The sequence below is a fragment of the Urocampus carinirostris genome, chromosome 3 (genome assembly GCF_059441175.1).
Source record: "Urocampus carinirostris isolate Australia breed hairy pipefish chromosome 3, RoL_Ucar_1.0, whole genome shotgun sequence".
In the NCBI taxonomy this organism is placed as follows: Eukaryota; Metazoa; Chordata; class Actinopteri; order Syngnathiformes; family Syngnathidae; genus Urocampus; species Urocampus carinirostris.
In genome coordinates, this window is record NC_142351.1 from 55,381,313 (window position 1) to 55,668,799 (window position 287,487).

General features: G+C 39.7%; 7 protein-coding genes across 14 annotated transcripts; 4 read left to right on the forward strand and 3 right to left on the reverse strand.

The window, feature by feature from the left end:
- The first annotated feature begins 3,700 nt into the window (after nt 1–3,700).
- Nucleotides 3,701–72,872, forward strand: tns1a (tensin 1a). Of its 4 annotated transcripts, XM_088332574.1 has the most exons (36): nt 3,701–3,840; nt 4,263–4,421; nt 21,322–21,436; nt 25,221–25,258; nt 37,671–37,709; nt 38,128–38,169; nt 40,325–40,374; nt 41,460–41,631; nt 41,708–41,758; nt 41,827–41,949; nt 42,017–42,081; nt 42,343–42,426; nt 44,930–45,042; nt 45,134–45,194; nt 45,279–45,354; nt 45,444–45,573; nt 47,110–47,175; nt 47,250–47,375; nt 55,103–56,746; nt 57,349–57,429; nt 57,577–57,740; nt 58,168–58,252; nt 59,640–59,702; nt 59,835–59,858; nt 61,376–61,469; nt 61,562–62,082; nt 63,449–63,538; nt 63,611–63,739; nt 64,813–64,908; nt 64,972–65,049; nt 65,117–65,188; nt 65,276–65,302; nt 65,391–65,559; nt 66,394–66,462; nt 68,179–68,208; nt 68,298–72,872. In XM_088332574.1, the coding sequence occupies exons 2-36, from the start codon at nt 4,326–4,328 to the stop codon at nt 68,425–68,427; spliced, it is 5,013 nt and encodes a 1,670-aa protein (XP_088188700.1). In that variant the 5' UTR covers nt 3,701–3,840; nt 4,263–4,325; the 3' UTR covers nt 68,428–72,872. The 4 variants fall into 4 exon arrangements, with proteins under 4 accessions (XP_088188700.1, XP_088188697.1, XP_088188698.1 ...); XM_088332571.1 differs by lacking the exon at nt 57,349–57,429; XM_088332572.1 differs by lacking the exon at nt 57,349–57,429 and having other exon boundaries at nt 3,722–4,421.
- On the reverse strand, nt 58,511–59,305 carry LOC148370175 (C-type mannose receptor 2-like). Its single transcript, XM_088329664.1, has one exon. It carries the CDS (start codon nt 59,303–59,305, stop codon nt 58,511–58,513), a length of 795 nt encoding a protein of 264 aa, XP_088185790.1.
- A 39,020-nt stretch (nt 72,873–111,892) lies between the features above and the next one.
- On the forward strand, nt 111,893–126,155 carry LOC148370176 (insulin-like growth factor-binding protein 5). Its single transcript, XM_088332581.1, has 4 exons — nt 111,893–112,625; nt 120,891–121,063; nt 122,950–123,069; nt 123,154–126,155. Exons 1-4 carry the CDS (start codon nt 112,289–112,291, stop codon nt 123,289–123,291), a joined length of 768 nt encoding a protein of 255 aa, XP_088188707.1. The 5' UTR covers nt 111,893–112,288; the 3' UTR covers nt 123,292–126,155.
- A 585-nt stretch (nt 126,156–126,740) lies between these two features.
- Nucleotides 126,741–151,229, reverse strand: igfbp2a (insulin-like growth factor binding protein 2a). Of its 2 annotated transcripts, XM_088332580.1 has the most exons (5): nt 150,736–151,229; nt 141,675–141,835; nt 136,293–136,433; nt 133,866–134,042; nt 126,741–128,323 (listed from the first exon to the last, which is right to left on the reverse strand). In XM_088332580.1, the coding sequence occupies exons 1-4, from the start codon at nt 151,121–151,123 to the stop codon at nt 133,881–133,883; spliced, it is 852 nt and encodes a 283-aa protein (XP_088188706.1). In that variant the 5' UTR covers nt 151,124–151,229; the 3' UTR covers nt 126,741–128,323; nt 133,866–133,880. The 2 variants fall into 2 exon arrangements, with proteins under 2 accessions (XP_088188706.1, XP_088188705.1); XM_088332579.1 differs by lacking the exon at nt 126,741–128,323 and having other exon boundaries at nt 133,740–134,042; nt 150,736–151,228.
- A 9,729-nt stretch (nt 151,230–160,958) lies between these two features.
- stk11ip (serine/threonine kinase 11 interacting protein) lies at nt 160,959–196,199 on the forward strand. 2 transcript variants are annotated; one of them, XM_088332576.1, is made up of 25 exons: nt 160,959–161,351; nt 165,395–165,597; nt 165,673–165,747; nt 166,744–166,839; nt 166,913–167,020; nt 167,101–167,172; nt 167,249–167,378; nt 167,454–167,557; nt 167,646–167,735; nt 168,371–168,412; nt 168,493–168,648; nt 168,727–168,796; nt 170,126–170,527; nt 170,605–170,813; nt 170,903–171,013; nt 172,184–172,385; nt 173,193–173,305; nt 174,359–174,593; nt 175,848–175,957; nt 176,031–176,128; nt 190,563–190,753; nt 193,095–193,179; nt 194,436–194,518; nt 195,515–195,744; nt 195,815–196,199. In XM_088332576.1, exons 1-25 carry the CDS (start codon nt 161,285–161,287, stop codon nt 195,953–195,955), a joined length of 3,423 nt encoding a protein of 1,140 aa, XP_088188702.1. In that variant the 5' UTR covers nt 160,959–161,284; the 3' UTR covers nt 195,956–196,199. The 2 variants fall into 2 exon arrangements, with proteins under 2 accessions (XP_088188702.1, XP_088188703.1); XM_088332577.1 differs by having other exon boundaries at nt 174,359–174,509.
- Nucleotides 196,200–215,071: 18,872 nt separating this feature from the next.
- LOC148370179 (gap junction gamma-1 protein-like) lies at nt 215,072–231,722 on the forward strand. Of its 3 annotated transcripts, XM_088332584.1 has the most exons (6): nt 215,286–215,406; nt 215,725–215,799; nt 222,450–222,719; nt 225,767–225,989; nt 227,889–228,563; nt 230,803–231,722. In XM_088332584.1, exons 3-6 carry the CDS (start codon nt 222,480–222,482, stop codon nt 230,814–230,816), a joined length of 1,152 nt encoding a protein of 383 aa, XP_088188710.1. In that variant the 5' UTR covers nt 215,286–215,406; nt 215,725–215,799; nt 222,450–222,479; the 3' UTR covers nt 230,817–231,722. The 3 variants fall into 3 exon arrangements, with proteins under 3 accessions (XP_088188709.1, XP_088188708.1, XP_088188710.1); XM_088332583.1 differs by lacking the exons at nt 215,286–215,406; nt 215,725–215,799 and adding an exon at nt 215,072–215,268; XM_088332582.1 differs by lacking the exon at nt 215,725–215,799 and having other exon boundaries at nt 215,262–215,406.
- A 24,207-nt stretch (nt 231,723–255,929) lies between these two features.
- Nucleotides 255,930–267,540, reverse strand: LOC148370180 (L-rhamnose-binding lectin CSL3-like). The gene is made up of 11 exons (XM_088330076.1): nt 267,522–267,540; nt 259,232–259,262; nt 259,119–259,154; nt 259,012–259,050; nt 258,892–258,945; nt 258,679–258,817; nt 258,496–258,611; nt 256,533–256,583; nt 256,307–256,430; nt 256,116–256,230; nt 255,930–256,040 (listed from the first exon to the last, which is right to left on the reverse strand). Exons 2-11 carry the CDS (start codon nt 259,260–259,262, stop codon nt 256,032–256,034), a joined length of 714 nt encoding a protein of 237 aa, XP_088186202.1. The 5' UTR covers nt 267,522–267,540; the 3' UTR covers nt 255,930–256,031.
- Nucleotides 267,541–287,487: the final 19,947 nt, after the last annotated feature.

A 287,487-nucleotide genomic window follows, 5' to 3' on the forward strand; every position in this document is an offset into this window, starting at 1 on the left:
TTTTTCAGCAGGACAACGACCCAAAGCACTCAGCCAAGATCTCAAAAGATTGGCTTCAGAACCACTCCGTGAATGTCCTGGAGTGGCCCAGCCAGAGTCCAGACTTGAATCCGATCGAAAATCTCTGGAGAGATCTGAAAATGGCTGTGCACAAACATCTCCCATCCAACCTGATTGAGCTTGAGACTTATTGCAAAGAAGAATGGGCAAAACTGCCTAAAGATAGGTGTGCTAAACTTGTGGGATCATATTCAAAAAGACTTGAGGCTGTATTTACTGCCAAAGGTGGATCAACAAAGTATTAAGCGAAGGCTGTGAATACTTATGTAAATGTGATTTCTTAGTTTTCTATTTTTAATAAATTCAAAAAAAGTAAAAAAAAAAATTTAAAAAAAAAAACTTTTTCACATTGTCATAATGGAGTATTTTGTGTAGAATTTTGAGATAAGAGATTAAATTAATACAATTTGGAATGAGGCTGTAACATAACAAAATGTGGAAAAAGTGAAGCGCTGTGAATACTTTCCGGATGCACTGTATTATATTATTATATATATATATATATGCACTGTATTATATTATATATATATATATATATATATATATATATATATATATATATATATATATATATATATATATATATATATATATATATATATATATATATATATATATATATATATATATATATATATATAATAATTTTACTCCTGCTCCAAAATTGAAATGAAAGATGAAAACCAATCCTGTTCTTTTTTTTGACTGATTCTACTTCTTACATTTGACATTGGATAGTAACAGCCTTAATGTAGATTGTTTGCATTGCATGCAAAATACAGTTTGGGTACTCATTAGTGGCACTGAAAAACAGCATTTCTTTACACTTACTATTTACTTCATATACAATCTGAAACCATAAAGAACCAGGCCACTCCGAGAGTAATTATCAAGCTACAACTTATCATATATACTTGGGTGCAAGCAGACCCCCTAAAAGTACTTTAAAATAGCCACATAATCAAATAGTTGAAAGAAAACATGTACTACAACCTGTCAAAGGAGTGAACCCTTCATAGCTCCTGGTTTGTGCAATCTTTAAAATTAGAAAAATAACACTTCGCCAAGACACTTCATATCAATTCAAGTCAAGTCATGTTTATTTGTATAGCACTTGTGGTCAATATGCATTTTTCCATATTGAAAAAAAATACATATTGTTATAATTCTCTAGAATAATGGATTTTTTTTTCTTAATCTTTTCTGTTTTCCCCCTATTGTCATTTCTTTTTACCTAGCTTTTTACTAGTTTTTTCCACATTTTCTTCTTTGGTTCTTTATTTCCCCTTTGCTTCTTCTTTTGTTTCATTTTCCTACATCCACTTTTCTATCAATGGGCAGAGCCTATCTGTGGGTGCCCACCCCTGCCCCCATTCTGGTAACAGCCCTGATTTGGTGAGTTATGCGGTAACGCTCCATGTAGTAACAATATTTGAGTTGCTACATTTTATTAATTATTCGTTACAGTACTTGTTAAAGAGAAAGGTAATTCTGTTCCTAGAAAGCGTTCCTTTGTAACACATTAGTCTCAACGCTGCTCACTAAACTATAGCTATTATACTATCATGGCGCCATCTCGGTGGGATGAATAATTGAATATGCGAGCAGGCTTTATTCAAACAAATAGGGATTCTTACAATGAAATAAGAAAGCATTCTCAAATACTTAGAATGAGGAAAACTATTCATTGACATAAACGGTCTTCCCCTTGCCAGCCAGCTACAAGCATATTGTTATTACCACATTGTTACCATATGGACTCCCATTTTGCCCCCGTACCCAATCCTCTACCCCTTTTTCCATCTCCCTGCAGGCTCGACGTGGTCCTACATGCACTTGTGTATCTGCCATGCTCATTGCTTTGATGTGTTGTGATTGCGTTGGTGTGGTGGTGGCGCCGGCGGTGGTGCACTGGGTCGGGCTGGGGAAAGGGGGGCGAGAGAAAAGCGTTCTGCAGTGAAAATGTGCTCCTACTGAAGCGTAGAGAGACTGCAGCACCAGTGAACGAGCCTGCGCACCACCTGCAGTCTTCTGCGCACGTGTGTGCATTTGTGCGCTACTCAAAGTCTGTGTCTACGCGTGTGAACCAGAAACGCACAGCGAGCTAGAAGGGGGGATAATCAACCAAGATACAATGATTCAATATCTTGCTCTTCGCTCCTTCCTTCCATTCAGCCCCGTTTTGCTCTCACACACCACAATCATCTCGTGCACGTTGCGCATACTAGCGTGTACTATGCGTGCATGCATTTTTATAGGGCACTCATTGCTCTTCAAGCATTTTCTCCCTCTTGCAATTGTGTCATTCCCCTCATCTCCTGACGTCTCCCATCTGCACGCGTCTGATCGAGCTTTCTTTTACAATTTTTCCCAATTTGAAGCACAACCCATTTTCCAACACGCCATCGCTTAAAGGCAATCCCAAATTCTTAAACATGCATAATGTGAGGAAATAGTAGATGTTTTTTGAAGAAAACCTATTTAAAATTGATTTGTCTTTGTCGTCGTGAGCTGAGACGTCATCGGAGGAACACCACCATCCTAGCAAGCCAGTTGCCATATTGTTTGACGTGTTAATTGTTAATTGAGTGTTTTATGCAAAGTTTTGGTTGTTTTTGCGGAGAACGCTTAAGCCTTGTGTAGCAGGTGGATGCAGTACTGGTAAAACAAAGGGTGAGCAGCCCAAAATGGGCTGGCACACACATGGAGAGCCGGCAAAATGGGGTTTTGACCAGACCCAATCAACAAAAGGTGGCTCTGTGAAAAAAACGAGAGGCTGGCCGACAAAAACACACGCAGTGAGCAGCCAGGCTAACTGCAAATAAAATCGGAAATTGCTTATGGCAACAAATGCGAATCCGGCAAGGAAATAAACAAACGAAAAGCGGCCACGGCAATAAAAGCGAAGCCTGCAGGGGATTAACCAAAGGACATGGCAAAACCGACGATAACGCCAGGTGAGTCGGCCAAAGAATAAATAGCGGGTAGCCAACGAGCCCCAAACAGGAGCAAACAAAACCGGACAGCCCTCAACAGCCCCGACGCAAAAGCAGAGTTACCTGGACAAAATTGTACCAACAGCAAAACCTGCAGCGAAAAACACAAACTAAAAGCCGCGATCGTCTTCCTAAAATGTGCGGTATGCAATCGCTGTCCACTACAATCGATGTCCGTTTCGGAGATGGCCAGGTTATGTTAACGGGATTCACCAATTCGAAAGTGTTGTGTTTCTTTAATGATGTCACAGCTCTAAAGGAAACCACCCAGATGGGTCATCTTTGAGACTACATTTCTCCATTCCTTTGGCGCATGAAATATTTGACTAATTTTGGGGAGGAACACATTACGCTCTGTACCTAATTGAAAAATGAAATCTGCTTGGGAATACCTTTTAAGCTGCACTCCCCAACATGAGTTGTCCACGTGATAAGCTCGTTTTGTTCTTTACATCTTCTCGTTTTTTCCCCCTTCCTTTTTCACCAATGCTCCGGTTCCCAATAGGTACTTCCTTTTTTTTTTGCTCCCGTCCATCTCCCCTCCCCTTGCTAGCTGAGTAAGTGCTGCAGCATCACCGCATGTGTGTGTATGTGTGTGTGTGTGTGTTAGTGAAAGAGAGAGAGCAGCGGCGGCGTGTAACTGCGAGAGCGCAAAGCACCGGGAATCCTGAGCCTAGAGGGGAGCCATGCGATGAGAGGGGGGCTCTTCAGCCTGTGGATGTATGTGCTAGGACAGCCTTTCCCCCCCTCCACCCATGTTATTTCTTTTTCCCTTTTGCCAAAGGCGAGTGCTGTGTATGTGTGACAGAGATGACAGGGAGTGTGTGGCATGCCAATTTTTGTGCGTAACAGTGCCGTCGATTAGCGGCGGACGAGTCGCATTATGCAGCCGCCGATGCTCATGACACTTAAACTGATCTAGACTGGCTCGTGAGGCAGTGGGGGACCAGTGACGGATGGATGATCAGGGAGGCAATTGTATGGCTTTGGCTTGTGCTGAACCATCCAACTGGGGGAGTCGGTCCAAATTGGGGGGATTTGTCGCTTTATGCAGCTCACAAAACGGAATGTGCAGATATACAACCAGACAGGTGGTTTGCATCTGCTGAAACGGACCACCTTGAACATTTGCTGGACTCGGGGAATATTGTCAATTTTAAACTATTTTTTTATTTGACTCTTCTTATTTTTGCCGAGGGGTTGCAGGATCCTAGCCCGGGGCCCAGGCAGAAATAAAGGGCTCGCAGACAGGAGGAAAGAAACCCAGGGATGGCTCGCCTCAACTGGTGCCTAGCTGCCGTCATCAGCTGGGGCAAGTTCCTCTTCGCTTGCTTTTTCCCACTTCGGAGCTTCAAGCGAGACAAGGTAAGAATCCTCCACGGCTGACGGGGGATGTGAGGAATTGGATGATCAGACGACTCGGACTCTGAGCCTGTTAGTGTCAGAGCATCACAACATTTGATGATGAATGGGAACCAAGACAACCCCCCCCCACCCCCCACCCACCCCCCACCAAAAAAAAAAAAACAACAACAAAAAAACAACAGATGACTGACTATTGCCATGAACAAATATTGTGAACAAACATTATAAACCAGCATTAAACGAGCAATACTATCCATTGTATCCATAAAAATGGAAGTCCATTGAGGGGGATTCCAGTTCTGCTGGGACCTCAGGACGTTTTAGCCCATCTAGGTGCTGATTCAAGGTCAGTGTCATATCTGAATGTAGTCTCCAAACATCTCTTCCGCATTTAGACAAGCAGGTGTTTTGGCTTTAGTTCTTGGGCTGGCAACTCCAATGGACAATGGATGCTCTGGACAAAAGGGGTCACCTTTCAGAAACAAATTGCAGGTGATTGGACTGTCATCTGCAATACTGCTGGCCCTGGAAAGATTTTCATGTCTTTGCCATTTTTAGTATGGCACGAATGCTTGAACGATGAAGAAAAAGTGATTTGGTTTGAGCTCTGTGTGGCAATCTAAGATATATGGCCTTTTTTGATGTTTCTTGTGCCACAAACTTGTTATAATCTTGATCGCTCGAATTTTTTATTTTTTCAGACCCAGTGTTGCATATTCACGTGAGGACCCAATGACTGAGCTAATCTTCTCCTTTGAAATTGCCCTTTCTTTCAATACCAAGCCCAAAGAGACAGATTTAATGGCATCTATGAATAATACGCACTAGAAATTTGAAAGCTAAAGCTTTAAAATGGAATGTATATGTCAAATACTAGATATGAATCCCCATAACCGTCCCACTACCACTAAAATCCAACCATCACCAGTCTCCAGCATGCCCCCCCACACTCAATTGCCGCAGCTCCTTATCTCTATTCCCGCGCTCAATCCAAGCTCGTCTGTGTGTGTGTGTGTGTGTGTATTAGTGTAAACGTTTCGCATTAGGACTTTGCTGGCTTGGTGTTGTGCAGGGCTGGTTCGTTAACATTGGCACAGAGGTGCGCAATTTCATCAAAAATAAACATTGCGCTGCACTTTTCAGATAAGTCATGCATTTTGAGAGCAATTTTGAAAGATGGGCGCAGTGATGTAACACCCTTAGTCCCCTCCCTGTAGTCTACTTTGATGGCTCCAACTGCAGTGGCAGAGCTCATCATGTGACTGACTGGGAGGTGAAAGGGGAGAGGTAAGGCTCCGCGTCTTCCCCTCTGAGGACTGCTCGGAGCTGTTCAGTTTCCATGGCAACCAAGCTCATACGGTCCCAGGTCTGGGTTATGGCAAGAGATGTTGTAACAGTAAGACGAGTAGGGGGAGGCGGAGGGACCGATGATGTGCAGAGGCTTTTACGTTTCTATGGTGACGCTATGGTAGCGCATACATGTGGATCCTTTTCATTTTGTTCTCTTTTGCTAGTGTTGTTCCCCCTTCTCTGACGTCACTATTCAAAGTCTTGCTTTCCCGTTTTTGTGAATTTATAAATTAGTCATTATTTATATTGAAAATGGGACTATTTATGGTTTTGTCTACCACCTTGTGTTTATGACAATAAGGTGGTGACCACCATCTATGATCAAAGCTGTTTAAAAAATGAATTGCATTCAAGAAGAGCAACAAGTTCTTGGCCAGAGGTCTTTAATGTGATGCCCCGGCACCAGTTAACCCTCTAAGGACACCTTACTTACTCTTGGACCGGTTCCGAAAATAGCTCACCGGTGATGGGTCATTGTGTTTTTCAAGGTAATTTGGTTTCTTACTGGCATGATGCTTTAGTGCGGGCGTGTCCAAACTTTTCCGAAAGCAGTCCAGTTTTGGTAATCTGAAAACATGTGAGGGACGACGATTCAGGCATTTTGGCTGGTAACAGGGAGCCAGGGGGTTTAACAGGTGGCAGGGAGCCAATCAGCGACCAGGGCTATTGGCGCCAACGAGCCATCCTCAGGTGCCCCGAATCAGTAATCATGACATTAGCTTTATGTTCTGTAGTCAGTATGTTTTGTCTGGCAGGGCCTGTTGATATTCTATTCTTTGGAAACAACCACAGTCTCTTGGCAAATTAGGCAGACACAGTTGTTTCAGATTTCGGTGAGAAAAATACTCCCAATTTCCACTTGTCCTGGAAGCGGCAGCCCTCACTGTCAACTTTCCTTTTTTTTAATTTAGAGTTGCCATGTCTGAAGTAGGGTAGGCTAAAATTCTCACAGAAAGCCAAGAGCAAGGCGGCCAAAGGGCTACTGCTATTGTCTGGATGATTTTATTTTATTTATTTAAAACATTTTTTTTACAAATTTTCAAACATATTATAATTTTTTTGACATGCCGGGGGCCAGTATAAATTTGATCATGACCCGGGCCAGACTTTGAACATGCCTGCTTTTTGGTTGACTGAGCCTATTTTTATTCAACTTGTAATAATTACAACCTAGCAGTAACATAGTAACAACGTTGTTGTCAGCTTCAAAAAGGTTGGTAAACTCCTTGTCTAGTCCTTTAAAGGTGTGATTACACAATTGACGCAGAATATTCGTGAAACATTTTTTACAATTCTGCCATGTAACTTTGGTTGTGTATATACTTTACCCGTTCCCAGACAATTAGAAATTGTAATTTTTTACTTTTGAATTAACACAAAACAAAAGGACATCCCAGAAGATTCTATGTAACATTTTAATTTATTCCGCATTAACTTAGTCATTCTTTGTACATCCTGCTTTGAAGTTGGCCTAGACTAGCTGAGAGGTATAATCTACTTGAAAAAAATGGGTCATTGGCCTGGCTGCTCAATGATATTCAGCTGTCTTGATTCAATGTTTTTTTTGGTTGTTTCAGTACATTTTCCATCACAAATAAGAAACAAGATGCTGTCTGAATAATCTTGGTTTTGTATTTGACTATGCTTGAATCTAAAAAATGATCCTTTTTAATGTTGATATGGTCTGCATAATCATCAACCATTACACCATCTCTTTACTTCCAAAGCAACTATCGGTGTAATGTTTATAATTTGGTTTCCATTAATGCCTAATTTTCGACATTTGAATCAAATCAGTGTTTTAAAAAAAGCAAACAATTACCCAGCAGTCCCTCATTTTTTGTAGTTTATACAATACATAATCACCCGTAATAAGTTAATTTCCACCATAAATGAGTATGTAATAACAAATAACACAATTTTTCAGTCTACATTTCTACATTATTGTAAAAAAGCCGCATGTTTATTGGTTGATTTCTGTAGGACCTTTACATTTTATATGTATTTTTTTTTCTGGAGTTCAGTGTATCTGATCAGAGACCATGTGTCATTATAGCAGGGGTTTGGAAACCTTTTTGATCCTAAAAGCATTGATAGTTAAACATTTTTTTTTTTTTTTTTTTTGGTTTTGTTTGAGAGAGAGCCATACCATATATCTTGAGAAAAAACTTGCCAATCCCACTCTCCAGACAAAAACCTAGATGATTTGATAATATTTATGAAATAATAATAATGCCAGAGCTTGTGTCCGATGCCATCAAGTATACCACTTTAAACGTATCTCCTTCCCACCGTTACTTAAGATCGTTGAGGCTAATTTTGACCTTCATTTTTCACGTAAATAATGGTTTCAAAATAAGGTGCAAGCAGAGTTCTTTTGTGAAAATATCAGTTGCCATATTACACAAGTGTGCGGGATAGCAGGGAGAAGTGATGCATGAACTTTAAATACGAAACAAATAGTCTGTTGAAGAGATGGAAATTGGGACTCTTTTTAAAGAACTGGCATTTTCGTCGCGCCTCACTAAATAGAGCTGGCTATTTGGGCCCCCAAACGGCTCTTCAATGGCGTTTTTTGTGATTTTATTCCTGTATTTGCTCTTTATATGATTTATTCATTATAAATGACTTAAAAGGAGAAAAAAGCAAGATTAGAACTCAAACAGTAACACCGTAAAACACAGGAAACATAAATTAAATTATTTATAAATGTGCAAATACAAAACAATTTTAACCTTTTTTGTACAAATTTAAAGTTAACAGCACGTAATCCATCCTTGAAAAAAATGCATTTCAACCATTCACAAGAGACAAATAGCCTCTTGATTAGTGGGGAGCCGTATAACTTATTGTTAGTCGCTATATTGGACTGTAACATGATCCGTAAATCCAACAAGCTGGAGGAGAGAGGAAAACCACACTGCTGAAAACAGCATCTGGTGCACGACTGTACGTTGTCGTTGGCGTTCTGCAGCCAAATGGCAAAGATGCCAAATTCCAAACACTGTTTGCGTCAGGTGTGCACGGGGCTTTACCTCTCACCCAATCAAATCCACCCATTCCTACTGCTCACACAATCAAATTGCTCTGTGTGCTTGGCCGGTCTTTTTTTGTCCTGTGGGTTTTATCGTAAAGTTTCTCAACAGTGACCATACATTATAAGGATTGTATGGATTATAAAGATAAAAGTGTATAAGGATTCCTTAGCAACATACATCCTAAACGTAGTATATTGTTGTAAACTGTGTCTGTAAACTACTGTCAGAAATGTGCCCTTTATATACTGGACCAAACAGCTTTTGCATAGGTGATGCTTCCGCCATGCATGCATCAAACTCAACTTTGATCTACTCATTATTCAAACACTGTAGTGGGAAATTGCATGAGTAAGTAGCATTTTATCTCCGAGCCATATGAACACATGAAAAGAGCCATATCTGACTTTTTGAGCCATAGGTGCCTGACCCCTGCATCATAGCATTATTGCTCTTTATGTGTGTGTGTGTGAGTGAATTGCGTGAGTGCGTGCATGCCTATATGAATGCTTGTATTTGTGCTCTTCAGTATAACTCTTCATAATACTCCAGCCTTTCCGGCGCATCTTCGACTACTAGGTGATTGAACCAGACAGAAACCCCAAAGGGGCTAATAGTAGATGTTGCAGTGTAATAGTCAAGTCAAGTCACATTTATTTGTAAAGCTCTTAATCACAAAAATGTCTCAAAGGACTGCACAGGATAACAATGACACCATCGCCTGATCTTAAACCAACATGCGGGCAAGGAAAAACTCAAAACCTCAGCATGAGGAAAAAAGAAACCTGAAGAAGGGGCCTCACAAGTGGTAATCCCCCTTCCAGGATGACCAGGGTGGAATAGATTTAGCATTGGGTCACAGTACACAAACATAGTAAACATCAATGAAAGAGAACACTAGCTAACATGTTGAAATTTGTCTGGAAAGTGCATGACAGCAATGACGCCTCCAGCCTGTAAACTACCGTATTTTCCGCACTATAAGGCGCACCTAAAAGCCTTTGTTTTTTTCAAAAGTTGACCATGCGCCTTATAATACAGTGCGCCTTACATATGGATCAATATTAAGTCGCAAAGTCTTGCAACTAAGGCAAGCAGCCGCCGACTAGATTTTCCCCCGAAGGCGAAGTAGTCCGCGGTGTATGCTGGGATTTATATACCGGCGTTTCATTCCCTAACCAATGTGTCAATCATCATTTGAATCAGTCACTGTTGGCTAAAGTTATTCGGGGGTAAAGGGGGCTGATCCTTTTTATCATTTAGAGGCTCGCATAGGCTAAAGGGGCGAAACAAAGCCTGCAATTGCCCGAAAAAGATGAATGTGAATCACACGTTGGGTTGCACTACGGCATAGAGAAAACATTTTTTACTATTCTGTATTTGTAAATATTTTACTCTCCTGGATTTACTACACTCACAGTTGTAAGAAGACTATGGTTACGTATCATTATTGAACGTGATGGCTGCAAGAGAACTTAGGTGAGCTATGACGCTTTATATTTTCCCGGTATCTTGTTTTAGAACGATCTTGATGTTTCTGTGATGAGTCTATTTTTAAACTAAATTCAATTCAAAGTGTTTATTGTCACATGCACAGTAAAGAACCCTGTTTCCCTGCACAATAAAATTCTTACTTTGCTGTCCACACAGTTGCCACCAAAAAATAAAATGGAAACTAAGAAATGTTTGGCATTTCTTGAATCCCAAGACTTAAAACTTCCGAATGATATTTGGAACGATTTGAGTGATTGGTGACATCGTACAGACACTGTTTCCGTACATGTCTGAGAGCTTTCGGAACGTTAAGGGGGTAATGAGTTTGACTGAACTATCTGACTGTTTTGTTGACGTTCCCATTGTAGCGCCTTATAATCCGGTGCTCCTTATGTATGGAAAATATAGGACCAAAAACTATTTTTTGGGGGTGCGCCCTATAACCCGGTGCGCCTTATAGTGCGGAAAATACGGTAATCCAAAAAGTCCATAACAGCAAAGACGCAGCTTCCCATCTCTGCCGGCTGGTTAATACATGACTTCATTCTCATCAATTTAGCATTCTGAAACTAAAAGCAGAATAATTGGGAGTTGGGGGGGGGGGCAGGAGTGGTCGCTGAGGTGGTGGGTCAAACAAGCATGTGGCCTTCCCCTGATTAACCAGCTCTTTTCATTTCATCAAGTATAGTTTCATCGAGGCGAGTGCCTATCTTACGAAGAAAACTAAAGAGGAATGAGAAGGAAATGAGCAAAGGCAGATTGTTATCCACCAACAGCAGTATCTATCATCGGAGTAATCATAGGGGGATTATTCTCCCGAATCGTGGTATGTGCTGGTGTGGTGGTAGAGCTGAACATGCAAAAATCCCACAAAAACCCTAACCCCCAAACCCTACTGGTCCCAGCCCTATCCGACCCAATCCATCTACCTAACGTGCCTCACGCCTCCGGCACCAACTATCGCGTCAGCCCCCCGCCACAGTTGTATCTGTCCATATATATTGTAAATCCAATCTAATTTCAAGCCATGTACAAGCACATCTTTTAAATAGGGGGGAAACAGAAATCGAGCCCACTGCATTGTTTGATTGTCACTATACATGTCAAAGATTCATCTGGATTGCTCCAATCCATGCCCGGGAAGCAGAAGGCGGTTTTGTGATTGATATACATGTAAGAGTAAAGCTGTAATTTCGTACACATTTGCCCGTGGAATTTAGTAGTAGTCATATATTTGCTACATAATTCCTCATTCCTTAAGTTCATAACTTGTTGACCCTCCACAATAACTAATGACAGCCACTTGTGGACAAGCGGGATGCAGCTACTTATTTTGTTCCTGAACAGCTCTCAATATTCCATGCTGCCACTCCACCTGATGGAAGTTTTGTTATTCTTCCTTTAAATATTTCATGTGCTGTGTTCATCAGCAAGTGATAAGGAATACTAGCTTTCATTGTTTCTAATAAAATGCAAATATTTGCACATGGGATTTTGGGTGTGCCTACATTTTGGAAGGTTGTAAGAGGTCTGACCTCATCATTAGACTTTAAAACACCACTCCCTTAATGGTTAGTCACTGGACTTTTTTGTTCACCAACAAACCTGAGCAGTTTCAGCTGTACAGTATGAGATGGAAAGTTTACCCATCAACACACACTCTATAACTATTTGTTGGAAGGCACTACGGCAGGGGTGGGCAAACTACGGCCAAAGGAACATATACCGCCCATCTGGCTTTTTTTTTTTTTTTTTTTTTTTTTTTTTTTCAAAACATACAGTACTTTTTTTAATGTGGTTTTGTACAACTCCCTTCCTTTGTGAAAATTTGTTTTTGTTAAGTGATAATGTCGATTGCATTAACATTCAAATTATGTAAATGGTGGCCTTGGGTGTTGGGTCAAAATACATTTTTGTGTACCGGCAATTGTTAAGTTTATCATTATATTCATTGAATATCATCTCTTGCCCCATTTCCATGCAAAAAAGAGTTCTCCACTTTCATTTTTATGTGTCAAATTGAGTTCTTAAAAAGGGGCGCAATATAATTTAGCTTTAATTCTAAGAGTTTTAAAACCATTTTAATGAAATTGACTTTTAATCAATGAATATTGTGAAATGAAATGTCTGAACATATATTAATTACTAAATGGATTTAAGAAAAATCGGACAACTTTTTTAATGATGCAGTGTTGGATCAATTCATTGTATCGGCAGTTACAGAAATTCAAGCTTTTCTTTTCCTTTGACACATGTTTTTATCCATTATTGCAGACGATTCAAAACGTTTGCTCACACTTGCACTAGAGTCTGCCAGCTTTGCAGAGTCAAATGTTAAGGAGCGAGAAACCGAATCTGTCAGATATCACAATACAGGCTTCAAATAATTTCAGAACATAGTCACTTGAATTGCGATAGTCCAACCAACATGTTTACATAATACCCACGAGTGCACACACAGATCATGGGTTTCTGGACCGAGGTCATTGTTGGAGTGCAAATGATGAAGTGCAGCAGCGATCAATAGTTTTTATTCCTTTCAAAATGAATTGGCACTGAGCACTAGATGTGTTGTTATGTAATGATTCTGATACAATGTTGATTCATTACTTCTTCAAAAGAAATATGATTATACTTAAACATAAGTTGCACCTCAATTGCAGATGTACAGTCTCACAATGGCGCAGGATGGTCATTGCTCACTTTGGTGAGGATTGCTGTGTCGATTAGAGTGTATCAAAGCTGGCACCTTCACTTTTCAGCTGCAGATACAGCTAGGGTGGGGGGCTGGGCTTCATGTGGGCTTGTAAATGAAACATCTGTCTAGCACCGTAATTCTTGCCATTTTGTGTTTTTGAAGGAACAAGGTGATGTGGTTAGGCTACTTAGCTACAAGGATGCAGTGAAGGGCCAAATCGACTGACAAAATCAGAGAGGGAGAAGTATGTGTGAAGCACAACATCCCCTTGCCCACCTCCCCCCTTTTTTTCCCTCGAATAGAACAAAGTCGCACTGGTTGACAGCAGCGGCCGGCAGAAGTGGCCGGGACGGGGAGAGCAAGGGAGCGAATCATGAGGGGGACAGAGCTCCAATGCTGTTGGACTGGCTGATTTTTCCATTTGTATCCCTTAAATCCGCTACGACTCGGATCTGCCATTGGAGCCTGAATGGCAGCACTATTAATATTTGGGAATATTGCATTTTTTCATATCCTGGGTGAGGATGCCCTCTGTGTCTCTGCCCTCTGCTCTGGCCGGACGTGCTAGGACATGGGTTTGTCTCTCCTGCATGTTTTGGGTAAGACATTTTTCCTTCGGTCCAACAGTCTTTCATTGCTTGATAGATTATTGACATTGATAATGTATATAAATTACAACCATTGTGTCTGGTATACAGGGCAACCTGTGCTATATTTATTTTTTTAAGTAAAGTTGTATTATTTTATTTTAATGTTTTTTTTTCCAAAACTTTCATCTTCTCTCCAGGGTTGATGTAGCTGTTGCTTTGTGGTGACTCTCACCGTTGTCCAGGCGGCCGCTTCAATAGAGCTATTTCTGTTCTCTCCTGTATAATTTAATCTGTTACGCTTTTCCTCCTATGTGCGACTGACTATGTCGGGAAGCAGGACACGCACGACAGGTATTGTCCATGAGGGTTCAAGAACACGAATAACATGAAGATCTGCATACTATATTGTGCACATGTATTTGTTATTGTTTGTGCTGGTACTTCACAATTTTTTCTACAGTAGGGACTGGTTTGTCACAATTTGCCTCACTTTTATTTATTTCATTAAATTAGTTTGGACATATTTTTTAAAAGTATTTACTGAATGAATTCTTTAGGTTTTATGATTTTATGTGAATATTTTTTATGACGTGTATAGGAAGGCTTGTAGTCATGCAATGGACAAAATATCAATTTCATTGGAAACATGGAAACTCTCCATGACCATGTGAGTGAAAAGTGAAACTTTTTCAAGGTATAATGCAGAAAATACAGAAAAATGCAAAGCCATCAAAGCGAAGCAAAGACCTCGGAGGCTGTGAGGAGTAACACGCAGGAGTGACGTGCTAGAGGCTGGTTCTAAGAAAGCTCCCCAAATACACGCTGTTAATGATTTATCAGGCCCATGCGCAGGGAGTGAATTTTAGATGTGAAGCGCTGACACAAGCAGCGCTCTTACAGAGTAGCATGCATGTGCTCATTGCTAGCAAGCAACTGATTGTTTTCATTTTTTCATATGCCCTAAAATACATCTCTGTCTTTGTTGCAAACAACCATAGAAACACTGGAGGCTCACTTTTTCTACATCTATCATGTCTTTTGTTGTCTAACAGAGTCCCTTATTGACTTAACAAAATCCCTGGAGAGCTGCGAAAATCAATCAGGCTTTGATTGGTCTTTCACCACCGTACGACACCTCTGAATATGTGACGTTTTCCATGTGTGCATGGTTGTGGTCTGTACACCCTGGCTAATATGTTGAGCATCAATCCCTTCAAGAGTTGCAGGTCCTGTTGACAATAGCTGATGCTTTGATTGTATAACCAGGATACATCCAATTTGTCAAGTCAAGTCATGTTTATTTGTATAGCCCTTAATCACAAAGAGTCTCAAAGGGCTGCACAGATCAAAGACTATTGCAAACTTCGGACTATTATGACACCATCCCCTTATATTGTCAACATAAAATATATCTTATACATATGCTATGGAATAGAAGTGTGTTTTAAGCTTAGATTTAAACATTTCCACTGAGGTTGCAGATCGAATCTCAGGGAGAAGAGCATTCCCCAGCACCGGGGCCCGAATGGAGAACGCTCTCGAAACTGCGGATCTCTTCTTTGCTCTTGGGATCACTAGTAGATCGGCGTTTTCAAAGCAAAGGCCTCGGACCGGAACATAGGGGGAAATTAAATCTGAAAGATATGAGGGAGCAACTCCATGCATGATTTTGTATCCTACCAACATAGCCTTCAAATCACATCTTAAGCTAACAAGGAAGCCAATGCAGGTTAGCTAAAATTGGGGTAGTGTGGTCAAACTTTCTTGTCTTAGTTAAAAGCCTCGCTGCAGCATTCTGTACTAGCTGAAGGCTCTTGATTTTTGACTAGACCGGAGAGTAGTGCATTACAGTAATCGAGACGGGAGGTAACAAACGCATGAATTATAATCTCTGCATCCGACTGAGACAGCATAGGGCGAATTTTAGCAATGTTGGGAAGATGGAAAAAAGCTGTTCTGGTAATATTCTTAACGTTTGTTTGAAACGACAGATCGGGGTCAAATATGACACCTAAATTTTTGACTGAGTCACTCTGGGTGATATTACACTTGTCAATGTTCAGAGCTGTTTTTGAGAACAAGTCACGGCATTTAGATGGACCAATTTAATTCATATTAAACAATTCATTCTGTAGTAACTAATAAAGAAATCTGATTTTAATCTGTTGAATTGTAAAATGAAAACATTTTAATGGTGGAACTCTCCTCATTAAAACCTATTCATCTCCCAAGCTCAAGTTTGATCAATCAAGAGTGACAATGATGTGGTTGGAGAGCTTGAATTTGACCGTCCCGAGTGGAAATATCAAAGTCTGAGTTCTCTGAATGTGATGATTTGCAATATTATTCAATATACAGTATTATGTACTGTTGTGAGGCTGCCAGACACTGCCAAGGTCAATCTTGTATACCCTGTCATTTTATTGATATGACAGAAAGTATTGTAAATCTGTCCACACTGCGACACATCAGTTGGGTATAACTATGCTCGCATCAATTACTGTGCACAGTCACACGACTGTGTATGGGAGCCGATCCCTGGTAAGATGGGATAAAGCCGCTGAAAAAGAAGAAGAATGTCTACGATTGAAAAATTTATATCAACAGTTTGCTAGGCTGCCTGCACATTTCGAACTTCTACTCAATACGTTTATCTTGACAATTCCTTAGAGAATTTAACTCTGGCCAAACACCTTTTGAGTGCTTAACTGTGATTTTTCACGGCCTGTGTTGGATCTTCGCCCACAGCGGTCAGAAGAAGGGAGGTTGTGCATTTGTCAGTATTTGGTCCACATTTTTATAAGTCAGTTTGATTAATCACACAAAGTTATATTTATCTTACAGTTGCATGAAACATCCATACCGTCCGATTTTCAAAACATCCACCTGTCTTCCATTTTGTGTGTGATGTTAAGTGAATTCATTAGCATGCAGCTTTTTCTCATTACATAAGCCAATGACCTCACATCTACAAGTGTCTTTGACCGCATGATCTTAAATTATTGATCCGTGTCTACTTCACCTGTTATCCATCATGTGCTGCCCTCATTTAAGTTTGTATAGGTTGATGCGATCATGCAAGCTAGCACAAGCAGCACAAAGCTGTCACTGCACAGCATTTCTCTATGTGATCAACTACAATCTGGCCACTAGCCCAGAGAGTCAGTCCACTGGGATTGACTGTATTCGCTGTCATTAATAATACACCATGAACTCACATCTATGTTCTTGTACACTGATCCATACTCCCATGATGCATTACTATGGAGCAGGTGCAAGGACCATGTTTGCAAAGCTGTATGAAGGAAAATCTGGACAAAAACATTTGCCCTGGCTATTGTTGGTACTACGTTTCAGGTTACATTTACAATGTAATGCAACGCAGTGGAATATTTGCTCAATAGATATTTTCCACATAATCTTCGCAATATTTGTTTTCAGTTTTTAGAACATATCCATTACTTATTTGTCTGCAAGGTTTGATTTTAGAGTTAATATTGTTCCTTCAGCGGGACGGCAGGTGAGTGGTTAGCGCTTCCGCGGCACAGTTCAGAGGTCATGGGTTCAAATCAAGCTACTAGCCTTTCCTTTGCGGAGTTTTCATGTTCTCCTACTGCTTGCCTCCGCTTACTCGGGTTTCCTCCCACATTCTAAAAACATGTTTGTCAGGTTGATTGGCCGGTCCATATTGTCCCTAGGTGTGAATGAGCGGGTGAACGGTTGTATATCTCCATGTGCCCTGCAACTGGCTGGCAACCGGTTCAGGGTGTCCCCTGCCCACACCCCGAAGTTAGCTCGGATGGGCTCCGGCACCCTCGCGACCCTACTGAGGATAAGCGGTGCAGTTAATGGATGGATGGAGTGTTCCTTCTATAGACATTGTCCTTCTGTTTTGTGTTTTTTGTTTTGTTTTTTAGAAAAGCATACTTCCCAATTAATGGAAGTTTATTTCAAGAAGTCACCTGTTGCCTGACGGCACCATATTCAGGACTCTTCACTTAACATAGTAATAGAAGAACTGATGCAAATAAGTATAATGATTGGTCGCTCAACACGAGAATTGGTGGCAGTTCTGAAGAGCAAGTAGAGAAGATGGCAGCTGTGAAGTACAATCTTTAAATCAAACTCCAAACTAAAATCACATTGTGCAACTTGATCAATTTGTTTCGCCAGCATGTGGTGACCAGTTCTATGCCGCTAACATTTTGGGATTCTAAACGGCTGTAAATGTGTTAACTAACCGACCTTAATAGGGAAAAATATTTAAATTTGTCTATGGGTCACACAGTCAAGTCACTGGGTTCATTAAGGTTGACAGACAGTACCAGTGTGCGAGGTCATTCTAACATATATTAATGGATTCATTTTTATGGAACATCTTGATTTGAAGGGATACCATAAAGTGGTAATTGGAGGGAAATGCATTCCGTTGTTTGCATCACAGCATGCAAAATTTAATGCGGTTCGGTCTGCCCTTCTTATTGGGCCAGTCGGTCTCACAAAGGCCCAAGCAAAATTTCAATCTGGTGGAAATTGAAAGCAGGTGTTACTACTTTCTTTCTTAATCAGATTCAGATTCAGATCTACTTTATTGTCATTCTAGTACACGTGTATACAGAACGAAATGTCGATACATCTGACCCGCACAGTTTCCTTGAATGTACAGATATAAGTAAAAGTTGTATTGTATTATGGCTACGTATAGTAATTTACCATAGTGCCGATAGTGCAAGAGGAGTAGCTAACCAGATGTGCAAAATGGGCAGTCAGGTTAACAAGTCAGGTAAACAGTAACATTAACACTGTAACAATAACGCTGTAAGTACAATAGTGCAGAGAGCAAATGTGCAAGGAGTGGCAAGCTATAAAGAACTGCCAGTAGTGCAAAAAGTCAGATTAGCAGCCGTTTAGATTTAGGTTAACTATATGTTAGATTGACCATTTAACAGTCTAATGGCCAGGGGGACTAGACTACTGCGGAGCCTGGTGGTCCTGCACCGCACACTGCAGTACCTCTTCCCAGAGGCTAGCAGAGTGAACAGTCCATGATGGGGGTGAGAGGGGTCCCCGATAATGTTCTTAGCATGGGATAGGCAGCGCTTCTGGCCAATGTCCTGAATGGAGGGAAGTGTAGTCCCAATTATTTTCTCTGCTGTCCTCGTTACCCTCCTCACACTACCCCAGTCGGTAGCGCTGCAGCCTCCACACCACACAGAGATACAGCTGGTCAGGATACTCTCTATGGTGCCCCTGTAGAATGCGATGAGGGAAGGTCGGGGCAGGTGGGCTCTCCTCATCCTCCGCAGGAAGTACAGGCGCTGCTGTGCCCTCTTAACCAGTGATGCAGTGTTCACGGACCAGGTGAGTTTGTTTGTAATGTGCACCCCTAGGAACTTGATACTGCTGACAACCTCCACAGCCTTGTTGTTGATGCAAAGTGGGGCATGGTTGGGCTGGTTTTTCCTAAAGTCGACAATGATCTCTTTAGTTTTGTCAACATTCAGGACCAGGCTGTTGTCCCTGCACCAGCCCACCAACTGCTCCACCTCCTCTCTGTAGGCCAGGTCGTTGTCGTCCCTGATGAGGCCCACCACTGTTGTGTCGTCAGCATACTTCACGATGTGGTTTGTGGCGGACCTAGGGACGCAGTCGTGTGTCATCAAGGTGAACAGCAAGGGGCTCAGGACACAGCCTTGCGGGGAGCCCGTGCTGAGGTAGATGACATCTGAGATGTTCTGACCTATCCGCACTGATTGGGGTCTGTCACTGAGGACTTATCGTGAGGACTTATTCTGCTTTTAGGGCATGTTGGCTTCTGTGGAGACTAGTGCTCGTCATCCTTGTTAGGCTGGTTACACATAAACTCAAACTTTTTACTTTACCTGGTTTACCTTGTTAATTGTCCAGATACGTTATTTTATTAAAGACAGCTACGTCTCAATGTTTTTTGGCAGTTTTTAATAGTTTCTAATATCGTCTCACAGGATGATGTCCATTGGTGGACACTGTGCCACACGGGGTAGACGCTAGCTGCCTTAAATCTCTGCAGATATGTGTCTGATAATTGTGTTTGTGACACGAAGGTTGTTTGGTCTTCCACAAAGTGAGTACATTTGGACCTCCGGTCCAGTTTGGCTGTCTACTTTGACTATGAAATGGCAAGCGTCCATGGTTGCGCTTAACCACACTCCCAGAGCATTACAGCAAATCTACATTTTTTAATGCATCTCACAATTGAATACTATCAAAATTCAAACTTAAACCTTAAACTTAAAAGTTGCTTAAATCATAAAAAAACGATATATCACCTCTACTACTTTGTTTTTTTTACATCAAAACTTTGTCAGGTATGAAAATTTGTGAAGTACCAGCACAAACAATAACAAATACATGTGCACGATATAGTATGCAGATCTTCATGTTATTCGTGTTCTTGAACCCTCATGGACAATACCTGTCGTGCGTAACAGATTGAGAAGTGTTTATTGCTGATCCAAAATGTTTATCCTTTGGCGGGTCACACATGTTTGGTTCCTGGTCATAAACATACCAACACTAATTTGTATTCACGGTGTACCGAAGGACATTGTAGTGTCTTTGGGTGTGTCGCCCTGCCTCAATGCCTCTGTCTCGCTTTCTGAGTAGTACTCTGCTCTCAGCAAAGTAGCGGTAGTGTAGCGCTTCTTTTCATTAGCTAAGTGCACCTTGGGGAAAAGAGACCCAAAGCTTGATTTACTGTGCTAGCTGTCTATAAGCTTCTGAGAAACACCCTCTATCCCCCGTTGTCCTTCCTCAGCTTTTCGGTCATTCTTTCTATTTATGCCCATTTATTTGCCTCGATCATCATCTATTTTTTTCCATCTTGTCTATTTAGCCTCTTTGGGAATGCCAATACAGTGGAACACTGACATTTAGAGAATGACTTTGTTCTTTTCCAATCCTTGAAAAAATGACTCAACTGCTTCTATCAATTAATACATTGACAAACAAGATTTGCGGTCAGACTAACACCACCCTATCTCATACCCACTGCGCAAACACTCAAAGAAAACTAAATTGCTGCTATGACTCGCGTAGCAACCACACTGGGAGAGGGAATGATGAGAAAATGACAGAGGAACGTTACTTCTAGGAGAAAATGTTGCTCTCTGATTGCAAAAGCAAATCTCCGAACAGAAACACAATAGTACTACACACTACTACAGTAAAGCATGTGCAAAAACTCGTGCTTCAATATTTTTTTTGCATAGTATGATGTATACCCTCCCCAAAAAATATAATTTGTACCAGACACACAACTGTAAACTTACGTTGTTCGTGTAGGTGAAACTATAATCATATCAAGAATTTTACTTTCTTATTAATTTCATTAATTAATTAATTTATTTATGGGGTTATCTATTGATTTATTCACTGATTGATTTGTTGATTTACTTTAAAGTCAATAATATGCCCAGTATTGTAACTGATTTGAAATACTTGACAATTAATGGAACACATGATTTTCCTACTGTGACTCTATTTTTAAGCGTTTATCATTACTCATTTTAATCCCCATTTACTAAACATCGTCCATTTCTGATCGCTTTGCTTATGTTTTAGGATTGTTGGCTGTTTGGTGCGATGCAAGTAAAATGTAGCAAAAGTCATCCCCTTCCAAGGTTATTGGACATATGTCGAGGAGAGCACATAGCGTAATGATGACGTCCTCCTGTCTTCCGTTTTTTTGTCAGCCCGACGAGCTGGAGGGGGTCCACACACACTCCTTCAAGCTGAAGCCATTCAAGAAGGCCAAGAGCTGTGATATATGCAAGCAGGCCATCACAAAGGAGGGGCTCATATGCAAAGGTGAGTGCCACTCTGGCACACTTATTATTACTACCCATCTATCCATTATCTGCACCGCTTATCCTCAGTAGGGTTGCGGGGGTGCTGGAGCCCATTTCAGCTGTCCTTGGGCTGTCCTGTTTGTCAGCCAGTAGCAGGGCATACAGAGACAAGACAATTCGCTCGCTCATTCACACCTCGGGACAATTAACCTGGAATGCATGTTTGGAATGTGGGAGGAAACCGGAGTGCCCGAAGGAAACCCACACAAGCACGGGGAGAACATGCAAACTCCACACAGGAAGGTTTGATCCATGATCGCAGAACTTTACTACGGACACGCCCTACTGCCTATTATTATTATTATTTTTGTTTTTTCTCTGATTATAAATTTACTCCCTTCATGTTTTTATTTTATTCTTTTGTTGGTAGTTGTTTGTAAAGCCACGCAGATAAAAACGTATATATGGTAGGATGCTTTCCTTTGCCTCTCCAGAATGGGAGTGGTTGCAGCTTCTGACGACCTACTATGTCCATTTAGTTCAGCAAATTGCCAACACGCCTGCCAGAAACATTTACATGCCTCACTGAACGTAGATGTTCAGGAAATGTTTATCCTACGATTCGTTTGCTGGGTTCTGATCCTGTTCCCTTCATACTTTTTCATTTTTTTTTTTTTTTTAAATTTCTATTGTGTGATTTCTACGCAGATTTCGGTCGCCAAAGCTGGGCTGCAAAATGCAAAGCCCCAGCAGTAGAAGATCAGGACGGTTTGGGGCTTTGGCTAAGGATTTGCTGTTAAAATTAGCTCGGCTACTGCAGCTGCTGCTGAATTAGCCTAGATAAGAGGGAAAGTGGGGTGGTTCGACGAGGCTGAACGGGGAGGGAAACATGGGGAAATGTGGAAGGGGGAGTGCATGAGAATTGCCTTTATCCCTCTTTAATTTATGTTTGTTTTGTTTTTAGCGCAGCGATTGGCCCTCTTGCAAATATGGGACAACTGTGTTCGCGGTTGCTATCCTAGGCAAAGCAAGTGCTTAGGTGTAATGTGTTTATTGTTTACCATGTGAAATCACTCTCTGGCCAATATGAGAAAATCTGTGGCAGTGGTTTATTTCTGACGTGGGTCTTCTGTGTGCCCCTGCATGAAGGTGTGGGCAGATTACATGGCAACACATATTGGTATGAATGGGTGCGCACTGGTTACAAGTATTTTCATTCCCACTGATATGAGCCTTTTTCAAGGTATTGGTACTTACCACTGTGGGTAACTCCAGGAAAATTTGCCCTCTAACGTTCCATGAACAATCAGGGACGAGAAATGTAAATGATATCCATCCATCCATTATCTGTACCGCTTATCCTCAGTAGGGTCGCAGGAGTGCTCGAGCCCATCCCAGCTATCTTCGGGCAGTGAGCAGGGGACACCCTGAACTAGTTGCCAGCCAATCGCAGGGCACACAGGGACAGACAATTCGCTCGCTCATTCACACCTAGGGCCAATTAACCTAACATGCATGTTTTTGGAATGTGGGAGGAAACCGGAGTGCCTGGACGAAACCCACGCAAGCACGGGGAGAACATGCAAACCCCACACAGGAGGTTCAATCTCATGACCTGAGAACTGTGCCGCACACGCGCCCTGTTAATTATATCCAATCACCTTTAAATAAATGCAATATTAATTATGATATAACGTTGGTACGGAAAATTATTTTTTTACAAATAAGAGACGATTTTGGTAAGGGAATGGAATTGTGGATACTGATTTTATCCGTGTCTTGTATCGATATTGCTGACAACTAAAGATGCGGGTGTCTGTGTCAGTCTTAAAAGAAAACAAATATTTTGGCATTTGAAGGTACCGTATTTTGTTAAAAAGTACTAGCCATTTTAACAATAAGAAGGGAAAACCATTCTTAAGGCTACCTGGTATCTGTTTTAATGACTTGTGATGAAAATAATATGATACAGTATTGAACAACACTACTTTTACATTAATATATTTTTTTAAATAAGGAACAGCCCGTACAGATAGAAATAAATTCAAAAAATAAATAAAGAAATAAAAACATGAATAATACGTTAAGACAAAAATGCATAGATAAATGCAATCACTTTGTTCAGTAGTGCTTGACAAATATTATTAAGTTGCACCAGTTTTGAAGGTTAGACCTGCTTTCACTTTACATTAAAATTGCTTCATTTATATAACTTTTGTTTTGTATCGTTATAGTTTTACAAATAAACATAACCTGACTATACCCAAATGGGAAAAAAACCCTATTCAAATAGTTTGTTTTCATAATTTCTTAGCATTTATTATCACTGCATTTACTGACTTCCATTAATGGCAAAATCTTCAACCTACAGTCGTGTATTGAATATGATGCTACAATGCACGTCTATTCCCCTTTGCAGCACCTATAATTTTCATCAGGATGAGCAATAATGCACAACTGTTTTCCATACCTGTCAACCTGTACGTTTTTGCCTTACAAAGTACGTTTATTATGCATTTTAAGACGTGTACGACGTACAAGAAAATCTGACCGGAAAAACGCAAATTTGTCAACTATGGGTACCGGCCGGTATACACCGACTATGACGAAACGGCAAATCAATTAAGTCAAACGAGTTCGCCGCGGTAGCCTCTATCTCGGTATCGTTTTTTTTTTGTTATTGCAAACAAAGCGAGCGGTTTGATGCTACTGTGCGCATGCATCTGCCGCCTTAGATTTCATGTGGTAGTTATGTAGTGAAAGGAGGTCTGTCTCTTTTTAGAGAACCGGCTTTCTCGGCTCAACTCATTGAAGAGAGCTGGCTCTCAAACGGCTCACTTGCTTTGATGCATGATATTACGAATCATTATTGTTGTATAAAGAAGTTGAGAAAAAAGGAAGTATAAAAGGAGAAAATGAAAAAACACAGGTTTGTGGTTATCCCTTTAATCAGTATATTACCAACAATAATTTATTGCAGAAAATGAATTAATAATTTGAATAAGAAAATGTATTATTCTACCTAATTATATTTGCATGTATTTTTTCCTTCTACAGTTAACGTCCAGGCTACTTAATTTTTCAACTTTTTTATAATAAACCTCATTCACGTCGAACATCAATATCTCACAACAAAATGTTAATTAACAATATATATGATATAACGAAGCACATGTACAATATAACAGGTTAAACTACATAAATAAACACATTTGACAAAAAATATGGTGTAAGATTATTTTGTATTTTATAAGGGAAAATACAACATTTTGTAAGGGCATATCCGTGGAGGTTGACAGGTATGGTTTTCAAATCCCTCCAGAGATTCAGGTCTGGGCCACTTCAGGACATTAACAGGGTTTAAATCTCAGCAGTGTGTGTAGTGTCGTCATCCTATCGCCAACGTACAGTAATTGCTGCCTTCATCCTCACCTCAATCGTTGTCTCGTCTCCCAATTCCAGTCACTGACATCCACTTTCTGCTCTGTGCAGTCCTCTTGCTTTGAAGCGTTTTTGATTTGGTTTTTGAATATGAAGATGTTATTAACTAGACCTTATTAACTAGTTGTATGATATCCCACATTAGTGTTCTTTTATTTTGAATCTCTTGGGGGGATTGGGAGAAATTACATCCCGAAAAAGGGAATTTGCAATCCAGCCACCTGGGGGCAGTACTAAGCTTTATAGTACATAAAAGGAATGCGACTGATCATATTGCTGTTTCCCTTATGAGTGTGCCAAGTCTTAGCATTTTTTGATTTACTGTAAAGATTCTTTAAAAAATTGTCTCTTCTTTTTTGCAGCTTGTCAGTTGTCTTGCCATAAGAAATGTGAAGTAAAGGTAAGCCATCTCTGCTTTGTATTTTGTTATATGTTTTCTTACTATTTACTGTTTTGCATTTCTCCTTTTGTCCATTTGTCAAGTGACTATGGGAAAACAATCTGCATTGCATCTTACTTTGACTATTGAAACTTTTAGTTTTAGCTTTTTGTGGTGAATTAATTGGCTTTAAATGCAGACAGGTGGATTTGAAGAAAAATGTTTTAATTATTCTTCCCACAAAAAGGACACTTCTCACACTTGCTTCGGGATTTTTCCGTCTTTACGCCCCTTGTGCAACCACTTTGGATTTTTTTTGTATTGTTTTGCTGCCGCTGCTGCTGCTGTTTTTTTTTTTTTTTTTTTTTTTTGTGTTCTTTCCAACAAACCACATTTTTTTTATATGGCCGATAGATGAATCGTCATTTTGGGTACGGCTCTCTTATAAGCTTTTAGTTTCAACCTGTCATCATTTTTTTTTCAATTTTCAGGTGGTTTGTCCATTTTGTCATGTGATGTTTGTTGCAACATGATTGAAAGGAATAAAAAAAAACAATCACCAGAAAAAAAACAAAATACAAAATTCATGCATTGAAGCATCCTCTCTCTCTCTCTCTTTATCTATCTATCTCTCGCTCTCCCTTGCTCTCTCTCCCTCGCTCTCTTGCTCTGATGCTTTCTCGCTCTTCCAGTTCACCTTTGAGTATTGGGCCCGTCAAGCTCAAAAAGAGAAAATTCTGTATAACATTAAAGAAGAGTTGATCTGTCGCGAGTTACCTTACTTCGGTATCATATTTTTTTAATCATGTATTTTTCTAAAGATTAAGAAGCCTAAATCATAGTCAGAATTATATTTTAAAATAAATGTAGCCTATAAATCAAGATTCATGTTCGTATGGTTTTGTCATCATAACCGTTATTATAATTCCAGGAATTTGTTTATTGAATCATAGCTCAAGGTGGGGTGCATTGTTTAAGGTGTAAAAAAGTTGAAGATTAAATATTTACTCTGTCAAGTATTTTTTAACAATGTCGAAATGAGTTCAAAGAACCTGTATGCATTGATTTCCACCAATCTTCTCTGATTTTATCTTACCATTAGCAAAGCTGTTCGAACTGGAACACATTACGTAGGAGAAATGGGGTGTGGGTGCTAGGGAGTGATGTCACGCTCGTCCCTGGAGGGTTTTTTGTTACCATTAGTTAATATAGCATACAAATGGTGAAAGTAAGTAGTGGTCTGCTTCAACTCAAACCCCAAGAAAGATGAAATAGAAGAGTTTTTTCAACCACATCTAAGAAATGCATTCATTTGCAGGCAAATCATGAACAAGCTGATAGAGGCTGCAATAATGAGGCAAGCCAGTAGACGGCAGCCACGAGTAAAGAAGTTGTGTTGCGCTCATGATATCAGTTTCTGTTTTAACCAATTTGAATAAAGATGCTTCTTTTCAGTAGAAAGTTCCACTCTCTTAACTTTTTTAGGTTTTGGTCACTGGGATAGTCCTCCTAGTATAATAGTAATTGTCTAGCACTTTGACGGCGCACTCATGAATCCTACAAGCCAATGTCCAGAAGCGCTTTTGTACCCGGAAATACGCCTTAAATTAAAGTATTCTGTATGGAAAAAAAGAAACTGCTGATCCCTGTTCAAGTGTTTACCTAAATGATAAGCAGAGATAGTAAATCGCCTTCTTTCTACAGTAAAAGGGTTTCCTCTAGTGCTTTATAAGCTTGGTGGACCACCAGACTTTTGTTATTGATCCCCTACCAGGCTAGCAATAAATAGCCTTGTCAGACTTGCATGTGAACTTCCTACTCTTTTTCCTGTTAACCTATATTTCCCCAGTCCCTCTTGTCCCTGACCACCAGGTCTGCCAAGGTAAAGGTTTAAATAATGATGGTTAACATTACTTTAAGATGTTGTTTTTCATTGGTTTGAAGAGATGCTGAAAATTGTCGTCAACCTCCTCTCTTTTTGGCCTGTCTGTCTTACAGTTTGTGTAATAAATGGGGAATTGGAATTGAGCTGTAACTCTCTAAAGGAAAACATTGCATTTCTCAAATATGGTTTTATCTATGTGCTGACCCTTTAACTATAAAAGTGTCAGCAGTCACAATAATCTGATTCTTCATGTTTATTAGAGGTTTTAACATCCCATGTCTATATAAAGATAAGTATTTGCTTGAAAGCTTTATTAAAGGTGTTGTTACATTTTATGATCTTTATGGCTCATTTATAGCCATGAAAAAAAATAATGTTGGTAACATAATCTATTCAATTCAAAAGGTGAACTTTACATTGTATTATATTTTGATCACTAGATGCATAAGGGCTCTGTCGCTCGATTCTCAATGTTTAATCTTTTTTTCCTGCTACTTTGAATATGTTTAAGTTAGCCATAAAATGATGAGAATAGAGATTGGTTTGCCTGCAGCTCATATTAAATAAGGAATATTTGCCGTGTTAGATACTGAATTATTTCACTTAAAGAATATACTGTATAATAATAATGATGATAATGATATAGTTTACTTTTTGCAGATCTTTTACTAGCCAAATAACTAAATCCCTGCATAAACGAGTAAGTTGTTTTGTATATAGATTATAGCCAGTTTATAGGAATAATGTGATCAGAATCTACTATGATATTAAAGGCAGTATAATGGGTGGTTAAAAATGTATACTATATCTAATCAATAACTTTCCTTCAACAAAAAGAACATTTGTGTCCCATTTGGAAATCATTTTGTAAGTAAAATGTCCTTCTTGCATTGTTTTTATATTTTACTCCCGTTTGTTCTGTAAATACTTATTTTTTAATAAACAAGAAAAGTAATCTTTAAAATTAGCACAGATGTCTGATATGGCAGAGGCAATATAACTGTAGTGATTTTAAGAAATGTTAATGTACAGTGAAGAAAATAAGTATTTGAACACCCTGCTATTTTCTCCCTCTTAGAGATCATGGAGGGGTCTAGAATTTTCATCGTTCATTGTGAGAGATAAACTAAAAAGCAAAATCCAGAAATCACAATGCATGTTTTTTTAACAATTTATTTATGTGATACAGCTGCAAATAAGTATTTGAACAGCTGTGTATCATCTAGAAGTCTGACCCTGAAAGACCTGTTAGTCCACCCATTAGAAGTCCACCTGCACTCCATGTATCACCCTGATCCAGATGCACCTGTTTGAGGTCGTTAGCTGCATAAAGACACCTTTCTACCCCATACAATCAGTAAGACTTTAACTTGTAACATGGCAAAGACCAAATAACGGTCCAAAGACACCAGAGATGAGATTGTACACCTCCACAAGGCTGGAAAGGCATACGGAGCAATGGCCAAGCAGATGGTGGAAGTAAAGGTTCAATGTTGGAGCAATCATTCGAAAATGGAAGAAGCTAAACATGACGGGCAATCTCAATCGGAGTGGAGCCCCATGCAAGATATCACCTTGTGGGGTCTCAATGATTCAAAGAATGGTGAGGAATCAGCCCGGAACTACACAACAGGAGTTCGTCAATGACCTGAAAAGAGATGAGACCACCGTTTCCAAGGTGACTAGGTAATACGCTAAGACGTCATGATTTAAAATCATGCATGGCACGAAAGGTTCCCCTGCTTAAACCAGCACATGTCAAGGCCTGTCTTAAGTTTGCATATGACCATTTGGATGATACAGAGCAGTCATGGGAGAAAGTTTTGTTGGTCATAATTCCACTAAGCTTGTTTGGATGAAGAAGAACTAAGAGCACAATCCAAAGAACACCATCCCTACTCTGAAGCATGGGGGTGGTAGCACCATGCTTTGGTGGTGTTTTTCTGCACAAAAGACAGGACAAGTACACTGCATTAAAGAGGGGATACCTGGGGCGGTGTATTGTGAGGTTTTAGGGAACAACCTCCTTCCCTCAGTCAGAGCATTGAATATCTGTCATGGCTAGGTCTTCCAACATGACAACAACCCGAAGCACACAGCCAGGAAAACTAAGTAGTGGCTCCTTAAGAAACATATCAAGGTTCTAGCATGGCCCAGCCATTCTCCAGACCCGAACCGAATCCAAAATCTTTGGACTGAGCTCAAACTCCGTGTTTCTCAGCGACATCCCAGAAACCTGACTGATCCAGAGAAGATCTGTGCGGAGGAGTCTACCAAGATTCCTCCTGCCGTGTGTGCAAACCTGGTGAAAGACTGCAGAAAACATTTGACCCCTGTAATAGCAAACAAAGTTTACTGTACCAAATATCAACATTCATTTTTCTCAAGTGTTCAAATACGTATTTGCAGCTGTATCACACAAATAAATTGTTAAAAAATCATGCGTTGTGATTTCTGGATTTTTCTTTTTACTGTAGTTTATCTCTATCACAGTGGACAACACCGACGATGAAAATTTCAGACTCCTCCATGATTTCTCAGTGGGAGAAATAGCAAAATAGCAAGGTTTTCAAACAATTATTTTTTTACTGTATATTAACTAATATATATATATATATATATATATATATATATATATATATATATATATATATATATATATATATATATATATATATATATATAACTAAAAATGAATCAATAATGCTTAAAAATGAGGACGAGTTGTAACTGGAATCTCAGATATTTTTCATGTTCAGAATTATTTATTAACAAGAAGGCGTGGGCAAACTTTTATTTACATTGGGTTAAATAAATTAGCATAAGGGCAGGGCAAGGATGGAAAAAATGGCCGATTGATGTATTTACTTTGCTAATACATGCACAAGATATCATTTCATTGTATATTTGTTTATAAAGGGACCATACATCCAATCGGTTTTAAAACCCTTAAAATGTATAAAAACCTTTTTGAAACATTCGAAACAAAGTAACATAATATCTCCCTCTTTTGAAGAACTACATTTGATCATCTGCATTGAAAAAAAACCCTCTTTATATTCCAAGAAATTTGACAAACATCCTGATTTTTGCTTTTTGTTTTTTATTTTTAGGGCAAATTATAACATATCCAAGAAAGGCTAAACAGGCCATAAAAAGTCACTGCGGGAGCATTAATTAAAAACATTATGAGTAACATTCTTAAGTCACATCTACCATACAATGCTTATATTTGGTTTTTAATCCATTATAAAATTGTTGCGTTACGTGTATTATTTGTCATATTCTGTAGCAAAAGTCATTCCTTGTATCCTCTGAAAAGTTTTTGGGAACTATGAGAACCCCAGGATATTCTGCACATGGGAAAGCCTGACCCTGCAGCTGAAGATTCGAACCCCCAACCTCAACTTGCCTCTTGGGTGATTTGAATGTCCCCCTTTGTAATGAAGTTACGCAACATTGTTGATGCAGTGATAGTTATTCTCTTTCAACAGCTACTTCGAAGAAAAGTGAGGACAGAAGGAGTGCGGACAGGGGAATTAAACAGATAGAGCTTCGAAAGAAGGGATAAACTTTCTGTCTTGCTTTGGGCACCACACTTTCCCAAGCTGCTTTCTTGGCCTTATATAGTCTGTTTGAATACTACTTGGCAGCGAAACGAGGAGTTTGAGCCAGCAGCACAAAGAGTGCATCCTGGTTCAGTCCAGCGGCTGAACACAGTTGACTTCAGGCGCTCACTGGCACGCGTCCGGGATTACTGATGGTGTTTGGAAAGGGAGGGTGGGAGGAGTTGAGCAGCCGGACAAAAAGACCTGTATTTGGTGCTTTTTCTTGGACTTCTGTCCCTTTAGGAGGGCCTGAGGAAGATGACTATCGGGTTATTATGCAAAGTTAGAAAGAAGAGAGAACTCCAGCATGCAGGTATTTATTTTTTTTTAATCTAAGTTTTAGTGTACATTCACAAATGCCATGTCTGAAGAACTGCAGAAGGATCAAGTTTGCATTTCAATATAATGACGTTTTATAATTTCTCTGTTTGTTTAAATTGAGAAATTGAGAATCATTAGTAACTGGGCTCGGTCTGTAAAAGTAACCCGCATGAGTGGTCTGGAAGTTGCGTGTCTTCCTTCTCTCCCGACAGGTGTGACAAAAAATTGGAATTCAGTTTTATTACACACCCGTTGGGTGTTAAGCAGTCTGCCAATATTCTTAATTTGCTTCTGAACCTCGAGAGAAAGCATTCCACCTTTCTTCACCTTGCCCATAACAAGAGCGCCAGTCATGCATCCCTCGAGTGTCGTAAGGTGAAGACAGATGTTAATAGAACAGCTGTTTGTCTCTTGTTTTAGAAACCGGGTCCCCTCAGGCAAGGTTACATGTTCACCCATTAGAGAACACTAGCAAGGGAAATTTGGGAGCAGTGTTAAAGTTTTTTGTCTTCAATGTTGAGCACGTCTGACTCTCAAAAGAGTGTTGAAGAGTGTTGTTTTTACAATATGATGTTCCATACACCTTCACTTGATTCTCTTATCCAAATTTCACTCGCACTATATAATTTATAATGTCATGTTTAGCACAGTGGAAAGATAGAGTACTTCAACAAGTCAAGTTACAACAAAGAAGTACCGTATTCTTAATCTGTTTGCTGCTTGTTGTGTTGGGTTTTTTTTTCTGCAGATTTTCAGTTTTTTTCGTTTTTGTTTGACTTTTAAACACTTTTTGAATAATAATGACAATTTGAATATTTGAATAATATTATTTAGCTAGGGCAGCACGGCGGCGCAGTGGTTAGCGCTTGTGCGGCACAGTTCATGTCACGGGAACCTGTCGTGGGTTCAAATCCAGCTCCAGACTTTCTGTGCGGAGTTTGTATGTTCTCCCCGTGCTTGCGTGGGTTTCCTCCGGGCGCTCCGGTTTCCTCCCACATTCCAAAAACATGCATTTCAGGTGAATTGGCCGGTCCAAATTGTCCCTAGGTGTGAATGAGCGAATGAGTTGTCTGTCCCCGTGTGCCCTGCGATTGGCTGGCAACCAGTTCAGGGTGTCCCCTGCCCACTGCCCGAAGATGGCTGGGATGGGCTCCAGCCCCCCCGCGACCCTAATGAGGATAAGCGGTACGGCTGATGAGATGAGATTATTTAGCTAAGTACAAGAAATATACAATATTATTTTCAAAGTTAAGTTTTCAAAAATAAAAAGCAAATACACAAAAACAGCTTAATTAACTGCAACTTTTTACATCAGATAACTGATAATTTTCATATTTTGTATTCATTTTTTACTAGAACTCAATTCAAATTGAAAATGATGCACCCAATTTATTCATAATTTGAATGGAGTCCTCATAGTTGTATTTAAGAAATAAGTCAAAATCAAATATTTTTAAAATATTCACTGCAAGGAAATCATTATTACACTACTTATTTTAGTATACAGTGAACCCTTAGTATTACTGTTCACTTTTCACTGTCTTGCTACTACATTTGCATCGTCGATTGTGTTCTGTATTGTGATTGGCTACAAACTCTCTGCTTCAATTCACGTTGATGATAAAAATGTGTATTTGACCTTACAGTAGTTATTTGTAAAAACGACTTTATACAGTACTTTTTTGTTAAACAAATTCTTGAGCCTGTAAAATGGGTTTGTTCTATGGTTTAAATGTATGATTAAATGAGTTATAACTGTAACAAAAATCAGTTCTGACTGCAAAGATTTTGCCTATCAAAGGTAGACAAGGTTTTACTGTATTTTACCTTGTTTATCATCGTTTTATATTACTGAAATTGCTGTGATTGTGCAAAATGCTACCTTCATTGTGTTAGGCTTGACCAACAACTACAGCATTTCTTCAGTACAACTCAAAGATTCTCATCTATTTCAGCAGGGAAGTACTTGTAGTTCTGATATAACAAAAGCAGTTACATTCTTTTGTGGGTGGCTCTTTATGTAAGTGCTATTACAACTGTGTGGTTGACATAAACATGAAACAAAAAATGAGATTTGATGGATCAACCGGAACTGTAAATCCAACTTTTTGGTTTTCTAACTTTGACAGCTCAACCTTTTGTGAATACGAGTGTTTGTGGAGTTGAGCTTCCATCAATTTATGATGACCGTTTTTTATGAGCCAATACAACATAAACTTGATCTTGATTGTTATTTAAAATCTACTTTCTGATTTTTTTATATTCCAGAATTGAGCTGCAACCGCGCATCTGATCTGCATCAGATCCTCACTTAAATATCTTTTTTGGTCGCAGTCGAAATGATTTGTCCGCTTGCCACTTACTGTGGCCTGATAGTGATCCAAGAGCTACTCTCCTTTTTATCCAAGCTTCTATTTCCTGTCGTTTTACGACATTTCTTTCGTGGTTTTATGACAACTTTAGTGGTTGGGAAAGGATCCCATCCTCAATATCAGTTGTGGTCTATGCTGCCTTGTTTAACCCACAGGGGGCATTAGTAGTAAAAAAAAGTCATAAATATTATTTTCAGAGCAAAAAAGACATCTTGTAGTGACAGCAGCAATTAGTTTGCGTGAAAGGAGGTTATTTCCATTTAGTTGCCAATTTAAACTTATTACCAACATTTTGAAGACTTTTGAACTAACTGATTGTGTTGGCTATAGAACGTTGACTTTTATGGTTGACTGTCGCCGAACAAGCTTGCTCATTTTTATATTCACAAATGACCTCATAGTCTCCCATCTGGAAAATTCTTTGTTCAGGATTCATTCAATTTGTCCACATAGGACATTTCTGAACATTGGTTACAGTTAGTAGCATGTGGGGATCATCCCACTCCGATGTTAAAATGTTAAGGCAGATATTAACTGGGACTAACCTCACTTTTAACGACAGTCTACAGATACCCTTCTCTCTTCTAGGAAAACGCAGATCCTGTTTAAATCCATTTTAAGTGGCTGTTTTAGCGCCGGCCCTTATTTGGCCTTTGCTTGAGGGCTGTGGAATTACATTTCTCGGGCAAACATCCACTAACTCGCAACCAGCTTGGGTGGGAATTGTGAGATTAATGCACTTCCGAGGCAAATCTGTATTGAGTTGAGCCTGATTTATATGGATTTTTTAAAGGTTCATTCAGAAAATTGCCAATGAAAAGCTAACCAATTACTTTTCAAACATAATGAATGTGATAATGTGGTTGTGGGTCCCTTATTGGTATGTAGGAAAAATAAGTGAGATCACTGATGTTATTTAACTTTATCCCAATGGTTTTCATGGACTGGGTGTCAAGATTCTGTCTTTCTTCAGCATGCCGTTATGGGTCAAGTCAAGTCACATTTATTTATATAGCCCTTAATCACAAATGTCTCAAAGGACTGCACAGGATTACAATTACACAATTGCACAATTACCTGATCTTAAACCTGGCCAGTGAATATTGAGGACAACATAGAACAGAATATGTCCTCCCCAAAACACACAACAGATTTTTCAAATGACTTTGTAAGATAGCATTAGAAATCAAGGGTTTTAAGGGACAGTGTGTAATATTTAGTGCCTCACAGTGATACAAATAAAACTGATTTGAATACCAGGCAAAAATCCATGAACTATCTTAAGCTGGCAAAAAAAAAACCATATAAAAGTTGGAATAACAAGCCAATGTCAATTTTCATCTGAAAAAAATTTTTTACATCGTGTTTGTCAGACATCATACTGCTACACTGTGCTCTTGGCATTGGTTTTCGTCCACATTAGACAATGGTGTGTCATCTAGTGGTTAAATATTACATGCTGGGACTTTAAATTCCTGAATGATTGATTAAATGACATGCATCTGGAGGAAAGCAGTCCTATCTGAGTCATATCAGAGATTACCAGCTTCTCAAAACTCCCTTGTGATGTGATGCCATTTTAAGCTCTGTGGTTCATGGCAGAACTCTTTTAGAGATTATTTGTCTCTCTACTATGGATTATGATGTGAGTCGTTCTCCATTTTTGGCTCTTGTTCTGAAGGAGTGATGTGAGACTTGAAAGAAAGCTGACCATAGCAAATCTATGCACGTATCATTTCTGTGAGAAAACGCCCTACTAACACGTTTTTTTTATGTTTCTTTTTTTTTTTTCTTTTTTTTCTAAAAATCATAATGTTGGAGCATACGACAGAATAGCTAGGAAATGATTGTGTTTTATGTTCTTAAGCAGGCAAGAAACACATGAAAGTTGTATTAGCTTCCCACATGAGCCTTATAAGGATGTAGACACAGTTGGGAATGCTGAGTGTCGCCAGGCTTCTCTGGAGTTTCTTTCCTCTCGTCTAATGCGCCTTTTGACCTCTGGACAAATATGCTGTATGCCACTGATTCTTGGTTCAGGGGTTCATGGAAAGTATGTTAGCAAGTGGAAACAAAAAGTATTTGACATATTTTACAATATAACAACATAATTGTGCCCCATACACCATTTTGTCCCTGAAAACATCCGATCCAGCTCCACAATGTTTTACACATGTGCTTAAAAATGATAAAAGCATTACACATTAAAAATGTATATAAAAAAAAAAAATAGCACATGTAAACTATTTTATTTTACTTGTTTATTTTTAAGGAGAAGGGTTTAAACCTAATTTATTTTCTTTTTTTTTTTTTATACTTTACCACAGTGGTTCTGATGATGTTGATCTACAGTTATTGATCAATCACTGGAATTTATTACAATTATATGTATGCAATATATTCATTATATATATATATATATATATATATATATATATATATATATATATAAATACAAAGCATTGTCAATGAAAAAAATGGATTGTGTTTACTCTTTTTAGTTGTATTGCCTTTCGTACTTTTATTTTGATTATATAATTACAAGGGATGATTTAGTCCTTCATTTTCATTTTAGTATTATTTATTTTTATATTATTACTCTTTACTATTATTTTAATGTATTATCATTGCTATTGGGCTGCCTTCAGCACAGAACTGGTCTTTTATCTTATTGTTGTTTCTTGCACCGTCAGGATGGCACTTCTTAATTTCATTGTGCGTTTGACATGTTTAAATGAAAATACATTTTATGCCAAATGTAATTTATTTGAGTATGTATTGAGAAATATTGTCAGCGTTCAGTTTGGTGGCCTATTATAAGATGGATGGCACATAACTTCTGGCACCTCAACGTTTAAAAACCTAAAATATTAATTATTGGTCAATCTCAATCCCGTGATTTCTTCTCAAAGACTACTCTGAACCTTGACACGTTATATCACCGAAAGTGACTTTGTCAAAAGTTTAGGTATCACATTTCACCCAAATCTGTCTTTTCAGTTACATGTTAAGAATATTACCAAGACCGCTTTTTTTCATCTTCGCAAAATTGCAAATATTCGCCTTAAATTGTCCTAGTCTGATGCTGAGATTGTAATGCATGCCTTTGTTACCTCCTTTCTCTATAACTGTGATGCAACACTCCATGGTCTCCCGAAGTCTAGCATCAAAAGCCTGCAGGTACAAAATGCAGCAGGAAGGCAATTAACTAAGACAAGAAAGTTTGATCACATAACCCTGATTTTGGCTGACCTGCTCTGGCTTCCTCTCAGCTTAAGATGTGATTTTAAAGTTATGTTGGTAAAATACAAAATTGTGCATGGAGTTGCCCCTTCATATCTTTTAGATTTGAATCCCCCCCTAGTTATAACAGTCTGTAGTCTCTACAGCCCTTTAGAAATTCTTTTGATTAAGGTTGATATAAATAAGCATGACTTGACTTGACTGGAAATGCTATTTCTTACAAAGACATTTACTTACTTCACCCTGGTCTAAATGATGTGCACTGCAATGACTTTGGACCGATGTTTGTTTTCAGAGGCAAGATAAAGTTCCCTTCATTTGATGCTTATAAAAGCGGCTTGCAACTTAATGGCTGTGGGAAAATGTCAGTCGCATAAAGTGGAGAACCCTGCAGTGTGTAATACAGTACATTGCTGCCGCAGACAAACTTACATGCTCTGTTGATACTGCTACTGCGTGCCAGGACAGTTACATTAATGTCAGTAGAGGCCGCAGGAAATGAGTTTCAGTGTGCTTTCATCAATGAGGTTTGCCAGGTTTGCCCTCATCTGGCATATCAACAATAGGCTCCGGCTCTTGTATTCAGATTTTCTCTATGATAACCCAGTAAATGCCAACCAGGCTTTTGTTCTCACTGTGCATGGTAATTACAATGCTTTCCTTCCCACCGGTGGCTGCTGACCACTGATAGCGTGTGTCCGTCTCACGGCGGGAAAACATGTCGCGGCTGCTATTTGTGCGTGACGTTGCCGGTAATCAGTGAAGTGTTGCTGTGAGATGCCTGTGTAGACTATTTGGAACACAAATACTTGGAGCATGTGATGGTGCTCTTTCTACTATTTAAAGATGCACTATCAAAACATGTAACGATGTAAATAAAGCCGCTATCATTCTGTGATTCGAGGTTAAGCATCTCTTGGTTGTTATTTTTTGTAAGGTTTCTGTTTTCGGAGCAGAAGACAAAATCAGGGAAGACTTTCACACCTATGTGTTTCATTTTTCAGGTCACCACAGCATGTCAGACGAGCACCAACTATGAAATTGTAAGTATTATGAACTCATTCTTATTTTATAACCCAAAGCTTGCTTTGGTGCTTTGAGTTTTACACATTTATGGGATCATTTTTGGATTCCCATTAAGAATTTAAAACTGATTTCTGGATAAAACAATCACGTCTTTGCACTTATTTCCTGTTGATGTGAGCCCTTGAAAAACACCAATGCAGTTGATAAATCATGCCAAGTTTTGTGTATTGAGCTTAAACTGCACTTAACTACTTTTCCTGGATGCATGTAAGGGTGGATGCTGTTATTTTATCTTTGTACAGTACATGTTAATCTCATTGTCAGACAATTGCGTGTGTTTCCCCCAGACTTCTAATGACGCTCCTCAAAATAAGCAATGTGGCACCATTTGGCATTTTGAGGCTGATGAGTCGGCTGTCTGCTTTTTCTTTGCAGCCTCCCACTCCTCAGCTTCCATTAAAGCACGTTGACACTCCGGTAAGTACGTCTTTCTGGCTTCATTCAACAGAGGTTATACTTAAAAAGTTTTCACGTGCAGTGTTGATATCAGCTGATATACGGTCAGCTCACATAACTTTGTATGGAAAATAAACACACGGACGGACACGATCATTTCAGGGCCTTTACAAGGAGAAATAAGGTTGTGGTTCTGTTGGTAAAAGAGACTTGGGGTTCAGAATAGATAAAATGTCTTTAATATCATTTGGATACATAAGAAAAAGTTTCTTCGGAATATTTTTTTTAATTTAATGAAACAGCATTTGGGCTGATTAATAACAGTGGAATCTATGTGTTTTTTAACATGTACGATATTTGCACAATTAACATTATTCTGATTTTGCTAAGATTGTCCAGGTCATGACAATAACCATTCATCCATCTATCCATCCATTATCTGCACTACTTATCTTCAATAGCATCAAGGGGGTGCTGGAGCCCATCCCAGCCGTCTTCGGGCAGTAGGCAGGAGACAACCTGAACTGGTTGCAGCCATTTGCAGGGCACACAGAGAGAGAGAACTCACTCACTTATTCACACTTAGGGACAATTTGGACCGGCCAATGAACCTGGCACACATGTTTTTGGAATGTGGGAGGAAACCGGAGTGCCCGGAGGAAACCTTTGCAAGCACGGGGAGAAAATATAAACTCCGCACAGGAAGGCTGGTAGCTTGGTTTGATCCCATAACTTTAGAACTGTGTCATGGATGTGCTAACCACTCAGTGGCCCATGAGCATTCATTATTTTCCAAAATCACTTTTTGCATTGAGTGAAAACCTATTATAACGCGGTGTAAATAAGTCGATTTCATTATTTTGTCCCAATTTACCACAATTTCAGTTAGTCCAGGATTATACAAGTCAGTTGTAACTATTTTCAGCCAAGGAACACAACTTGAAAAGCTAATTACAGTCAGCGGTGCATGTTTACAGTGAAAAGGAAGACCACGTCAACATTCGGCTTGGGAACAAGAGAGAAACTGTTGTGGGGGAGATGAGAATAATGAGAGATAATGAGATAGAGGGAGGAGCAGCTGCAAAGCAGGGAACGTATGTTCTGTGGCAAGGAAAAAATCACCAGTTGGCCTAAGCGGCCTCACGTAGCATCTTGGCGTAGAATGCAGCCTTCACATTCACAGATATACTGTGGGAAGCTTTGTTGCTTCACTTTTTTTACTATTCCAAACAAAACGTAGCTGGCAGCCTGATTAGCAATGCCTCTCGGCAGCAATTTCCAGATGCGTTTTCCCTTCTTGCGCTTTAACTGGAGGTGGAGCACCGGTCACCTAGTCATCAAGGTAAGCCCTGCCCAGATCAGGGTACACGTTTCATGCTCAATTTTTTCTTTTTCATCGTACCCGCATCTCAATCCCCTCTCAAAAGCAAACCATTTGAGTATGAATTGGCTTGAATTTGGATTTTATTCCTCAACTTACAGAAGTTGCAAAACTACCATTCTTTAAGGCTTACTATTTTAACTTTTCAGTACTTCAGATTAAATTAAGAGGGTTTTTTTGAACATTTGTTTTTCAAAATATGAATGATCTCAGTTTGACTGGCAATCTTTTTTTTTTCCGGAAAGACTTGGTACCTTATTGTGAAAGTATTTCCCACTCCCACCTAATGTATTCTTTTTACTCAGGTTTTACACATCATTTCACCCTGAGGCTTAAGGTCTGAAAAGACCTTTGGTCTGTAGAGCCCTTTAAGATTCCCAAGTTTTTTTTAAAGCAACTATAAACACATTGAATGGGCTGAAGTATTCAGGCGTATGGTCATTGACCTCATCCTTCAGTTATTATAGCTTCAACTTATGTTACTACTAGACCACAAACACTCGGGATGTTATATTCAGACTGGTCATTTAGCATTGTATGAGGTTTGGCTTGCATCTGGTGCCGGCCAAAGCATTGAAGAGGGTGCCTCTCATTTTGGCTCTTGGGGTAGGAGAGCCGTTGGGTACTGAGTTGCGTGTACTGCAAAACTGTTTTCTAACTGTACTTGACACTCATGGCAAAAAGAGGATTGCTAATAATCTCTTCAGTTGGCAATGTCATCAAATGTGCTTCATACAATTTTGAATTATTGTAAAATCATTATTTGCCTGTAATGTATTCCCTTCCTCCCATCAGGGCTCAGCCAGGTCCTGTAAGAGTGCAGAAATTAAACGAAAGCAGTCGCGGTAAGAATTTGCCCACACACGCACAAATACACATTTAAATGACAAAAAGAGATACACACGGATGACTTCTACTTTGTTGTTGATTGAACAAAAAGGCAATGCATTGCTTTGAAAAAGTATTTACCCCCTTTCTGATATCTTAGTATTATTTATGACTCACAAAGGTTTCAGATTTTTTCAAATTTTAATATCACACAGAGACAACCCGAGGAAATACAAAGTGTAGTTTTGAATTTTAACTCTATGTATTAAGGCACAAAAAAATCAAACCTATGTGGTCCTATGTGAAAACGTAATTGTAACAGAAACCAAACGTTCCCGATAATTGGTAATGAGTCTTCATCAAGGCTGTGAAGGAATTTTGGCCCACTCTTTGCAAAATTGTTTCAAATCTGCGGTATTAGAGGTATTTCTAGCATCACCTGCCCATTTGAGGTCACACCACAGCATCTCAGTTCTATTTAAATCCAGACTTTGACTTGGCTTATCCAAATCCTTTGATTTAATTATTTTTTGAGCCATTCTGAGGTGGTCTTGCGCTAGTGCTGCGGCTCGTTGTCCTCCTGCATGATCCAAAAGTGCTTGCGTTTGAGGGCACAAACGGATAGCCGAACGTTCTGCTTCTGGGTCTTCTTGTAAACACCAGAATGCATTATTCTATCAAACGCAGCAAGTTGTCCTGGTCCTGTACTTTTTCACAAAGGGCCAGGTAAGTTTTGATTCTTTGGTGCCTGAATAAATGGAGTCAACATTTCAAAACTGCATTTTGTGTCTCCTTGGGTTGTCTTTTTGTGATATTAAAATTGGTTTAAAGAATTAAAACTTTGTGTGTGATAAATACAAACAAATATATATAAAAGTATTTGCCTCTTTCTTGAATTCTGTGCTGTTTGCATATTTAAGGGGATGTGTCTGATATCAGTCCTGTACCCAATATAAATACCACTATAAAGGGAAGTCTGTAAAGGATTGTGGAAGCTCCTCTATTCATCGTCGCAACAATATTAATTTGTGTAATAATAAAACACAAGAGAAAGAGAATATATTTGTAAAACTATGAATTACTCAATCCTTTTCTTTATCAGGAGTCAGAGTATGGTCCAAGACATGGAGGAGAACTATGAAGTGGATTTGGTTTACATCACAGAGAGGATCATCTCCTTCTCTTTCCCTGCAACTGCTGAAGAGCGCAGCTACATTGCCCACCTTAAGGAGGTTGCAGCCATGTTGCGGTCCAAGCACGGTGAACACTACCTGGTGAGAAAAAACCCTTGAATTGATCCTGTATTTCTTTGGGTATTTATGCAATAGTCTTCGTTCGCTTTTGTTTCAGGTCCTCAACTTGAGTGAGATGAGGAATGACATAGCAACGTTAAACCCCAAGGTAAAAAGTTGTAGGACACATGAAAACTTGATACCTGAGAGGGTTCTTATATTGTTCTTCTTCTTTAGGTGTTGGAGTTCGGCTGGCCAGACCACCATGCCCCACCTTTGGACAAGATCTGCAGCATGTGCAAAGCCATTGACACATGGCTAAACGGCGACCCCCACAATGTTGTGGTGCTTCACAACAAAGTAATTTTATGCAAAACGACAGTGCTTATTTTTTCCGTGCTTCATGATAAAGCATGTGGCGTTGCAGGGAAACCGAGGTCGGACGGGGGTGGTGGTGGCGGCCTACATGCACTACAGCAACATATCAGCAAGGTACTGCTACATCTTGATTGCCGATGTTGTTGAATGTTGGTGTTCTCCCTCAACTTTGATTCCCCAGTCTCAAAATCCTTGCGGTGTGTGTGAGTCTGTGATTTATGTGACAAAACAAAGCCTCCCGCATGGTTTACGTTTCTTGTTCTCTCAGAGCGAGGAGCTCAGGAGTGTCATAATTCTTTCATGACGCCAGATGTTATTAGAAGTTTAACTCTGCACGATTGTTTCTAAAATGCCAGTTTTCATCTACCTCTACAGTGCTGATCAAGCATTGGACCGGTTTGCCATGAGGCGCTTCTATGAGGACAAAGCTCTTCCTATGGGCCAGCCCTCACAGAGAAGGTTAGTTGTTAATCTGCTTTTCACACATAAGGTTTTTCAAACAGTCCACGTTTTCCACTTACTGGTCTAAATTATTTCCCATCCTATATCAGGAAAAGTGTTTTTTCATCTGTAATTGAGTTTGAATTGGGATAATTGTGTGAAATGTCATGTGCTTTTTTGGGAAATTCCATCCATTCCAAGAGAACTCTCAAGGGAGCCTATTTATTTTTTCCACAAGATGATGTCATCAAACTTGTTTTGGGATTGAAGAACATCAGAGAAGGGAGATAAAAAGGAGGTGACTGAGACTAAACAGAGATTTTTCTTCAAATCTGATGCCGCATCTTCTGCTAAGATGTTATTTCCCGTTTCAGATCTATAATTATATTTCTTTCCCTGCTTGGTATTACAGTCTAATGTCAATTGACTCATAAAACCTGGGATAAGCTCATTTGCTGATGTTAACTAGTATTGTTCCTTTTAACACAAAGTTAAATCTTTGAACCTTCATTTCTAAAAATCTGGCCTTGTATTTTCACAATAACTTCCTATACTGTTCAAAAGTTTGTGGTCACACAGAAATGTGCTTATTTTTGAAGGAAAGCACTGTTTTTGTTTTTACAATGAAGATAACATTTAACTACACCTCATACATTGTTTACCTGGTAAATGACTATTTTAGCTGCAGGTGTCTTTTTTAATGCAATAAATAATTAGTTTATGGGGCCCATCTCCAGCAATTATCACTTCAGTGTTCTAATAGTACACTTTGTTTGCCATTTGTGTCAGAAGGCTAATAGATTATTTGGAAAATCTTGTCTAATGATGTTAGCACACCTGAAACAAGTTGAGCCAGTTAGAAAAAATATAAAACTGACCTTTCTTTAAGCTGTCAAGTATCTAGAGTGTCACATTTATGGGTGTGATAAACTTTTTAGAAAAAGTGAACTTTCGTGTGAAATGCGACAATGTATTCTTGTAAGAAAGGAAGGTTATTCCATGTGAGAAATTGCCAAGAAACTAAAGATCTTTCACAACGGTGTGTACAACTCCCTTCGAGGAATAGCACAAACAGGCTCTAACTAAGATAGAAAGATGTCGGAGACATCGCTGCACAACCAAGCAAGAGGTTAAGTACACTAGAGTCTCTAATTTGCAAAAGACGCCTTACAGTCCTCAGCTAGCTGCTTGGGTTGAATCGTACCCGCAAAACAACAGTGTCAACATTTACAGTGAAGCGACTACGAAATGCTGGCCTTCAAAGCAGAGTGGTCAACAAAATGAAAGATTAATGTGGGCAAAATAACTCAGACATTGCGCAAATAATTTGATCAATAAAATATTTACTTTTTCATGGATAACAAAAAAAATTCTGGAAGACCCCAAACTTTTGAACGTAGTGTACATTAAGAACATTGGTATCAAAAACATAGTATGTATGCAACTTGCTTTTTTTTTTTTTTTTTTTTTTGTCTTTTTGTGAGATGCTAGCTAACTAAACCTGTTTATTGTATTGATTTATAAAATTACTTTATAGGACATTTTAGTGAATTATTAAAAACAAGTCAAGTCACATGGATTTGTATAGCCCTTAATCACAAGATGTCTTAAAGTACTGCACAGGATTACAATTACACCATCCCTTGATCTTAAACCAACATGCGGGCAAAGAAAAAACTCAAAACCTCAGCACGGGGAAAATAGAAACCTTGAGAAGGGCCCTCACAAGTGGTAATCCCCATTCCAGGATGACCAGGCTGCAATAGATTTAGAATTGGGTAACAGTACGCAAAACATATTCAACATCAATAAAAGAAAACAATAGGTAATATGTTGAAATTTGTCCAGAAAGTGTCTGACAGCAACGTTGCCTCAAGCCAGTAAAATAGTCCAAAATGTCCATAACAGCAACGACGCAGCTTCCCATCTCTACCGGCTCAAAAACAATAGAGAGTAAAGCTCTCAGTTTCAGCTGATTCTGTATGGCCTCTGTATTAGAATAGTCAATATATCCTAGAGCGTTATATACCATTTAGCATACAAAATTGTATTCATTATTTTGTCATAAGTTATTCATAATAAATGTTTGCAAAAACAGAATAAAGCGTTACAATTCATTGTTATCGTTTTACTTGATGGTGTCTATCAAAACCGGGGGCAATTCGGGAAAAACTACCAAACCTTATAGCTAACCAAAGCATCTGGCTCCCATCATAAAAGCAAAGCAAACAGCCTCTTGTTAGTCAAGGTCAAGTCAGGTGTCTTCCTAACACTGATATTTAACAGCCGGGCCCCTGTTACTCACTAGGCCCAAATTGCCCTGTGTACACAACAATTCACCGAAGTATTTTCTGAAGTGAACTGGCGTGGGTAACAGTCAGAATAATTTTTAGAATAAGTTTTCTTTCCACACTATTAAAGCATCCACCTTAGCTTGACTTATTCTCTCAATGGTAACCAATGAGGACAAGGATTCAGCAAAATGGGTGGAGCTTAGAGCTGTGCTTCCTTTGTCCTTTAGATATGTGCGATACTTCAATGGCCTCTTATCCGGCCATATCAAGATCAACAACAAGCCTCTCTTCTTGCACCATGTCATCATGCACGGAATTCCCAACTTTGAGGCCAAAGGAGGTTAGTATGCGATCTGCAAATGTTTTACGGGTAGTTATATGTAGTGAGAAATAAAAATGAATTAATTGCTCTTTTTCAATTGACTGTGCAGGCTGCCGTCCATTCTTGAAGATTTACCAAGCGATGCAGCCCGTCTACACGTCTGGAATATAGTACGTATTCAGTAGTACCAACTCATCAGCTTAGTTAATTTTTTTCTCCCATTCTTTTTACTATATGCTGTTGTTGTTCCACAGCAATGTGCAGGGGGACAGCAATACCAGTATTTGTATCACTATTGAGCCCGGTCTCCTGCTAAAGGGCGACATCCTGGTGAGCGATTACTCAACATGCTCATGTTTGATCTTGGTGTTATCTCTTTGCTTCACCTCTACTCATCTTTTTACACTCACCTGCTGCAGCTCAAGTGTTACCACAAGCGATACAGGAACCCCACGAGGGATGTTGTGTTCAGGGTGCAGTTCCACACGTGTGCCATCCATGATTTGGGAGTGGTGTTTGGGAAAAGCGAGTTGGACGAGACATTCAAAGGTATTATAGTGGAGTTATTTGTGTTTTTTTTGTGTTGTGAAAGGCTTTAATAGAAAAAAGAGAAGAACTCATATAGTATTAATTAAGTACACCGGCAAAAATAATTACATTTTACAATACACTACTCTAAACTAGCGAGGGTCGCTACAACATTTTCTTATGGCACCACATACTGATGCCATTAGTAAATAAAATTCCTTTCCTTCTGTAAAAAAAAAATACCGAATGTATTCCCCCAAAATGATTTAAATCCCAAAACGAAATTGCCATTTTTGACGTAAGTGTACTATAATTTTTCTTAATTGTAGGCCCATGATTTTTAAATTGCATTTGAGGGCAACTGATTCTGCTATTGGTTATCGTCGAAAATACAGATACTCTAAATATCTGACCTTGTCTCTGTTTATGATACCAGGTATTGGTACATAGCCATTCCTACTGTAAATTGTATTTCTATTTTAATTTTTTGACAGTTTTGCCAGTTTTTTTAAGTTATGATAAGTTATATCAGGGGTTGGAAACCTTTCTGACCCAAAGAGCCATAAAAGCAAAAAAAAATGTTTCTTTTTTAAAAAAAATTTTAAGGAACCACATTATAAATTTGAAGACAAAATTCAACAGTATCGCCAAACCCGCTTTCTAGATAAAAGCTAATTCTTCTGCACATTTTATTTCACTTTGTAACTTTAAATGATTTGATCAAATCTATTAAATGATAATTATGCCAGAGCCTGTGTCCCTTATAAAAGTAAATATACAGCATAAAATTTGTCTCCCTATCACAGTTACGTAAGAATGTTTAGGCTCATTTTGACTGTCTTTTAGTCTTAAATAATGATTTCAAAACAAGGTGCAAGTTAATTTGTAAAAATGGCACAGAATACTGCAAACGAGGATAGCAACAGATTTCGCTTTGGTGCAGCTGGCGCTGGGTAAAGGAGATTGAGTGCGCACCTGTCCCGTGTATAGCTCCACCTATTCCTACTGCTCACCCAATCAAATTGCTTCACATTCTTAGCTAGAGCTTCTGGGTTAAACGTTTGTTTTGGGTTGACGTTTGTTCTCTGCTTTTTCATCATAAAGTGTCTCAACAATGAACATAGATTGTATAATGAGCTTCCATATAGAGGATTATTTAGCGATTTATAGCCAAAACGGAGTCTGTTGGTGTGACACCTTGACTGTAATTTGTAGTTAAAAGTGTGTCCTATATATACCGGACTTAACCGCTGTCGATATGTGACAATCCGCTCTGCTTAAAGTTACATTTATGTATGTACTCATGAAAAGAGTCACAGGTTCCCGACCCCTGAGTTAGATGGTGTCTAAAACAAATGTGAACTGAGTAACTTGTTCGAAACTTCATTGTTCAACTATTCAGTGTAATGTTGCAACTAGTGAAATCCACAGGCTTTAGAAACCTTTAGGGATATTCTCTGTGTGCAGTGAGTTCCCTTTTTAGTGAGGGTCTAGTCTCTTCCTATTTATTTCATAGAGCATGTCCACTCTTCTTGAGTAATATCTTGGTGTGTGCAGATGACAGATTTCCTGAGTATGGTAAAGTGGAGTTTGTCTTCTCCTATGGTCCACAGAAAATCAAAGGTAAGATTACTGTTCCTGCTATAAAATGTTACTTTATATATCCGTCAAGTCACGTTAGAAAATGTGTTGCACAGGTTTAAGCCATCTGGAGAATGGGCCTAGCGTCTGCGTGGACTACAACACTCAAGATCCTCTCATCCGTTGTGACTCGTACGAGAATTTCACTCATTGCAGTGAAGGAGCCACCGATGAGCAGCACGGTACGGACATAAATGTAGTATAACTCCAACTCCCCTTTTCTGAGCCGCAAAGACAAATTTTATTTGTGAGTACTTCCTCATAGGGATGTTGTGGTAATTGGAGCTTTTGGGGAGGTCAGCGGGAATCGCCTGAGTTGCAAATTTGACCACATGCTCTGCAAGAAACCTCTAGTCCTGTAATTACTTCATTTAAAGTTTCTCGGCTGTCCAGTGAATGGCTTTTGTTGCCAACCATATGCGCTCAGAATGTTCTGAGTGCTTCGTAAAAGGACATTGTGTATTATTTTGCACCTCTTAATGGGAAAAAAAAACCTTGATTCATTAAAAGAAAAAGAGTTAAATAATAAGCAAAAATACATTAACTGTTATCTCATCTCATCTCATTGGCTGCACCGTTTATCCTCAGTAGGGTCGCGGGGGTGCTGGAGCCCATCCCAGCAATCATCGGGCAGTGGGCAGGGGACACCCTGAACTGGTTGCCAGCCAATTGCAGGGCACACAGGGACAGACAACTCGCTCGCTCATTCACACCTAGGGACAATGTAGACCGGCCGATCCACCTGAAATGCATGTCTTTGGAATGTGGGAGGAAACCGGAGTGCCCGGAGGAAACCCACGCAAGCACGGGGAGAACATACAAACTCCGCACAGTAAGTCCGGTAGCTGGATTTGAACCCACACAGGAGGTTCCTAAGACCTTAGAACTGTGCCACACACGCGCTAACCACTGCCCCGCCGTGCTGCCATTAACTGTTATATGAAGGTGATTTTTTATAAATACTTGTAGCTGAAGACATTATGATTTTTTTTACATAAAATGAGTCTCACCTAAAGGGATCTGACATATTTGTCTGCCATCTTTTATTTCTGGGTAACCAAAAACCTCAAAGAGGTTGGTCAAAAAATAGAAAAAGTTGAATGATGCATTTTGGTCACTTTTTGTCTCCGTACTTTGTATTAGTCCTTGTGTTTATAAGCTCGGGTTTTCGGTTGCGCTAAACCACACAGCAAATCCTAGTGATTAAATAGTAGACAGTCTATTTGAAGATATTTTTTACCAGGGGTACATTATTCTTTAGACTCTAAACAATAATGTACCCCTGGTAAAATATATCTTCATTTAAGTAGACCTCTAACTAACTAGTGCTTCTCTGATGATCTTGAAGGTTAATAAAAATAATAATTATTATTTTAATTAATTGTGAAAACTAAACATAATATCTCTTATTTACAGAAGCTCAGTAGGTAGAAGGCGTGTCTTGGGTTTGATTCCCGGCTCCTCTGCGTTAAATGTTGAAGATTTCTTGGGCAAGACACTGAACACCTAACACTCCTGATAAGTAGGTAGTTGCCTTGCATGGCTGACGTCGCTATCACTGTGGGGTGAATGGTTATGAAGAGAGATTTCAGGCGAATGCTCCAGGTTTTCTTTTATTCTACAGCATCCCAAACCCCAAAAAGATGAAAAAAAAAGTTCTTTGGAGCGCATCTAAAAGAGTCGCATACTTGCACGAGCAAAACAAGGTACTTGACAGAGGCTGCAATGATGATTTCAGCCAGAGCGTGGTATCAGATATTCGAATATATTGAAGTTACGAACACTACCATTAGTAATAATAATGATCATTGTTTTTACTATTTGTGCAAATTAAACTTATGTTTTTTAATTACTTGGTCAGAGAGAAATGATAAAAATAGAATAAGCAAAAAGTATTTTTTGTCAGTTTATTTGAAAAAGAAAAAATGAAACACTGTTGTTTTGTAAATGTACTGGAATTAAAAAAAAAAATAATGACAAGAACAAAATCGTTTCATAAGGCACCCTGGATAATGATCAAATTTAATGGATAATTTTTCCTCATTTTATAATAAAAATTGAAATTAAAGTGTATAAAAATAAAATACAATCATTGAAACAGTTCCAAAAATTCAAAGGGCCCAGCACCCCAACTTGTAACATCGTGACAATGTCGTTTAAATTAAATTGCACCATGTTCTCATAGCAATAGAATTATGTTAGGTAAAATGATTCAATTCATCTGAACTCACCAGATTTCCTTTGCATAAGCAAAACCCGTTCGTTTTTGTTGACGCTCAGTTCAGGTGTTAATGTCTGATTCCACATCGCTGTGTTTAACCCTGACCTTAAACATCGCGTTGAAAAAGCTCAGCTGAAAAGTGATGTCTTTCAAAAAGTCTTCAGGATTATAACGCGTGTTGCTTTAATTCCAACTCACAAGCTACTGGTGGTTCTCAGTATTGTCATTTGCCCTCACCTGTGTGTGTTATTCGCATGGTAAATCCTTAGCAGTTTTTACGCAGGAATGCAATCACGCGTGTTAGCGTGACTTTGCTCCGCTAATAACTGTGTCCCCGGCAGCTGTCGACCTTTTGCCATTGCATGTCAGAAGGCCGCGTTTGGGTCGGTAAAGAACTTAAACAGTTATTTTCAAAATGCATCTGACACATTAAGCAATGATAAACAGAATAACTTCAAGCAACAAAACATGAAATTGTAATGTTTTGGGTTTTCTAAGATGCACTGGAATTTGTGTGTGACGTTTACAAGACTAAAAGGCTGGGCTACTTGTTTACAACCCCTCCCCTATTTGGCCCGACTGAGCAGTGAAACATGTCTAGAATAGCTGGGCAGGGACAGAGAGGGACACTGGACTCCGCTGGGTGAGGCAGAAGTCGGCACTTTTATGTGCTCCCCAAAGCAGTTTCGTTGTGCTTTTTGCTGGAACGAACGCAACAAAAGTTCAGCATTTGGAATCAGGAGTCCCAGCCGAAATACTGACTGTTTTTGTCTGGTGAGTCCAAATAATTCTGGCATTAAGACTTACATTTATATATTTATAACTTGATTGTCACAATCACTGATTTGTGCAGTTGATCAGATTTCACATTTCTCAAAAATATTACCAAATTGAAAGATAATTTGAATACCACTTGTAACTTTAAGCATTTTTAGCTCAACATTTTTCTTGTACAATTAACAAGTTATACTCGATAAGATAAACAAACAGGTCAAATATGGCTCATGGCAGATGATTGTTAAAAAAAAATGGTCTGCAGATTGATTTTAACTACACATTTTCTAAATAGTGTTTTTGAATTGTAGTCGCTTATCCTTAGCGGACTTTGTGCTGTGGGAAAGGGACACTCTGGACTGGTTGCCAGCCAATTGCAGGGCACAGAGAGGCAACTCAGTGACACACTCATTCCTAGGGACAATATTGACTTACCAATAGAGTAGAATTTAGAATAGAATTTACTTTATTGTCATTCTTTGTAACCAGGCACACAGAACGAAATGTCGATACACCTGACCCGTACAGTTAAACTGTAGCGAACCGATGCAGCCGCAGCCAAACAGGGCACAGCCATTTTATTAGGTGACCAAACCCCCCAATTCCAACCCTTAATGCCGAGCGCCAAGCATGAAGGCAATGAGTACCAATGTTGTAAGTATTAGGTATGACTCGGCCGAACCAGCGACCTCCCAGTCTCGGAGCGGGCGCCCTACCATCTAGGCTACCGAGCTGGTCGAACCGCTACCATGTTTTTGGTACGAGGGAGGAAATCAGAGTGCCTTGATAGAATCCACTCAGGTATTGGGAGAGCATGCAAACTCCGCACAGGGTAGCTGGAACTGAACCTAGAACTTCTGAACGGTGAGGCAAACATGTTAAACAGTCAACCACCATGCCGTTATAGGTCATTTAAAATAAAATAATAAAAATAAATTTAAAAAAAGCATAATTAGATTTTACCAATAAAAATATACGAAACTAAGAAAATGAAAAAAATATTAAAATGAGCTTAACAGAGGCTAGGTCGATAGCGCCCAGCCCCACGGTACAGAGGTGCAGGGTTCAGTTGCGGCTACCGCAGCCTCCCCATGCGGAGTTTGCATTTTCTCCACGTGCCTTTGTGGGTTTACTCACACATTCCCCAAAAATGTCAGGTTAATTGGCTTGTCCAAATTGTCCCTAGGTGTGAATGAGCAAGTGAGTTGTCTGTCTTTATGTGCCCTGCGACTGGCTGGCAACTACTTCAGGGTGTCCCCTGCCCACTGCCCAGAGATAGCTGAGATGGGCTCCGGGTTGATCAGCATAACTTTCAGCCATTTAGCCAAGATTTTGTTTGTGACTTGGCACAAGTGAATTACTGGTATCAGTATCACGCTAATATTTCCAGGTATCGAAACTTATGGCCAGAAGTGTCCTCGTTTAGTGGCCATTTTAAAATCAAAAACCTAAAAAGAGTAGAATTTTGTCCATGTTTATGCAATTTAAGAGGGTAAGATGGATGAAAGAATAATGGCTTTTTATGTATCTACATATTTTAGTGTAGGTCTACAGAAATGGAGAGCAGCAAAATCATTTAAATGTGTCTTTGTACTTGTCAACGAGAGGAAAATGTGGTGAGCCACTGACAGCACGGTGATCTGGGGCGGCAGGTTCCCATCCCGGCAGTCCTCGAAACCCTGCTGCGACCGTCCCTATCCTTTAATGCCTTCTTTCTCCGCAGAACAGCTATTTTGGTGTGTAACGGGATGTCCTTTAAGGTGACATCACCCTGACAGTCATCTTGGTAGGTGTCACTGATACAGTCACATCATGTTACCTCTAAATGGTACCTGATGGACAGGGCGGGAGGCAGACGTGTTTCGAATAAAACAAGATACTGATGCTGCTGCTTCGACACATGCTTAGTGATTTTCTGTCACGTCATATCTCACTGTGCCTATGTCCGATTTTTAAAAGTGAGATAAGACGTGATCCGTTGAAGATTTTGTATTATACGCTTTTAGACGGCTATTGTGACACATCGAGTGCCTCGGACATATTGGCCAGCTGTCAATCAAAGCCACTTACTTTCCGCTGGCATCCAGACTGGCTGTCGTCACGGTGATATCAGAGCTGAATGTCAGATCTCGTCGAGAGATGACATCACTGTGTGGCCTCCATTCCTGCTCTGCTCTGTCAGTGTGTATAGCTGGGAGTACCGTTTAAGATGTTGTCGTTTTGAAAGAAAGTATCCACCTGACATGGACTGGAAGGTACACCTTGTGGTCTTTCGAGGGCTTTGGGTGTTTTATGTTAATATCAGGGTGAATTTTCTGACTTTGGAGATCACAAAAAACTGCTAATTCATTTCAGAAAAGTAAACCCACAAAATGCAACACATCCAATCAAGTTTTGACCGTTGATGTTTAAAGTCCTTACATATAATGCCAAACACATGTCTACTCGTACTTACAACTAGGGCTGCAACTAATGACTATTTTAATGGTCGACTAGTCACCGACTATTAAAATGATGACAGACGCTGCCCGACTTACGAACGAGATAGGTTCCGGACGATCGTTCTTAAGTTGAATTTGTTCATAAGTTGCTTCAGTGGTATGTTTTGTGCTAAAAAAATAACATTTCATGAAATAATATGCTATAAACATAAAAAAATTAAGTTAAACTTACTTTTGGAAGAAGTGCTTCAAGAGGTCCTCATCCGTGGTAAAAAGTGGCCGGAAAAAAAGCGTTCTGACCATTTTCCCAACGGCATCAAGCTTTCTTATTTCACTTTCATTTCAAAAGAAACGGCTCACTTCTTCTTAATACTAAACGCCAACCATATTGAATGTATGCACAATAAAAACGTCAAAGTTCAGAGCGCGCTGGAGATACAGTAACTGCTTACATTATATAAAATGCTATATTTTACTGCTTCCCAGCTGGGTTATTGACATAGCATAGCAAGTGGCACACGGTACTCAACTGCTTCTATTTATAACAAACCATTAGCCACATTTGTGAAAATGTCTTTTCATTGGCTGCCAACAAGAATTACAACCTTGTGCTAGCATTTGGAAGTTTAGCCTTGAGCTGTAAACCGGTGCCATTCAAAGACAAATATCAATGCATAACATGAACAAGCACGTGCACCAGAATTTGGTAAGCTTGGCACACCGCCTTGGTGACTCATCTGATCTAATTTGAGGCCTGCCGCCATGCAGGGAAGACTGTGTCCCATTTGGTCTAGCACAGGGTTTGTTCAAAATCCTGATGCCGCTGTTAATACCGATTTTTGTGGTGGATCACAATGATGCAGGTGATAAGTGCTTGCCGGTGCCTTGCAGCACCATTTGATATTTTGATGGTCACATTTAGATGCAGAGCATGTGTTCATATTTCAAAAGGACTTCTTAGAGCCATTGGCATTTTTCCTGCTTTACTTAAAGCTACATGACTGGCATTGCACTGTCATCCATCCATTTTCTATATGGCTATTTTGTCCAAGGTCGCGAGAAAGCTGGAGTTGATCCCAGTTGATTTAGGGCGAAATTTGTTAATACAAGTTAGGCGGATAAGTCATTTGAAATCTAAAATTCAAACAATATATAAAGTTGCACTGGCAATTTTCTAGAATTACATCAGTGTAACATAATTTAATTGTTTTTCTTCAACATTGGATTATGACTTAATAATAATAATACTAATAATGACAATTATAATTAATAATCATAAGAACGAGTAACCCATCCAACTCCCAGTATTGTCAACAATTGATATTTTAAAACTTTAGAGTACTAAATTAAACTTGTGATCTTTTCAAGTTGTGAGCTGACTGGTCCATTTTTCAATTAATCAATCATCCATCCATCCATTCATTAAATAAATCAATCAATCAATCAAAATGTGTATCCGAAACACTGGAAAAAACGCTTTATATGATTTCATAAACTAAAGTCATAAAAACTAAGTTAGCAATTCCTTAAAAAGGAGAAGAAAGGTGTTTATTCCACCTGTCAATTGGTTACTGTCAAACTTAACATAAATTACATACAACTTGTATGTTTAAAATAAACCACACAACTTTTAAATGCTTTGATCCGCCAGCTTTTATTCAACTAGCAAAGCTTGATGTAATTTTTGTATATCATTGATAACTCTATCCCATTTTAATTATTTTACTGTCACGATTGTTGTAACTAATTCAGTAAATGTATATATATATATATATATATATATATATATACATATACATATACATATACATAAATGAAAGGATGTCAGATTCAAAGGTAAGAAGAGATTTTCCATAACATACTTCAGAGACTTATGGTGCAGTTTAAAAAGTTGTTTATAGCTAGTGTTCTGCCTTTGTGTTGACATGAAGTTTGAAAAACTGCGGGTGGAGTTATCCGCCGTCTGTCCACACCACATACATGTCAGCTGTTGTTGGTGTGCTTGTTGTGGCTTTTCTACTACTTATTTGGAGTTTTTTTGGTGTGAGTGTTACTATTACAGAAATGACACAAGATTCATGCAAAGCACGCCAAAATCTTGACTTTGCACAAGTTTGACTGGTGAAATAATTTCCACGGACAAGACTCGGGGTAGTTGCTTTGAATTATTGAGGTTCAGACAATTATGTTGATCATTTTATTTTTTTGCTGGTCGGTGTCCACCCTGGTTTTCATCAGTCTGAGTTGATGCAATAGTGGTACTGCCTCCACCCCTGTAAATTATCTATTAATAGTAAATGGTGCTGATGGTCGTTGGGCCATAACTCAGGGTTCAAAAAAAGACTAGCTTATGGGGAGGGTTATTTACACCTTTGCAAGGATGTACTTTATAACTGTGTCCTGAAAACTGCAGTTACAGAAGCACATTGGGTTCGACGTTTATCATATTTTCATATTTATACTTGTATTTCAGATCTTGTTCACAGTCAAGGTCCACTTGACGGAAGTTTGTATGCACAGGTCAGAAAGAAAGACTCTCTGGAGAAGGTGGTCACCATCAACGGCCTTCCAGTACACGGAGACCCCCTGACCGCCCCAGAGAACCCTTTGCAGCACCCAAACCACCCCCTTCAAGCATCAGAGCACACACTTCCTGTAACAGGGCACGCCTCTCTTCCCGCTGTCGACCACACTCTATCCGTGAGCAGTGATTCGGGAAACTCTACCGCCTCCATCAAGACCGACCGCACAGAAGAACACAGTCAGTCTTTGCAAGGAGGCTCAAGTCTTGTCCACCCAGTGGCAAGCCACCTGGCCCTAAGTCCCCAGGAGAAAAGAGAACTTGATCAGCTTCTTAGCGGACTTGAGCCGCCCGTTCACCAAAGGCTTTCAACCAGCCCAGGAGGCGGCGTTCGGCACTTGGTCCCTGCACAGGTGCATGTAAACGGAGGTCACGCCAGGCTGATTATTGCCCCCTCTACAGAAGATCGTGAGACAGACATTCTCGATGACGAGCTTCCTAACAGCCAAGAAGGCAATAGTGTTGACAGTTTGGGAACACTCTCATCTTTAGAAGGCCAGGCCACACCAGGTGACCTTTACTATCCGTCCCAAACGCCAATCAAGAGTCAAAACAACGGCCCTTACCTTGAACGAGCTGTTCTCAGCGATAATTTAAGTAAGATGCCCGTGCACGGAATCGAAACATCTGCTGGAATGCAGGAGCGCTGTGGTTCCTTGTCACCCGAAGGGGCTTATAACATTTACCAGAACGGAAGTGGAATGTATCGCTCACAGTCCTTTGGTAACCGTCCTGAGTCAAACCCTAAACTGATGCCCAGGGCCCCTGAGAGAAGTACCAGTAGCCGGGAGGCAGTTCAAAGGGGGCTTAGCACGTGGCACCAGTACAGCCTCCCAGATGATCCTTTCGGTCCACCACTGCAGTCCACTCATAGCCTGCCGCATTTTCCCCGGTCAGCCTCTCAAAGGGACATCGAGCAGTCCATCGAGGCGCTCAACATCCTAATGCTCGATCTGGACCCCATCAATTCGCTCATGTCCAAGTCACGCAGTGCTCCTGCAGGGGAAAACCCCATAAATGCATCACCCGTGCCCTTCTCACAGACACTCACAAGGCCATCTTACCAAGCGGACTCAGCCATTCACGGCCATAGCAGCTCTGGGTCCTCCAACAGTGCTTTCCACCAGCCACCGCGTTCCACTGGGAGAACTTTTCCCAACCAGGGGCATCTAACGGAGTCTCCAATCAACTCCCCTCAAAGACCCAGTCCCATTTTGCAACACCAAAACATCACGCCTGCACATGCACCTGAGCCCTACATACCTGCGGGTCAAGCAATGCAGCAGTTCCCCTCAGACCCGCCCTCAAATGTTCAACCACTGTCAAAAATTATGAACCCGTACACAGTCAGCACCGTGTCCCATTCTCCAGATCTGCAGGGCTCGTCCCCCTTTCTGGGATATAGTGAGTCCTCCTCTCCACTTCCAGCTCTCACCCCTCAACCTAAGGAGACCTCTTCTTCGTCTTTGGCCCGAGAGCAGGATCCTGAGGAAGGAGCGTTGAATCTGGAGGGCCTGGTAGCTCACCGCATTGCTGGTAAGACTCGGGCTATCCAAACTGTAATATATCCACATAATTGATATGTCTGATTCTGCTCGGTGTGTTAAATGCCTCACCGGAGTCTGTGTTTAATCTGTAAAGTTCCAACTCAAGCTCCCCTTCTGGGAAATGAGAAGCACATGGTAGGGAAGATTATAGCAGTTCCTGTTACACATTCACCAGAGGAATGAGACGTGCACATATAATTAGCTCTGTGGCTAAAATAAAAATAAAAATTAAGCCGGAAAGTGTGAGGTAATAAAAGAAGGAAGAGTTTGACGTCCTTGCTTCATGAGTTCACTCTAGCCACTCAGATGTAGCTCAAGGCTGCCTTCCAGTGGATATTTGTTGCACTTACAATATCACTTTGTGTGTCCTTAACCATTATAATAACGCACGCAGTATTTTTCAGTCAACTGTCAATTTTCCTTTTACTCAGTTACTTTTTTTTGTATTTTCTGTATCTGTTCAATCCCACACTGATTGAACAACCCCTTTCCCTCCATTGCTTCTTCCTCTGCACGCCTTTTCACCTTCCTCCGCCACCTTCTTCCTGTCCACTGCCCATCACCATGACCTGCCGCCCCGGCATGCATCAGAGTACAACGCTCGTATCCGGGGCATCAGTGAAAGCATTACACCGCAACAATCTGACCGCCATCGCTCCTATTCCTTCTCTGGTTTGTTCACCTCCACCCACTCTCTTTTAGTTGCTCCGAGTTTCATTTTTCAAACACCATTTAAAGAACATTTCTGGAAATCAACTACAAATTTTTATTTCAATGAGCAATAAATATTTTCTGCATTATTTATTGTGGGGGTTCAAGGGGTACGTTCCAGGGGAATGACCCCGGAGGTGAGTCAGCAACCAGGTCGGCGGAGGACCTCCAGTGAGGGTCAATACTATGGGGGCCATGACGACAGGGCTGACGGCTGTTCAACGGATTTTAGCCACAGTCTGACCCACAACGCAGGGGGAAGACCAAGAGAGGTACTTTTATGAATATATATAAATATATATATATATATATATATATATATATATATTGACCACATTAAAATCTTGTAGATTTGGGTCATATTTAACATTTTATTAGACAAGTTAATAAATTATAAAATTGACTTTTGTAGCATAGCATTATGATTGTTCATAGCGTCTGCCTTCCATTCTTGTTTAACAAAACTCATACATCATTTCTACAGCTAGAGGTGGGCGACGTTTAGTTTCCAGTAGTCATTCACTGAACTAAACAACGTCATGGATTTGGCTTTTGGCGTCAAAGACTTTGATGCTAGCATTAGAACTTAATTGGTTTGTAACCATCAAGTAAAAATATTCTTTTTTTGTGATTAATAAAAACAATTTATTATTTCTTTATTTTTTTCCTAATACTTTTTGCATAACTTTCTTCTTGCAGGGTACTGTGCAGAGCTACCGGCAGGTATTTGAGGACAACAGTATTGATAGGTTGGCCAGCAAAAGTCCGACAGTGGGAGGCTCAGGTGAGAATTTCCTTCTAATATCAACCTTTCCCTCATCGCTTAAGTAATAATTCCATGAGCTCAATCTTTAACCAGAGATAGACAAGCACCAAAGATTGTCAGCGTGTTAGTTTTTATTAAGAGTTTAGTTCACGCAATTTAAAATGGGTACTCAATGACAGGAAATACATGCAAAAAAGGGTAAAGGCAAATAAAAAAAAACATTTAGATCTAATAAATTTACCCAATTAATAAATTCCATAGTGGATTGAATAACCTTCAGTAACATACAAAATAAATCATCGCCTCACAATCATGTGCCTCCAACACAGGCCCTTGCCAAAAATTGACATTCTCTATCAAAATGCTGCTAGTGTTGGCATCACCATCCGGCATCCATCCAATGGCTTTCATTGCGCCACATCTCAATCTTCCAGCTGGACACAAAAGCCTCTTATGACCATTCCACATCTCATTTGTCATCTTCTCACTGTCCACCCAGTGCCAGTCTGACAGGAAGAAACGCAGACCCAGCCACACATCTTTCGTAGAGAGATTCTTTTGCAGCTCATTCTGGATCAGCAGCATCTCAGTCTGTGATGTAATGCTTGCCAAGTCACTGTGACTCTCCCGGCAGTGCACTAAAGCCCTCTCCCAGCTTGCTCTTTCCCTCACAACAATGGCCTGGAAGCAAAAAAAAGGCGCCGTATAACCTTTGTCTGCATCGTACATCTGATTATGGATCATCAGGCCGGCGTCTTGATACAGCACATCATCCGGCTGCCCAGGTGCCCAAGGAATCACAGACGCCGGGCCCGCCCCTGACCACGTCCATATGCCCCCATCATCTCTCATCAGACCGGTCCAGAAGATACCCACTGTGTCGCTGATTTCAAGGAGCTTGCTCAATTCTTCATCGTTAACGACTGGAGCCAGATCTGTGTGGAACTCACGACAGAAACTCTGAGCATTGTCCCATGTCATTTCTCTACTCACGTAGATATACTTGACACAAGTAGCAGGCAAAGATTGAAGGAGGAGGAGGTAGGCACATGCCTGCAGGATTGTAGTCATTGCGCGAGTCCCAGACAACTCTCTTAAAATGGGCTTTAAATATGCTATGCAGTTTTGTTTGGCCTTGGAGGATTTGGATACTCTCTCAATTATGTAAAGGGATGAACGGATGACCTCACAACGAACAACACATGCCAGCTGTGTGCAAATATATGTATAAGGTACCTCAAAGGGATACTTGAGTTCCTAACTTTAAAGATATGAATACAAAATTTAAGTACTGATATGTTTAAAGTGTAATAATGAGGTTTTTGTATTGTTATTTTAACTATACAAGAACTGCAAATAATAATTAGCAGGTGCAATGATGTTTTCTCTTTCTGTTTGTCTGCAGTTTGTTTACCCCCAGCTTGGATATCAGCAACAGGAATGAATCCAAATCAAAGATTTGTGTCTGGTCAGTAAAATTTGCCTCATAGAAACAATTTAAACAGTTTTTGCTCATACACAACTAACAATTTTTTCTTGCATTTGTGTGTCTCACCCTCTTTTCAAACCAATTCCTACTGTTTACCTACTCCTCGATCAGACTCTTCTAATCATGGAGAACAAGGTACCACTGCCTAAAAAGTTGGATGAAAGTGTTTGTGGTTGATATATCTACAAAGATTTTATGCATTTTATCATTAGTTTATTTTTATAATGAGGAATGGGCGAGTAACAGTACCAATGCCTAGTATACATGCCTGGTATTGTTATGGGTGCCAGTACCAACCCTGTTTTAAAGTATGAGGACATTCTGTCGTCGCTGATAGAAGTTTCAGTCTTCCACTAGTGGCTGACTACAATCAAGGACTAGAATTTGGAAATTAGAGGAATAATAAATCACTCTCCTATACTGTAATTACCAGAGTATAAGGCACACCCAAAATCCCCAAATTGGCAAGCCACACCACATACTTCGAGACAAAATTCAATAAAAACGCCAAACCCAAAATTGTGTCCTTTATATATATATATATATATATATATATATATATATATATATATATATATATATATATATATATATATATATATATAAACTGAACCCTTGAGCATGTTGATAGAGCCCTGGTTATTCACGAACACCCATTTGCCCGAAAATGATTTAGGCGTTTAATATTTGCATTGGTTCCATTTTATCTTAGAGCAATATGTACTCATTAAAGCAGCCATAAGCCATAGGTTCCCGACCCCTGCACTGGACTATCCGTGATACAGATGACATATGAAAGGCTTATTATCACACCACTTTTGGTCATGGTGCCAGAAACAAATGTAAGAAAATGGAGTAAAAAGATTTTGTCCTGATATACAGTATATATATATATATATATATATATATATATATATATATATATATATATATAAACAAACACCAAGTCTGTTTCATTGTCAGAAACACCAACGATTTGTTTTCCTTGTCGTGCTTTTTTTGTCTTTATTTTTATGTTTAAGCACAAGTTTGTTTTCTCAATTTGTTTCTGGCACCGTGAGTAAAAATGATGTGATAAAATCAAATGCCTTTTCATTGGTCACCTGGATGACTAGTGGTGTAGTGGTTAGGCTCCGGACTTCTAACAGCCGTGATCTGGATTGATTCCCGTTGCAACATTTTTCGACTGTTTATTCATTGGACTTATGCATAGGATTTTATTTGTAATGGTTATTCATAAATCATTAACACTGTAGCTCTTAATGTAGTGTCAATTCCGTGCACCTTATAGTCCGGTGCGCCTTATACATGAAAATAATATTTTTGGGTGGTGTGCCTCATAATTTGGTCCGAATTATAGTGAGGAAAATATGGTACTATAACAATTGAGTGCTGCTTGCTGAATATGGGCCTCTAGCCAGTACACCTTATATTATGGAAATCCGGTAATTTTGGGGAAAAAAAATGATATTGTATTGGGATCAAAGGTACGCATCCAAATATATCCGTCGTTTTGGAGTGTGCTTTTGGTACTGGCGTCAGCTGTGTGTATCAATTGTTACATATTCAAACATCAGTAATTGTAATATGTACTTCATATGTGTACGATTTGTTCCGTCTCATGTGCTAATGTGTGTTCTCATTCTATGCAGATATACGTGAGGATAATCGTCGATTTGTGGAATTTAGAGCACAACAATTCAGTTGTCTTCCTACCTCCAGCAGTCCCATACTCAGCCCTGAAGGGTGTGTTTCTTTGAACAACACAAACACATTTAGTAGTAACTTTAATCGAGATTTTGATAGAAAAACATTCTTTCTTTTGTTTTCATCAAAAGGCGATACGTTTCTTCTGATCACAGCCCGGCAGCATTTTACCCTCATACGCACGCCTCCCCTGACGGCTCCCAGGTAAACATAATGGGTGTGCACACCGTCCCCGGCAGCCCCAATACTCTCCACCGCACAGTGGCCACCAACACTCCTCCAAGCCCCGCCCTCCAAAGACGCTTGGGCCAAGCCAGCCCTTCCCCGGTCAGACGAACCCCACCTGCAGGCAGCGGCAGTCCCTTGATCGGCCGAAACCCCAAAACGTGCGGTGCCAATGTACAGCACGCCAGCCCCCTGATGGGGCGCCGCGCACTTACGGGCGACCACATTACACCCGATGAACTTGGGGCCACTTCTCGTCAGGCGCAACCGCCTTCCACGCCCGCCTTCCCCTTGTCTCCCCAGTTACCAGCAAAGAGGCACGCAAGCAGCGGGGATGCAGAAAGGGTGGACAACAAAAACTTGGCGACTGAGGCGGATGGTCCAAACTTGACCAGTACCTACCCGGATATCTCCAAATCAATCTATGGTGAGACACATGGCAACTAGCTGTGAGTGCCACTAACATATACCCAAATTCTTAAACATGTAAAATCTGAGAAAATACTACTTTGTTTTTGCATAAAATCTTTGTAGATATATTCATTTTATGTTATTGTTATTTGATATTTTATTTCATGTATAAACATCAGAGGGATGGGCGCCACAAGGCTGTACTTGGCCAAAACACATCACACACGACCCTAATAGTTAAGGGATCCAACCAACCAACCATATATCTCAGAGATAATGCATTTTAAAGAAAGCATGTCTTGTTTTTTTCATCCTGAGCAGTGATGTTATCAGAGGAACTATTGTATCGTTTTACACGTTAATTTGTCGAAGATGTTAAGAGTGTTTTAGGCGTTGTGTCGCAGGTGGATGCAATAATGGTGCAACAAATGGAGAGCAAACAACAACGGGCTAAATGGCAAAGAAAAAACACACAGAGCGCTTCCAATAGGGGGAAAGCCGAGATCGATCAAAAAGGGGCAGCCAACACGGGGTCTGTTGATGTGACACCTTGACTATAAACTGGGGTTAAAATTGTGTCCCATATATACTGAACTGACCCCTTCAACATGTCACTAGAGCCTTGGTTCGGCATGTGCGACAATTAGCCCGAAAACGATTTGGGCATTGAAAAGACAGAAAGAGACGAGGCTAGCCGACCAAAAACATGCAATGAGCAGAACCAACACTGAAAAACGGCTATGGCAACAAATGCGAATGGCACTAACGACAGGCTAACGCCAGGCTAGCCAGCTGAACAACACAAAGTGGGCGGCAAACGTGCGCCAACCATACAAGATTGCCCTTGGTTGTCACATCGCTAATGGGAAGATAACTAGACAAAATAATACCAACTGTGACAAAAAACGAAACGCGCCAATTACCAACCTAAAAGGAGGCTAAAGCAAACAAGGAACGCACGCTGCAACAGCGGCAGGTAAACCTCCCCCTCACAGCTTCTGGAGATGAAAAAGCCCCCAGCGACACGGCAAGCAAAGATCCAAATTATTTAAGCTAATATGAGCGGTATGCAATCACTTTTCAATACAATTCCTGTCCGTTTCGAAGCTACTTCACATGTTGTGTTTATGTGATTCACCATTTTGAAAGTGTTCCTTCAATGACATCACAGCTATACAGCAAAAATGCTGGATGGGTTAACTTTAAGACTACAATCCTCGAGTATAGCGCGTGGAATATTTTGCAACATGTTTTCATAAGTGTGTGGAGGAACGATACACGCTCTGTGCCTAATTGAAAGAAATGTTCTGTTTGCAGATACTTTCAATTGGATTTTTTCTCCAACCCCACGCTAACGTGCACAATTTCATTTTCTTCCTCAGCTGATGGTTATCCAGACATCAAGATGAATGTCAAATTTGTCCAGGACACATCCAAGTTTTGGTACAAGCCTGACATCTCTCGAGAACAAGGTGACAGAAGGAGTTCCTTGTATATTCCCATCAGCACTCTGTCGCTCCCTTGACTCACCCCCTTTTTTTCAGCCATCAACGTGCTGAAGGACAGAGAGCCCGGTGCCTTCGTCATTAGAGACAGCCACTCCTTCCGAGGGGCTTACGGTCTTGCCTTGAAAGTAGCCTGCCCACCGCCAACAGTACAACAAAGCAAAAAAGGTAGCATCGGGATACTTTAAATCGGGAATGTCTAACTCACTCTAGCTCCTGAGCTGTATCCATACATTCTGTACTCAAACAGGCCGGATCAGTAAAAGAATGTCAACGCCAAATTTTTTGTTTTGTTTTTTCAGTATGATGCTTTATCATTTAGCCTAAATTAGTAACCTACCCTGTCTAATATACTTTTAGTTGACATGGGATCTTTATTAAGCACCGCACATTTCTTTACAACTAATTGTGATGCTTTCCATTACATGCATTAACTGGTTTACTTTAACAGTTGAGTGAATGCAGTTTGACACCTAAACCATCTCCCCATGCTAAACAAACTCAACTGGGAGCTATTAAAAATATATTGGTTGCCTTATTTGTTGTTATGGTTTATATTAAATTAATAAAAAATACAAAAGTAAAGTTTTAGCAGTGCATCGGCCATAAGATTAGACTACATCAGATTGAACTGCGAGGCTAGGCCTACGAAAGGTAAGTGTATATTCCCTGCATCCTGCCCACATGCATAATATTGATCAATGGAGAGGCGTCACGCTTAGCTTCGGGAAGGCAATAAAAGCCAAAATGACTGGCTGCCCCCTAGTCCTGAAAACAGCTGTGGGAAACCCTTCCCTCCAAGAATAAAAGTCTTGTTATTTTGGCAAATCATTATGCTTATTTTAAATATATTTATTTTCTTTTTTGTTAGCTAAAATAAATTGTAGAATAAAAAATAAGTAATGACATATTTTTTGAATTGTCATTAATAAATAAGTATTAAAATGACTGTAAATTAAGACACATAACGACGAATCTACTGGCAAACAAGACAAAAATCTTACCTATTGCAGATACGTTTGGTTTTGCCACCTGACTATGACCGCTCGACAATCAAATAAGAATGAAAGTGTTTAGTTAAAATAAATACATAACTGTGAGGACAGACTCCAAAAACTAAATTTCTGGATTTGTTCTTTTCTAACAATGATGATTGATCACAGAGTTGTTGTTGTATTGTGTAAACAATGTAAATTTTTCATCAGCAGTTAAACTTACAAACTTTAATTCAATGCACGCAGTCGCCGATATGTCCAACGAACTTGTGAGACACTTCCTGATTGAAACAAGCCCCAAAGGTGTCCGTCTGAAGGGTTGTCCCAACGAGCCTTACTTTGGTAAGTACGTTTAACGTCCCTTAAACGTACCAGTGAACTTGACTCACAGTTATAACACAACAGGTTGTCTCTCTGCGTTGGTTTACCAACACTCCATGACTCCTTTGGCCCTGCCCTGCAAGCTCATGATCCCCACCAAAGGTAACATTGCAGGCAGCCAGAAATCTCATTTTCCCTATTGATGCTGTTATACGCTTGCCTTGTGTAGACCCTAACGAAGAGGCGCTGGAGCTGGCCACACCCACCGACCCTGTTGTGGAGCTTTTGAAACAAGAAACAGGTAAACTTTACATTTGCAGAATTCAGTAAGATTCAAAGCTCTGTATCCTCATTACCTTTGCCTCACCGTGTCACCTCTTTTTCACAGTTCAAAGGGTTCCGGAAGAATCCCACTGTTAGTACTGTTCATCTTTTTCTTCTACTGCATGCTCTGTTGTCCATTGTCCGATAAATGATGGCGAGCTCTGCTTTTTGCCTTCCAGCGTCCAATGTGCTCTACATTAACTCTGTGGACATGGAGTCTTTGACTGGCCCCCAAGCCATTGCCAAGGCTATCAGTCAAACACTGGCAACCAATCCTCTACCTACCGCCACTGTTGTCCATTGTAAAGTGTCCCCACAAGGGATCATGCTCACAGACAGTCACAGGAAGTAAGTGCATCAAGTCATTAAGTGAGAGAAGTGCAGAAAACATTCCAGTTTGGCAGAATATACTCTAGAAAAAAACCTCATTATGGGATCTAAAATGCACTGCTGTAAGGTTTTGATTTTTGTGGCTGCATTGTGGATAAGTTAATAGTTTAGTAGAAGCACACCATAAGGCGAAAATGCATCAATGGAGAACAGGAGAGAACCCAAACCTCAGATAAAAACGTCAACATGTTCTAAATCCTTAGAGCCTTTCCTTTAGACTAAATCTCCAAGGTTACATAAAGCAGATCATCCCTAAATAAATTAAAGAGCAACGTGATTGGCTAATAGTGAAAATTATGTAAATAGTGCATAATAGTCAAAACAACAAACTTTAGTGAGGTTTTATGCTCAAAATAACAAACTGGCATCCCATGCAATCTCATTTGCGGGTGTCCAAAATTAAAAACAGAATAAATTTATCATCCGTACAAAATAACCCAATCTAGGGTACTACAACCTGATTTTTATATTCTTTAAAATCAAACAATGCATATTTATGATGATTTTGTACCCTCCAAAAAATACTGTTTAAATTTTATACTACCGGTACTTGATTATTGATTCAAGAAAAAAACATAACATAAACTACGACAGATGGCAGATTACTCCATTTTATAATGATCATTCTGGTCTTGTGAAAAATAACTATCAGGAAAAAATATTCTTAAAATCTCAAATAAAATCTGACCTTCAAGCCCATCTGTCATATAAGATTATTTTAAGCATTCCAATGGTTTATTTTCTTATGGTAGTAGAGAAAGTCTCTCTTATTACATGTACTGGTGTGTGCAGGATCTTCTTCAGGCGGCATTATCCACTAAGCACCATAACCTACTGTGATCTGGATCCCCAAGACAGAAGGTAGGACTCAATATAAATATTATTTCACTTAAAATTACATTCAAATTGGAAAAGCCTCTGCTCATTTTCATTTATTTAAGCCTTAAAAAAACCTTTAAAATATTTGCTAGAATAGACTGGCATTCAGGAAATTGTATTTATTCTTACACTGAAGTAAAAACAATTCATTTTGAACACTCACATCAACAGACTGTGCCAGAATCAAATGTTAGACAATTAAGAAAACTGAATTTTCCTCCTAAAATATATAATCGCAAAGTCAGATTCAAGATCAGATAGACCAAAAAGGTTGTTTCCCTCGCTGTGCTTTTATACGTTTACTTATGTCTTTCAGTACGACTCCACTCTCTAACATTTGTTTTTGGAACCATGAGTAAAAATAGTGTGATAATGAGACAAAACTGAATGCCTTTTCATATGATATCTGTTTTACTCTTGGTCTAGTGAAGTCATTTTTAACCACTGTGCCGCGTGTGCCGTGAGAAATTATCTATTGTCACTTTTTAAAATTTTATAAAACATTTATGAATCATTTTCTGCAAATAATATATCACTGTCAAGTGTCTTTGCTGTAAACACTGGGGGTATTATACATATTATTGTAATTAAACATTCTGTTCAGTGTCATTTTATAACACTTTTGGTTAGTCGTGTGCCGCAAAATTCTTCCAATGTAAAAAAAAAAAGGTTCAAAAACACTGGTCTAGTGGTTAGGTTTGAGCATTCTCACCGCCAACCTGGGTTAATATCCTGTTGTATACAATGTTTTGTGATTGGGGTCAGCAAGATTTTCTGACTCATCAATCATAGCACAACTATACTACCGTAAGTGTGTAAAATGCACACATGAATAAATATGGTAGCTCTTAGTGTAGTTTTAGTTCCATGGGCCTTATAGTCCAGTTTGCCTTATAAATGAAAAATAAGGACAAAAGACTAGATTAGGTAGTCATTCTATCCTACTAAATGTATGGTGGTTCTCAAAACAACAACCTTCCAAATTTTCTGAATGTTTGTCAGACCCAAATGCAGGACACAGGGAGACGTAAAACGGGGATGTGATCCAACCCCAGCAGGGGGCTTTTATTCAATAAACAAAAAAAGAATTCACTAATGCTAAGGGAGACTGGAACTGCGACTGCTGAGGATGGGAACACTTGAGAGTGGGTATTACGGTGGCGAAAGTCTTGCAAAAATTGGGAGGACCTTTAAGAAGATGGTTAGAAAATAAGGAGAAGACTGCAGAGGAGGGGAGACTTGGGAGAGAAACTTGGGAAGGTGGTTTTGATGTGGCAAAGGTCTTGAAAAGAAGATTTGGGAGCCTTTAAGAAGATGGCTGGTACGGAAGTTCTTAGGATGAGCAGGGAACTGAGGAAGGAAGTCTTGGGAAGAGAAGCTTGTCATCTTAGCGAGTAAAGATTTGAGCAGTAACCCAGAACGAATCAGCAAAGTAGAATGGGAGGCTGGAGTAAGTAGAGTACGGGGTGGTTAATTGGCTGATTGGGACCACCTCGGCCAGAGAGTGAAAGGGAGACTGAAAATGGGGTAATATGCATCTCTTGGAGAAAAAAGGGGACTGCGGGCGCTGTATCTTGACATTACCATTGCCGCAAAGACAAAATCAATTCTAAAAAACATGTACAACATTCAGGGAAAAATACTGCATTAGATTTGGGATTTTTAGTCTGAGACTAACTACTAAATTGATGTGCTCAGGTGGGGCCAGGAGAGTGGTTGCTCGCTCAGGTAGGAATTTGAAACCCATTTACATTATTTTGTACGCATGGACAACAAAATAAATATACAACTCTGGTGTTTTCTCTTTCTTTTTTTAGGCTCTTTGGCTTTGTGGCGAGGAAACAAGGAAGCACAACAGACAATGTCAGCCACCTGTTTGCCGAGCTGGACCCGGACCAGTCGGCATCGGCCATAGTCAACTTTGTCTCGAAAATGATGAGGCGGTGAAAGACAGTCCGGGACAGCGATTCGTTTCAAATCCATCATTTTGGTGTCTTTTTCTCTCTGGGATTCGACAACCTCCTCTTTTTTAAAACTGTTTATTTCTATCTTCTTCTTTTGTGGTTTGGAGTGTTGCAAGCTTGGTCAACTTGCGAGGAGATGTGCCCACATGAGGACACTAGACTGAAACACGGAGACGAAGATGGACAAAACTGGGAAGTTTAGCGCGAGTGTCAAGGTTCAAACGTGGCAGGGTGTTTTCTTCATGTTCCTCAATTGATTTACCAAAGGTAGATGCAATACAATTGCAAGAACGACGTAGCGATGAAGCCATTTTTTTTGTTTTTTCTTTAGAAAAAGTACCTATGAACACACACACACGCACACAAAAGAAAAGAAGTTGTTTCTTCTTGTCGTCTTCAGGAAAAAAAAAATTGGCCTTGATGGCTTTCGGCAAAACCTTTGTCTGAAGACCTTATGCATGTTAGCTTGACCTTTAAGCCCGGTTTTCCTACCTTCCGCTCGTTCTCGTGGAGTGCTTAGCGTGAACTTTTTTTCTGGATCTGCTGTGTTTTTGAAAGGGCTCTGCGGTGAAACAGCGACTGATCTAAACTGCACATTGCAGACCCGACTCCTGAAAAAATGAAACGGCACATTCTAACATGAAGCTCCGTGCGCACCTGCATTTCCTCCCCTTCCTCCTGCAAGAGACTGGGGGACATTTGATAGACAGGGTAGAGCTCCACTCCTGTCCCGTCAGGATCGGACCAGGATTCTTGTCTCGGAACAACACTGGAAAGCACCTCTAGGTGATCTGAACCTGGACTAATGCACTGTCCACTCTGCATGCAGTCGAGCCCTCGCGGCGGCATCCGCTGAAAAATAGTCTGCGCCGTCCACGTAGACACAGAGGACGTCTGACTTGTCAAGACCGCATGAAGTAAATACATTTTTAATGCTTTTCGAACAACAAAATGGGGACGACACATTTTTTATGTATGGAGGACCAAAAATGTCATAATTAAAAATACATTACCGTTCAAGAGTTTGGGTTGCTTAGAAATGTTCTTATGCTATAAGGGAAAGCACTGTTTTTTCATTCTAGATTACATGAAACTAATCAAAAACACACACCATACATTGTTAACACGGTAAATGACTATTTTAGCTGCAAATTTGCTTTTCAATACAATCCCTACATAGCTATTAAGAGGCCAATTTCCAGCAACCAGCACTCCAGTGTTCTAATAGTAGCTTCATTTCCGCACTTAAATCACACCAGATTATGTATTATTTTACAACTGAATTAATTTGAAAAACCAAAAATTACGATGATAACCTTTAGAGGGCGCTCGGAGAGCATCCTATATGTTTCTCAAAGGCAGAAGAGTTACCGTATGGGGCCGGTCACACAGCCGTTTGCGGCTGAATCACGGCTAAAATTTTGCGGGTTTTTTTTTGCCCGTGGTTGCCCGCGATGGAAAATGCGCAAAATTGGCCAACCCGCTGTTCATCGGTGGTATGCCCGCAAAACAGACGCCGGCGACCGTTCCGCTTCCTCATCGCGTCATTTTTGCTTAATTTTCTCGTGTGGACCATGGGTATAAAAGCTCCCGAGCCGGTGTTGTGCCCAAATCCGACTCCTACGATCGCTTTTGTTGGAAGCGCAGCAGAATGCGCGTTCACGTGAGGGGGGGAGGATTTTATATATGGTGTGCATTACCGTTCGATTAAGTTCACAACAAAAACAAAGACGGAATGGTTTAAGTTGTATTACATTCCCAACAAATGCAAGACGAAGTGGTTTTGGTTATATGTTCGCCATTACATTCCCTAAAAGTGATATAAAAGTGAGATAAAACGAGGTAAAAGTGGTTGTAGTAGCGAGGGGATGCAAATCTCGGCAGGGATGCATTTCTCGGCATAACACCGGGCTGTAAAAATCATAACCGCTCAAGACAAAGTCCCGTGAAGATCAAGATTTCAAGCTATGGCACCGAAGAAGCCAATATGTTATTATTGTAATAGTTTTTCATTTTGATTTTATTATCTTGTTATGAAATGAAAATAAATGTCAAGAAATAAAAATGGATTAAGACAAGGTCACTACGGTGACGGAGATCTATGTTCACCCCTTGACGTCTCGAGCACAACTGACGTGTGCTCGGCAAATCGCGCTGTATATACGTAACACGCTAATTTCACGTAATAACACCGCGATACAGGCGCAGAACATGCTGTTACCATGCTCCACCCACGATTACCCGCTGAAATTTCCCGTCCTACCCATGTGTAACCACGCCCTGGCCGCGGCCAGAGCACGTCGTTCCGCGTCATTTCCGCGTCATTTCCGCGTCATTTCCGCGTCATTACCTCGTGTGCCGCCCACGGTTAACACGTGCTCAAAGTTTTGATCAGCTCAAAACTTTTTCGCGCGGCCAACCGCGTGTGAATTTCCGACCGCGAGTAAAGCACTGCTGTATCTCGTCTTTATGGCGGTCTCAAAGCGTCCAACAGCGCCCAACAGCGTCTGCTTCACGGCCAGAAATTTCTGGCCGTGGTTCAGCCTCGATACGCCCGTGAAAGACTGTGTACCCGCGCTCTAAGGAATTGAGTAGCGCAAAACTTTTTTGCGCTGCCACCCGCGAGCGAATTTCCGACCGCGTGTTAAGCACTGCTGTATCTCGTCTGTATGGCGATCTCAAAGCGTCCGATAGCGTCCGCCTCACAGGCAGAAATTTCTGGCCGTGATTCAGCCGCAAACGGCTGTGTGACCGGGCCCTATGCAGTAATTAACAATTCCAACAAGTGTACTTAAATAAATGCAAAGTGTTACCATAAACAAAAATCTTCATTCAAGTGTTTGTAACACGTTTCATATTTCTGGACAATTATTGCCCAAAGCAACAAAAGTGGATTTGCGATGAGCTTTTCAAAATTGGTATCCAAGCTGCCGTCTGCGCTTCGCTTCTGTTTCCTCTTAGCAACAAACAATTACCATATTAAGCACAAGAGGGCACTCAAAGACCACTCTACATGTTTCTCGAAGGCAGAACAGATATTGCATGCAGTATAAATTAATTGTAAAGAGGTATTTTCAGTTGTATCCATTTCCTGCCCTGTAAGCCACACAAGAGGACATTCAAAGACCTCTCTACATGTTTCTCAAAGGCAGAACAGTTATTGTATGCAGTATCATTTAATTGTAACTAGGCATTTTCAATGTTAACTATTTTCTGGCCTGTAAACCGCACTTTTGAATTTCTAGCCAATTTGGGGGTTTTAGGTGCACCCTATAGTCTGAAAAATATGGGACATAATGTTTGCTAAAATGTTAGAAGGCTAACGGATAATTAGAAAACCCTTGTGCAATGGTGTTAGCGCAGTTAAAAACAGTTGAGCCAGTTAGATATACTAAAAATAACGGACCTTCCTTTGAATCGAGTATCCAGCGGATTACATTTGGGGGTGTGATTAAACTTTCAGAAAGGCCAGAGAAATGGAACGTTCATGTGAAATTCGTTACTCTAATTTTGTTCTAAGAAAGAAAGATCTCCTACACTGGCGTGTACTACTCCCTTCAAAGAACAGCCCAGTCTCTATCGAGAGAAGAAGGAAAAGTGGCTAGATTACAAGTAGAGTCTCTAGTTTAAGAAACAGACGTCTTACAAGTTTTCAACCAGCAGCTTGGTTAAATAGTACGCACAAAACACCAGTGTCAATGGCTACAGTGAAGAGGCAACTTTGAGAAGCTTGCCTTCAAAGCAGAGTGGCAAACAAATAGCCGTGTCTAAGACTGGCCAACAATAGGTAGAGACATTGGTCATTTGGTCTTTAAAGTGTGTTTTTTTATGGATAACACTGTGTGAGCCCAGACTTTTGAACGGTAGTGTACATTAATAAATATAAAAACACCAATATAAATGAAAATAAAACAAAAAACATGAAAGTAAGAATAGATACAGACAACACCATTAGAAATACATGAATACATGGATGTTGAAATGAATGCAAAAACAAATGGAAAAACTTTATCTACACTGTTAGCATGGCATGTGTCATGAATACTGTTGTCTTAATTTGGTCTGTTTATTTAAAGGGACATTGTGTGTTATTTAACACCTCTCAGTGATAAGAAAAACGTCAACAATAATGATTTGGATGATAAGCAGAAATACATTATTGGTGGGGTTTAGTCATTTTGGGGCTCCGTAGTTTGTATTCTTTCTTGTGCTTTGTAGCACTCGTATCGGTTGAACCCCACAATTCAGTGACATCTTGTGGTCAAAAATTACACTGTGTTTTCTTAAAGAGACATCACGTATTATTTAGTTCTTCCTCGTGGTAAGAAAAACCTAATTAATTAAAAAAAAAAAAAAAGAACAAACAAGAGTGCTTTTTAAAAAAAATCCTTATTGATCAAGAATTTTATAATTATTTTACGTAACAGGAGGCTCTTTCGCTTGTACTTTTGGCATATTTGGTCCTCCATATTTTTGAAGTAGTCGAATGATAGTGATCCACTCTACTTTTATCCGTAGCGTGTCGACTGACGTATGTTTTTGTTGTCTCGAAACACGTTTAAATATTTCTACGAGAGAAAAAAAAACACGAACATTAGTATTCACACTGCACAGTTGCACACTCGCAAGCATCTACAAGAGGATAGCTATATATGTAAATAGATGAACTACTTTGAAAGGTGACTTAGCGAAAAGTATTTATTTTTGTTGCTTTGGTCCCTCATGAGTATTCGTTATGCATATATTGTACAGTCTAGATAATGAAATGGGTTCAGAAAAAAAATCTATACTTATTTTGGCTAATGAGTTCAAAGTCAGAGGATTTTGAGATGTTTGAATATATGGTGTACATTTCTTTGTACATTGTTTCTCTTATGGCTCGTCATTTGGGCAAAAAAAAAAAAAGCTGTGCAGTCGACTTGCATGGACAGAAGATTGTGTGAACGAGAGGAAAACGTAGAACAGATTGTAGTCGATAGAATATTACAGACTCCCCGAGGGAAAAAAAAAATCAAATGAAAATAGTATAGGGGAAAAGAGGCTAAGCTCAAATGCAATACAAAAACAGCGTGTGCCCATGACAGTTATGTTTTTTGCCAAAGAGTCACACGAGCTGCTTTTTGTCTTTCTTCCGTTTTACACACCAAAATATGTTGAACAGGAGGTTTACATTTATGCACTGAGACATTGTTGATGTCTTCGAATAAAGGACGCCTGTTGCGTACGTGAATCAATTCACTCGAAAGAGCAGCAGGAATTTCACATGCAAGAACTCTTCCGAGGATTTTTCATCAATCAGCTGAGTATTTATTTATCTTTTTTGTGTTTTTTTGTTTGTTTGTTTATATACATTTTGTTTTCATCATATGGAAGCAGACCTGTGCAGCATGCTTCTGTCCAAGAATGCATTTTTACAAAAGGTTCAGAAAGTGTCCATAAAGGCGTCTCAACCGATCAATGTGGATAGACAAAAAACACTCTTATTGTGTTTGTGCTTATCATCTTCATTTTGTCATTACAGCTTACCTATGGAGAAAAAAAACATTAAAGCAATACAAGTCTGTTACATTCAAGTCCATGTCATGTGTGCAATTATGTTGCTGCTAAAAAGTCATTGCACTCTTTCCCAGTATCAGTGCTTTCACACGCCGCTACCCGTCGATGCCGTGGTCCGGCTTATCTTTGAAGAGCCAGATGACACTTTACACTGAAAAACAACAGCGACCAGATGATGAAGGTACAGTATCTGAGTCAGATCAGAGTTTCTCCTGCGACTGGCAACAATGGAAACCAGTACTGTTTCATTTGGGGGGAGGAAACGCCGTCCCAAAAACAGGGCTTTGCCATGGGTGGGCGCCGCCAGGTTGTACTTGCAACCCTCACTGTAACTGAAAGCTGCGAAAATTATTTATCATTTTTATTTGAGCTACAGTACCTGTATTTGGCTTTACTTGCGGCTAACTTCCAATTCCCTGCAGTATCTCACCCTCCTTCAGACACAGTTTTTTTTGTTTCTACCACATCAATCAATATTCCTTAAGTAGCGCGTTATACAGGTTACCATCGAGAAGCTTTTCTGTCGGAAAGCGTTGAGAAGCATAGGAAAAACTGTAAATGTATCTTGTAAAAATGCTTGCTGGAAATCCTGGAATAATTTGAGGGCTTCTGCAAATCTGTGGGATTTGCCGTTAAACGTCGCCGTCTTCTGTCTTCATCCAAACGGATACGATAACACTCCAAACTGGGCTAAAAACATTGCCGGTTGGCACAGCAATAAATCCCTATCGTACAAAATTGTGGTTCTATTTTTCTGTGGTGGTTATTGGTATTTGTTTCAACTCAACTGCCAATTTAACTGCAGAAGTGCTCTTATTCTGCCAATGAAGCCAATGGGACGTCACTTGCGAAGGCCCAGTATGTATACAACAAATCCAAATGACAAGAAAAATGTTACAACAAAGATCCAACACAGTTATCTGAGGCAAAACCTGTAGTGAAGAACTGCTTAAATCACATCACGATTGTCGACCTTTGTCTTTGCAAATACCATAAAAATACACTGCGTATCCATGGTGAAAAAATCCACAGCAGTTTGCTTCAATCTAAAAAATGTACTTACCCCGTACTTGCTTCTGGACTCCTACCAACAAATCTTTGGAGAACTTGCATAATCAATTACATGTAGGAACACAATGGGGCTTTAATTTAAAACCTGATCTTGAATCAGAATTATCTTTAATGTTATTGATATCAAAATAGTAAAAATCTTTTACGAGTTTAGAATTGGCTCTTCAGTCTAAACCTGTAATAAATCAATTGAAGCAAAGATACGATAAAGAAACGATATTAAGAAAAATGGGCAAATATTTATAAGGTAGTGCATGAAGACTGGCTTATGTTGTAGGTTCATCGTAACAGTGAAATTAAAATATTGCATTAACATTAAGCAGAAAAACATTTCCCAAGTAAGCCGTAATACATTTTCAGTGCATCAAAATAATGATTTCAGTTGTGTTAACTTAATTTATCATTTATTTAGTCATAATAAACTAACTTTCTTTATAATTAAAAGTATTTAACTTCTTGATTCATTCATTCATTTATTTGGTTATTATTCCTTTTTGGAATCCTTGAATTGAGGGTTAAGTGCTTGTTAATGCTTGACATTGTTGCTAAGTTTTTCAACAGGTCCGCTTTAAAATGACGTAGACACTGCTCTATGGTGGCTTCGCTTTGACATTGCATGTCTTCTCTTGTTTTTAACGGCAGCTGACATTAGTTCGTATAGCATTGCCCTACGAAGCGTCATCACCCCTACGGGTTGTGCCGAACTGGACAGGTGCATGCCCCATAAGGCATTATGATATGTGTAGAGTGCAAGAAATTAATTCTGGACATTTTATAATTGGCCATGCAAACATTTTAGCAAGCATTTCCCAATGGTAAATTATAATTGGAAGAACTTGCTGCCACTGAGCTACGTTGTTTTCATGGAACAACTATATGGAGAGAAATTTGTGTCAAAATTATTTTCACACGTTGAAAAAGACAGATGGTATATGTAAATCGCAGTTATATTTGTGGCGCTGCAAAATACACCATTTACACCGGATTTCGTCTTGTCATGATACTATAGAAACTGAAAAATTGGCTTTGAAAGTTAAAAAGTGTTTGAATTTGGCCATGAACATGGTCTACAAACCCTGGATCAAGATGCTTCGCATGCTACTGATAAACATGGAAACCAGTACTATCTGTTCCATGTCGAGAGAGGGATGGGCGCCCCCAGGATGTACTTGCCCAAGACACACCGCTGGAAGTCGTGCCCGGGCGACACAGGTGATTAAGTGATTTTTAAACCGTGAACTGTGAAAACACAATCATAGTAGTCTGTTTTGGATCGACACGCAGTCTTTTAAACCTCCAAACTGTTGTTTCAGAATGGCAGCCACATCTGTTGTCCTGCTCGGCCTCCTCAAGTTCCACTGAGCATGAGAGGCCAACACATGAGATGCCAATAAACGAGCGAATATTAACAGTCCTAATAATAGTCATAAATTGTACTGGCGCCTCTTCTCGTGCTGTCTCCAACAAAAAAATCACAACGCCGGAAAAACAAACACTATCTCCTTCGACTCACGTTCGAAGGACACCAATATTACCAATGTTAGTTATTGACACTGAAATTAAAGTTAACTGTAAAAGAAATACCCAAAAAATGAAAAGTGATATCCACTCTACCTCATATTTAAATATAAACTATACTATGTCTTTACATTTTTACTGCCATAGCGCTCATGTATTGAAATCCATTGAGAAGCCCTTTCCAATGCTAACGAAATTAGTATCAACGCCAGAAGTGTTTTTTGATAATATTTACACAGAAATGTCATGGCAAAAACATACCCACGGATTAGATTACACAACAAGTGATTTTAATACAACTCGAACACAGCTTTCTGTTTCGGAGTGGATAACAAGAGACGTAATAAAGCTCAGGACGGTGTTCTTGAATCTTTTTTGAGCCAGGGCACGTTTTTTTACATTGGAAAAATTTTGCGGCACACCACTAACCAAAATGTTGTAAAATGACACCGAACAGTATATTTAATTACAATATAATTTATAATACCCCCAGTTCTTACAGCACAGACACTTGACAATGACATACTATTTGCAGAAAAGGTTTCATAAATGTTTTATTAAATTTAAAAAAGTGACATTGGATCATTTCTCACGGCACACCTGACAATCTCTCACGGCACACTAGTGTGTCGCGGCACAGTGGTTGAAAATCACTGGCTTAGAGGTTAAGAAAGTCCATTGTCATGGTGGTACTTTTTTCCCCTACTTGAGGAAGGGACTTTCGTACTTTTATCAATATGTATTGTAGGAATATTGAAATACTTCACTGCCCAGTCAAGATTGTATAATTTGTTCATTTAAATTGTTTTCATTTACTGAGTCGTGATCTTGTAACTTCAGTCATGTTTTATTCTGAAGTCAGAAGTGGCCTTAAGCGCCATTGTTAGGTCTATTAGCTCATTTCTTTGAGTGGAACAAACTATGAGAGTGAGGCTGCAACAACGAATCGATCAAATCCATTCAAGTCTATGATTAAAAGAGTTGGCAACGAATTAGTTCATCGATTTGTTGTGTCGTGCGATTTATGCGTCACAGAGCACGTTTGGGAGCCAATGACGTCTCCTCGCTGCGCGATTCGGCATGCATAACAGAGCGAGGGGGTGTGCGAACTAAGGAGCTATTTTCAACTCGTGGAATATGAACGACACAAAGAAAACAGTTTGACCGAAGTCCGCAAAAGTGTTAAAGAACTCTTACAAGTTTGGCAAAAGTGATATGGCACGGGAGCGCTACAATGGTGAGGCAGCAATCATGACCAAACCATGGAGTCACCGACGAGGATGAAGAGAGGTCAGTACAAGGGTAATTCAATACATTATTTGTTTTTATTCGTTTTTTATTTGCGTTTTTAAGAGTGGAAACATAACCTTTGTCTCTGGTAGCTAGCTGATATTTTAGCTGATAAATGACTGCGCGTGCGTGGTTGTGTGGGATACTTTTTATTTCAGTTAAATCATCATAAGCAGTATTGAATTTTGCATCATAATAACACTTTAACACAAATGTGGTAAGATTAGGCATCAAGTTTTGCCTGAACAAACGGTAGATCCAAACGCGTAACATTTCACACCAAGCTTTATTGCGGAAGCAAAGAAGTCAGGCGCGGGAAAACAAACGCCAGCGATTCGGTGATCGCTGGGCAGGAGAAGCAGGAAGCCCACGAGATCGGAGCGTGGTCGGAGGGTAAAAACGACTCGAGCAGCCAAGACGGGAGATCGGAGCGTGGTCAGTGGGCAGAAACAAGTCAGGCAGCCGGTACAGGAGATTGAAGCGTGGTCGGAGGAAGAAATCAAATCAGGTAGCCGGAGAAGATCTGGGGGCCAGGGGCAGACGAGTACGATACAGGATAGGACAGGACAGACGGGAGCCAAAGTCAATAAGTGCTTGCTTTGCATGTGCGGAGGTTCCCTGATGGACTGACCAGGAATGAATGAGAGTGTTGAGTTTAAATAGGAGGGGAACCTATCAGGAAACGAGCAGCAGCTAGAGCCAAACGAGCGGGGACAGGTGAGGGCAATGGGCAAATCATGACAATTATATGGTCGCTCACATGATGTGTTAGCGTTTGGTTGGTACTTTTTTATTTCAGTTGAAAGAAAAAAATAAGTTTGTTTGGGCACAGTACAAAAAAATTAGTCTGTTATTTGACAAACACAGATTGTGTTTTATGGTTTGATATTGTAGTGTATCCTGTTTTGTGAACTATTTTCTTATCCGACCACAAAAGTTCATTATTTGAATAAAGAAGAGGAAATAATAATGTGTTTTTTTTAAATAAGATCGAATAATCGAAAAAATAATCGTCAGATTAATCGATTATTCAAACAATCTTTAGTTGCAGCTGTAAATGAGAGAAAATCCTTTTTTTTTCAACAAATGAGGAGATTTGATCAGCAAATTCCACATTTGTGCACAGTATCGATTTTGAAGAAACTGCTCATTCTTTTTCAGACTTAATGTATCTCCTCCCTACACAGAATCAAAGAAACACACAGAAGGAGAAACATACGATTTAATTCAATGGAGTGCTAAACTGTATTAATTTTGACAATGTATCTATTTTTATGCTGTTATTATTTTATAATTTTAAAGTTTTGTAGACACTCAAAATGAAGAGAGAAAACATCAATGGATTTTGAACTATCAAGGAGGACAGGGAGATAAAATTTATAAAGGCCCTTCCCCAAGCATTTTCTTTTTATTGAACCTCCTAGGTTACAAAAGCAGATCCACTCTAAGGGTTGTGGGAATCAAAGAGCAGCAACATGATGAGCTGATAGTGACAATAATGTAACGGTCAAAACAATTAGCAATAGAGCTCTACATAACAAAAAAAATCATCTAAAAATGCTTAGCAGGGGTCCAATGTCTAATAAAACTGTATTTCTAAATCTCGATTTGCGTGTGAGTGAGTGAGTGAGTCAGTGAGTGTGTTTGTGTATTCATAGGTGACGTATAGGCCCCGAAACAGCTGAACGGATTTTCGTGAAAATTTACACAGTTGTACTTTAGGGCTCTGGGAATGGTTTTAACTAAGTTTTGTGTCAAGGCACCCCCAATAAATATCAACAAAATTCATAAACAGGCATTCTACTCGGCGGCCATGTTTTTTTTTTTTTTTAAAAAACAAGTGTTACAATTGGCCATTGGACCAAGCTGGTTGGCGCGCCTAAAGACTGCTAAATTGGTGCTTAGAACTGGTGAGAAAGGGCTTCTTTTTTTTTTTAATCTCCGCTTGTTCAGCACGCAAGTTTTTTACGCCAGGTGCTTATCCGATGAGCGATTAGTGATGGAAATTTTCCTCTTTTTCAGGAAGCGGCACTTCCGCCTCGGCTCACTAAGAACCCCAATAACATCCCCCAAGGAGAATTCCCGACACACCGGGCCATTCTACTTGTTAAAAACAGAATAACCTTATCAAACAATAAACTATTTTAAACTGTGGTATTTTGTCTTATAATACGATTTCCTGCACCCTCAGGGTGCCACTTTTCTCTTCCGTTGCGCATTTGACAATAAATTGTACTCTTAACACGCACAACACGGGACATGACCTTCCCCCATGCTGAAAAACAGCTGACCAGCACACTCGAAGACCATAAACACTCAAACAAAAGAAACATTACCATTCAGTTTTTATCAAATGGAAACATCAACCCGTTTGTTTTGGTTTGGGTACAACTTTCCCCTTCCAACTCAAACCGCCTGCAGGTGCAGTAAGCCAGCCAGAAGTTCCTCCGAATATCCTCATAATCATGCTGATTTCGTCCAAAGGTTGATGGCAAGGATGTCATGTTGGAAAATTCATTTTTCAGTATCCATCCCAGATTTAGGAAAAAAAGTTATCTGTCGTTCAAGCTCTCTTGGCTGTTCCTCTCCTAATGCTAACAGTTGGGGCCAATTAGGAGGTGGAAACGCTACACTTAGCTTTCGCTCACATCCACATGTTGGCCAGGAAGCGGCAGAAATACATACGCCTCCTCAACCTCACAGCTGTGCTCCCACCAAACGCAGACCGACAACCGCGTGAACTCTCTTTGGGACAAAATTGACTTCTAAAAGTTGCATTGAAATAGAGTCCTCAGTCGATGGTGTCAATGAGGTAACGCTATAGAAAGGTGCACACATTGGAGCAGTGAATTCTGGATTACAAGCCACTACTTTTTCCAAACATTTGACAGACTGCGGCTTTATTTGCCTTTTAATCCTGATAGTATTTTATCTGTTTTCTCTTCAAAGTCCTTATAACATGTTTTTCACTGGAGTGCTATGTTTAATCTCATTGCATAGAAAGTGTCACAACGTTGATATCAATCAGAATAAAAAAAAATCTATTGGAGTCTAAGTCCAATATTTTTTTGTTTTTTTTGTATAGGGCAGATTCGGATTCAGAATATTTACTGTCACGAAACTTTTTTTAAGAGCGTCCAGTCATTCATTCACAGTTAAAATAAGATGCAAACATCCAGAGAATAAATATCCAGAATAAATATTGATAAAAACTTAATACCCTTAAATAACTCAATAAAAATCTCAAAGTGCAGAGATGGTAGTAAAAAAACTCAGCAGCATAATTAAATCAGACAAGGTTAGAGTGCAGTTGTGTCCTACTGTTAAGATCGTTTACTCGAAAGTGCAATAGAAAAAGTGGTGAGGCAGAAGGTTGCAAGGGTGTCAGCGGAAACTTTGACATGCTCCGGGCCCTTCTCTCCTGTTGCAGTGACCGTCGAGGCCCCGCGTCATCCCCGGCGGGTTGCTTAAGCCGAAAAGAAGCATAACGATTTTGCCAATTCAACGTGAAGAAATTCAATGAGTAAACGTGCAAGTGACTATGACTACCTTCAGTAGCCAAATGATTGGTTATTTTATCAGTGACACAATTAAATGGATGAACCACATTTCAGTTGTCTCTATGAAGTAAGATCGCAGTCTTGGCAGAATCAGCGGGGAAATGTCTAGGAAAAGTAAAACGTACCGCAATTAAGACAATCCTTTGCGGACTGCAGATGTCAATCTCAGCCGACAAGCGCAGCACTCAATACTAATTCCATCCATCCATTATCTGGACCGCTTACCCTCAGTAGGGTCGCGGGGGTCCTGGAGCCCATCCAAGCCCGTCTTCGGGCAGTGGGCAGGGGACACACTGAACTGAATGCCAGCCAGTCGCAGGGCACACAGAGACAGATAACTCACTCACTCATTCACACTTAGGGACAATTTGGACCTGCCAATTGACCTGACATGAATGTCTTTGGAATGTGGGAGGAAACCAGAGTGCCCGGAGGAAACCCACGCAAGCACATGGAGAACATACAAACTCTGCACAGGAAGGCTGGTCGTTGTATTTAATCCTGTGACCTCAGAACTGTGCCGCCGACGCGCTACCCACTCAGCCGCCATGCCACCCTCAATAATAATGAAGTATGTTTATTGTTTCTAATGGGACCTCAAAGTTTTTGGTCCAAGAGGAAAAATATACCTGGTAATTAGTTACCTGCTACAACATTCAATCAACCTACACTACTTGTTAGAAAGACTCCAAGCATTTAGTCATCATGATGTTGATTAGTTAGCTGCAACTCGAATGTAAAAAAAATTGAGACTCGTTCTTAAATAGCTCATGCAACTTTTAATCAGGTGTGGTCCGTAGTCAGGTATTTACTGTACAGTAATGTGAATTTTTTTGCACATTTTATGACTTCAATACTTTTAGACTAAATTGTCTATTTCCTGGAAGCCTGTTCAGATTTTGTGGAGCTGTCAATTAAAGTGAATGTGTGCACTTAAATATAACGTTAAATTCCATCTATGAGCCGCGACATTTTTCCAAAGCTTTCAACCCTGCGGCTTATGCAATGATGCGGCTAATTTATGAATTATTTTGAAAGGTTGTTTTGTTCTTTCATTTTCATTTTATTTATTTTTCGGGTTGATCAAAGTTTTCCGTTTTCCAAATTATTTTAAATTAAATTAAATAGTTTTGTTTTTTGTTTTTTTACAGTATTTCAAATGTATTTTCCTATAGTAATTGTGCAGTCGATCTGATTTAACAATTAATTGACAATATATTTAATTGCTAAACAAAATAACTGAGTTATATATAAAAAAATAGATAACTATAATCATACATTAACCAAGCTTGTGCTGAAACATTCAAGTCTTTATTCCTGACGCCCATGTGTCAGGGTTGCTTTGATTTTATAATAGATTTCCATTTTTACTTTCTACCATTACCCTAACCCTAAAACTAACCATAATCCTAACCCTAACCCTAAAGCTAACCCTAACCCTAACCCTAGCCCAAACCCAAAAACTATCCTTAACCCTAACCCTAACCCTAAACTTAGTCCTAACCTTAACCCTGAACCTAGCCCTAACCCTAGGACCCTCATTTACCCAAACACAAACTTTAGACACTAAGGCCTTCTTCAAAGACACAGACACACATGCGCTCTTACACAAAAACAGCCTACATCCAAAACACACCTTCAGGGGCTTAATAAAATCACAGTTGCTCAGATTCCACAGAATCTGCTCACAGAATACGGACTTTGAAAAGGCTACCCAAACCCTTTTCAAGGCACTGAGACCAAGAGGATACTCTAGATCTTTCCTCAGGCAAGTCCGTAAAACATTTTTAACCACAGGGCAACTGGACACACAGAAAATCATCCCCCTAATAAGCACCTACTCAGCATTTAGCCAAACTGCTAATAGAGAAATTAAACAAAATATAAACCAGACACTACAGAACACAGACGTAATCCAAGATTACAAAATCATCTCAGCCTTTAAAAGAAACAAAAACCTCAAAGATTACTTAGTAAAAAGTAAATTACCGGAAATCAACATAACACGAACACGGGGCCACTGGTGGCGGCCACATTCTACAAACAAGCCACCACAGTTAGGAACACCGTCACCAACACAAACTACGTAATTAAACAAACACTCACACCTAATACGGAAAACTGTATATATGTCATAAAGTGTAAACACTGTGACATTAAATATATAGAAGAGACAGGAAATTCAATCAGATGTAGATTAGCACAACACATTTACAACATCAGAAACAGCAGGGAAACTAACACACACTTAGTAGCCCACTTCATAGAACATGGGCTACAGGCACTAGAAATATGGGGCCTACAAACAAACAGCAATTGGACGCAAGAAGAAAGACGCAAGGCAGAAAAACACTGGATAATAAAACTCAACACTCTCTTTCCAGATGGAGTAAACAAACGCAGGTAAAAGAAGAAAAGCTCCAGTTTCCTGAATGGCCAGTGCAAAAACTTACTTTCCCAAGGGCCTCAGATTTAGGGGACCTTGGGAAAGAAAGATTGCTTCCTAACCTAACAATAGCCCTAGCCCTAGCCCTGGCCCAAACACTAACACTCACCTTAACCCTCACCTTAACCATAACCCTAACCCTCACCCTCACCCTAACCCGATTACAACCCTAACCCCAAACACCACACCCAACCCCAGCCACAGCCCCTTTCACCCAAACAGACATCCCAGAACACCCCGGAAAATTCAACAATGGACACTCACAGCCGTCAAACCAAATATAATCTTGGGAGATTCCAATCTCTCAAGGATAGAATCTTACTCCAGAGAGGACCTCCAGATCGACAGCTACCCCGGAGCAACGTTTTACCACATGGCACATCTTCTAGAAAAAACTCCACGGAATTACAAGGTACAGAGGGTCATTCTGTCGGTTGGAATAAACAACAGGGAGCAACAACCTAAGAAGACAGCGGTGAAACAACTCCAGATGATGGTAAAAAACACCAAGACCACCTTCCCAGCAGCTGAAATCTGGATACCGCTGATCAACTACTCACAGCAACTAGAAGACCTCCATAAACTCAACCTGGAGGAAATCAATGACCACATCTCCAGGAACATGCCATGCCTACCAAAACTCCCAGAACGGGACTTCCACACCACCGAGGACGGAAACCACTGGACAGGTAAGACAGCAGACATGATGTTAAAACACTGGCTACACAATTTAAACTAAACACCCCCACAAACCCAAATAGGGAGGGGTATAAGAACATCATTCTACTAGCTCAGAACTTCACACCTACACAAAATCAGATTAGTCTACTAGAAAAAGGCTTATCATTTGTCCCCACGGTAAATATTCGTAAGAAACAAAAGGAAATTCTGAGAGGAGAAATCCAAGAATTCCACCGAAAGCTTAAATTAGCAGCCTTCTTCGACAGGTCAGAAGATTCGGAACAAAAACATTTCATACCAAAATCTGATTGGGAACTAAGAAACAACCAAATCCCTAACATACTAACACAAGTGATTGAGGATAACCAAAGCCTAATTAACACATTAAACCCGCAGTCTCACAGAGACAAAGATAACCTTAGCAGAGGAGAATGTGAAGCTCTCTTTCAATTAGCTAACAACAAACAGATAGTTATTAAACCAGCGGACAAGGGTAGTGCAATAGTTATCCTAGACAGAACACAATATATATATATGAAGCACACAGACAATTAAACAATACGTCACATTATAAGAAATTAACAAAACCAATATACCCAGAAACAGCCCAGAAAATGGAAGATATCCTACAAACACTTCTAGAAAATGAATATATAACTAAAAAACAAAAACGCTACCTAATAGGGGAAGAGGAAGCCAGACCCCGTAGATTTTACCTGCTACCTAAAATACACAAATCACTACTAACGTGGACTATTCCGTATGAAGTGCCGACAGGAAGACCAATTGTCTCAGATTGCGGCAGTGAATCCTACAGGATCGCGGAATACATAGACCACTTCCTCACTCCACTATCCACAAAACATAATAGCTACATTAAAGATACATATGATTTCGTAAACAAAATAAAACAGATTAAAATAACGCAGGAAACAATCTTATTTACCATTGATATAGATAGCCTCTACACAAACATAAACACGGTCGCAGGGTTAACAGCAGTAAAGCGCTGGATGGAAAAATACCCGGACGACAAACGCCCAGACACAGTACTAATACAACTCCTAGAAATTAACCTCACTAGGAACGACTTTGAATTCAACAAGGAATTCTACTTACAGATCAGTGGCACAGCCATGGGTAAAAAGTTTGCACCTGCCTATGCTGACATTTACATGGCGCATTGGGAGGAAACAGCTTTTGAAAAATGCGACAAACTACCCACCAATTATTTTAGGTACTTAGATGACATTTGGGGAACGTGGACACATAGCAAAGAAGAATTTCAAAAATTCATAGAAATGCTCAACACACACCATAGTACAATTACGGTCAAACACTCCACAAATGACCACCAGATAGATTTTCTAGACACAACTACTTATAAGGGACCCTCATTCACTCAAACACAAACTTTAGACACAAAGGTCTTCTTTAAAGACACAGACACACATGCACTCTTACACAAAAACAGCCTTCATCCAAAGCACACCTACAGAGGCTTAATAAAATCACAGTTGCTCAGATTCCACAGAATCTGCTCGCAACGTACGGACTTTGAAAAAGCCACCCAAACCCTTTTCAAGGCACTGCGACCAAGAGGATACTCTAGATCGTTCCTCAGGCAAGTCCGTAAAACATTTTTAGCCACAGGGCAACGGGACACACAGAAAATTATCCCCCTAATAAGTACCTACTCAGAATTTAGCCAAAATGCTAATAGAAAAATTAGACAAAATATAAACCAGACACTACAGAACACAGACATAATCCAAGATTACAAAATCATCTCAGCCTTTAAAAGAAACAAAAACCTAAAAGACTACTTAGTAAAAAGTAAATTACCAGAAATCAACATAACACAAACGCAGGGCCCCACATTCTACAAACAAGCCACCACAGTTAGGAACACCGTCACCAACACAAACTACCTAATTAAACAAACAATCACACCTACTACGGAAAACTGTATATATGTCATAAAGTGTAAACACTGTGACATTAAATATATAGGAGAGACAGGAAATTCTATCAGATGTAGACTAGCACAACACATTTACAACATTAGGAACAGTAGACAAAATAATACACATCTTGTCGCCCACTTCATTCAACATGGACTACAGGCTTTAGAAATATGGGGCCTGCAAACAAATAGCAATTGGAATCAAAGGGAAAGACGCAGGGCAGAAAGACACTGGATAGAAAGACTTAACACTCTTTTCCCAGATGGACTAAACGAACGCAGGTGAGAAACGCTCCAGCTTCCTGGATGGCGAGTGCAGAAACTTAGTTTCCCAAGGACCTTCCAAAAATTTTTTTTGGGGGGACCTTGAGAAAGTAAGATTGCTTCCTAACCTAGCACTCGCCCTAACTCTCACCTTATCCCTAACCCTAACCCTAACCCTAGCCCTAACCCTAACCCTAACCCTAACCCTAACCCTAACCCTAACCCTAACCCTAACCCTAACCCTAACCCTAACCCTTTAACCCTTTTAGTAGCCCACTTCCTCCACCATGGACTACAGGCACTAGAAATATGGGACCTACAAACAAACAGCAATTGGACGCAAGAAGAAAGACCCAAGGCAGAAAAACACTGGATAATAAAACTGAACACTCTCTTTCCAAATGGACTAAACAAACGCATGTAAAACAAGAAAAGCTCTGGTATCCTGAATGGCCAGTGCAAACCTTCCTTTCCCAAGGGCCTCAGATTTAGGGGAACTTGGGAAAGAAAGATTGATTCCTAACCTAACCCTTACCCCAACCTTTGCCCTAGCCCTAACCTTAAACCTAACCCGAACCTTAACCCTAGCCAGGAAATCCATGGTCGACAACAGACGTTTGTTAAGACTGCATTGGACTAGATTTTGCAATAAGTTTTATAAAAGTAGGGCACACTCAAGGCCTTCCCATCAACAGTTAATCAGAACACCACTTAGAACAATTTTGAGAAAGTAACTACTTAATAAAGAGGGTTGGGTAGGGTTACTTTAACTTGATTACTTTCAATTACTTTTGAATTACTCAAATACCAAATATGCTAATAAAAGACAAAAGAAACTAAATATGAATAAAATTACTAAATTTTGTGCAGGCTTGGGGAGTAACGGAACACATGGAACGGCAAAAATGATGTTGGCAAGCTGTTTGGATTTATTTTCATTTTGTTTCTGTCGCATTTTATGTTAGTTATGCCGGATATCAAAGAGATCAAAGGAGAGAAAGCCTACCACGTGTTTCATGAGTCATAATTTTATTCATATTTAGTTTCTTTTGTCTTTTATTAGCATATTTGGTATTGGAGTGATCCAAAAGTAATTGAAAGTAATCAAGGTAAAGTAACCCTACCCAACCCTGCGAATAAATGAATGAATGAATACATTGAGAAGTCAAGTGAATACAACAACAAAAAAAAATACTTCACTCAAATTCAAAAATAACCATAAAATGCATGTATTACAACTAAATGAAAAATGTGATCAGCAAAATATTGATTTGATGATTAAATGGTTAAACTAATATAGCTGGAATTTATTACATATTCAGTCACATGTTTTAACAATTTAACAATACAAATTCAAATAATCGATGTATAAATCTAGGATATTTCGTTAACAAAAAGAACCGTGAAAAGGTTGATTTCCCAAGGAAATTTCCATTTTATATTGGATACTGGGAATTTTATTATCAAATCGAACCAAGTAAAATACATGATAGTATCGATCAATACTGATTCGATATGAATATTTTTTTCTTGCAAATGTCATGATCATTGAACAATTCAAACTTCCGCCTTGAGTTGCTGCATATTTACGATATATATAGCACAACAATTTTAGACACTAAAATGTTTCATATTTTTACTACAATTCAAGATGTAGCAGTATAAAAAAAATGATATAAATATTTTAATACAACTGTTTCGGAACAAAAGCCAAACGTCAAACAAAAAAAAAGAATCATTGTAACAAAAATACAAATACAATGTGAACTGTACTTTTTACATGCACAATATTTTAAAAATTAAGTGCAAATAGTGAAAACAATAACATCTAAAAAAATTTAACAAAATAAAAATAGAATAGTAGAATACTAGAATAGAATAGTTCTACTACAGCAACTGTTACAGAGCAAAAGTCACGAGAGTAAAACCCCAAAACACAGTGTGGTAACGAACAAGCCCTTTTGGCTCCTGTTGCCATAGTGACAATTGATTTACAGATTTTTGTTCAAAAACTGAAACGTGTTTACGTCATTGGTTGCAGCTCAATGCTCTCTGTAGGGTGAACTTTTTATCATGTCTTTATGTAAATTTGTAGCACACCACTTTACCACCCAAATAACATCTGGCATTGTCCTTTTCTATTGTTGTAAAGGCCACACAGCACTGTGTTTTCTGTTTGCCTCTGTCATATTTAGCTTCTGATAATGTTTCGCAGGTCGATTTGGCTTCCTTTTTCTGCCTGGCAAGCAAAATGCAGCAGCAGACCAGGTAGGGAGAGGTGCCAAAAGTGTGTCTGCCAGTCACACAAACAGGTGCTGGGTTAGAGAGAGTAGGACGATAGAAGCTGCAGTTTGAAGAGATTGGTGGAGGGTTAAAATATCGATCCAAGGACTATAATATCGATCCGATCCAAGTTCTTGCTTAGTATAGATAATATTGTTAATTCGATCAATCCGCCTACCCCTAGTCCCTGCGGCAAAAATGCCATAGTTGTATTCATCTACATTTAGTGCAAGTCTCTACTTCTGGTAAGTCCTGTCTGAGAACAAAAGCAGACAGTATGTCACAATTGCGCAAACTTTAGTAGCCAACCAGTCTTTTTTAGATTTTGGTGACTGATATCATATTTTATTTACTGTAAAACGTTACACAAAGAATACATATCAATTTGCCTTATGCCATTGCTCTTTCTTGCCTCATCCCAGTCAGATTTTCTTTTTGCAAAAACATCATGTATACGGGATTATTCGTTTGTCACTAGACACGAAAATGCTCCCAAAAATTAGATTTCTGGTTCCAGTCTGACTATTTATTACATGTAAACATAGTCATTGACACCCAGACTTTATGTAATAAATTGGACTCGAAAGAACAGAATAAGACATTTGTTCTCCTGCTACGTTAATGAATATACCACAATGTGGTCATAGAGACGTAATCAGTGTTACGAGCACAGACTTGGTCTTTGCCTGAGGCGCAAACGCAAGTGTCGAGTCGCAGAAGAATGTAAAGACTTTCTACAGCGGCCAAGCGGAACTCAAACCATCATAAATGCCAACCGCCAAATTTTAATCGTGTTTACAGTTCAAGCGGTTTTATGACTGGGGTTGAAGATGAACAACCTGGGACTTGCACACCCCACCTGGCAAAGCCACTTTATGTTTCCCGTGGTACAAATGTATGAGGCCTCACGATTCGCTACTGTCTATAAATAATTGCTGGCAAACACAGTTAAAGTGAGGTAGACATGACCTGACATGCACATTAGCTTGCAAAGCTCCACATCTCACCTGATAAATACCATCATTCTAGGAAATTCATGAACGAACAGAGGAAAGGGTAAAAATCTGTGACCATTTTCAAATGAGCATCAATGTCCTAAATAAGCTTGCGAAACAGAAATATATATCTTTAACAAATGCATTGAAAAACAGTAATCATTTCTTGTTTAGTTATTTTGTTTTATTAAATCGACTTCTATGCGATTTTTTTGTAACTGCTGAATGTGATTCCATTACTTTTCATTGCACTATTCTCTCAAAATAGGACAGCATCCAAGCGTTACCCAGTGTTCATTTTACCTGTGAAAAGTGATGGGTCCCGGGGACTCGCATGCTCAAAAATCTATGGGTCCAAACAGAGATCTATGGTTCCCCAAAATTTTGTGTTATCGAGGTTGAAATTTTAAATCGGCGACAAATGTGTAATATACTGCACATCTATATATCCATTCAGTTTTAATCATCAAAGTGTATCGGTAATACAAATCAGTTATCACTTCAAGATTTTTCAGTTCACAACAATATTGTACATTATACAAAATAATGTTGCTGAAATATTAAACTATATTTTCATTCAGTTTTAATCGTCATAGTTAATTGATAATACAGAGCAGTTATCACTTCAGATTTTTCAGTTCATATATTCTTCGTGGTTTGCTGTCCCGCCACAGTTGAAATGCCTTCTTAAGGTTCAATTGTTTGGTAAAATGCACCTTCATAAACTGGTGTTGTGTTGCTGGGAACACGCATCACAGAACATGTAGCCTACATTATCATCATCCTCATAGCGTAACCAGAAATCTAATTTTGTCCATTTTGGCAGAAAAGTCCTTTTCTTGCTAGGAGTATTCTTTTGTTTATTTTCTTTCGTCGAATTGTTCGCTTCAACACACGTGTTTTCCTTGCCTCTGCGATCTTCCAAAGAATTTCTCTGCTGTTTTTTCGTGCCGGAATTATTGCCGTTGTTATCACTTTCTGCATTATGTTTTGACTTATTACAGACACTGAAGAAATTACCAATTTTGTGTTGATTATCACCTAATACTAACTGTTTTTTCTGAGGCATACTTAACCTTCACCCGACGACAACCACGACAACAATGACGTAATCTCTAAGCAACGAGATCTCGTTTGCCGAGATGGGCGTGCAGACGAAACTCGAACCGCGAGACCAAAACAACAATGGCAGATCTGCCTGACGAAAAGTTTGGAGTGCGGTAAATCTTTGTTAAAAAAAAATTCCGATTTAATTAAAATTACGTTTCTATGCCCAGCTATATGGCAATTTTACTTTGTGATCCCCACCTCAGAACAGAATAATGTGGTATCCCTGGGGTTTACCGTATGGTAAATAATTCAATTTACGAGCAACCTTTTCCGGTAGCCTCAAAGTTCCCATACATATCCCACTGGATCCATGGGCTTATTTGACAATATTTTACAGCTTCTGTACATTATAAGGCCTCCTGCTAACATTTTATCATCCCATCTGAGTTCCTCTTGTTACTAAACCTGCCATCTTGACCGTTGGAAACGTTCATGCACAAATATCTCAAACCTGTAAGTTGCCTGCGTGTGCTGAACCTAATTTAATAAACAAAAAAAGTCTGTTTTCTGTTCAGGATGTAAATATGAAGTGAGGAATCGGGTTATCCAGCCTGCAGGTAAACATCCTGGCATGATTTAGTTTGTTCCTGTTTTGGATTGTATACAAAGATTGAGTCTGGTGATTAACATATGGACAAGCCAATGTGATACCATTTTTGCAGTGTTATGGTGCACCTAATTTCAATTCTCAGTCTATCAATGCATAAGATGTTGGATTGCTGAACGTATAACTTCTTTTTAACTAACTCTCCAATACATCATGCAATGTCCACCGCTCCCTTTGCTTGAAACATTCATGTCACGTGTTTTGAGACCATACATTTTACAAAAATATAAGCTCAGGACATGTATAAACTCCAATTAATTTCCAATAAAAGTACAAACTAAAAGTACAAACTTTAAATTTACTCGCACTCGCAGTATTTACTCACACATACATCTGATGTTCATTGCAGGATTTTTACCTTGTAGCAAAAATTCCTGGTTATCGGAATTCACTGTTCATGGATTATTGGGGCACCACTGAGTATGCAACAGCTTTCTCCACTGCTGATGGTTTCGGCCTTAGTGGAGTTGTGACCAAGCTGGCGACAATTCATTCATCGATTTTGTTGGCCCGGTTCTTTGTCCGTCTTCCTCTCCTTCCGCCCCTTTGTAAGAAGCCCTGAAGAATTACCTTGGCCAGTGCTGATGATATTGTGACTTGACCATACCACTGCAATTTTTGTGTGCACACAGTTGACAAAATTCCCTTATAGGATCCAATTTGCCCTGTGATGTTGTTGCGCACTCTTACATTTGTCACTCCGGCTATGTAGCTGTCGCCTAAAAGTTTACTTTAGCAATGCATGTCCATGTCCTGAATTTTCCTTAACAGCTTTGCTGTAAGGGTCCATGTCTCCAAAAAAGATGTAAGTAACCAGCGCTTGCATGAGTCTGATCTTTGATTTCACTGTTATGTTCGTGTCCCTCCAGTTAGATTTAAGTCTGGCAAGTGCGGCTGTGGTTTGAAATATCCTGGCCATGATTTCTGGTTTTGAGCCCTCTTCTGATTAGACGGTTCAAAGACATTTAAGTTTGGACCAGGTTCAAGCTATTGGTTGTTGATGGGAATGTTTGTGGTGTTGGGAATTAATATCAAAATGTACGGTTTACCAAATTGTTCGAATTAGTTATCTGACTCCATTAACGAAACACAACCTACTTTCACCCAATTTATGTGCGATCGTTTCTTGAGGGAAAAGATGAACAGGAAAGCCCACATTTTCACACTGAGGCAGATTTAATTTTATTAACAATTTAACTAAATGTACTCCATCAAAAACGTCCGAATAAGTGTCGTTGGCGTCTTTTTGAAGCCTTTTTCTCAAGTCTTTTAGCTCTCTCCTATTGGCCATATCGTCCCCACATAATGGCGTGCCGACTCCTACCATGGGCGTGCCAAGGAAGCTCCCCCTGGGCTTCACCATCTCGTCGAAGAGCGTCTCCATGTCTGGAACACTCAAAACAACCCCGAGCGTTTCTACGTCATCAGGGCCTTTCTGCGTCTGGATGTGCTGATTATCTTATCAGCCATACGTCCCATTCCCGCCGTTCCTGTAAACAACATTTTTCACCAGGGTGCTCTGACATCGCACCACAGCCAAGCCAGTGAATATCTTTTGCATTAAATGTAGTTTGAATTCGATCGTATGAAATCCTTTATTGTCAAATGTATAAAAACCTTCAGTGGTCATACCTAGAGGGTTATTGGTCACGACTTTAGTTTATTTTCTGTGCTGATTTCAAACCCATCTATGTTTACATTTTTTCCTGGTGATTGACCAGATCTCTGAGTTCCTGTTCTACTCCTGCCAATCCGGCAATATCAGCAGCAAAACAGGAGTAAGTAACATTATGTGCACCGATGCTGACTGTATCTTCATGTTTTCCAGGGTTTTGGTCATGATTGTCTCCAGGAAGATTTTGGAAAAATTTGGGGAGAGAAGGCAGCCCTGTCTCACACCAACTGTGGTTTGAAACCACAGTCCAATGGTACCATTGATCAGTACTGCACTGTTGGCATTGGCATACAGCTGTTCAATGGTCTATACTGGTTTCTGGCCTATGTTGTGCTTGTGCATGGTGGCCCACAAGGGAAAGAGCTGTACTTTGTCAAACGCCTTCTTAAACGTCCAGGAAGACGTTAAAGAGGTTTCACTGATGTTGTTGAAACTTCTCGCATTGGATGTGCAGATTAGAAAATCTGTTCTGTAGTGCTCTTTCCCTCCTTGAAACCAACTTAGAGTTTCAGTACAATTGAACTACAATCATCACATTTGTCCCGTTCATTCTCAATTCGACCCATTGATAGATTTGATTCCATTCTTGCCATTCCTTCTATCCATCCATCCATTCATCCATCTTTCAATTTCCTGTGCCCGGTATCCTCACTAAATGGGGTACTAGGTTTAAATTAATTATCAACCAGTTCAAATCATACTTTAAATTACTTTTCAAATGGGTCCTTAGGAACAGAAGTCACTAATCTTTAGAATTAGATTTGTTTTTATTGTAGGGCAGACATGTATGGTAATAAAATACCTTAAAGAGAAAAAAAATGAAATGAACATATATACAATATATTTACAAGGTAGTGCTTGTAGACTGGCCTACACTGTAAGTGCATCAAAAAATAGTGCAACCTAGAAAACTGTTGTGCAACAAAAAGTAGTACGATGGCATTAGCAGCAACATATTTCCAAAATGAGAGTGGAGAAATAAAGTGAATAAAGAAACAATGAAAGTACATTTTCCCTTGTTTCCACAGTGTAATGTGCATGTTGAGGATGGTGATGCACCTGGGGAAGAAACAGTCTACGAGCCTTTTTTTCCTCCTTTTAAGGGACCTGTAGCATCTGTATAGGTGGTGTCCAGGGGAGAAGACTCCTTTATAATGTTTTTGGGCTTTGCTGTGGTAGTAAGAAATGGCAATGTCCTCCACACTTGGCGGAGGACAGACGATTTTCTAGGCTGTGTTGAGGACTCTGCTGTGGTGTATCGTGAGCATCGTGAGCATTCACACAGACTTAAAACCGTACCGAGACAACATTAAAATTCAATTTAATTGAGTAAGAAAGATAGATAAAACATCTATTAATTCACCCAATTTGATTTCAACTTTATCTTTCATTGTGGAATACAATTGTGCTCCTGCTCGGTCAAATTCCCACCCACAGTAGGTTAACCGATTAAGCGGTACCCTGCCTTTAATCCCGAGCAAGGCAACAAAATGATTGAAGTTCACTGACTGCTCCGTGTTGTATGACTAAGTTTGAAACAAATTCAGTTCATTCCACATCATATATAGCTCACCTGCTTAAGCACTTGCCTGCCATACACAGTTGGACACCCAACCAAGTCAACTGAGTTATTTAAGTTCACCCACTGCTTTGAGAATTGTATCACTTCACAAATCGGTCCATTCCACTTTACCATAGCTTACCTGGTTAGGCGCGCTCCCGTCATACACAAGTCCTGAGTTTGAGCTCCACCAATGCCAACTAAACTCACAAAGTTTTCTTACTTTTATGTACTGTATTTGACCGTTTCTTTAAAAGCTCATGACATTTGCTGCGGTTGTAAAAATACTCACCCCTATTTGAACACAGGTTTTTTTCAACTTTTTTTTTTTAAAAAACACATTGCACTTTATCTTGTTGCATTTAAGTTCATTTTCATTCATTCATTCATTCATTCATTTATTCATTCAAATAATGATTGCAATTCCTTTTATCAAAGGATAATAAACCTTACAAGCACAACACAGCACCTATCTACATACAGCATACCGCATGACTATGTAAAATAAAATAAAATATTATGTGTATAAACAAATTAAACAACTTTTACTTCCTTTGAACCAGGATTGCAGAACGAAAAATGAGGACCTTTTGTTGAAGATTTACTCCATCCAGCATATTTTCATTCTTTTTGTGTCGACCTGATCCTTAAGTACTTCCCTGTTTACCTGTCGGTTCTTACATGTTTACTTTCACTATTATAAACTGGTTGAGTATTTGATCATAAGACAAACTGCTGACTTCAAAATATATTGAACCCTCTATTAAGTGACAAGGCCGCAATACAAGCAAAAAAAAATAAAAGCTTGATCATGGATAACTTTTGCTCCTGTAACGCGACAATATTAGCAATCTTCAATTATTTTGTTGTCCGCTACGAGGAACAGAGACAATACGGATTAGAGCCAAAATAGGCGAGACGTAATTGGTCTTACAAAAAAGTGGTTATTCCACCCTTGCGAAAGTTGATGTACGCCGTATATAATTTTAAATGATCAAAAAACATAAAAATTATGGGGAAAACTTATAAGGTAACAGTTACGCATACATTTTCCGAACCGCTTATTTCCACTAGGGTTTGGGAGCCCATCTCTGTTGAGTTGGCAGGAGACACCCTGGACTGATTGACAGCCAAGCACAGGGTACACATACAACCATTCAAACACACGTCCATACCTAGGGACCTTTTGGAGTCACCAATTATCCCACAGGTAAGCCTGTTTTTGGTTTTTAACCCAGGAACTCTCAACTGTCAGAAAGACGGGGTAACCAGTCACACACTGACACTAGTTACTATTCACAGTGGTTGGTGCTAGAAATCCTTAAAAAATGCTTGAAATTTAACGTGTTTTCAACAGTTGAAAAGCACTTAAATTTTGGGTGAAGTGCTTGTAAATGCTTAAAATTGTTGCTATGTTTCACAAGAAGTCTGTTTAAACATGACATCGACAACCGGTCTCCAGTTGCCCCACTTTGCCATTGCATTTCTTCCCTTGTGATTAAAGACAGCAGACATTAGTTTATATGGCGTTGTCCTATAAAGTCTGACGGTAGCACCCAAGAGAACAAGTGCATGCTACACCTAAACAGGTCACTCAGTAATGTGTATTACTGCGAGGATTACCTATCAATTATGGACATTCATAATAGACCATGGAAAAAATTAAGGAAGCTTTTCCCAGTGGTAAAATGTAATGGGAAGAATTTCCTGCAACTGAAAATGTAAGTTACATGTTGTTCAGAACCACAAAAATAGTTGTGATTTACTCAAGATCTAAAAATAATACATCTTAATAGATCCACATGCAAGATTAAACATCACATATATAAAGTCACTGTATACTCGTGGATCTGCAAAATACATGATTAACACCAGATTTCTTATTTGGTACTCGAAAAATTTAAAAACTGGCTTTGAAAGTGCTTTAATTTGTCCAGGAAAAAGGTGTATGAACCATGTTTCAGTTGGTTGGATATATCCTGTGAATCCAAACCATACATAGTGTACTTTCCAAACTATGAGGATTGATAAACTTTTTTATTTGACTTCCAAATGAGATGCTAAATGCTTTTCGGATGCCCCTTTCAGACTGGGCCCTCACCAGACTAAGTGCAGCCTGGCAAGTTGTTTTTTGCTTTTCTCTCAGTATCAAGTGTCCTGGGAAGAATGACACTAGTCCTGGCAGCGGTTCCAGAGAACCGAGTATGGGAACAGGCGGTCTCGTCCAGCTGACTCCGAGACACGACAAATCAAGGGCAGGGTCCAGACGGCAGCCCGTGTTCGTCACGCGTGTTGCGAAAATTGTCATGCATGGGAAATCTCGTCACGGCTGCCCTCTGAGAATCCGGAACGGACAAGCTCAGCACATCTGATAAGCATCTGCAGCGCTTACGGAAAATTTTTTACTTATCATTTCCGAGCCACAAGGGCACTGAGGACAAAATATCCTTAAAAAAATGTTTCACTCTGTTTCAGGCTGTCTCCCCTGAGCATTGTTAAGAACGAAGCAGGTGCAAGGAGATGCTTTTACAGGCATCACACTTGACGCCTTTACAAGATGATTGGAGGGTGCAGCAGTTCAATCCACTGACATTCCTCCGTCAGCACAACTCCAACAAACCACTCGGCTGTCCTTGCGCGACTCGTTTAATTCAGAACCCTGAAAAAAGTGGGCCCATGTGTTGAGCGGAGAGAGCGGGAGGAGGTGGAATGCAAACGTGGGAAATAGCCGTCATCACTCAGCAAGTTTTGCGAGCGAGCAACTGTTGAGGTCACAGCGGTATGTTGGAATAGATCATCGGAGATGCTTTTTGTGCCAAAACGGTTGTAAGACCTTATTTGAACTCACTGGATATAACAAAATGCTAATCTTTTTTAGTTAGCCTTAACCCATCAGGCAAAACAGGTTTGGAAGACAATTATCCATCCCTCCATTATCTGTACCGCTTATAATAATAATAATTTCCTTTGTATTGTCATTCTTTGTAACAATGTACACAGAACGAAATGTCGATACACCTGACCCGTTGTAGCGAGCCGATGCAGCCGCAGCCAACAGAGGGCGCCGCCATTTTTACCAATGTTCCGCGGGGGTGCCGGAACCCATCCCAGCCATATTCGTGCAGTGGGCAGGAGACACCCTAAACTGGTTGCCAGCCAGTCGCAGGGCAAGAAGACAATTGAAATAATATTAAAAAGATGTTGAAAAGACACCAACGCTTCCCACAAAACACTTCTTTTTTGGTTTAAAAAAAAAAGTCTTAAGATGTTGTAAATAAACTTTTTTTTTCTTTTTTTTTTTTTACTTTTTATTTCTCACACCAATTTTGACAGAGGTTTGATTCCACCATCTTACATCAACACAAAATATATACACTTGACACACTCATAAATAACAGAAGACAACAGAGAAGAAAAAAATACTATTAATAGAAAAGAAGAATAAATGTTCATACAATACATCCATACAAAAAGAAATATATATGTATAAAAAAATAAAAAAATAAATAAAAATATCCACAAAAAAAAAAATACATAATAAATAGGGGGAGGTGTTTAGACATCAAGTAAAATTTGTGTGATAGGCTTCCATCTTTTCTCGAATTGGTCAAGTTTCAGTTGAAGTCTTGCAGTGATTTTTTCCATAATGTACATTTGCTTTAATTTGTTTCTCCATTGTTTTATGTCAGGAGGTTGTGGTTTCAGCCAGGACTCTGTGATCATTTTCTTTGCTACCAGAAGCATTACCCTTAGTATATATTTCTGTTGACCAGATAGTAATTCTTCTGGCAAAATTCCTACTACGTAAGCCATTGGGTCCAACCGCAACTCCCAGCCAGTAATTAATTTTATTTCTCTCTGGATACTTCTCCAAAAATTTAATATTACAGGGCAATTCCAGAAAATATGCGTAAAGTCTCCGACCCCCCCACAGTTATGCCAACATAGATTTGAGGTATTTTTATATTTTGAAGTGATAGAGGGTGTATAGAAGAATCGCATTTTTACTTTCCATTCAAACTCCCTCCAAGTCGGGCTGTTGGTTATTTTGTGTCCCTCTTTCAATGTTTTTTCCCATTCGTTGTCTTTTATCGCTACATTAGTTTCTTGTTCCCATTTTTCCTTAACTGCCATGTCCTCATTACTGAGATCCATTCTCAGGGCTTTATATAGTTTTGATATAACCCCCTTTATTGATTGTCCTTTTGTATATGATATTAATAATTCCTCAACCTTAGTTGGCTCCTTACATATTTTCCCCCATTCCTCGTGTTTCTGGAGGTAATGCCTTAGTTGCAAATATTTGTAAAAATCATTTCTTGGTAGGTCAAATTCTTGTTGGAGTTGTTCGAATGATTTCATTGCCTGTGCTTCCAATACTTGGGTAATCAACATCAGTCCTTTTTGGGCCCATTTTTGAAACCCTACCTCCATAACCCCAGGTTTAAAGTCTGGGTTTTTCGCTATTTTGGTAGCCCTATTCACAGATCTTGATATTTTTAATTTTTTTTGTATTGTTGACCAAGTTTTAATAGTTCCCTTAATCCATTCATTCTGGATTTTTAATTTCTTCCACCTCGTGACTGATATGTATGGTAACGATTCCACAGGCATATTTGGACAAGATCGCTGCTCCATGTCCACCCATATCGTATCTTTGTCTGTAGTAATCCACAAGATGAGTGCTTTAATTTGAGCTGCCCAATAGTAATATTTAATATTGGGTAGGTCTAGGCCCCCTTTTTCTTTAGGAGCTAACAGGGTTTTGTATTTTATTCTAGGTTTCTTGTTTTGCCAAAGGAATTTTGTTATCAATTTATTTAACATTTTAAATGTGGATGCCGGGATCAGAATAGGAAGGGATTGAAACAGAAATAATAGTCTTGGTAATATGTTCATTCTAATTGTTTCTATCCTTCCGATAAGACATTTTTCCAAATCTTATTTCTTTTATCAACATTCCATAATTTGCATCAAACAGCTGTGTGGAATGTGGTGTAATGGTCACCCCCAAGTATTTAAACCCTTTATTTGTCCATTTAAAATCAAATCTTTCAATCACATCTGTTGGACATTTTCCTGATATCATCTTTGCTATTGATTTGCTCTCATTATTTAAATACCCAGCTACATCTCCATATATTTTAAGGCTCTCCAACAGTGGTGGTATTGATAACGAAGGTTCCTTCAGCATTACCAACAGGTCGTCTGCAAACAATGATATTTTATGTTTTGTTCCTCCTTCATCAAATATCCCCCTTATTTACTCATTTTGTCTAATTGATTCTGCGAGTGGTTCTATGCTTATTGCAAACAAGAGTGGGCTTAAACAATCCCCTTGCCGGACTCCTCTTGTGATATTAAAGAAATCTGAACAGTGACCATTTACTCTAAGACGAGATTTAGGATTTTTATAGATTATTTTCACCCATTCAACACATTTTTGAGGGAAGCCAAAAGCTATAAGTGATTGATGTAAGAAGCTCCATTTCACCCTATCGAAAGCTTTTTGTGCATCCAAGCTCAGTAACATCGAGGGTTGGGTCTTAGATTTTGTGCTCGTAATTATGTTTAGTATCCTCCTAATATTGTTTGCACCCTGCCTTCCCGGAATAAACCCTGTTCGATCATTTCTAATTAATTTCGCTATAAATTTCTGCATTCTTTTTGCCAGTATGCTTGTAAGAATTTTTAGATCATTACAAAGTAAACTAACTGGTCTATAGCTTTCACACAATATTGGGTCTTTTCCTTCTTTGTGCAAGACTGTTATGATGGCTTCCGACCATGAAAATAAACTTTTAGAGAGCTAAATTTGACTCCATTAATCAAGGTAAACACATCAACGGTTATTCGTACAAAATTTGGGCCAATTCTAGAATGTGAAAAAAGCGAAAAAAAAGATATTAAAAAGACACCTCGCTTTCCCTTCAAATTATTTCTTTATTCGGTTGAATGGTAAAGCCGAAAAACATATTTTTTTCAGATTTCGAAAAGATAACTTTCGGAAGGCAAATTTGGATCGCAATAGGTGATGTACACACAAAAAGCACTATTTTTGAACAAAATTTGTTACAATCCTAGTACCGTATTTTCCGCACTATAAGGCGCACCGGGTTATAGGGCGCTACAATGGGAACGTCGACAAAACAGTCAGATAGTTCAGTCCAACTTATTACCCCCTTAATATTCCCAAAGCTTGCAAGACGCAAATACGTGTCGAGAACACGTGTGGATGCGGTGTCCGTACGATGTCACTCAAATGCATCGTTCAATCATTCGGAAGGTTAAAGTCTTGGGATTCAAGAAATGCCAACCATTCCTTAGTTTCTATTTTCTTTTTCGCTCGCAACTTTACTGTGCATATGACAATAAACACTTGGAATTGAGTTTAATTTAAAAATAGACACTCCATTCCATCCATTATCTGCACCGCTTATCACAGAAACATCGAGTTCAGTCTGAAACAAGATACAGGGAAAATATACAGCCGGAGTAGCTCACCGAAGTCGTTGTGTTAAATAATAATGTGCAACCATGGTCCTCTTATATCTGTGAGTGCAGTAAATCCAGGAGAGTAAAATATTTACAAATACAGTACAGAATGGGAAAATACTGTTTTCTCTATGCCGTCAACCCAACGTGCTATTCACATTCATCTTTTTCGGCCAATTGCAGGCTTTGTTTTGCCGCTTTAGCCTATGCCAGCCTGTAAATGATAAAAAGGATCCGCCCCCTTTACTTCCGAATAACTTTAGCCAATAGTGATCGATTCAAATGATGATTGACACATTGGTTAGCCAATGAAACGCCGGTAAATAAATCCCAGCATACACCTTGGACTACTTGGCGTTCGGGGCAAAATCTAGTCGGCGGCTGCTGCATTAGTTGGAAGACTTTGCGACTTAGTATTGATCCATAAATAAGGCGCACTGTATTATAAGGCGCATGGTCAGCTTTTGAAAAAAATAAAGGCTTTTAGGTGCGCCTTATAGCGCGGAAAATACGGTAATTGAAAAATGTTTTGAAAATATGTTATATATGACAAGATAAAACTTAATTTTTAAGAATGTTGAAAAGATCACTTCATTTGGACCGTAGTTACTGTGTATATGTATATATATATACATATATATATATATATATATATATATATATATATATATATATATATATATATGTATATATATATATATATATATATATATCATCTCATCTCATCAGCTGTACCGCTTCCAGTACCCTGTTTGAAAACCGATTTGTTTGATCACCGAGAATCATTTTTCCCATTAATAATAATATAAATCGTTTTAATACGTTCCCACACCCCGAACGTTTACCTTGAATGTTTAACGTAAACATAAAGCTAACCCAGGCTAATCGTACGTCCGCGTTAGAATAATCTTCCGTACGAAAGATTACGCTAACATGAACGTGTAAAAATAAAAAAATCAGGTCGTTTACAAGTCATTTAGCACCCGGGTCCCCACAACAAGTGGTGAGCGGTTCATTGGAAAGGGGGCTCCGTTCCAACACCCTCAATGTTGGGCTCCATTCCAACACCCTGAATGTTTACCTGAATGTTCAACGTAATGCCAACCCAGGCTAATCGTACGTTCGCGTTATCGTAATCTTCCGTACGAAAGATTACGCTAACATGAACGTGTAAATTTTTTTTAAAAAAAGGATAAAGAAAAGAATTATGAATATGATTTCTTACTTTTGTGGTGGTCAGCACAAGGCGCAGGTGGACGGTGGTGCTGTTATTTCTTTCTTAAATGTAATAGTTGTACGCACTACTTTTCTTTTTTCACCTGTAGCAACTTTGCTGCTTGCACTGACTTTCTTCGGAGGCATAATTAGGGGCTAAAACACATCGTACACCTATATTAAAAGCAAAAGCAAAACGAAGCACGTCCGCATGCGATAACAGTTGGTCACGAAAAGAGCGATCTACACTCGTACGGCGCTCAGCATCGCATCCTAGCGTACGCACTCACGCATTACCGGCATTCGAACTCCTATTTTTTGACCGAACAGCGAAGCAAGAATTTCTCAAAATTTTTGGTCGGACTCCGATTTGTTCGAACTGAGAGGCGTTCGAAAACCGATGTTCAACTGTATATATATATATATATATATATATATATATAGTGCATCCAGAAAGTATTCACAGCGCTTCACTTTTTCCACATTTTGTTATGTTACAGCCTCATTCCAAATTGTATTAATTTAATCTCTTATCTCAAAATTCTACGCAAAATACTCCATTATGACAATGTGAAAAGTTTTTTTTTTTAACTTTTGGGAATTTATTAAAAATAGAAAACTAAGAAATCACATTTACATAAGTATTCACAGCCTTTGCCATGAAGGTGCATCTTTTTTCCACTGATCATCCTTGAGATCTTTCTACAGCTTAATTGGAGTCCACCTGCCGTAAATTCAGTTGATTGGACATGATTTGGAAAGGCACACACCTGTCTATATAAGGTCCCATAGTTGAATGTGCATGTCAGAGCACAAACACCAAGCATGAAGTCAAAAGAACTGTCTGTAGACCTGAGAGACAGGATTGTCTTGAGGCACAAATCTGGGGAAGGATACAGAAAAAAAATCTCCTGCTTTTAAGGTCCCAATGTGCACAGTGGCCTCCATTATTCGTAAATGGAAGACATTTGGAACCACCAGGACTCTTCCTAGAGCTGGCCGGCCTTCTAAACTGAGCGATCGGGAAAGAAGGGCCTTAGTCATGGAAGTGACCAAGAACCCGATGGTCACTCTGTCAGAGCTCCAGCGTTCCTCTGTGGAGAGTGGAGAGCCTTCCAGAAGAACAAACCATCTCTGCAGCAATCCACCAATCAGGCCTGTATGGTAGAGTGGCCAGACGAAAGCCACTCCTTAGTAAAAGGAATATGGAAGCCCGTCTGGAATTTGCCTAAAAGCTCCTGAATGACTCTCAGACCATGAGAAACAAAATTCTCTGGTCTGATGAGACAAAGATTAAACTCTTTGGTGTGAATGCCAGGCGCCATGTTTGGAGGAAACCAGGCACCGCTCATCACCAGGCCAATACCATCCCTACAGTGAAGCATGGTGGTGGCAGCATCATGCTGTGGGGATGTTGTTCATCTGCAGGAACTGGCAGACTAATCAGGATAGAAGGAAAAATGAATGCAGCAATATATGGAGATATCCTGAATGAAAACCTGCTCCAGAGCGCTCTTGACCTCAGGCTGGGGCAAAGGTTCATTTTTCAGCAGGACAACGACCCAAAGCACACAACTCAAAAGAGATCTTGGCTGAATGTTCTGGAGTGGCCCAGCAAGAGTCCAGACTTGAATCCGATCGAACATCTCTGGAGAGGTCTGAAAATGGCTGCACACAAACGTCTCCCATCCAACCTGATTGAGCTTGGGACTTATCGCAAAGAAGAATGGGCAAAACTGCCTAAAGATAGGTGTGCTAAACTTGTGGGATCATATTCAAAAAGACTTGAGGCTGTATTTGCTGCCAAAGGTGGATCAACAAAGTATTAAGCAATTTATATATATATATATATATATATATATATATATATATATATATATATATATATATATATATATATATATATATATATATATATATATATATATATATATATATATATATATATATATATATATATATATTAATATATATATATATATATCTATACATATTTGTATATACATATTTATATATTAATATATATATATACAGGGACTGCAGAATTATTGGGCAAGTTGTATTTTTGAGGATTAATTTTATTATTGAACAACAACCATGTTCTTAATGAACCCAAAAGTCTCATTAATATCAAAGCTGAATATTTTGGAAGTTGGAGTGGGGCTTTTTTAGTTTTAGCTATTTTAGGAGGACATCTGTGTGTGCAGGTGACTATTACTGTGCATAATTATTAGGCAACTTAACAAAAAACAAATGTATACCCATTTCAATTATTTATTTTCATCAGGGAAACCAATATAACAGCTCAACATTCACAAATATACATTTCTGACATTCAAAAACAAAACAAAAACAAATCAGTGACCTATATAGCCACCTTTCTTTGCAAGGACACTCAAAAGCCTGCCATCCATGGATTCTGTCAGTGCTTTGATCTGTTCACGATCAACATTGCGTGCAGCAGCAACCACAGCCTCCCAGACACTGTTCAGAGAGGTGTACTGTTTTCCCTCCTTGTAAATCTCACATTTGATGAGGGACCACAGGTTCTCTATGGGGTTCAGATCAGGTGAACAAGGAGGCCATGTCATTAGTTTTTCTTCTTTTAGACCCTTTCTTGCCAGCCACGCTGTGGAGTACTTGGATGCGTGTGATGGAGCGTTGTCCTGCATGAAAATCATGTTTTTCTTGAAGGATGCGGACTTCTTCCTGTACCACTGCTTGAAGAAGGTGTCTTCCAGAAACTGGCAGTAGGACTGGGAGTTGAGCTTGAGTCCATCCTCAACCCGAAAAGGCCCCACAAGCTCATCTTTGATGATACCAGCCCATACCAGTACCCCACCTCCACCTTGCTGGCGTCTGAGGCGGACTGGAGCTCTCTGCCCTTTACCGATCCAGCCACGGGCCCATCCATCTGGCCCATCAAGACTCACTCTCATTTCATCAGTCCATAAAACCTTAGAAAAATCCGTCTTGAGATTTTTCTTGGCCCAGTCTTGACGTTTCAGCTTGTGTGTCTTGTTCAGTGGTGGTCGTTTTTCAGCCTTTCTTACCTTGGCCATGTCTCTGAGTATTGCACACCTTGTGCTTTTGGGCACTCCAGTGATGTTGCAGCTCTGAAATATGGCAAAACTGGTGGCAAGTGGCATCTTGGCAGTTGTACGCTTGACTTTTCTCAGTTCACGGGCAGTTATTTTGCGCCTTGGTTTTTCTACACGCTTCTTGCGACCCTGTTGACTATTTTGAATGTAACGCTTGATTGTTCGATGATCACGCTTCAGAAGCTTGGCAATTTTAAGAGTGCTGCATCCCTCTGCAAGATATTTCACTATTTTTGACTTTTCAGAGCCTGTCAAGTCCCTCTTCTGACCCATTTTGCCAAAGGAAAGGAAGTTGCCTAATAATTATGCACACCTGATATAGGGTGTTGATGTCATTAGACCACACCCCTTCTCATTACAGAGATGCACATCACCTGATATGCTTAATTGGTAGTAGGCTTTCGAGCCTATACAGCTTGGAGTAAGACAACATGCATAAAGAGGATGATGTGGTCAAAATACTCATTTGTCTAATAATTCTGCACTCCCTGTATATATTATATATATATATATATATATATATATATATATATATATATATATATATATATATATATATATATATATATATATATAAATATATATATATGTATACAGTAAATACCCTTCGACAGTAATTGTTTATACAATACATAACAAGAGAAAACCGGGAGGTTAAACAGTACTTTATTAAATATTTACAACACCCTCACAGTATTTCAACTTTTTACCTTAAGATCAAGTTCTCAGTTTATACATCCAAATTTAACAGCAGTGGCAACTACCTATGAAAAACCCGACACTTCTTCTTCTGTACAGTCGGCGTCAATGCAAAGCAATTTGGTTTTATACAGCAGAAACCACCAAAGATAACTTCCACGTCTATGTTACACTCTGGCATTATTCTCCACAGTGTGATTCTTCGCAGAAGTAAAAATGTCCTTATCTTCATCCATCCATCTTGAATGGTCACATGATCGAAAAATATCAGACGCAAACAACTCGGAGCAGCACCGAAACTCAACGGAGCTGAAAACATCATCTTGAAATGAGAGAAATGGATGTGAAACAGTCAATTTTAATGGCTGTTAAAGTCGGCAGCTTTAAAACCGGTGCTGCTTATCCAAAGACAAAATTGAGTTTAGCTCTTTAATTTGAGCATGGGGTTTTCAATCAGTTACTTTCTGTGGTCCGTAGTTCATGGTAGATATGCACATATAACTGGTTCACCCTAAAATGTGCAGACAAAAAGTTATTTGAAATAATTTTGATGTTTTCTTGTACAACAGTAACCTCCAGTCACCATCTGGCAAGCAATCTTTGTCCATGCAGAGGCACAAAAATGATTTGTGACAATCTGTCAGCATACGTAGCGTCAGATGTAGTTCCGGGGAAAACATTGTCCTGGCACTATAGTGGATTCCTTCAAATTACCCTCTCAGTACTTTACAGTATGCATCTGCCGGTGTAATTCTGCACTTGATTGCAGTCATCTCAATCCTGGAAACACAGTTCTTGTCTGCTCCTAAAGTTTTTTTTATTTTTATCGAGACGTATCCCTGCCTAAGGCGCAATTAGTCATGCTGAGCAGGTGCAACATTCGTTCGGTTCCTCTTGAATTGCATGCTGACGTGCATGAAGCGTCATCTGCACTCAGATTCAACGCCCATTAGGAATGTGACGGGATGAATACATTTGTTAAAGAACAGTAATTAAAAACAGCCGTACCGTATAAAGAATATAGGAAGTATATGTCCAATGTGTCAGCTGACATTAAGGTCCAGATTTCTCTTTTCTGATCATTTCCACAACCATTCCGGCTGCCACACCGTAAAGTAGGTCAGGATACAAGAGCCGAGATTCAAATGACACAAAAGGCAAGAAACCTGGATGAAAGCGGTCTGAGTAAATTGCTTCCAGCTTTCATCACAAAGATTGTCTTTGCAGCACACAATCATTTAGTAATATGCAAAACTGGCACTCATTTCGATACAAAGTGCAAGAAAATGCACTTCTGTCATGATTTCAACTGTAAAGTATGCGTCTTCTATGTGTGCTGTAAAAGCATTTCTACTCATATTGTCATTCCTTATTGGATTACATTTCATAGATTTTATATTGTAAAACTTGGCAGACTGTGTGAATTAAATAAAAGTCAGTGTTGGCTTGTTTTTATTGGTTCGTTATAAACTATTTCTTCTGAGAATCAATAAAAGTAAGTTGAAGGATTAGGACAAATTGACCATGTAGGAAAAAAAGGAAAATGTGAATTCGAACGTTTTTTCTCAACTGGTGAGTCGGGACCCAAAGGGCGCTCCCAGACCGGTTTTTAGTGGGCTGCGCGCTTTTGCCCTGGTAAAATAATGCTGGGAAGTGGAAATGGAAGGTCAATTACACAGTAGATGGCGATAATGAAAATCCATCACAATCTGGACCTATATTTATAAACAAAAAACTACGAGGTGAATTAATATGTTGGTGAGGATGGTGAGAAACAAACAAAAACTTAATAAATGGGGATACAATCACATAGATATACGTCATAATAAAAACACAAATGAGACATATTCGTCACATCTCATGGTTAGGGCAGACAAGTGGGAGCTTGTTGCTGAAGGCATCTGGCTCAAGCTCCCGTACCTTGTCTTTTTAATGCACAGATCAGGTCACTCAAGAACGATGATCCTGCTGCCTGGGGTAGCAGGTTCAAAGTTACTTGTATGTCGCACAACACACACCACATAGCAGTCAGTTTCCCCATGAGTACCCAAGAAACTATGTTATCATTATAGATACTCTAATTATAAAATATGCTGAAAATGTAGGGAAATATCAATAGTGATAGTGATAATGGTAAAATAAGTATTTGAAGTAGTGATGGTGATGATGATAATGTGTATCCAGAGAGCCAATTTAAATATGTATACTCATAAGTTAGCTTTACACGTAAATACACAGGGGATCTAGATATGGGATGCAATTGTTAATGGAGTCTGAGGGTAGGATTTATTAAGCAAATGCTTCTTCCTACTCCCTTTCAAACATGTCAGATAACATTGTTTTTTTATTCTTTATTTTTTTATTTGTTGTTTTGTTTTTGCTTTGTTATGTTATGTTCAAAATAAAAGCTTCATTTATTCATTCAATGTCCTGCTGCACTTCCTCTTCCTGTTCAGTCAATTGGCACCGTCCAAATTGTGTTTGAGAAGGACCACATTTCATTTTATTGTGATTTTTGTTGTTCTTTTCCCCTTTTCTGCCCAAATTAATGGCTCCCAAGAAAGTTAGGGATAATGGGAAGTAAAAAGTGGAAAATTGAGGATCAAGTCCAAGAGAGAAATGATTGAGTGTCTGCCATTGAAGCACTGCTTTAAGGCACAGTAAATGATTTAAGGTGCAGTAAATGATTTAAACATGTAATATTTGTAGCTTTTTTCACCAGTGTAATGACTTTTTTTATCATCTACACAATTCAGTAATTATTGATGTTCACACCATTTTTTAAATATTTTGAGTATGTTATTTTAGTATTTGGCTATATTAAAGCAGTTTTAGGGGTCACTTACGCACGATGCAGGCTTATATGCGAGTATATACATCACTTGAAGTGGTTTTGCGGGTCGTTTAGTTTTTTGGGAAAAACATTTTAAAAAAAGGTAAATATATTCTACTACCTTAGCTTTAAATTGCATAATCCTTTCATTTGATACATTTGAGAAGAGGAAATGTTTTCTTGTTTAAGGTTGCCGCTTGTCATTAGTGTGGGGTTGATTGATTGGTTGATCGATCGATCGGTCGCTCAGTTGGTCGGTCAACTGACTGACTGATGGACGGGTGGGCGGACGGACGGATGGACGGAAGGACGGACGGATGGACTGACTGACTGACTGATTGATTAATTGATTCATTTATTCATTGATTTCTTGATTCATTTATTAATTGATTAATCGATTCACTGATTCACTGATTCATTGATTCATTGATAATTGATTGAGATGGCTGCTCCTTTCTCTAGGCTGCGTTTAGCTGTGTTTGGGTGCAATCGACTGATTTGGTTTGCTCGAGATCTAATTGGTCAAAACAATACTGACGTGAAATATATATCAAATCTAACAGCTAAAGTAAACGTTTTGGGGATCAGATGTAATCATAATAAAAAACAGCATTTTGTTGTATAAGAAATGCACCGCCTGCATTATCCTTTTTTAAAGTTGTCAATCTTGGCTTGGATGTGAGAATATTTGTTGGGGAGAATATTTCCACGAAGAGAAATTCACCATTCTTGTTCTATGTGCCCAAGACGGCACCCTGATAACTGTATTTAGTTGTACTTTGTCAGTAATTATAAACCTGCCCACCCTTCAGGGGATGATGCTGGAGAATCGATGTTTGTATGTTACAATGTGAGTGATGTAAGAGTATTCAGCAATGAGGACACTGTAATCTGTGATCTGCATTTGATAAATGAAGCAGTAACATACCATAAAGTAACAGAAATAGAATTACATGATTTTATTGATACTCATAACATTACTCTTTACCATGATGAGTAATTATGTTCCAGGAACGCGTTTGTCCCAACACTGGCTACAGGCAGGGTTGGGTAGGGTTACTTTAACTTGATTACTTTCAATTACTTTTGGATTACTCCAATACCAAATATGCTAATAAAAGACAAAAGAAACTACATATGAATAAAATTACTAAATTTTGCGCAGGCTTGGGGAGTAACGGAATACATGGAACGGCAAAAATGATGTTGGCAAGCTGTTTGGATTTATTTTCATTTTGTTTTCTGTCGCATTTTATGTTAGTTTTGCCGGAGATCAAAAAGATCAAAGCCAGGAGAGAAAGCTAACCACGTGTTGTGAGTCATAATTTTATTCATAGCCAGGAGAGAAAGCTAACCACGTGTTGTGAGTCATAATTTTATTCATATTTAGTTTCTTTTGTCTTTTATTAGCATATTTGGTATTGGAGTAATCCAAAAGTAATTGAAAGTAATCAAGTTAAGGTAACCCTACCCAACCCGGGCTACAGGTTACAGTAAACTATATAAATGTGATAAACTAGCTGGAAAACACATAATGACAAAAGCTTCAGATGCCTTTAGACATAATACGAGTTACGTACAAAATCTTTTTTTTTTGCATGAAGCAATTTCCTTCTGCTCTTTTCCTCACTTGTCACCAAAGAGGACCTCTTTTGTATGCTTGTTGGCAAATCTAAAAGGAACATGCAAAGAGAGTCTGGCCGCCACGTGAAACCTGACCTTTGCAGAGTGAAGAATCAAAGCTTTGAAAGGTCAGTTTCGGTTCCGGGGTCTGATGATGAGCAAGAACGCGACAATGAAGAGATCTGCGCAAAACATTTGTCCCCACTTAAAAACAGAATTTAATTAAGAGCTTCATACCATTGTGTGTGTTCTGGTACACATAATTTTGAGAACTACCATGAGTTTTAAAAATGATAAAAAAAAATTATTTTCTGTGAAGTGAGGACATTCTTTTTGCTTGACGCCCCCCTTTTTAAGGGATCATGTGTATTATTTGGTATCCGCCAGTGGTGACTTAAAAAAACCTTTAACAATATTGATTTTTTTTTTGTCTTTTGATTCTCTTTTTCACAGTTTCTTTTTTTGCTTTTTCCTCATTTATTTTTTCATCTTTTTCCTCCTTTGTTATTCTTCTGTTTTTCCACAGTGTTTTACTTATTTTTTCTTGTTTTATTATTTTTCCTTCTTTTTCACCTTTTCACCTTTCATTTATTTTTTTTAAATGTAATATGTTTGTCTTTTTTTCTTATTTTTCAGCTGCTCTCACCACTACTTGCAGTTTTCTTTGGGAGGACAGAGCGTGGGCACAGCCAAACCCTGCAACGCTCCTGGTGTCAATGCAATAAATATAATTCCGCCTGAGTGTATTTGCAATAAAGTACAAAAACCGTCATTTACAGCACTTTTCAGCTCTGCATATGCTGGATTTCCTTGTGTCTTGTGTCAGAATCCGACGAAGGAGGGAGGGGTGATAAATAAGGGGCGGGGTGGGGGTAGGTTGCTGTGGTCCCAATGAGTACATCCCCGTCTCATATCTGAAGGCATGCCAGTACCCGCCCTGCACGATCAGCATCACGGCTGCACGCTTGACAAGTGTGCCTCCCCCTCCGTGCCGTGTTTGACATCCCCGTCCTTATAGGCTTCGCCTCCGGCTTTTTCCCCCCTTCTTCTTCTAAGGCCATCTCCACACCAGATTACACATTTGCTCACACGAAGGCAGAAAGAAGCGACGCTGGGAGGAGAGCAGACGTTTTTTGCAAGGAGGAGAGAGCACCACAACGGTTAATTTATTTCTTTTTCCAGCGATTTGCTTGCTCACCGACCGGCCTTCGCGCACCTGTAGATGCAGCAAACGCCCGCTTGATGCTCCAGCGTTGGCTGCACAACTCCAGTTGATATTCGCCTCTTTTCGGACCATGCTGTTAAGCCTCCCCCTCTTGGTGCTCCCTTTGCTGTGCGTCAGCTTCTGCGACGCTTCGTACGTGCCGTGCGGGCCGTGCGACCAGAAGGCCCGCTCCATGTGCCCGCCGGTGCCGGTGGGCTGCCAGAACCCAGTGAAGGAGCCCGGCTGCGGCTGCTGCCTGACGTGCGCGCTCGAGGACGGGCAGTCGTGCGGCGTATATACGGGTCCGTGCACCCGCGGGCTACGATGCCTCCCCAAAAACGGCGAAGAAAAGCCCCTGCACGCCCTCCTGCACGGCCGGGGGGTGTGCAGGAATGAGAAGTTGTACAAGCTGATGCATCCTTCCAAAGGTGGGTGGTGCGATTTTCGGAGTTTACGCTGATATTCTGTAGATGTTTTAATCCATCGCTAAATACAACCCCCACCACATCTAATGCAACGTGTTCTAATCAACCATCATCTATTCTTATCACCTAAAGAAATTGGGAATCCTCGTAATTCTGATAGGAAACAGGGATCGAAAATCAATTGGTGCACGACAGACACTTGGTGGTTCTATACTGCACCTTTCCCTAGTCTCTCTCTCCCCTTTAAAAGAATGATTTAACTGTTTTCTTATTAACTTGCAAGGCCATTAAACCGCTTCTTGTATTAGCTATTAGGCAACACACCCCATGGGGTTGCATGTTAGTGGGTCGGTGGCAAACCGTAACTTACATCAGATGCAAAAAAAAGTATGCATGACCCGATATTTTTCATCTCTTGGTTACCTTGATAGGCTTCTTTATTCGTGAGAATATAGGTTATTCTATATTTGGTGTGGGTTTCTGTGCCCTTTTTATGCCAGCAAACCCCTTAATTTAGATTCTTTTTTTCAAATGGCAAATTGAACCTCAAGATATGTATTTAAATAGATAAACGGGTTTTCGGTAACCTATCATTGAGGGGTGTTACAACACATCTGCTAGATATTTTTTCTCCCCAAAACCCCCACACCCACCCCCATTTTGATAATATTAACTATATGTTGATATGCATTAATAATATAACACATTATCCCTAGTTTGTCCCTTCAGTGATACCACTTGCAGCACCTGTGTAAATCTGTAAATTCCAGATATAATTGATTTGGTCGTCACTGCCCGGATTCTTTGCCATACTCCCCTCACTTACTTTCAATTAAAAGGTCTGAAGTGACATTGTTGCCCAAGAAATACTTAGCAAATCACCAGGTATATAACGAATTGGCCTGTAACGAGTCTTTTTTTTTTACCTTTTGTGCACATATACTAGAAAAACTGCAAAATGAGAATCCCTTAAGCTCACAAGAGTGGCAGAGGGGCTCGTTGTCACCATGTTGTCTAACAGTCTACTTCTGATTTTAGTGTATGTATCAATACGAGTAGAACATTTAATAATTGTATTGACATTTTTTAAATTTTATTTTGTTAAAATATTCATTACATCCCAACAAAGTCAAGAAGCCTTAATGTAAAAACAGATGCACGTGGCTTTTGTATAAATTTAAAAAATAAAATAGGTCGGTGGTGTCCCGAACACAAAAGAAGAGTTACTAAATGTCATTTTTATTTTTTATTTCTATTTGCAAAATGTCTACATTTATTTGTATACATCAAAAGCAAACGTGGTAAAAACAAGTATACACTAAGAAGAAGAAACACAAAGGTATTTCCCAGGGTTGAGTAAAAGGTTTTCGAGAATTTTGCATTTGTGAGAAAAGTTTGCTACAGACCCAACACAGGAAACTACAGATTCAGTGAAATGGACTCTAGGAATGGGCGAGTACTGGTATCAATGATGATGGATGATACCAATATGACAACATATACATTGCCATTTAATGAATGCAATATTTGCGAAATATTTTTGAATGGATTGAAAGGTATTTTGATTCTAAACCTTTACTTTTTTTTGCAAAAGATAATTTGATGTACTAATGGAATGAGAATTCTGCTTTGGCATCGGTGACTACTTAAGATAAGAGTATCGTTTTTTTCTAAAAAGTGGTGTCAAAAATTTCCAATAGACACACATCTTAAGTCATAGTTGGAAGATTGGTGAATATTTATTATTCGGTCCATGTGTCCGTCCGTCCATCCATCCGTCCATCTACTGTTTGATTAAATTTCTTAAATGAGATGTGCAAAAGTGTCTGTCTGATCTCTCTGAGCATTTGTTCCCTTAGAACGTGTTTGTATGCCAGTAGGGGATTGTGCGTGTCACATAGAGTCACATTGTCCTTCTTCAGTTTACTACCTTTCTTCTTCTTAGTGTGACACACCTTTTCATTATTTCGATATCTCACGCTTCTCCTTCTCTCCTGTATCAAACTCGGTTTCGTTGTCTGTAAAGTGACTAAGCCCCTAGCCTGAGGTCAAGAAATTCGAGGAAAGATTTTATTCAACGAGATTCAGTTGCAAATGTTTAAATTGAAAAAGGTGCTCAATCTGAGCTTTAGGTGTTCAAGTCACCTTTTGTTTTGCCGTTCACTGCTTTGTCTGCACGGACCTGCTAACAACTTCCTTGTTGAATAGTCGGTCACATGTTGTGCACAATCCTTGTTCAAATAGGATGTCATATTTCAAATTGGGGTGGGTCAAGTGAATAAGGCACCTACAAATATAGAAGAAAGAAGGACTATTACTTCTTCTATGGGTTCATTTACATTGGAGTTGTGAGATGAGTACAACAAGCGCTGAAGCTGAGATAAACAGTGTCCTATAACATAATATTCCGGGCACAAATGAGCTACAGGACAACGACTTGTTGGATTCACAAGTGTGCCGTCAGAGTAGCTGATATTTGCTTTTTTACTAGGGCGGGTCATGACAAAAACTCAATTTAAGAGGTTGTAGAGAAATCGGGCCTGCCAATAATGATACAAAACTAAGGCTTTTCTAAACTTCATCTCATCTCATCTCATCAGCCGTACCGCTTATCCTCATCAGGGTATTCCAACAACATCCCAAACTAATATAATTCGATCTTAATATGGTTTATTTTTTGTTCAATTTTTAATGCTTAATGTTCAAGGAAACAGCAAAACATAATAACACAACTTGTTTTTGCAGTTTCCTCTGAAGTATCAGCTTACTCAAGTTTAAATTTATTGAAAGACTACGTTTTGCCTGCAGGAAAAAGGATCCTTGCTTATGTTGCAGTTCAACCCCAGTGTGTGTTACATAGCAACCCTTATTGGTGTACAAACTTCATTAATCTAAAAAGAAAAAAAAAATCATGTACGATCTCATAAACATTATCATTTTTTAAATTACCGAACTTTAGAAATTTGGAATTACACAACTTGAGATGTCCTTCAGGAAACGTACATGTTTGGCCGCCATCTTAGTAGTACGGAAGCCCGGATAGTACAGTTTTCCCTATCCTTCTACAGTTCGTCATGCAAGCAAACCCTGAATTCCCTGGTTAAAGGTCCTAGGGGTTTCACAAATTCTGGTTTGCTCTTGCAATCTTTTACTGACCTTTTTAGTAGCTTCTCCAGCTAGCTGCTAAAGGTAACCACTTACTACACCCACTCCGACCAAATTCATCTACTTGTTCTTTGTTTGTTAGTTTATTCAACCAATAATCTTCACATAAAAATCATCGGAAATCGTCTCGTTGTCTCGGCTCAGTGAGAATTTAAAAATTTAACAACATTCAACATTCAGAATATAAAATGAAAAACAGAAATTACAATTTACAATTATTAAAGATTCGGACAGCACTTGGGTAAAAACTGTTTGTAAACCTTTTAGTACCCTTGAATGACTTTAAGCGTCTACCGCTCTGAAATAGATGAAAATGATCATTACCAGGATGACTCTTATCCTTAAGAATATTTGAGGTACGTTTCAAAACTCTATCATTATATATTATATTATATATAATATATATATATATTATATATATTCCAGGGATGGCAGACCGGTGCCCACAATCTTTTCCACTGTGCTGATTACAGGATTGAACTTCGACAGATCTTTCTTTGTGATTCGACCAAACCAAACAATAATAGAATTTGCTAAAACACTTTCAATAATCGCACGATAAAAATTGACTAGGATTTCCTGATGAACATCGTAGGAGTTCAACTTCCTTAGGAAGAAAGTTCTTTGGCGTGCCTTCTTTAGAATTTTCTCAGAGTTCAGTGCCCAGCTTAGATCTTCTGAAATAAAAGTCCCAAGAAGTTTGAAATTTTCCACCTGCTCGACTCTTTTGCCATTGATAAGTAAAAATTCATCCTGGTTTTTGTTTTTTGTCCGAAAGTCAATAACCATTTCTTTGGTTTTGTCCAAATTCAATATCAAATCATTTCCATTGCACCATTCCACGATGTTATCCCCCTGCCGTCTGTATGCTCTCTCATCATTGTTCATAATGTAACCTGAAACAGTAGTGTCGTCAGCAAATTTAACAACTAGATTGTTATCATCAATGGATTTGCAATCATACGTAAATATGGAATAAAGACAAGGTGATAAAACACATCCTTGTGTAGTACCGGTGTTTAGAACGAGATAATTCGAGTTATGATTACCAATTTTCACAACTTGATGACGTTCGAGCAAAAAATCCAAAATCCAAAATCCAATTACAAATCGAAACGGGAAAACTGAGGTCATCACGTAATTTCACATATAATTTAGAAGCTATGGTGGTATTAAACGCAGATGAGTAGTCTATAAATAAAATCCTGACATACGAGTTCTTTTTCTCCAAGTGTTCCAAAACCTTATGTAAACAAATGTTCAGCGCATCTTCAACATTTCTGTTCGCACGATACGCAAACTGATAATCATCTAGACCGATCGGTAGTAACGACTTTGTAGCCCCTCAGTGTATATCCAGCTCATTCGGTCTTTGTTTCCACTCGCAAGGATTTACACATGTCTTTGCCTGAAATTCATACTTGCACTTGCACCTTCAGGTGTCCATAGATTGTCTTCTTCAAATGCACACGCTTCAGCGTTATTCCAAGCTGCAGCAACCTCTCGTGGTGAATTATTATACACAGTCACTTACAGGACAAATTAAGCTATATGATGCACTTCTGATGTTTGAATCTCTCAGTTTGTAGCACCATCTCGAAGAGTACAATAGATATATTGCGAGTGCTCCGTAAAAGGGACAGTATGCATTATTTAGCGCCTTCCAGTGGTAAAAACTTTCATCTCATCTCATCTCATCTTATCTCATCTCATCTCATCAGCTGCACCGTTTATCCTCAGTAGGGTCGCTGGAGCCTATCCCAGCAATCATCGGGCAGTGGGCAGGGGACACCCTGAACTGGTTGCCACCCAATCGCAAGGCACACAGGGACAGACAACTCGCTCGCTCATTCACACCTAGGGACAATTTGGACCGGACAATCCACCTGAAATGCATGTCTTTGGAATGTTGGAGGAAACCGGAGTGCCCGGAGGAAACCCACGCAAGCATGGGGAGAACATACAAACTCAGTAGGTCCGGTAGCTGAATTTGAACCAACACAGGAGGTTCCCAAGACCTTAGAACTGTTCCGCACATGCGCTAACCACTGCGTCGCCGTGCTGCCCGGTAAAACTTTATTCATTCAAAAAAAGTATATTGTTTGACATATCAAGCAAAAATCAATCAACTATCGTATGAATGTGTGTACTTTTAAAATACATATAGGTCGAGAAATTAGTAATTAGTGGATGTAAAATGAGCTTCGCCTGGAAGGGGCTGACATCACTGTATGCCCTTTTGCAGCTATGAGTGACTTTAAAAAATCTTTATAAAACTTGGCAGAGAAAGATCCCTGAACCCTAATCCAAAACCATAAACCCCTAAACTTCTAGCCCTAATCCCTAACCATTAATTTTAACCCCAAACCTCTAATCCACTAGCCCGAAACACTAACACGAACCATATTACCCCTAACACCTAACCTTAAACCCTAACCCTGCATAGTAACCCTGAGTCCTAACCCTCATGAAAAAAATACAAGACAAATTGTGCAGTTTTGTCACTTTAAGTCTTTGTTGATCGTAATCATTTTTGGCTGCACTATACAAAACAGCGACATCCCGTGGTCAAATAATACATCCTGTCTCTTAAAGGTGGATTTTTCCAAAATAAATTGAATCTAAATTCAGGCCGTTCTACCATCTAGTTGTACATATTGATATTATAACTTAAAGTAAAATGTTTATCTATATTTAAAGTTTGATACTTGCAAGCTGCAAAAAATTTTTTTTTGCAGTTTTTGTAAAACATTTGGTCTGGATTTTCCTCCTATTTCACTATTTACATTTTTTTTGTCAAAAACATATCAGATATTACTCACCCGCAATTTTATGTACATATACATCAGAATACATGTACTCAGTCTTCTGTTTTTTTTTTTTTGGATATGCCTAGCCTATTTTATCCATATTCAATTTTATGGTATGCTAGTTTTAAACTGGGAAGCATGATAGCGCAGTGGTTAGCGCGTGTGATGCACAGTTCTGAGTTCATGAGATCAAACCTTCCTGTGTGGCGTTTTCATGTTCTATCTGTGCTTGCGTGGGTTTCCTCTGCGCACTCCAGTTTCCTCCCACATTCTAATAAAACATGCATGTCAGGTTTATTGGCCGGTCCAAATTTTCCCGAAGTGAAAGAAGTAGTCAGTTGTCTGTCTCTGTGTGCCCTGCGGCTGGCTGGCAACCATTTCAGGGTATCCCCTGCCTAATGCCTGAAGATGGCTGGGATGGGCTTCAGCACCCCCGCAACCCTACTGGAGATAGGCGGTGCAGAAAATGAATGGATCATTTTAAACTTCTTTTACCAACATTGTTCACCGGGGTTGCAAAGAACATGTCAATGGCATTTTGGTATTAATGACAATAAAGACAATATTGAATCTGAATACCATGAATAATTCCCTGAATGTGATTTGTTTTTTGTTTTTTTCCCAAAAAAATTTTTTACTTAATATGTTCAATACTATGATGACTATAACTGGACATCTCCTATGTTTATTTCAATTAAGGATTTGATTCCCTTGTGATGTTACGAAGTGCATCCAAATAAACCACCAATAAAAAAAATAGTCTCTTACACGCATGCAAAGAGCACGTTCCACATGTTGCAACTAACCATGACGATTTCAACAAGAACATGTTAAAGTTCGCAACAACATGATTTATCAGCAGAAGCCAGATTGTGTGAGGATTGGCAAGCAAAGACTTGACGGACATATAATGCAGATCCTGCCTTTTTCTTTCTTTTTTCCTCTAGATGGAAAATAACTATCTCAGTAGGAAAGCGTTTCCAAGAAGTCATTATGTAGACAGATGACATCAGTGCAATCGACAGCATCGTCATCGGGAGGGTGCGAGCTTTGGTGGAGAGTGGGGGGTGATGACGGTGACCTTGTTTCACCACCCTGTTAGCTTAGTAGCTTAGCGAGCCGAGGCGTAGTAGTATGCGTGACACAGCAATGGAAATGGGCCAGCAGTGGATTAATGGAACAAGACGTGTTAAGGTCCGTGGGCTCCGTTGATGAACAGTTGGTGGGGATTTTGCGAATATGGATGCAGGTTCCTGTAATGTAATATTGCGTTTTTTGTGGGGGCTGTGTTCCAAAAAGGTGCTGCAATGTTCAAAACCCTCTGAGTAGAAGTCTTTATTTTTTTTTATTAAATACTGTGCTATACATTTAAACCAAAGAACGAACCGGTTTTACAGGCCAAAGTGTTTAACAAACACAAGTATTGTACTTTAAAAACATTTTTTTAACCTCTGTATTGTCAAATAAGAGTTTCATAAAATAATCTTGGCTCTTCATTGGACAACTGTATTGATTAAGAACTCGATCCACCTTACTTCACATTATATTTTTTCACCATCATGTGGACATTACGGAAATGTGTATGTACTTTCCGGTCAGCTACCTAAGGAGCCATACAGTATTAGACCAAAAATAAAACAACCCAAAATATTTTTGGAGTCGCAAAAATTAAAAGCCTTGTATAAGCCTTAAGAAAGGGAAAAAAATACTATATTCATTGGAAAAAAACTAAGAATGTGTCCTGTTTGCCCGATTACAGAAATCATATATTTTTCCATTGTCAAACATATTTGAATGAAAAACTAGCAAGCGTCAATGAGCCGCATGTTCTCCCAGGAAGAGTTTAGCATGTCGAGAAACCGCACTTTGCTGGCGATAAAAAGCATCTTCCTCTCTGTTTTTTGACCCAGCCGCTTTTGTTGGTCCAGTGCATTTTGTTTGCATGATTGCTTTTGAAAAACCTTAAAGTTAAAAACGGTTTGTGCATACATAATGCGATTTCGTTAAGCTATTTTACGTTCTGTATGGGAACAACTCAAACCGCAACGCCATTGACAGTGCGACTCTTTAGCCAATCAGAATGCAGACCACAACAATGAAAAGTTGCAAAACGAAGATAAGTATACTGCGATACAGCAAGGGACTACTCCACATGAGTTTTCTCCATGCAAACTGGCTTCCATGCATCTTCAAATCGAAATTATTTCACAATTGTATTCCTTTTCTTGAAGCAGTAACTGGCAACCTCATTTCTGACGTCATCAAGTTTCTGATGTGTTTTTCCTTTTTATAGAGTCCATGATGCCCCAAACCAAGGTGCCCATTTATAGACGGGACCACATTAGCAGTCGGAAGGCCCAGGCGATGAAGCAGGCCAAAGATCGGAAAAAGCAGCTGGCCCGAGTGGGACCCAACAGCAACTTGGACTTCCCTCAGCACGGCCTGGAGAAATTGGAACCAGAGTTTGTATGTAATTATCTTAAATATAAATGTAGATTTTTTTTTTCATAGGTCATGAAATATGGATTATTTCAAATATAATGAACCACATCTAGAGGGAAGAGGCATAATTGTCTACCATCTTACTGCTATAGGTAATCAAAAACCAAACCCTAACCTAGTTCTAACTTATCCTGGGGGGGCAGGCGTAGATGTTAGCTGTATTGCTGCAACGGGTAACAAAAAAGCAAACCCGAATCTCTACACTCTAAAGAATAAACCTGACCCCTGATCTTTAACCATAACCCCAACCTTAACCCTTAAACCCCCCTAAGCCCAAACAAGCAACAATGTCCTGTCCTCTCCTGTTCAGAAGTTAAAGCCCTAATGTGCAATATTTGACCACTAGATGGCCCTGTTGTCTAATAATACTACGCTGTGCTCTGTGGCACAGGTGTTCCTTTGCAGGATGCCAGACAAGCATTTAGGTGAACTTTAGGTATGGATTCTACTATCTAAAAGAAATTTCAAAAATCTCGACCTAGGATTTTTTATTTAAAAAAATAACATTTGTATGATAGTTCATGTATTTTTTTGACGAGTTTTCAGATCAGTGTTTTGTTTTTTACTGAACATAAGTTTTCTGCACCCAAGGATGCACTAAATATTACACACTACTCCTATAAAGCTTTAAATAAACAACTTAAGGAAAAAAACTGCTTTAAACTGCTTGAGTAGAGTTAAAACTCACAACTTAACTTCAGTCAACCTAAAACAATTATAAACCTCAGAGCTGTCAAAGATACATCTTTAAAACTTAAATTTTAAATTTGCTCTTGAATTTAAGATTTAAATTGACCACTCAAGAGATGATAAATCAAAATGGCAAACAACTGCTCTAAGGGCCCGGTCACACAGCCGTTTGCGTCTGCATCGCGGCTGAATCACGGCCAGAAATTTCTGCCCGTGAAGCAGACGCTGTTGCCCGCGGTGGAAAATGCGCAAAATTGGCCAACCCGCTGTTCATCCGTGGTATGCCCGCGAAACAGACGCCGGCGGCTGTTCCGCTTTCTCATCGCGTCAGTTCCACGTCCTTTCCGCGTGTGGACCACGGGTATAAAAGCTGCCGAACCGGGCTGTAGAAATCATAACCGCTCAAGACACAGTCCCGTGAAGATCAAGATTTCAAGCTATGGCACCGAAGAAGAAGCCAATATGTTATTATTGTAATAGTTTTTCATTTTTATTTAATTATCTTGTTATGCAATGAAAAGAAATGTCAAGAAATAAAAATGGACTAAGACGAGGTCACTACGGTGACGGGGATCCTTGTTCACCCCTTAACGTCTCGAGCACAACTGACGTGTGGGCATTTGACCGTCACACGCGATGCACACGCTAATTCACGTGATTCAGCCGCAATACAGACGCAGAACAAACGTGCTATGACCGTGCCCCACCCGTGCCCTACCCGCGATTACCCGCTAAAATTCCGCGTCCTACACACGTGTAACCGCGCCCTGGCCGCGGCCGTAGCACGTCGTTCCGCGTCTGTACCGCGTCATATCCGCGTGGTCACCCGTGGTCTAAAGTTTTGAGCAGCGCAAAACTTTTTCGCGCAGCCAACAGCGTGGGAATTTCTTGCCAAGTGTAAAGCACGGCTGTATCTCGTCTGTATCGCGATCTCAACGCGGGCAACAGCGTCTGCTTCACGGGCAGAAATTTCTTGTCGTGATTCAGACGCGATACAGACGCAAACGGCTGTGTGACCGGGCCCTAAAGGCAAAACCAAAAATATCTACTAAAACACAATGGCTTCTGCAACAATTTTAAATCAAAGCGAACAGTATCTTGAGAAGTTGGCCACAAATTCAAGTGTAACAAGCGACCAAGTCCTCTCCTCTCCTGTTCAGGGGCCCTGCAGGAGGCGCCTGGATCACCTGATTCAAAGCATGAAGGACACATCACGGGTCTTGGCTCTATCTTTGTACATCCCCAACTGTGACAAAAAAGGTTTTTTCAAGCGTAAACAGGTACACAACAGTCTTTTCTCTGTTTTTGGAACCTTAATTCTCACGGTCCTGCAGAGAATGACGCCGTCACGTCTTCGCCCGCAGTGCAAGCCGTCCCGAGGTCGCAGGAGGGGCATCTGCTGGTGCGTAGATCGCTTTGGTGCCAAGATACCTGGCATCAACTACGCTGGCGGTGATTTGCAGTGCAAAGACTTGGACAGCAGCACCAACAGAAACGAGTGAGAGGAAGAGTCGGCTAGCCGCAAGTGACGACTAGCAGTCGGATTTGTCAACGCGTGATTGTCGTGGATGGATGTTTTTTTTGTTTGTTTCAAAAGGGAAGTTGAAACGCTTGTTCCTGTGCTATATAACTATTGTTGAAACCCACTGTTTGTGTTGGTCATGATTGATTAATTGTTCAAGCTAAGGATTTAACTCAATCGTTGACGTTTTGAAGCTGGTTTTACGAGTTAAAGCTAAAGTTGCTTCAACTCCTGAGTAAAACTCAAGAGTTAAAACATCCGCTGATTCCAGTGCTGTCAAAGATAAAATGACAAAGATTACACTTTAAAGCTGCTCTTAGGTTAAGCTTTAAATTGACAACTCAATAGTTAAAATTGCTTTAAAGCTGCTTCTTTACACTTGAGTTAAAATGTTAATGTAACTTCATTTTAGGGGCGAAGTTTGAATTGACAACTGAAGAGTAAAAACAGGTCTTACTAAATACAATTTTGAAGTGACTTCAATCAAGGGTTAAAGCAACCGTTTAGTGAAGTACTTTCAAATTTAAAGCTATAAAACATAAGCTATGAACCTGCTTTCGATTTGAATCTTTAAAGTGGCGAAACAAGAACCAAGACAGTTTTAAAGCTTGTTCTTGAGACTTGATTAAAAACTTTCAAGTGACTTTAATTAAGAGCCATAAACTTAAGTTCTTTCAAAGCAATTAATATAGGTCGTAAGGTTTAAAGCTGCGATTGATTTGAGCTTTTAAGTTCTACTCAAGAGTCAAAACGGTTTTAAAGTTGCTTCTTTTATTTGGAGTTAAAAATTTCAAGTGACATCACTCAAGAGTTAATGCAGCTGTTAATGCAAGTGCTGTCAAATTCAAAAATGTAAAGCTTAAGCTTTAAAGCTGCTGTTGAGGTAAAACTTTGAAGTGATTTCAATCAAGAGTTAAACCAGCCATCAAGTCCAGTGCTTTCAAAATTAAAGCTTCAAAACCAAAGCTTTAAAGTGGCAACTCAAGATGCTTCTTTACCCTTGAGTCATAACTCACTTTCACTGATCCCTGATTTAAATTCGCTCTAATGCTTTCAGTTTTGGCAAAACCTGTTCATCTTGAAGATTATTTTCAATACTTTAAAGCACTAAAGAAACATTAACTCCGTTGACTCAGTGTTCAGCCACACTTAAAGGCGTCACTGGCAAGAAGATAACTAATTATTTACGTTTGTTAGTTTTACTGTATTTATCTCGCTTGGTGCTTGAAAGTAGTTTGCAAGCCAAAATCGTAAAGCATATTATTTGTACGTTCTTGGCACATCTACTCAGTGCAAACTTACCCCCATGGGTCTGTGCAAACCACATGTGGTGCTATAAAGCATATGAAAACTCCAAGAAGAAATAATTTGAAAATGGTTTATTTGAAGAAAATGTAAGACGTATGTAAAACTGAGTCATTTTTGTTATGCTCCTGGGCAGAAAAAAAACAGCTCTTAGAACAATCTTTAATCCCAACATATTTCTTATTTGATAATTTTGCATAATTGCTAATGTTTAAAATGAGTTTAAACACAAGTAATCGGAAACTTCAGGCGATTAACTAAATATTAATGTAAATGTAACATTCTAATCATTTGGCAAGGCCGCACTTTTTCTGAATCCACCCAAAAAGGTATAGAGAAGCTTTTGCTAGGCAATATTCCTTAATAAATAACATTCGTTTAAGACAAACCTGGCAAATAAATCTTTCAGCATCACATTGTTGTGTTCATTTGCTCTGACTCAGATTGGAAGCTTTGGAGCTTTCAACCTATTTGGCATTTCATTCTGTTAATGATTTTTGCATTGATCTTCCAGAGAACGACCCCGATGCAAATCATGTAACCACTTTCACAAGCTAATGAGATTTTGTACACCAGTCCGATAAGAAACTCTGGGGACTAAATCTCTAATCAAAAAGCATACACAGGTATATACGTGAATACCTCTCTGAACATGCCAATGGAAAAAAACTTAGCATTGTCTTTTTCATCCAGCTTTTTGACCAGATCTCATTTTTGTGTGAAGTTACGAGGTTAAATTTAAAAAAATAAAATTATCATTCTGATTGAGTTTGAAAAGAGATTATGACAAAATTGTATTCGTCTACTGTATAACTACAGTATTCCCGTGATTTCTGCAATTAATACGTTCCATCACCACCCATATTAAGTGATTTTCCACAAAGTAGGAACCATGAATACGGGACAGAAAATTTTAATATTATATGCAGTTATTTATAATCTGTAATCCTTTTTTTATGTCATACGATCTGGATCAGGTGGGTCTCCAACCCTTCTCAAGCTAAAAGTTACTTTTTGTACTAATCAGTGCTAAGGGGTTACCAGTTTAATATCTATTTCTAAAATAATAGCTTATCATGTTATTGCTATGCTGTTACTATGTCATTACCGGGTTAATTACTAAAGGTAGGGTTAAATAGACTCGGTTAAAAACTAAAACATTATTTTACAAGAAAATCACAATGACCCAGCTATTTTAGGAACAGGTCTGCGGGCACCTTCTCTGTCTTGCGGGGGCATGCTCGTGTCCGCGGCAACCACGTCGGAGATCCCTGTTCTGGATAAACTGAAATCAACTGAGAGATACTGCAAGCCTATAATAATTTGATATCACTGATTATGGCTTACAGTTTACTACTGGTACTGTATGCTTTTTCAACACTTACTAATATTTTGAGTTAAGATATTTGGGTTTTCGCAATTATCAGCAATATTGAAACAATAAATAATATTTCAGTCTGCTTATATTGAATCCAGAATGTATGACATGTTTTTTTCATTGCATCACAGAAAATAAAAACTTTTATCACAGTATTCCAATTTTTGTAAACTGTCCCATATATTATAGCATACAATTAATCTGTTTACTAGTGTGCATTACTGCTCATGTACAGTTTCCCTTATACAAGGTGTTGTAATGCTGCAAAGCATTCTGGACTTGTAGTACAGAGATGAATGATACATGCCAACTCTGGCTTACTCTCTAAAAAAATTCTCAGGAATCCATTTAATTTTGGCCCCCAAGAAAATGTCACAGCTAGAGTACAGTATATATATATATATATATATTGTGGATGTTCCAGTTATTGCCAATTATGCATAGTGTATATATATGCAGTTGACTATCCAAATACACGCAAATATTGAAAACACATGAGTCTAAGCAGTGAAGCAAACAAACACAGTATTTGGTTGAATTTGCTGAGTGAGATAAGGGAAAACATCCTTTATTTAATGTCAATACTAAATGCGGTAAGGTCACATGTACTTGTCCCCCAATCGGATAATTTGCAAACTGCAGTTATACAATTATTCATTCGTTGATATACAAGCAATTTATTCATAATGCTTCATATATATATATATATATATATATATATATATATATATATATATATATATGACAAGACGTGACAAATTACACAACATAATACAGTACATGAATTAGAAAATAAATGTCACGATCCAGAAATAAATGAATAAATTGCATTTTTGTCATACGTATTACATGATTTAGTTACGTCTACGTCCATTTGTACGGCATTTATTTGGTAGAATTTGTTCATTCATTCCTACATATAACAAAGATCGGTCCGCTATGTAAGCGAAAATCCACAATGTAGAACAGCAAAATGGTGGGGGAATACTGTTTCTTCAATAATTTGTAACCATCACACTCAGTAAATGTGTTTTAAGTTATCATGTGCCTCTTGATACCAGCGTGTGTTTTTGTGTGTATACTGTGGATGTCTCCTTCTCCGGAATGCTCCTTTCCAACTTTGGAGACGCAAACGATATGTAAAAATTGGTCAAATCCACCTGGCTGATTGCAACGTGTACAGTTGCTGAGTTCGTATGGAAATCCAAGTGCCTTTGGCCAAACCCCAGTTTTGAATTCCTGTTTGCATGCACTTATGTGGTGCTGCTGGTAAGGGAGTCCAATCATTTGATTTTTTTATTTCATCCCTTTATAGAGCTTTGTAAATGTATTGGTCCCCCAAAAACATTTTGACATTTTGCCCTATGTCAAGCTTCAAACTTATGGATAAAAAACTCAAAAAATATTAAAAGTATCAACAGCATCTGAAACACAATCATGAAAATAAAATAAATTATTTCAACGTTTTAGATCCTGTTAACAAACGAAACATTGAAAAGTAGGAATTGCTAAAATATTGGCTCCTTTTCCGCCAATATGTAGTTTAATCTCAATTTGCTGCAAGTGAGACTTTTTAGGTATGTCTACAATTTCTGCACCTCCGAAACAGAAAGATTTGCCCATTCTTTCTTAAAAACAGCTCCAGTTCCTAGAAGCAGGGATGTGATTGAGGTGAGGAGAAAAAGTCTGAAACCTAGCCAGGGGTTTGGGGACCCAGGGCAGAGCCCAGTGGGGGGACGATGCCCCCCCAAAGCTCCTGGGTTTTAAGCAATTTACTTGTCCAAAACCATGCTTAAATTAATAATTTAACATCTTTAGAAGATTTAAATAACAAAATAATTTGCCCACATACCTGATTATTTTTGTAAATACTGCAAGGTCAGTTTAAACCCTGCAGCTTGTGCAACGATGTGGCCAATTTATACAATTTTTCTAACGGCCGCCAGGGTGCGCCAGAGCAATAAAGGAAAGAGAGAGACAGTCGGATTTGTTTGCTACGCAAGTGAAAAAGTCGGAATTCCGACTATAGTCGGAAAAATCACATCCCTGTAGAAGTTTGATGTTGATCGTTTGTGCACAGCATTTTTCAGATCTTTCCACAAATGCTCTGCAAGATTGAGGTCTTGACTTTGGCTTGGTCATTCTAACACTTATAAATTGTAGTTTTAAACTATTCCATTGTAGATGTAGCTCCATGTTTAGGGTCGTTGTCCTGTAGGAAGGTGATCCTGTACCTCATTCTCAGGTCTCTTGCAGACACCAACCGATTTCCTAACAGAATCTTCCTCTATTTGTCTCCATCGATCTTCCCATCCACTCTAAAAAGTCCCTGGTGACGAAAAAACAATCTCAGAGTAGCATGCTGTCACCACCATGTTTGACAGTGGCGATTGTGTTTTCAGGGCAGTGTTACTCTTACGCCAGACATTATTCTTTAGTTTCAGGCCCCCAAAATTTAATTTTGGTCTCATCTGACACTAGCACCTTGTTCATGTCTCCATGTCTGTCCCCCGTGTGGCTTATTGCAAACGCCCAACAGGCCTTTTTACGGTATTTCTTCAGAAATCGCTTTCTTCTTGCCACTCTTCCATAAGAGGTAGATATATGTGGAATATGACCAACAATTGTCTTCTGCACATATTGTGAAACCTTAGCTGTCTATGCATGCATGTCATCTCATATGATTATTGGTTTCTTGCTTGTTTCCCTGAATAGTTTTCTCCTTGTTTGGCCTGAAAGTTTAGAGGGATGGCCAGGTCCTGGTAGGTTTGCAGTGGTTTTATGCTCTCTCTATCTTTATGTTATTGCTCGAACAGTAATCCGGGAGATGTGTGAATGCTGCAAAATCTTCTTATATCTGATTCCTGCATTGAACTGTTCAACAATTTTGTCCCAGACCTGCCTGGTGTGTTCTTTGATCTCCATAATGTGTTCAGGTGCACAAACTGAGACTTGAATTCATATAAGTGAACTCTGTTTGCCATGGAGAATACTTTCACTAGGCGCTGTATTTCCTGTATTTTTTTTCCTTAGATGCATTCTGCCTTGCAAAATTAGGGCTCAATTAACCTGTTCCTCCATTCATGAATACAGACACGTGTGGATAAAATTTGTAAAACTAAAGAAAAAAAAAATGACAAGTGTGAATGCTCATGTAAAATATTTATCATGTGTGTTGTTTATGGATTTTTTTTGTAAAAGAAAGCTCTATTTAAATAAAGATCCTGTAGTCTGGGTCAGAGATATTTTCATGGTTTCTTCAGAATTTCGAATATATATTTATATCAACCTGCTAAATAATCATACCGTATGCCCTTTTTACGAATAACATGAGAAAAGCACTAAAAATTAGTACAATCAAATATTTATTTTTTTTGTATTTTACTAGAAAAATAAGCGAAATAATATTTAAAAGTACCTAATTTATCTGACAAAATTTTGTGGTTTTACCTTTTACGATAAAAGTTATTATTTTACGAATTTAAATATTTATAAAAAAATTAATAATACAGTAAAATGATAATAATCATGACAATACTTGAAACTAAAAAAAATAGGCCAATGGGGCAATATTTTTTCATTAAAACGATTCAATTCTTAATCTATCCTCCATATCAGATGTTTTTAGATAAAGACCCACCTTTCCATTCGAATGACAAGCTGAGACCCAAATCAAGAATGATTAACTGAAATGGTTTTGGAGTTTAAAGCTAAGATATATCGTTCAGTATATTTACCTTCAAATAATAATACAAATAAAAAACAAGACCAGCAAAATAAAAAAAAACTTTAAATATAATATATACTCTCATTTGTCTGTCCCTGTGTGCCCTGCGATTGGCTGGCAACCAGTTCAGGGTGTCCCCTGCCCACTGCCCTATGATTGCTGGGATGGGCTCCAGCACCCCCGCGACCCTACTGAGGATAAGCGGTGCAGCTAATGAGATGAGATGAGATATACTCTCATGTAAGCCAACATTGCATTTAAGCAACCCTCTCAAACTGCTTTAAAATGAGCCACACACTAAAATAAATTTAAAACATAAATAAAGTGTTTACCTAGACATTAGTAATTACAGTATTTAATTATTCAGCTAAATAATATTTAAATATAGCCTAAAATGTAATTTTTATAGACCACTTACGGTTCCTTCGAGCAGCGCTTCATTTTCAGACACTCGCACACCATTTTGTATTATGCAATGATTTCTTCATGAACATTGTTGTTTCCCACTTTTCCTTATCAATAACTTTTTTAGAAACCATTGTTATGGGTAAAAATAAATAAAATACACAAAATTTAAAATAAAATTACATTTGTATCCTTGTGAATGAGGCGATTGCAAGAGATAGCGCAGAACATTATCTCCATCTACTGTTCAGGAGAGTATTTCAGCCTCCGTTTTTTTTTTTTTGGTAGCATTTTTTTATTGCCAGGGCAAAGGCCCACAAACCACTAAAAACAGGTCTGTGACCCACTTTTGGGTTTTGACCTACCAGTTGAGAAATACTGTTTAAAGGAATATTGACTTATTGTACCCAAGAAATATGCTTTAAATACATTAAAGGCGTACAGAAAGAAAAATAAGTTGAAAAGCATAATATATGAAATATATGACTCTTGAAATGTCATTTTTCAGGTGTCACATTATTTTGCGCTTTTTAAGAGTCTTGTTTTTTGCTTAAAAAGGGTATATTTTATATTTCAATTTAATGATAATTTATCATTTATTACTAATATTTTACTAATATATTTTATGGGGTAAAAATCTATAATTTGTTAACCAGCATGTTCATTCATTTACGTTTTGGCCCATTTATCTATGAACTAATTTGCTTTAACTGAAATAGATAGATAGATAGATACTTTGTTCATCCCCGAAGGGAAATTCACATTTCCAGCAGCATCCCTGAGCTGAGAACAATCGAGAACAATCGAAAATAACACGGGAGCTGCTGGAGTGGCTGCCATTCGTGACGGCGCCGGAAGAAAAGATTCAATTTGAATCATGTACAAACAAACAAACAATTGAATCATGTACAAACAAACAAACAAACAAAATATTCATGTTTCAATAAGTGGAGTGTTAATAAAATGGGGGGAAATGTAAACATTTGAGTTAACACACCAAAATCAAAACGTGTCAGTTTTGGAGAAAAGCCCCAATTTTATAACAATCTCAGTTGCAAAATTCCCATCACACCAAAGACAAAAGAAAAAGTTTCATGCACGTTTAAAACGACCAAACAACAATTTATTATTGGTGTCTTTAGCTTCATGCTAACGGACAATGAAAAATGCCGTATTCAGGCTAACATTGGTGTAAAATTAACCCGAAATGAAGCGAACAAACTATAACTGCAATTTCCGTGTCTTAAACTAAGTCTATTGCAGCATTATACTTCCCCCAGTGGCGAGCCGGAGCACACCATCTTCCTCCCATGGCAGATAATTTTCTTGTTTTACGATTTTTCAAAAACTTGTTTTTATAATTAAAAAAACATCCATCCATCCATCCATCCATTATCTGCACCGCTTATCCTCAGTAGGGTCACGGGGGTGCTGGAGCCCATCCCAGCCATCTTCGGGCAGTGAGCAGGGGAAACCCTGAACTGGTTGCCAGCCAGTCGCAGGGCACACAGGGACAGAAAATTCGCTCATTCACACCTGGGGACAATTTTTTGGGACCGGACAATTAACCTGACATGCATATTTTTTTTTGGAATGTGGGAGGAAACCAGAGTGCCCGGAGGAAACCCACGAAAGCACGGGGAGAACATGCAAACTCCGCACCGGAAGGTTGGTAGCTGGATTTGAACCCATGACCTCAGAACTGTGCCGCACACGTGCTAACCACTGCGTCACCATACTGCCATTAGAAAAACAATTTAAGGTATTTATTTTGTATTAGTTTTTTGAAATATAATTCTTGAAAAAGGAAAATCATATGCTGACTGTCATCTCAAATAACGTTATTTTTGTAAAACAATAAATTCACACATGAAGAAAACTAATAATTGTGTAAATCTGACCTCATAATGCAACCAAATATGAATATTGCACTAAATAAGCAAAATTATCCACCGAGAGTGTTTTTTGGCATTTACATTTATGTAAAGGGACAGTGTGTATAATTTAGCACCTTCTATTGTTCTAAAACATAAATAATTCCAATCAAAAACAAGATTGCTTGAAAAAAATAAGCAATGGTATATGAACTATCAAGCAAACACACATTTTTTTAACTTGTAAATTTATTCTACATAAAATGAGCCTCACCTAATATATATATATATATATATATATACTGCCCGATGATTGCTGTGATGGGCTCCAGCACCCCCGCGACCCTACTGAGGATAAGCGGTGCAGCTAATGAGATGAGATATATATATATATAAATATATATACATACATACACACATACATATTATGAAGAAAACACAATGCATGATTTAACAATTTATTTGTGTGATATAGCTGCAAATAAGTATTTGAACACCTGAGAAAATGAAAGTTAATATTTGGTACAGTAGCCTTTGTTTGTTATTACAGAGGTCAAACGTTCTCTGAAAATTTTCACCAGGTTTGCACACACTGCAGAAGGGATCGTGGCTCAATCCTCCACACAGATCTTTTCTGGATCAGTCAGGTTTCTGGGCTGTCGCTGAGAAACATGGAGTTTGAGCTCCCTCCAAAGATTTTTGATTGGGTTCCGGTCTGAAGACTGGCTGTGCCATGCTAAAACCTTGATATGCTTCTTACTGAGGGAAGGAGGCTGTTCCCCAAAATCTCACAATAGACGGCCCCAGTCATCCTCTCTTTAATACAGTGCACTAATCCGGTCCTATGTGCAGGAAAATATCCCCAAAGCCCCCCATGCTTCACAATAGGGATGGTGCTATTCGGATTGTACACTTTATTCTTTTTCCTCCAAACACGCTTAATGGAATTATGACCAAAAAGTTCTATTTTGGTCTCATCTGACCACAAAAAATTCTCGCATGACTTTTCTGTATCATCCAAATGGTCATATGCAAGCTAAGGTGGGCCTTCACATGTGCTGGTTTAAGCAGAGGAACCATTCGTGCCATGCAGGATTTCAAATCATGACATCTTAGTGTATTACCTACAGTAACCTTGGAAACGGTGGTCCCAGCTCCTTCGAGGTCATTGACCAACTCCTGTCATGTAGTTCCGGGCTGATTCTTCACATTTCTTAGAATCATTGAGACCCTATGAGGATATATCTTGCATGGGGCTCCACTCAGATTGAAATTAACCGCCATGTTTAGCTCTTCCATGTTTTAATGATTACTCCAACAGTGGACCTTTTTTCACCACGCTGCTTGAGAATTGCTCCATAGCCCTTTCCAGCCTTGTGGAGGTGCTTAATTTTGTCTATGGTGTCTTTGGACAGCTCTTTGGTGTTCCCCATGTTACAAGTTAAAGTGTTACTGATTATATGGGGTGGACAGGTGTTTTTATGCAGCTAACGTCCTCAAACAGGTGCATCTGATTCAGGATGATACAAGGAGTGCAGGTGGACTTCTAATGGGCAGACTAATAGGTCTTTCAGGGTCAGAATTCTAGATGACACACAGGTGTTCAAATACCTATTTGCAGCTGTATCACACAAATAAATTGTTATTTGGGGTGTTTTTCTAATAACTTTCATGTTATCTGTTATCTTCATTTGAAAAAAAAACCCAAAGAAATAAAGACATTTCTAAGTGGCCCCAAGTTTTGAACTGTAACATATAAACTTTTAATGACATGTCCCATTTTACACTATACTTTGTGTTGCTTTCAAGTTCAGCTCACGTCCTCGTATTTTTTTGTTCCCAAATGCTCGACAGTACCACGTTACCAAATCGTGTTGTCTTTATTCTATCTGCTCCACGTTGGCCATCTCTTGCTCCATATCGGAAAAGTACTGGCTGCAGTTGGGGTTGCCCCTAACAGTGGGGGCCGCAGGGATGGGCTGGCCGGTGTGGGGGCTCACACACCAGCATTCGCCCCTCTGACCATAAAGAGACATCTTGCACTGGAATGAAACATATCGCATGTTCAAAGAAGGAATGTCAAAGAACCTTGGGAACTGTCACCGAGACCAGGGGTCGGGAACCTTTTTTACCAAAAGAGCCATATTGGTAAACTATATAAATATATACAGGGAGTGCAGAATTATTAGGCAAATGAGTATTTTGACCACATCATCCTCTTTATGCATGTTGTCTTACTCCAAGCTGTATAGGCTCGAAAGCCTACTACCAATTAAGCATATTAGGTGATGTGCATCTCTGTAATGAGAAGGGGTGTGGTCTAATGACATCAACACCCTATATCAGGTGTGCATAATTATTAGGCAACTTCCTTTCCTTTGGCAAAATGGGTCAGAAGAGGGACTTGACAGGCTCTGAAAAGTCAAAAATAGTGAGATATCTTGCAGAGGGATGCAGCACTCTTAAAATTGCCAAGCTTCTGAAGCGTGATCATCGAACAATCAAGCGTTACATTCAAAATAGTCAACAGGGTCGCAAGAAGCGTATAGAAAAACCAAGGCGCAAAATAACTGCCCGTGAACTGAGAAAAGTCAAGCGTACAACTGCCAAGATGCCACTTGCCACCAGTTTTGCCATATTTCAGAGCTGCAACATCACTGGAGTGCCCAAAAGCACAAGGTGTGCAATACTCAGAGACATGGCCAAGGTAAGAAAGGCTGAAAAACGACCACCACTGAACAAGACACACAAGCTGAAACGTCAAGACTGGGCCAAGAAAAATCTCAAGACGGATTTTTCTAAGGTTTTATGGACTGATGAAATGAGAGTGAGTCTTGATGGGCCAGATGGATGGGCCCGTGGCTGGATCGGTAAAGGGCAGAGAGCTCCAGTCCGCCTCAGACGCCAGCAAGGTGGAGGTGGGGTACTGGTATGGGCTGGTATCATCAAAGATGAGCTTGTGGGGCCTTTTCGGGTTGAGGATGGACTCAAGCTCAACTCCCAGTCCTACTACCAGTTTCTGGAAGACACCTTCTTCAAGCAGTGGTACAGGAAGAAATCCGCATCCTTCAAGAAAAACATGATTTTCATGCAGGACAACGCTCCATCACACGCATCCAAGTACTCCACAGCGTGGCTGGCAAGAAAGGGTCTAAAAGAAGAAAAACTAATGACATGGCCTCCTTGTTCACCTGATCTGAACCCCATAGAGAACCTGTGGTCCCTCATTAAATGTGAGATTTACAAGGAGGGAAAACAGTACACCTCTCTGAACAGTGTCTGGGAGGCTGTGGTTGCTGCTGCACGCAATGTTGATCGTGAACAGATCAAAGCACTGACAGAATCCATGGATGGCAGGCTTTTGAGTGTCCTTGCAAAGAAAGGTGGCTATATTGGTCACTGATTTGTTTTTGTTTTGTTTTTGAATGTCAGAAATGTATATTTGAGAATGTTGAGCTGTTATGTTGGTTTCCCTGATGAAAATAAATAATTGAAATGGGTATACAATTGTTTTTTGTTAAGTTGCCTAATAATTATGCACAGTAATAGTCACCCGCATACACAGATTTCCTCCTAAAATAGCTAAAACTAAAAAAGCCCCACTCCAACTTCCAAAATATTCAGCTTTGATATTAATGAGACTTTTGGGTTCATTAAGAACATGGTTGTTGTTCAATAATAAAATTAATCCTCAAAAATACAACTTGCCTAATAATTCTGCACTCCCTGTATATTCTCTATATTTGTTTTTATTTATTTATTCTTCAAAGAGTCACACCATATATTATAAGACAAAATTGCCAAATGAGCTTCCCCATAAAGGATTTCTGAGGAACGTACTGCCAAAACGGGGTTTGTTTAGGTCAACCGCAACTGTAAACTTTAGTCAAGACTGTGCCCTTAAAAATCTAGGACCGAGCAACTTTGTTTATAATAATAATAATAATAATTTCCTTGTATTGTCATTCTGTGTAACAATGTACACAGAACGAAATGTCGATTGCACCTGACCCGTTGTAGCGAGCCGATGCAGCCGCAGCCAACAGAGGGCGCCGCCGACCACTTTTTAAGTCTTAGGAATGACTCGGCCGGGGCGCGAACCACCGACCTCCCAGTCTCAAAGCGGGCGCCTTACCATCTAGGCTACTGGCTAGTCACGCACATGACTCAACAATGGAATCATCAGGCTTGGAACACCATTTTGCTCCAATAGTATTATATCTCCAAGCCATATGTACTCATGAATCGATCCATAGGTTCCCAACCCGTGCTCCAGATGGTTCATTATTCACCTGTTTGAGGTTATATTGCCCTCTCCTGTCACAGTTAGGGATGTGCAAGGAATAAAGGTCCTCCAGGGGACCTCGATTTTCTCTGAAGGGCATCTTGGAGATCCTCTCCAGCACCTGGTCTAGCTCCTGCTGACATGGGGTCTTGTACCAAAAGCAAAGCATAGAATCATTAGGTCTTTTAAATGTATTCCTAAACATAATTTTTGTTTTTCAATAAGCACAGAACGTGTAGCGTTACTCCGCACAATTATGAAAATATGTTGCAAACTATTCCACATGCAAGGATTTGTGGAGTTTCGTCTCAAAGTTGTTTGATATAGAGCTGTGAAGTCATTGAAGAAACACAACACTTTCAAAATGGCAATTCCCATTAACACAACATGAGTGGGGAGCTCCGAAACAGACAGCCATTGTCGTAATTAACGATTGAATACCGCTTATTTCTGCTTGGAGGTAGACGATCGTTGCTTTTTGTTTGTGTTTTTTGCTGAGTGTGTCGCATTTTGTGTAATTTTGTCTAGCTTGCTCCCTATTTGTGTCGGGGCTGCCAGGGGCTATCATGTTTTGTTTGTTCCCGTTTGGTGCTCGTTGGCTGCCAATCATGTTTTATTTGGCCGTTTAGCCTGGCTGTTTGCCACGTGTTTTTGATTGGCTAGCCTGGCGTTAACGCCAGTTTTGCCATGTTCCTTGGTTTGTTTAAACCTGGTCACTTTTCATTGTTGGTTCCTGGATACCATGGCGGCTCACTGCGGGGTTTTTTTGGATGCCAAACCCGTGCTTTTACGCAAAGTCTGGGACCGCCTTTTATTGATCGGTCCCTGTTGGCCCCCTTTTTCGGGGCTCTCCGTGTTTTTTTTTTTTTTCCCAGTTAGCCCCTTTGTGGCTGCTCGGCCTTTGTTGTACTATTACCGAATCCACCTGCACAACATCTTCTAGGCATTCTTCAAAAAATTACCTAAAATTCCCTTAACACACTCATAACCTCTGTAACTGATGAACACATAAAACCTTATCGAGACTGACCTGCTAGGGTGCTGGTGTTCCTCCAATTATGTCACAGCTCAGAATAACAAAGTCAAGACATGCTGTCTTCAAAAGGCAATATCTCAAAAAACAATTGGAATATACCAATATACCTTTGTGATTAAAGGCTACAGTATACAAATAAACATGACTTGACTTGACCAATTAAATTTATAAAGATTCTATGCAAACATCATTTACTACTTACGTAGTTAAATTTTGCACATTTGAGAATTTGGGATTACCTTTCAATCTATGTGTTGCGTAATCGTGGTTTTGTGAGATATCAATCTAAGTCTAGTTCTCTTTGCTGGTCATTTGGCTCATTTTCTTAATCAATATTTTCTTTCATTCAATAGGAAAAGTGTGTTTCTTTTTATTTTATTTTACTCATTATTTTTTTATTTATATTTGTATCCTTTTAAGTACAAAATCACACACAGAATATACATATTTGAATTGGTTTGTTAAGTAAAATGAAAGACTATTTAAAAAGAGCAAAATAATCTTATATGTTTGCAGATATTTTGTTTGTAAAAAAAAGACCAATTATTGAAAGTGTTGTTATGGTGCAGATCAACACGCCCCATTCGACATTTTCTACTCCCCTGATTTGGAATATTTGGCGGTGAAATGCTGACCATTCAGGCTGGTGAGGGAACTCTCGTCAACTATTATTGTGGCAGTTAAACCACCGGGGGTTAATTCTAAGCTCACACTGGAGAAGCATCATTGTCTCATTAGTGGGCTGATGATCAACTACCCAGAGGCTGCTGTGATAGTAGCGGGTAATAAACTAAAGTCGGTGTTTCCCAAATTCTAAAAATAAATTTAATTTCATCCTCTGTGCACTCCGGTTTCTTCCCACTTTGCAAAAAATGTATGACAGGTTTGTTGGCCGTTCCAAATTGTCCCTAAGTGTGAATGAGCGTGTGAGTCTCTGAGTGCTCTGCAAATGGCTGCCAACCAGTTCAGGGGGTCCCCTGCCCACTGCCGGCAGAGGGCTGGGATGGGCTCCAGCACCCCTGCGACTCTACCGAGGATAAGAGTTGAAGAAAATGGATGGACGTCAAATTTCACACCAGAAACAACAACACTTTTGACCAAGTATATTGACACATCCCGGCTGCCTACAAGGCTGTAGCAGCCCCAGACATGGTGATGTCTGAACATATATCAGAGGATCTCATACTCACAAACCAGCCTTTGGTCTGACGAACATATTCAACCACCAAGACAGTACTGGTCTGGACTGATGAGGCCTCCTCCACACTACAGGACGATTTTAAGAACACATCGACATAAACCTGGAGGAGTATATGTCATCTTTACTGTCTTATGTTCAGTTATGCACAGACACTCCTCTTCCTGTGAAGACTAACACTGTGTTCCCCAACCAGAAACAGCAATGTGCAGTGGCTGCTGAAAGCCGGCAATACCGCCTTCAAATCAGGAGACGGACTGGCCTAAAGCCGGGCGGGAAGCTGAGCTGAAGAAAGGCATCAGCTCCAGTATAAGGACAGAATCGAGGACCATCTCAACCACAAAAACGCCCAGAACATGTTGAAAGACATCAGGACCATGACAGTACGAGACCACACCACAGCTCATCGGTCATGACTTCACCCTGCCTGACGCAGTGTTCATTTTACCTCTGAAAAGTGATGGGTTCCGGGGACTCGCATGCCCAAAAATCTCTGGGTCCTGACAGATATCTATGCGTCCCCAAAATTTGTTATCGAGGTTGAAATTTTAAATCGGCGACAAATATATAATATAAATCTATTTTCATTCAATTTTAATCATCACACTTAATTGGTTATACAAAGTAGTTATCACTTCCGATTTTTCAGTTCTCATTATACAAAATAATATTGCTGAAATATTAGTTTATATATTCATGCAGTTTTAATCACTCCAGATTTTTCATCTTACATATTCTTCGTGGTTTGCTGTCCCACCACAGTTGTAATGCCTTCTCAAGGTCCAATTGTTTGGTAAGATGCACCTTAATAAGCTGGTGTTGTTGTGTTGCTGGGTGCACGCATCACAGAACATGTATCCTACATTATCATGCTCCTCATAGCGTAGCCAGGAATATAATTTAGTCCATTTTGGCAGAAAAGTCCTTTTCTTGATAGGAGTATACATTTGTTTATTTTCTTTCGTCGAATCGTTCGCTTCAACATACGTTTTCCCTTGCCTGCGCGATCTTCTGAAGAATTTCTCCGCCATTTTTTTGTGCCGGAATTATTGCCATTGTTACCACTTTCTGTATTATGGTTCGACTTATTACTGACACTGAAGAAATTACCAATTTTTTTGTTGATTTGCACCTAATACCAACTGTTTTTCCGGAGGCATACTTCTCTTTCACTCGACAACCGCCACAACAATGATGTAATCTCGAAACAACGAGATCTCGTTTGCCGAGATCGGCGCGAGACCAAAACAATGGCGGATCTGCCTGACGAAAAATTTGGAGTGCGGTAAATCTTTGTTAATAAAAAAAAAAGTAATCAGGGAATAATGACAATTTTGTGTCCAAGAAGTTGCGTCCCGGGGACGCACGTTGATTTGACCCAGCAAAAATGATGCGTCTAGGACGCAGGCAAACGAGAACACTGCTGACACCCTACAGCTTCTTTGCCTGCTTAGACACACCAAGTAAGAGAGAAGCTCTACATTTACCTCGGCTAAAGGAGCAGCACCAGCCCCTCGTCCTGCAGTAGCCTCAGGTGACATCCACCCTGAGGAGGATCAACACCTGAAAAGCTGCAGTATCGGACAAAGTATCTGGCCGAACTCATGCATAGCAGATTTTTTTTTCTCATTCTTTTCACCTAAAACGAACAGCAATCCATGATCTGCGGTGCGACCGGAAGCCGGCACATCGCGGGTGGTTCTGGTCCCCATTAACCATGATAAGTGAGAAATCATAGTATCGTGTTTTCATACCCATACAGGGCACCATGTAAAAGAGCGCAGTCTCCATAGTTGGTCCTATTTCAGAATTTAACACACTGGAGCGCACCTGCCCGAAAGGGCGGTTGTGCCCTCGGCTTACATGAACTGTTTTCCCTCGTGCATACAAGGTGCAAATGTTCCGTGCTTTACTGTTCTATTACATTTCTATTACAATAGATACAAAGACGGTTTAGTAACGTTTGGGCCTCGAGTGGTGACATACAAAGGGGTGGTTAGGTCATTTTTCAGCACAATAAAGACAAGTGTGCATATTTAAAATTACAACGGTAGCAAAACTGAGTTTGGTTGTGGTTTATTTAAGTATTGATTAAAAAGTAAAACACGGTAAAAAAACTTGTCAGAGTTCGTTTTCAGCCTCCTCCAACTTGTGAAACTTCAGTTAATTAATCTTCAGTTCTCTCGCAGCTGCTTGGTTTCCGTGTTCTTTTGCCTTGCATAAAAATTAATAGAATAGAATTTACTTTTATTGTCATTCTTTGCAACAATGCACAGAGAACGAAATGTCGATACAACTGACACGTACAGTTAAACTGTAGCAAGCCGATGCAGCCGCAGCCAAACAGGGCGCAGCCATTTTAGACCCAACTGCTGTGTTGGGAGTCATTAGGTGGCCAAACCCCCCAATTCCAACCCTTAATGCTGAGCGCCAAGCAGGGAGGCAATGAGTACCAATGTTGTAAGTCTTAGGTATGACTCGGCCGAGGCTTGAACCAGCGACCTCCCAGTCTCAGAGTGGGCGCCCTACCATTTAGGCTACAGAGCTAGTAACACACACCATATAACACATATAACACACCACTGTTGACGAAAACACAGAAAGCATTCAATGGAGGGAGAGAGCTTTTGGATTTAACCCATATTCGGGGGGGACAACCTCCAGGAGCACAATAACTTTCAAATTGATAGATAAGCTAAGGCATCAGCATCCGTGAGCACGTCCACTAATGTTGTATGCGTGTGACGTCAAACCTCCTCTTCGGCTCAAGCGGGATATGATTGCAATCAAACGAGAGGCTCTTAAAGGTCACAGGAGACGCATAGAAGTCGTATTGAGTTGGAAATGTGAACAATCTCACAAAAACATCAGATTTCACCCAAATATATTTTAAGGTTTGACTCAGCCAAGGCTCAAACCTGTGACCGCCCATTCCCAGGAATGAGCGCCCAACTCTAAGGCCACCAAGCTGCTCCACATTTGCCGCACTGCATAAGAGAGAGGGCGCACTGTGCGAAGAAAATCTGAGACTTTTATGGGCGTGAAAATACAGTAATACAACGTTTCTTGTATTGAGTTTGACCTTGGATAAATATGTCAATCAAAACGTGTAGACCTGCTTGTAATTTGCAAATCAGTCGCTGCTTCTTTCTCACCAGTCTGGGTCGTGTAGGTTTAAGTTCTTCGACCTTGTTGCTTTTCATCTTGGTCATCATCTCTTGACGATGCTGTCGCACGGCGCTCTCTTTGGGTCCCATCCAGACGCCCTCTTTACCTGCTGTACGGACATCTTCTGTCAGCAGCTCGACCGCCTCACCTGTCGGGGAAGAGTACCATGACTCAAAGTTAGGGTCTATAACTCAATTTGGGGATTCAAAAATTTGATTCTGATCTGTTTTTTTTAATTTACAGTGCTGTAAAAAAAGTATTGGTCCCCTTATTAATTTCTGTGTCTTTGTGCATATTATCATTCACAAAGGTTTCAGGTCATCAAACAAATTTTAATATCACACAGACACAACCCAAAAAATACAAAATGCTGTTTTGAAAGTTATATTCCATTTATTCGATCAACCCACTGCCCTAACCATCCACCCACATGTCAATCCATTAATCCATCAAGACAGATACTTCCTCCCTCTCCCTATCTACCTACCTACCTAATTACTTAACTACCTAACTACCTACTTGTCAAAATACACACCCAGCCATCCTCCCCTCCATTTATGTCAAGCTCTATTTTAATAGTAAATTAGAGTGAATTAAAGATAATTGTCAATTTTACAATATTTACTCTAAATGTTAATACAAAACTCAGGCATTTCGTGAAACTGCTTCTGACAAAATATCGCATACAACGTGAATTTAAAGTCTGGGCAACCCTGCATATAAGCACACAGTTTGTAAAGGGCCAAGGCCACAATCTCTTCGACTGTATGTTCATGCACCCAGCCGCAGAGGACCACACCACTAGACCCCCCCTCCTCCCCTTTATTGCAGTTCAGGCCTCGGTGGGCTCGGGTCAGCAGTCTAAACAGAGGAGCAGGCCAACTGTCCAGTCTACTGCTTTAGTGAATACCCGGACAATGAGCTCCTTTCGAAAACTGATCCATGACAGATTCCCAGAAGGCACAAAGGCCAGAGGTGCCATGCAAGATTCGGGTCAGCAGAGTGTACACGGGTGACCTTTGCTCTATTTAGGCCCAGCTAGTTGGTTAAGTCTCTGAACAGAACAAGTAATAAATATAAATCAAAGTAACAAGTATTTGGACGTGGAGTGTCCTTATAACCGGTATTGTAGAACTTCCAAGGTCCCCAAAAGTAGTTTGTGGATCAGATGGATATTTTCTAGGAATGCTAAAGAAGTAATTACTATGTTTTCCAGACTATACGGGACACCTCAAAAAACCCAAATTGGTCAAAACGTGAGCCTTATAACGAGCCTTTCCCAAAGTTCTGGGTTGGCAAGAGGATAGTGGACATGTATGTCAGCTCCCTCTAGGTGAGGCTCATTGTGTAGAATAAATGCAAATTTCTCAACATGTGGGCATTTAAAATGAGGATGTTTGCATCATAGTTGCTGTATCATTTTCTCATAATTTTAATAATTTTTTTCATTTTTGAATGAATGAAAGAAAATACCACTAGAGAGCACTAAATATTACAAACTGTCCCATTAAATTTAAGTACATAAGGATAACCAACTAACCGTGCTTTGTGACCTTCAAGGATTACGGTAGTTCCCTGGTCTGAAAAGACCGAAATGTTAGTTATTGGTCCATCTGAATGCCGTGACTTATTCTCAAAAACTGCTGTGAACATTGACAAATGTCACATCACACAGAGTGACTCAGCTAAAAATTTAGGTGTCATATTTGACCCCGATTTGTCCTTTCAAACACATGTGAAGAAAATTACCAGAACCGCTTTCTTCCATCTTCGCAACATTGCTAAAATTCGTCCTATGTTGTCTCAGTCGGATGCGGAGATTATAATTCACGCGTTTGTTACCTCCCGTCTCGATTACTGTAATGCACTACTCTCCGGTCTCCCGAAGTCCAGAATCAAGAGTCTTCAGCTGGTACAAAATGCTGTAGCGAGGCTTTTAACTAGGACAAAAAAGTCCGATCACATCACGCCGATTTTAGCTAACCTGCATTGGCTCCCTCTTAGCCTAAGATGTGATTTCAAGGTTCTCTTAGTATTATACAAAATCATACATGGACTTGCTCCCTCATATCTTTCAGATCTGATTTCCCCCTATGTTCCAGCCCGAAGCCTTCGTTCTGAAAGCGCCGGTCTACTGGTGATCCCAAGAGCCAAGAAATGTTCCGCAGGTTCGAGAGCGTTCTCCATCCGGGCACCGGTGCTGTGGAATGCTCTTCCCCTTGAGATCCGATCTGCAACCTCAGTGGAAATGTTTAAATCAAAGCTCAAAACACACTTCTACTCTATAGCATATGAATAACCTATACTTTTTGTGGACAATTTCTCTGTATTATTTGTAATTGCAGCATCCTTTGCCTGATAATCCTGAAAGGGGGATACCAAATGTGCGGTCCCTTCTCAAGGTTTCTTCGTTTTCCTCATGTTAAGGTTTTTAAGTTTTTCCTTGCCCTCATGTTGTTTCCAGATCAGGGGATGGTGTAATAATAGTCTGAAATAATAGTCTGTGCAATAACCTCGGCAGCCCTTTGAGGCTCTTTGCGATTAAGGGCTATACAAATAAAAATGACTTGACTTGATAACTTGGACAAAGAACTTTACTAAAGGTGTATTCATCATCTCTATTGGGAGAAATTGGGGCGGCAAGAATCTGGGCACTGTTTTGAAGAAGTCTGTGTTGGGTGGAGGATTTTTGCAGGGAGGATTATCTCTGGGCTATTTCAGTTTGTCAGGCTTTGACTGGACAGGAATGTCTCTTGTTAGCTAACCGTGTTATTACAGATGGCATTGCTGTTTCTTTCCACTCTGGTTCTTATTCCCAGGAGCGCCCTTGTACTTGACATTGTTTCCCTCTCAACGTGGTGAAGTGTGGATGTAGTTTAACTTACACATAGATTGAGCTTTATGTCACAATGTATTTATTTATATAAGATGGGTTGCATACTTTCTACAAACTATCAACGGCCCCATCGTGTGCCACTAACTGACACAGATAAAAATGACATGGTATCAATCAACACAACATGGGGAAAAATGACCAATTAATGACTGGGGGCATGACTTTTCAAATGAGATGTCATTATATGTCACGCAGGTAAACAACATGCTTTTGGGGGTACAGGAAGCAAACAGGTACGTTGAGTGTACCCGTGAAACTAGTGGGCATGCTTTCTGTTCCATCCATTTTGATGTGAAAAAGGAGAACGTGATTAAAAACATAGACCTGAATAACAGACAATTGAATTTCTTTTCAGGATAAATATCAACATGATCTTTCAAGATCATTATTCTCTAACGCCACTTGCTGGTTAAGAGGTCTCAAAATACAAATTGACAACTGTAATCCTTATGTAAAATGTTGAACCAACTCATAAGCAGCCGTGAAGTATTATAGCCGATTGTATATTGCTGTGGGGACCGGCGGAGCGCCTTAATGTCAAGTCATGTTTATTTGTAAAGCCCTTAATCTCAAAGACTCTCAAAGGGCTGCACAGATCAAAGACTATTGCAAACCATAGACTATTATTACACCATCCCCTGATCTAAAACCTACATGAGGGCAAATAATACATATATTATCAACATAAAATATAGATTATTTATGTGCTATAGAGTAGGAGTGTGCTTTAAGCTTAGATTTAAACATTTCTCTATGAGGTTGCAGATCGAATCTTAGGGGGAAGAGCATTCCACAGCACCGGGGCCCGGATGGAAAACGCTCTTGAACCTACGGATCTCTTCTTGACTCTTGGCATCACTAGTAGACCAGCGTTTTCAGAGCGAAGGCTCTGGACCGGAACATAGGGGGAAATCAGATCTGAAAGATATGAGGAAGCAAGTCCATGCACTATTTTGTATTGTACCAACAGAACCTTATAATCACATCTTAAGCTAACAGGGAGCCAATGCAGGTTGGCTTAAATCGGGGAAATACGATCAAACTTTCTTGTCTTAGTTAAAAGCCTCACTGCAGCATTTTGTACCAGCTGAAGGCTCTTGATTTTGGACTTCGGGAGACCGGAGAGTAGTGCATTACAGTAATCAAGACGGGAGGTAACAAACGCGTGAATTATAATCTCCGCATCCGACTGAGACGGCATGGGACGAATTTTAGCAATGTTGCGAAGATGGAAGAAAGCTGTTGTAGTAATATTCTTCCCGTGTGTTTGAAAGGACAGATCTGGGTCAAATATGACACCTACATTTTTAGCTGAGTCACTCTGGGTGATATTACATTTGTCAATGTTCAGAGCAGTTTTTGAGAACAAGTTACGGCATTTAGATGGACCAATAACTAACATTTCGGTCTTTTCAGAGTTAAGGCGCAAGAAGTTGTGTGACATCCACTCTTTTATCTCAGTGAGGCAGGCCTCTGAATTTCCACAATTTAGTGTGTCAGATTCCTCCATCGGAAGATATAGTTGAGTGTCATCTGCGTAGCAATGGAAACTAATCTCAGACCTGGAGTATCTTTCTTTGGCATTATTTCGGCCTAAGATAAACAGCACTGTTGTGGTTGTGATCCATTATCCCCGGTCGACCATTGCTAAGCCCTGGGACAAGAACAATGCTTTTTTCCCGATTTTGGCCCACTAAAGCGTGCCAGTGTGACCCCCTAAAATGAACACCACTGTTTGGCTGAAATTGATTATCCCCAGTGAACTACTTCTGAAAGCAAGGGCTACGAAAGCAAATTTGTGTGATGGCTTTTTTAATTCTGTGCTGAAGAACACCTGTGTGATCATGATCCACGATCATCCTTTGACTATTGGGCTTCTGGTCCCAATTTATGACAATTTCTAAGGAATTATACTATTTATGTTTTGTAATAAGTGTAAACGTGCCTGAAATAAGCCTTTTTATACGTCTCTTGCATACATATCTGTCTTCGACTTGCAATAATTTTGCTACAGAACGGAAATAGTACAATACAAAGTTCAAAACGTACTACGGAGTTGTCCCTTTTTCTGCAATGCCCACAATTCCCTAAGAGATGGCACAATAGAACCACATTTAATGTTTTTGGAAGTATACGATATGTTCCCAGCTGCACAATTGGTCAGCGGAACTACAATGAGGTTTCCACATGTGGAACAGATAGTGCCTTCCAAGCTTATCTTTTTAGATTTGCTTTCAACCTGTTTCATAATGAATCAAGCTATTCATTAGAAATGAGTGGACAGGGCACCGACAAGGTTGGAGAGGTTACGGAACAATCATGATAGTAAAAGGGATATTTTATAATTTTGCTTTAATTCTGACTGTTTCAAAACCAATTTCATGGCATGTATTAGATACAGACACTGTGGCACCAGCAGGGTTGGGTAGGGTTACTTTAACTTGATTACTTTCAATTACTTTTGGATTACTTCAATACCAAATATGCTAATAAAAGACAAAATAAACTAAATATGAATACAATTATGACTCACAACACATGGTAAACTTTCTCTCATGGCTTTGATCTCCGGCAAAACTAACCTAAAATGCGACAGAAACAAAATGAAAATAAATCCAAACAGCTTGCCAACATCATTTTTGCCGTTCCATGTGTTCCGTTACTCCCCAAGCCTGCACAAAATTTAGTAATTGTATTCATATTTAGTTTCTTTTGTCTTTTATTAGCATATTTGGTATTGGAGTAATCCAAAAGTAATTGAAAGTAATCAAGTTAAAGTGACCTTACCCAACCCTGGCCACCAGATACTTAAAATTAACTTGAGCAATCATTATTTTACCCCCTAACCCAGTCGTTCTGCAAAACATTGGAACCCGATGCCGCCCTGGAGTCAAAAAGCTTGCTTATTCCTGTTTTAGCAGCAATCAGTCCGTTTGCCCAGGGTAAAATGCCCTTTAAAAAATGACCTTTTAAAAAAACATAGGCCCACACAAAAGTGATGTAAAGTACTCAACAGTTGAAGTGCCTAGTGATTCCTGACCTTTTACCCAGCAACAAATGACTCGGTTTCTGATAAGGTCGAATCGATTAATAACTCAGTCCTTACGTGTGACGGCTCCTTCAAATCATGGGCAATTGTTGTCCAGCACAACAACATAAACATGTCATTTCAAACAAAATTATTGAAAAAGAACAAATCACCTTGGGCTTCATCGAAATAACGGGACTGTTTACTTTGCGTTTTCAGTGACCCGTCCTTGTACAAACAAAGCTCATGAGCCTGACTGGAGTCCTCCTGCACACACATTCGGCCCATTTTCTAGGTAGGCCGCATTGTATGCTCTCTGCAGGTCAAAGCCTAAAGTCCAGCTTTTCCAAACAATGCAACATTCCTCCTGCTGTCTACCGGCTCTCTCCACCCCCTAAAAGAATCATCAACATCAACATTGGGATTTTTCACCCCAGAACTCCATCAAAAGGGTGCGGCTTGAGGGAATTCTGACCACGGTCTTTTATTGGGTTCTAAATAGACATATAAAAACTGATATAAAATCATGTGACCAATATAATAAATCACAGTTTAAAAGTGCAACAAATATTAGCATTTGTAAGATAATGAGAAATAGGCAATGAATCTGAAATCAAAATACAGGAATGGCAATGTTTTTATCCGATTTATCCGCACTCATATTCCTTACTAAAAAAAAAAAAACCCCGGATTGAAAATAAACCAACATGACTTAATCCAATTTTCGAGTTCCTTTTATAAAAAGGAAAAAGAAAAGAAAACTTCTGAGGTTTTCTTGACAAAAATGGCTTAGTTTATGGGTTGCTTTATTTAAAGGTAATTGTGTAATGTTTGACCACTAGATGACTCTGTATTGTCTAAGGCGACAGAAAACCATTGCCAAATAAGCACAGCGTAGCAGCAAGATGCCAGACAAAAACGGTGCTATATATATATATATATATATATATATATATATATTACATCCATTATCTGCACCGCTTATTCTCAGTAGGGTCGCGTGGAGGTGCGGAAGCCCAACACAGCTATCTTTAGGCAGTGGGCAGGGAACACCCTGAACTGCTTGCCAACCAGTTGCAGGGCACACAGAGACAGACTATTCACTTAACTATAGGGACAATTCGGACTGGCCAATTAACCTGACATGCATGTTCTTGGAATGTGGGAGGAAACCAACGCAAGTATTAACATGCAAACTGCACACATGAAGACTGAAAGCTGGATTTTAATCCATGACCTCAGAACTGTGCTGCGGACGCACTAACCACTCACCTGCTGTGCCGCTTCTATATACAGTGGAACCTCAGTTCTCGACCATAATCCGTTCCAGAACCCTGTTCGAAAACCGATTTGTTCAATCACCGAAATCATTTTTCCCATTAAAAATAATGTAAATCGTTTTAATCCATTCCAACACCCTGAATGTTTACCTTGAATGTTTAACATAAACATAAAGCTAACCCAGGCTAATCGTACGTTCGCGTTATCGTAATCTTCCGTACCAAAGATTCCCCTAAAATGAACGTGTAAAAATAAAAAAATCAGATCGTTTACAAGTCATTTAGCACCCGGGTCTCCACAACAAGTGGTGAGCGGTTCATTGGAAAGGGGGCTCCGTTCCAACACCCTCAATGTTGGGCTCCGTTCCAACACCCTGAATGTTTAACATAAACTTAAAGCTAACCCAGGCTAATCGTACGTTCGCGTTATCGTAATCTTATGAATAGGATTTCTTACCTTTGTGGTGGTCAGCAGAAGGCGCTCGCACACCTCCTTCATATTTGGCGTACAACTTAAATGCAATAGTTGTACGCACTACTTTTCTTTTTTTTCACCTGTAGCAACTTTGCTGCTTGCACTGACTTTCTTCAGAGGCATAATAAGGGGCTAAAACACCCGTACGCCGCTCAGCATCGCACCCTAGCGTACTCACTCATGCATTACCGGCGTTCGAACTCCGATTTTTTGACCGAAAAGCGAAGCAAGAATTTCTCTAAATGTTTGGTCGGACACCGATTTGTTCGAACTGAGAGGCGTTCGAAAACCGAGGTTCCACTGTACAGTATATTACAGTTTTTGAACCAGTGTGCCGCGTGACCTTGTCTAGTGTGCCACAGAAAATGCATGGCATTGTTCAGTATCTTCTTCCAGTGGTAAGTCGAGTAAGTGTAACGTTAATCCATATCAGTAGGTGGCTTTCCAAAAGACGTACGCTACATTTTGAGGGATAAAACAGTTGTATCAGTATTTTTATAGAAAAATATAGGATTAAAATGTAATAAAACTTGTAAAACATGTTGGAAAATAGACTTAAAATCATAAACTAAAATTATTAACTATCATGAATAACCTGTAATACTTCCGGGTGACCACAAACTATTTAAAAATATACTGTCAATTTAGGTGACATGATATAATAAGGTTTAAAAAACATGAAACTGGTGCCAGGAATTAATTTTTAAACATTTTCATGAAAAAAGTGCCCCAGCTGAGAAACACTGCACTAAAATACAGGATTTAATTGAGTTAAAATCCTTACCTGACTTTTCACAGAAATACACCATCAGCTCCCGTGCATAGGGTACATTTGGGTTGAGTTTAAAAAAAAAAAAAAGTTTTCTACGATTATTAAAGGAGCTGTGTGGAATTTGGAACTGTTTTTACTCGCTGCCCCAATTTCCCAGCTTGTGTCATAATTGCAGCCCCGGGCAGCTCGTTCATAATGTAAGCACATGCACTTCTTAGACACACTTGTATAAAGTATTTTTCGAACTTGTTGGGGGTTTGGACTCTACTTGACGCAGGCCTTTTCTTACTTCTACCATTCTCATGTTATACTAACAGAAAAAACCGTTGGCACCTCAAACGACACGGCCCTTTTAACATATACGCTTGAATTTTAACAGAAATACGTCATTGGAACCCTGCGCATTTAGAGTGGATTTCTTCTCATTTCTGTTAATTAAGTAAATGAATCAACGTTGGGGGATTTTTTTTCTCGTAACAACCAAGAAGGTTGGTCAAATTAACCCAATTAATAAATCAGTCCACACCTTGACCCAAATTGGGTTAGTTTTGACCCAACTGTCTTTAGAACGCTCATTGTTACAACTTGGCGACTGACCGCAGGTCTGCTCCGGGTGCTCCGGGTTGGTGATGTCGGTGTCGACCGCGTGCCGACACAAGCCCAGGCCCTGAACCAACTGCTCCAGAGGAAGTTCCGAATTTGGTGTGGGGTAGCATCGCAAGCCGGTGGCGCATCTCGGGGTGTACACGCCGCAAGTGTCGCCTTCCTGGCGGGCGCACACCGGGCAGCAGCCGCACCCTGACTCGCGCACAATCTCCGCGCACGGCTCGCTGAGATGCGGGCAGAGCGCTAGGCGCTCCGCTGTGCACGCCGGGCAGCGGAACACTAGCGAGGCGCCGGCGAGGGACGCGCCGGCGAGGGACGCGCTGACGACGAGCAGGCTGAAGAGGGTAAGCATCGTTTTCTGCCTCGGCGTTTGTGGCATCGTCGTGGGCTACTATGGTGGAAAGAGTTAGCAAGTTTCAAAAATGGGAAAAGAAAAAGAGGGAGGGCAGGGGGCTCTGAGCACGAACAGGTGAAGCGGACGGTGGTCTGCCGGGTCCTACAATTCTCAAATGTCATATTTGAGGAGTGGAATTCTAACCCTTTACAGTTACACTCTGCAAAATACATCCAGTTAGTGATCTGAGCATTAAAATTCAAATCAAAATGTATTCCAATCGTACTTTTTAGCCAATAAATTGCATACCTGTCAAGCTCCAGGGCTCCATGCCCTTACAAACTCGTATTTTCCCTTAGAAAATAATCTTACACCATATTTTTTCAAACGTGTTTATTTATGTAGTTTAACATGTTATATTGTACATGTGTTTCTTTATATAATATATATTGTTAATTAACATTTTGTTGTGAGATACCGAGTTGCTCGACATGACTGAGGCTTATTATTAAAAATAAGTTCAAAAATTAAGTAGCTTGGACGTTCACCGTAGAAGGAAAATACATGCAAATATAATTAAGTATTATAATACATTTTCTTATTCAAATTATTAATTCATTTTCTGCATTAAATTATTGTTGGTAATATACTGAACAAAGGGATGACCACAAACCTGTCGTTTTTCCTTTTTCAATTATATACTACGTTTTTCTTTTAACTTCTTTATACAACATAATAACTCGTAATACAATGCATCAAACTGCGATTGACTGGCAACCAGTCCAGGGTGTCCCCTCCCCACTGCCCGATGATTGATGGGATGGGCTCCAGCATCCCTGCGACCCTACTCAGGTTAAGCGGTGCAGCTGATGAGATGAGATGAGACAATGCATCAAAGCAAGTGAACCGTTTGAGAGCCGCCTCTCTTTAATGAGTTAAGCCGAAAAAGCCAGTTCTCTAAAAAGTGACGGACTTCCTTTCACTACACAACTCGAACTCGTTTGACTTGATTGATTTGCCGTTTTGTGATAGTCGGTGTATACTGGATGGTACCCATAATTGACAAATTTGCGTTTTTCCGTACAGATTTTCTTGTACGTCGTACACGTCTTAATATGCATAATAAATGTACTTTGTATGGCAAAATCTACAGGTTGACGGGTATGAAATTGTCACTCCAAAAACATTCTGTGTGCAACACGTGTGTCAAACTCGACCTTGGGGCTAAATGTGACTCACCATATTGTTTTATGTGGGTAGCGAGAGCTTAATATGTTGTGTAAAAAAAGCGTGTCAAAATAGTACTTTGACCAAAAACTTCCCACGATGCCACTCTACAAGATATCCACAAAGTGATGCTTGTTTCAATATCAATGAGTGTAATTGAGAAATAAATCATCCTAAAAATTTCCAAGAAGATTGTAACTTAACTCCTACAAGTTGAATTTGGTCACTGATCGTACTCGTATCAAGCAAACCCTGTATTAAGAAATACCCATATCTCATGTAAATTTTCCCAAAACAAAATAACTGAAAAACCCATCAATTTAGCCTTAAATACCTATAAAACACATCTTCATGATATCCATGGAGTTAGTGATGGTGGACGCATCAGGTTAGCACTGCTCGTTCTATGCGTTTATACTGTCATTGGCGTCGGTTTTAAGAGTATTGTTAATTATTAATTTTACAATTCTAACCATTTTAACATAGTTAGAAGTAAAGCAGCCGAGTCCTGCCATGGCCGGGCATTATACCGGCGGGCGGAGACGTAACTGCGTGAGATTCTTGCTCAAAGATGTTGTGGCAATTTCGGAGGGAATGTCAAGGACGGATTTTATTAACAAGTTTGTTGAAAAGATTCTGAAGTTTAAAAAGGAGGAGGTACATGCTGTCATAAAAATGACTTCTGGCAAAGGCTTTGATGTGAGTTTTGAAACGGCAGCTCTTTATCAAGAGTTTTGGAATCGCTTTGAGGGAGTGAGGTCCCAGTTTTCAGGATTTACAGTGGAGAAGCTGACTGATAATACTAACAAGATTGTCGTTGTTAGAATGTTTAGTGAAATGATCAGTGCTGATGACGTCTGTTATTGGTTGAGTAGATACTGCTCAGTAAAAGGCCAGGCTATGAAGGTGAGGTGTGAGAAAGGCTATTGGAATGGTGCCTGGAGGGTACCAGTCCAACTACGGCAAGATCCTCAGGGCTTTCAGGGAATGAAACAAATTCCGTCGACTATATTCCTGGGGGAAAACCGTGGCTTTATCCACTATCAAGGGCAACCGAAACTCTGTCGCAAATGTGGTGAGCATGGGCATCTGGCTGAGGTATGTGATCGAATTTTTTGTGGAAAGTGCAGAACAATTGGACATTCCTTTGAGGAATGTAGCAATAGCAGAAAATGCAATCTCTGTGGAGAAACGAATCACCTCTTTAGAAACTGCCCGAATTCGTTTGCTAACAAATTGAAAGCTAGGAAGGCAGTTAACAAAGACAACAAAGACAATGAAATGATGTCAGACAACATAGATAATGAAATGAATAAATGTCACAAAGACAATGAAGTGAATAAAGATAACAAAGACAATGAAATTAATAAAGTCATGGAAATACAAAATGAAAATGAACAAGAAATTAATGAAGTTATAGAAATACCCAATGAAGATGAACAGGAAATGAATAAAGTTATGGAAATACCCAATGAAATTGATCAAGAAATGCACAAAGAAATTGGACAAGACAAACAAATTGAAAAAACAGATGTACCTACCAAAACCCCTGGAGCAGAGACCAGAGAATCAAAATTGAAACAGGAAGAACCTGGAAATTCTGATTCGATTTCTCATAAAATACCTGAATTTGGACATGACAAACGAATAGAAAAAGCAACTGCCACTCCGAAAACACATATTAATCAGGAAGGGCCTGGAAGAGAGTTCAAATTAGCAAATTTGTTTGCTACGCCATTGCCGGGATTTGGAGAAGTCAAACAAATCGAAAAGGCGAATGACTCTCCAAAAACCCATACGGGCACTGGAAAGAGGAGTAAAAGTAAGACAAAATTGGGAGTGGTGAAAAAACCAGAAACAAAGATAAGAGATTTAGAAGAAAGCCGATTGCCGGTGAATAAGCCCACAAGGGAACTGTATGAAGTTGAGACGGAGGAAGTCGGGGAGGGAAAAAATCTGACCCTTAGTGGGCAAGGAAGTAAGAGACCCTTTGATAGGTCCTCTGGCTCACCCCCTAACCCAGAAAAAAGGGGAAGACCTGGAACCACAGACAGAGAGTCAGAGGGTCCCAGAGTTTTCCCCGGTGAGTCTCAAAATGAGGTACTACTCTTAAGTGATGTGTCTGACACAGGTGACACTCTCGATGATCTCGATGATCACCAAAGAATGGACTCAGATCCCCCGGTTTTGTCTAACTAGTTTAAATACTTTAACAACAATTATGAACATTACATTCTCTACTATCAATGTGAGAAGTGTGAGATCAAAGGTTTTACTACAGGAATGCTGCATCCCCTTTCTAAAAAATTATAAACAGTGGGAAGAGATTTGGCCATATCCGTCATTATGGAGTGGCTCGAATGAAAACCGTAACGATGGGGTAGCCATTTTAATAAACAACCCTCAACTCATCATAAAGGGGAGTACTGTGATGAGAGACGGACGCGCAATCTTAGCAAGACTTTCTTATATAGGGAATGATTTTAACCTCATTAACATATACGGCCATGCCGACAGACAACTCAGGTACGAACTTTTAGAGGACATCCAGTCGCATATGCTAGGCCATCAACCACTAATCGTGGGAGGAGATTTTAATTGCATCCTAAGTAGGAAGGATAGAAAGAGGAATGATGAGGAGTTTAAAGTAGATAAAACATCAACTTTATTACAAGACATGTGCCGGACATTTAAACTGGTGGACTGTTTCAAATCCATACATCCAGGAGAGGAGGGCTTCACCTGGTTCAGTAGTGACAATGCCAGAGCCTCTCGAATAGACTACATATTTACGAGGGGTTTAGCACAGAGTGATGCAAGATTAATTCCAGTTTTTTTTTTCGGATCACTTGCTACTGTCCTGCTCTTTCTCATTTCCTTCAGGTATGACTGTTGGGAAGGGTTTGTGGAAGTTAAACTGCTCCCTGCTGGAGGATGAGGCTCTAGCCGCACAATACAGGGAGCTGTACAAAGACTGGCAGACCCTTCAAGACTCGTATGATTCACGAGCACAATGGTGGGAAATGACAAAGAAACGAACACAGACCTTTTTTAAAAATGCAGGGGAAAACAAGAAACTCAAAGAGATGAAACGCATGTCGGGACTACAAAGAAGACTCCAACGCTATTTCATCCTAACAGAAAAGGGGATGGACTTTAATGATGAAATCAAAGAGATCAAACAAGAACTAAACGCTTTGGCGGAAATAAAGAGCAAAGGCATCATAATAAGAAGCAGAGAAAGAGAAATAGAAGAAGGGGAAAAATGTACACGCTACTTTTTTAAAAAAATTATGGGCAAAAATGAGGGGATTTTTGAACTTCAAAACGAAAACGGGCAAATAACAAAGGAAAGTAGTGAAATAACCAGATTGGTCGAAGACTACTACAAAAAATTATTTGAAAAGAAAGAAACATATGAGAATGAAATGGGGCATGTATTAGATCATATTTCAAGATCAGTGCGTCAAGACCCCTTTTTAACATCGGACTTTACCCAAGACCAACTGAATGATTGCATAAAGACTATGAAAAAAGGCAAATCACCCGGGGAGGACGGACTCAACCTCGAATTTTACCGGACTTTTTGGGATATTTTAGCACCAGATCTGTTAACTGTTTTTAACGAATTTTCCAGTCGAGACCATATGCCAGACAGTTTCAGAATCGGGATAGTTACTCTATTGCACAAAAAAGGAGACAAAATTGACTTAAAAAACTGGCGACCCATAACGCTTTTAAACGTGGACTGTAAAATTTTCAGCAAGCTTCTAGCAACACGAATGTCTGTTGTCTTGGGAGACTTGGTTGATCCAGACCAAACCTGTGCCATTGTGGGAAGGAAGATCAGCGACAGTCTCATGCTGATCCGTGACACCATTTGTTATGCAAGAGACAGAAACATGCGACTAGCGGTCCTAAACCTAGACTTTGAAAAAGCCTTTGATCGAGTCTCGCACCAATACCTCTTCAGGGTATTGCAAAAATGTGGTTTTCCCCAAAAATACATCAATTGGGTAGGACTGCTATACCGAGACATCTACAGCAAATTCATGATTAACGGGAATTTATCGGAAGCAATCGAGATCAACTGCGGTGTACGTCAAGGTTGCCCTATGTCTCCCCTTCTCTATGTTCTTTGCATTGAACCTTTGGCACAAATGTTAAGAAAAGATAGATTTGTCGAAGGCATCAATATCCCAGGAAGTGGGGGACAAATTACCAAGTGTGTTTTGTACATGGATGATTTTAATATTTTGTGTACTGACCGCGCATCTGTTGAAAGAGCCCTTGACTTGACTGACCTGTTTGGGAGGGCGTCTGGGTCAAGGCTAAATAGAGAAAAATCACAAGTGAAGTTTTATGGAATGTGGAAAGAGACAGAAAAGGCAGGACTCCCGCTGACGGTGTTAAAGACAGACCAGAAAATTCTAGGGATAAAATTCAATGCGGATGGAGGAGGCGAGACCAACTGGGATGACGTGACAAGGAAAGTTAAGCAAAAACTTGTTTTTTGGTCACTAAGAAAACTGACAATAGAGGGGAAGGTCCTAATCATCAAAGCGATCATCCTCCCAATGCTTTTGTCAATCAGTTTAATTTTTATGCCTAAAAGAAACGTGCTGTTACAAATGGACCGAGCCATCTTTCGCTTTGTCTGGGGCTCAAAGTGGGAAAGGATAAAAAGAGATACAATGAAAAAGAAAAAGGAAAAAGGGGGGAAAGGAGTGCCTGACCTCCAGCTTTTCCTGGGAAGCAAATATGTCTCTCTCCACTTCCAAAACGCTGTGGGCCCACCCAACAACCCGAAAAGTCAAGCAATGACCCGTTTTTGGATGGGCTCATATTTGCGGAAGCTAAAGCTTGTACCAGACAATCGTTTGATTCCAGTTTCGTTTAACTTGCCACCAACACATCTCTAGATGGTAAGGCGCCCGCTTTGAGACTGGGAGGTTCGGGTTCGCGCCCCGGCCGAGTCATTCCTAAGACTTAAAAAGTGGTCGGCGGCGCCCTCTGTTGGCTGCGGCTGCATCGGCTCGCTACAACGGGTCAGGTGCAATCGACATTTCGTTCTGTGTACATTGTTACACAGAATGACAATACAAGGAAATTATTATTATTATTATTATTATTATCCGGGATTTTTTGAAGAAGTTTGATTTGGAAACACAAGAATGTCACACTTTACAAAACCACAGGGCCCTTATTGCTATTGTGCAAGAGCGAGCTACAGTAAGCCCTGTGCGGGGGCTTGCGTTTGGCGAATCCACAACGGTTTGGAGCAACGTCAATCATCCTGCCCTCCCAAACAGACTACGAGACTTGTCATGGATGGTGGCTCATGAAGTTCTCCCAGTCAGAGCTGTAATGCACCACCGAGGAATGTCAGCGACTTCGACGTGCCCTCGACCTGGCTGTGGCGCCCAGGAGTCGGTGAGGCACCTTTTTTGTGAGTGCAGCGCTGCCAAGGTCTTGTGGACAATGGCCGAACAACTAGGAAAGTTCCCGGACTTGCCAGCAGGAGAGGTCCCTGATGCACAGTACGTGCTTTACGGGGTGAGTCGGTCGAGGAGGCATCGGAACGACTTTGCCAGGGACTGGCTCACTCTCGCCGCCATCAAGGACGCCATCTGGACCTCCAGAAACCTGCTGGTATGGAGGTGCAGGCAGATCCCCCCTGGTGGCTGTGCTCCAAATGGCTGCAGATACCATACAATCTGCGAGCGGCGGGCCTAGGACGCAGCCATAAAGAAGACTCGTCTGTACCCACCCGGAGGGGGGAGCCGGAGCTACACTGTGGGAGTCCCGGCAGCAACGGCCTGGGTTGTGGAACCCAGAAGGGAGAGGATCCACGCAGAAGGGAAAGGACCCACACAGAGGACTGGAAGAATGCTGCTTGGGAGGGTGGGATGGCAGAGCTATGCCCTTGCACAATAGTATTGCCTTTTACACGCTGGTTAACTACTGTTAAAAGAAAATAACTCTGAAATTGTTTAATTGATGTTGAAAATGTCAGGAAAAAATGTTAAAACGTCATATCGTCACGTCATATTGTCAAATATAAAAAAATTGTGAATATGCTTGATATCTGTGTTTTGCTGCTGTTGGTGTCAGTGGATTTGTTCAGACCGAGGACAATCGACTTTGGCCTGGACGGATCTATTGACACTAACAAAGATGTTATATAATGAAATTGTGAATATGTTTGATTTTCGAGAAGGTTTGTTCAAACCTCACTTTGTGTTTGCTGTTAAAAACGTAATATTGGAATATAATATTGTGAATGTGCTTAATTGCTGTTGAGATTGTCATGATTGTTTTCTGTTTTTAGTGTCAATAAATTTGTTCAAACCAAAATCTTCATGATCACTAAAAAGTCATACATAGAAATATTGTAATGAGATAAGTTAGATGACAATAAAATATATTTTAAAGCCCCAGTCGCTTGTATTAAGGTCAGGAAATTCTTGTAAATTGGATTTCCTCTCGTATATTGGGTAAAGTTTTTGTTCGGTAGACATTTCATATCTCGAACTTATCGAAGCTCATATGTAGAGGTATTATTGTATTTATTTTTTAAGTCAAGTCAAGTCACATTTATTTATATAGCCCTTAATCACAAAAATGTCTCAAAGGACTGCACAGGATTACAGTTACACAATTACCTGATCTTAAACAAACATGCGGACAAGGAACAACTCAAAACCTCAGCGTGAGGAAAAAGAGAAACCTTGAGAAAGGACCTCACAAGTGGTAATCCCCCTTCCAGGATGACGAGGGTGAATCACAATTAGCATTACTATACACAGGCATAGTAAACAATAGGTAACATGTTGAAAATTTTTCCGGAAAGTGCATGACAGCAGCGACGCCCCCAGCCTGTAAACTAGTCCAGAAAGTCTATAACGGCCACGACGCAGTTTCCCATATCTGCCAGCTGGTCCATGCAGGCGTTCACATGCTTCAGGTCAAACGCTGGTCCGCTGACTCGTCTCCAAATCGTCCTTCTCCTTCGTATCACCACCAGGCAGGCAGTCGGAAAAAGACAGGACAATACAGAATATGAGGTGGGCATCAATCATAAACTTTGGAATAGAAGTGTGTCTTAAGCCTCGATTTAAAAACTTCCATTGAGGTTGCAGATCTTATCTTAATATACGATGTTTTGGTGGCACCTCGGATGAGTGGTTCGCTGCTCTGCCTCACGGTGCAGTTGTACAGGGTTTATTTCCAGCTACACGCCACTTGTGCGGGGTTTGCATTTTTCCCCCGTGCCGGGTCTAAATTATCTCTAGGTGTTAATGAGTTAGTGAATTATCTCTGTGTGTGCCCTGAGACTATAGCTGGCAACTAGTTGAGGGGGTCCCCCGCCCAAGGACACCTGGTATGGGGTGCACCAACCCTGCAACTCTTGTGAGGAAAGGAAAATGGATGGATATTATGTGTAATGGGCAGCACGGCGGCGCAGTGGTTAGCGCGTGTGCGGCACAGTTCTAAGGTCTCGGGAACCTCCTGTGTGGGTTCAAATCCAGCTACCGGACTTACTGTGCGGAGTTTGTATGTTCTCCCCGTGCTTGCGTGGGTTTCCTCCGGGCACTCCGGTTTCCTCCCACATTCCAAAAATGCATTTCAGGTGGATTGGCCGGTCCAAAATTGTCCCTAGGTGTGAATGAGCGAGCGAGCTGTCTGTCCCTGTGTGCCCTGCGATTGGCTGGCAACCAGTTCAGGGTGTCCCCTGCCCACTGCCCGATGATTGCTGGGATGGGCTCCAGCACCCCCGCGACCCTACTGAGGATAAGCGGTGCAGCTGATGAGATGAGATTATGTGTAATAACTTTTTTTTCAATTATAATTGTTGTGACCTGGATAATTAACACTGTCACTTTGAAGTTTTAAATTCATTACTATGCCCTTTTGGAGATGTTTTCAATATTATTTTAGAATATAATAAACATCCACTCTGGTGTTTAAGCTAATGTGTTACCACTTAAGAATATTTAAGTTACACTGCCGAACTGGAGTCACAGTAAATTAGACACTTTACTGGAAATTACAATCACAACACAAGTCATACATTTGCCACATTACTACTTTCATATCAAAAAGTGAAGAAAGTGAAAATTTTGCAGTTATAGATACTCATTTTTGTATTTAAGAATTTTTAAGGATTATCCAAGCTGTATCCTTGCATTGCCATCTGGTCTTGGACCATTGCAAGAGCACGATAAACCATTGAGGAACTGACTCAAGTGCGCTACTCCGTGGTCAAATGGATAATCACAAAATTACGGACACCGATTATTTCAGTAAAACACCCAGCATTAATAAATCTATTTTTTCCTGGATTATCCAATAAAATATTATATTTGCAATGAAAATTTAAAATTATTCCTAGATTATGTGAGAAAAAATTGAAACCCCTTTTCACCGTTTTTCTTTTTTACGTTTCACACATTTTACACGCCTTAAACATACGTTTAATGCATTTTGGACGCCTTATATATTGGTCAAGCCCACACTAAAACTGTATGAATAAATTATTTTTGCCAATGAAATAAAAATACGGCGTTAAAAACTGCAGCAATACATATTTTGAACATTTACATTTCTACGTCACGGCAGACACTTCCTTGTCACGTGACACACATGTCAATAACTCCGTAAAACAGTTTCGTACAATATTTATCGTACTTTTTAGTAATTAGTTAAAACACAATAATATGTCCGTTCCTATGGACGGATAGTAACGGCACATACACATCATGTCAAAATGTCACGTTTTAGTCTGTGACCAGGAAGTGTCAAAGCTAGCTTAGCTAGTTAGCTAACTGGATAAGGGCAGTGGAGTTAGAGATGCCGCTTGTTCTTCTGACAAATGCCGCCTAGTAATAGGGCTGTAAGGTCACCCCCAAAATTGTGATGTTATTCAAATTAAAACCCGGAGCTTGTCACTATTGACAGCGGCTCACTGCTTCAAATATGTCTCGTAATGATGGTGGTCAGCCATCGCTTGTCCTGAGCTTGGCAACACTCCTACGAAATCATGGTGAGTATTGGTACATCTTACTTCGGCTTATATCTCTCTTTTTTTAACTTGCATTTTAAATATGTTAACACAAAAGTGCCGATTATTTATCCAGACTTTCTACATGCGTAGTAGTTAAACGAACACTTCAGATTTATTAAATATATTACACGTAAATGGGATTTTATCGTGTCAATACTGTATTACAGTATAATCTATTTGAGAATGTAGTGCCGTTAAAACTGAAAGCGCCAATTATATAAAACTCGAGTTTTCTTAATGTGTCCTGGATATAAAAATATGTTTTCATTGTGAACAACATAATAAATATTTGCTAAGTCTGTGAAGCTGTAAGGAATTATTGTTAATATTTTCATAAAGGTGATGGTTTTTGTGTACTTGAATTTTTTTTAATTTTTTTCAAAATAGTTTCCCCAGAGTGAATTTTAAGCATAATATTAGTTGGATACCTCATGTGGAGATCATCAAGAACCTGTCTTAGAACTAATATATTTTTTTTTTTTTCAAAGAAATTATTTGTGTAATGGCAGTACAGCGGCACAGTTCTGAGGTCATGAGATCATACCTCCTGTGTGGAGTTTGCATGTTCTCCCCGTGCTTGCGTGGGTTTCCTCGGGGCACTCCTATTTCCTCCCACGTTCCAATAAAACATGCATGTCAAATTATCCATAGGTGCTAATGAGCGAGTAAGTTGTCTGTCCGTGTGGCCTGCGACTGGCTGGCAACCAGTTCGGTGTGTCCCTTGCCCACTGCTGGAAGATAGCTGGGATGGGCTCTGTTGGTGACATCACCGCAAAAATAGGCACTGGTACAATTTTTTAGGAACTGCAGACAGACATAACAGTAGACATTTTAAGTTAAACCATGGTTTGAAAAAAACAAATAATTAAACGCATCGAAAACAAAAGTTAAGCTATTTTTGTAATCCAAAAAAGGCTTGAAAAAAATGGGTAATTTAAGTCTATATGAGTGATTCTTTGGCATAATCTAAGTTGGATACCTGATAGAAATAGTATACAATCAAAATAGCTAAGAACATTGCACTGATGAGTAAAATTAGACCTGTATTATTTCACCAACAAACCATCATTTATTGTAACATTCACTAACCTTCCTTTATATACTGAGTGTATATATATATATATATATATATATATATATATATATATAGGGCAGCACGGTGGCGCAGTGGTTAGCGCTTGTGCGGCACAGTTCATGTCATGGGAACCTGTCAGGGGTTCAAATCCAGCTCCAGACTTCCTGTGCGGAGTTTGTATGTTCTCCCCGTGCTTGCGTGGGTTTCCTCCGGGCACTCCGGTTTCCTCCCACATTCCAAAAACATGCATTTCAGGTGAATTGGCTGGTCCAAATTGTCCCTAGGTGTAAATGAGCGAATGAGTTGTCTGTCCCTGTGTGTCCTGCGATTGGCTGGCAACCAGTTCAGGGTGTCCCCTGCCCACTGCCCGGAGATGGCTGGGATGGGCTCCAGCCCCCCCCCCCCCCCCCCCCCCCCCGCGACCCTAATGAGGATAAGCGGTACGGCTGATGAGATGAGATGAGATATATATATATATATATATATATACAATGGGACCTCGCTGCTTCGATGTTCGCGGATTCCGAGCTTCGCGGGCCTAAAAAATAATAATAATAAAATGAAATAATTAAAAAATATATATATATTTTTTTATTTTTTAAGCATTTTTGAAGGGGCGTCGCTACTTCTTGGTTCCACGTTCGCGGGTTCAGAGCTTCGCAGGTCTAAAAAATAATAATAAAATAAAATAAATATATATACATATATAAAATATATATATTAAAAAAAAAAATATATATATATATATATTTTTTTTTTTTTTTAAGGGGCGTCGCTACTTCGTGGTTCCACGTTCGCGGGTTCAGAGCTTCGCAGGTCTAAAAAAATAATAATTCAAAAAAAAAAAATTTAAGCATTTTTGAAGGGGCGTTGCTACTTCGCAGATTTTCACTTTTCGCGGTTGGTTTTGAATTTGGGTCGACACCGACATCACCAACCTGGAGCATACCAGCGGTCAGTCGCCAAGTTGTAACAATCAGCGTTCTAAACACAGGTGGGTCAAAACTAACCCAAATTAAATAATTCAGCCCCTTTACTTTCAGTGCAGCAAACTCTGTCCAGAAGTTCAGTGAGGATCTCTGGATGGTTCAATGTTGATCTAAATGGCTAACGGTGATCAATGAAATCCACCTGTGTGAAATCAAGTCTTTGTATAAATCTCATATACTCTCAGAGGTCTGGTTAAAGAGCATAGAGCATCATGAAGGACAAAGAACACACCAGGTAGGTCCGAGATACTGTTGTGGAGAAGTTTAAAGCTAGATTTGGATACAAAAAGATTTTCCAAGCTTTAAACATCCCAAGTAGCACTGTGCAAGGGATAATATTGAAATGGAAGGAGTATCAGACCACCTCAAAATCTACCAAGATCGAGCCCGTCCCCCTAAACCCTCAGCTCATACAAGGAGAAAACTGATCAGAGATGCAGCCAAGAGGCCCATGATCTTTCTGGATGAACTGCAGAGGTCTTCAGCTGAGTTGGGAGAATCTGTCCATAGGACAACAATCACAAATTTGGCCTTTATGGAAGCGTGGCAAGAAGGAAGCAATTTCTTAAAGATATCCATGAAAAGTGTCACACTAGACACACTAATCATGGGGAAGATTGTGTTCTGGTCAGATGAGACCAAAATCAAACTTTTTGGCAACAATGCAAGAGGTTATGTTTGGCATAAACGCAGCACAGCTCATCACCCTCAACACACCATTCCCGCATTCAAACATGGTGGTGGCCGCATCATGGTTTGGGCCTGCTTTTCTTCAGCTGGGACTGGGGAGATGGTTAAAATTGATGGGAAGATGAATGGAGCCAAATACAGGACCATTCTGGAAGAAAGGCTGATGGAGTCCACAAAATATCTGAGACTGGGACGGAGATTTGTCTTCCAAAAAGACAATGATCAAAAACATAAAGCCAAAGCTATAATGGAATAGTTCACCCAAAAAAACATATAAAGGTGTTGAATGGCCAAGTCAAAGTCCAGACCTCAATCCAATTGAGAATCTGGAAAGAACTGAAAACTGCTGTTCACAAACGCTTTCCATCCAATCTCACTGAGCTAGAGCTGTTTTGCAAGGAGGAATGGGCAAAAATATCAGTTTCTCGGTGTGCAAAACTGACGTACCCCAAGCGACTTGCAGCTGTAATCGCAGCAAAATGTGGCGCTACAAAGTATTAACTCAATGGGGCTGAAAAATGTTGCACACCCATCTATTTGTTATGTATTTGTAAAAAAATATCCAATAAAGTGTGTTCCACTTCATTATTGTGTCCCACTAATTGTTGATTCTTCACAAGAAATTACAGTTTTATATCTTTATGTTTGAAGTCTGAAATGTGGCAAAATGTCACAAAGTTCAAGGGGGCCAAATAGTTTCGCAAGCCACTGTGTATATGTATATATATATATATATATATATATTCCATGTATAAAATTTGTATATATATGATGTATCAAGCGTTTATTTATATATTATCTGTCATAAGAGGCTTTTCAGGTATAATTGCAGGCCTTTAATGCCATTTTTGGGTAGCTTATTGTTTTTCTTGTTTTGATTTTTATGAATGAGGGTAAGCACTTAAACACGCCTTAGTTTTACTTTACTCCCTTTGGGCCCATGATAATGTATTATATTTTTATATTGTACAGTCAATTGCTCATGAATATTTTTTTTGTTAACTATTTGTTGAAAAAAGCCACAAACAAATAAACACATTTTTGGGGGTGAGAAAGTAGGCAAAATCAGTGATAAAATCAAGAACCGAAATGGTGGCAATTAATATGAAATACATTATTTATGAAACATTTCCTGAAGAAACTAGCTTAAAATAAAGGCAATAATTGTACTTCCCAAAAAAGAAAAGCACAATTTTCTAACAGTATTTTAATAGATTTAAGATACCCTTAGGTTTTAACAGTTAAGTTGTCACCCCTTTCATTTGCAGGAGAGTTAGTGCTTGGAGGCAGCAGCACGCTGACCCTGCCAGCGAAGAGCTTGCAGCAGCTCAACCGCTTGTTTGAGCATCATTTACAATCCAGGAACCAACAGCATGGTTTCCTGGCCTTGCCTTCCCACCCAGCAGACACAGCATCCTTGCTGCAGCTGCAGTTTCTCTTTGACATCCTACAGAAGACCATCTCCCTCAAGGTGAGCTTAAACAATGAATGTACCTGATGGACCTGATATTTTTTTTATACATTGTATTTGTGCTTATGTGTTAAGCTCATCAACCCTTCAAGCCAAAGACTAGAGTCTGGAGTGAAGATCTTTCCTTTCAAGACTTTAAAATGTTTAGAGGTACTGGACTAATTTGTTTCAACTGTTTTTCTATCTGTCCGTTAATGAATTGAATTGTCTTTATTGACATCGATATTAACGTTGTGAAACACTGTATGCGATGAGATTAGACATGGTACACCAGGGTAAACATGTAAGAAAGACTGTAAAAAGAAAAAGGATAAAAGATTGTCAGGACAAATAGGCAAACAATATTTAAAACGTAGTGATTAGACATTGGCCTAACCTTATAATAATAGTGCACAAAAAAAACAGTGCATCGTAACAATAGTGCAATAAACTTTATTAGGTTATATTGTGCATTATCATACATGCTAACCTTTTTCATTAGAAATAAGTAGATTTGTTCACATTCCATTTTTACACGCGTAACACAGTCAGTCTTCAGAATATTGAAATTATTATAACACTATGTTCTTGGATTGTTGTGTCGGGAAATTTAGGGGATTTTCTTTTCTTTTTGTACATAGAATGTTTTTACACAGCACTTCTTCTGCAATTTGTTATTGATTCGATATGATCACAACAGGACGTGCCAAACATTTACCAGTACAGAAATCTAATGTGATCGTTTGAGCGGTTTATCACTCACAAAGACTTTTTCTTGCTTAAAAATAAAGCAGCAGTGGACTAAACTACTAATCTCGAGTCAAGATTTTTTGTTGTTTATTAAATTTGAAAAAATGGCAGATCAAAAAAAAAAATTGGCAAGCTGTTTTAAGGAGCAAGAAGGGGTAGTCTTAACGCATACGGTGGTATATTGCCTGGTATGTATTTTACATTGGTGCCTCTTCTTGGAAACTCATCCATGTTTCTTTATTTTGAGCTTGGTCGTGCAAATTTATACAGTTTAATATGATTGATAACATATTTTTATTGTCAGTCACTATTTACATTTTAATTTTTTTTTCATTTATCCACATGTACAATTATTTGCCTGAATACAGTAAAATATGTATTGCTCCTCGGATTGAACATTTGAATTTCTCTTGGCAGCTGAAATGTATCCCCCCGCACTGTCTCGAGGGGCTCAGGTCCGTTTATTCCCAGTTAGAGGTCTTCATCTGCTCAAAGAGCCTCAATTCCCTGGAGGTTCTCTCAACTTTGTTACTGCATCTGACATTTGTAGGCCCGCTGACAACACATTTGCAACCTTTTCTTGCAGGAGTTGCTCTCCCTGTGTGGTGGCGACCTCAGCTCTGCACTGCCGTGGCTTGAGCTACACACCCTCAACTTCAGCTACAACTTCATCGTTTCACTTGACCAGTCTTTAGTGAGGCAAATGACCCAAGGAAAATGTAACTTTAATTTTCTAGCCACTGACACAAGCCCACACTACTTGTCCTGTCTTAGAGTCTCTTAAATGTGCTGAAATCTTTGGATTTGAGCCACAACAAGATTCAGGAGTGTGCAGAATTTCTAAAGGTCAGGCATCAAATATTGGCAGACTGATTAAAACGGCAGTCAGTCTACTTGATTAATGTCGTTTTTTCTCTTTTAGCCTGTGAGCGAACTGGAACATTTGAATCTGAGCTACAACCGCCTTCAGAGGGCGCCAACACTTAGCATAAGCGCCAGAGTCAAACTGCTGACACTCATTCTCAGGAACAATGAGCTGGAGACAATAAATGGTACGCAGTTAATGACCAAAACAGCCCTGACCTAAATATTGACTTAATATGTTGACCACGTTTTTGCAAAAACAGGCGTGGAGCAGTTATCATCCCTCCAGCACTTGGACCTGGCCTATAATCTTCTGCTGGAGCATTCCCAGCTGGCTCCTCTCTCCTTACTTCACTGTCTGAATAGGGTGAAAACGCGTCCGTGTGTGTGTGTGCGTGTGTCTATTCATGTCACACTGCAGTGAAATTTATATACTCTTATGTCCTGTTGTAAAGTTGTACCTGGAGGGAAACCCACTGTACTTTCAGAAGACTCATCGCACGTGCACTATTGGACACCTCTCACCTAAAGCCGTGGGGCTGAAAGTGAGTAAAAAATAAATTGTTGACATTAGTTTTTCAATAAATTTGGGCGATAGTGGTAAATTCAAAATCGATCTAAGTAAATGCAGGGTAGTATCAAGTAATACCGTTCTTGTGTTATTTTATTATTATGATAAACTCAGCATAAATATTTTAGGCACGGAAAAAAAAAATTAAAAAAAAAAAATATATATATATATATATATATATATATATATTTTTTTTTTTTAATTAAATAACTACAATGCAAACTTTCAAAGAACAGTAGTTTGTATTATTTAACGCTTTCTAGTGGTTAAAAAAAGGTTTTGGTTTTTTTCGTGCCTTGTTTAATGGAATCAACATTTCAAAACGGCATTTTGTATTTCCTTGGGTTGTCTCTGTGTGATTTTAAAATTGGTTTGATGAACTGAAACCTTTGTAATTTATGAATCTGCAAAAATCACAGAAATCAGGAAGAGGGCACTGTATGTATAGTCTTACAATTCACTAACAGCGTTATAACTGTGCTAGTTAAGATGGTAGGAACATATCGATCCCAAAACAAAGTATTTGCTCACTACTGATCTTATCAATATTTGGATCGATCTGCCCACCATTAGTTTTAAATCCTCTTTACACATTTTGGTTTCTCGCAGCTTAAACTCGACGGTGTCTTGCTTTCTTCTTCTGAGTTGTCAGTAAGTATTCGCCCATTGAATCAAATCTTTATGTTGACGTACAGCAGTCACGTCTAAAAAGAAACAACTTATTTCCTCAGGTTTTCCCAAAAGAACGGCAACAAATTGTGCAGGTATCCCATCCAGCAGAGTTTGAACAAAGTCATGCAGATGTGTCGAGCGGAGCCGGAGAGCTTAGTGATAGTCTCTCAGTGGGGGAGGTGCGAGTCTCACGCGCTCGCAAGAAGAAGTCCCGGGTAGAATTACTTCTTCTCTTGCTAGTGTTTGCAGCCGTGATGTGTGTAAATATTTTTTTTTGTGTGTTGGTCACCTAGGTTAAAGTGCGCCGAGCAAGTATCTCTGAGCCCAGTGACACGGACTACCCAGAAGTCTCCCCTGCACAGGGTGGGTTATTGATAGCTGTCTGACGGGGCCCTTTTTTTGTGCTTCTGTCAATATCTATAATGTTTTCTAATTATATTTCAAAGTGCAAAAAGTAAATACTGATCAGGAAACAGCAAAAACTGACACAGTACAGTGCCATGGATGAGATGACAAAAAACTGGACAATTATAAAAAAGATGACTATCATGATAATTGTGATTGATAATGCAATCATTATAAGTAGAAACAATAATTTTGCTTCCCAAAAATTTTCAATACTTAGAACAATGACCAAAAAAAGTTTAGTGTTCTCTCACCATATCCTGCTTTTACTTTCTATAAGTAAGTTCTGTTGATATTTGCATACATGGTGTGGTTTCAATATCATTAAGTGTGCCAGAACACTGTCCTAAAAGCCGTAATCAAATGGCTCTTAGGGATCATTTATATAGTTTTTGACTTGTGAAATGTGATGTCAACTGCGGACCCAGATTTGTGAGCCATCTATGAAGTCACAAATACAGCAATGCTGTAAGTTTGATTTTTGCAATCTGGAGATGGAATAAGAGCTTGCTCTGTCCACTCCACGCATCGGCCCTCCGGGAACGGTGCATTCGCACTGATCACTGCATGGCTCTGTGGCTATGACCTTGACTCGGCCTCTTGGCTGAGAGCAAGTGTCTCGGCCCCTTGGCTTTGTGGCGCATTATGATTTGACCGATAACGGATAATGGATAATTGATAAAGAATATAGAACAATAAACCTTACAAAAGCCCCCCCCCCCCCTGCCATCTAAACAACTACTCTTGTCTTACAATTATTTTGGAAGCAATTCACTTCAATAAGCACATCGTGAAAGATTGTCAGCCCCCCTTCAAATAAGAAAAATAAGATCCCTCTTCCTGGGGGTGGTGAAAAAGTAGCTGTGGCAGTTAGGCGCTGCGCAACTGCCGCCATTTATGAAATTGAAAGGGAGGGGGGCGGCGCAAGCTCTGACAAATTTTGAGCTTTCCAAGACAGCCATTCAGGAAATGTATCTTTTATTTATTTTATTTTTTTCAAATCCCTTTTTTAATATTGTCAATTGAACATCTCTAGTACCACTTGATTATTTACTGCAGTCTAATGTTGTGGAAACAGTACCATTTTTCTAGATTAAAAGGTGAAAAAGTAATCCAATGTATACTTTTTATTACTTTTTAATTTTTACGTTTCACATTCAAGGAAAGGGACAGGAAGGCTTTGCCTGCCCATAACCGCAACTCTCTGAGTCAGATATATATTTTTAGACATGTTGAGCTGTGGCGCCTGTCTGCACTGTAATGAGTACCAGTGTGCTTCCTTTCTAGATATTGTTCTCCCACACCGAGAGGAGATTGAGCGCATGTCTAGTTTTAGAGATCAGCTGGGAGAAGACTGGCTGCGGTACCAGCACCACCTCAACTTGGATGCAGAAGCTTCTCCTACGATTGTCAAAGATTCAGAAACCAGCAGAATAGTCACCACCAGTATGCCTCCATCCCCAGAGGTTCTTCCTCTGCCACTTACCACATCAGAGCAGAAAGTGCCAGGCCCAGAGGACGAGGCAGAGTTAGAGACAGAATCCACATTGCAGTGGCACACTCAGCACACTGAATCCACTTTGGAAGACACTTCGGTTGACGGTCTGGTGGCGAACCAGTCCCGTTCATCTGGACTCAAAAAAGAGAGAGGCAATTCCAAGGAAGGAGAACATGAGGAAGACTTAGGAGGTAGTAATGGAAACAAGAAAGTATACTAAAAGAACTAAGTTGTTGTCAGTCAATTTATGGACTGTTTTTAACTGCAGTGGATCAGTGTTTGCCGCTTCTGGTGGGTGTGCTGTCTGCCAAAGAAGAGGAATATGAAAGCAGTCATGACAAGGGCAAAGAAGTGTTTCTGTGTGTAAAACAGAAGTATTTGCTGGAGGTACATGTGCAGTCAGGACAGGAGATTTGCCGTCTAGAACTGGACTGTCTGGCCAAGGTGGATGCCACACAGGCCGCTTGGAACCATAAGGTGAAGATGAAGTCACTTTTGTGGTTCTTGGTGTTGTTCTACCTTTTATTTATGATTGCATACACTCAAATTAAAAACATTCCTCCCAGGAGACAAAATCAATGTTTCCCGCTGTGAACATCCAGTTTGACTACATTGTGAAGGAAAAGAGGAAGAGATGCTATGTCCTTCTGGATGATGACCCTCAGAAGGCCCTTGAGGTTGTGAACACATGCACATAACCCCTTTGAGAAAAAGTAATTAGGTATTGTTGATAGTTACTTCATTCAAAATGTAACTCCGTTACCCAAACGTAGTGCGTTTCTGAACGTAACTATCTAATTGCAAATTACCATATATACTCGCATTGAAGCCGACCACCTGAAACTGCTTAAAATTGGCCACATTATAAAATAAATAGAAGAAAGCATATTTCATGTCTTGTGTAATCTTGAGTTTGCAAAAAATACTTAGTCGAGACACTAAGATTTATTCATCCATTGCTGAGTACTGTCGTAGAAGTTTGCTTTTTTTTTCCAGGCATGGTGTATTGCAAAAATGATTTTTAACATAAAAAGACAAAAAAATCAGAACACATTCACTAGAAATACTTTGCATACGTTTGCCGCATGATTTCCTGCTGGTTTGTTGTTCCTTTATAAGCTATGCCCCCTCCCTATGCGGTCTACAATTCAATACTGGTGACACAAGCAATTTTGTGCATTTAAGATGACTCCCTGATTTCAATATTTTATTTTTTAGTTGTAAATATAGCTTAGTATGTATGGGAGGGAGAATATGAGTAGGGACAAATTACTACTCCAGGGAGGTGATTAGCCTTGTGAGCCTAAGGTTAATTAATCCATCCTGAACAAAGAGGTTATTGGTATCGATTAGATGGCATTGAAATTCGTGAGCTATTTTGTATATGTCGCGGGGTATCCCTATATTGTACCATTTGAGTAACAAATGTTTATTAGTAACGTATTACAATACTAGTTACAGAGAAAAGTAATTCCGTTCCAGGAATGCGTTACTTTGTATTGTGTTACTTCCAACCAGAGCTAAGATCAGGCCCTAAAAATTTAGCCTAAACCTGGCCCAGCTCGAGCTCGACAAATTAACTTGATTTGATGGACCGAGCCCTAGCCAAACCCGAATTTTCACATTTTATTCGTGAGAAGGGACGAGGAAAGGGCTTTAAAAATCGGCCACAAGAGAGAAGGCCCGAACCCGAAAGTAATGATTGACATTTCAGGCCCGAAATAAGGATTAGGTTCGGGCCGGGGTAAGGGCCAATATCTTACCTCTACTCCCAACACTGCTTGTAGCATGTAATGTATAAACAGAATTCTTTTGTGACCAATTTGTGTCATCGTACCCTTGACCAGGATCTGGTTGGTGTGCTGGCACCTATGGCAGAGGCCAAACGCCTTCGTGAAGCGGGACTTGTAGGATGTGTTCGTTTGCAGTGCCTACGTTGCGGGTCAGAGTTCACAAAAGCTGGAGGCCAAGCAAGGCGCACAAGGGCCACGATGCTGCCACAGGGCGGAGAGGAGCATGACGGCACGGAATGCGATGTAGGTGACAAAGGTGAGTGGTATAAAGGAGCAAGATTGGTCATGCTGTGGCAGTACTCAAGCTCCTCAAACTTCTTTTGTTGATATTTCATAATCTACAGATGACAGATAACATTTTGGTGATTTTTTTTCCAAGGTTGACGCAAAAGACTTGCACCGGCACGCACACCGTAGTTTGTTTTTAAGATTGTTTCACAAGAAGCATGTGACTAGTTTGGTGAAAGAAGGTGTTTCTCTTTTTTCTCTTTTTTAACATTTTTCTCTTGTTTTGGCATTTTTTGCACATTCATTCAAAAAAGACCCAAAAGTTGAGAGACTTGTTTTTACAGTAGCAGCATCAAATTTATTTTGAAATGATAATTAAAGCAAAATAAAAATGTAAAGTTCAATATGTCTAGCTCAGATTTTTTTTTTAAAATTAAATTTGATAAGTATCTTGAAAAATGATATAAATACACGATAAAGTAATGAAAAATGTATTCGAATGTTGGGGACACAGAGGACAAGAGTAGTAACAAATCTATACATTTTCATTAGTGTTACTGTTTTTTTGATAATTTTATATATATTCTCATTATTTTTTAACATTTTTGTGTGGCAGGTAATATGTTAGTCACTAAAAGTAATTATTTTTCTTTAATTATGTTGATAATGTACACACTTGTTATCTGTGATTAATTATTGCAGCTAACAACACTAAAATAAAACCAAGTTAGAGCTTATCTCTACAGTTGTGTCCTCCTGTCACTGCCTAATCAGACAGTCTTATTCTTTACAAATGAAAGTATAAATCATTCTCTATTACGTCCTTTTTTTATAGGAAATAATTGTCCAGAATGCGGAAGTGACCACTTGATCCAGCTTTTTGGCCAGTCGTTTCCTTACAGCAGTACACCAACCCAACATCCAACTGAAAGCACTGCAGAAATAAAGGTTCCATCAATTACCATATTTTACTGGAGTATAAGACACTTCTAAGGTTGTTGAATATATGTTTTGTGCTTGGAGTGGTACCAGGGGACTGGTGTAGTTCATGTGTGGTTCCTTTGTACAAAGAAAAGGGTGACAGGCTGGTGTGTAGTAATTCAAGATGTAAAAGGCTGTTTAGTGTTGTGAGAAAGCTTTATGGCAGGTTTTTATTAGGAAGAATAAGGGATAAGATGGAAGGAGTGGTTGGGGGGGAACAGTGTGGGTTTAGAAGAGACAGGGGATGTACAGATCATATTTTTGCAGTAAGGCAGTTATGCGAAAAGTTTATAGTGAAAGGAAAAGAGGTGTATTGGGCATTTGCGGATTTTGCAAAAACCTTTGACTGAATAAATTGGGAAGCATTGTGGCAAGTGTTGGAGTGAGTGGCAGGTAGAGTTGTGCAAAGCTTGTACGAGGATAGAAGAGCTTGTGTGATGGGGAGTGATGAAAGTGAGCGAGTCGTTTCCCGGTAAGATTGAGTCTGAGGAAAAGGTGTGTCGTGTTATCATGGATGTTCAATAAGTATATGGATTGTGAGGTGCCTGTAAGAGCAGGGAGAGCATATATAGTGTTTGATGGTGTGTTGCCTGTAAGTCAGCTGTTGTTTGCAGATGACACTGCTTTGGTGACTGACTCTGCAGCAGAACTGGGTGCTTTGGTAGTTGAGTTTGATAGTGTTTAAGAGAAGGAAGCTTAAGGGGAATGCAGACAAGAGTAAGGTAATGAGGTGTTCGAGGGGTGGTGAGGTAGGTGGATTAGAGATTTTGTTGAATGGTGTAAAGTTGCAAATTAGTTGTATATCCCTGTGTACCCTGATACTGGCTGGCAATCATTTGAGGGTGTCCGCTGCTCACTGCCCCAAAGACAGCTGGGTTGGGCTCCTCCCTCACGACCCTAATGAGAATAAGCGTTGTAGGAAAAAAAATCCGGTACGGCTTATAGTGTGGAAAATGCGGTACATATTTATTTTCCTAAACTTTTCACAGTACTTATCTAAAATGTTGCTCCCTCCAACAGTTGAGCTCAAGTATCAGCAGTACTTTGGGAGAAACGGCATTTCCGGCCGTCACAGAGGACCTGGCTTTGAACCCCGCACAGGGAGGCTTATTCTACGTTGGAGAGAAAGATGCTGACTCTTTATCCTTGTCCTACAATGCTGATTGCCAGAGTAAGGAGGATTTGGCTGGCAGCTACAGCTACACTGCTTTCTGCGCAATTCCGCCTGCTATCCAGAATTTAGGAAGTGCCACTGGTTTGTGCTTGTTATCCTTCTATTTATTTACAATTGATTATTGATATTCTATCTACCCTGGTCATACCCTCGTTATCCTTAATAGTGCTGAAGGCTCGGTTAGGATTTATCTGCATTCCTTTTTGATATAATATAAATATATAACCGGAAAGTAAACAGTCAAGTTCTGCTGACCATCAGTTGTATCTGTTGGCAGATAATTTTGCTGCTTTTGAAGTGATATCTTACCTTTTTTTCTTGTAAAATATAAATAATAGATATAATTAAAAAAACAAATCTCTTAAAATGTGAAAGGAAAAAACAAAAATTGATCATTGGATAAATTATTTTGCTAATTTTTAGTATTGTTTTTATACTTATGCAGTTACTTAAAAAGTAAAAATTAGCTGCTGACACACGATTCTAAAATATTTGTCTTAACTTTTAACTGTTTAAATCAGGGGTCCCAAATTCAATTTACTTGGGGGCCAGCAGAGCTAGGATCTGTTTAAGGTTGGGGAAAATTGGATTTTCCTCAAAAAAGCTTAGATAAATAACATTCCATTGTTCTCAAATATAATTTTTAAATAATTTGGTACACAAGTTAATATTCAAAAACAAAAAACACATCAAGAATGAATATGAACCATCCATCCATCCATTTTCTGCACTGCTTATCCTCACTAGGGTCACGGGGAGCGCTGAAGCCCATTCCAGCTATCTTCGGGCAATGGGCGGGGGACACCCTGAACTGTTTGCTGGCCAGTCGCAAGGCACACAAAAACATACAACCAATCATGCGCTCATTAACACCAAGGGACAATTTGGACATTGTCTACAATTTTGTTACAGTAACTAAAGAATACACTAAAATAATGAATCAATACTGCAAATAATTTTCCAAATTACAACCTTTTCTTATTTTACAGGAAAAACAAATAAAAATCTTGTTTAAATTAGTGGTAAAGTAGCAAAACAATTGACAGCATTCTTTTCATTTCCCCCCCCTGGAATAAATATTGGCCAGATGAGCTAGAAGCATTTTTTGAACAATTATATTCCCCTTTAATTTCCAACTAGACAAACTTCAGGTAAAAACAAGAAAAACATTTTTTAGTTGAATAATGTGAAAAATACTGAAACAATTTTTCAACTTTTTACTTGATATCACACTACTGTGAAGAAATCTTTCACATTGTATGTGGTAGATTTCAGGAGGTAACAGTATAACAAGCCACACTGTTAAGTGTGTTAGACTGAAACGGCTCTCCCCAGGTGACTTAGACCTGCTAAGCAAAGCCTTTGAGGCTGTCGACCACCGGTTGAAGCTTTTCTTGGATGTGGACGTCTTTGAAGAGGAAGAGGAAATCTGTTGTTTTTTACAGGTAAGAAACTGGAGTATATACATCAATAAAACGAGTGATGTTTCTAAAAGATGAATTTTTCTTTTGTGCTAAGACCTCACTTGTGAGATTTGGAGAGCCAGAAGAATTTCCAGCTTTGGTGGTGGTGTCAGACATGAGAATCTATGTTCTTGAAGTGATGTCAAGAACTGAGTGAGTGGCTGAGTAACTTAGCAATGTTCAACTGTTGAACATGAGCTGAAAGCACATTTTTTTCCTCTTGAAAGATAGGGTTCAAGCTTTCTTTTAAAGTGCCCTATGCCTATATAGCTGCAGAGTTAAGATTTCTGTTTACCCTCTAAAATGAGTCCAAATGGCAAAAATTGGCTGTAAACTATGAACTATGAAATCGGAACTTCCCATTTGAGAGAAACGTGTGGCAGTGAATGAGTTTTAATACCGTAAATTCCGGACTATTGGGCGCACCTGATTGTAAGCCGCACCCACCACATTTAAGAGGATAGCCGCATTTGTACTTACACAAGCAGCACTTGTACATAAACCGCATGCGCCCACATTAGAATATGTAATACAATCACAAAATTAACCCGAATTTGAGTCCCGCGATTGTAACTGAATATAAAGTATACAGTCCAAAAACCACAGCCGGCAAAAAGAACGGAAAACGATACCGGTACCTGAGGTTGTTGTCGAAATGTTGGAGAAATTGGAGGTTCGATAATCGAGAGAAAAGTCTTCTCATATGTGGATAAGGATGGGCAGGAGCCAGCCGCGTGGAGGGAGATACAACTTTATTGATTCGTCAATGAAGATCTCACAGAGCTAGGAACATGACAATGTATTTAAAGCTGGTAGTGACGATTAGGCTTCGATTGAGTACACCCCAAAAGGCGGTCCTGTATCACGTATCAAGTACAGAGCGTCCCGTCCCTTGCACGCTATCTTCAAGGAAACTTAATGTCTGCCAAGAGTATCTTCAAGGATGTCTACCCGACCGTTTCCCACTACTGTAAGCAAGTCTTTCTAAATTTCTACATGTATGCAAATCTATTCTACATTTGCAAGTGTATTTACCACAACATATCCCCCCTTTTTTTTTTTTTTCTTCTGTTACCTTATCCCCCCTTTTGGGAGTTTATACTCCCATTCTGAACAGAAATTAAAATCAAAAATGAATACAGGGTAGTGGTAAAGTATTACAAATCATAGACATCAATACACGGACAGAGTTTACGCGAATCGAAAATAAAATAAAATTCTGGCGGTCAGCCTGCTGTGATCATTCTAACTTTCATTGTTCATGTCTCATTTACAAAAACCCCCAACACTCCAAACATCTGACCCATGCACTAACCCCCCCTTCATTTATCTTTATCCGTACATACTGGATTATACACGTGGACCGTCGACGGTTGATCGGTACGTGATAAAGGTAAATGAATAATTGAACTGATAAGTGATAACAAATTTTGGTAACAGTCGCCGATACATTTCAAGATGAGTGCATGACTGGATAGTGATACAGCATACACATCGGCCTTTGGCCTGACCCCCGTGAACAATTTGAAGACCATGCAATGTCGTATTCGTCAACGGGTGTCGTGAAGTCAGATGTTGGAGTGAGCGTCCATCCCAGCAGGCATCACGCTCAGTTTCCATGCAGCCAAAAACCCGGAAGCGACGATGCATCCTGACCATCCCAGACAGCAGCTTGCTCCCCGGCAGTGTGACATACCAACAAAAGAATCACAATCAGAAACCAATATATTTGTTGCTGTTATTCCTAGTGCTATATAGTGTGTTACGTGTTTAACAGTAGTGCTAATTGATATTGTTATTAGTGCAGATCATCATTTGTGTCTCTTTCCGCAGATGCTCCATTATTTAATGTAATGTAGACTGACTGTTAATGTTGCCAGATAAAATTCAAGGCGTTGAATTTAGTTGAGTCATCTGTTCTTCCTCACTAAGGAATAGGCTTGGATATTTAATCACTAACTGTGCTCATTGAGCTTCTGCCACCCTAGTATTAGCCACTACTGTCATTTGTTCTCCAAAAGTCTTAAGAATTCCTCTTTTAAGAATAGGTATGGCACAGAAACACAACAAACACATAATTATTACGACAGTTAGTACAAAAATTTCCCCCTTCCCAGTACCCAAATGTAGACGAGAACCAATCAAAAGAGATACTGTTCTTTTCAGTATTTACTGTCACTTCATTGCTCAACTCACGAATTTTCGACATTGCTTTTGTGAAGCTTCCTGCTGCGGCTGTGTTTAAAGGTATATAAGTACAGCATTCCTCCTTTATCATATGACACACGCCTCCTTTACTGGCTAAGAGAAAATCGAGGGCCTGACGTTTCTGCCAGGCCATCCTAGATGTCTCATGTAATTGCTCTCCTACTGCACTAAAGGCCTCGTTAATGTAATTAATAAACGTTGTTGGTTGTAATAAATGTAATTAATCCATTCTGCGTTCTTATTCGGAGTTATCCAGATAAACATTGATTCTAATCCAGACTTAATTTCATTCCTAACTTTAAATTCCTCTGGAATTCCTCTCGGTTGTCCGATGGTATCTAGCTATACACGTCCACCCGGAATATATGTTCTCTTTACTGCGGCCAATTGTCAACAAAAATATTTCATTCAATTACCTTTTCCCCTTTACATTCCTTCCTTTTGTCACTTGCATGTCCCCCTCTTCTCTTTTCCTCAATGCCTACTATCTCTTCCCCTTTTTACCTTCTTTTACTAATTTTTATCTTTCTGTATTTGTAACTTCCTTACTTGCTCTGCCAACAATCCATTTTCCACATAACTTTCCCTTCTCCTACGCCCTCTAACACTTTAGCCCATGGGAAATTGACATATAACCATCTCACTTATTTATTTATTTATTTTTTATTTATTTATTTTTTATTTTTCTTTCCAAACCAATTCAATCTATTATCTTAGCTTCACCTACTTAATGTGAAAATGACGTGCATTGATCTACAATGATTCATCTTACTCATTTTTATTCGACTCAATGAATTTTTCCTCCATATTCAATGAAAAGAAAGAATTTACTCACGCTATTCCACTACTTTCGTATAACAATGCTCCCATCTCAAATTAATCCATTCCAATTCACTCAATTGGATTTTTCCTCGTCTTCACATTCCTTAATTTTACAATTTTGAACTGAAAACCGGAATAGGTTAACTTTTTCTTTTTGATATTATTCTATCCATTCTTGGTGTTATTCTGGCATTAACATAATCTAAAGCACCTAAAATAACCAAACATAATTTTTCTAGACTTTTCACCCCTAAATTCATCGTCTTCCAACTGAAAAAACATTTATTATTCTGGGAACTCCATAGGCTCTCGGACGTTATGTTGCACACCCTTAGCGTCAAAACGATTTCTAAAAAAAAACGAACGTTTTCGATTCCTAACGAGACGTGCTATCGGTTCTATCTAAAACAATACATTTTAAACCGTCTTCCTCTTTAAAAACGTTTTTCTCGTCTCAATGAGTACTGTATTGTTCCCTTTTTCCTTTTCCTTCGATATTTTTCTGTTAATCCTTTCAGTTACGTGGGCCGATTAAACGCTGGACAACCATATAGACAAGAAAGATAAGAATACAGGAAAGAATACAAACACTTACAACATTGAACAAACATAAAACAAGACAGATGGCCCACAAAAATTTAAGTTATTTAGTCAAATTAAGTCAGTGTACATTGAGGCCATGCGCCTACACAACTACCGAGTTAGGGTTATGGTTTTCCTCTCCCACACAATTTCCCGAATTTTACGTACTGGCCGTGCACTCATTTTTGGCCGTCGGCGTTGTAACCTCACTCTTCAGTGCTGTCGCCGTGGGTGTAGGTTTTTCTGGACTTTGGTGTGTCGGTACCCTTCTCGCCTGTATCGTCACATTAAGGTTTAGCATATTATCCGTCACTTTAGTCTGTACTGTCGTTAACACATTTGGTTTCTGGTAGTCCATCGGCACTCCGACTGGTTGCACGTCTTTATATTTATTTTAAGTGAAAATCAAAATCCCCACTATAAGATGCCCTATCCATTTTGAGCATTCTATCCCAAAATTCTAACTAGAAGATAAACAATTTATTTTTTAAATTGTCAGTTCTAAATTTCAAATTTTGCTTTTTCACTAAATACAATCACTGGATCAGTTTAACCATTATCCTTGTCAGAATCATTTACCCTGATTTGAGTGTTTGAGTGTTCTCTTTTGTAGATTGATCACATCCGAGAAAAAATTTGTATGCACTTTTTATTTGCATTTTCTTTTGATTTTCAACGTGTTATCTTGCTGTTGGCCATTCCCCTCGAGGCAGATGACCAGGATAGATTGTTAAATTGTCAATTTAACCCAAGAAAAGACGTTTTTATTGTTATGATTCACTCTTTGTTCTGCCTTTTATAAAAATCATAACCTATATATGATCTTTTCAGTAAGTAAATTTGTTCAAAATAACAGTATTTTGCAAAGAAAGCAGGTAATTCACGCTCAAAGTGAATGATTTTGCCAAAAATGAAAAATACCATCCCAAAATGTTCTCAATGTGGGCGATTTGCTAATGGTGAATGGTTATCTTAATTGATTTTTGTTAATCAATTTGACAAACATTGCAAATTTTGTGATATTACAACATTTCTTCTGTGTAATATTTTTCTATCCGTCCAAATTTCGTAATTTGAATCTCAAAAAACAGTTATATGGAGAGCTTATTCAGAAGACAATTTTTCATCAATTTCGGAAAAAACTAGGTTTTAACTTATTTTTACGGAATGTCTCAACTTCCCCCCTGAGTTAAAACCTAAGTTCACAATCTATGTCTCTCTTTCGTCTGACTCATCCCACAATACTCGGAATTTCAGTAATTCAAACTTGTCTTCTATCGCAATTGCACTATTTATACACGTCCTTCTACTCAATCAAGGAAGCAAGGTTTAGGGCGCTCTGAGGAGAGGGATGACTGAGTATGGGCGCCAAGAGTGGACTGAGAGTGTGATCGTGGCCACTGTGTTGTGCGGTGCAGAGACGATTCAGTTTTATTAAGACGACAGCAGTGTGCGTGTGTGTGTGTCGTCGTATCGATACTAATAACTAAATGGAGTGGAATGGAACTATGAAGACTATAACATCAGACCAAACGAGACGTCACGCTCTATAGAGAATTTATCGACCTATTTCATCATCGCCTACAATCTGCTCAAAATTTTTTTTCCAACATTCTGCTTCTTAAAAAGAACCTAAAAAGAAATCCGTCATTAAAAGCGCAATTAACCACCAGTCCATCGTCCCAAAAACAATGGTTCTAAGTCAACGGTGGGCAAACTTTTGGCGTCACGAGCCTGGGGACACATCCAGTTTTTCTCATTTACAGTTACGATGTTATATTTCATTATATTTATTTCATGTTTATCTATTTTGTGTATATGTATGAACCCCTACTGAACACCAGCATACCTTCAGGGCAATTGCAGTTGATTCAACAAGGTTCGTTTGCTTTCGGAACGGACTAATCCCGTTTCAATCCAATTGATTCAAATTGATAATGTGTTTCGATTTACAATAGTTTCATCATTCCATATTTACTGCTAGAACCAATTAAACTTATAAGTAGAGGTACAACTGTGTTATTGTAGTTGTGCACGTATGTAGTATTTCTGTCATGTCCAGCATGGTCGCCGTGGCGACCGTCTAATTTGCGAGTGTCCTTCTTAAGGGCTTGCCCGTTCTGAGTAAAAGCCTGTTTTATGAGTATTCCTAGTCTGAGTTCCTGTTTGCCTGTAAGCCAGTTGCTGCTTTGTTTATTCCCTAAGCGTTGGACAACTTTGCTGAATAAAGTAACTGGTCGTTAAGCGATTGAGTTCTGGTCCGCTCTGCACTTAACTCAAACATTCCTGCAGTAGTATCTTATAATATTTACAAAATAAGATTCTGTAATATTTTCGAAGTCTGTTGTAGTATTTTTGAAGGATTTTTTTAGTAGCGCTAGTATTAATGCTGTTGTAGTTTTGTAGCAGTATTCTTGCAGAATTTCTGTAGTTGGTCTTTTTAGAATTATAGCCGTACCATATACTATGTCCCGTTTTCCAAGCTCTATATTCCGTTTTCTAGTAATTTCATAGAATTTCTGTAGTAGGATTTACATTATCGTAATACTTTACCATCCCATTTCTTGTTCTCCTTTGGTTTACTGCACATGAATGGCTGGATTAAACCCTAGAGGTTTAATTCTGACCCAATTGTGGAAAAATGTATTTGATAATGTTACTTCCGGCGCCGTCACGAATGGCAGCCACTCCAGCAGCTCCCGTGTTATTTTCGCTACTTTTGTGATTTATTTGTTTATTTATTTTTGTTTACTTTATCAGTGCCTTGCAACACTTGGATTACTTTCTATCCTATGGATATGGGTTTCAACTCGCAAAAATACGTACATTAAACAACACCACCTACATTGGACATTACCGAATCTTACTGCAATATGTATTCTGTGTAGCACTATTTAGTTACTCTATATAACATGCTAAAGTGGGCATTTGCACGTCACACTGGGTATTTGTATATTGTATTCTTTTGGCTTTATTATTGTATTGTTCTCAGCTCAGGGATGCTGCTGGAAATGTGAATTTCCCTCAGGGGATGAGTAAAGTATCTATCTATCTATCTATCTATCTGATTAATTCGTTCACCCCTGTGCTCAGCATCTTTTTCTATAATAAAATTTTATGTATTGCGTGGTACGTATCTTCTTATTCTAAAGCAAAACAACATGTTATGTCTATGTTTATTTGCCTTCAATTAGATATTGATCCTTTTAATAATTTCCTTTTATTTTCATAGCTTATCTATAAAAATACTGTTATATGTTTTGCACAATGCCGACAACTTTTTTTGCACTACAATGACTATTTTTCACCAAATGCATATTTACACAAACCTCAACTGTATGTAACATTTTAAATGCACATTCTTGTGTAAATATTGTATTAATTATAACTATAACCTTATCTCTTCCGAACCTTTACCTAACTCTGAAGATGGAGTGTCATGCCAAATTTAATTGTCAGTTACAATATGTGAACCCGTTTTGTAACTATGTCCGTAAAGGTATATTCCATTCCATCATAAATGGTCTGGATTTATATAGTGCTTTTCAAGACCCTGGGGAACTCCAAAAACACTACCTAATGTGTTGTTTTTCATACTTTTGTCTCAAGTTTTTCATACCCAATTTTCAGCAAATTATCCTTATTTAAATAACTTATGTTGTATGTTTGTCTTAAGAGAGCCAGCTCATAAATGCCCATCTTGCACTTAACTTGGTATTTAGTTCTGTAGTTATTTATTTTTTTATTTATTTTTAATTGATGTAGTGTACTATGTCTTTGTTTTAAAGTACTATATTGAATCGTTAGTTTTGTGATATTGTTTAGTATACCTCTAGGGGCATTTCTCTATTACCGTATTACTGTCGTAGTATTTCTACGGTACTTTCATTCAGCGATTTTAATTTTCACTGTGTGACGTTTTGAGTGTCGAGCGACTTAAAATTCGACTCCCTCCCGCCGTCACTTATGAGTGCTGAGGCTCATTTTGTCTGTCATTCTGTCTCAAATTATTGATTCAAAACCTGATGCAAGCCAAGTTATTTTGTGAAAATTTCAAAAATTCCTACAACTGAAGATACTTACGTATTTACTTTTAGCACAGGCGCTGGGCAATGGAGTAAAAGTGCGCATGTCCTGTTTATAGTTCCTAACACTTACCCAATCACAACGTTTGAGTTTCTTTGCTACAGCTTCTGGATAAAACGTTCGTTCTCGGTTAAGGTTTTTTCCTGCGAGTTTTTATTAGAAATGTCTTGATAGTGAACCTAAATCGTTTAGTTAGCTTTCTTATAAAGTATTTTTAGCAATTTGCATCCAAAACAGGGACTGCTGGTGTGACTACGTGACTGTAAACTAGAGTTACTGGAGTTTTCCATAACATGAGCATCACCTAGAGGCAGTGGATAATAGTGCTTATGTGGGCACTGTGACTCTCCTATTCATCCTGTCAAGCACTTTTATTTCGGTTGCACTCCACAGTGCAAAGACATCTTGGGGTCGATTTATACACACTGTCCCTTTAAAAGATTTCGAGTGCATGTTTCTTATGGCACCATATTTTAAACATTATATTTTACACATTTTCGTCATATCTCACATTTTTTCTCTTTTCCTGTAATATTTTTAATTTTGGTACTTTCGAGCTTCCATACCTCAGGGCCATTGAGCCCTTCATGAGGTAAAATGTACTTGTACTTTCCAAATCCTCAACCGTTTTGGCATGTTATACAGTAGTGTCACACTTAACCGGGCCGCTGTCTCTAGGATGCGTCGTGGTCTGCAACTGCAGCGTCGCTCTTTGGATCTCCGGTTGCACTTTCGGACCCGCAATTTCCATTCGCCGCTGCGATTTCTCGAGCTCTGCTCCTAGTAACAATCATATCAGACAATTTATTAAGACACACAGCTTTGTCATCCACATTTTGTTTTCCTAATTTTAACGTTACTGCCCCGTTGATCTTGCTTGGTCCCGTTGACGGTGGCAGCGTGAGCCGTGGTACCGCGGTTCAGATGGTACCATTTTGAGCTGCCCTCGACCTGGACTGCGGCCAGCGTTGCCCTCACGACGGTGTACGGTCCCTCACGCCTCGGATGGTTCCTCTTTCGTTGAAACCTTGATGTAGACGAGATCCCCTGGGACGTCTTTTCAAATGGTTGTTCGACCCTGGACCCTTGTCTCTTAACCAGCCAGTAGATGACAGCCGTCAATTGTCCCATTCAGTCTCTCAGTTCAGTTTGTAGTTGCTCAAGTGGCCGTCCCTTGTATGGACCTCCCAGATGCGGCGCTGGTCTGCCTGTTAGCATTTCATGCGGTGTTAAATGCGTGATCCAATGAGTTTGCATGCGATAACTCATCAGCGCTAACTGTAGCGCATCCCCTCAGTTGAGCCTAGTACTCACAAAGATCTTGTTTATCTTTGATTTTAATATTCCATTTACTCTTTTCCATTATTATTCCCTCCGTCTACCGTGGCCTGTAAATACGGAGACTTACACCCTCATTTCTCCAGCTATTTCACACCCCCCCCCTTTGCATAATATTTTTAAATTGTGCACTTGTATCTGATATAAAGTCAAAGGCATTCCCCTGTTACCTATTCTCCTTAATAATCCTCCTGATGCTCCTGCATCTGGAGACACATCACCGTTTTCCTGGAAAGCAGATTCAAAATACAATTTTAGCAGTATTCCTGTGTTAAAAATAAAATAATTCACAATCCAAACGTATCAATATTCCTCAGATTTGTAAACACTACGTCAATCAACAAGATTCTAGCGTGATTCAATGCAGACTCGTGTTGTTCGTTATCACCGCCCCGTCGACGGCCTTGGCCGTCTGGCTCAGGCCATTGTGACGTTCCACTCGCAATACGCTGCAGGAATGTGCCATGAGCTTTATCAGTGCCACACTGACCTTGGTGCCCAGTTGTCTACCTCTTTCTCCTCGAAACTGGCTGCAATCAGTTCAGATTGCCCCCTGCTCACTGTTTGAGGACAGCCTGGATGTGCTCCAGTGTCCCCACGACCCTGCTGTAGACAAGCGGCGCAGACAACGGACGAGTGAACGTCTTTGTTTGTTCTTTGCTTGTTTTTCTTTCCATCTTCAGCCTTTTTCAACAGTGCGTCTGACTTCCGAATCCTGTTAAATCGGTCATGTTTACAAACTCGGATGTTTAGTCTAGGTTAAATGACCATGAATACATCACCTTAGCAATTAAATTCTTAAATTTTTCATGGTCTTCCTCAAGATCGAGTAATCTGCTCCTCATTGTCTTTTGAAAATGCTTGCCAAATTGTTTCCTCAATTTACCCAAACTATACTTATCACGTTTATCGGAACAAGATCTCACAAATCAAAAGGCCACACGCAAACGGAGCACTTGACGAACTAAGTAATCCCTCCACTTTTTTTTTATTTTCCATACAGTAAAGGAGCGAAAGACGGGGGAAAGACGGGGGTGGGGGGAGGTGATCGGAGCGGGAATACACACGGTTGAGCTCAACTCACACAGAGCGAAAGACGTGGGAAAGACGGGGGTGGGGTGGGGGTGAGCTTTGGGGGCGAGAATAACCCACAAAAAGCAAGACACTTTAACGCACATACAAGACCGTAAAATGTAGAATAAGCAGTCACTCCATCATTCATCCATGCTTCCTTAACTCCTCTCCCAACGCCAAACAAAACAAAAAACAGTTAAGTATAAATCACCCGCGCACTCTCACTCAGGCGGCCGGGGGAGAAACCGAACCGAACAGAACACACATCCACAGACAGAGAGACACACGCACAATTATCGCCAGCTGGCACACACACCAACATTTCCGAATGAGACATCTCCCAGACTGAAAACATGTCAGCAATTCTCACACATTCTTTGTATCGCTTGTTTCTATGCGAATATATCTTAATAATACAACATCTGATTACTGCTCATTTTTCTAACGTCGGTATAACCTTTCAGATTGTAGAAAATGGCGAGGTTCCATGCACCACACTTTTCCTCAAGTGCAAGGTTACATGTCCGACTCCCAATCATCAATCGACTAGGGAAACACATAAAACATGTCCCGTATTAACCATATATAGATCGTCTACTCTCGAACTGTCACTTAAGCAAATGATGACGTCTTATCACAGCTTCACACAGATCTCAAGACAATCATAAATATACAAATACCGACGCCGCTGCAACCTCTTATCCAGGTTAAATTAGCCTTTTCCCTTTTTCAAGCAGCCTATGTCCCACAACAAACAGGACTCTGTGAGCTCAGAATCCCGTCGGACATAAAAATCACAACTCAGTCTATATATCTCATCCGTCCGAACTTGGGCCTGACTATAGACGGAAAATTCCACGTGCACGCATTTTCATAATTTAGCTCCGACGTCACAGGCTCCCGTCCTCCCACGAATCTCGACAAGCAAACCGAAATAAGGAGAGAAAAAGCTTTCCTTACCTCACTCGCTCATTTGAGACCGTTCCACTGAGAAGTCTTTTCCCTTTTCTGTTTATTTAAGTGCCAAATCCACGTTTTTGGGCGCCATTTAAATGTTGTCGAAATGTTGGAGAAATTGGAGGTTCGATAATCGAGAGAAAAGTCTTCTCATATGTGGATAAGGATGGGCAGGGGCCAGCCGCGTGGAGGGAGATACAACTTTATTGATTCGTCAATGAAGATCTCACAGAGCTAGGAACATGACAATGTATTTAAAGCTGGTAGTGACGATTAGGCTTCGATTGAGTACACCCCAAAAGGCGGTCCTGTATCACGTATCAAGTACAGAGCGTCCCGTCCCTTGCACGCTATCTTCAAGGAAACTTAATGTCTGCCAAGAGTATCTTCAAGGATGTCTACCCGACCGTTTCCCACTACTGTAAGCAAGTCTTTCTAAATTTCTACATGTATGCAAATCTATTCTACATTTGCAAGTGTATTTACCACAACAAGGTTTGATGCAGACCTGCAGAGTCCGGGTCCCATTGAAAATAATCCAAGGGGAAAAAAAGTATATTTTCAAAGGTAAGGGTGGGAAAAATATATATCCACTATTGTCCGCTGCGTCCACAAACACGTCTCACCTTTACTCCACTTCCCATCAGCCCCCGTTGTTTTCGCCCCCTCTTTTTGATTCGCCTGTGGAAAAAACTTATCAGAATAAGTCTCTAAAATAAATACATTACAAAAATATACAGTTGCAAATACATATTATACATGGTTACACATATTTACAAAAAAAGACTGTACACCAAGAGAGTTTTCAAAGCTTTAATAATGATATTATAACTTTCATCCCAAACCGTGCCTCTGAAGGGTAGCAAAACGCTACTAGGAACACGCTCGCAACTCAGTAACCGGGTCTGTTAAAAAAAATATACAGTACTTGTAGAAATCACGGTAAACCGTCCTCATCTTCCTCCTTATAGCTGACGCCATCAAAGTCGTCTTACCCAGTATGGGAAAGAGAGAGTCGTCTTACCCAGTATGGGAAAGAGACTTTGTCATATAGACATCGCCCCACGCTCGCAAAGTAAAGTTTACGTGCAGTAGCTCTGTTTCCTTCTTTATCGGACTGCTCGATTGCTTTTAGCTTTAAAGCTGCGTCATGTGCCTTTCTTATTGCAATTTACATGGTGAGGATATGTACGCTAATTTAAATTCTGCACAAGCTAAGAAGTTGCAGTCTTCCTCGGCGCATATATTCCGCCGGTCTAAATCTTACCTTTTGTACTCGAGTGCCGCTGGTGGCTGTTAGAAAAATTACATTCAGTGCATCCGGAAAGTATTCACAGCGCTTCACTTTTTCCACATTTTGTTATGTTACAGCCTCATTCCAAATTGTTTTAATTTAATCTCTTATCTCAAAATTCTACACAAAATACTCCATTATGACAATGTGAAAAAGTTTTTTTTTTTTTACTTTTTTTGAATTTATTAAAAATAGAAAACTTGCATATTCACAGCCTTTGCCATGAAGCTCAAAATTGAGCTCAGGTGCATCTTTTTTCCACTGATCATCCTTGAGATCTTTCTACAGCTTAATTGGAGTCCACCTGCAGTAAATTCAGTTGATTTGACATGATTTGGAAAGGCACACACCTGTCTATTTAAGGTCCCACAGTTGAGTGTGCATGTCAGAGCACGAACACCAAGCATGAAGTCAAAAGAACTGTCTGTAGACCTGCGAGACCAGATTGAGGCACAAATCTGGGTGAAGGATACAGAAAAATGTCTGCTGCTTTGAAGGTCCCAATGAGCACAGTGGCCTCCATTATTCGTAAATGGAAGACACTTGGAACCACCAGGACTCTTCCTAGAGCTGGCCGGCCTTCTAAACTGAGCGATCGGGGAAGAAGGGCCTTAGTCAGGGAGGTGACCAAGAACCCGATGGTCACTCTGTCAGAGCTCCAGCGTTCCTCTGTAGAGAGAGGAGAGCCTTCCAGAAGGACAACCATCTCTGCACCAATCAGGCCTGTATGGTAGAGTGGCCAGACGAAAGCCACTCCTTAGTAAAGGAACATGGAATCCCGTCTGGAATTTGCCAAAAATCACCTGAATGACTCAGACAATGAGAAACAAAATTCTCTGGTCTGATGAGACAAAGATTGAACTCTGGTGTGAATGCCAGGCGCCATGTTTGGAGGAAATCAGGCACCGCTCATCAACAAGCCAATACCATCCCTACAGTGAAGCATGGTGGTGGCAGCATCATGCTGTGGGGATGTTTTTCAGCAACAGGAACTGGCAGACTAGTCAGGATAGAAGGAAAAATGAATGCAGCAATATATAGAGGTATCCTGAATGAAAACCTGCTCCAGAGCGCTCTTGACCTCAGGCTGGGACGAAGGTTCATTTTTCAGCAGGACAACGACCCAAAGCACACAGCCAAGATCTCAAAAGATTGGCTTCAGAACCACTCCGTGAATGTCCTGGAGTGGCCCAGCCAGAGTCCAGACTTGAATCCGATCGAACATCTCTGGAGAGATCTGAAAATGGCTGTGCACAAACGTCTCCCATCCAACCTGATTGAGTTTGAGACTTATTGCAAAGAAGAATGGGCAAAAATGCCTAAAGATAGGTGTGCTAAACTTGTGGGATCATATTCAAAAAGACTTGAGGCTGTATTTGCTGCCAAAGGTAGATCAACAAAGTATTAAGCAAAGGCTGTGAATACTTATGTAAATGTGATTTCTTAGTTTTCTATTTTTAATAAATTCAAAAAAAGTTAAAAAAAAAAAAAAAATTTCACATTGTCATAATGGAGTATTTTGTGTGAAATTTTGAGATGAGAGATTAAATTAATACAATTTGGAATGAGGCTGTTACATAACAAAATGTGGAAAAAGTGAAGCGCTGTGAATACTTTCCGGAGGCACTGTAAATTGGCCGTATCACTGAATAAGCCGCAGGGTTGAACGTTTGGGAAAAAAGTAACGGCTTATAGTCCGGAATTTACGGTATGTATGCTTACATAAAAGAGCTTGCACAGTATTTTATTGAAATACGTTCTGTTTTCTCTATTCCTCAACATTCCTTGGTGAATAAGTAGAGACTATTTAACCTATCAAAATTCACCGTGAGTAAAAAATTATGTGATCATGAAAAAAAGGTCAAATATTTGTTGTATGTTTTTTGTACCACTGGTGGTTTATTTAAAGTATTGGCACTTTCATCTTTTTTGCTCGAGTTTTATTCCTGCACAGTATTTTGCAGATTAAGTCAGCTATGTTTATCGATTTGATTAAGCTTGCACAATAATTGCTCAAATATCATAAAACCTTGCATTTTAACGCATACCTATATATATATATATATATATATACACATACATACACTGTATGCATTTACTAAAAAAATCCGTTAGATTCTGCTGCATATAAGGTGCACTGGCCAAATTGGGGTTTCTAGGTGCGCCCTATAGACAATACAAAAAATGTTGCAGCTGAGTTTTACTTCGTTTTGCATTCCTTCCCAGGAAAGCTCAGCTCTCCGAATGGCTCCAGAAGCGTGACTGCTATCCAATCAAAGAGCTCAGCCACCTGGAGGTGGGGCTCGGCTCTCAGAGCATCCACATGGCTTTTGAAAACTGGGAAGGAAGGAGGGCAGCCTACACCCTCCTGGTGCGGGACAGCATACGCTGCAAACACTTTTTTGGCCAGCTGACAGGTAAGCATGAGCGCGGCCAAACAACATGCACAGAAAATACTTCCTGTTGTGGAAAACACATAAAAGGACAACTTATATTGTGTGGGAGAGAAACTCACTGACCCTTCTCCATTTGTTGCTGCTGCTGTTGCTATGAAATATACAAAAACTCAACGTTGCTGCTGTAGCAATCAAATCAGCATGGCGGCAGAAAGCCACTAATACTAGGCCAAATGCCTGTCTGCTAGACCAGCATCCGGAAGGAAAAGCCTTAATTGGGCCCCTCGGGGGTCCAGGAATGTGTGTAATATAATAGGACAGGATGACTTTCAGCCCCTTAAAACCGCTCCTCTTGATTAATGCCACCTGAATCTGTGTACAATTACACTTCCAGTTTACCTTCTTGAAGGGTACCTCACAGTTGGAGATAGTGGGGTTACCTGCACTTCTGTAGTTATTTTGAATGAATGGGTTTTTTCATACTCTAGTGAAGTTTGTCCCCATTTTTCTTGTAAGTCAAAGCATATTTTTTGATGCAAATGTTTAAAAGGTAGGTTTCATATTTAGCAAATTAAATTAAAAGTATTACATTAAAATATTTTACATAAATTGCTAAATATAAATTCAGACAAAAATATAAATTTTCTTTAAAAATAAATGAATAAAAAAAAAAACATCTTTCCACTTTTTATTGTAGTAAAATAAGAAAGAAATAGTTGAAATAAGCAGAATTATATGCCAGTGGAACTTTTTTTTTACAGCCTATGATGAAAAGTCATTCCAAATCAAATTAGTTACCCAAATTATATATCTGTCTGTAGTACAGGTGGTGGGCAAACCTTTTGTGTTGGCTTTGGGTTAAAAACTTGTGGATGGGTTAGGCAAGGAAGAAAAAAAATGCTGTTTGATAAACTGTATTTATTCATGTATAACACACATTTCTTTACCTAAGTTTGTTGTGGGCTTTCTACACAAGGTTTTACTGTAGTATATTACTGAATTCGTGCATTGATTGATCAGTCAAAAAATATTGCTGATTGCTGTCCCAAAGTATTAGATGCAATGGAAATCAAACCTGGGTCACAGTATTAAGAGCCCCAAACCCTTACCCACTAGATCACCAGTGATATAGATGGAAAAAGATAGAAACGGCCATTAGGTACCAGAGATCAACGTTAGAGAATGGGGAAATGAAAAAGTTGCCCTAAAAGATATAAACAAATGACAGGGGAAACAACTCTTTCTGATGAGAAATTTGAATATGAAGGACATTAAATAAATACATTGCATATTTAATGTTGTTATCGGGTTCATAGTTTACATTGTCAATAAAAGATTTTAATCATGGCCGCACATATTTCACGACGTTTGTCAATTACAATGTTTTGTTAAAGCTGGGAAAAAGCGAAACCTGTAAATTAGGAGTGCTCGTTGTACACGAGAGCGCGCTATACACAAATACACTCCTGTAAATACGATATTTTTTATTGTATACAGCATGCCAATATAAAATCTCAAATCCGCTACTTCATCAATAAATTATAAAAAATGATAATGGAGGCCTATGCAATTGTTCTTGTTTCCATTTACATGCATATTTAATTTTATATCATTTTCATAAATTGACCATTTCTTCCAACTGTTTTTTGAGTAATACCGTGAGTAGTAAAATACCTTTTTTGTCAACACTAAACTCAATATTATCCATTAAAAAAATTCAAAATGCTATTGGGCTAATTCAGAAGTGTTTTTTGCAAATTTGATAAACATCTTAAATAAATAAATAAAGTGATAAAAAATAGCTTGTGAAGATAAATGCTGCTGGGTATTTTAATATTTTTTATAATTATGTCTCAACCATTTGTCAAAATGTCTTACGGGCCGTAGTTCGCCCAATTCTTCTTTAGCACCTGCTAAATATAGAATTATGCAGCGTAATAATGCAACAAATAATGAGCATTGTGGATTGATATGGCCGACAGATGATTTAGCCAATTTAAAGTTGTTGTTTTTTGTTTTGTTTTTTCAAAATAATTAATATTCTTTTACCCTCGTCTTTTTGAGAATTACTGCGGCTCTAATACTCAACCATAGCCTCTAATCATTGTTTTAATCCATCTGTCAAACTGTGCTGTTGAAATCCACCCTACTCCTTGTACTTTCAAAAGGATACTGTACACTGTTGGTCTTGAAAGCCCGCATGAGAGCTTTATTGTGCCAGGTTCTCCGCCTTTTTTTGCAACAGTACACCCCAAAGCAGAGACATGCTGTCGCAACAATAGTCTCAGATTGACTGCTGACCTGTTTTCCATAGCTGCTTGGGTGTTACCTTTTTTTTTTTCTCTTCATATTGTCTATGAAGGGATCGTCCGTGAGATGGCGCACCGCTCCGACAGCAAGCTGAAGGCCATTTCAACCACCCGGCTCACTCCTCTGCATCATCTCTGGTACATGTACATACGGCTTGAGATGCGAGTTTTTGCTAATGAGCTCACCGTTATCCGGGCACACATCTTCTTTTCATTAAAATTGGATTTTTGCAATACTTGTAGCGCGGCTCTGTTAAATTAGCTGGTTAACCGCATTTTGATTATCACCATGTGTTAGGCAGCGAGTCGTGCAGGTTGTTGTTTTGCACCTTTTATGGTTTTCCTCTAAGTCAGAATCAATATTTTCCCTCGTACTTGTCTGTCGTTCCAAATTACAAAAATTAAAAAACGATAATAATTTGATATCAAGTAGCAAGATTTATTAATTAGCTTTTGACTCATTCACTGCTATTGACAGCTTTAGGCGTCATGGGCATTGCATCATCCAATGTCATTTACAGGTATGGAAGTCAACAGCAGTAAAAAACGTAACTTTTTTCACCTAATGGTAGGTATCTGTTCTTTCTATAACCCCCTAAATTACTCAACTATTTAAAGATTAGACTATCACACAATTTTGTATATGTTGCATACTTCCAACTCTGTTTATTAATTAGTTATCTGAAACGTTTGAGTATTGAAAAAGCATGGGAGAACACTTTCTTTAATGTTGTTGATTTTCATTCTGTGCTTGGAATATAAACTGCCAATCGACAGTGATTCTATCAATTATTTAGGCCTGACACTTAGAATTATTTTTTCTTTTAAATTACCCAAAACTTGGCGGCGGGGGTGTCAGGCTTTTCCCGAGGCAGGCGCTTTTAAAAATATTATTGCCCTGTAACTGTGCCCTGAAGGTGGTGGGATGAAGTATCAGTGTAGTGGGTGAGTGATATCCACGACTATTGTGTTTGCCAGTCAGATGATGGACCTGTTATTTAAGTCTGAGAGGTTGGGCGTGGGTAGGACAAGGATTTTTGCTGCTGTGTAAGTGATACTTGTGAGTTTGGTCCAGTTTGTGACAGAGTATTTATCGAAAAGATGGTGGCAATAATCTGTCAGTTATCGGTCAACAAAGAGACCAAATACACTGAAATCCTAAGACACACACTCAAACAAACTCACAGCAAAAAATTAACATACTGTATTTTCCAGACTGTGCGTCGCTCCTTTTTTTTCCTAAGACATAATTGGTGTTATTAGGAACAAACAATTATCATTCATCCACAGCCATACCCCTTCAGACTATAGATATTGCCTCTTTTTCTTCCCAAAGCTACATGTACTGCTTGTTCTGTCATATTCCGCTCACATTTTGTGATTTTCTTTGCCAGGCCTCTTGTATGTGAAGACATCCAAACAGATGTGGAGGACGGCCAGCTGCAGTTTTGCTACGTTCTGGCCTATTTGCTCCAAGGTTAGTTTTTAGTATTAATTGACACAACATAGTTCCTAGTGTGATGATTTGACGTCTCTCTGAATGGCATGTATATATGGAGTCAAATGTAAAGGAAAAAAAATGATTCGCGTGTGCTAGAGAGACGAAACGCCACCGTGTTTAAAATCACCCTCAGGCGTTGTTTGAGTTGCTTGAACAGCTGCATATATTTTGGTGGAATTTGTTGCTCTGCGTTTGAGCGTGTCCTGATCTGCCCCTTACCGCTCAAATAAGACCTTCCAGTCTTCCGATGCTAACATATATCTTTCTTTGGCATAGAGTTCCAGACCAATGTTCCTAATGTAGATTTCAGAATAGAAAATGTTGTGATTGTTGTCTTTGCAACCCTTTGAGACTTTTTGTTATTAAGGGGTATGCAAATTAATCTGACTGTGCTTGCATCGCACGTTATATCTCAAATGTAAAACACAGTTACAATTTATAGCATGGGCCAGCTTGATGTCTTCATCATCAGGCTAGCAGCTAGCCCAAGAATTCTAGTGTTCTTCAAACTACAGCGAAGAGACCACATGAATCCCACCAAAAATGCTCCTGTAAAATGTGTTTTATACACTGTATACAGCCTTCGTAGGATGCAGCTTTTTTGTGTCCTGTTTGTGCCTTGTTACCGGCATGTTACAGGTCTTGTTTGGAAAAAAAAGTGAAATTATTTTATAAAAACTTTTAAAACTCTTTTCATATTTGTTCTTTCTTTGTATCGATCTTATGTTACAATGTGGGTTAATATCCACGCGCAACTTATATCTAAAATATTTTTTTTCCTTTACAAAAGTACAGTGTGTGGCTTTTAATCAGTACCAGAAATTACGGTATTCTTGCAGTAAATAACTACATAATAATTAAAAGAAATGATGAAATGTGACCCTTTTATTGTTCATTATACATGACCCTCAGGGGAAACCCTTAGGACTGATAGAGTAGTCATATGAAAACCAAAGTTGTCTGTCGTCCCAGAAAACACGTGGGTACCGATTACTGTGCTGGCAACCCGAGAGACTCTGTACCTGTTGAATGAGGATCACCAGTGGGGAAAGGGCACAAACCTCCCAGCAACAGAAAATGGCGCCCCGGAGTCCAATAGCGGGAGCTTTTCTGTTGTGGAAACGCTGCCCATCAGCTGCGTGAGCTCGGTTCACTCGTGGCCAAATGAGCAAAGCCAAATCCATGTTAAGCTCTACGATGAGGTGAGCCCCACTTCAAATTGTTACTTTGCTGACTATGATAGTTGTGACACCTCTTAATTTCATCTTTCAGACCCAGAAAGAGGAGAAGACCTGGCAATTGCACTCAGAGTGTTCGGAGCTCCTTCAGGCTTTGCTGACGTGGATCCGAACTGAGTGGGAGGCGATGTTTGGTGTTAGGTTACACACAACTGTGCATGGCAAAGAAATGTGACAAACAAAGGTCAATGTAATTTTCTGTGTCTGTCCATTCAATCTTTTGTTCCACGGCATTATGGTGTTGGGAAGTAAGAATTGGGGATTCACATTTTTTTTATAAGGTTTGGGATTTCTGACCCTTAGCATAAACTCATGCACATGTGAAACTGTCCTCACACATATGTGGAATTCCTCACATGCGTGGGTCCCAGTATCCCACAGCTGTAAGCATTCATGCAATAAGTTGTTTCTTGACTATTGACTTGTTTTTTTTCTTTAAGAGCAACAAACATGTAAGCAGACTGCGGATTTAAATAGGTTTAAACAAATGCACGTCATTGGTTTTGTATAGAACGAGATATTTAGTGAAGTCTCATTTATATAGCCTTAAATCACAACATGTCTCAAAGGACTGCACAGGTTACAATTACACCATTCCCTGATCTTAAACCAACGTCAGGGCAAGGAAATCTCAAAAACTTGAGCATGAAGGATAACCTGGGTTATATATATTTAGCATTGGGTATCAGTACACAAAACATATTGAACATAAAAAAAGTTAATATGTTGAAATTTGCCCTCAAGTGCATGACAGCAACAACGCAGCTTCCCGTCTCTGCCGGCTGGTTGATGCAGACATTGACATGGGGCCAGGCGCTGGTCCCCTGAATAAATGTAAAAGGTCTCCATTCATAAAGCGCTTTTAAAGTAAATGAAGACCTCCGCATAGGGCAGCACGGCGGCGCAGTGGTTAGCGCGTGTGAGGCACAGTTCATGAGATCGAACCTCCCGTGTGGAGTTTGCATGTTCTCCCCAAGCTTGCGTGGGTTTCTTCCAGGCACTCCAGTTTCCTCCCACATTGCAGAAACATGCAAGTCGGGTTAAATGGACGATTCAAATTGTCCCTAGGTGTGAATGAGCAAGCGAACTGTCTTTGTGTGCCCTGCGACTGGCTGGCAACCAGTTCAGGGTGTCCCCTGCCCACTGCACGAAGAAAGCTGGGATGGGCTCCACCCTTGCGACCCTACTGAGGATAAGTGGTGCAGATAATGGATGGACGGTTGGAAGAACTCCGCTTTACAATGTGCTTCACACTTTTGGCTTTTACACACTAACTAACTGATAGCAGTGTTAGCCACGCAAGGTAACTACCTGCTATCAGGGTCATTAGGGATTCAGTGCCTTGCCTAAGGACACTTGGACATGTAACCCGGAGGAGCCGGGAATCAAACCTGCGACCTCTTGATCACAAGATGAGCGCTATACCTCCATAGCTAATGCCACCGTCATCTCAATTCTTCCTTCTCCCTCATATCACCACCTGCCAGGCAGTAGAAAAAGGACAGGAAAAGAAAAGTATGACGTGGACATCAATCATAAGCTACTGAATAGAAGTGGGTCTTAATTCTACATTTAAAAACCTCCACCGAGGTTACAGATCGTATCTCCAGAGGCAGAGCATTCCACAGAACCGGGGCCCGGAATGAGAACGCTCTCGAGCCTCCTGACTCTTGGAGTCACAAGTAGACCGGCTTTTTTCGAGTGGAGGCTCCATGCAGATACATAGGGGGAACCCAAATCTGAAAAATAAGGGGGGCAAGTCCATGGAAACATTTGGATGTTAATAAGAGAACCTTAAAGTCACATCTTAACTTTCTAGTTTTAGTCGAAATTCTCACTGCCGCGTTTTGAACTAGCTGCAAATTCTGATGCTAGAAATCAGGAGACCAGAAAAATATATACTGTATTACAGTAATCAAGCAGAGAAGTAATAAACACAAGAATTATAATCTCAACATCTTGTGAATCTTGGCAATATTACAAGAGTGGAAGAAAGTTATTTGTCATCTAATTAAGTGACATCCATCTTTGTATCTTGGTAAGGCAGGCCTCCAAATGTATGCATCTTAACTGAGCAATTGTCTCCAGAAGCAGATAGAGTGGAATGCGACATCTTCATGCTCAGAGGTCAGATAAGTAAAAGCCTTTTAAAAGTGGAAGTCTTCCAGGTAGGAAAAAAAATGACTGATATGTAAATACTGTAATCCCTTTTTTGTTACGGTTGATGAGGATCAGGACCCTCCCCCAGTTTTAACCTGTGGTCTGTCAGCCCCCGCTCATTGCAATGGTCAACCAGGAATGATGGATAATAGCAAAACTGCATTTAATTTAAGGCGAGCCATAATGGCAGCTCTTCTGACAAAAGTGCCTTCTCTTGGTCCTCACCTGCAGTAATATAAGGTTGTTGGTAATGGATCGTGCTGCATAAGGGCGCTACATCTTGGGCAGAAATATGGGCCAAAAAAGAAGACAGACCTGACTATAGTGCACTTTACCAATCCCCACTAGGTATGCAATAGGGGATAATGGATCGAAGCTGCACAAGTGCAGGTTATGTTTCGGTGGAATGAACAGGAAAAAAGGTTCCAGGCTCAAAAAACCTGCTCTGCTCGCCCCTACTTTCAGCATTTGAGGATCAGGGATAGGCTATCGCAAAATATTTTTCAACCAGTAATGCACTGAGACCACGAAGAACAGATTAATTACAGTATTACTATTCCCAAAGAGATTACCGTATTTTCTGGACTCTTAAGGAACAACCGAAAATTTGCCAGAAATTGGATAGCGCGCCTTATACTCAAGTTTGCCTCATGGATCGGAAAATACAGTAAATGATTCGGACTACCAGAATTACAAAGACATGGGTCTACAAACAATAAATTAAATGAATCACTGTATTTTTTCTTGCAAAATCAGATTCTGATTTATATTTTGATGAAATATATTGCATTTTAAATTTTCCAACATTTTTTTAATGAGCAAAACGTTCTAATTTAATACATTAATTCTAATTACGTTTTAATTTAATACATCTTACAGTACAGTGCACCTTATACTGTATATCCAAAAATGTCTCAAAGGAATATTTTGATGGTGCGCCTTATGATCAGATACGCTATATGGTACAGAAAATACCTTATTTGTTATATTAGAGTTTTTTACTTCCACTGTCTCATTTGGGGAGCATCAATTTAACATACCTAATGACTATTTTCCTCAAAAATTCAAAACGATATCAAACTGTGGTCAACAGATGACCCCCAAAACATACTGCATAGTTTTCCTTTCTTTCCGGCTGTTTGCCCGTCCCGCACCAGAAGAATTCCGCATCCGGTCCGAGTGGTTAGAACGCCACGCTGACCAACTCCATTGTGTAAATATTTCTTCTTGCCACCAGTGCTCAACACATGTGTTGCGCCACATCTGTTGAGCATATGATTGGCATAGACACGCATCGCCTTCCACTGAACCCGAACTAACAGACGGAGCTTTGCGAAGCTTGTCGTTTGGTATTTCTTCTCTCGCTTGTTTCACAAACAGTTGTCTGTCTTGGAGGAAAGCTCGGGTTGAAAGGTCATAGTCAGGTGCATCCCATCAAAAGGATGCAGAATGTATGGCTCAAGTTGCTTTGGAACTTCCAGATTGGGGGGAGAGAAAGACTAAGTTATTACCTCCTAAATCTCACTCATCCAAGTCACGGTCGTTTGTGGCTGTGTTCTCTATTAACTTTCATTCTCGGGAAAAAAAAATCCCAAATCATTTAAAAAGCCACAGTTGAATTAGGGGTGTACCTTTTTTGCATTCCATTGAATGGCTGACATAAAACATATTTATATAACCAAGAAGTGGAAAAAACTGAGATGGATCAGGAGGCTTCTCCTGCTACTGGTAACCATGGAGATAAGTACTATTTGTTTCAAGTGCGGGAGCAAATCATTAAGGCGGTAAAATCAAACCAATAATTAGAATCGAATTATTTTAGACTTGATTCTGAAGAGCAGGATGACACTTTGAGCTGACAAAAACGGCGCCCAGATGATGTAGGTGCTCTATCTGGTACAGATTAGGAGGCTTCTGCTACTGGTAAACATGGAAACCAGTACTGTCTGTTTCATGTAGGGGAGCTAAGACCTGCCCATAAAAAAATGTTCCGGAGAGGGATGGGCGCTGCCAGGCTGTACTCGCCCAAGATACCATAGCAAGTGTTCCCTGACAACCGTGAACGTTGAAGTGGAAAAATAAGTCAAGTCAAATTTATTTATATAGCCCTTAATCACAAAAATGTCTCAAAGGACTGCACAGGATTACAGTTACAAAATTACACAATTACCTGATCTTAAACCAGCATGCGGGCAAGGAAAAACTCAAAAACCTCAGTGTGAGGAGAAAAGAGAAACCTTGAGAAAGGACCTCACATGTGGTAATCCCCCTTCCAGGATTGACCAGGGTGAATTACAATTAGCATTACTGTACACATAATAGTAAACATTAGGTAAGATGTTGAAAATGTCCGGAAAGTGCATGACATCAACGACGCCCCCAGCCTGCAAACCAGTCCAGAAAGTCTATGACGGCCATGACGCTACCTCCCGTCTCTGCCAGCTGGTAAATGTAGGGGTTGACATGCTGCAGGTCAGACGCTGGTCCGCTGACCCATCCCAAATCATCCTTTCTCCTTCGTATCAGCCAGGCAGGCGTCGGAAAAAGACAGGACAAAACAGAATATGAGGTGGGCATCAATCATATGCTTTGGAATAGTAGTGTGTCTTAAGCCTCGATTTAAAAACTTCCGTTGAGGTTGCAGATCTTATCTCCAGAGGCAGGGCGTTCCATAACACCGGGGCCCGGATGGAGAACGCTCTCGAGCCCGCAGACTTCTTGGCTCTCGGAGTCACGAGTAGACCGGCATTTTCCGAGCGCAGACTCCGTGCAGGAACATAGGGGGAAATCAAATCGGAGAGATAAGAGGGTGCAAGCCCATGCAAACATTTATATGTTAATAAGAGAACCTTAAAGTCACATCTTAAGTGGACTGGGAGCCAGTGCAAGTTGGCCAATATAGGAGTAATATGCTCAAACTTTTTGGTCCTAGTCAAAAGTCTAGCTGCCGCATTCTGAACCAGCTGCAAACTTTTAATGCTAGACATCGGGAGACCAGAAAGCAATACATTACAGTAATCAAGCCGAGAAGTAATAAACGCATGAATTAAAATCTCTGCATCTGATTGGGACAGCATCGAACGAATCTTCGCAATATTACGGAGGTGGTAGAAAGCTATTCTAGTAATATTTTTCTTGTGTAACTGAAACGACAGATTAGGATCAAATATAACACCTAGATTTTTGACCGAGTCACTATGGGTGATATTACATTTGTCTAGGTTCAGGGTAGTGTTTGAAAACAACTGACGACAGTGAGCTGGACCAATAATCAACATTTCAGTTTTTTCTGGGTTAAGGCGTAAAAAATTATTTGACATCCATCTTTGAATCTTAGTAAGGCAAGCCTCCAGATTTCTAAAACTTAAATGTCCAGTTTTTTCCAGTGGCACATACAGTTGAGTGTCATCTGCATAGCAATGGAAGCTAATATTATACTTGCGGATAATGTCACCAAGCGGGATCATATAAATACTAAAAAGAAGGGGGCCAAGTACAGAGCCTTGAGGAACACCACAAGGGACATTAGATTGTTTAGAGGTCAGATTGCCATAGTTAACACATTGCATCCTGTCTGACAGGTAGGACCTAAACCACGAGAGTACAGTTCCTGAGATACCAATGCGTTCTAGACGAACCAATAATATGTTGTGGTCGACCGTATCAAAAGCAGCGCTGAGATCCAGCAGCAGTAACATTGATGAGGCACCAGAATCTATTGTTAAAAGGAGATCATTGGTTACTTTAGCAAGGGCTGTCTCAGTAGAATGATTTACCCTAAATGCTGACTGGACAGTTTCAAAAAGGTTATTTTCTGACATGAAGTCATTTAGCTGCTGTGCAACGACCTTTTCAAGTAATTTCGCAAAAAAATGGCAGATTTGACACTGGCCTATAATTACCTAGGCTTTCTGGGTCAAGGTTAGGTCGCTTAAGCGAGGGTTTAATGACGGCAGACTTGAAGGCTACAGGAACAATACCCGAGGATAGCGATATATTAATAATATTTAAAACTGATGGTCCTAAGATCCCAAACAGATCCTTCACCAGTGAAGCTGGAAACGGATCAAGCAGGCACGTAGTTTGTTTGGCCCTACTGACCATCTGTGTTAGATTATCAAGGGACAAATCATTGAAACTGGAGAATGTTTCTGAACAACCGCTGACACAGTCCATACCTAACACCTCCATATCTTTGATATAGGAGGAGGAAACAGAGCGTTCTTTTAAAATTTCATTCCTGATTAGTTGAATCTTTTTATTAAAAAATTCCATAATGTCTTCAGCAGAATAAGTGCAACCATTTGGGTTAAGTTGTTGTCTGGTAAGTTTCGCCACTGTGTCAAACAAAAATTTCGGATTATTCTTATGTTCAACAATAATCTTAGAGAAATACGACGCTTTAGCTGAGGCAAGAGCTACTTTATATTTCAGCAAACTGTCACACCAGGCCAGTCGAAAAACCTCCAGCTTAGTAGTGCGCCATTTTCGTTCAATTTTTCTGCAACTTTGTTTGAGTAACCTAGTTTCTTCAGTAAACCAAGGTGTATTCTTCTTGGGTCGGAATTTATACTTTAGGGGCGCCACAGAATCAAGAACATTAACCAAAGCAGTATTGAAGTTGTTTGTAAGTGAGTCAACAGACCCAGTGTACGAAGGGAAGGCTGCAGTTACCGTAGGTAATAATTCTTTTAAGGCTAACACCGTTTTAGGGCTGATATTGCGACTGCTAAAGCCTAAATTTTCCTTATCACAGTAAACATTAAACAGCACCTCACATTTAACAAAATAGTGATCAGAGATGGCATTAGGATACGGTAACACTGTAACATTTGAGGCTACTACGCCACGGGTCAGGACGAGATCTAGAGTGTTCCCATCTTTATGAGTGGGCACATCAACTATTTGATTGAAACCAAATGTATCAATCAGTGACTTAAATGCAATTGCAAGTGAATTTGATGGGGAGTTTATGTGAACATTAAAATCACCAATATTTACAACATTGTCCGCATAAGTTACTAAGTCTGTTAACAGTTCCGAAAATTCTTCCAAAAAATTTGAGTATGGTCCAGGTGGGCGATACACAACAACTAAATAAATTGGTGTTGACATTAAGGACCTCATAACAAGTGCTTCAAACGTTTTAAAACTAGTAGGGGTATTAGAAGTAAATTTCAACCTATCTTCCGATATAAGAGCAACACCTCCACCTTTTTTGCATGGTCGTGCCAAGTGCGAACTCACAAAGTTAGGGGGAGAAGCCTCATTTAACACTACAAACTCATTTGGTTTTAACCAGGTCTCACAAAGGCCAATAAGGTTAAGATTGTGTTCATTTATAAGGTCATTGACAAGTAAAGCTTTAGAGGCTAGTGATCTAATATTAAGAAGGCCAAGCTTCAGCACTGTGGACTGAGCTGAAACCTTTCGCGAGTTTTGAACCTTAATGGCAACCTTAGTGGTAACCACCACAGGATTAGACTGCCGGTCCCGGGTCTTGTGCCTTGCATGACGGCAGATGCGGCCCGAATTCCATACCACAGGAATATTGTTGACAGGTGGAGTAGCAGGATGACTATTGGTAGAAAATAATGTTATTTCTTCTCCCTCCTCACCTAACAAGGGAGAAACAGAGGTAAGAAGCACAGAAGAAGATGCTATAGAAGAGTATAAATCAGGGTGTATGGTGCAGTCAGTAGAACGCTCTAAACTACAAAAACTATATGAATTGCATGAATCTAGCATAGCGCTAGTTAGCTCTAGCGTTACAGACTCCACACCCATGGTTACAGGTTCGCTAATCACCTGTGACCTGGCCTGCACTAGTGTACCCTGTCATGGAAGGCTTAAACAGTAATCTATATTTTTAGAAAGAGTGAGAGCACCTTCCCAGTTAGGGTGAAGGCCGTCTCTCCTCAGCAGGTCAGGTCGGCCCCAGAAAGCAGGCCAGTTATCCACAAACCTAAATCCCTTCTGATTGCAAAAACTTGCCAGCCACCGGTTTAGCGAGACTAGTCTGCTAAACCTCTCATCATTGCCTCTCGCAGGCAAGGGGCCAGAGACAATTACTCGATGCCGACTCATCTTTCTGGCGAGATTACAGGTCCTAGCAATATTTTTCTTTGTAATCTCAGATTGTCTCATTCTAGTATCATTAGAGCCGACGTGAATGACTATATCGGTGAAGCTAGCCCTGTCCTGGTGTCTAGGTTTGCTCGTCAGCTCCCTCAAATTAGCCTCAATGTCGGGTGCTCTGGCCCCAGAAATACACATAACCGTGGCTGGGGTGCTAAGCTTTATGTTACGGGTGATGGAGTCACCTATAACTAGGGTGCGGGAGCCAGTAGACCGGGGTGGAGTGGGACTAGCTAGGGGGCTGAACTTGTTATGCGTCTGAATTGGCTCACCGCGATTAGCATGCCGTTTAGGGCTAATGCTAACCGGACTAGTAGGTTCGCTACAACCCACGCTAGCAGTGGTGTCCGAGGCACCTAACATTTTCCGTTTAAACTGCTCTAGCTCACGGACACGTCCCTCTAGAAGGGCTACTTGCCTACGGACACGGGAGCAACCTTTACAGCAACCCATACTCACTTGTAAGCGTCGGATGCCAAAGAGCGTCTTAGCAGCCGTGGGAGGGGATGCCCTTCAACAACTATCAGCAGCAGCTTCTGACTGTAAAACAATTGTGCGCGGCACTTACCTTGCGCCAATCGTCCGAGATGCTTACCCGAAACTTTTCAACTGTTCAAGATAAAAAGTCTCAATCCAGAATTCTGCTATAGTAGGAATCTGAAACAATCTCGTAGACGCGACGACGTGAAAAATAAGCACAGTTGTTTTTGAATGACCTGCTTTACTTTGTTCATTCTTTGTGTTCTTGACAGTTAAATTATACATTTTAAATTTTAACTACTGACGGGAATTCATTATTTTAGCTTGCTTATAAACAATCTACCAGATTTCCAAGTTAAATGAAATGAAAATGAAATGTTCTGCATTTATATAGCGCTTTTCAAGTCAATGACTTCCCAAAGCGCTTTACATTGTGCTTCACATTTCCCAATAGCGGCCGTGATCTGTGCAGCCATGCAAGGCGCTAACCTGCTTATTGGGGGTATTGGGGGTTCACTGTCTTACCCAAGGACACTTCGACATGTAACACGGACAAGCCGGGATTTGAACTGGGATCCCTTAATCCTAAAACGATCGCTCTACCTCCTGAGCTACTGCCGCCCCCAAATCAAAGTAATTCATTTTAATCCATGTATTCTTAAACAGTGCAATTTGAAATGTAATTTTATATGTCCTTTTTTGGCAAGGGCGTAGCTTTGGTACAGACGGAGGGGACGCGTCCCCACCAATGTTATGTGATCCTTAAAAAAGTGCTTTATGTCCCTATCAATGCCAAGATCAAAACTATGTCTTTGGTGTTTGGTTTGGGCCCTTCTGTGTGAGAAAATTTGCAAAAATCTTGATTTTTCAAAGTAAATTGAAATCACTGCAACCGTGTGAAATAATCAGGTCAAGTCGTAATCCAACTCCAAATAAATCTGTTTAAACGAAACACCCCAAAAATGACACATGTTTAGGTTGACCAAGCTTGTTGATGTATTGACCATGAAATGTTGATAGTAATTTTCACGGATAAAAAAAACATTTGAATTGAAAGGTTTTCACAAAGTTAGTGAATATTGATGTCAACCTTAAATTCTGAGGAATTGGAAAAAGTTCAATCCAAAATGTATCGAAATGATGAAATTGTTGTTCAAATAGCTGTCGTTTAATTTAACAGAGTCAGAGTCAAAATACTAGTCCTGAAATTTGTTAGTTGTGGATTAATAAATCAGTTGATGCATACCTAGCTGGACGATATTAGTCTTTTGATTAAAAGGGCAGTGTGTTTTATTGGATTCACCTAATATCCCTGTACAGTGTAGTGTAACCGACTAGTGCTAAAAAAAACTCAACAAAGAATATGAATTAGGAAGACTCAAAGTGATCAATATGTACCTTTACATCTCCATTTTCGCTCAGCCTTTTTTAGGTTTTTGGGTGCCCATTGCAGCAACATGACGGACGATTATGTCAGCTCCCCTTCAGGTGAGGCACATAATTATGTAAAATATGACATTTTTATATGATAGTTCCCACATACCTACCAACAGTACCGCTTTAGACATTACACTAACTGTTTTTGGAATGTGAGAGGAAACCGCAATTACAGGGAGAACATGCAAACTCTGTATAGGAAGGCTGGTACCTGGGCAAGACTAAGTCATTGAGCATAAATAAACCGCTCAATGAATAAAACGATCGTATCAAGTCATGTTTATTTGAATAGCCCTTGATCACAAAAAAGGTTCAAAGGACTGTGGAAGGATAAAAGCTTAAAATTATTCTAACCCATACTATGCAAGTTCAAATTTCATTGATGTCTCCTTTCCTTATTTGTTTTTTTACTAAACTATAAACTTATCAATAACGCTAGTCAAGTCATGTTAATTTGAGACACCCTTAATCACAAGGAAGTTCAAAAGGCTTCAGTGTAGCGTTGTTTTTCAGTACTATGCTTTATCATTCAGCCTGCTTTGTAACGTCATAGAGCATATTTTTTATCAAGCGTTTTGTTTTTTCAGTTTCAAATTAATACAGAGTACTTATACAAGCCTATTTATTTTTTCAAAACAAAAGTCAATTTTTGACTTTAAAACGGGAAACGAGAGGGTGCTTGGTGGTTAAAACATAAATGACAAGAGTTTGAAATATCAATTTATCGGTTATTTTTCTAACTCTCCTCTAAAATTCGAATTTGATTTCCAAACTAATAAATGGGAGAAAAATGTGTTTGAACTCTTGAGAAAACATTTTATTGCTTTTAGATTTCTGTTTTGGTAAAAGTTTGCCACTTGCACAGTGTAACACCCTTGAAAAAGTGAGTTAGAAATAAATGAAAGACATCATACCGAGCGCAGATAACTAGTCTTTGACTGTTGCTCACTGTGGGTAGAACACGCCAATCAACAGAGTCAAGAACCTGCCATTATAGGCAATGATTATAAGCAATCATTAGCATTGCATTGCTTGGAATTGGAAAACCAAATTGCTCTTTTTCTTCGTTGACTCCACCGGTGGTGATGTGATTCACAAAACCCTATCTAGATGAGTTTTGTTTCTGTTTTTCTTTGTAGTTTTAAAAGGTTGCTTGAATGCACTGAGAAATGATGACACTTAAATCAAATTTGAGGTACGCTTTTAAAATTTAAAGCCTCCGTTCAATTTATTTTTACTTGACTTTCCTCTTTTCTTTGTACATTTCCAGTTATTGCCACTAGCGCAGGCTACAAGTAGTCGCCCCTTTCGTGTTTCTTGACACGTAGCTCAACACTGAAAATAATCATCCTATTGAAGGAGACTGAATTTACATATTTAATTTGTTAGCCTTTTTTTATTGCCAGATTCCCCCACCCCTCCCTCACAGGACAGTTCATTGATCCCTTAGGCAAATGAAAATCTCAGTGATCCAAGTGGCGAGCTAACCAAGACCAAGAATCAAGTCAGGATCTGATTCATCATAAACTAGGTTCACACCATAGGGGAATCAGATGTTTTTGCACGGATGCAACCTGAGTCCGATCCATCAAAGTCCGTCTAAATGGAACCTGTCCGATTTTCCACACTAGACTCAGGCCACTTTCATATGTGGTCCTAAATCTGATACATGTTTGATCATTTAAAATGCGACTGCTATCCGAACGGTCAAGGTGCATCATCAAACGCGGCAAACGTAACTATTCTGCCTTCAACCAGGCAGGAGGAAGCAGAGAAATAAACAATAACTGAATGGAATGTTAACAAATCACACAGTTATGAAAAATGAACAATTATTTTTCTTTGTAACTCATGGAACAGCCAACATCCCATCGCGGACTCACAACATGTCGCTCAAGTCCATTCTTGAACTTATAGTACTTTATTGTGGTAGTTAACAATATTTACATTTGAATCCCACTGCACGGACAGCATTCTATGGGCGGAAGCGACGTTTTGGATTGAAATAATATTTGGGGGACAACGCTCTTCTGTTACCATCCACGAGTACTTCCGCAAACATAAGCGCATTACATAGGCTGCCACGTGTCCTCTTCGGCGAGACACTTATGCCATTCACACAGGAATATTATTTCATATACACGTCGCATTTAGTTGGAAATGTGAACGATCTCACAAAAACATCGGATTTCACCCTAAAAAAAATAGGAATCGTAATTGAGCATTAGGCTCCGTAGAGTGAACATAGCCAAAGTCGCGGTAGTAATCGGATTATTCCTTTGATCTGGACTGCCAACTTGTGAACTTTGAGAAACCGGGAATACCCATTAATTTGGGATTCCCTGAATTAAAAAACATCAAAATTGTGTTTTCTGCTATTTAATGAACCTTTTTGTCTTTCTTTGCTTATTTAATGAATCTTCTTGACATTCATTTGAATTGTAATTAAAATTTGAAGTAAATAATTGTGTGACTTTAATTTCCGACACGAAACAGGTTTAGGTTGATTCTAAAACCCTATCAGTGTGCATGAATGTAAATATTGCAACTAATAATAGGTTATCAACTGATATTAGAGTAGATGACCGGTCATCAAACTGAAATAGAAAAAAAAACAAGATTAAATAAATTTGGGATTTCTCATATAACACTCTAAACCAAATAAGAGTGTTCTCCTATTATTTATGTTAAATGTTGTCTATTGTCTTGTTTATTGTTCGTTAAATTACCGGCTTTTGTTCAAATTAATTTGGACTCTCGTATTTTCCTCTATTAATTCTGCCACTTACCAAACCTAGAACTTGCCCAGTAGTTTTTCTTCACTCTGGCTAAGATGGCTACATTTTTTCTTTTCTTTCAAAATTCTGGAGACGGATTTTTTCAGGCACAAATATAGAGTAGCCAAAAACATCAACCGTGATTTTACCCATTTATTTCCAGACGTTTCTCTCAAATTTTTGCCATTTTGACTTGTTTTGCAAGGCCTACGGGAAATTGTGTTCAATAGCATGTTTAGTCATAGGACATCAACATAAAGCTTGAACCCTCGTCTTTCATTGGAGAAAAAAGTGTTTCTAGCTTTTCCCATTGTTTAATAAACAACAGTTGAACATTGCTAAGCTCCGTGTAAAAGCAGATGTTTGTGAAAGGATGCATTTCAAGCAGAACTTGCACTTCGGTGAAATTATTTTTTTTTGTGATACCTTCAATATCTGAGCAATACTTTCCATACAAAAAGGCTTGCAAAATAAAATGGTATTGCTAGAACACTGAATTAATGCATGCACGATGCATGAACTTTTCAGGGACTGATGTTTCCGGCGGCTAACAGGATTTCGATCACCACGGCAATCCGATCCTGCGGACGTGCACAAAACGCTATCCCTCTCAGCCCTGACGATGACGAAGGGACTTTGTCATCTTTATTAGAAAGAGATAGAAGCTGTTAAAGCATTAACTGTCTGTACTTACACTTGTCTTCGCTAATCTCACCTCGCTGCTTCACTACGCCTAATCAGGGAATACATACACACTCTCAATAGCTAGATGCAGGAAGCAACACTAAGAGGTGGGGCTATTTTCAATGTGTGGACAAAGATCTGAACAAAGCCACTTTTGCCATCTAATGGTGTTTTATCATACTGAAATCATTCCCAGGGATGTAATACTTTCAGAGGCACTGCGCCAGGGGCGATTTTAGATTTAGAGCTTTGGGGGCTCTGAACACCCAGAGTAACTTAATGTTTTTCTTCATTTCACTTAAAGTGATTCAGGATCATTCAACGCTGTCCAGGAGTGTCACTTCCCATTTGTGAACATCACATTACAGTTTTGTGATTGGCAGAAACACTATTACTACGCTAGTTTTTACTAATTTATTTCTTATAGAGTACACACACACATGCATGTCCAGAGGAAAAGCATGGAACTTATTTGACAATGTTGCTTTCTAGTCAACACTTTATAATTTCCGCCCTCACTTTCCGGTTTAAGACTTCGCCACTATGGCACAAGTGACACTAGCTGAGAGAAAAAGGAGTGGAGAGGGGGGCGAGGGCAGTGCTAGGAATCAAATGGATGGAACCTTTTCAAAACAGTGGAGTATTTTGCTTGCTTCTTTTTTCACATTTTGGCTTCTTTTTATCTTTTTTATTTCTCACCTAGGGTTTTTCCATCTTATCTTAGCCGATCAGGTACTTTATTAAGGAAAAGGGAGTTTTAAAAATGCTTAAGCACCCCCAAAAATGGGCTGGTTAGGCCAATGAGCTGCGCCAAGCCCTTCATAATGGGACCAAACGTATGGGGCACACAAAGATGTGAGTCTTGCCCACCTAATAAAAAAATCGGGAATATCCCCATCCATCAGCTGCACCGCTTATCCTCAGTAGGATCGTGGGGATGCTGGAGCCCGTCCCAGCTATCTTCGGGCAATGGGCAGGGGACACCCTGAACTGGTTGCCAGCCAGTCGCAGGTCACACAGACTCAAACAACTTACTCGCTCATTCACACCTAGGGAGAATTTGGACCGGCAAATTAACCTGACATGCATGTTTTTGGAATGTGGGGGGAAAACGGATGGACTGGAGGAAACTCACGCAAGCACAGAGAGAACATGCAAACTCTACACAGGAAGGTTCCATCTCATGAACTCAGAACTGTGCCGCGCACGCGCTAACCACTGCGCCGCCGTGCTGATCGGGAATATCTATTACTGTATAATTATAGCATTGCACCGGATACGGAAAACAGACAAGAGAAGCTGTCTCAACTACTTTTTTAGCTGGTTTAATGGTTACTGTTGGCCGCAACCACACCTAATGAGCAATCACCAAAACAAGCAGTCTTTCCAACCTCTTGTGACCTGCGCACATCCTCTCGCTCCTCCACACATCCACACCCTCGTGCCGCCTCCAGTGCATCCAACCTCACACACCTGTCCATACCAAAGGTCTTTAGTGATGGTAGGAACGGGATTACATACAAGAGCAATAGCATGCGGGGTCGTTAGACTAAATATTTGGTCACATGAAAACAATTACCACAATATCTGTGCGATTACATATGATCAAGTGGGCTGCCTTTCCCCACCCAACAGACAAAGCTTCCACCCAGAAAATGCTAGTGTACTTGTGACTCCAAGAGCCAAGAAGAAATCGACAGGCACCAGAGCAATGTTCCCTCTAAGCTGCGTGCGTGCGCAATCGCGCACTGCCCGCACATTCTCAGCGCACAAGAAAATCTATCCAGCGCACTGTTCCCTCTAATCTGCGTGTGTGCGTAATTGCACAGAGCTCTTCCGCACACAAAAAAATCTAGCCAGCTCACAAAAATCAGGGCTCGAAATTGCTAATCAAGAAGCGAATTAAGTCAAAGTTACAGTGCATGTACAGTGCATCCGGAAAGTATTCACAGCGCTTCACTTTTTCCACATTTTGTTATGTTACAGCCTCATTCCAAATTGTATTAATTTAATCTCTTATCTCAAAATTATACACAAAATACTCCATTATGACAATGTCAAAAAGTTTTTTTTTTTTACCTTTTTTGAATTTATTAAAAATAGAAAACTAAGAAATCACATTTACATAAGTATTCACAGCCTTTGCCATGAAGCTCAAAATTGAGCTCAGGTGCATCTTTTTTCCACTGATCCTCCTTGAGATCTTTCTACAGCTTAATTGGAGTCCACCTGCAGTAAATTCAGTTGATTGGACATGATTTGGATAGGCACACACCTGTCTATATCAGGTCCCACTGTTGAGTGTGCATGTCAGAGCACAAACACCAAGCATGAAGTCAAAAGAACTGTCTGTAGACCTGAGAGACAGGATTGTCTTGAGGCACAAATCTAGGGAAGGATACAGAAAAATGTCTGCTGCTTTGAAGGTCTCAATGAGCACAGTGGCCTCCATTATTCGTAAATGGAAGACATTTGGAACCACCAGGACTCTTCCTAGAGCTGGCCAGCCTTCTAAACTGAGCGATCGGGGAAGAAGGGCCTTAGTCAGGGAGGTGACCAAGAACCCGATGGTCACTCTGTCAGAGCTCCAGCGTTCCTCTGTGGAGAGAGGAGAGCCTTTTAGAAGGACAACCATCTCTGCAGCAATCCACCAATCAGGCCTGTATGGTAGAGTGGCCAGACGAAAGCCACTCCTTAGTAAAAGGAACATGGAAGCCCGTCTGGAATTTGCCAAAAAGCAGCTGAATGACTCTCAGACCATGAGAAACAAAATTCTCTGGTCTGATGAGACAAAGATTGAACTCTTTGGTGTGAATGCCAAGCGCCATGTTTGGAGGAAACCAGGCACCGCTCATCACCAGGCCAATACCATCCCTACAGTGAAGCATGGTGGTGGCAGCATCATGCTGTGGGGATGTTTTTCAGCAGCAGGAACTGGCAGACTAGTCAGAATAGAAGGAAAAATGAATGCAGCAATATATAGAGATATCCTGGATGAAAACCTGCTCCAGAGCGCTCTTGACCTCAGGCTGGGGCGAAGGTTCATTTTTCAGCAGGACAACGACCCAAAGCACACAGCTCAAAAGAGATCTTGGCTGAATGTTCTGGAGTGGCCCAGACAGAGTCCAGACTTGAATCTGATCGAACATCTCTGGAGAGATCTGAAAATGGCTGTGCACAAACGCCTCCCATCCAACCTGATTGAGCTTGGGACTTATCGCAAAGAAGAATGGGCAAAACTGCCTAAAGATAGGTGTGCTAAACTTGTGGGATCATATTCAAAAAGACTTGAGGCTGTATTTGCTGCCAAAGGTGGATCAACAAAGTATTAAGCAAAGGCTGTGAATACTTATGTAAATGTGATTTCTTAGTTTTCTATTTTTAATAAATTCAAAAAAAGTAAAAAAAAAAACTTTTTCACATTGTCATAATGGAGTATTTTGTGTAGAATTTTGAGATAAGAGGTTAAATTAATACAATTTGGAATGAGGCTGTAACATAACAAAATGTGAAAAAAGTGAAGCGCTGTGAATACTTTCCGGATGCACTGTAGGTAAAAATACAAGGGTTCTCCTGACGGTGTGTTCTAAATGCGGTATTTGGAAGTCGAGGTCGAAGTAGAACGAAGTTGAGTAAAGTCGGTAGAGTTTTTCGAGAACCGGCTTCTTCGGCTCGGCTCACTAAAAGGAACCGGCTCTTTCAGGTCCTAAACGGCTCTTCAGGTTGTTTTTGCTTCTTTCATCCCTATATGACCAAATATTATGTAAAATCATGCACAAAATGACTTAAAAGAAGGAGGAATAGAACAAAAAGAAAAGAATATCAAAATGAAAAAGTAGTGAAAAGCTGAGAAAAAAGAAACAAAAAGAGAAAAAAGAAGGAAAAAAACAGAAAAAAAGCCAGAAAGAAAAAGAAACAAAGAAAAAAGTAAATAGAGAACAAAAAGTAACAGCTAGGAAAAAATAAACACAATGAGTTTTTTTTAAAGGAATTTAAAAAAAAACAGGGAAAAAGAAGAAAAAAGTTTGTGTTGCATTCAAATAATTTCCAATTATACCAAGTCAATCTTGTTGCCAACATTGTATTTCCACTAAAAAATATTACCACATGTGAGAGCCCTTTTCAAGGTTTCTTATTTTCCTCATGTTGAGGTTTTGAATTTTTCCTTGCCCGAATGTTGGTTTAAGATCAGGTTATGGTGTAATTGTAATCCTGTGCAGTCCTTAGAGACATTTTGTGATTAAGGGTTATACAAATAAATTTGACCTGACTTGACGTGTGCTGACAGATGGGCAAACAGACGGATAGATGTGACAAAAATTGACAGACACATGATAGGTAGGTAGGTGTGTATAGGTAGGTAGCTAAAAAAAATAATTAAAGAAAAAAAATAAGAAAAGTAAAAAAATAATGCAGCCTCAATTTGACACCCGCCAGTGTCCTCCTACTTGCGCCGGTCCCAAGCCTGGAGAAATGCAGAGTGTAAAAAAGCCAGCATTGGGGGGGCCCCTTCAAGATTTCTTAGTGCCCACCCTGGTGGGAAAACCTTGAAGACCAGCACTTTCCGAGTGGAGGCACCGTCTGTTTGGTGGGAAAAGACAGCCCTCCCGATCATATGGTATTTGTAAAGATATTGTGGTTATTGTTTTTATGTGACCATATATTAATTGTGACGGCCCTTCAAAATTTCTTAGTGCCCACCCTGGTGGGTAAAGCTTGATCCGGGCCTGCTTCATAATCATATATATCATCTCATCTCATTAGCTGCACCGCTTATCCTCAGTAGGGTCGCGGGGGATGCTGGAGCCCATCCCAGCAATCATCGGGCAGTGGGCAGCGGACACCCTGAACTGGTTGCCAGCCAGTCACAGGGCACACAGGGACAGACAACTCGCTCGCTCATTCACACCTAGGGACAATTTGGATGTTATGGCACCAAATGAGTTAATATCAAAATGTTGGAATATATCTTCATATAATTTTGCTTTTTATTAAAATAATTATGTTCTTTTTACCACTAAGGGACACTAAATAATACACACTATCCCTCAAAATAACAAATTGTCAAATCTAGTGTAATTGTATTGTACTTAATCACAATAAGTCTCTAAGGGCTGCACAGACCACAGACTGGATAGTATTTTTGGGATATTAAATGGAAAATCAAACAAATGCGATCGTTGGAGCGGTTTATTAACGCTTGGCTTGATTTTAAAAAAAGACGCCGCACTAGAGAAGATACTAGTCTCAAGTCAAAATGTATTTGTTGATATTTAAATTTGAAAAGAGTGGTAAAACAGTTTTAAATGGTAGGCGTATTTAAAAGGGGTAAGCAGTAGTCATTACAGTAAAAAAAAAAACGGATAATAAAGGTTGTGATTTAGATAACCATCCCCCTAGCCCGAAAATAATCGTCTGGAAACGCCTCTGCTCGTTTTCTTTAATAGCCACAGTTGTTTCCCATTTTAATTTATAAGGGCGACACAATTGCAGCATCGGGCGGGAAGCCACTTGCACAACATCATCATTTGAAAAAACAACTTTTGTGTTGAGGCCGAAGGAGAGAGAAAAAGATCGCACTTCTCAGATTTCAGGAGAAAAAGACATGGGTAGGAGGCGGGGGCATTTTGCTGGGTCCATTTATGCGGCGAGACGAAGACGAGGGGGAAGAGTCAGGAGCCCACAGGAGCTACTCTTGCTTTTGTTTTGGGGGCCCCGACGAGCGGGGGTCACGGAGGACTGAATGGACTACGACTGACGGGGGCCACGAAAGCTAATTAGGAAAAGCTGGTGGCGCAATTAAGCGCGCAAGGTGAGCATTCAGAACCAACTTTTGGCGCTCGTCTTCTTTCTTTCCAGCGAACCACTGACGCTTTATGCGGGGCCATGACAAAAACTTGACGTTGAAACGCTTTTTTGATGTGAATGAGTTCCACTTGGTTCTGTTAGGGTAAGTGGCACCTCATTCGATAAAGTTCCTCCTTTTTTGGTCTCTTTGATCTCCTAGTCCAAAAGTGAACCTTGCGTTCGCGTAACCTTGGAATGTGTGGAATTGCCGCAATTAGTTGACCAAACCCCCTCAAAGCGCCCCGAAGCAAACTTTTCTTTGTAAAGTTTCTTGAACGGACGCAAGGTTTGAGTGGACGCGGTTTGGTAGACATAATGGCGGCCCCCGGTGCGTCAGTGTCGGCGCAGTGAACCCTAAAATGCAGCTTTCTGTTTTGGGTTAGCCAGGAATGTTAAAACAAAACGCCTCCTCTTTGCCCAGACTTTTTAATGCACACTTTCCAGACCAGAGAGCCCCCCCCAAGCCCCTCCACAAAAACCCATCAGATCTTGCCAGGTATGCAACAGGAAAAAGTGCATTTATTTGCTCAGCTGAAGCGGCAGGCTGGCGCGTGTTTGACTTTGACAAACACGTAAAATGATTTTGTGTGCTGACACGGAGCAGCGATTGTTTAGTTTATCAATGTGTTAAACAGGAATAAAACTAACTTATTTAATGTGAGTCCATTTCTTACAGTTTGACGTTTCACAAAATCGTAGCAGGCCAGTAAGGCTTTTTTTTAGTTGATTTAAAAATAATGTACTGCAATTCAAGGCTAAATCAACGTGTTTTGGACCCGATTTAGCAGCCTTTAATTTACGTTTCCGCCACGGCTGCGAATCTCATCAGTACTAAAGTCCCGTTTAAAGAGACAGTCGCCATTACATTTTACGTTTTTTTAATCCTCTTTGAATTTTGACTCATTCACTGCCAAACGTTTCTCTCAAATGGGTGTTCCGAGTGCCGGCCAATTTTTGCCGATTTGACTTATTTTTGAAGGGCAACAAAAAGTTTGCAGCTATATAACCAGTAGGCATAGGAGATAGGAAAGAATTTACTGTAAGCCTTCTTTTTATATCTTTGATCAATATTTGATAAACAGTTTTTATAGAAAACACTTCTCCCCAAGGAAACACTTGAGAAAAACAGCTTTTTTTGTGAAAGGCAGCGCTTTGCTTGAGAATATCATTTTATTGCGAGAAATTTGAACCTATGCATGAACTTTGCACGAACCATTCGGCGCCCAATGTTTTCGGTGACCTGATCACACGATTTTGGTCACTCGAGGGCTGCTCACATACTTTCGATTGTTTGATAGAGGAAGCAAAGCAACACGAAAAAGTGGGACTCCTCAATGAGTGGACAAAGAAATGTTCAACGCAATTCCTGCCATCCAGTGGTGATTTATTATTCATTCATCATTATCAAAGGCTTGGCACTTACTAATTAGCCACGCCAAAGATTTAGGAACTTTTTCTTCAAATTTTAAATAAAAAAAATAAGTATTACGTTTTGACACACAGGGACAATGCTTCTGAAAACATATGTATGGCACTGAATGAGTTAAAGGGGAACTGTTTGATATTTGACCACTACATGTTGCTGTATTGTGTAGTGCAAGCAATGTTCCCTCTGATTTACACGGGTCTGAGCGTTCACACAAAGTCGGTGAGCAACGCTTGAAACAACAGTGAGCAACACCAAGCCCAAGTGTGGCAACAAAATCATTATCAAACATGTCCAAAACTTGACATCACCTTGCAAAATAATTTTTCACTTTTGAATTAATTGAGTAATGTACGATTGCAAAGGTTGCAGGGCCTACAAACGTCATTTGTTTTTACAATTTTTTTTCACAAGATTTCCATTTTTTATTCCTGATATCTTATGTCGCATAATACTAACATTTTTTGGGGCTTATTTAGTCGGTTGCACGATACAGAACTGTATTTAATTACATTTTTTTAGTGGAAGTACAATGTTGGCAACAAGATTAACTTGATATAATTGGAAATTATTTGAATGCAACACAAACTTTTTCCTCTTTTTCCCAGTTTTTTTCTCCTTTTAAAAAAAAAAATCTTATAAAAAAAATCTCATTGTGTTTATTTTTTCCTAGCTGTTACCCTTTTCTTGCTTTTTTTGTTCTCTATTACCTTTTTTTTCCTTTTATTTGCTTCCTTCTTCCGGCTTTTTTTCTGAAATTCTCCTGCTCTTTTTTTCTTCTCTCCTTTTGTTTAGTTTTTTTCACTACTTTTTCATTTTGGTATATTTTTCTTTTTGTTCTATTCCCCCCTTCCTTTAAGTAATTTTGTGCACAATTTTACATATCTGGTCTTGTAGGGATTAAAGAAGCAAAAACAACCTGAAGAGCCGTTTGGGACCCAAAAGAGCCAGTTCTTTTTTAGTGAGCCGAGCCGAAGAAGCCTGTTCTCAAAAAACTACTGACTTTACTCAATGTTCTACTTCGACAGTGACATCAAAATACCGCATTTAGAACACAGCGTCAGGGAAACCCGTGTATTTTTACCTCCATGCACTGTAACTTTGACTTAATTCGCTTTTTAATTAGCAATTTCGAACCCTGATTTTTGTGAGCTGGCTAGATTTTTTTGTGCGTGGAAAAGCTCAGGGTAGTGCACAATTGTGCACACACGTAGCTTCGAGGGAACATTGCGCTGGATAGATTTTCTTGTGCGCTTAGAATGTGTGGGCAGTCCGCGATTGCGCACACGCGCAGCTTAGAGGGAACATTGAGTGCAAGGATGTCAAACTTGGTTTGGCTATGGGGCTGGATCCAGACTTTCTGTTCTGAGGCTGGCGAGAAGAATTAAAGAATATCAGCTCCAAATGTTAAGCTTTGTTTTTTGTAATGGGAAAGCAGTTTTACACCTGAACCAACTCTGCATGGTGTAAAAACCCAACACTCCCCTCTAGTGGCTGGTTTACATTTATTTAACGAAATCATAACTTCTGATAGAAATCCCCTAATCATGTTCAACATGCCTGGTGTAGCGCAACTGTGAACCATGGCTACAAAGTACTGGGAAGAATACAAACTATTGAGACTCATAGTAACCAAACATAATTTTTCTGGCAAGTTTAACAAGATTTTTTTTCAAACAGACATTTCATTACCAACAGGTATTTCTTAAAAGGCATGTTTATAAGTTCATGTACTTTCGCTTGTTAATTAAATCGATATACTATTTTTTTTTTCTTTAAACAGAAGGCGCAAAATAATATACAATGTCCCTTAAGTTTCTGCTATGGCTACGAATCCCAAAAGTATTGAAATGACATATAAGAGACATTTTCTCCCAAATGCAGTGTCTGCTTGGCGCACCCAAAAAAAAAAACTCAACTGGTCTTTGAATTTTAAAGGTGCTATTTGGTAATTGTAGGGTGAAAACAGATGTCACCCTGCAGCTATATTTGCTGCTTCTTTCTTGTTGCTTATAATTGTCAGTCAAAACCTGATAATTATTTTAGAAACATCGTGCTTTGAATCTCTGCTTATCAATATTACAGATTTTGTGTGTCCCCCCCAAATATAAAAGGTTTAAAGGAAAAAAGTTATAGAAAATCTGACCTATTCAACATCAGCACGCATTAAAAGCACAAAATGGTCCCAGAACCTGTTGTTTTAACTTCCTTCAAAGTTTTGTAGAGGAATTATTTGATCAAGGACCACACTGACGTCTATTAGTACATTTTCAAGGTATGGGTTTGAGGTTTCGTGGTCTTATTTGTTTTTTAGGATCTCAAAAGATTAATTTAATTGAGATTACAACTTAAATACTTTAACATTACACCCAAAGTAACTTACAGCGTTGTTCAGCCGAATACAAATGTTTAATTGAACTACAGTATATTTCCGGGATGCGACCCCTCTTGGCAACGTTTACACTGGTGTGGAATGAGATGTTTTTGTGGCATTTTCTCCACTAGACGACATAAACAACAATTTGTTTTGTGCACTTTAAAACTGATCCATTTAAACTTGATGGTGTTTGTGCGTATTTATGCACGTCTCTAAGATGTCTGTCCACTATTAGTCGACGTCATATAAAGTGCTGGTCCGCTATTTGCATCTTGGCACCATGAAAATGCCAATATGCTATTGGATAAATTACCTCTCACAATTCCTTTCTACATTAAATTCAGAATCTAGAGTGCTTCATAAAGACTTTGCGAGTTGGCGATACAATATTGTAGTTTTTTTGTACTGTATTGATTTTCTGTCGGCTGCAAGACTTGCAGTGATGCTCAAGGGAAAAGGGAAAGAATGGTCATGTAAACGAAGCTTGGAATAAGAAAAGCAAATTGCATGGCCATGGCCTATCAAAGATTGCGACTTTTATTAATAATAAGACGACAATAAAGGCAAGGAAATCTAAGGGAATGACAGTCCTTGCACGTGGGAGTTTCAAAATCGGATAACTTTTCAATCCGCCATGACAGTCTCCTTTTTATTTCCACCCGCTACTCTATTCCACTAGCTCAAGTCACGTCACACCAAAGGTAAATATATACTTTTTGTTTTTCATGTTTGTTATTCTATACATGTACAGTATATTACACATAAGCAGTACTTACTATTTTGTTGTTCCAATGTTTTTTTCTGAGGTATCTAGTGTTCAGAGCGCATTAGCTACACATAAAACCTGCGATATGATAATTTCAATTTACGTTTCCCATCTCCAGAACAGATAACATTGTATTCCTGGGGTCTACTGAATATCATTCAAGCAAATACTTCAATAAGAACAAGAGAAACAAATATTTTCATGCACATGCTATGCACACTTTGAACGTGCATACATTGTAGTTGTTGTGGGGGGAAAAGTTGGCAGGCTTGCAAGGGATGCAGTGAACCCACCTAATGATGGATGGAATTTTTCTGACAAAGATTAAAAATATCATACATATAAAATTTTCCCAAGTAAATAGTATGCTGATTTTCTACTAAAGTGTGTTGGTATGTATTTACATTCTTGTTCAACGAGTGTTCACTGCACTGGTTTGTTTGCCTGCCAGCTATGGATAAATGTACTCATGCTTTACAAAGTTGAATTAACTATGAGGTTAAGCTTCAAAGCTCCTTTTAATTAGAGTTAAAGCATCTTCTAAAGGAGTAGGTCTCCTTTAGTTGAATTAAGTTTGTGGAGGTTTTGGCTATTTTTAAAATGGCAATTCCTTACTTGGTTTTGCTTCAATCACCCCTTTGAGAATCATGTACATTCTTGAGTTCCAACCTTGGACCCTCCATTGTATTTTTCCATTATTCATGCTTGTGAGAGTGATACTGATTTTTCATTTAGTGAAGCTTTTTTTATAACTTCATTGTAAAGAAGTAGTTTGATGCCAACATCTGGAAAATAACAGAAAAAATACCTTCTGGCCTTTGCTTAGAATAATTGAATTTTCAAAGTATTTTTGGTCTTTAGATTTACCCAAAGTCCATTGGTTACTAGTTTGTATCAACTGATGTTTTGGTGAGAATTATCTTCACCAAAATGAAGTATTTTATTGAGAAGGCATCATCATTGAGATACAATATAACTCTTAGCATTTACTGTATACTGGTTTAAAATCACAATTTGTCCTTTCAAACAAACCTGACTTGCATTAATCTGCTTAACTTAACTATGGTTAAAGCAATTTTACATCATATTTTATGTGTTTACCCTGGAGTGCCATGTCCAATCTCCTTGCATACCATGTTTCACTGTGTTGTTATGAATGACATTAAAGACAATTCAGTTTTAAATGCTTTTGCTCAAGCGTTTGAGCAGCTCTAAAGATTTACCCCATTAGTTGTCTTAAAGTTCTTTATAGAATATGTGTAACTTATCAAAATGACCTGAAGATAAAAGGATGGTTGAACTCTAAAGTATTCAGTCCTTAATTTTAGAGTTATTGCAGCCCTAAAGTTCTACCTTCTAACTTCAAAGCTTTAACTCTTTAAATTAGGCTCGTCAGACATACAACCCGCAAGCCAGACCCAGACTGTTGGTAGACTTAAACTAGCATGCCATAAATTTCAGAGGATGTCAAAAAAGAAGCAAGTCGCTAGGTTATTTCTATCAAATGTTGTTGTGCGTTTTGTTCTAAATAATTTGAAACGAAATGGTCTTTTGGCCGTTAAATTAATTTTTATAGCGTGGTGAGTTGATTCAGTAGTTTAACTGCACTCTCTTAAACTGAAACAAACCAGTTAAAACATTAAATGCCAAACATGTAATTATTTTCCCCCTAATGTTTGTAAATACATTCATGTTTAGAAGAGATACTTTGTCCTCTATGATTATATAGTATGTTGGGTAAGTTACTGGTGTAGGCTGGATGATAAATCGTAGTACGAAGAAACAAAGCCAAAAATTTGGAATTCACATTCTTTTACTGATCTGGCCTGCCTCAGAACAAAAATCCTGAGCTGGCCCCAGAGCATAACTGAGCTTTCTTTTAAATGAACTGTCAATATTGATGTATTATCAAAATTATGGCAGGATGATGCAAGAGTGCTTATGGATGTCGTTCTTTTGATAACATATTTTCACAAAGATCGCATGAATACAAAAAAGATGAATTTGCCGATAGGAGGCTTTAGTCGCAGGAAAAAAAAACATGGACACATAGGGTTGGGCAAAAGATCTAAAATAAAATATATCATCTCATTAGCTGCACTGCTTATCCTCAGTAGGGTCGCAGGGGTGCTGGAGCCCATCCCAGCAATCATCGGGCAAGGGACACCCTGATCTGGTTGCCAGCCAATTGCAAGGCACACAGGGACAGACAGCTCGCTCGCTCATTCACACCTAGGGACAATTTGGACCGGCCAATCCACCCGAAATGCATGTCTTTGGAATGTGGGAGGAAACCGGAGTGCCCGGAGGAAACCAACGCAAGCACGGGGAGAACATACAAACTCCGCACAGGAAGTCCTGTAGCTGGATTTGAACCCTCACAGGAGGTTCCCAAGACCTTAGAACTGTGCCGCACATGCGCTAACCACTGCCCCACCGTGCTGCCCTAAAATAAAATATAATTATTATTATTTTAAAGAGAAAATGATAAACCAAGTTTCTCTAAAATGTTGGTTCTAACTTTTAACTAAAATGTTTGCTTTTTTCATATTTGCCTCCACTCCTCCCTCTTAAAAGCCTTGTTAGCGCCTCCGTCACCACGCCACCATGAGTTGGAGTTTCCTGACGCGTCTTCTTGACGAAATTTCCAACCACTCCACATTTGTGGGCAAGATCTGGCTGACGGTGCTCATCATCTTCCGCATCGTCTTGACAGCGGTCGGCGGTGAGACCATCTACTATGATGAGCAGAGCAAGTTCGTCTGCAACACGCAGCAGCCCGGTTGCGAAAACGTGTGCTACGACGCCTTTGCTCCGCTCTCGCACGTCCGATTCTGGATCTTTCAGGTAACTATTGCCAGGCTTTGGGAGCAACAGAAGGCATGTAAAGTCGTTATGTACCGTATTTTCCGCACTATAAGGCGCACCGGGTTATAGGGCGCACCCCCAAAAAATAGTTTTTCGTCCTATATCTTCCATACATAAGGCGCATTGGATTATAAGGATTATAAGGCGCTACAATGGGAACGTCGACAAAACAGTCAGATAGTTCAGTCCAACTTATTACCCCCTTAACATCCCGAAAGTTTGCAAAGAAGCAAATACGTGTCGTAGACACGTGCGGATGCGGTGTCCGTACAATGTTAAGGTTAAAGTCTTGGGATTCAAGAAATGCCAACCATTCCTTAGTTTCTATTTTCTTTTTCGCTCGCAACTTTACTGTGCATATGACAATAAACACTTGGAATTTAGTTTAATTTTAAAAAAAGACCCATCACAGAAACCTCTAGATCACTCTGAAACAAGATACTGGGAAAATATATAGCCAGAGTAGCTCACCGAAGTCGTTGCGTTCAATAATAATGTGCAACCATGGTCCTCTTATATCCGTGAGTGTAGTAAATCCAGGAGAGTAAAATATTTACAAATACAGAAAGGTAAAACATGTTTCCTCTATGCTGTAGACAACCACACTTGCTATTCACATTCATCTTTTTCGGCCAATTGCAGGCTTTGTTTTGCCCCTTTAGCCTATGCGAGCCTGTAAATGATAAAAAGGATCCGCCCCCTTTACCTCTGAATAACTTGAGCCAATAGTGATCGATTCAACTGATGATTGACACATTGGTTAGCCAATGAAACGCCGGTATATAAATCCCAGCATACACCGCGGACTACTTCGCGTTCGGGGGAAAATCGGCGGCTGGTTGCATTAGTTGCAAGACTTTGCGACTTAATATTGATCCATATATAAGGCGCACTGTATTATAAGGCGCATGGTCAGCTTTTGAAAAGAAATTGAGACTTTTATGTGCGCCTTATAGTGCGGAAAATATGGTGATTAGAATACAAAAAAGTTTTAATTGTATTAAATTAGTTACAGAAAAAAACAATCAAATTACAGGTTTATATAGTTAAGATAAGGATTATTTTGAAGGATTACATTTTATTTCAAAGTATAATTAGATATACATAATGCGCCGATAGAGGAAATGTGTCTATCATCGTCATTTCAGTCACTGATTCTAAAGAGACAGAACAATTAGACATGATGTGCAGCAGCCGTATCTGTTGCACCAATTGTACAATGAGCTAGCATCTCATCCACTGCATGTTTGTCTCACTGTGTTACAGGTAAAATCATTCTTTTTGTCCCCCTTTTATGTTTCATGCAATGTAGCACTCGTTTTGTTAAATTGGCTCAAGCCTGCAGTTTCGTGAGACTGCGTATGTGTCTATGTATTGGGCCTGCTAGTTGTGCGTTCGAGGACATTAAGTAAATTTGAATGATTGTCGTCTTTTGGTTATATTGAGATAATTGTTATTTAAAACCAACTTTACAATCACTGTATTATGTTGTGGGAATGTTTTACTTAGCTTAGTAAATCTTAGTAAGGTCAAGAGGTTTGCAATCTCTTCTTCAAACAAGTAAAAAACAGTCAAAATGTGTAACTGGAGTGCTTTGTCCAATTTCGTTGTCACAATATGTTAAACCCATTTTGTAACAATTAAAATAAAGGGATATTCCATTCTAAAACATGGACACGAGAGATCTTTGAGTTTGTTGGAACTTTAGAAAGTAAACACTTTGTGTTTTAAACAATAGTCAGTTCTTAATGTAAACTAAAGCGTAGCATATCATGTCTGCCATGTGAATAGTAGTTTTATTTTTGCTGAATAAACTGTATACTATTTGGTTTCAATTTGGGCACTTTTTTGTAGGACAAAAAGGCACTACCTGATCTTGGTTTCCTCCAATTCTTGTTCAAAGTTGCATTATCTTAAACAAAATTTAGCAATTTAATTCATGTTTTGTCTTTTAGTAGCACATTGGGTATTGGAGTAATCCAGTCGAAAAATCAAGTTTCATTACCACAATATTAAGGTATTTGGATTATGTTATTGATCACATTTTTCAACATATAACTAGTAACTGTGTCAGAGTACGTTTTTACAATAACTCCCCCAACCCTGACTTTTGCTTCCCATGTAAGAAATTTGTGTAGGAATCCCAAATAATTTAAGATTTGATGCCCAAACCAAAAAACTGAAACACTTAGCTGAAAATGACACATGCAAAATTATTATTTTTTTGCTGTGACTTGTTAAGAAAGGTACAATATCAAATGATGCATAACTGAGACATGTAATCAGATGTTAATTTTAGGTGTTTCATATTAAAATCCTCATTAAACAAAAATTGCCTTTTAAAGAGCTTAACAAACTCCAGTTAGACTAAAAAGTGATACAGAAGTAAAACTTTAGAGATTTTAGAATGCAAATTACACAAGCATGTTCATTTTTTTTGAGTAAAGTGGCTGGTTTTAGTAAAAAACATACTGTATTTATTCATGTATAATGCTCTTTTTTTTTTAAATCTATAAAAACTCTATGTTTAGGTGCGTGTTGTATACGAGGTTTTTCTGTTACCATATTTTTTGCAATGATCTGTTAAAAATATCCCTGAATACAATCAAAAAACATTGCATGCAACAAAAACGAACCTTTGGTGGCAGCAGTGAGCACACTAAATTCTAACCACTTAACCACCACGGATATAAAGGAAATAAGAAAAGGATTTTATTTTATGTCATCATCACACTATTTTTTTATTCATGTTGGAATGAAAAAAAAACAACATTTTACTGAAATGTATGAGTTGGGTTGAGTTCTGTTTTGACAGCATCCTCTATCTCCTCAATTTATATCTTAGTCGTGACGTCCTTCACAACTATGTTCTCTCTGAAGCCTGTTCGGTTTTTATCTTTTCTTTCGACCGAAATTTAAAAATTAACTTTTGCCTGTTTTCGGTAGAAAAATATTTGTGCTGAAAAATCGTTGCATCCATAATTGTGTTGAACCATGTGGCTGATGTGTGCCAATGTCTGCTGCAGGTCATTATGATCACCACTCCCACCATCATGTACCTGGGATTCGCCATGCACAAAATCGCTCGCATGGATGACTCCGATTACCGGCAGGTTCGCAAGAAGAAGAGGATGCCCATCGTCAGCAGAGGCGCAGTCCGGGACTACGAAGAGGCCGAAGACAACGGAGAAGAGGATCCCATGGTTGCTGAAGAGATCGAACTGGAAAAGCCAGACAAGGCAGAAAAAAGTAAGCTGGTAATTGTTCAGTACACTTAAAGCGGGGTAGATTATCCATTTTGTTCTGTGCTTCTGAATACTAAGGATATTCTGATTATTGTCTGAGACTGAGGGAGGGAAGAGAGGGAGGGACAGGCTCGACTGTATCTGAGCCTAAATAATCGTCCCATCGAGTGATGAAAATGCAGATACCGATGTTCGACGAATTCCTAAATATCTGTGCCGATAAACTATCGACCTTTACTCTTTTTTTATGTAAAGCTGAATATTGGGTGGTTGTTATGTAAACCCAGCAACTTCGAGATTATTTTCACACAAGTGAGAACCGTTCCGGCTCCTGAGAATAGAAAAGTACAGGCACATTTTGCTGATGCGCTTTGAATTTTTTTTTGCTCATTTTAAGGGTATTTTTTTAATTGTATATTTAACAGTTTTTCCAGATAAACAGATTTTGCTCATTAACATCTGCTACAGCAGATGGAATATATATTTTCCAGTAATAAAAATTGTTCTTAAAAAGAGGAAGCAATTTTGAAAATGGTCATTGTACATGTGTTCTTGGACTATTTAGCTTTTATCTTACCAAAGAAACCAGTTAGATAGCGCTTATATAATAATAGCAACTATATCTTTGACTGGGCTATAAAAAAGTTTTTCTTAGTGGATATTCATTATTAAAACTTTGGAATAAAAAACAGTCAGTGGTCATAAATCATAGCTTATTTAGATATGGAGTGAAAACTTCAACTGCAAAATTGATTATTGCTTTCATTCAACCAAAAACATAATAAACGTCCATGAATTGGACCACTTTAAAGGCTGACCTCTTTGCGAGGGTTCTCAAGAGCTACTTGGAATTCTTGTAAAATGTTTCAATTTCAATGTTAACTTTTCAAGGTTTGACAAAACATTCCTGAGTTCTGGATAAAGTGCAGGGCAGCACTCCTGTAGAAAGATGAGGCAAAAAGAAAAACTTGTGACATAAAGTAGGCCGCAAATGGTCCAGTGTCAAACAAGTATTAAATCAAGTTTTCTGTAAAAATTATGGACTCTGAAATGTACTTGATAAACCAGTAAAGAATTCAACAACTACATCAGACATATTTTATTATCTTAATACAGCAGCAGAGCCATCAAAATTAGTAAGGACTCCACCCAGCCCTAACACTAACCCGGCCACCACATCTTTGACATGTTACCTTCAGGTGGGCGCTACATGTCTTGTAAAACAAGGACATACAGGATCAGATGGTTTCTTCCTCGGGGCCATCACTACCCTAAACAAGCGCACAAAACTACAATGTATTGTGATGTTTTTTTATATTATTTGTTTGGACTGGTAAATGTTATTGCGCAAAACTATTGAAACATGCGTTTGTTGCTGCTAAGTTTTATTGCATTTCCTTTCATTGAATTATTGTAATGATGTGCTATTTTTTCATTGCACTAAGTACTACGTTATAAATGTTTGCCAATTTATCCTGAGTTTTTTTTCTTTAAAGTCCTTATTACATATTTACCCTGGAGTGCCATGACGCTTTGCTGATGCTACTGCGCTGTCCCAGAGATTGCTTTATTTGATCCCGAAACCACATGCGTTTCTTTTAGCACGTATAGGTCTTGTTTAGACATCAGTGAACACGTGTTGTCGTAACTTATCCCAGCAGGTTTAAGGACAGCCAAACTAGAGCGTTGATTGCCATATCTTGAATGTCAATCACAATGAAAATGAGATTAACTTGCATGCAGAATGGCTGCCTTAGCCTTACTTGGTTTGTTGGGATGTAGATGACGTGATAGAAATTATCAATACTGTACAACCATAAAACTGAAGCTTCTGGGCAATCCTTGCTGTACTTAAAGTGAAATAGGCTCTCTGAGACCTAACTCAGACTTATTTCCCTCCAAGGCTCACAGGAAAAGAAGCATGATGGCCGGCGCAGGATCCTGCGTGACGGACTGATGAAAGTCTACATCTTTCAGCTCCTGTGGCGCTCTGCCTTCGAAATCAGCTTCCTCTGCGGCCAATTTCTCTTGTACGGCTTCAAGGTGATCCCCTTTTACACGTGCACGCGTTCGCCCTGCCCGCACACGGTGGACTGCTTTGTGTCGCGGCCCACGGAGAAAACTATCTTCCTGCTCATTATGTACGTGGTGTCATTCCTTTGCCTCACCCTAACCGTCTTCGAAATCATGCACTTGGGCATCGGCGGGATCCGCGATGCCTTCCGCCGGCGGGCCGCCCTCAGGTCGCGCAGGCCTTCGTCCTTTCAGGCCATCGCCACAGCGCCGCCCGGCTACCATGCCACCGTTAAGAAAGGGGCCAAAGGTGAGCTGAGGATCTCTCCGACAGGAGATTCCTGCTTGGACAGTTTTGGGGACGATCGCCACTCAGCCCGTGAAGTGGAGCGGCTGCGTCGGCACTTGAAGCTGGCGCAGCAGCACTTGGACCTGGCCTACCAAACAGAAGAGGGAATTACCTCACGCAGCAGCAGCCCAGAGGACCACACTGTTGCACAAACGGCGGCCGAGCAGAACCGCCTCAATTTTGCTCAGGAAAAGCAGGGAGATGCCTGCCAGAAAGGTATTTCAGGACTAGGGATGTTTTGATACTTGAAGACAATTAGATAATTTTGAGTATTCATCGATGCGATCCTACATGCTGAGATCATTGGAACATAAAATTCCCTTGTGCAAAAAAATTAAATGCCCATAGTAACCAAAATATTTCTTTATATTGCATTCACTCAATGGCTTTATACTCAATTTATTTTATTTTTATTCTTTTGCTTTAACCAGGCACAGAACATGTAGTGTTTCCCCCTACACATATGCAAATATGTTGCAAAATATTCCACTTTCCAGAAGACTCGAGAAATAAAGTCTCAAAGTGGACCCGTCTTGTCTGCTGAATAGCTGTAACTTCATTTAAATAACTCGGCTCCCTTTCAAAATAGCCTATCCCATTACCACAACCTGTGAGGCAAGTTATGATGGTAAACAAAGTTACACTGACCATTATTTAATGTCAAATTGTGACGAGAGGATGTCCACGCCGTTTGGAAAAAAAAAACGAACCTTTACATTTGCGACTGAGAGCAGTTTTCCTTTTCTGAACAGATTGGTAGGTTTTGTTATAAAAGACAAATATTTTTAATCGGGCACATAATGTGTAGTGTTCCTCCCCACAATCATGCAGATATGTTGCAAAATATTGCACTTGCTGGGGACTTGAGAAATGTAGTCTCAAAGTTGACTGATTGGGTCCTCTAAAGATTTTATGTCACCGGATGAAAACACGACTCTTTAACGATGGCGGGTCCCTTTTTTTTTTTTTTTTTTTTTTTTTTTTGCCACATGTCCCGCGGTTTGTATAATGTCCGGCTAGCTCCTTGATGGTGACAAGGCTGTCGAAGGCTTCCAGTATTATTTGGTCCAGGTTAGCCTGCCATGCCTATTGGTTTAATTCCTGATGGTTGCCGTTTTTTTCTTTCTGTATCCGCTTTTTGTTGCTTGTCGTCCTTTGGTGTATCAGTACTGCACCTACTTGCGACCACAACACGTATGCATTAAACACAAAAACTAATGGTTTCAAACACTCGTAACCTCTTCGACTAATTAACATGTAAACCAATGTGGTGCTTGGGTGCCGGTGTTACTCTGATGACGTCACAGCTCAGTATGTCAAAGACAAGACGATCCATTCTGAAAACAGCCCATCTTGGAAAATAATATACCAATAAAATATACTAATATATATATACATGCATACATATGTATAATTTTTTTTTTTTTTTAAACATGAACTCTTTCCTTACATTTTGCGTGTTTAAGAATTTGGGCTTACTTTAAATTTCCAATAATTTTTTTCCCCCGTACCGGTGCATGGTTATTGTACTCGTCCATACCAATATAGACTTATAGAATTGTCTTTACTGTCATCGATAACAACGTCACGCTGGACTGGCGGCCTTGTCCTGATCCATTACTATGGGTTAAGGCTCCCAATCTGGTGTTTTTGAATATCAGAATCCAATCGGGTCACAATAGCGGGTTGTTCCTGTGGCATCTGTTTTATCTAGGTTATGTCTTGGGCGAGAACGATTAAACGGTTGCCGATTACAATCGAATTATGAGGATCCCTCAAAAGCCAAATCCGCAGCAGATTTAAAATTGGCATTTTAGTCAGGCCCCAACTATGGCTGGCTCCTTGAAGAAATGGTACAATCACTTATTTCTGTGGTGTCCGAAGTCGTATTCTCTCTGGCTGTGCATCAATATTTAATGTCCAAATTGTATAGATTTTACATGATAATTAAAAAAAAAAAATCATTTTACTTCACTAATATACAGATTGATTATTTACCGGAAATTATAAAAAAATGTATTCAAATATAAGTCAATATTTTTGTCACAGCCACGTGTTAACTATTTTAGCGTAATGCAGACGTTATAGTATGAAAATTTTAAATCCGTGTTGGAAACATTCAGTATATCAAAGCTGAGGTTGCAAAATGTTGGGTATTTTTGAAAACTTAAAAAATTATGGGGGAAAATGGATTATAAAATAACAGAATCTTAATGGCACTGAAAAATACATATTAAGATAAAAAAATCACTTTTATAAAACAAAACTGGGTCATGAAAACTGGTTTGGTTTCCCCCATTCCCTTATCCTAGCCCTTTTTTTTCTCATTACATTTACATTTGGCCCTCAACACAAATTTTGTGCTGCCTTACGTTTCAAAGAATGATGTGGATTAACGCAGATAACAATTGTGGACGTTTAACAGGTTTTGTTTTGCTTTTTGTCTCCTTCCCAGGAATTCGTGCCTGAACCTGCTTTCTTCCAAGTCAGTCCTAACGGCCTTTTCACATTGGGTGGGGGTGCATCTGGAAAAGCATTTGGACCACTGAGAGATGTTTGTTTCTTTTGTGAGTGAGTGAATGTGTGTAAATTAAAAAAGACTTTCAGTATTATGTCTTACTGGGATGAGAGCATATCCATCTTTTGATGGTTGTTACATGATTCAACCAAATGCCCACGGCAGCCCTCAACCCCCACCCTAGCTTTCTTTTTTGGCCCTGGAATCTTTGTTCATTTTGCATCCTTGGCTAACTCCGTTTTTTTTCTCCTCACAAAAGATGTTTTTTTTTTTTTTAAAGGTTTAAGGCAAGCTTGGACAAAATTTCTGGACCAGTGCTCAGCGGTTTTGCTCAAGCTTTTACATATCAATTCAAAATGTCAAACTGGGAAATGCTTGAATTCTCTATGCTTCAAATACATTCCTTGGGATTTCCAACAATGGCTCAATACATTTCATGTATTTGTATACAACAATAGTACCCAGAAGCATTTTTTTTTTTTTTTACACTTCCCTAACGTGTTTGTTTTCCCTAAATAAGTAAAGGTGAATCATTGTGAAACCTCATCATTTGGCGAACCTCATTGAGCTTAGTGGCGCCTACGCCATCGGGCTGAAATACATTCCTCTTGAGTGAGGCATAATTTTCCGTCTCCGGCAGCTGATGCCCACTTTGATTTTGGAGCTTTCCCCAGTCTTACAGCTTCTTAAAAATGTTATTGTGAATGGGTAAAAGAGGGAGCCTAAAAAATATTTGAACTCTTTTCATGTTTCTCTTTCATGTTTATGGTACATTCCAAATTCAAGCCAAAGAAATGTTTATTAATTGTAGATATATATATATATTATTTTTCTTGAGTAAATCTATTTGAAGAGAATATTGTGTCCATTATTGATGGCTTACACCAAAACAAATAAGTTTACACCACATTTTACTGCTTCACAATGTTGAAAATGTTATCAATATTTGCCACACAGGAGACGAGATGGGCTGAGATCATGTTGCAATCAAGAGTGTCCGTAGCATTCCATATTTTTCCAAGTAAGACATTCAAAAACACTTTAAAGGGACAGTGTATATTACATGGTGTCCCTGTAAAAAATATAAGTTTTAAAAATGAATAGATTTCATTTGCACGTTCATATATATATATGAAATTTGAGTAGATTAAATGTTTTATTTTTACATACTTGGCAATTTCCACAGCTCCATGCCCGTACAAACTGTCGTATTTTCCTATACAAAATAATCGTACACTCATATATATATATATATATATATATATATATAATTTTTTTTTTATTATTTTTTTTTCCCCCGGAAAGGCGCATGATGGGCAAGCGCACAGTAGCATCAAACCGCTCGCTTCGTTTGCAACGAAAAAAAAGATACTAAGATGGAGGCTTCCGCGGCGAACTCCTTTGACTTGATTTATTTGCCGTTTCGTGATAGTCGATGTATACCGGATGATATGTATGTTTTTACATAACTGGGCAGGGGACACCCTGAACCAGTTGCCAGCCAGTCGCAGGGCAAACGTAGACATGCAACTCACACACAGTCACACCTAGAGACAATTTGGACCGGCCAATTAACCTGAAATACATGTTTTTGGGAATGTATGAGCATACCGTAGTGCCCGGAGAGAACCTATCCAGACACGCAGAGATAATGCAAACTCCACACTGGGAGGCTGCAGTAGCTGGACTTGATCCCTGAAACTCCGCACCGTGGGGCAGCATGCAAAGCCCCCTCATCTGCAGTGCCATGTTTACTATGATTTTACAAAAAAAAAAAAACTTATTGACATAGATTAAAATGTAAAGGAAGTCGTTAGAAAACAAGATTTGGTTTAATATATCACCATTTGGTCAGTACAGTGGACAGCAACCACTGAGCTGCGGAGTGGTATGGGACTGCACAGACAAATAAAAGTTGCCTTTTTTTTAATACAATATATTGCGCACGTTCTTTTCCAGGAGAACAAGAATTCAAACTTTGGTTGTGCGGAATATGCAAAGTTTTATTTAATTAAGTATTTGAACAATGATCAGTCAAAAATGTCACTGCCCATGAGAGCACAATATTGGATTAAATGGAAATCAAACCTGGTGAAAATGTCGCATCAAAGATAAAATGGTATTCAGGTAATATTTTACATTGTTGAGGATTTTAGATATGGCCCAATGTATTCAGCAGTGTGGTACAGTGAGTAGAAATAGTGTAATTGTTAGATAAAATCCATTGCCTTTTCTTATGCCATCTACATCACTAGTGGTCTAGTGATTACGCTAGGCATGAAATGAAATGATCTGCATTTATATAGCGCTTTTCAAGTCAATGACTTCCCAAAGCGCTTTACATTGTGCTTCACATTTCCCAATAGCGGCCGTGATCTGGGCAGCCATGTAAGGCGCTAACCTGCTTATTGGGGGTATTGGGGGTTCAGTGTCTTACCCAAGGACACTTCGGCATGTAACACGGACAAGCCGGGATTCGAACTGGGATCCCTTAATCCTAAAACGATCGCTCTACCTCCTGAGCTACTGCCGCCCCTAGGCATGTCAAACTCAGTTAGGCCTGGGGCCAGATCAGTAAAATGAAATGTAATCTCCAAATGTTTAGCATTCTTTTCAGTACAGTACTATACTTTATCATTCAGCCTACATTCTTAAGCAATATCACATAATTGATTGGTGTTGATGGGTTCAATAAAATAACAAAGGTGTGTGCAAGCCTACAACTTTTATAATCATGAAGGGAAATAGTTTCCAAGCACAACACATTTAGTGAGAAACAATGGAAAAAAGTTGATCAGGTTTGGCATTGAACGTGTTAAAAATGTGTTTATTTTAAGTTGAGTAAATGCAGCTTTTGGCCTGAACCAACTCGCCAAAAATAAACTAAAGTGGGAGCTTTTGATAAGAACATGTTTGCCTCAGTTGCCATACTGCTTTGAAATAGATTAAAAGTTTCACAAGTGAACGCTCAATATCAGATAAATCGACTAGGCTGGGTTTACTAAATCTTAGAAAATGCAGTACTGCGCAATACAGTATAGTCTTGAACATGAAACCCGACTGGACGTCAGGTCTTTTACACTTTTGCTCCCCTCTGGCGACGAGATGCAGGGATCAGAATTTTCCTCGGATCCGCGGATTTCCGCTGTTTTTGAACCCCAAGGGCATTCCGACTTCTTCACTTTCACTTTTTTTACTTGCGAAGCAAACAAATTCAAAATCCGACTGTCTCACTCTTACCTTTATTGCTCTGGCGCACCCTGGCGGCCGTTAGAAAAATTGGCCGCATTGTTGCACAAGCTGCAGGGACTGAACTGCGTTTGAACTTATCTTGCAGTATTTACAAAACAATCAGTTATGTGGGCAAATTATTTTAATCTTCTAAAAATGTTACTTAAATGATAAATATAAGCATGGTTTTGGACAAGTAAATTGCCTAAAACAAGATCTTGAAGTTACAGAAACTTTGAGCCAGTTCATCGCAAAGTGTGATGTTCCAGGGAAAGCAAAGTGTCTATACTGTGTCGATCTGATCAATTATGGTACGCGAGGTTGTGTGGCACTGATCGATCATGCTAAAATGAACAAGCACAAAGCAAAAATAGCTTGCCGGCGATCAAATTATGCACTCGGATCCGCATTTAAAATCGGCAGTGAAACTAACAGTAACACCACCGGTTCAACATTATTGGCCGTTCCAAATCCTTCCACTTCAAATACTAGCAGCAGTCAACCACTGGTTCCCCTGTGTGACAGAAAATCCCAATCTGAGGTATTTATAAATCTATTTATTTGTGAAATGATTTTATCTTTTGTGTTTATACAATATTTAGAACAGGATAAACAAAATTTATGACATGCATGTTCAGTTTGTGCATTCTATTTTCAAATTAATGATGAATTGTTATTAATGTGTATATTTTCATATATATTATTGATTAGTAGCTAAATACAAGGTCCATCTTCATCAAAACACAACAATGGTGATGGTTGTAACATTGTAATCCCCCAATTGTTTTAAACATCTTAAAACTGAAAAAAATACATGGTTTCTGTTTTGTTGGATTTAATTCATTCTAGTGCAATTGTCACATAGCAAATAAGATAAATGCTGTTGGCTTCAGGGGGCCTTCGCCCCCCCACCGGGCTCTGCCCTGGACCTGGCCGGGGCCTGCGGCCCCTGGACCCTGGCTATTTCAGCTGAAAATGAAAATCTCCATTCTGATCCCTGGAGATGCATTTGGAGTGTATCAATAAAAATCCTAATTTTGTTGAGGCCCCTCGGTCATTCGATGCATAGTTTTAGCCAATATTATTATTTTTAAATTATTTTACAACACACATTTGCATTTGGCAGTCCTCTCCATATGTCTGACGAAATCGTTACGGAGGTGAGTGGTGACCGCTTGAGATATTTTTGATGGAGAAAAAAAAAAACAGTGTTGAAATTAGTTTTTTGTTTCTTTGGTTAAAATAAGGTAACCAGTGTTCTGACATATTTTCCTACTCGGGTGAATTCGACTATAACAATGATCAAGTCAAGTCACATTTAATTCTACAGCCCTTAATCACAAAAATGTCTCAAAGGACTGCACAGGATTACAATGACACTATCTCCTGAGCTTAAACCAACATGCGGGCAAGGAAAAACTCAAAACCTCAGTACGGGGAAAATAAGAAACCATGAGAAGAGGCCTCACAAGTGGTAATCTCCCTTCCAAGATGACCACGTGGCAATAGATTTAGCATTGGGGAACAGTACACAAACATAGTGAACACCCAAAAGAGAAACAATAGGTAATATGTTGAAATTTGTCCGGAAAGTGCATGACAGCAACGACGCCTCCAGCCTGTAAACTAATCCAAAAAGTCCATAACAGCAACGACGCAGCTTCCCATCTCTGCCGGCTGGTCGATGCAAGCGTTGACATGCTTCAGGTCAAACGCTGGTCCGCTGAATCAACCTCAAATCATCCTTCTCCTTTGTATCAACACCAGGGAGGCAGTCGGAAAAAGACAGGACAATACAAAATATGAGTTGGGCATCAATCATAAGCTTTGGAATAGAAGTGCGTCTTAAGTCTAGATTGAAAAACTTCCACTGAGGTTGCAGATCTTATCTCCGGAGGCAGAGCATTCCACAGCACCGGGGCCCGGATGGAGAACGCTCTCGAGCCTGCAGACTTCTTTATGGCTCTCAGAGTCACAAGTAGACCGGCATTTTCAGAGTGAAGGCTCTGTGCTGGAACATAGGGGGGAATCAAATCTGAGAGATAAGAGGGCGTAAGTCCATGCAAACATTTGTATGTTAGTAAGAGAACCTTAAAGTCACATCTTGTGAACTGGGAGCCAGTGCGAGTTGGTCAATACAGGAGTAATATCCATCCATTATCCGCACCACTTATCCTCAGTAGGGTTGCGGGGGTGCTGGAGCCCATCTCAGCTGTCCTCGGGCAGTGGGCAGGGGACACCCTGAACTGGTTGCCAGCCAGTTGCAGGGCACACAGAGACAACTCACTTGCTCACTCACACCGAGGGACAATTCAGATCGGCCAATTAACCTGACATGCATGTTTTTGAGATGTGGGAGTGCCCGGAGAAACCCACGCGAGCATGGGGAGAACATGCAAACTCCACACAGGAGGTTTGATCTCATGACCCCAGAATAGTGCCGCACACGCGCTATCCACTGTGCTGCCGGGCTGCCAGGAGTAATATCCTCAAACTTTTTTGTCTTAGTCAATAGTCTCGCTGCCGCCTTCTGAACCAGGTGCAAACTTTTGATGCTAGACATCGGGAGACCAGAAAGCAATACATTACAGTAATCAAGCCGAGAAGTAACACGCATAAATTAGAACCTCTGCATCTTATTGGGACAGCATTGAAAGAATCTTCGCAATATTACGGAAGTGGAAGAAGGCTATTATAGTAATATTTTTTCATGCGTAACTGAAACGACAGATTGGGATCAAATACAACACCAAGATTTTTGACCGAGTTACTATGGATGATATTACATTTGTCTAGGTTCAGAGCAGTGTTTGAAAAATATAACATTATAACAATTTCATTAGTTGCGTGTATTTTTTTACCATACATACACATATTCAATAAAACATATTTAATAATCTGCGTCAGTCGTAAGGAAGGGTAGCACATCGGCGGCATCTTTGCAAAGACATTTTGCGAGCCAATAGAATGGCGATTTTTGTGTGACTTGTTTGCCTCATATACAACACCGGTCCATATAAGTAAGGAGTAAAATACTTTTTTTTTTTAACTGTTGGGAATTAATTATCAAAATGTACGGTTTACCAAATTGTTCGAATTAGTTATCTGATTCCATTAACCAAACACAACCTACATTCACCCAACAATTTATGCGCGCTCGTTTCCTGAGGGGAAAAATGATCAGGAAGCCGACATTTCCACATAGGGGCAGATTTATTTTCTCTAACAATTTAACTCGGTGTATTCCATCGAAAATTGCCTAATTAGTGACGTTGGAGTCTCTGGGAAGCCTTTTTCTGAACTCCTTGAGCTTTCTCTTCTTGGCCATCTTCTCCCCGCATAATGGTGTGCCGGCTCCTCCCATAGGCACGCCAAGGAAGCCCCCCTGGGCTTCACCATCTCATAGACGAGCGTCCCGATGTCTGGGGTCCTCAAAACAACACAGAGCCTTTCTGCGTCATCAGGGCCTTTCTGCGTCAACAGCGTGTGTGTGTGCTGATTATCTCATCAGCAGTACGTCCTGTTCCTACTGTTCCTGTAAATAAGATCTTCCACCAGCCTGCCCTGACCTTGTACTACAGCCCAGTCAGTGAATATCTTTTGCATTAAATGTAATTTGTATTCATTCGGATAAACCCCTTTATAGTCAAAAGTATAAAATCCTTCCATACGAGCAAGTAAAATAGACGAAAATGGTGGCTAACATAACCAGTTCTCATTTACAGTAGCGTAGTTCACACATAAGTTACATTTTAGAAGCATTGACTTTCCTTGGCTTGCACACACCTTTGCTATTTTTATTGAACCCATCAACACCAATCAATTATGTGATATTGAATACATATTATGTAAAATACACGCGAATAATGAAAAGGTTATGTTACTGTTATAGTCGAATCAGCCTCTGGTGGGAAATTCGCCCGAGTAGGAAAAGATGGCAGGACACCGAAAGCATTTTTGCAAACTAGCCTAGTAAAAGGACATAAGTTAGCCTCACGCTGGCAACTAGTTCGATTGAATTAGCGCTCAGAGAAAAATAAAATAACTACTGTTTAATTTCAGTTTCATATTGAATTTAATGTGACAACACGAAGTTAAAGTTACGAAGTTAAAAGGCATGGGATGGCGATAGTACTACCTGGAGAGGTGTCGCCCGTGCTCCCTGGCGGCAACGAGCTTGCCATGTTGGATGTGGCAGAGCCGTCAGAAGTCTTGTAAGTACTACGTATAGTTGACAAAGTGATAGCCTAGGACAGGGATGTAAACTGATTTTAGCTCAGGGGTCACATGGTAGAAAAAAGGGAGAAAGAAAAAAATACACCAAGAGAGATGAGACTGATAAAGAAAGAGGAATAGAAAAGAAAAGGGAGATTGGGGCGGCAGTAGCTCAGGAGGTAGAGCGATCGTTTTAGGATTAAGGGATCCTAGTTCGAATCCCGGCTTGTCCGTGTTACATGCCGAAGTGTCCTTGGGTAAGACACTAAAACCCCAATACCCCCAATAAGCAGGTTAGCGCCTTACATGGCTGCACAGATCACGGCCGCTATTGGGAAATGTGAAGCACAATGTAAAGCGCTTTGGGAAGTCATTGACTTGAAAAGCGCTATATAAATGCAGATCATTTCATTTCATTTCATTACTGTGAGAGAAAAAGAGTAAGGAGGAGAGAGAGACACAGGGCAAAACAAGTGAGCGAAAATTGAAGCAAGGAGAAACAGCGAAAGAGCGCACGAAATAAAAAGTGTTGAAGAGAGAAAAAAGCACTGCAAAAAAGGGGAGAAAGAGATAAAGAGAAAGAGAAAGAGTTGAAGAGAGGAGAGAGAAAGAGTTGAGGAGAGAGGATATGAGCAAAAGAGAGAAGAAAGACAGTGAGAAAGATATAAAAGAGAAAGAAAGGGAGAGAGATAAAAAAAGGAAAAAGAGAGAAAAAGATAGAGAGGTGAAGAAAAAGAGGGAGAAAGGTGAGAAAGAAAGATAAAGCTACAGTTGCTTTGTGAGTGACTTGTCCTGGCTTTGGCGACATCAAATGGAAGCTTTCTAACGGCAGCTCTTTTTTCCTCTTGAGCTTCTCTCATCGTTGTCTTGCAGGCCAAGGTCAGTGAACATTGAACGTCTCCCTTTTGCCAATTTGCATGCAACACCCGAGAAGAAAATGTGACACATTATTGGAAAACAAGGGCATATGAAAGTACTCCCATATACAGTATTTATTGGCTGTTTGTATTTGAAATTGAATACTCACAGAAAAAAATGACTGCAAACGTATATGCACAAATGCGGTCTTCTAAAGCAGTGGCTTTCAAATGGTCTGATTCGAGGAGCCCGTAATCACCCAAATCACGAAAAAAAAGTCCACTTCTCAAATGTATTGATTGAAAGGCTGTCATCGTTGTCAACCATCTTGCTGCCAGAGGTAAACAAAGACCTGTCTTTTCCCCCCTTTTTCTCCTGTTTTTCCTTGCTTTCCTTTTCTTGTTTCCCCTTTTCTTCCCCCCCCCCCTGTGTTCCTTTCTTTATTTTTTCTTTTTCTCAGTTTTTTTTTATCCTTTCTGATTCTTTTTTCTGTTTTTATTTCTTTTCTTTTTGTCTGTTATTTTTTTTTAATATTTCATGCATTTGTTTTTAACTCTATTCCTTTCTATCTCTTTCATATTTATTTCATTGTCGTTCTTTTTACTTTTCTTGTTTCTGACTTTTTCCATTTCTGATTTTCAAATTCTTTTTCTCCTTACTTTTTTCTACTTTTGCCACTTTTTCTTCTTTCCGTCTGTTCCTTTTTCCGTTCTTTTCTCTTTTTTAATTTTTTTTAATCCTTTTCTTCTTATTCATTTTCTATGTTGTTCTTAATTTTTCTTTCTCGTGTATAGTGTTCACCCTTTCTTTTTTTCCACTCTGCTTGTCCTGTTTATTTCCTTTTCTTTGTTTTTCCTATCCTTTTCTATTATGTTTTTCCTTTTGTTTCTCATTAACGAAAGCCTGGGTTAAAAAACGGTGCGTTTTGGTCACTTTGAGTACTGTTTTATTCTAACTGTGAATGTTAAACTATATCCTATCTAATCAGCATTTTACACAAAAAATATCTTTAGTGCAAAGACAATAGGCTTTTTATTTGATTTAACTTCTCCCCCTCAAATCAACCAAAATTGTAAAAAATACAACTACATACGAAATGATACATACGATACAGTGCAATATGGTGGATCTGTTAAGAAATTAAGGCTCTTGTTTTCAGCCCGTGCCCAACTTGCAATCATAAATTAGTACAGTAATGGATTTACGTTGGTTATAACACGAATCACATGACTGACTTGAATGCCAAAATTAGGGCTCACCTCCAGACAAAAGAGCAATTCTGCCGTCTAGTGGCGTACTAGTTACTCTTCCGCTCACAGCAACGTTGCCGACCTGTGGTACTGTACCTCAGTAGAACTGTTTTTTGGTATACAGTTTCTCAATTTTCATATGCAATTTTTAACTATGCGTGTGCATTTATCAAGACGTATGATTTTTAGGTCTTGGGTATATTGTGAATATAGTCTAGGGAGAGAACAACTAAAAAAATGAATACATTTGAAATAACACCATATTCACTGTTCCACTGTGAAATGATTTTTTTTTGTTTATATCATGGTACCACGGCACTTTTTAACAACATTTTTAACAAAATGACTACAGGCACGAAAGTATTTTTTCGAAAACGAACAGATCAAAATTAGAGAGCACACGGATCGAAATTGGATAGCATCAATGACTTCGGCATAGAAAACATTCTGAAGATTACAACAGTCAGCAATTAGTAAGAAGTGTATAGGCTTCTGCTGTGAATGACTCCAGCACATCTGCAGCCGCAGGATTGCACGGCTCTGTTGTGATTCTTCTTCCGGCCTCCTCCACAGTTTGGTGTTTTTACTGGGTTTCTCGACCATAGCATTGTCACCAAGGGTTTTCCAGGGGTTCTCTATTGCAGTGTTTTTCAACCTTTTTTGAGCCAGGGCACGTTTTTTACATTGGAAAAATTTTGTGGCACACCACTAACCAAACACGTTATTTAATGACACTGAAAAGTATGTTCAATTACAATATAATTCATAATATCCCCAGTTTTTTAAAGCACGGACACTCGACAATGACATCATATTCGCAGAAAATGATTCATAAATGTTTTATAAAATTTTAAAAAGTGACATTCCAAAAACATGCATTTCAGGTGAATTGGCCGGTCCAAATTGTCCCAAGGTGTGAATGAGCGAATGAGTTGTCTGTCCCTGTGTGCCCTGCGATTGGCTGGCAACCAGTTCAGGGTGTCCCCTGCCCACTGCCCGAAGATGGCTGGGATGGGCTCCAGCCCCCCCGCGACCCTAATGAGGATAAGCGGTACGGCTAATGAGATGAGATGAGATGAGACATTGGATAATTTCTCACGGCACACCTGACGATCTCTCACGGCACACTAGTGTGCCGCGGCACAGTGGTTGAAAATCACTGCTTTATTGAATTGAGACCAGGACTCTGGGCAGGCCATGAGATTAATTGAATGTTTTCACCTTCAAGGAAATCCTTTACCCGTTTTGCTGAGTGATATGGAGCATTGTCCTGCATGAAGACTCCAGGTTGATTGGGCGATGAACGCAAGAAAGGAACGATGTGCTGTTGAAGAAGATTCTGATAGACATGTGCATTCGCTCGGCCATGTAGCTGTACAAGAGGCCCCACTCCTTGCAGAAAACCATCACACTTTTTCCTTCACCTATCACTGACCTTTTACAATACCTGTCAAGCTCCAGGGCTCCATGCCCTTACAAACTGTCATATTTTCCCTTACAAAATACAAAAAAATCTTACACCATATTTTTTTTTCAAACGTGTTTATTTATGTACTTTAACATGTTATGTTGTACATGTGTTTCGTTATATCATATATAATGTTAATTAACATTTTGTTGTGAGATACTGAGTTGCTCGACATGAATGAGGTTTACTATAAAAAAGGTTCAAAAATGAAGTAGCTTGGACGTTCACTGTAGAAGGAAAAATACATGCAAATAGAATTAAGTAGAATAGCACGGCGGGGCAGTGGTTAGCGCTTGTGCGACACAGTTCATGTCATGGGAACCTGTCGTGGGTTCAAATTCCAGCTCCAGACATCCTTTGCGGAGTTTGTATGTTCTCCCCGTGCTTGCGTGGGTTTCCTCCGGGCACTCCGGTTTCCTCCCACGTTTCAAAAACATGCATTTCAGGTGAATTGGCCGATCCAATTGTCCCTAGGTGTGAATGAGCGAGTGAGTTGTCTGTCCCTGTGTGCCCTGCGATTGGCTGGCAACCAGTTCAGGGTGTCCCCTGCCCACTGCCTGGAGATGGCTGGGATGGGCTCCAGCCCCCCGCAACCCTAATGAGGATAAGCGGTATGGCTAATGAGATGAGATGAGATGAACACATTTTCTTATTCAAATTATGAATTCATTTTCTGTGTTCAATTATTGTTTATAATATACTGATTAAAGGGATAACCACAAATCTGTCTTTTTTCATGTTTTCCCTTTTATACTTCCTTTTTTTCTTAACTTCTTTATACAACATAATAATTCGTAATGTAATGCATCAAAGCAAGTGAGCCGTTTGAGAGCCGGCTCTCTTTGATGAGTTGAGCCGAAAAAGCCGGTTCTCTAAAAAGAGACAGACTTCCTTTCACTACACACCTACCACGAAATGATGCGTGATGGGAAATCGGTAGGCGGCAGACGCATACGCACAGTAGCATCAAACCGCTCGCTTCGTTTGCAACGAAAAAACGATACCAAGATAGAGGCTACCGCGGCGAACTGGTTTGACTTGATTGATTTGCCCTTTCCTGATAGTCGTGATAGTGTGTACTGGATGGTACCCATCATTGTTAAATTTGCATTTTTTTGTACAGATTTTTTTGTAAGTCTTAAAATGCATAACAAACATACTTAGTACGGCAAAAACGTACAGGTTGACAGATATGTTTTACAGACTTTAGGTTTAGTCTTTCTCCAATGTGTTGCTTAACATAATGCTTCCAATCATTAAATTAAATTTACTTCTATCACTGAAGTGAACTCCGAAAGTGTTGTCTAATTTTGATCAGTGCATTCATGGCAAAATATTTTTTTTTTCTGTCTAAATGCCTTTTCCGTTTTGTGAAAAAATGTGATAGTCGCATGGTTTTGACTCAACAAAATGTTCTTGAACTGTTGAGCAGTGAAAATGGTATTTCAAAATAATTCAATTTTCTATAAGCTGTTCTCTAATATTTATCTCCATGATCTCCTGTGTATTTGTGGATCTGAAGATATAAATACACACACACACACACACACGCTCATATATATATATATATATATATATATATATATATATATCATCTCATCTCATTAGCTGTACCGCTTATCCTAATTAGAAGCCCATCCCAGCCATCTCCGGGCAGTGGGCAGGGGACACCCTGAACTGGTTGCCAGCCAATTATATATATATATATATATATATATATATATATATATATATATATATATATATATATATATATATATATATATATATATATATCATCTCATCTCATCTCATCTCATCTCATTAGCTGGACCGCTTATCCTCATTAGGGTCGCGGGGGTGCTGGAGCCCATCCCAGCAATCATCGGGCAGTGGGCAGAGGACACCCTGAACTGGTTGCCAGCCAATCGCAGGGCACACAGGGACAGACAACTTGCTCGCTCATTCACACCTAGGGACAATTTGGACCGGCCAATCCACCTGAAATGCATGTCTTTGGAATGTGGGAGGAAACCGGAGTGCCCGGAGGAAACCCACGCAAGCACGGGGAGAACATACAAACTCCGCACAGTAAGTCCGGTAGCTGGATTTGAACCCACGCAGGAGGTATATATATATATATATATATATATATATATATATATATATATATATATATATATATATATATATGTATATATATATATATATATATATATATATATATATATATATATATATATATATATATATATATATATATATATATATATATATATATGACTGTACGGGGGAGGGAGGCAAAGTCTGTGCTGTTACAGCATAGTATGTAGAAATGACCCATTTGCAGCACCTCCCATCTGAGTACTAATCGGGCCTGGTCCTGCTTAGCTTCCCAAGATCAGGTGTTCTCAGGGTGGTATGGCTGTAAACCGGTCATGTCCAATGATGTGATGTGGAGTCCCAGAACCTTGATGTTTTTCATCCGCTCCACCACTTCTCTGTCCAGGACTAGGGGCGCGGTTAGTATTTCGGGACCTCCTGAAGTCAACAACGACCTTTGTCTTCTTAATGTTCAGCACTCGGTTGTTTGCTGAACATCACTATGAGAACTGTTGTATTTTCTCTCCTTAATGGGTCTTATTGTTGCTTGAGAACAGACCCACCACTGTACAAATTTATTGGTGGGATGGATGGCAGCTTAATCCTAAGTAAATAGGGTGAAGAGGGCAGAGCTTAGCACACAGCCCTCTGGTGTGAAGAGCAATTATCACCATGTGAGGCCTGTTGCTGAGAAAGTCCCTGATCCAATGGAACAATGATCAGGCGGAACCACCATGTGTAGCTTCACCAACAAAGAAAACCTATAGCACTTATGATACAAGCAGGTAACAGGAAGGCCACTGATTGTTTTAGCTGCTCGAGCTACTGCTTAAAAGTAGATAGATAGATAGATAGATAGATAGATACTTTATTCATCCCCTAAGGGAAATTCACATTTCCAGCAGCATCCCTGAGCTGAGAACAATACAATAATAAAGCCAAAAGAATACAATATACAAATACCCAGTGTGACGTGCAAATGCCCACTTTAGCATGTTATATAGAGTAACTAAATAGTGCTACACAGAACACATAATGCAGTAAGATTCGGTAATATCCAATGTAGGTGGTGTGGTTTAATGTGGGCCTTTACTCTGCCGGGTGGAGTTAAAGAGCCTCATAGCATGAGGAAGAAAAGATCTCTTCAGTCTGTCCGTAGTACAAGACAGTGACAGCAGTCTGTCACTGAAACTGCTCTTCTGTCCGGAGATAATGCTGTGAAGCGGATGCGATGGATTGTCCATGATTGAAGTATCAACGTTCTCTTGAAAAGACAAAGCCGATCAACATGCTATGTCGTTAGGGTGCTCTGCTGAGCGGTAACAAGGTCCCCAGCAGTGGAGAGCACACGTTCAGCAGACACTCTTGTGCCTAGCACACCTAAATATTGCTTTGCCAGCTTTGCCAGGAGAGGATACCCAATGCAATATTGTCACCAGTCCAACTGGTTCTCAGACAACAAGAGATAAGCAGCTGTACTTTTTTCAATTCCCATGAAAGTGGCTTCAATACGTCAAAGACAATCCATAGATTCCAACCGTGTAAAAGATTTACTCCAAAACACACAATAATGCCGACAGATGAATAGAAATCCGCTTAAAAGCTTTTTTTTTGCTTCGTTGGATGCTGCTTCTAGAAATTCGTTGTTTTTGCTCCAAAACTTCCTTTGTAAATAAACAGACTCAAAAAATGATTCCCAATACAGTAGTTGGCCCTTGCCTTTTGATTGACAACTTTTTTGGCCAACGTTAGCCAATGCGGGTTTCTTTGATGAAAACAGGATATCGACTCCAATAGGTCCAAATATCATCAACCAGTTCGAACCAAATCGAATTTTGATTGACAAATTTGTTAGCCAATGAAATTTCCAACATCATTTTATGGCAACCAACGAAAAGAGTCGTCCTTTGTTTTGGCAACATGTTTGATCCTTGTGGGGAGAGGATCAGACCAATTCCCTCCAAGTCTTTAAAAATGCACTTCGTTTTATCCGAATAAAAACCTCAATGGAAATGCTCCGCTCAAATGCTTGTTTCAGAAATCTCGTCTCACAACCTGGATGTTGAATTAAGCATGCGGAGAAGAAAAAGATGCTTTTCCTTTATGTTGTTGTCAACAATTAATTTGATATCGAGTTTTAGTTTCAAAATTATAGGCTGGTATCAAAACTCAGATATCTGTATTGAAGGACTTTATACATTTTATTATAAAGGATTTTATAATACATGTTACATTTATCGAGCGCAATGAAGATTTTCACTGAGTGGGCTTCAGGTCGCGCTGAATGTTTTGGCTGGGGAATTTTGATAACAGGGCACTGACGAAGGACATCAGGCATTGTTTTGATAACTGCTTGGTGTGGTTTTGAGTTTCTTCAGACATTAAGGAGACAAGGTGGAGTCCACGTGGGGATTCTCCGGCCCGCCCATGGGGGGAGCCGACACGCCAGCTTGGGAGAGAGCCTTGGGTCGAGAGAAGAACTTCAGAAAATCGATCGAGGGAGAAAAATACTTGGGGCATGGGCACGTTCCCGTCACTCATGTAGTCTCCCCATCCTTCATGATGATACTAACGGGCCTATTTTGACATTTTTAATGCCCTATTTTTGCGGAAAGATTTGCTGTTATTTTCAAGTAATGCGAATCAGGTACAGCAATAAACACAATGCTCAGCGGGAGCTTCTTCTGCTACAGTATGTGGTTGAGTGACGTGGTAGTTGCGCCTTGTCAGATATCAACCCTGACCATGGCAGCGCCATGTATGCTGGTGGGTGATATGTAAAGCTATTTGGACAGCATACAAAGGGGAAAAGTGCTCAACGTACGAATAAGAGCATAGCTGCATTCCTACATTATGTAATGCAAAGACATGGTCCTTGCACTAATTGATATTTTTTTCTCATTAGTTTTATTTTGTTTTTATTATTTTATCAAAATGTCCAAACTTTGGCAACTGCAATACCACATAAATTGGCTCAGGAGGTGAAGCGCTCTTCTTGGGATCAAGGTTCGATTCCCGGCTCCTCTGTGTTATATGTGGGGTGTCCTTGGGCAAGACACTGAATCCCTAAAGCCCCCGATAGTAGGTAGTTGCCTTGCATGGCTGACGCTGCTATCGATTAGTTAGTGTGTAAAAGGTAAAAGTGTGAAGCACATTGTAAAGTGCTTTGGGAGGTCTTCATTGACTTGAAAAGCGATATATAAAAGCATCAGTATGCATTTTGGAAGTTTTATGATTTTCTATAAAGTTAACAACATGTTGTTTAATATTCTTCGTTGCTGCCTTGACACATTTTGCAGTCACATTATTCGGCACATGCAAGGAAGGCGCAATGTAGAATAATAGTTTTTCATAAGGACAAGACCACTTGAGTTGCACATTCCTTTTATTATTACCCTACATCTACTATCTTGTTAGTGAATGATGATCCCCAATTGGTCGCTGCTCCAATGTGGCCGCAAGTAGGTGTTTAAAAACCCTACCAAAGAAAAACGGAAAATTACAGATACCAATTGGGACAGCTTTGATGCTGAATAAATCAAACCATTACCTACCTGAAGACAAATATAATCCACACTGAGGTACTTTCGGACAGATGCACATGTAGGTGTATTTCCAAAGTTGGCTGTGGTAGCTGTCAGCACGCATGACTGGCTCGAAGGTAGGTGACACCTATTCAGAGATTTTTATTAGGGTTTGAATGAATACATTTGAAACATTTTTTTCATTTCTGTTGGGTTTTGTCCCTACATACATCTGCAAAACTGATGTTAGAGCAGTGAAAGAGTGGCAGTAGGTATTTGTCGAGGGTGTTGAGGTGCAGATGTTCTCATCATAACGGCCAAATTTTGCGTTCAGGATAGCTGGACTTCCTACCGCTGAGGTTAACATGAAAACATAATATTATACATAACAACATCCACACAGTATTTTAAAAACTTATATTTGAAATAAAAACTTGTAGAAACGACGATCACTCACCACAACTGATGCTCGCAGTTTCTCCTTCGCAAATGATCATTGACTGCATCCCTGTCGGAAAAGTTTTTAATGATACTTAACACCAGAATCATTGACACTTTTCTTAAGAAAAATGCGTATTTAAAGAAAATCATTTAAAAAAACACCAGTACTTCAGTACGTATAAATATGAAATTAAAATAAGCACTCATGTCACACCTGATAACGATAGAAAATGTATTTTTGTTTATTTTTTTGTTCGGCCTATGTCTTTCTTAAGAGGGTTGACAGTGGCTATGAAACTATAGAAATGGGAATTTAGATATATAATTTGGTCAACAAAAAGATGGGTGACTTGTTTTAAAATCATAAAGCAGGCATTCAAGTTACCAGAAAAAGAAAGTTTAATACTTAGTATAAAAAAGTGTTGAGACATTTGATGCATTATTCCACAGGGAAAAAAGTACAACCCCAATATGTTACCAGGGAATGAATTATTCAGTAACACATTATTTGTTGACTTTATTTGTAATAAAGTAACTAAAGTTAGTTAGAGTTAGGTTGTTATTATGTTTTATACTGTTTAAATTAATAAGTCAAAGTCAAAGTCAGTCTGGCTCTCAACCCGAATCCAGATAAATGAGTAAATAATGGGTAGGCAAATGTTATGGATTGGTGGTTTTTTTGGGGGGGTTGACTTGGATGTGAGTCGTTTCTGAAATTGATTTAAGAAATCTGCTCCAAGCCGCTAAAAAATGGACGCCCTGCCGCAATTGGCCATACTTTGTTGACTTTTTTTCCACCAGCAGAATCTCTTTTAGGCAGTGTAAAACTAATACCTTCTGGTTCTGGTTCACAAATGTAGGTGATTTGGACAAAGGTATCAGGTGTCCAGTTTTTCGAGAAAAAGAAATTGTACATCTGTGGCAAGATGCATCGCTTTTCATTATCACAGCTGTATGAATAAGAGTAGTTGTTAGTAAAGCCGTTTTGAAAAATAGGTTTGGTATTATCAAGTGATAAAGAAAATTTGCTTACATCGACTTGACAAAATACATGAAACTGTCACGGAAGCCTTTTTCTCCGGAAATAAGTCCAGGCTTCTGGCGGTCAGAGCAGTCAACATCCTTTTGCAAACCGTAGTCTACAGCCATGACGTTGATTCTGGACCCAGCAGCTACAAGGCACAAAGCGAGCTGCAAACACTGTGGCAATCAGCGGGACAACGGTGTGAGGGTTGGGTTGTACGTACAACACTGCAGTTCAGGTTGCTCTCCCGGGCACGCCACATCGTAGAATGTCTCCTCTAAATAGACACTTCAGTTAATTGCAGAATGTGCTATCACTCTGGGGGTTTTCGTATGAAACATTACCTGCATTTGATGTCCAATACAATGCTGCAAGCATAACTACAAGAGAGATAAAACATGCGTTGATATTTTGAGGACATTTTATATGACAAGTCTGCTCTAGACTTAATACTCACGGAGAATAGCAACAGACTTTGTGATTGCCATCTTGCCAGATGAAGTGAGGAATGGTAGACACTGGCTTTTTTATGCCTCGCCTTTTGTTTGTCCTTTGCATGTTTTTTCAAAGGAGTAGGCGTAAAAGGTGGGACACAAATACTGAATACTCAAATTTTAAACGATGGTAATCGAATAGCATACAAAGTATTTGATTAAGAAAATCTCCTTTTTTAAATTTTCGCAAATACACTTCTTTTCATTCAAATTCTTGGAATCAGTTGTTTAAAATATGAAAATATTCACTGTGTAAATGAGCAACTCATTTTGCAATACTCACTTAAAACATGTACATTTGTATGATTCAGAAGACAATAAGCTATGGCGTACTTTACGTCCAGTTTCTCTTTTTACGGTTTTGCCTTCTGTAATATTCCCTAATGTGTTTTGAGAAACATAATTATTCAAAGATGATTATATTCAATTCCATTTCACAAGAGTTAGGTTCAGCTGATGTTTTTACTTACTTTATTTAATTATCTTTTCCCATTAAAGTGCAGATATGTGATTGAATTGTCTTAATTGTCGTTGATATACAATGGAAATACACATGACACTCTAGGGTAAAGATATTTACTATGTAATGCTTAGAGTAGCCATGTCAAACATACAGGATTATTTATTCTGGCACGCTAAGAATTTCTGAGTATGTCAGAAAATAAACCAGGTAACGCATTAAATGCTTTACGTGAAAATGTGTTTTCCCATTCTTTGTGAATTATTGTGTGACACTTAGAAAGGATTCTTTGTCATCCACTATTTAAATATGTAAGTTAGGTTACTAAAGTTGAAAGCTTTAGGTACTTGGGTTGTAATGTGGCTGCAGTTGGTGGAATGGAGTGCGAGGTATTGCACAGAGTGAATCAAGGAAGCAAGGTTTGGGTTGCTCTGAGGAGAGTGATGAGCAACAAGAGTATGAGTATGGATGTTAAGAGGGGACTGTATGAGAGTGTGATTGTGCCGACTGTGTTGTATGGTGCAGAGACTTGGAGCCTGAACGCAGATTTAAGAAGGAAATTGAATGTTTTTGAGATTACGTGTTTGAGGACTATGTTGGGAGTGACAAGATTGGATGGATTGAGAAATAATATTGTGAGAGACAGAACTGGAGTAGTCGTGGAACTGAGCAAGCGTGTTGATAACTCGGTTGGTGTGGACACACTGAGAGGATGGATGAGGAGCGAATGTTGAAGAGGATCTACAGAGCAGAAGTCAATGGAAGGAGACCAAGAGGAAGGCCGCGATTGACGTGGATGAATGGTGTTATGAGTGCACTGCAAGGAAAGAGGTCTAAATATAATGAAAACTAGAGCTCTTGTTGGTGATAGAAAGGAGTGGAGAGGTGTTGTGAAAGGATAGGCTGGGCACCCATATGATGCGGCAGGGGTAAACCAGTGAAAGCTGTCGGGCCCTGCTGTTGAACAAAAAAGTGTGTTATGTCACCCTGACCCGAGTGACATGGCCGCTTTCTGGTGTCCCGTTTCATCTGGAAGGACGAAAGCATGACCAACTTAGGTGCCGAGGTGCCTAACTTGTTTGGGTGTTTGGGCAATTGGGTTGGCCATGGTCCAAAAATGTTAGTGTGTTTTTTTGCTATTTTTTTCCCTTTTATTTTCTTTGTTATTGTATGTGTTGTCTTGCTGTCGGTCACCCCTCTTGAGGGATATGATCAAGGTAGATAGATAGATAGAATAGGTTACTAAAGTAGACTGAATGATAAAGCATAATACTGAAAAACTATGGTAAGCTACATATTTCAAGTTGACATTCTTTTACTGATCCGGCCTGCCTGAGAACACAAAGTCTGCATCTGGCTCGAGACTAAGTTATGATAATATTACAATATTAGAGTATTGGAAGAATACGGCAGTTTAAACAATAGTGCAAAGAAAACTAGAGTAATAATATTTGTCAGCAACAAAATGACCAAATAAGTCGCAAGCTATATATTTTCAGTTTTACTTCCATCACTCCCAAACTCTTTGCAATTTGTTGTTTTACCTCAAAATGGACTGAGAATAAAAATATTGTTGGACGGTGTTCCCTCTTTCCTTGTGCTATTAACGCTTTACAACAGTTAAGGACAAAAGGCATTACTGTATCCCCAGAAAGTTTTTCTTTTCCCAACTCTCATGGGAATCATTTTGATGGGTGTTGATATATATATATATATATATATATATATATATATATATATAAACTCAGCCACAAATGTCTTTTTAGTCCAATCTTGTCCCGAACTTTTCAATAATGACTCATTTTTTGCCCAATAGGTTAAAGTAACATAAGAACAGCGCAATGTTTGTGTTATATTTGACTGTAAATTACATTTGTTTGACGATCATAAATATTTTACTAGGTAAAGGATGCAAGCATGATAAAAAATAATAATAATAAAAAAAAATCTGCAAATGTATTCACACCACTATTTTGAATATGCTAAAAAGTAGTGCGGAAGATTTGTATTTATTACACTTTTCATATATGTAGTGCACTACATCCCTCGATGCTGGCTGTTTGGTTTCCATGAGAATCTCTGATTTAGTCTGCATTGTCGGACCACGATTCTCTAGAATTTGTTTCTGCCTCAAGATGTACTTTGGGGTCTACTTGTTCAAAACAAAGCAACATTTTGGCCAATTTGTCGAATATGTGGGCCCCTCTTCCCAGTTAATGTATTGCTGACAAAATGTGGGCAGTGCCCTGCATAATAAGATATAGTTTACTTCACTAGTTATTCAGGTGGATTTTGTATGATGATCTATTCAGCTCGGTTGTATTTTTCAGAATTTTTGTTTATTATAAAATGTGTTATATTCCACAATCTTTCAACATTATTTTCGTTCTTCTCCTATAAATTCTCTATAATACTTTTTTTTCATAGCTTATTTGGTTTGTCATTTTCTTTTCATATTCTTTTTATATTTGAAATCTGATTCTTCTTATGACGTCCATTGAATAACCCCTTAATCATCCATGTGTTTGGTTTATTTGTTCAGACCATTGAACAACTGTATGCCAATGGCAACAGTTCGATACTTATCAATAATACCATTGGAGCGTGTTTTCAAACCATAGTTGGTGTGACATAAAACTGCAATCTCTCTCCAACTTTATTCAACATCAACATCTGGAGAGGATCATGTCCCAAACTCTGGAGGAACATAACGGTACAGTTAGTATTGGGGGACACAACATCATTAACCTCCGTTTTGCAGATTATATTGCCGTATTGGGAGGAGACTAACAGAAACTCAGAGATCTGGTCAATCGCCTGGACGAAGCATCAACCCAGTATGGGATGCAAATCAGCACAGAAAAAAACAAAAGTAATGTCCAACAATCCCCAAGGTATCACCACAAAAATCACTTTCAAACAACAGAGAGCTAGAACCTGTCACTAAACTTAAATATCTTGGAGATGTCTTGTCAGAAGAGGGGTCAGAACCAGAAATCCTGGCCAGGATAGCTTAAACCACAGCCGCACTTGCCAGACTTAAACCAATCTGGAGGGACAAGAACATAACAGTGAAATCAAAAATCAGACTTATGCAAGCGCTGGTTATTTTCATATTCCTTTGCGCTTGCGAGACATGGAGCCTCACAGCAAAACTGGAAAAGGAAAATCCAGGCCTTGAAGATGCGATGCAATGCTGCAGGAAACTTCTAGGCATCAGCTACTTAGTCCATGTGGCAGACTAAACGGTGCGCGACACCATCAGAGGGCACATTGGACCCTACGAAGAACTGGTGTCAACTGTGTGCAGACAGACACTTCAGTGGTACGGTCACGTCACAAGATCACAAGGACTGACCAAGATAATTCTCCATGGCACAGTCCAAGGGGCAGGAGGAGAGGAAGACCGAAAAAGAACTGGGCCAACAACATTAAGGAATGGACTGGTGCCAACTTTGCCATGACCCAAGAACAGGCTAGGGACCGTCAACAGAGGAGAGGGCTTTCCAGAGTTGCATCCTCATTAGTGCTCCGACAACCCATGCAGTTAAGGGATCCATGAATCTTGAAGCGTGATCTTGATGCAACATTATTTGGCAATGTTCATCCAAATAATGTTTGGATGTGTCCACAAAAAATGTTATATGCCAGATTTATTTGGACCCAACTAATTTCTGACAGACTTAGATTCAAGGCCTATGTTTGAACATGCAATAAACCATTGTTTTTGTTTTTTGACTAGTTGTTTTGTTTTTTTCATGTTTGAAATAGTTTTATACATTGATTCATTCATTGATTCATTTATTGATTCATTCATTGATTCATTCATTCATGTCTGGACAGCTTTGTTATCTATCTGCTTCTTTTTTTCAATGTACTTCTTTTTTTACTACTAATAAATTGGCAGTATTATGATTAATTAGGGGCAGCACGGCGGCGCAGTGGTTAGCGCGTGTGGGGCACAGTTTTGAGGTTATGGGAACCTCCTGCGTGGGTTCAAATCCTTACTGTGCGGAGTTTGTATGTTCTTCCTGTGCTTGCGTGGGTTTCCTCCGGGCACTCCGGTTTCCTCCCACATTCCAAAGACATGCATTTCAGGTGAATTGGCCGATCCAAATTGTCCTTAGGTGTGAATGAGCGAGTGAGTTGTCTGACCCTGTGTGCCCTGAGATTGGCTGGCAACCAGTTCAGGGTGTCCCCAGCCCACTGCCCGGAGATGGCTGGATACACGAGCAGGATACCGGACAGAGTCGAAATACACTCCTTGCAAGTGCAGCGGTTCGTTGACGGATTGACAAGGATTGAACGAGAGCACTGAGTTTAAATAGGAGGGAAGCCAATCAGGCAACGAGCCACAGCTGCCGTCGAACAGGCGGGCCCAAGTAGGGCAATGTGCAACCGTGACACTGTACAGTCTGCAAAATACAATATTTGATTGTCGTACGGTATTTATACTTTTGTTACGTTACTGCTCTTTTGGTGTAACTCTCTTGACTTTTGTTCTGAAACAGTTGTTGTCGTGGAACTTTTATACTACTAAAGGGGGCAGCACGACTGCGCAGTGATTAGCGCTTGAGAGGCACAGTTCTGACGTCATGGGATCAAACCTTCTTGTTTGTAGTTAGCATGTTCTCACGTGCTTGTGTGGGTTTCCTCCGGTCACTCCGGTTTCCTCCCACATTCCAAAAACATGCATGTTAAGTTAATTGGCCGGGTAAAAATTGTCCCTGGATGTGAATGAGCGAGTGACTTGTCTGTCACTGTGTTCCCTGCGACTGGCTGGCAACCAGTTCAGGGTGTCCCCTGCCCACTGCCTGAAGATGGCTGGGATGGGCTCGAGCACCCCTGCGACCCTACTTAGGATAAGCGGTGCAGATAATGGATGGATGGATACTGCTAAAGGTTTTTTACATCGTGTCGCTTACACTATTTGCACTGTGACTTCATTTTCAGAATATTTTGCAATTTGAAGTATTGTATTTATCATCTTGACTTTTTTATATTTGTTTTTTCATTTGCTGTTTTTTTCGGTTTGACTCTTTGACTTTTGTTTCAAAACAATTATGACACAAATATTTATATTCATTTTTTTAGACTGGGGTTGTTCAATTACTCAATTAATCATAAGATATCCAAGCCCAATCTTCGTATTACCCAACCCTGACACACATACCATTTTTAATAAAAAGGCAATATTCTTGCACAGTTCTTCTCTGCTTTCATAGAATGGCCTCGCTAAAAGGTTATTATACATTTTAGGTAAGTTCATGTAGTTCAAAGAAGTCAACAGCACTGGTAAGTTGTCAGGGCCTGCAAGGCTTTCTCCAATGGCCTGAAAATATCTGAATCTCCTGATATCAAATAATTTGAAATTGTCTGTCAGCTCTTTGCCATATATTTTCCACTGATTGTTCTGCTTCCTGACTTAAGCTGTCATATTCACGCATTTAACCAATCATGTTTCAACCATTCAACCAGGACCTTCTAGCTGGCCTAGGGAAACATTCGTGGTTTAACTGATTGTGATTGGGAAGGGGGCGGTAATGCAAGTATCACACCAAAAGGTGAAGAAAAATGTCCCTGTGTCCAATGCTTATGCCAGAAATACGACAGGACAGTCTCGCCTTTCAGCATTAGCTTCAATGGTGATAGAAAATAATTTCTTGATGGAACTGAAATGAACAGACAATCTGCACAACAGAGTAAATATGCGCAAATAAAAATGATCTTTCGGGTGTAAAATGTAGCTACATTATTGTTGTTAATGCTTTTTTTTATGAGTGCCACCGCTTTAGCTCCGAAAAATGTTTTATGGCCATGAAATACTTGTTGAGGGTTGGGACGATTCGGACGTAGCACTACTAAAGGCCTAAGTGTAAAATGCACTGCCACTGGTCAACTGTATAACTAATTAGAGACATCCCTTGCTTTCATTTTGCAGACAACTTTCTAGGCAAAACGGTGACTTAGGAAAGGAGAAAGGCATATTGTTATTTCTTGTAAAGACAACACAAAACTCATCTGTTGCTCAATCGTTTTATTTTCATTCTACAACTATTTTGCTGTGTCAACGCAGAGCCCTAATTAGTCGCTGCTCCACCCTGACCTCTCGAGGATGTCTATAAATCCTATGAAAGAAAAAAGGAAGATTAGAGATGCCAAGTGGCATACAAGTAAAGGTAAATAATCAAACCATTTCCTACCGTGAGGCAAACATAATCCACGCTGAGGTATTTTGGACTGTTATCGCATCCCATTCCAGTGGTTCGTAGACCGGTTATTTCCAGTGTGCATTCGCTTTCCCCAGTATAGTGACACCTTTTAAGGAATTGTATTCAGTGTTTGAATGTAATCATCTCAAACATCTCGCATTATTTGTCTTGATGATACGTACTGGTCCATAACTTGAGTTACAGCCCTCATATTGTTGCAGAATGTCATTCTTGAGGGTGTTGATGTGCATGTGTTCTCGTCAAATCGGCCATACTTTGCTTTCAGGATGAACACGTTTCCAGCATCTGAAGTTGACATGTGTTCCTCAAATTGAGCATTACTTAATAGATTCGACAGCATAAAAAAAAAGATGTGCAAGTGATATCAGGAATGGTATAGTTACTCACCACATTTGAGAGTGCCAGATTGTCCGTCGCAGATGATTTCTGACTTCATACCTATAGAATTATTAAACGTTTAAAAGAAAGAGCAGTTTCTACATGTTTTCTTCCCAAGGCACAATATGTGTGTGGACCACATTTTACTTTGGCCTATGAGAGTCTCACTAAATATTAAAAAAAAGAAAACAGAAGAAATAAATGTTTCATAGCATCATCAAATTATTTTGGGTAACAAAACTCCAAACTGTAGCAATTTAAGAAGGCTTTTCGTTAAAAACTAAAATGCAATAACATAATTTGGTCTCAAAATATTATTCATTTGAATTGGTTTTCATTTTTGTTGTTGTTGACGTATCTTCATTTTGTGTTCTATTGTTTTGGACCTGCGGGAGGATTTGTTATGGGCACATCACTCTGTATACAATGTCGGTTTATACCGCTGCATAAACAAGCTATTGTTTATGGTATGGAACAGTTCGTTACCACCAAATAGATTGAAAGAAATCAGGGAGTGAAGGAAATTATGTCAATGGCATTAATTTGATTCTAATACCCTGCCACCAATAAGTTTTGGTTTTTCACCTTTTTTATCCATCCATCTATCTATCTATATGTATCCATCCATCTATTTATGTAACAAAGCCATATTCCCCTAGTGGGAGGTGGCTTAAGTTAAGAACACACTGACATTCACCAAACATTCCTTCACCTTTGCTCTTCCCAACCTGACACCAAACATTAATCCCACAGCAAAACAAGGGGGTACATTGCTGTGTCATGCAACCCTTCATCAGCAGGCCCGACAGCATACATTGGTTTATCCCCTATGCATCATGTGCGTTGATATCAGTCATTCCTAACCAGTGTTCCCTCTAAGCTGCGCGTGTGTGCAATCGTGCACTGCCCGCACATTCTCAGCGCACAAGAAAATCTATCCAGCGCAATGTTCCCTCTAAGCTGTGTGACTTTTTAGAGTTTTTCGAGAACCGGCTTCTTCGGCTCGGCTCAATAAAAGGAACTAGCTCTTTCGGGTCCTGAACGGCTTTTCAGGTTGTTTTTGCTTCTTTCATCCATATATGACCAAATATTATAAAAAATTATGCACAAAATGACTTAAAGGAAGGGGGAATGGAACAAAAAAGAAAAAAATATCAAAATGAAAAAGTTGTGAAAAGCTGAGAAAAAAAGAAACAGAAGGAAGAGAAAAAAGAAGGACGAATTCAGAAAAAAGAAAAGAAATAAACAAAGGAAAAAAGTAAATAGAGAACAAAAAGTTTGTGTTGCATTCAAATAGTTTCCAATTATATCAAGTTAATCTTGTTGCCAACGTTGTACTTCCGCTAAAAAATGTGATTAAATACAGTTGTGTATCGTGCAACCGACTAAATAAGCCCCCAAAAATGTTAGTATTATTCGACAAAAGATACCAGGAAAAAAAAAAGAAATGGAAATCTTGTGAAAGAATTGTTGTAAAAACAAATGACGTTTGTAGGCCGTACAACCTTTGCAATAATACATTAGTCAATTCATTCAAAAGTGAAAAAAAAATTTGCATTGCCAGAAAATCAGCAAAATGTAACGTGATGTCAAGTTTTGGACATGTTTGATAATGACTTGGTTGCCACACTTGGAATTGCTGTTGCTCACTGTTGTTTCAAGCGTTGCTCACAGACTTTGTGTGAACGCTCAGACCCGTGGAAAATTAGAGGGAAAATTGTTCCCAACCATCCTTTGCCATTTACATTTATAACGAGGACACACTCTTGCATCCGTTAAATTAACCGACCTAATAGCTGACAAACTCACAAGTTCAGAGATTCTTTTATATTTTATGTAATCCTTCAGAGGGGCATTTTCTAGAATTGATTTTTAGAATATTTTGTACGCTGCTGATAACAGATGACAGGCTGCAAATGGCCAGAATTTGTTGACTTCCTTCATACCAGTGAAAGCTCTTCTAGACTCGTACCTTCCATTTCTGGTTCACAAATGTAGGAGATTTGAAGGAAGTTGTCAGTTGACCAATTTTGAATGAACATGAAGTTGCTGGCTGGTGGCAGTCGGCACCTCTTTTCCTTGTCACAGCTGTTGGAATAGTAATAACATCATTTTGAAGTAGGAGTGTGCCTATCGTTATTTCAAATGGCCTTACACAGATTTCATCCAGAAGGCAAAGAACGGATGAAGGCCCTTCTCCTGGGAAACAATTGCCGGCTTACTCCGATCAGAACAGTCAGCATTTTCCTTCAAACCGTAGTCTACAGCCATGACGATGATCCTGGTTCCTTCAGCTACATTCCACAAAGCAACATGCAAATGCTGTAGCAGTTAGTGTGGAAACATTGTAATGGCGGGTAATACGTACGGCACTGAAGCTCAGGCTGAACCCTTGGGCATGCCACATCGTAGAATGTCTGCACTGAATGGACACTTGAGTTAGTTGCAGGATGTTCTACCATTGTGGATGTTTAATAGCAACCATTACCTTCATTTGATCTCCACAGATCAAAGCACGTTGCCTCTGCTAAAATATCAATAGAGTTACAGTATTAGCAGAGTGTTATTGTGGAGGTTTTGTGTAAAAGCCATTACCTGCATCTGATGTCAAATAAAGTACTGCAACTCCAACTGCAGGATAGAGAAAACACATGCTTTGATATTTGAAGTATATCAAATATAACTCCGCTATTTGCCTTTATACTCACGAAAAACTGCGACCACATTTTTGGAGACCATCTTGACAGATGAAGTGTGGAATGGTTTGGCACTGGCTAGCTTTTATACCTTATTCTGTTTGTCATATGTATGCATGTTCAAAGAAGTAGTTGTTGAAGGAGGAACACTAATGTTATTGATTACGCAAACTTAGAAAAAACGATTTGCATCCAGCATACAGCAATATTGTTTTAGGAAAATCCCCTTCTCATAGTTATGTACAAACCCATTTAAATATCCCTGCACCATTTCGATCAGAAACTAACAGTTTCTTGCCCCCCCAAAAAAGAACTTTTTTACATATTGACATCTTTCAGGCTTCAAACTTATAAGTAAAAAAAAGTCTCAAATATATTTCTAAGAATAAACAAATTTGAGACACAATCATGAAAAGAAACCAAATGTATTCAACATTTTTTATGGTGGTAACAAATCAAAAATTGAAAAGTAAGCCTCATTCTAGTTGCTAATTTTTACAATATCCATTTAGTGCGACCACAGCCACAAGTCTTTTTGGGTAAGTTTTGCACATCTTGAAACAGAAATATTTGCCCATTCTTCCTTACAAAACAGCTCAAGTCCCTAAAGGTCTGGTGCTAATTTGAGGTATGTGTGCACAGAATTATTTCAGATCTTTCCACACATGATCTATAAGATTGAGGCCTGGACTTTGGTTTGCCCATTCTAACACCTTTATATTGTAAGTGTTATAATTTGCATTATGTTTAGAGTCATTGTCCTGTTGAAAGGTGAACCTGCATCCCGTTCTCAGGTCTCTTGCAAAATCTAACAGATTTTCTGCCAGATTCTCTTTGCATATGGCTCCATCCATCTTGCCATTAACTCTAACTATCTCCAGTCTTTGCAAAAGAAAATCAACCCAAGGGCATGATGCTGCCACCGCCATGTTTGACAGTGGGGATGCTGTTTGAGTAATGTCCACTGTTACTATTACGTCAAACATAACGCTGTGCATTCAGCCCAAATAGTTAAATTTTAGTCTCGTGTGACCAGAGCACCCAGTTCCACATGTTATCTGTGCTTCCTGCAAACGCTAAACAGAGCTTTTCTTGGTACTTTTTTTATCTTGCCATTCTAGGGCAGATTTATGCAGATTATGACTAATAGTTGTCTTGTGCACAGATTGTTTCATCTTAGCGGTGTATGTCTACAAGTCGTTCGAAGCAATCAAGGGCCTCTTGATTGCTTCTCAGATTAGTTTTCTCCTTGTGTGGTCATAAGGATAATTTTGCTAGGCAATGTATCATGCAGGGGTAGCCCATTATTGAATAACAAAATTTTAGTATTTTTGGATCAGGAAAGTGTTTGTAAGCTTGCATTAAAAGTTTAATCCTTTTCATAAATCAAATCATTAACCACCCCAAAATCGCCATCAAAACTCCTCAGTGCCTTGATTTGCATGACGACACCATTTCTACATTCCAATGTGCATGTACATTGTCATTGTCCACAAAGATTTAACCACACCAATATTTTTGTTGACAAACTTTTGGCCACCAGTTTTAACATCTGAAGCTTGTTTCAGCCTTGCCGTGCATGGTTTGTATCAGCGGTGGGCAAAGTTGTCACACAAAGTTGGTGAGCAACGCTTGAAACAACAGTGAGCAACAGCAACCCCACTCGAGGGCTGCTCACACACTCTCGATTGTTTGATAGAGGAAGCAAAGCAACACGAAAAAGTGGGACTCCTCGATGAGTGGACAAAGGAATGTTCAACGCAATTCCGCCATCCAGTGGTGATTTATTATACTAAAATCATTATCAAAGGCTTGGCACTTACTAATTAACCACACCAAAGATTTAGGAACTTTTTTTTAAATTTCAAATTAAGAATTTAAGTATTACGTTTTGGCACACAGGGACGGACAATGCTTCTGAAAACACATATGTATAGCACTAAATGAGTTAAAGGGGAACTGTCTGATATTTGACCACTACATGTTGCTGTATTGTGTAGTGCAAGCAATGTTTCCTCTAATTTTCCACGGTTCTGAGCGTTCACACAAAGTCGATGAGAAACGCTTGAATCAACAGTGAGCAACAGCAACCCCAAGTGTGGCAACTAAATCGTTATCAAACATGTCCAAAACTTGACATCACGTTACATTTTGCTAAGTTTCCGGGCAATGCAAAATTATTTAAATTATATGAATTGACAAATGTACGATTGCAAAGGTTGCAGGGCCTACCAACGTCATTGTTTTTACAATTTTTTCACAAGATTTCCATATCTTTTTTTTCCTGATATCTTTTGTCGTATAATAGTAACATTTTTGGGGGCTTATTTAGTCGGTTGCACGACACAGAAACGCATTTAATTACATTTTTTTAGTGGAAGTACAATGTTGGCAACAAGATTAATTTGATACAATTGGAAAGTATTTGAATGCAACACAAACTTTTTCCTTTTTTCCCGTTTTTTCTCCTTTTTTTAAATTCCTTTTAAAAAAAATCTCATTGTGTTTATTTTTTCCTAGCTGTTACTTTTTTCTGGCTTTTTTTGGTTCTCTATTACCTTTTTTCCTTTTTTTGCTTCTTTCTTTTTTTCTGGCTTTTTTTTGTATTTTTCTAGCATTTCTGCTGTCGTATTTGTGTATTATTTTGTAATATTACTGTATGTTTTGCAGTATTTTTGTTTTATATCTTAGTAGTAATTCTGTCATATTTCTACAGTATTTTTGTAAAACAGAGGTCTCCAAAGTGGTGGTAGCCCCTGAGAACAGCTGAGGTACCCGTGGACCATCTCTGAAAATAATTTACTATGATTGGGTCATTGTGATCTTCAGAAACAGAATCCCCTTTATTTTCTTTGTATTCCTACGAGATTACGGTTACACTTCAGTCAAAAGGCAAAATATACAATATAAAGAATCATCAATAGAAAAATATAAAGTTTTCACCTCTTATATAAAGTATTCACATCTGAAATAAAAACTATATGGAACTGGGATATTGCACTTTAAACTATTTTCAGCTCGGTGGCCTAGATGGTAGGGCGCCCGCTCTGAGACTAGGAGGTCGCTGGTTCAAGCCTCGGCCGAGTCATACCTAAGACTTACAACATTGGTACTCATTGCCTCCCTGCTTGGCGCTCAGCATTAAGGGTTGGAATTGGGGGGTTTGGTCACCTAATGACTAAAATGGCTGCGCCCTGTTTGGCTGCGGCTGCATCGGCTCGCTACAGTTTAACTGTACGGGTCAGGTGTGTCGACATTTCGTTCTGTGTGCATTGTTACAAAGAATGACAATAAAAGTAAATTCTATTCTATAATTCTATTCTAAACCGTGACAAAATTGGTAAAACCAACAAGTCAACAGGAGAACTGAACAAATTTCCATAATTTTGCGAAAATGGAAGATTAAGTCAAGTGTAAATAAAGTAAACAGTACAATGGAAAATGATGTAACAGCAAAATAAAGTTTAAGAAGAGAAAATACTATTTCTGCACAACTGTTTTAGGATCAAGTCAAGAACATTTTAAATAACTTAAAACTTTCTACTAAAACTGTTTTTATAGTGCTTGACTGAGTTTGAACCCTACTTCCAATAGTTACCGTGTAATAACAGTAATAATATAGTAATGGCATACGTTATTATTGAAAAATACATATCAAAGTGGGTGCCCCTTTGCACGCATTAAAAGCAGCTCTCAGCTTGAAAAATGTGGAGACCCCTGTTGTAGAATTTCTATCGTAGAATTTGTGTGGTAAATCTGTAGCATTTTTATAGTATTTCTGCAGTTGCATTTTTTCTGTAGTATCTTTGTAACATTACAGTACTGATATTTTTGTATTATTTTTTGTCGTATTTCCATAGTGCCATTTTTGTAGTGTCTCTTTAGTATTTTTGTAGTACAGTATTTCTATACATGAATGTTTTTTGTTCTACCGGAAGATCTGTAAGATTTTGCAGCATTACTGTAAGAGTACTTTTTTTTAGTATTTTTGTTGCAATATTTCTGTGGTACTATATCCATCTATTTATTATCTTTCGCTTAACCGGGGTCAGGTCTTGGGGGCAGCAGCTTTAGCAGGGAAGCCCAGATCTCCCTGTAGTATTGTTGCATTTTAGTATTACTGTAGTGGTATTATTTTGTATTATTTCTGTAGAAGTATTTAGATTGTAGATTTTAGTAGTATATCTGTAGATGTATTTTTGTAGTACTTTTGTAGTATTTCCATAGGAGTGTTTTTGCAGTATTTCGTTTGTCTGTTTATAATATGACTGTCGTTTTATTTCTGTAATAGTATTTTGTATTACAGTATTAATGTAGTATTTCTATAGTATTTTCCGCCTTCATTTTTCTAAAATAATATAAAAGGTTTGTTCTGTAGTAATTTTGTGGTATTTCTGTGGTAGTGGTTTTATAGTAGAAACACAAAGGGACTAAGAGACAAAGCTGCCACCGAAAAAAAGCTTTTTTGTTAGTAGTTTTTTATTTATTTTAGGTTGTCATAATAGTTTGACCAATTTTGTTCAGCGGACCAGATTAAAAAAAGCTTTCGGGTTGCATGTGGCTCGCAGGCCGTAGTTTGCCCACCCCCCACAGTTTACATGATAACAGGCAAAGAAGCGGGTTTTGAGTGTTTTTTCTTTCTAATCATTTTTATAATTTTGACTTTCTACCATAAGGTCGAAATATCTAAACACATTTTATTCTTGTAAGGCTTCTTAGAAGTATTGTTTTCATTTAACACATTTCGATTGATGAGGGTTATTTTCCTTTAAAATTCAGGGTGTGCCTATCGCCTGAAGACAGCTAGGATGAGCTCCGCCAAAGCTATGTGATTAAGGTAATGAGGTAATGAATTATTTTAGCCATAAAGATCAATACATGCACAATGTACCCCCTAGTGGCTTTCATATACAACAAAATATGTCAATATTGAATTATCCACCTCTTTAGCCTATGGCGTTTCCGTATATGTATTTTATTTCAATTTCATATATTAATTTTAAGTAAAACGTGTTTCAACCGCCCCTAATCCACACGAATTTTTAAGTAATTCGACAAAACGATTTCATCAACTTTTCACATGATTTTAAAGTGATAATATTGCTAAGATTCTTTATGGTTTTCAATTTCTATTTGGATAGAGCACAGGTTAAAGTGATAACTGTATCTAAATCCATTAATCATGAGGTAAGTGCTTTTTTTGTACCACAAATTAAAGTAGAATATTAAAAACTGTACTTTATTTGTGTTTTATTTGCCTGCACTTTGCATTTGTTTGCTGATATTAAATATTTATGTGGAAACTAAAAACATGATATGAAAAGAGCGCAAATATTTTTCACATGAATATGTCAAAAGCACTAAGGGGTCCGTGTTAAACTAATCTCAGATTAACTCTATATTAATGTAGTCGTGTTTGAAACACGCCTTGATATTCAGCAAATACTTCGAATCTGTGTTGCCTACTTTGGTTTGGCTCATGCCATATCAAATCATTTCACTTTCAAGGTTCATTTTTCTTTCTGTAGGGTAATCTACCTCACTGCCCGTAACAACAAATATTCAATGTTGTTGTGGTCCTCGGAGAGTGGCATGTCTTTCTGTGTTGATATCCAATGTACTTCAGGCCTGGGAGAGTGGAATCTGTTTCTGTGAAAAATACTGAGTTACAAAACTAAAAATGCCAAGTCAGTTTTATGTGGCATTGTTCACGTCTAGGGTAAAGCTACCTGTCTGCCTGTAAAATATGTGCTGATATTCAATGTCGTTCTGGTCTGGGAAAGTGGGATGTGTTTCTTGGAATAAATAAAACAAAAAGTGCTGAGTCCGCTTTTTTTGGCATTATTCATACCGAGAGCAACCAACCTGACTGCCTGGGAAAGATGGCGTTGATATTCAAGTTTGTTCTGGCCTAGGATTGTGTAATTCTTCCTTAGAAAAAATGCAGTCAACAATACCAAAAGTCATTTTTTTTGACATTTTTCACATCTAAGGCAACCTACCTGACTGCCTGTGAAAGATGGTGGTCATGTCTAAACTCCAAAAAGATCTATTAACTTGTGCTATATTCCAGAAAAGTGGAAAGTTTGATTTATCCCACTCGAATGGTACCATATACGACCTCAAAGCCTTTCAATGTAACTTGCAAAGATGGTTGATTAGATCACTTTATGGCAAGAGATAGTAGCAAATCATCATACAGTCATTACAAATATGTTATGTTTAGTGAAGCTGTGTTAAATAACTACATTGATTTAATAATGAACAGATAAAGATGAATATATTCTTATAACTGTGTCAATAATGTTTCACTATTCACCGTTTGTGTTTTCACGGGCGTCGCCATTTTGTCCAGTTATGTCTGATTGGAGCAACTCCAAGTCGGGAACATACTTTTTCTGCGATTTTGCAAAAAGGACCCCCGACCTCGAGTGTCATTCCAATGATATTTTCCTGGTCGGAGGTAGGAAAACTTTTGACTTCCAACTTTCCTAGAATGCAGCGTTAGATCCCAAACAAAAAGTGTATCATCACCCTTGCTTTGCTTGCAGGTGATAATCAACCGTTTTCCCTTGTTACAATTGAAATGTTTCAGTGTAGACTTCCATGTTGATGTTTTTCTTCTTGTAATCGTTAAAACCGTTAATTTTTGTTCAGATGTTGGAATAAAACAACATTTTGCAGCAACAGCACCATTATTTTTCATCGTTTAAGATTGGGCAGTTTGTGATTCATGCTGAATGCTATGGATTTAGCTTTAAATTACAGACGGAAGAACTATTTTTTAATGCTGAATGAGAAAAACTTTATTAAGTAGCAAGTGATGAAGTGGTTGTTGTGCCTTTGTAACGGGACCCAGATGGATGGTCTTGCTCCAGCGGGTGTTACACGTTTGTTTTATATACAGTGGGACCTCGCTACTATGCGGTTCCACGTTCGCGGGTTCAGAGTTTCGCAGGTCTAAAAAATTCATAATAATAAAATAAGAAAATTTAACAAAAAAAAAAAAAGCATTTTTGAAGGGGCGTCGCTACTTTGCGGATTTTCACTTCTCGCGGGTGGTTTTGGTCCCCATTAACCGATGGATATATATATATATATATATATATATATATATATATATATATATATGGAGGCAGCACGGCGGCGCAGTGGTTAGCGCTTGTGCGGCACAGTTCATGTCATGGGAACCTGTCGTGGGTTCAAATCCAGCTCCAGACTTGCTGTGCGGAGTTTGTATGTTCTCCCCGTGCTTGCGTGGGTTTCCTCCGGGCACTCCGGTTTCCTCCCACGTTCCAAAAACATGCATTTCAGGTGAATTGGCCGGTCCAAATTGTCCCTAGGTGTGAATGAGCGAATGAGTTGTCTGTCCCTGTGTGCCCTGCGATTGGCTGGCAACCAGTTCAGGGTGTCCCCTGCCCACTGCCCGGAGATGGCTGGGATGGGCTCCAGCCCCCCCGCGACCCTAATGAGGATAAGCGGTACGGCTAATGAGATGAGATGAGATATATATATGGTTTTGGTCCAGACTTCCTGTGAGGAGTTTGTATGTTCTCCCCGTGCTTGCGTGGGTTTCCTCCGGGCACTCCGGTTTCCTCCCACATTCCAAAAACATGCATATCAGGTGAATTGGCTGGTCCAAATCGTCCCTAGCTGTGAATGAGCGAGTCAGTTGACTGTCCCCGTGTGCCCTGCGATTGTCTGGCAACCAGTTCAGGGTGTCCCCTGCCCACTGCTTGCTGGGATGGGCTCCAGCACCCCCGCGACCCTACTGAGGATAAGCGGTACAGCTAATGAGATGAGATATATATATATATATATATATATATATATATATTTGTTTTTCTTGTTGTTGTTGTTTTACCTCATCTGCAAAATAAATGATAAATGTCAGTCTCAGATGACACCATTTACTTGTTGACATTAAGGATCATTTATTGAGCAAGTCTCAATAAATCACGTGAGATCCCTTTTAACATATAAATACAAAATAACATTGCCATCAATTGGTACTTTTCAAGAATCATTTAACAAAACGCCATAACTGTACCTTCCAAAACAACCCACCTTGTGTAGTTTGGTATCAAAATATACAAATCAACGTCACAGTACACACTTAAATTAGTCCAGCATAACATAGCATACCTCACCCAAAGCCCTATTTGTTGCTTATGCTAACGGACAACTCGCTCGTATTATTTCACTTTTTGTCAACTTCACTGACATCAGAAAAACCTTTACGAACATATTTTCACTAATTATCATCCTCACGGTAAGTGTGTTACAAGTATAGACATCTCACCTGCAAAATAGATGATAAATAACAGTATCACACGACACCATTTAATTGTTGACATTAAGGATCATTTATTGAGCAAGTCTCACTAAGTCACGTGAGGTCCCGTGAGACTTGGCCCAAGCACCCTTCTCCGACCTGTGAGACTTTGCCATCTAGCGGTAATATACTGGTACTTCTCTTATCCTTTCTCTACCCTGAAAAATACTAATAGACTTCCCCTAACAGTCAAATAAGGATTACACAACATAAAAATCCCAAAATATAACATTTTAACTAGTCAGCAACCCTTGTTGCGCCACGCCTTCGTCCACAAGAATCCACTAAAACCAAAAGGGACATGTTAACAACAGCTTTTATAAATTGCTGCTACATGTTAGGCTGTGTGAAAAAAAGCAGGCCAAGGTAATCACTAAAAAGACCCAACGTTCTTTACATAGCCATTACCGTTTTTATGCAAGTATGTGCATTTTTTTGGCACCTCTGTTATGTTGTTATTTATCCTTGTTGCAAGGAACGTGTCCACAGAACTACATCACCAAAATTGGAAGTAAGAATAATAGCTTTTAAATAGTTCCAAAAAGAAAAAGTTCCAGTCATGGGCGTGTCCAGACCGTTTTTGGCGGGGCTCCAGCACCCCTAAACTTAACCCAAGCACCCCCGAAACTATAGCGTTGTTTAAACCCTTTTTCCCAATAAAGGGCATGACTGGATTAATATGATAAAAAAGGCTAAATAAGAAAGAAAAAAAAAAGTAAATAAAATGTGAACAACGCAGCCTCAGAACTCGATTCCTAGCACCTCTCGCGCGCCCCCTCCACGGCAAGAGTCACTTGTGGCATAACGGCAGAGTCTGTCAAGGCTCAGGTGAGAGTGTAACACAGCGGTTATATTGAACAACGGTCTTACCTCCCCTTACCATGACACTGTTATCATCAACAGTTATTAGTCCTTATTTTAGCTGCATTGAATCTAAGCGAGTTGCATATGCATACCTGTCAACCTGTACGTTTTTTTCCGTACAAAGTACGTTTATTGTACATTTTAAGACGTGTACGATGTACAAGAAAATCTGTATGGAAAAACGCAAATTTGTCAGTTATGAGTACCATCCGGTATACACCGACTATCTATCACCAAACGGCAAATCAATCAAGTCAAACGAGTTCGAGTTGTGTAGTGAAAGGAAGTCCGTCTCTTTTTAGAGAACCGTCTTTTTCGGCTCAACTCATTAAAGAGAGCCGGCTCTCAAACGGCTCACTTGCTTTGATACACTATATTACGAATTATTATGTCGTATAAAGAAGTTAAGAAAAAAAGGAAGTATAAAAGGAGAAAATTAAAAAAAGACAGGTTTGTGGTTATCCCTTTAATCAGTATATTACCAACAATAATTTAATCCAGAAAATGAATTAATAATTTGAATAAGAAAATGTATTATTCTACATAATTCTATTTGCGGGCAGCACGGCGACGCAGTGGTTAGCGCTTGTGCGGCACAGTTCATGTCATGGGAACCTGTCGTGGGTTCAAATCCAGCTCCAGACTTTCTGTGCGGAGTTTGTATGTTCTCCCTGTGCTTGCGTGGGTTTCTTCCGGGCACTCCGGTTTCCTCCCACATTCCAAAAACATGCATTTCAGGTGAATTGGCCGGTCCAAATTGTCCCTAGGTGTGAATGAGCGAATGAGTCGTCTGTCCCCGTGTGCCCTGCGATTGGCTGGCAACCAGTTCAGGGTGTCCCCTGCCCACTGCCCGAAGATGGCTGGGATGGGCTCCAGCCCCCCCGCGACCCTAATGAGGATAAGCTGTACGGCTAATGAGATGAGATGAATTCTATTTGCATGTATATTTTCCTTCTACAGTGAACGTCCAAGCGACTTCATTTTTTAACTTTTTTTATAATAAACCTCATTCATGTCGAGCAACTCAGTATCTCACAACAAAATGTTAATTAACAATATATATGATATAACGAAACACATGTACAATATAACATGTTAAACTACATAAATAAACACGTTTGAAAAAAAAATATGGTGTAAGATTATTTTGTATTTTGTAAGGGAAAATACAACAGTTTGTAAGGGCACGGAGCCGTGGAGGTTGACAGGTATGCATATGACCCCCAACGCTCTGATGCAAAAATCACCCCTGGTTTCAGTATTATGTTCTTCCTCCCTTATCATGTCACGGCTGTCAGGACCCGCTCGGGGTGGCGTGGACAATGCAGAAACACAGATAGTACAAGCAGGGTATCAGGCATTGAGGCAGCAGAATTTTGATCACAAGAGGCAGCAGGAGGAGGAAAAGGAGGAAAGGGTTCGGTACACTGGAAATAAACAAAGCTGCGACAAAAAGGCTTGGAATGTGGTAAAAGAGGCAACAAACTAGCACCTAGCCAAAAAACGGAATGCGTAAATAGGTGATTAGGGAGCGATCAGGGCAAGTTACAGCTGGTGTGAGTAAAAATTAAACCCAAAGAGGAAGTGACCAAAAAAGGCAAAGTAGAGCAAAAGGGGGAGAGAGAATATATCAAAACTGATAGCCGGACTGTGACTGAGGCTCACACATGCAGACAACCATTCACAGGATAATCCAGAATTCCACACGGGGGCGGGTTTATTATTCCTAACAGCAGATCTAAGTATACCCAACAGGAGACGACCCGCATCCGAGTTGCCTGGGATCCTTTATACATTTCAACAAACGAAGCAAAGACATCCTACTATTTCCCTATTGGCTATGTGTCATCTGCAGCAAACTTTAGCTTTCTCTTATTGGTTGTCTTCTCCTCGCATGATGGCGTGTTGGGTCTTCCCATGGGCGTGCCAAGGCAGTTGTTTTGTGCTTAACAATCTCACACACCAGCGCCCCGACGTCTGGTCGTCCTGCTTCAGCACACCCAGGCAACATGTTATCAGAAGAAGTGCAGCTCGTCCAAGACAAAACATCTGCCACTTATGCATTTCATACAGGCTGCCCTGACCTTTTTTTTTACATTGAATTAAACTGAATGCAAGTAACTTGTAGTCACTCGTATAAAGTCCTTTATAGTCAATCGTGTGCAGATCTTGCAGATAAATACATCAATCAAGTTATCAAGTAGTCTATCATTTGCTCACCGCCATTTTGTATGTGTTCTGACTTTCCGCTTTTCATTGAGTTAATTGCTGCTTCTACCTCCTCTCTGAGGATAGGGATGTTGTCACTTTCCCCGGGTCAGGAATTCCTTAGGACCTCAGGGTCTCCCTGCTTCCGGTGGGGTTAGAGTTTGGAGGAATATTTTGTCCATTTATTTATGATTGTTTTTTTTCAGTTAGCTTATTTGCTGCATCATCCAGAATGCTGCTGACTTTTGCCTGTTTTTTTGTGTGAACTGTTGTCAACTGTGCTCAGATGAAAAGTTCAGTTATAGGGTCATGTCACAAGATCATCAGGACTTACCAAGATAATTCTCCAGGGCACAGTCCAAGGGGGCATAAAAATAGAAATACTCAAAAAAGAACTGGACAGACAACATTAAGGAATGGACCAGTGCCATGACCCATGAAAAGGCCAGGGACCGTCAACAGTGGAGAAGGCTGTCCAGAGTTGTGTCCCCGTTGGTTCCCCGACCACCCAGACAATTAAGGGAACCGTGAACTGTGAACCATGAACCATGAACAAAAGTGCAATGAGAATAAGTGCAATAACATTTAGCATCAACAAAATCCCCAACATAGATCACAAGATATATCAATTCACAGTTGTGTGCATTGAGATTCAACAGCAACAGAAACATTAAAACCCCAAAACAAATCTCAAGATATGTTTTCAAATTTTTGCGCTGGTTTAGGGTGGTGATGGTCATGGGGAAGAAGCTGTCCCTGAGCCTGTATGTCTTAGTTTTGAAGTACCTGTAGTGCCCACCAGAGGGCAACAAGTCAAGGCGGTGGGGCTGGGGTGGGAAGTGTCTTATAATTTTAATGGCTATGTTGTGGTATCGCAAGCCGGCAATGTCCTCTAGACTGGGCAGAGAGCAGCCGATGATCTTCTGGGCTGTGTTGATTGAGGCTTCTTACAGCTGAAGGCAAGTTAAATTCAAAATAATTGAAGCCTTTCTGAATGCCTTTTGAAATCAAGTATAGGACTACAACCAAAACAAACAAACAAAAAATAAAACACTACATCATAGGTCTCAACCTTGCGGCCCGTGGACCAATTGTTTGAGCCCTCCCTTAATGTAAAAGTTAAAGGTACAATGTGTATCGTTTGCCAACTTGATGTCACTGTATTCTTTTTTTTTACAACCGAAAACGAGTGCTGAAAGCATAACGAAAATAATACAGAATACAGAAACTCAATTCGACAAAGTAATTAAGGCTAATTACTGAAAATAAAGAAATAAGAAAAAAAAAAAGAAAAGAAAAAGAAACAAAAACAAAGAAAAATATTAAAAATATTAAAAAGAAAGATGGAAAAAAAAGAAATGAGTCAAAAATTAAAACTAAAGAAAAGGGTAAAATAAAAATATGAAGAAGAAAAGAGAAAAAAAGAGAACATTGCATTTGTTTTTGTTCTTTTTTCTTTTTAAGTCCTTTGTTTTCTTGCTTTCCTTTTTTCTTCCTTCCTCTTCATTTTTCTTTTTTGCTTTCTTTTCCCCCTACTTTTTTTTTACTCTTCTTTTTCCCTTTTTCCTATTTTGCATATTTCTTCCCTATTTTTTATTCCTTAGAAAATACGTTTGCCCTTCTTTTTGGCTTCCTTCGTGAAAGGCTGGGTAAAAAATGGAAGAAAATGGTCATCTGAAGGGCCGCAAGTGTGATTGTGTGTCCAGGTCAATTGTGGCGGCCTGAGAAACTTGACTCAACAGGGGCTCTGCAGCTGTCGTCCCCAACCTAAAGCTTTCATAAAGAGCGAACAAGTTGAAGGGGAAAATGTAATTCCTCAAAAGTTTTGGATGCATGTTCAAGGAGACCAGAAAGGTTTAGCACTCAAACATTCCATATCAGAGGTCTTTTTTTACCTCTCTGTCACTGAAAAGAGGGGGGAGTGGTCTCAAGTCTTGAAAAGGGGCCATGTTGACGGCTGCTAATGCTCCATGATCCAGGGCAGACTTACACCTGCAGAACGACACGCAGAGCTATGCTATTTCCCTCCATGGATCTTGTTACTTTAACCCAGGCTTCTAGGGGATGCCCAAAAGGAATCCTGTTGGCTTTAAAGGCAAAGTCAGGTGTGTAGATGTTTAGGTTTGTTCCTATTTTGACATTATAGTTCAATTGTGTGTCATCTGATGACTAATAATACTCCGTTTTAGCGTCATGTTTCACTTCCTGGTTTAACAATAACCAATCAGATATAAAATTCTCATTTTTAAATCTAAAGGCTCTTTTGATTGAAATAATCCCACTGCATACGTCACGCGATGCACAAAGACACTCATTCTTTTATGTAAATGTCCATTTAAACACTACTATTTGTTTGAAAATGAATTTTAAAAGTGCTTGCACTTGACCTTGAAAGGTCATATTATATTTATTAAAAAGGAAGAAATGAACCAATGTAACAGACATGGCGACCATATAGCTTACTTATGAATAGGGCCATTTTAATATTTGACTAGTATTGAATATACCTATTTATCAATAAATATCAGTATCAATATACATCCAAAAATCTGATGATTGTTTTTTTTATATTTAGCATGAAGTCTGCCTATTCGTACAAAAATGAATTAAAAACTCATACCAAATAGGCACAGTGCTCGATCAGTGGAGACAACAAACCTATGTACATTTTTTAGTGGCAGGCAAAAACATCTCATCTCATCTCATCTCATTAGCTGCACTGCTTATCCTCAGTAGGGTGGCGGGGGTGCTGGAGCCCATCCCAGCAATCATCGGGCAGTGGGCAGGGGACACCCTGAACTGGTTGCCAGCCAATCGCAGGGCACACAGGGACAGACAACTTGCTCACTCATTCACACCTAGGACAATTTGGACCGGCCAATCCACCTGAAATGCATGTCTTTGGAATGCGGGAGGAAACCGAAGTGCCCGGAGGAAACCCACGCAAGCACGGGGAGAACATACAAACTCCGTACAGGAAGTCCGGTAGCTGGATTTTAACCCACACAGGAGGTTCCCAAGACCTTAGAACTGTGCCGCACACGCGCTAACCACTGCCCGGCAAAAACATAAAACATTAAAATCAAGCGAACCCTTTTTTTTCCTTGTACACCAAGAACAGGCTCATTAGCAGCGTTGGAACTGTAAATAAAACAAATATTACGTGAATTTTGTGAAGTACATTCAATGGTCAACAGCAAAGCCTGTAACAAAAGAACTTAACAATTCCTAACAGTTTTAATGAAACAGTCTTTAAGGGGCCCTTGGTGACTCTCTTCTTCGGAATGCATGTATTTAATTTCAAATAGTTATATCAGGCATGGTCTGGCATAACGCTCAAGCTCTCTGTTGTAGTGAAATATACGTGTATAAAATATATGTCATCGAAACCGTATTGGCTTGAATGACATTTATTAATCTTACCCAGGTTAGACTCTGTCCAAGGTGTTATATGTTTTAATGTTCATGCACCACTGAGGTACTGCCATGATACCCAAGGTCTATTTTGCAATTACTGTAGTGTTTTTATCTGCCGTATCCAGGCTAAACTGTCCCCAAACTTTAAAAGTTTTGGTACGCGTACTTGTTGTTGACACGGTGACTTTTGTAGGTTACCGCGAGAGATAGAGAGAGTCGCGATTGCGCATGACCAACTTTCAACGGAGATTATAATCATGTAAGATGCCTCACTCTCTTGGAAAAGCTTGTCTGCCAAAAATATCATCAATGCAATTCCTTGTTGACTACTTCTATTATAATTTCTAGTATTATCAATTCTTGTCGACGTGAACTAATCGTTGCAGCCTTGCTTACGAAAAAGAATTATATAGTCAGGTCAACTGTTCTGTATATGTTTCAGTCTCCTGCGATGTCATCTCCGGCGTGCCAAGTGTGTCCAAATGTGTTGGAGCTGAAAGAATATTTGACATGAGGCCGGCGACAAGTGCCGTCCTGATCTAAAGGTCTTCCTGAAACGGAATTTATGTGGAGTCCAAGATGGCTGATGTTTCAGCACCCAGGGGCAGTCGAAACAGCCCAATAATGACCAAACCTGCCAGACTGAAAAACCAGCCTGTGCCGGACCAGGAGCCCACAGCACCAGTTTTTATTCGTAAACTCCGCAAGGCTGTGGTGGGAACAGGCTGCGATATACGCCTGAGGGTGGCGGTGGCAGGTGTTTCGATGTCTTCGCTCACATGGTACCACAATGGCGAACTGCTGCCTACCACAGAAGCGGATAACTCAGAAGGGTTATGGATACGGGACTGCCATATGCAGGATGCTGGCTTATACACTTGCGTGGCTGCCAACGAGCTTGGGGAGGCCAGCTCTAGTGCTGTCCTTGCCATTGTGGACCTTGGGGATGGTAACATCATCTTTTTGCTTCTCGATAACTTTTTTCAACCCTCAGATAACACATGAATCATGACCAATAGAGCAATAGAGCTGGCTCCAAGATAATGGCTGGCTAAAAGTCCATAAGTTTCTGCTGAACATAAGCACTGCATCATGCTTTTATTATTGGGCAAATTGAAGGTTCCATATTTTTCGATTATGACATGCACCATAAAAAACAAAAATTGGAAACGCATAATTACAATGGAATGCTACTAATAAGTTTATAGTTAATTATACTCTCAATATAAGGAGGGAAGACATTAATAAATCTTTCACTTGCAAGGAAACAGGAGATACCTTCATAAGAAACTCACTTTGCCAGTTTCCAAATCTGTTCTAAAAGCCCTTCCCTGAGCCTTTTTTAAATCAAATCCCATATAAAAACTTTAAGCAAATCCGTAGTAAAGGGTGCGGGGAATCAAAGAACAGTGGTATTGGCAGATACTGACACTCATGTAAACAACAAAAAAACAGTAAGAAATAATAGTGAAAATAACAAACTGGCATCCTATGCAACCTCCCTGCCAGGTGTCCAATATTAAAAGCAGAATCAACTTATATGTTAACCATTTATGAACAAATCTATATTAGTGGTGGAGCAACATTTCATAATGAAAGTTTATGTTCAATAAAATAAGTTGGCATAACTGTCAACTTATACGTGTTTGCCATACTTTATAAGCATTTTTCAAATTGTGTACTCGGTATAATAATTTTATACTGGAAACATTTTTCAAAACAAAGACGGATCTTGTCTTGCTCATTTCAGCTCTGATCTGGATCGTCACAGATTGCTAATATTGTTGCAGTATTCTACATAGTCTTTCTTGTTGTGAGTATATGGGTGACATGTTGTGTTGATAAGGTTTATTATCACTCACTAAAGAGAATTTGCAATTATTAATAAATTTCTCATTTCTATTTTTGCCTTTAGTAATTTTCATACTCAAACATCTGGCAGTGAGCAGTCTAGTAGCAGCGTGTGGGACTGCTTGTGAACTGGATTTTCCTTCGTTAAGCAAGATTTCTGTTGCAAATTAAACTTGTATACTGCAGTTCTCTTGTTTAAAGGTGCTCATATAAAGAGGTACTGTACCACTGTATGTTCTATTCTAGTTTTGTGTTTTGTGTCCACCGGTTTCTGTTCAACTTCTCTCGCGCCCTTCGCTCTGCAAAGCTATTCCCAGCAAGTTATGTGCCTCGCCGACTTGGGCGGGGAGGCTCAGAGCTCTGATGTGTGCACGCTTCTCCGATTGCAAGGGCCGACATCACGGATAATTATAGCACCGCCACGGTCAAGGAATGATGCTGTCACACTCAATCACATTCACTGACAGGATAGCAAGACTAAGGGACTCTAAATGTGTGCATGCAGCGGGGCCTACTGCATGTGTGGATAACTTTAATGGTTGTTTTTGGAGCAAACTTGGGTACAGATCAGAACAATCAAGTAAAAATCGGTTTCTCTAATTCTTACTTATACTCTCTGCATTGGAAAGTATACATTGTTTTCCTTACTTTGTTAAAACTATTGTTTATTGAAATAAAACCAGTTAGAATATATATATATATATATATATATATATATATATATATATATATATATATATATATATATATATATATATGGTGTCTAGTTCATTGGGGATTAATCAGCTGGAATCAGTCAGCATTAACGTGATACAATTGATGTGCAGAACTTTGACCCTGTCCTGAGGGAGGCAAGGAAATTTGAGTCCGAGTGGAGCATGTTCCGGGCCTCTATTGTCGAGGCAGCTGATCGGAGCTGTAGCCTTAAGGTAGTCGGTGCCTGTTGCGGAAGTAACCCTCAGACACATTGGTGGTCACAGCGGTAAGGAAAATCGTCAAGCTGGAAGATGGAGTCGTATTGGGCCCACCTGGCCTGTGGGACTCTGGAAGCAGCTGGCAGGTATCTGCTAGCCGAATGGATTGTGGCTTCAGCAGTCGCAGAGGCAAAAATTTGGGCATGGGAGGAGTTAGGTGAGGCTATGGAAAGGGACTTCTGAAAGGTTTCGAGGAAATTCTGGTCCATCATCCGTGTCTTAAGTGGTCAAAGTGGTGTGCCATCAACACTATTAATAGTGGAGATGGAGTGCTGCTGACGTCAACCCGGGATGTTGTGTAGCGGTGGGCAGAATACTTTGGAGACCTCCTCAATACCACCATCACATCTTCTTCTGAGGAGCCTTGGGACTCCGAAGAGGTATCTTATATCTCTGGTGTGAAAGTCACTGAGGTAGTCAAAAAGCTCCTCTGTGGCAAGGCCCCGGGGGTTGATGAGATCATCCCGGAGTTCATTAAGGCTCTGAATGTTGTGGGTGTTTCGTGGTTGACACGGCTCCGCAATGTCACATGAACATCTGGGACAGTACCTCTGGACTGGCAGACTAGGGTGGTGGTCCGCCTTTCCAAGAAGGGGGACCGAAAAGAGTATCCAACTACAGGGGAATCACACTTCTCATGGGTATTGGAGAGGAGGGTCTGGACTGCATTAGCTCGTCTTGAGATCAAGAGGTTGCAGGTTCGATTCCCGGCTTATATGTCGAAGACTCCTTGGGCCAGACACTGAATCCCCGATAGCAGGTAGTTGCCTCGGTTAGTTAGTGTGTAAAAGGGGAAAGTGTGTACACACATTGTACATTGCACATTGTAAAACGCTTTGGGAGGTCTTCATTGACTTGAAAAGCGCTATATGAATGCAGACCATTTACATTTATTTAGTCTGTCAGAAAGTTGAATCTCAGATTCAAGGGGGCAATGTGTTTTTTTACCCGGCCAGTGGAACACTTTGCAGGGCCCTCGAGGGTGCATAGGATTTAGCCTGTGTTTTGTGGACTTGGAGAAGGCATTCAACCGTGTTCCTCAGGGAGCACTGTGGGGGGGCTTCAGGAGTATGGGGTACCCCAAAGACTTATTCGGTTTGTGTGGTTCCTGTATCCCGGTGCCAGAGTTTGGTTTGATTTGTTTCCATCCAGGGGGAGTCAGGGTTGCCCTTTGTCACTGATTCCATTGTAAAAAATGGTGGCGCCCTGTATGGCTGCGGCTGCATCTGCTCCCAACAGTTTCTTACATTTTGGTCAAAAACCCCAGTCTTCGACTCAGTTTTTGAGGGCGAACAAAGACAACTCTAACTGCAGATTAATATACGATCGCAGTTTTTTGCTGGATATGCGAACATCCAGAAATCCAGCGCTCGTTGCTACGATCACTCTGGAGTGTTTACTTAGCCTCGGAGTGCTACGTCAACAAGACCCAGCAGCCTACAAAGCAGCGAAGAAAAGTGGCAAGAGGAGGCGCTGTGACCGGGGGAGGAAGCGAGGTTGTCGGGCCGGGCTAACGGCTAGGCTGAAGGCTAAACCCTTCAAAACGCCTCCCCCATCCATTTTCCTCTCCAACGTTCGCTCCCTGGACAACAAACTGGACCATTTACAAGTGGAACTTACATCGAACCGCGAGATGACGAACTGTTGCGCTTTAATTCTGACGGAGACATGGCTAAACTCATCTATCCCGGATGACGCTGTTAGCATTGTGGGGTTAACTGCTTTCCGCGCTGATAGAAGCGGCGAGCTCACTGGTAAGAGCAGGGGTGGCGGACTATGCATTTATACCAACAATAACTGGTGTAGAAATGCTAAGATAATCTCGAATCACTGCTCACGAGACATTGAACTTTTGACGGTGATCTGCAGACCCTTCTACCTACCGAGGGAGTTTAGTGCTACCATCATTACTGCCGTGTACGTGCCCCCCAGCGCTAATACTAAGGAGGCAATGGACGTTCTCTACCGAACTGTGAGTGAACTGCAGCATGCTTACACCAAATGCATTTTTATTGCGGCGGGGGACTTTAACCAGGCCAACATGAAAACAGTTCTCCCGCATTTCCACCAGCATGTTGACTTTGCTACAAGAGGTAGGAACACATTAGACTTGGCCTACACAAATATGAGAGGAGCATACAGAGCAGCCCCCCGCCCCCACCTTGGCTCATCAGATCATCTTTCTGTTATGCTAATTCCTGCATACAAGCCCCTGCTGACCAGAGAAAAACCTACAGTGAAGCAGGTGAGGGTGTGGACTGAGGGGGCAATGGAGGCACTACAGGACTGCTTTGAATGCACAGATTGGGACATGTTTAAATCGGCTGCCACTTACAACAACAAAATAAATATAGATGAGTACGCCATGTCTGTGTCAGCCTACATCAGTAAATGCGCAGAAGACGTCAGCAATACCAAAACCATCTGCACCTGTGCCAATCAGAAGCCCTGGATGACTGCTGAGATACACAAATTGCTAAAAGTACGGAACTTTGCCTTTAAATCTGGTGACGAGGAGGCGCTGAGATCAGCGAGGGCTAACCTGAACCGTGCTATCAGACTAGCAAAGCGATCGCACAGTCAAAAAAATCCAGGACCGTTTCCTCAGCACAACCAACACCAGGGATAAGTGGAAAGGCATTCAGGCCATCACCAGATACAAGCCAACCACCGCCCCAGTGCAGGACACTAGCATGGACTTTCTGAATAACCTCAACAACTTCTTTGGGAGGTTCGAGGCACAAAATGGCACCCCTGCAGCAAATGCGGTTCCAACTCAGGACGAAAGAGCACTCCTCCTGGACTCAACTGACGTGAGGAAGACCCTGAGAAGGGTCAACACACGGAAGGCTCCAGGCCCGGACAACATTCCAGGGCGGGTACTTAGGGAGTGCGCCGATCAGCTGGCTTGTGTAATAGCAGACATTTTCAACACCTCGCTAGACCAAGCCACGGTACCATCATGCTTCAAGATTGCCACCATCATCCCAGTGCCAAAGAACCCCCAGATCTTATAATTAAACGATTACCGGCCCGTTGCACTGACTCCCATCATAATGAAGTGCTTTGAGAGACTGGTTAAAGAGCACATAACCTCCAGTCTCCCCTCCTCACTCGACCCCTTTGAGTTTGCCTACCGGACAAACCGCTCCACCGGGGATGCCATCTCCTCTGCGCTTCACCTGACCCTGACACACCTAGAGGAGAAGAACACCCATGTGCGGATGCTGTTCCTGGACTTCAGTTCAGCATTCAACACCATCATCCCACAACACCTGGTAGACAAAATGAGACTCCTGGGTTTCAACACCCCCCTGTGTAACTGGCTGCTGGACTTCCTCACTGACAGACCCCAGTCAGTGCAGATTGGTCAGAACATCTCCGATGTCATCACCCTCAGCACGGGCTCCCCCCAAGGCTGTGTCCTGATGACACACGACTGCGTCCCTAGGTCAGCCACAAACCACATCGTGAAGTTTGTGGACGACACAACAGTGGTGGGCCTCATCAGGGACGACAACGACCTGGCCTACAGAGAGGAGGTGGAGAAGTTGGTGGGCTGGTGCAGGGACAACAGCCTGGTCCTGAATGTTGACAAAACTAAAGAGATCATTATCGACTTCAGGAAAAACCAGCCCAACCATGCCCCACTTCTCATCAACAACAAGGCTGTGAAGGTTGTCAGCAGCATCAAGTTCCTAGGGGTGCACATCACAAACAAACTCACCTGGTCCGTGAACACTGCATCACTGGTGAAGAGGGCACAGCAGTGCCTGTACTTCCTGCGGAGGATGAGGAGAGCCCACCTGCCCCCACCCTCCCTCATCACATTCTACAGGGGCACCATAGAGAGTATCCTGACCAGCTGTATCTCTGTGTGGTGTGGAGGCTGCAGCGCTTCCGACTGGGGTAGTGTGAGGAGGGTGACGAGGACAGGAGAGAAAATCATCGGGACTTCTCTCCCCTCCATTCAGGACATTGGCCAGAAGCGCTGCCTATCCCAAGCTAAGAACATTATCAGGGACCCCTCTCACCCCCATCATGGACTGTTCACTCTGCTAGCCTCTGGGAAGAGGTACTGCAGTGTGCGGTGCAGGACCACCAGGTTCCACAATAGTCTTGTCCCCCTGGCCATTAGACTGTTAAATGGTCAATCAAACACATAGTAAATCTAAACTGCTCCTAATCTGTACATCTGTTGGTTTTGTTTGACTTTTTTGCACTACTGGCAGTTCTTTATAGCTAGCCACTCCTTGCACATCTGTTTCTCTGCACTATTGTACTTACAGTGTTATTGTTACAGTGTTATTGTTACTGTTTACCTGACTTGTTTACCTGACTGCCCATTTTGCACATCTGGTTAGCTGCTCCTCTTGCACTGTTTGCACTACTGTAAAATACTATACATAGCCATAATTATTTAGTATATTATTAGTACTCAATACTCCAACTCAATACAACATTTTATTTATATCTGTACATTTAAGGAAACTGTGCGGGTCAGATGTATCGACATTTCGTTCTGTATACACGTGTACTAGAATTACAATAAAGTAGATCTGAATCTGAATCTGAATTCATTACTTTGGTGGACAGAATTCCTAGGCATAGTCTTGGATGGGGGAGGGTTCCAGTTTGGAAGCCTAGGCATTGGATCTCTGCTCTTTACAAATGATGAAGTGCTGCTGGCTTCCTCAAGCTTGGATCTTCAGCTCTCACTGGAGCGGTTTGCAGGCGAGTGTGAAATGGCTGGGATAAAGATCAGCAGCTCCAAGTCAAATACCATGTTTCTTAGCCGGAAAATGGCGGCATGCTGCCTCCGGGCAGGGGAAGAGATCCTGCCTACAAGTGGATGAGTTCAGATATTTTGGGGTCTTGTTCATGAATGAGGTAGGATGGAACGGGAGGTTGACAGACACAGTTTGGTGCAGCATCTGCTGTCATGCTGACCCTGTATTGGTCCATCGTGGTGAAGAAGGAGTTGAGCCGGTTGATTTACGTCCCTACCCCAACCTCTTGTCATGGTAAATGTAAATGCTAGATGGTCTGCATTTATATAGCGCTTTTCAAGTCAATGAAGACTTCTCAAAGCGCTTTGGTTTCGTCTCTCTCGCTTATTTTATTTACCCATTCACTCACACACCAATAGCGGCCGTGCAGCCATGCAAGGCGCCAACCTGCTTATTGGGGGCATTAGAGATTCAGTGTCTTGCCCATGGACACTTCGACATATAACACGGAGGAGCCGGGAATAAAACCTATGATCTCTTGATCCCAAGACAAGCGCTTTACCTCCCGAGCTAATGGTCATGACCAAAAGAAAACAAGATCCCGGATACAACCGGCTGAAATGAGTTTCCTCCACAGGTTGTCTAGGCTCTCCCTTAGAGATATTTTTGCTGACAATATAAGGGGATGGTGTCATAATAGTCTGTAGTATTTTGCAGCCCTTTGAGACTCTTTGTGATGAAGGGCTATACAAATAAACATGACTTGACTTGACTAGATAAGGGGAGACGCTCGGTCATCCAGTAGCAAATCAGTGTAGAGCCGCTGCTCCTCCACTTTGAGAGGAGCAAGTACACATAGCTCGGACATCTGATGAGGATGCCTCCTGGACACCTCCTTTGGGAGGTGTTACAGGCATGTCCTATCCGCAGGAGGCCCCAGGGACGACCTAGGACACGCTGGAGAGACTACATCTCTAGCCTGGCCTGGGATTGCCTGGGGATCCTATCGGATGAGCTAGATGAAGTGGCTGGGATAGGGAGGTCTGGGCTTCCCTGCTGAGGCTGATGCCCCTGCGACCTGACACTGGATATGCGGAAGAAAATGGATGGGTGGATGGATGGATGAAAAGACTCAAATCATATTTATTTGTATGTATGGATGGATGAATGGGAAATATATTTAAAAGACAAGTATGGAATTAGGAACATTTTTACTCGCTGCCACGTCTCCTCGAATGTGCAATCATTGCAGCCTCTGTCGGTTTGTTCATGATGTGTGTGCAAATACCTGCATTTCTTAGATCCACTCTTTTATTTTTTTTCTATCTTTCTTGGGGTTGGTTTGGCTCTACTTGAAGCAGGCCTTCACTTACTTTTTACCTTTTCTCATTTTTCTCATTTAGGAGGGGAGCGCCTCCTTCCCTCTTCCCCCCATGTCCCATACCTCCTACCTAAAGTGCCCTACCCCAAATTTGCTAAAAGTAAGATAAAAGTAGGTTGATGCAGTGGAAAATAAGCATAAGGGCTCTTTGAACCCAGTTAGGCATTTTTGACATATTCTTAATAGAGAACATATTTCATTATCAATTTTTAAGGACACCTGAAATTACTCACCCCACCGTTAACATAAGAATTTGAAATATTACATATGATAAATGGAATGGATAGTGGTCAATACGTTGTATTTGTGTAAAACTGAGATTTAGACTTTAAAACTGTTTTGTTTTTCAGTTCACGCCATAAGTGAAGGTAAAATCAGGCATTGAATAGAAACAGCAGACATGGATCTGGCAGGCTACTTTTAGCGGAGTATCTGTACATGCACTTAAAATAAGATTGTGAGAACTTTTGCCACCTCTGACCTGATGACGGTGGTTGGGTTTTATCTCTTAACATTCTGACGTCACGCATGGTGTCAAATGCTGCCTAGCTGTCACAAGTAGCAACACCCTCTGGCTCATCCTGTAAAGGCACACAGAGTCTATCATTGCGCAGTGTTTCTTAACCTTTTCACAATAATTATTTATCAGTGATTTTTTTTGGGAGAGCCAAGTACCCCCTAACCCATAAGTTGCCAACCTTTCTGACCCATGATATATTATCCAGTCAACAGGCTCCTCAGGTTGTCCAGGTGTCACCACGTTGGAAATCCCTGCCTTAACAGGGCTTCACTGAGACCACATACTAAACAAATACACTAAATAAATATTTGCTGAAAATTTTGCTCATTTAAAGTATTCTTCCTATTATTTTTATTCCATCCATCATCTGCACAGCTTATCCTAATTAGGGTCGCGGGGGTGCTGGAGCCCATCCCAGCTATCTTGGGGCAGTGGGCAGGGGACACCCTGAACTGAACAGATCAGATCTGATTTGCCCCTATATCCCGGTCCGAAGCCTACGATCTGAGAGTGCCGGTCTTCTGGTAATCCCAAGAGCAAAGACGTGTTCTGCTGGTTCGAGAGCGTTCTCCATCCGGGCACTGATGCTGTGGAATGCTCTTCACCCTGAGATCCGATCTGCAACCTCAGTGGAAATGTTTAAATCTAAGCTTAAAACTCACTTCTACTCCATAGCATATGAATAACCTACTCTTCTCGTCGGCTGAAAATATGTAATAATGGTGTAATAATCTGTGAAGTCCTTTGAGACTCTTAGTGATTTATGACTTGACTTGACTTGACTTAACTGGTTGCCAGCCAATCGCAGGGACCTTTTATTTTTAACTTGGAAATATAATTTATATTTAACTAAAAAGTTAGATGCAGATAATTTTTCCTTGTTTCCTGTGTTTTTATGTTTCTATCTGTATGATTTGGATTTTTTTAGAATATTGAAATATTTGCATTTACTCTTTTTTCGGATAGAAATTATACTTATTTGATGATTTTAAGTTTTTAAAAAAAATCCCCAATTTAGCGAAAGGATATGTCATCCAACATATGCAAATAAGTTTATGCGTTATTCTTATTTTACTGTCAACATATTTTACTTGAAAATAAGTAGAACAAATAATAAACTAAGACAAATAATTGAATTGTCTTTACTGTCATTGATAACTAAGTTGCGAACCATCAATTATTTTTCTAATGAGCTGGAAAAATCTATGAATAATACTGAAAGAAGAAAAATCCTTTTTTGCTATTTAAAGATAAAAAGGCATATATTCTGAATTTCATAGACACTTTTTTTTTACAATCTATTTCTAAATTTGACTTCCCAAGTCCCAGGTACATGTACTGCCATTTAATAACCGCTGTTATATGCAATTCACTTGCCTCGACAATTGGTTGAATCACAACTAGGGTTGTTTTTATTTGATAGTGAGTAGGTACATCAAATGTGCTCTTGACTTAAAACATTTAAATATTTTTATTAATTTTTATTTTAAAGTCCGTGGGGCTCCTGCAAGTGTGATTTAAACAAAAAAGAAAATCCCATTTATTAGCTACCTTTTGAAATATTCTTGTGTGTTGAAGTGTTAAATTTGATTTACATAATAATCTCCAACCCACACGTTTTCTCGATCCAAGCACGAGCAATGTCAATAGAGATTGTTTACGCATCTAACTTTGTACAATAATTGTAAGATTATTTTATTCATGTTATTCACCAAGATAAACTATCAGGGTCACCTGTGTTTGATTTTGTTTCAGATCGGGCCGAAAATAAAACAGGATCAAACACAGGCAACACAGGACTTGGCATATCACACAGAGTCTAGCAGGAGTTTCACAGACGCTCTGACACCAGGCAACTCGCAAGACCGCGTTTAAGTAGTCTGGCAGCAATCTGTCAACGCTTTTCAGCTGGTGTCAGTGGGCGGGGCCAATTGGGCACAGTGGCAACCGTGACAGAACCTTGCGCCACACGGCGGGGACCAATGGGCGCCATGGCAACCATGACACAATGACTATTGCAGGTTCAGACAAGACCAAAAATGCATTTCATACATTAACATCACCCGAAAAGAAAGAAAGGGACTTACATGACTCAACTACATGTTGTTGTTTTTGCTACCGTTACATTTGCAACTTAAAAAAATAATGCTTTTTTGGGAAACAATACAAATCTAGAAATTTGAAGTCTCTGAAAATGCTGTTTTACTTATCATATTAGTATTGACCTGGTCCTCTCTAGCCAGTACTGGGTAAAAGGCAGTTTTATTTGAAAGCATGCCCAAGATACAAGTCACAAGATCAGGAATGATAACAAAAAAAAACATCGATGTGAACGAACGAAACTTCAGTAAAAATTCCCAAAAGGCTTAGTTTCATTCTAACCCTGTTGTTACCCAATGACCCAGTGTGTGTTCAATTGAGTATAGGAAACGTTGTTGTGGGGTAAGTGTTACTGTCAGAGAAGTGTGTTCAGTGGAGTCAGCAGCAAACACTATGCACTACAATTTCAGAACGCTCACCGCCCTGGCCAAACAGAACGAGCCATTAGAGCCTGACGCAAGCACTCAGTGGGTCTAAACCCCCACTTTGGGTAGGAGGGGGTCGGTTCTGTGTCATTGGAGGTGCAAAGGGAAAGTCCAGTGTAATTACGGACGGATGGAATCATAGTTTTGGAGGACAAGGACTGAACAAGAAGAAAACCATCATGGGCTGAAAAGTTCATTGGAGTGTTTTGGACTCACGAGGGAAGTTCTGGTGGGATTCACTGTGTGAATGTTTACGGAAAGGATATGCTTAGGAGGGAGCTGTTCGATGCTCGCAAGGCATTGAAAAGTGTGAGGGATAAGACAAGTGGACCAAGGAGCAAGAAGCACCAAAGTAAGTTGATGATTGTACCTGTTATTTTGTCAAATACTCAGTGCAAAACGTCTAAAAGTCTACAAATATATATCATTTTGAAACACCAGTGTCAAAATTGTTGGTGAACTATCATGGAGCAATGGTTTATTACCTTTCTTTTTCTTTATAAATCATCGTCACTTGTAGCATCTGCTTGCAAGAGTCTTAGCTGCACTGTGTTTACAGGTTTGGATTATGGTTAAAGAGGCAGCTATCGTTCTTTTCCTTTGTATACTGTTTTTCCTGATCCGGCCTGCTTGTTGCTTGACATTCTATTAATGTTCCATTCAAGTGGGTTACTGCTCCATTAATTAGATGGCCCTCTTGTGACCAGGCAGCTGAGGCCATATGTGTGGGCGATGTTCCCCACGGCATGTCACTCGCTTTGTGTCCTGTCCGCGGTGATTCACAGGGACCCTCTGGGATTTGGTCAGGATTAGTTGGTAGGATCGGGTAGCCCGCCACGTGACACGAATTGGCATGCCGCTGCCGAATCAAGTCTCCTCAGAGTCTGTGAACAGAATCAGGTGACAGGAGAACGATGTCTTGCACAAGGTCAACGCTTTTCACGCTTTGTCTTGTTCATTTCAGTCTTCACTCATCTTTGAAACTTGCGGGGTTTTCAGCTCTACAGCAACTAATAAATAACTTTGATCTGGGATCATGGTTGTCCTCTGCTGTTTAGAAATTATACACACATATGTATATATATATATATATATATATATATATATATATATATATATATATATATAGTGTGTGTGTGTGTGTATATGTATAAATATGTATAAATATATGTATATATGTGTATATATTTATAAGTTTATATATATATATGTATAAATATATTAATTTCTAAGCACTTATTGCATCGTGGGGAATCAAGTTATTGATTTTGAAAAGGCCAAAAACTACAACTACAAAAGTCAGATTAATAATAAACATGTTTTTCATTCATGTTCAAATGGCATAATTGACAATGCTCAACTATTATGTCACAGTGTGACCTTAACAGCCCGCCACTCTTAAACTGACACTGCCGGGGCCTGACCGAGTTTTCAGATTTGGCTGCCCGTCTCCAACTACAGTA

Excerpts from the sequence above, each read along its gene's own strand:
- tns1a (XM_088332574.1), top strand. The coding sequence starts at position 4,326 with ATGGCTCGCCTCAACTGGTGCCTAGCTGCCGTCATCAGCTGGGGCAAG. Across the intron at positions 56,747-57,348 it reads GGTAGCTCACCGCATTGCTG|AGTACAACGCTCGTATCCGG; the intron begins GTAAGACTCGGG and ends GGCATGCATCAG. Across the intron at positions 65,303-65,390 it reads GGTTCCGGAAGAATCCCACT|CGTCCAATGTGCTCTACATT; the intron begins GTTAGTACTGTT and ends TTTGCCTTCCAG.
- LOC148370175 (XM_088329664.1), bottom strand. The coding sequence starts at position 59,305 with ATGACTACAATCCTGCAGGCATGTGCCTACCTCCTCCTCCTTCAATCT.
- LOC148370176 (XM_088332581.1), top strand. The coding sequence starts at position 112,289 with ATGCTGTTAAGCCTCCCCCTCTTGGTGCTCCCTTTGCTGTGCGTCAGC. Across the intron at positions 112,626-120,890 it reads GCTGATGCATCCTTCCAAAG|AGTCCATGATGCCCCAAACC; the intron begins GTGGGTGGTGCG and ends TCCTTTTTATAG. Across the intron at positions 121,064-122,949 it reads AGAAATTGGAACCAGAGTTT|GGGCCCTGCAGGAGGCGCCT; the intron begins GTATGTAATTAT and ends TCTCCTGTTCAG.
- igfbp2a (XM_088332580.1), bottom strand. The coding sequence starts at position 151,123 with ATGCCACAAACGCCGAGGCAGAAAACGATGCTTACCCTCTTCAGCCTG. Across the intron at positions 141,836-150,735 it reads GCACCCGGAGCAGACCTGCG|GTGAGGCGGTCGAGCTGCTG; the intron begins GTCAGTCGCCAA and ends CTTCCCCGACAG. Across the intron at positions 134,043-136,292 it reads GGCAATATAACCTCAAACAG|TGCAAGATGTCTCTTTATGG; the intron begins GTGAATAATGAA and ends GTTTCATTCCAG.
- stk11ip (XM_088332576.1), top strand. The coding sequence starts at position 161,285 with ATGTCTCGTAATGATGGTGGTCAGCCATCGCTTGTCCTGAGCTTGGCA. Across the intron at positions 167,736-168,370 it reads CTAAAGCCGTGGGGCTGAAA|CTTAAACTCGACGGTGTCTT; the intron begins GTGAGTAAAAAA and ends GGTTTCTCGCAG. Across the intron at positions 172,386-173,192 it reads ATGCGATGTAGGTGACAAAG|GAAATAATTGTCCAGAATGC; the intron begins GTGAGTGGTATA and ends CTTTTTTTATAG.
- LOC148370179 (XM_088332583.1), top strand. The coding sequence starts at position 222,480 with ATGAGTTGGAGTTTCCTGACGCGTCTTCTTGACGAAATTTCCAACCAC. Across the intron at positions 222,720-225,766 it reads TCCGATTCTGGATCTTTCAG|GTCATTATGATCACCACTCC; the intron begins GTAACTATTGCC and ends TGTCTGCTGCAG. Across the intron at positions 225,990-227,888 it reads GCCAGACAAGGCAGAAAAAA|GCTCACAGGAAAAGAAGCAT; the intron begins GTAAGCTGGTAA and ends TTTCCCTCCAAG.
- LOC148370180 (XM_088330076.1), bottom strand. The coding sequence starts at position 259,262 with ATGGTCTCCAAAAATGTGGTCGCAGTTTTTC. Across the intron at positions 259,051-259,118 it reads TTATTTGACATCAGATGCAG|CAGAGGCAACGTGCTTTGAT; the intron begins GTAATGGCTTTT and ends TTGATATTTTAG. Across the intron at positions 256,584-258,495 it reads TTGTGAACCAGAAATGGAAG|GTATGAAGTCAGAAATCATC; the intron begins GTACGAGTCTAG and ends ATAATTCTATAG.